The sequence below is a fragment of the Canis lupus genome, chromosome 9, assembly GCF_003254725.2.
Source record: "Canis lupus dingo isolate Sandy chromosome 9, ASM325472v2, whole genome shotgun sequence".
Lineage (NCBI taxonomy): Eukaryota > Metazoa > Chordata > Mammalia > Carnivora > Canidae > Canis > Canis lupus.
The window spans coordinates 50,210,849-50,456,461 of NC_064251.1; the positions used below are offsets into that span (position 1 = coordinate 50,210,849).

General features: G+C 59.9%; 11 protein-coding genes across 60 annotated transcripts; 8 read left to right on the top strand and 3 right to left on the bottom strand.

Moving 5' to 3' along the window:
* Positions 1-8,646: 8,646 nt before the first annotated feature.
* Positions 8,647-52,201, top strand: NOTCH1 (notch receptor 1). Its single transcript, XM_025475818.3, has 34 exons — positions 8,647-8,796; positions 10,414-10,495; positions 27,337-27,599; positions 28,032-28,370; positions 30,032-30,154; positions 30,587-30,820; positions 31,073-31,228; positions 31,423-31,608; positions 31,806-31,919; positions 32,713-32,826; positions 33,006-33,239; positions 33,329-33,439; positions 33,856-34,048; positions 35,069-35,214; positions 35,392-35,505; positions 36,964-37,083; positions 37,335-37,487; positions 38,035-38,263; positions 38,887-39,088; positions 39,953-40,106; positions 40,211-40,395; positions 40,907-41,039; positions 41,345-41,602; positions 41,678-41,790; positions 42,327-42,898; positions 43,270-43,695; positions 44,138-44,286; positions 44,997-45,213; positions 45,382-45,469; positions 45,560-45,725; positions 46,243-46,538; positions 47,697-47,844; positions 47,932-48,029; positions 48,942-52,201. Exons 1-34 carry the CDS (start codon positions 8,736-8,738, stop codon positions 50,487-50,489), a joined length of 7,725 nt encoding a protein of 2,574 aa, XP_025331603.1. The 5' UTR covers positions 8,647-8,735; the 3' UTR covers positions 50,490-52,201.
* Positions 52,202-58,198: 5,997 nt separating this feature from the next.
* LOC112677446 (uncharacterized) lies at positions 58,199-60,067 on the bottom strand. The gene is made up of 2 exons (XM_025475830.3): positions 59,747-60,067; positions 58,199-59,255 (listed from the first exon to the last, which is right to left on the bottom strand). The coding sequence occupies exons 1-2, from the start codon at positions 60,058-60,060 to the stop codon at positions 59,105-59,107; spliced, it is 465 nt and encodes a 154-aa protein (XP_025331615.3). The 5' UTR covers positions 60,061-60,067; the 3' UTR covers positions 58,199-59,104.
* A 132-nt stretch (positions 60,068-60,199) lies between these two features.
* Positions 60,200-93,800, top strand: SEC16A (SEC16 homolog A, endoplasmic reticulum export factor). Of its 11 annotated transcripts, none has more exons than XM_049114325.1 (32): positions 60,569-60,753; positions 64,157-64,341; positions 64,641-68,305; positions 70,148-70,287; positions 73,398-73,495; positions 74,970-75,099; positions 75,563-75,734; positions 75,831-76,005; positions 76,853-76,995; positions 77,559-77,620; positions 77,729-77,867; positions 78,200-78,445; positions 79,467-79,564; positions 80,380-80,461; positions 80,632-80,749; positions 80,930-81,041; positions 81,228-81,333; positions 81,899-82,039; positions 83,195-83,308; positions 83,551-83,743; positions 84,327-84,563; positions 85,055-85,137; positions 86,028-86,174; positions 87,964-88,044; positions 88,221-88,277; positions 88,379-88,490; positions 88,906-89,046; positions 89,211-89,284; positions 89,841-89,915; positions 90,374-90,433; positions 91,300-91,377; positions 92,216-93,800. In XM_049114325.1, the coding sequence occupies exons 3-32, from the start codon at positions 64,709-64,711 to the stop codon at positions 92,282-92,284; spliced, it is 7,080 nt and encodes a 2,359-aa protein (XP_048970282.1). In that variant the 5' UTR covers positions 60,569-60,753; positions 64,157-64,341; positions 64,641-64,708; the 3' UTR covers positions 92,285-93,800. The 11 variants fall into 11 exon arrangements, with proteins under 11 accessions (XP_025331605.3, XP_048970282.1, XP_025331609.3 ...); XM_025475828.3 differs by lacking the exon at positions 64,157-64,341 and having other exon boundaries at positions 60,570-60,753; positions 64,641-67,192; positions 67,904-68,305; XM_025475820.3 differs by lacking the exons at positions 60,569-60,753; positions 64,157-64,341 and adding an exon at positions 60,200-60,339.
* Positions 93,801-93,961: 161 nt separating this feature from the next.
* On the top strand, positions 93,962-104,199 carry INPP5E (inositol polyphosphate-5-phosphatase E). 3 transcript variants are annotated; one of them, XM_025475804.3, is made up of 11 exons: positions 93,962-94,104; positions 94,694-95,699; positions 98,603-98,726; positions 99,881-99,978; positions 100,254-100,378; positions 100,466-100,585; positions 100,806-100,913; positions 101,429-101,590; positions 101,675-101,790; positions 102,405-102,541; positions 102,785-104,199. In XM_025475804.3, the coding sequence occupies exons 2-11, from the start codon at positions 94,981-94,983 to the stop codon at positions 102,915-102,917; spliced, it is 1,842 nt and encodes a 613-aa protein (XP_025331589.1). In that variant the 5' UTR covers positions 93,962-94,104; positions 94,694-94,980; the 3' UTR covers positions 102,918-104,199. The 3 variants fall into 3 exon arrangements, with proteins under 3 accessions (XP_025331589.1, XP_025331591.1, XP_025331590.1); XM_025475806.3 differs by having other exon boundaries at positions 102,405-102,521; XM_025475805.3 differs by having other exon boundaries at positions 93,962-94,088.
* A 1,637-nt stretch (positions 104,200-105,836) lies between these two features.
* On the bottom strand, positions 105,837-116,071 carry PMPCA (peptidase, mitochondrial processing subunit alpha). 10 transcript variants are annotated; one of them, XM_049114341.1, is made up of 13 exons: positions 115,917-116,071; positions 114,600-114,802; positions 114,118-114,197; positions 113,788-113,870; positions 112,821-112,915; positions 111,538-111,638; positions 110,717-110,980; positions 110,136-110,228; positions 109,937-110,055; positions 109,735-109,825; positions 109,508-109,570; positions 107,675-107,819; positions 105,837-106,229 (listed from the first exon to the last, which is right to left on the bottom strand). In XM_049114341.1, the coding sequence occupies exons 1-13, from the start codon at positions 115,988-115,990 to the stop codon at positions 106,225-106,227; spliced, it is 1,416 nt and encodes a 471-aa protein (XP_048970298.1). In that variant the 5' UTR covers positions 115,991-116,071; the 3' UTR covers positions 105,837-106,224. The 10 variants fall into 10 exon arrangements, 8 of the variants coding, with proteins under 8 accessions (XP_048970298.1, XP_025331595.3, XP_035576336.2 ...); XM_025475810.3 differs by having other exon boundaries at positions 105,837-106,233; XM_035720443.2 differs by having other exon boundaries at positions 105,837-106,377.
* Positions 116,072-116,160: 89 nt separating this feature from the next.
* ENTR1 (endosome associated trafficking regulator 1) lies at positions 116,161-122,362 on the top strand. Of its 5 annotated transcripts, none has more exons than XM_025475814.3 (10): positions 116,161-116,312; positions 116,441-116,590; positions 117,155-117,223; positions 118,097-118,212; positions 118,480-118,893; positions 119,617-119,690; positions 120,001-120,112; positions 120,290-120,352; positions 120,724-120,863; positions 121,362-122,362. In XM_025475814.3, exons 1-10 carry the CDS (start codon positions 116,243-116,245, stop codon positions 121,459-121,461), a joined length of 1,308 nt encoding a protein of 435 aa, XP_025331599.3. In that variant the 5' UTR covers positions 116,161-116,242; the 3' UTR covers positions 121,462-122,362. The 5 variants fall into 5 exon arrangements, 4 of the variants coding, with proteins under 4 accessions (XP_025331599.3, XP_025331600.3, XP_048970302.1 ...); XM_025475815.3 differs by having other exon boundaries at positions 120,001-120,085; XR_003147033.3 differs by lacking the exon at positions 121,362-122,362 and having other exon boundaries at positions 120,290-120,467; positions 120,724-120,864.
* An 887-nt stretch (positions 122,363-123,249) lies between these two features.
* SNAPC4 (small nuclear RNA activating complex polypeptide 4) lies at positions 123,250-143,471 on the top strand. Of its 7 annotated transcripts, none has more exons than XM_049114331.1 (23): positions 123,250-123,384; positions 124,383-124,517; positions 125,222-125,268; positions 126,215-126,382; positions 126,535-126,660; positions 127,189-127,267; positions 127,610-127,691; positions 128,503-128,607; positions 128,693-128,765; positions 129,065-129,229; positions 132,104-132,251; positions 132,442-132,548; positions 132,694-132,788; positions 134,093-134,187; positions 135,057-135,136; positions 135,449-135,928; positions 136,946-137,186; positions 137,559-137,629; positions 138,134-138,244; positions 138,956-138,983; positions 139,561-141,230; positions 142,245-142,354; positions 143,264-143,471. In XM_049114331.1, exons 2-22 carry the CDS (start codon positions 124,388-124,390, stop codon positions 142,344-142,346), a joined length of 4,203 nt encoding a protein of 1,400 aa, XP_048970288.1. In that variant the 5' UTR covers positions 123,250-123,384; positions 124,383-124,387; the 3' UTR covers positions 142,347-142,354; positions 143,264-143,471. The 7 variants fall into 7 exon arrangements, with proteins under 7 accessions (XP_048970288.1, XP_048970284.1, XP_048970286.1 ...); XM_049114327.1 differs by lacking the exon at positions 123,250-123,384 and adding an exon at positions 123,640-123,696 and having other exon boundaries at positions 124,380-124,517; XM_049114329.1 differs by lacking the exon at positions 123,250-123,384 and adding an exon at positions 123,640-123,696.
* Positions 143,472-143,837: 366 nt separating this feature from the next.
* CARD9 (caspase recruitment domain family member 9) lies at positions 143,838-153,404 on the top strand. Of its 4 annotated transcripts, none has more exons than XM_049114342.1 (13): positions 143,856-145,339; positions 146,595-146,813; positions 147,035-147,172; positions 147,616-147,920; positions 147,998-148,177; positions 148,377-148,520; positions 148,806-148,931; positions 150,719-150,793; positions 151,300-151,341; positions 151,499-151,544; positions 152,640-152,716; positions 153,051-153,127; positions 153,211-153,404. In XM_049114342.1, the coding sequence occupies exons 2-13, from the start codon at positions 146,630-146,632 to the stop codon at positions 153,308-153,310; spliced, it is 1,494 nt and encodes a 497-aa protein (XP_048970299.1). In that variant the 5' UTR covers positions 143,856-145,339; positions 146,595-146,629; the 3' UTR covers positions 153,311-153,404. The 4 variants fall into 4 exon arrangements, 3 of the variants coding, with proteins under 3 accessions (XP_048970299.1, XP_025331593.1, XP_025331592.1); XM_025475808.3 differs by having other exon boundaries at positions 143,858-145,339; positions 146,616-146,813; positions 150,719-150,910; XM_025475807.3 differs by having other exon boundaries at positions 143,862-145,339; positions 150,719-150,910.
* Positions 153,405-153,455: 51 nt separating this feature from the next.
* DNLZ (DNL-type zinc finger) lies at positions 153,456-155,610 on the top strand. Its single transcript, XM_025475817.3, has 3 exons — positions 153,456-153,815; positions 154,550-154,689; positions 155,357-155,610. The coding sequence occupies exons 1-3, from the start codon at positions 153,609-153,611 to the stop codon at positions 155,523-155,525; spliced, it is 516 nt and encodes a 171-aa protein (XP_025331602.1). The 5' UTR covers positions 153,456-153,608; the 3' UTR covers positions 155,526-155,610.
* A 2,038-nt stretch (positions 155,611-157,648) lies between these two features.
* On the bottom strand, positions 157,649-184,720 carry GPSM1 (G protein signaling modulator 1). 8 transcript variants are annotated; one of them, XM_049114335.1, is made up of 14 exons: positions 184,568-184,720; positions 176,217-176,438; positions 175,461-175,596; positions 174,715-174,857; positions 173,983-174,106; positions 173,762-173,877; positions 172,985-173,140; positions 172,144-172,252; positions 170,879-171,002; positions 165,655-165,725; positions 164,691-164,867; positions 160,731-160,887; positions 160,098-160,306; positions 157,649-159,153 (listed from the first exon to the last, which is right to left on the bottom strand). In XM_049114335.1, exons 2-14 carry the CDS (start codon positions 176,435-176,437, stop codon positions 158,947-158,949), a joined length of 1,950 nt encoding a protein of 649 aa, XP_048970292.1. In that variant the 5' UTR covers position 176,438; positions 184,568-184,720; the 3' UTR covers positions 157,649-158,946. The 8 variants fall into 8 exon arrangements, with proteins under 8 accessions (XP_048970292.1, XP_048970291.1, XP_025331580.1 ...); XM_049114334.1 differs by having other exon boundaries at positions 184,557-184,709; XM_025475795.3 differs by lacking the exon at positions 184,568-184,720 and adding an exon at positions 183,524-183,703.
* A 13,173-nt stretch (positions 184,721-197,893) lies between these two features.
* Positions 197,894-235,724, top strand: CCDC187 (coiled-coil domain containing 187). 9 transcript variants are annotated; one of them, XM_049114346.1, is made up of 26 exons: positions 197,894-198,132; positions 198,548-198,652; positions 199,957-200,486; positions 200,591-200,689; positions 202,931-203,026; positions 207,650-208,782; positions 209,037-209,131; positions 211,110-211,699; positions 212,077-212,164; positions 215,038-215,150; positions 219,683-219,747; positions 220,068-220,181; positions 221,014-221,135; positions 221,258-221,349; positions 223,725-223,810; positions 224,591-224,778; positions 225,703-225,790; positions 225,863-226,003; positions 226,959-227,105; positions 227,939-228,102; positions 230,504-230,667; positions 231,063-231,196; positions 231,542-231,654; positions 232,279-232,355; positions 232,712-232,961; positions 233,154-235,724. In XM_049114346.1, exons 2-26 carry the CDS (start codon positions 198,588-198,590, stop codon positions 234,454-234,456), a joined length of 6,057 nt encoding a protein of 2,018 aa, XP_048970303.1. In that variant the 5' UTR covers positions 197,894-198,132; positions 198,548-198,587; the 3' UTR covers positions 234,457-235,724. The 9 variants fall into 9 exon arrangements, with proteins under 9 accessions (XP_048970303.1, XP_048970307.1, XP_035576345.2 ...); XM_049114350.1 differs by lacking the exon at positions 197,894-198,132 and having other exon boundaries at positions 198,490-198,623; XM_035720452.2 differs by lacking the exon at positions 197,894-198,132 and having other exon boundaries at positions 198,506-198,652; positions 231,545-231,654.
* Positions 235,725-245,613: the final 9,889 nt, after the last annotated feature.

The window sequence follows — 245,613 nt, forward strand, 5'->3', positions numbered from 1 at the left end:
AGAGTCTTCAGACAGCAGAATTTTATTCTCTCCCAGTTCTGGGGTTGAAAGTCTGAAATGGAGGCGTCACAGAGTGTATTCCCTCCTGAGGCCCTGGGGTGCCTCCAGCCACAGCTGGCAGTCCTCCGAGGTTCTCTGCTTCTCTGGTCATGCTGTCCTTCTCTGGCCTTGGGTCCAAGTGTCTGTCTCCTCAGGACTTTCCCTGCTCCAGTCCTACCTTATCTCAACTACATGACATCTACAGGGACCTCAGGGGCAGAACCAAGCCCAGAGGGGATACCTGGGTGGCTCAGTGGTTTAGCGCCTGCCTTTGGCCCAGGGCGCGATCCCGGAGTCCCTGGATCGAGTCCTGCTTCGGGTTCCCGGTGTGGAGCCTGCTTCTCCCTCTGTCTGTGTCTCTGCCTCTCCTCTCTCTGTGACTATCATGAATAAATAAATAAATAATCTTAAAAAAAAAAAAAAAAAAAGAACCAAGCCCAGGGAGGGAATCGTGGCCGCAGACAGTGGTGGATTCCCCCAGGATTATCCAAGGACCCACCTCGGGCCTGTGGCTCTCCAGGGAGCATGGGTGGTCACCAATTCCTTGTGGCATCCGCGGTGGGCCCCAAGGAAGCAGGGAGGTGGGTGAGGACAGTAAAGGAGGGAGGGCAGGGAGCTGCTCTGCCAGAATGTTTCCCCCCAGGAATCTTTTTTTTTTTTTTTTTTTTTTTTTTTTTTTTTTTTAAATGTTTATTTATTTATGATAGTCACAGAGAGAGAGAGAGGCAGAGACACAGGCAGAGGGAGAAGCAGGCTCCATGCACCGGAAGCCCGACGTGGGACTCGATCCCGGGTCCCCAGGACCGCGCCCTGGGCCAAAGGCAGGCGCCAAACCCCTGCGCCACCCAGGGATCCCAAAATTTTTTGAAGAAATTTTTTTTTTTAATTTTTTTCTTTTTTTTTATTTATTATTTATGATAGTCACAGAGAGAGAGAGAGAGGCAGAGACACAGGCAGAGGGAGAAGCAGGCTCCAAGCACCGGGAGCCCGATGTGGGATTCGATCCCGGGTTTCCAGGATCGCGCCCTGGGACAAAGGCAGGCGCCAAACCGCTGCGCCACCCAGGGATCCCTCCCCCCAGGAATCTGCATCACCTGCCCCTTGCTTCCCTGGGTCTCTGCTCCTGGGTCACCTTCTGGGTCACCTCTGGTACTGACCCCCCTACCCGAATGGCTCCCCCAGCACTCTGCCTCCCTGCTGTCCTCTCTCCCTGCCCCCTGGAGCATGTCCTGCTGCACAAATGGCCCGACCTCAGCACCAATGCTCCTGGTTCCAATCTGTCTGATAGCTTCCCCCAGCCCCACATGCCGAGTGTGTACCTCTGCCCAGGCTGGGGTCAGCTCAGGTGGCCATTCAGCACGGGACTGACCAGCTGTGGGGCTGCCGGCCTGGGTGAGGCTCCCAGCTCCACAGACATTGCATCAGGTTCCCTGGAACCAGCAGGCCCTCCGCAGGGGTGTGGGACGGATGGACGGGAGCTCATGGAGCCCCTACCAGCCCAGGCTGTGGGCTGGAGGGTGGAGGGGTGGAGGGGCAGGGACAGCCTGCCTGTTCTCTCACATTGACTCCAAGGCTCACCGTTCTAAGTGGGAAGCTGACATTAGGACGGCCATGCTAGGGACCCTGCTCTGGGGAAGGAGGCCATATAGCCTCATGAGCAAGGGCCTCCAGGGACGGGGGGGCGGGGGGGGGCGCGGGGGGTCACCCGCATGGCAGCAGTCTGCTTCTCCTGGCGCCCAAATGTCCCCTGGTGCAGAGGGACTTCCCAGCTTGCTGCCAGGTGGGCAGCACAAGGGCAGCCACCGCCCCATGCACCCTCTCACCCTACACCAGCAGAGCCTAGGTCACCCCTCCCCAGCCCTGCCCTCGGGGCACCAGCTCTCCTTTTCTGTAAGGGAACCAGTAAGTGACAAAACCAGCTCGTCCCTCCCTGCCCAGCCTCACAGGGCAGCCACAGTGCAGTGTGCCCGCAGGGTGAGTGCTCTGCCCACACACCGCCCCCACCCCAGCAGGGTGCTGGCCTGAAAGCAGGTCCCCAGAGTCCTGGACCAGGCAGGACAGTGGGCCCCTAGGGGACACACATCTAACCCCATTTCAGCCTGCTGGCTGGCACATCCTCCCTCTGCCCCTGGTGATGGCCGCACTGATTTAAGCTGTGCAAAGACCCCCAGGTGGCTGAAGCAACCAGAGAGACAGCTCGGGGCTGGGGAGGGGGAGGGCTCGGAGCCCTCTCCTCCAGCTGGGCCAACGCACTCCAGACCACATGAAAGACTTGACTTTCCTTGCTGATTTTTGAAAATTATTGCACCAAATGTTTGCCAGTGAAACGCTGATTGTGATGATAAAGAGGCTGGAGAAGCAAGAGAAAGAGCCCAGGGTAGGAGGGAGGGAGGTCACAAAACCCCCTTTCTGGGCGCAGAGCTCCAGTCCCAGGCACGTCCCCCTGGAATTTGCCACCAAAGTGCCTGTTTTTATTTAAATGGCCCAGAGCAAGTCTGACTAAACTAACATTCCCACGCCAACACTCAGCAGCGCCTCTGGTTTTTGGCAAATTTTTTCCTTAGCTGTCAAGGCAAAAATATAGAAGAATTCTGGTCTCACTTAAGGACGGTCAGGGTTTTTTTCCCTTTCCCCTTGGAGACATGGAAATAACTCACAGATGTGCCGTACCTGCTAATGTTTGTGCTCCGTGTTACTTCAGAAACGCAAGTCCCTGGGCGCCCTGTAACCCAAATCACCATTTCCAGCCCCACTCGCCTCTAACGGGGGTGGGGGTGGGGGTGGGGTGGGGTGGGGGAGGACGGAAGTTCTCAACATGTTTAAATGTGTCCGGAGCAAACGGGAGGGAGCCAGGCAGCCCTGAGAAACAGGCCAAGCCAAGGATGGCGGAGCCCCACCTGGGCCAGGAGGCGGGGGCACTGGGGGGGAGGCATGGGGCGGAGCTGGGGGTGTGGGGGCGCAGGGCCAGTTCGTTGTCAGCGGTCTGGTCTGCAGGGGCTCTTGGCCCCTCTCGAGCATTTCTTCTCTTGAAAAATTAAAGTGCACTTACTTTTAAAGGGAAATTTGCAGCTATTTTTAACCCCAGAAAGGAAGAAAGGGAGGGAGGAGGAGGCAAGGACGGAGGGAGGGAGGAGGGAGGTGGGGGAGAGGGAGGAGGGACTCCAGTGGCTGGCTTTTCCTTGAGTGACTCAGGCCCGTGCAAGCTCCGTTTCTACCCAGAGCCTGAGGGGTGGGGCCAAGCAGTTTCGTCCCCTGGGGCCCTTTCTTTTTGGAGAAAGTTCTGGGCTGTGGCCAACAGGGCTGGGCAGGGGGAAGGTCCTCAGAGCTGTCCTCCTTGGAGCCCCCACTTATCCCCTGCAGGTTCTGTGGGGCCCTGGGTCCCACGGGATGAGGCCTGGTGTGGGCAGACCCCGGGGCCAGGCTGGACTCTGCAAGCTCACTCAGAACATTGGTGCCCTGTTCATCAGATGGGCATGGTGACAGTTTCCCCATTGGGGGGCCTATGCCCCTCCGTCAGCCCCTGCCTGCAGGGCTCACCTCTGAGCGCTGGAGCCTTCTCGGAACCTGCCCCCACCATGTCCCTCCTCTGCCAAGCTCCTCTGATTCTCTCAGCCCCCAAACAAGGCCCCCGGAGTCCCTACAGGGCCTCCTCCTTGGAGTCTTGGCCTCTGAGGAGCACCAGATGTGAGCCACCAAACCCTGAGTGACCCCAACCCGAGGCCCGGCTGGGCTCAGTCCCAGGTCTGTGAACCGCTGAGGGGATCTGGGGGCCTGATCCTTCTGGGGCTGGGGCTCCTCCTTCTCAGGGCTTGGGATACCATGCCCAGGGCCACCTGAAGTTGGGGTTTCCTCTCAGAGCAGTCCGGGGACTGCTGAGAGTGGCAGGTGGTCTCTGTTGGGTCAGTACTGCTTTGGCTGCCCTACAGCCTATTTCTCAAACGACAAGTCCTGTGGCCCTCAGAGGCCACACCAGCCTGTTCTCACGAGCACACCTGCTCAGGGAGGCAAGCTACCTGTTAGGGGACTTGCCCGGGCATAACATGCTCCCCAGGCTCTGGGGCCTGCCTCCAAGATGCCAGCTCTCCTCCCTGGACCTCACAGGCAGGAGGGAGCTGACCCCCGGCCTGTGCTGACAAGAGGCAGTGGGGCTCCCAAGCCATGGCCCCAGGGGAGCTAGGCATACAAGCCCCCCACCAACAGGCAGGGCCCCCAGCAGAGCCCCACAGTCCTGGGAGTCATAGCTGCATCTGTGGTGGACCGGGAGCTACAGGGACAGGTCTATGACTGCACACTCCCTAGATGATCTAGTGCAGGGATCATCCCAAGTGCCCCTGGATGGCTTCCTGGAGGAGGCTAAGGAGGGAGGAGTCATATCTGCAGAGGACAAGATGTGCAGACAGCAGGGTGGGGAACTGACCCATGCAGACTGGCCCTGGGCAGATGCCCAGCACCTGCAGGTAAGCCTGGCTGGTCCGTTCCTCCTGCAGATGGCTAGGTGCACACCTGGGCCTGGGGACCCCTGCATGAAGTGCCAGGGGCAAGCTCTAGGCCCTCACCTATGCCCTACCTCCTCAGAACAGGGGGGCCCTCCAAGGTCTGCCCGAAGGAAAGCACTGCAAGAAGCCAGTAGAGCCCCCCACGCGTACCCCCCACGTGGCGATGTGCTGCCGGAGCCCAGCGTCCTGCTCAGGACCGGGTAGCTAGCCCTGGCCTGTCCACCTGAAGCCACATCATGGAGCCACTACATCCACACCTTGGGAAAACACTCAAACTTCTGGGAAATGCTCCTGGTTGGTCTTCAGTAGAAAAAAGTAGATAGGACTTTATTATTTATTTATTAAAGATTTCATTTATTTATTCATGAGAGACACACAGAGAAAGGCACAGACACAGGCAGAAGGAGAAGCAGGCTCCATCCATGCAGGGAGCCTGACGTGGGACTCGATTCTGGGTCTCCAGGATCACACCCTGGGCTGAGTAGATAGAAAACTTTATCTTTTTATTATTCATTTTTTTAAAGATTTTATTTGTTTATTCATAGAGACAGAGAGAGAGAGACAGAGGCACAGGCAGAGGAAGAAGCAGGCTCCATGCAGGGAGCCTGACGTAGGCCTCGATCCAGGGTCCCCAGGATCACACCCCAGGCTGCAGGCGGCACTAAACCGCTGCACCACCAGGGCTGCCCTAGATAGGACTTTAGAAAAGACTTGGCAAAGGAGGGACTGAGGCCCAGGGGGGCACGGGGGGAGCATCTGTCAGGGCCCAGGGCTTGTAACGGGTGGGGAACAGGCTGGACGCTCCTCAGGCCCCTGGGCTCTCATCACAAGCAGGTCAGGTATGTTTTACAATGAACTTCAAAGGTGGTGAGTGAGGACCTTCTCCTGTGTTCTGGAATCTTCCCACAGTCACTCTGGAGGGCACCCTCGTGCCAGGTCAGGCCAATGGCTCAACTTGTGAGCTCTTGCTCCTCCCCTCAGCACCCTCCCCTCTGCTTTAGGATGCTTGCAACCCATACCCTCCCTGGTGGGCTGCCCCCTACCCGCAAACCATACAGGACAGCAGGGAGTGTGCACACACTGCCCTCCGCAGCCCTCAGGCGCCCAGACTTGGGCGGACCAGGAGGGAGCCAGTCCTGGCCCAGCTTTTCTGAAATATCAGGAGCATGTGCTTACCTTCCCCCAACCCCCTTGGGCTGCGAGGGGTCCAAGGACACCAGAAGCACCACACCAATCGCTGCCAGAAGGAACAAGCACAGCCCTCCATGACCAGGACACTCAGCCCTTGCTATAGCTTACAGTCCTTGGGAGCTTGAAACACATCCCCCAAGCAGACCCAGCCACTGCGCACTACCCCCTCAAAGTGGGGCTGGGGGCAGGAATGGGCCAAATGTCAGCATGGCCTCCTCAGCCCACCCCCACCAAGGCACCCCAGTATTCATGGAGGCAGCAGGCAGAACACGTCAGTCAGTCTGCCTAAGGTGAGAGCGTGGGGGCCTTAGCTCCAACAGGGCCTGGCAAGCTGACCCGGGAGACACCAAGAACTGAGGTCCCCTGGACACTGCTAGTAACCCCTCTGGAAGCCAGCCCTGCAGCCTCACCCCTATTGGCTCCCAGATTCCCCATCCCCACTGCGGCCCTGTCTCAGCCCCCATCCTGAGCCAGGTAGGCGCCCCATCCAGCTCCACACCGCCCCTGCCCTCCATCTGGTTCTGGGGTGGCCTGCACCTTTCATCTACCTCTATTTCCTTGTTTCTCCCAGTGGCAGGCACCAAACATCCACAGGTCCTAGGTCGGAAACCCCTCCCCTCCCTTCCCCTCCCCTCCCTCGAATCCCCTGGCCTGGGAAGCTTGAATCAGGACAGACAAGAAGGCAAGGCCAGAAAAAGCTGAAGCCTAACGTGTGAATGAAAAAGTTTCGCATCCACATGCCAGGGCCCTGCCCACCCCCTTCCCATCCATCTCAGGCCAGCCCCCTGCCTAGGCCATGCACAAGCCCTTCCCTGCCCCAGCCACTCTGGTTTGCCTGGGGTTTCCCTGGCCCCTGTTGCCCCTGGGGTGCCCAAGGCAGCAGATGGCCCAGGGGTCAGAAGCCTGGGAAGCCTGGCAAGCCCGGCTGTCCTGTCCACCATGGGCTAATGAGAGCACCCAGCTCCCGGGTGAGGCCCAGAGCAGAGCTGGCACAGCTTGGCAGACCCAGGTAAGGCTCCCCTCCCCCAGGACTTCCCCTCCCCTCCTCCCTCCAGGGCTCCCTCCTCCCCTCTCTCCAGAGCTGTTCCAAGGCAGGAAGGTGAAAACCTGCTCCCAAGCCAGGGCTGAACCTTTGGCCTGGAGCCTGTTGGCAGAATGCAGGCCCCCAGTGGAGGGCACTTGAGCAGCCTGGAGGAGCACCCCCCAGCCTGAGGCCTTCAGTCCTTCCCCAAGAGTAGACAGGGATGTAGTGGGTAGAGCCCTGAGTCTATGAGCTGGGACGGGAGGATAGGGATGGACTGCAGCCATCCTCTTCCTTGTAGGGATAATGTGCTCCTCCAGGCTGCCAGGCTGCTGTTATATAAACATCTCTGCAGCCTCCAGGCGCCTCAGGTCACGGGCACTGGCCGAGAGAGAAGTCACCCCAGGCTCTGCACTGTGCAGCCAGCTTCTGGAAGGAGGCAGACAGCTGTCTTGGCCTGGCCTGGCTGGCCCTCTGGCACTCACAGCATCCCAGCCACCACCAGCGCTCCAGGACAGGTGTGCCAAGAAGAGTGGGCAGGAGTCAGGTGTGAAATCTGCCCACCACCGGGCATCCCACTCTACCTACATCGCAAGTCTCCCTGCAAGGCGACTGCGCTACCAGCCTCTAGGCTCCGCAGTCCTGCAGGTGCTCTGGCCTGCCGCCCTTCACACAGCCAGGTCCCTCTCAGCCTGGCATCACCCACTCCAGAGGGCCGTGGGCATGCGCGGCTGGGTGGTTGTACCTCCTCCCACGGTGCTGACCAACCTTTGTTGGGATGGGGGTGTCTGTCCCCAGGGCCAGGCCATGAACTTTGGTTTCAGCAGGGGCCGTGGCAGGCATCTGGAATGCCCAGAGCTTAACCCCACTTGGCACAGGATGCCCAAATCTGGCATCGTGGCGGAGAAATAAATCATCCGGAAGGAGCACGTGGGAGGGGCCCAGGGCTGCCCTGGGGCTCGCAGAGGGTCTGCTGGACTCGTGTGCTTGCCGGGCATCTGAAAGGGAGGCGCCCGAAGAAGGGGCTGGTCAGCGAGCAAGAGCGTCTGGAGGCGGGTCCCTCCTGGGGGAGTAGTAGCAGCGCAGTCCGTTGGGCAGCCGTTGGCCCCAGGTGGTTTCACTGGGGCACCCAGCGCTCTCCAGAAACAGAGGCCCCGGCGCCGCCATCCCTGGGGGTCAAGTGCCCGGCCTGTCTCCTGGAGGCTCGCCACGGGGACCTGAGCCCCTGGGTCGGGGGCTTCCCTACGGCCGCGGGGGCACGAGTCCTCCCCGAGCTCCAGTCACGGCCCCGGGTCCCCCACAGGCCTTGGCCGCTCCTCCAGCTCCTCAGCCGCGCACGTACCCTTAGGCCCCACTCGCCCCACTCAGCTCGCACCTCCTCGGCTATTGAGATGCAAATCTTTGTCAATTGTCGCCGAGCGCGGCGTAAGTCAGAGGCGGATCCTTCCGCAGTCCTGAACCAAACTTTTTGCCGCTGAAAACTTTCGAACAAGAAGTAGTCCCTAGGTCCGACCTCCGACGCCCCTTCGCCCCGCCGCGGCCCCCGGCCCCCGGGGGCCCGGGCGTCCGAGGCGCGCCCAGCTGCGGGGAGACGCGGGGAGGTCGCGGGGCACGCAGGGGCGCAGCCGGCGAGGGCGAGGGCGAGGGGTGCGGAGGGATCGGCAGGGCGGGCCCGAGGGGCGGGGCCGGAGGGGGGGCGGAGCGCACCGCGGCCTGCGCCTCACTAGTGCCTCGGCCGCGGGAGGGAGCGCAGGGGCGCGGGGCGCGGGCACGGGCGCGAGCGCAGCGGAGGAACGAGCCGGGGCGCGAGCCGGGCCCGAGGCCGCGAGGGCCCCGCGTCGCCCGCCGGGAAGCCGGGAGCCGCCGCCGCCGCCGCCGCCGCCGCCGCCACCGCCGCTCGTGGGACCGTCCGGCGCGCCCCGTGCGCGGCAGCCCCGCTGTCCCGGCTCGGGAGGCCGCCGCGGGCAGCGGGCAGCGGGCGGGCAGGCATGCCGCCGCTCCTGCCTCCCCTGCTCTGCCTGGCGCTGCTGCCCGCGCTCGCCGCACGAGGTAGGCGCCCGCCCGCGAGCCCGCAACTTTCTGCGCCCTCCGGAAACTTTGGCGGCGCCTACGCGCGCGCCCCGGCCGGCCCGGAGCCGGCGGCAGGGGCGGGAGAGGGGCGCGGGGCGACCCCGGGCGCAGGAGAAGGACCGACGGGAAGGGCTCGCGCCGCCCGCGCGCGGAGCCGGTGTGAAGGAAGCCGGGCGCGGGGCGCTCGGAGCGCCTGGGACCCCGGCGGGCCCAGCCCTGGGCTCGCCCTCCGTCAGCCACGCGTGGGGCTTGCCGCCGGGGCAGGCGGGCTGGCTGCCTACTCCTTTTCGATTTGAATCGAGTCGGTTTTGGTTTCCTGTTGCTTTGGGGACCATTTATCTTTTTCGTCGCCTCTGGCCCGCGCCGGGGGCGGATGCCGGGCGCGGATGCCGGGCGCGGAGCGTGGGGTCCAGGCGCGGCGCTGCCCTTACGGAGCAATGCGGGGCGGGTGGGGCCGGGCGGCCTCAGCGCTCGGGAGGGCTGGCGAGGGAAGGACGCAGCACCCCCTTCCCACGCCCGATCGCCACCCCCGTCCCCGCTCCCATGCAGCTTGCCGGTGGGGGGGGGGTGCGGGGTGCGGAACACCCAGCCCCTACCGGCCTGACTTTCACTTTGCGGAGTTCAAGTTTAGAAATGTAGCGAGGGCTGAGAGGCCGTGGAGAAGGAACGCTTCTCTCTCCACTTCACATCAGGGATCCGGTGGTGACTGAGTCCTCTCTTCCCCTGAAAGTTCGTGGGGAGAATTAGCTCCCTGCTTCCAGAAGGTGGGGTTCCAAGTCACATCCCGTACCTGCACCCCCCCCCCCAAGGGGCTTAATTCACAGGTCGCTGGTACCACGGGGAGGGAACGACTGGATTAATCCCTTCTTGGGAATGGGGTCGAATTCTTTCCAAATAGGGCATCTCCATCCTCCTCCCCTGGGTGTATCTGGGGGTGACCGACGCAGAGCAGGTATTGGGTGTCCTGGAGGCGGCTCCGGGTCCCCGAGGTGCAGCCCCACTGCCCCAGGAGGCGGCCCTGTTGACAATGGGCTGCTCTGATTCCGAGGCTGGCGCTTTTTCGGCGGGCGGGGCGTTGAGCTTTGCAGCTGTCGCCTTTTCCCACGAGCTGGGGTGGGGGGCAGTGTGGCCACCCCACCCCTCAGCACCGCCCCCTCCCAGAACATGTTTGAACTGCAAGACAATCTTGGTGGCTGGATAGGGGCCCCAGCCCAGTTGGGCTCCCCGTTGAAGATGGGTTGGGGGTGCAGAGTTTGGAAGAGTGGCCCAGGGACATCTCAGATTCCCTTCATTGTTGTCCAGATGGCATTTCAGGCCTCCTTGGCCCATATGGAGCATGACCTGTCCACCTGCCACCCTGCCAACCTGTTGCCCTCCCCCCCCCCGCCCCGTTTCTGACTACAGAACTCTGGGCAGAATGTGGAAGCCCTTTGGGGTCCCCATTTGGGAGGGTTCCTGAGGTCCCCTGCCCCCAGCAACCCCGTGATGAGGCAGAGCTGTCTAGGTGAGGGGCTGCTGTACCCCTTGGGGTGGGCCTTTCCCTGGGCTGAGGGCCCTTGTGCCACCCAGGCTGATCTCTTGCCTCGCCCCTCCCAGGTCTGCGATGTTCCCAGCCCAGTGAGAGCTGCTTGAATGGCGGGAAGTGTGAAGTGTTCCTCAACGGCACAGAAGCTTGTGTGTGAGTACGCACCCCTGCGCCCCTGTGGGGACCTGTTGCTTTTGTCGGGAGCAGAGCCCCTGCCTTCTGCAGCAGGGGCCAGCAGGGACAGAACACTAGGCCATTGTCTTCTGGAGATGGCCCAGAAGGCTGGGCGCGGTCACGTGCTACTTTTATTGGACAAAGTCTGGCAATTACTTAATCACCAGCAATTATGCTGCGTGTGGAGCTGGTCTGGCCGCTGGAGGTTCGAGCACGCCTTGTGCACCACCTTGGACTCCTGGGGTGCTAGGTGGGGATTCCCAGCACCCCGTTTCTTCCTAAAGTCTCTGAGAAACGACTGCCCTGCCAGGGGAGGCTGTGGACCTTTAGAGAAGCCCTGCCCATAGGGGTGCCTCCCGAAGATCAGCCAGTGCTGACCCTCACAGAAATGGGCTGTTTCAGCCCCACCCCTCTGGGCCCTCTGCGGCCTCTAGCACCCCCTCTCCAACCTCAGGTGAGGTTGGGGAACTCTTCGGGAGCCCATCTCATAGGTTAGGGGTGGGTGGGAGTGTACCTGCCAGAGCTTGGTCTTTGTCTTGGCATCTGTAGCTTCAGCCCTGCTGCCATCCGGCCCATCACCTGCTGGGCTGGTCCGCAGCTGGAGTGGGAATGTGTGTGTCCTGCGGGGGCGCCCCCGCCTCGGGCGGGGAGTCCTGTTAGAGTCCGCACCCTGCCTGCCCATGCACCCTCGCCTGTGTGCCCTGCCTGCCCCTGCGCAGCGGCCTCACCAAAGTTTTTCTGTTGTGGCTGGTGCCCTTCAGCTTGACTTCTTCCTTGATGGGACTATGAGGTGGTGCTTGGTGGCTGGGGTCCCCTCCTCCCGCCGGGGCGCAGGGCGGGGGTGGGGGTGGGGGGCACAAAGGAAGCAAGGGCTCCCCAGCCGGTCCTGGGTCCTCCTCAGCGTGCTGCATTCCCACTGCCGAGGGCCCCTTCCCTTGACAACCCTTGGCCCGTGGGCAGGCAGCCCCTCCTTCGCTGCCCCCACCCTCCCCAAACTGAAGCCAATTAAACAGGTCTGTGAGCAGTTTAATAGACAAAGAGGATTGTGTCTTTGTCAGACGCTAATGAATGCACACTACTTTTTTTTTTTTTTTTTTTTTTTTTTGCTTTTTTGGGGCCTTTTTCTTTTCCTCCAGAAGCCTCACCGACGCTTGATGCCCTAAATCTTGTTTCCTTTCATTCAGAGACCGACAGCTGGGATTCAGGGGAAGCGCAGCGGCTATTGTTGGGAGGCGGATTAATGCCGTGTGATTAATTATGCGTGGCTTCCCAGAATGCACGACTCCCTTCCCGCCGGCCCTGTGCCTGCTCTGGCTGCCCGCTCACCCATGGGGCGTGGGGGGGGTCTCTGTACTTCTGCCGAGCGCTTTGGGAAGGCAGGAGGGGTGCTGTGCTGGGGAGGGTGGGAGTGGTCTCCTATCTCTGCCACCGAGGAGGAGCAGGGACAGCCCAGCCCCAGGGGACACTGAGGTGTCTGGGGGCTGAGCCTGGGCTACAAGGGGATGCCTTGGGGTGCAGGCTATTGCAGCCCCCTCCTTGGCATTGGAGTGAGACACTTCAAGGGGACAGGGCAATAGTGCAGCATGTTCTCCTGCCCCTCAATCCTAGAGCCTGCCTGCCCAAGCCTGGCCACTGCTCAGGGCTTGGGTGCTGGCCTTGTCTCTTCCCCGGGGCCTGGTGCTCCCCCCTCTCCTTGGCGGGAAGCCTGCCTCAGTCCCGCCTGGCACTCAGCCAAACTCGGCCCACAGAGACCCCATTGTGCACACCCCACAGATCCACTTAAAAGGCGGAACGGAAGCACCATCCTCAGAGGCCCTACCTCTGGGTGGCACTGTGTTGGAGGCCAGGGACCAGAGCGGGGACAGGGTTCCAGCCAGGCCCCGCCATGGAGAGGCCACTTGTGGCCACTGCTGTGAGGGGCCGTGGTTCCCTCTGCCCCATGGCCTGTGCCCTCTGCTGGGACCTTCTGTTCCCTTGAGACCCCAGAACATCTGCCAGTGTGGGAGGCCCCACTCTCCTGGCTGAGCAGCAAAGCACCTTCTTTTCTCAAAGGTGTTAGGGTGCCAACCTGAGAGTATGAGTTCTAATTCTGTAGTGCTCATCCTGGACTCTCAGGAAGCTTTTTGATGTTTTGGGTTGGTTTGCTGGCTCCCTATGGATCAGATGTGGGAAACGGTGGTGTCACAGGGCCAAGCGTGTTAGTACCTGGTGAATCATGTTTCCACCCCAAAAAGAAGGAACCTTCCCCCAGAAGCCACCTGTTAGGTGGCTGCAGGGCTCAGGATTGGTGTGAACGCCTTCCCAGGATGTCACCAGGTGGCTGAGGCATGGCAGACCAAGGGCTGCCTGTCCCTATGGGCAGAATGCTGTTTCTGGACAGCTGCCATATGCGGTGGCCCTGCAGGTGGGCCCAAGGTGGTCATCGCAGCCCTCGCCAGGCCTGTCAGTGCACAGGGGGGGATGCTCAAGTGGGGCCCCTCTTTTGTTTGAGGGAGGGAGAGGCCTGAAGGGACTGTTGTCCGGGTGAGCATGCATTCTCGGTGTGAAAGGCTCAGAGGAGCTGCCCGGACCTGCGTTGGGGCCCCAGAGTGGCTAAGAGAGTCCCCCTACCTGCAGGGAAGTCTCCTCCCCTGGGGCGTCTTCCAGGCAATCGCAGAAGCAGGGTGAGCACCTGGGAGGGATGGCCAGCTGGGTGGCCGGTGGTGACCGTTAGCTTGGGATCATCCCATCCTTGAGGTCTGGCCCCACCACCCACCAGGTCTGTGACCCCGGGTCATCAGGTCACCTGAACTCTGACTCCCCATCTGTAATATGCGGCTGACCCATGTTTGATCTCTGCCATGGTGCGGGGATTGCATAAGAGCGGCGAGCTTCAGGCCCCCGCCACCAGGGTCCACGCCCCTCTGGCCTCCCTGCCTTCTCCTTTTGAGCTGACACGGCTGGTTTCAGGATCCTCATTCTCGAATGTTTAGTTGGTGGATGAGTTAATTCAGAGAACCCAGGAGGTGCTGCCTGGGGAGGGCTCCTTGACTCTGAGGCGTTCATCACCATGGCCTTGGCTCTGCCCCGTGCTTCTCTTTGCTTTTTTCCAAAGAGGCTGTTGAGTGCCGCCACGTGCTGGGCTGTGCCCTGGGCGTCGGCTCTGGGGCTCAGGTCAGACAGCCCCGGCCCTCGTGGAGGTGACTTTGTGGGGCAGCAGACGACAGCACGTGGGTGTGACTAGTCAGGCAGAGGTAAGCGCCGTGGGCGGGGCAGCCCGACCCAGGCCTGACATGGCCCCTAGCAAGCCTGTGGCACCACATGGGTGTCCTACCAAGGTTGTGGAGTGCAGAGTGGTACCTGGCGCTGCCTCTCCCTGTCCCCGACACCTGCGATCCTAACCGCGGCCCCAAGCTGTCCCTGGCCACTGTTCAAGGAAGCCAATGGACGACTTCCCTTTCCAAGAGGAGGTTCAGAGGCTGGGGGGCGGGGTGGGGGAAGTGACTTGGCCATCGGCCCTGGGCTCCTGTCACCTGGGTCCTGGGTCGGCAGTTTCCACTGAGTCACCTGGGAGTCTTGGGGGAGGAACAGGCCAACGCTCACAGTTGCTGTGGGGTTTCCTCTGCGTCTGCCTTGCTGGGGCCTCCGGGCCCCGGGTAGAAACACATGTGCTAGACACCTAACCCAGTGTGAGCCAGACCCGCTCCTCTACCCACCTGCTTTGTGCGGGAGATGTCAAGGACATACCTCCTTGGAAGGAGGACGCCTCCTGGGGCCAGGCCCAGCCCCTGAACAGCAGCTAACAGTTTTCCCACTGAAAATAAATATCTGTTTTGTAAAAGAGAAAGGAAACTATGCCCTTAGCAGGAAGAGGGTGGAGCCGGGCCAGCACTTGACGGAGGAGCAGCCCTTCAGCGGGACGCGGGAGGCACGGTCTGGGTGTGGGGACCCCCAGCAGCTGGCGGCAGGAGAGGGGCCCGCGGGATGACCCTGCTCCACATCCCCAGCACCAGGGCATAGAGCCAGGACCCCCCGGGAGCCAGCACTGGCCCCTCTTAACTGTGCCATTGGCAGGTAGGGGAGCCTGGCTGGCCGGTGGGGCCCCCCAGGCAGTGCTGGGCCCAGGGCTTGCACCCTTCTGGGGTGGGGAGGGCACCTTTCCTGTTTCATGTCTTGTCTATAAATAGTGAAAGGATGTGGCTTTGCAGAGCTGATTGAGCATCTAGATTGCTTTCCTCAACAACGTAACAGTAATAACTCCACGCACAGACAGCTGCTTTTATCCGGCCTCATAAAACCCCTGGCAGACATTACTCAACTGGCCCACACCCCCTCCAGGGGGTGGCCAGCTCTGCTTGTCTCTTCCTTTAAAGCCAGTTTACAGGTGGGAAAAACTGAGGCTGACAAGGGGAGAGGCCGGGGTGGGGGTGGGGATCTGAAGCCAGCTTACATCAGCCCTCACCTTTGTGTTCAGGCACATCCATAACTTCCCAGAGGCTTCAGGGGGCGGCCAGCTTTAGGGTATCATGACTGTAGGTCTGGATGTGTCTGCTGGTCCTGAAGTGCCCTGAGACAGCCGAGGCTTGACAGGGCTGATGGGAGACGTGGGCCCAGCCTGGCTCTGCTTGGCTGTGCCCCCTCAGACACATATCTCCTCCGTGGGCCTCAGTTTCTCCCTCTGTGTGTGAGGGAGCTGGGTTTGGTGGCCCCTGGAGATCGCCCCCCAGCAGTGTCCCAGCAGGACCTGGGGATGGGCCTGTAAAGCCCTGGATGCACCCCTTGGGGAGTCAGGCCTGGCCATGCGGCAGGGCAGGTTCCAGGGCAGGTTCTACCAGTCTGGGGCCAAGCTCTGGGTTCCCTGCAGGGAAAGGAGTGCCTTTTGGGGAGGAGCTAGAGATCCCCAGGTGTCCTGGAGGAGTGCAGGCAGGCCCAGGAAGGCCCTCCCTGAACAGGCTTCTGGGTCTCCTCAGGACCTTGACCCCCTGCCCTGCTCCGAGGACACGGGGGTTGACAGGTAGATTTGGGGGTGCCAGGATCAGTCACATGCATCATAAATGTTGCTGTTTCAGCCACTGCAAGTGTGCAATTCAGGGGCATTTAATACGTTTACAAGGCTGTGCCACCACCAGCGTGGTCTGCTTCCAGAGCTTTGCCCCCTGCCCTACACCCCCCACCCCGGCCCCTGCTCTCCCCTCAGGGCTGCTCTCTGGCTCTGAAACATCAAGTCTGCATTGGCCTTGCCTGCCCCCAGCACCTACTAAGTGCTCCATAATGGCCCTCCTCCCGCCACACCCCTGCAGTGCCAGCTCTGCAGCCTTGCGTGCTCCTCCCCTGGGCTGGCCCCGCAAAGTGCATCCAGTCCTTGCGGCTCAGCCCTAGCAGGGCCTGCTCTGCTCCCTATCTCTGGAGGTACCCGTCCTGGATGTTTCCTGTCCCGCCCTGGCGGCTGCTGTGTGTCTGTGTGAGCCCACCTGGCCTGGACACCACGTCAGGGCTTCTGCCCTCCTAGCAAGGGCACAGCCTGCCCGGGACTGTCACGGGTGGCTTGGCACAGGGCACCAGCACCCAGGTCCTTTACGGTCTGGGGTTGACATTCACAGGAGGTGGGGGCAATGGGTGTTGGATGGCTTCCTGAAAAACTGGCATTCTTTTCTGGACCTGTGTGACCAGCCAGCAGTGCTAGTGCCCCTGGCGTGTCCCCGGGGAGTCGCCCAGGAAAGCTGGACACGCCCGTGGTCCCAGCCCGCTCAGGGTCCACGTTTACTTGCAGCCTCTGCTCCCACGGGCCACCAGGCACATGGGGCTGCGGAGCTGGCATTGCAGGGACGTGGTGGAGGAGGGCTTTGACAGAGCATTTAGTAGGTGCTGGGAGTGTCAAGGCCGCTGCAGGCCCTACCATGTGGGAGCAGAGACACAGTGTTTCAAAGCCAGACTCCCGGGCAGACAGCAGGCCTGAGAAGAGTGTGTGCGTTCATCACCCACTGCCTGAAAGACTCGGTGCTGTGGGGAGGGCTCCCCGCCTGCATGTGCCAGGCCTGCTGCAGCCCTGGGCTGCATCCATGGGGGGTGGGGTGGGTAGGGGGTGGGTGTCGAGCACAGGGGCGGGATAGGTCAGCAGGCAGCACAGCCCCAAGCAGAGGGTGAGGGCAGGAGCACAGTTGGGGCCCTTGGTCCCCAGCCGCACCCCCTGACTGCTTCCCAGTCTCTTCCTGGATTCTCAGGGTCAGCTCAGAGGTACCAGGTGTGGCCCTACTGAGGGCACTGAGCCCCACACAGGGTGAGAGGGGCTAGGTGCCTGGTCCCTTGCTTGGCGACACAGGTGGAGTCCCTCCAGTTGCTTTCTGGGCTGAGGGAGGCCCCATGTCTTCTGTAGGGCAGCAGAGTGGGCTGGGGGCCCTTGGCTGAGAGGCTCCTGGTTGGGCCTACTTGGAAGTGTTAGCATCCTGACTCATCCCCTGGGGGGGGGGGGGGTTCTTTCTGTGCATTTCCGAGACCCGTGGAATTCTGGGGCAGAAACTTCCCCCTGCTGTTTCCCCACTGAGTGGTTCTTTTGACCCTGCACCCACTGCTCCTAGGAGGGCAGCATTCTGGCAAAGGTGGCCCCCAGACTTTCCCCCCAAGCCCAGGCAGGGCTCAGCAGGGATCAGGATGGCAAGTGATTAGCACTTTAGAGTGAATTAGGATAATCGAAGTCCTCTCCCTGCTTCCTCCCTGATGCAGAGGGGAAGGTGGAGCCTCCCTCAGCAGGCAGCCTGCCCCCTCCAGCCCCCACAGCCATTTGTTGTGCTATGGGTCCTGAGCTCTCCTGGGCTGCCGGCTGGGGGCTTTCTATGGAGGTCAGACCCAGGCCCTCCTTCCCCCAGCAACGGAGGCAGCTCTCTGTGGGGCTCACAGCTTCCAGGAAGAAGCACCTGGGGTCCTGGTTTCCAGTGGGCCTTGCTGGGGGGCAGCCCAGCTTGCACACTTGCAGTTCCCAAACCCCAGCGTCCCTCAGACACAGCTGCCAGCCCCCAGCCCGGCCTCCATGTGGGAGGCCCCATACAGCACTGGCCCAAATGCTGCTTTGGACCATTCACCTGGAGAGCTCACCCTGCCAAGATGGGGTCCCTCGACCACCCACGGGATACCTGCCAGCTCGCCTGGCAACGCATACACAGGTGGCTCAGAGATGGCTGGGCGCCGGGTGGGTGCCACTATGATCGGCTGGAGGTCACAGAGATGCTCACCAGAGAAGTGGCCGTGTGCCATGTGGGCCTGGGGCTGAACACGTCCTGGCCACATTCTCACGAGTGGGTGAGAGACCTTGTGCCCAGTGGTCCCTGCTTACCTGGGGAGGGGGTGTGTGGCCATCAGTGGTGGGTCGTCCCCAGTGCTGCACTTAGTTGGGGTTTTAAGCCGCTAAACGGTCCTCTTGTTGCTCTGTTGACACTGCTGATTTCCTGAGCAAACTACTCCCCAACGGGCAGAGCCAAGCAGAGGTCATGTTCATCCCCCTGTGACAGCAGCGGGCCTGGGACGGCTGGGGTTTGAGTGGCCACAGAACCTGTGAGACACCCCCACCCACCCACCCACCCACTCACCCTGAGAATTCTGGGAGCCACATGGGGGTCATGCGGCAGGATGGCAGGAAGTGACGGCGGGGGCCCTCCGGCCCTCGGCTGCTCCATCCCCTGGAGACCTGTCCTGGCCTGGGCAGTAACTCAGCTGCTGGCTTCCTGCTGCCTTCACCCCTCGGTTGGTCGTGGCCCGGTCTGTGTCACAGCTGAGCCACAGGCGTCTGCCCAGGAGCCAGAACCCAGTGCCTGGCTAGACCCGCTGTGAGCTGTGAACCATCTGGCTTCCAGAGACTGCTGGGGGTGGGGTGGGGCAGGGTCCTGTTTGCCCCCACTTGTGCCAAGCTGGGGGCCCAGGACAGAAAGTTGCTGGGAGGGAGCCGCACAGGCCCCCCACCAGTCGGGCCAGGCTGCAGAGGAGCAGCGGGGCAGGGGCAAGGGGGTGGGGGCGAGGGTGTTAGGAGGAGTCCCCGAAGTTCAGGGGCAGGGGGAGCAGCAGCTGGTGGCCTCTGGAAAGGTCTGTCCAGGCTTGCACAGCAGGCCCGTCCTGGGGCTGGGGACCTGCCTCCCACCATTTCCTCTGCGTCGTTTGCTGGTGAGCGGAAACTGCAGTTACTGGAAATGAGAGGTTTGGGGAAGAAGCCAGGGTTTTGAGTATGTGTTTTTCCCTGACGGCTTTTCAGTAAGAGAGCAGAGCTCAGGCCCTGTGGTGGGGATGGTCCTGCCGCCCATCACCCCTCCCCTGGGGCCTCGTCTTCCCTCCCTCTGGGTGAGCTGACTACCTCTGCGCCTTCCGGGTCAGCTGGAGGGCGCCTCCACCTGTCTGACAGGGCCTTGGCTCTCACAGGGCGGGGCTTCCCCCCCTTAACTTCCCCTCCCTTTGTCTGGTGGTCAGAATGAGGGCAGGGAGGGCAGGGCGGCCTCAGCCCGTCTGCTGGGAGCCAGGTGGGGAGGCCAGGCCGGGCCACACGTCAAGACATCTGCCTGTGGCCCGGGGCTCAGCGAGGCAGTGTCCCCCTGGAGGCCCAGGGCCCGGGCTCCGCTCTGGCTCCACACCGGTGTTCGGCAAGGACTGAGAGGTGCACACCTGAGCTTGGGCTGGCAGTGGGGGTGGGCACAGAGCCGGACGTGGAGGCGGTGGAGGCTGGAGGCTGGTGCGTGCTGTGGAGTGGGTGACCCCCTCACCTCCCCGAGCTCCTCTCCATCAGGGAGGGTGGGGACCTGGCGCCTTGAGCCCCCTGAAGTGCCCCACAGAGCCCTGGCAGGTGAAGGTGTGGCCCTCACCACCTGTCTGGGGTTCTCCTAAGTCAGCATCTGTGTGGGTTCACACGTGGCTCTAATGTGGATTGGTCTCACGTGCCCCCCACCCCGTTCCCCCGATGGAACCCATCGGTTCCTCACACTCCAAGGCCTTGTCTCAGAGACTAACTCTGCCCCAGCATTTGGGCGAGGTCATGCTAGGGCAGGTCAGGCCCTGCCCCTCCCACTTTGCCTCCAGAGGGCCCTCGACCTGTGCCAGCTGTCCCAGGACACCTGGGTGTCCCCAGATGGTGATTGTGAAGGTCCCACCCTCACCTCCTCAAGGCCAGCCCGGGTCCTGTCTTCTGGCATTTGCTGTGTCCTAGGGCACCACAGCCAGTGCGCAAACCTGAGGGGTGTGGGGCCTGGTCTGTGGGGGCCTGAGTGGGGAGAGGAGGCCAGTGTGAAAGGGGCTGGTGAACAGTGCAGGGTGGGGGTGACCCCTGGAGCCACACTGAGCATGTGCCTGTGGTCCGGCTTAGCCAGAGGCAGCCACCGCTGGCTCTGCCAGGATCCCTGTGGTGTCCCGGGAGCCTCGTCGGCGTGCAGTGGGGGGCAGGCTGGGCGTGAGCTTGCTTCGGTGCATGCATACAGGTGGGACATGAACACGTGGGGGCGGGAGCCCCGGGGGTCCAGCGCCCGCATGACCAACCCTTCTGCTGACAGGGCTTGCAGAGGAGCCGGGGCCCAGCAGCGTCCCACCTGCTGGCTGGCTGGGAGGCTTCCTGATTCCCAGACCTCTCACCCAGAACCCCAGCCCCCACCCGGGGTTTTGTGTTTCCAGCTGAGCTTGTGGGATATAAGAATGCATTGTCTGCTCCAGTCCTCTGGGCCCTAGATCAGATGGTCAGGTGAGAAGCCCAGGCTCCTGGGCAGGGCATCTGGGGTGCAAAGGACACACTCCTTCCTCCTCTACCCATGGAGCTCCTGCTGGACCCTTGGCTGCCCCTAGGGGGGTGGCCCTGCTCTGGCAGCCTCTGGGTGACCAGCTCCTGGCCACCATTGGCAGCAGGAGAGGTTAAGAGCCACATTCTAATCCAGGTCATCCGTGGGAAAATGTGCCTGAACCCTGGTTTTCTTGTCTGTGAATCGGACCCTGTGTGTACCTGCAGGGCCATCCTGGGAATCCAGCAGGGTGAGGCTGCTGGGGCCATCATCCTGGAACCTATGTGAGGGGTCCCTGGTGACCTCCCCAGACGATGGGCAGGAGCTAAGATACCCCTGAGTGTCTGCCCTGACCAGCCAGGGGGTCAGGCCATCACCATGTGGCCTTCTCTCTCCACATCCCCTGAAATGGCATCTGCTCCCGGGAGCAGAGGTGGGAAGTTGCCAGAATTGGTTCTGGCTTTGGTGGGGAGCTCAGTCTGCAATCACTGACTTAATTAATCGAGTTTTGGATTAAGCCCTCCCAGTAGCCCCGTGAGTCTGTCGATTCCTTCGTTGCATCTGAGCGATTGGGGGTGTGGGTCTGAGCTCTGCCCCGCTTGACAGCAGAGGGGCTGGCGGGGGCGGGGGGAGCGGCAGGCCTTGGGGAGAGCCCAGGAGAGGACACATGTTTCAGCCCTGCCTCTAGTTTGGGGCTGAATTTTGAGGGGACCATGGGTGCGATCTCTGAGTGGGGGGTGGACAGCAGACTTTTCTCACATGCCTCACTACCACAGAGCTTTCTTATGACCCTGGAGGACCCTGTTCTTCCTGGCTGTGCCAACCAGGGTTACCCCGTGCCCTGCTGCTGGGCCATCGCAGGCAGCTGCTGACCTCCACGCTGGCCCCTCCCTCCCTTCAGACAGCTAGCTGCTTGCTTCCCACGTCCAGGGTGGGGTGGCTCTGAGTGACATGGGGACAATGAGCCATCGGGGGCATTGTTTTCTCTGTGGTGGGAAAGGTGGCTTCCCAGGAGGGCAGATTCATCCCCCACACAAAGGGCTTCCCCCAGGGCCAGGGAAGGAAGCCGGTGCTTTTCCTGCACTTCCTCTTCCCAGCATATTTTAGACCTTCCAAAGATGCAGCTCAGGGAAAAGATTCCAGACAAAGTGCCGGCAGGACCGTCAGCCGCTGTTGGGGCCGGAAAGCCTGGACCCTGGGTCGCGGTGGGCAGGCTGCACACCCTCAGCTGCCCTGCACTGCTTGCTGCCGCCCTGCTGGCCTGGGAGGAGGGTGTTGCCCCCTGGCCTCTCCTGAGGCCCTGGAAGCCAGGGGCCCGGCTCTACCCACCCCCACCTGTGCTGTCGAGGTGGGGGTGGGGAGGGGATTGCAGAGGGCTATCTTTGGGGCCTGGAGCAGGCAGAGGCGCTGGCCGGGCCCTACAGGAGGAGCTGAGGACTTTTCATGCTCTGGCTCTTGGTCTGGGGACTTTGGGGTGAGGGCAGGGGACCAGGGCTCCCTTGTCCTGGTTCTCACATCTCTCCCCAGAGCTGAGCTGTCCCACTTGTTCCCACTTGGAAAGGACCCCAGGTCCCCAGACCAGGCACAGTTGGGAGAAGCCCACAGAGGTCACCCAGCTCCCCACCTGCAATGAGCACATGATCACCTAGCCAATGCCTCCTGAAGACGGATGGCCCCCCTGAGGTGGAGGTGGCGGGGCCTTGGACTGGCCTCTGCCCAAGGGAGGGGCTGAGGTCCCAGGAACCGTCCCCCCCCCAGCCTTGACTAGAGAAAGACTTGGGCTCACTGACCCCATCATTCATGGCCGTATGTCTGGGGACCTGGGGTCTGATGCCTCTCTGTCCCCAGTCTGCCCATGTGGCCAAGAGCCACCCCCCCACTCCCGCCAGTCCACAGGTGACCCCATTTAGGTGGGTGGGGACATGGGAGGTTATTTTCTCCCCAGGCCAGGAGGCGCTCGCAAACTCCTGGCCAAGCTGCCCGGGATGGGTGGGCCCTAGCTTTGTGACCCGTGTCCATGGTTTGGGTGGAAAGCGATGGGCCTTGGTGGGCCTTTGCTGAGCATCACAGGATGGGGCTCTGGGAGGGGCAGGAGCCAGCGTGCTCCCCACCCATTGTCACCAGTAGACTCCAGGATCAGATCGTTGAGTTGGTTGGCCCCCACACAGCAGGGCCCCAGACCCCTTCCTGGGCAGAAGGCTCAGGTGGCAGCAGGGGGATGTGGGGAGGGGGCTTCTAGGCAGGCACACTGCTGCCGGCAGAGCCAGGGCCCTGTGGGGACTAGGGAGTGTCTAGGGTGGCAGGCAGGACCCCCCAGGCCCTGCCCAGGCCTCCCTGAGGGCAGGCAGCTTGGGGGCAAGGGTCTGGTGAGGAATTAACCCCCTTGTGCTGCTCTGGGGTAACCATTCTGCTGCCAGGATGCAGCTGTGGTGGCCATGGTGGCAGGAAGATGGGTGGGGAGCAGGCCTTCCCTGCTATACCAGGGGTCGTTCTGCTGGGGACAGGTCGACTTGGTGAAGGAGGGGAGGTCTGATTACATACAGATGGGTCCTTACAGCAAGGAGCCGGGGTTCAGGCTGCCCGGTGGGGTGGGGAAGGCTGTCCCTCACTGCATCAGGAGGCACCTTTGGAGGCCTCCCACCCCCTGCCTGGCCCTGCACACGAGCACTGCTGCCATGTTCCTGTCCTGGCAGGGTGGGTCCTCCTGTGCAGGGTCGTCCTGGGTCTCCACAGTTTTCCTTAAACATGTAACTGAGCAGCTTCAATAAACACATTCCCAGGGATGCGGTAAATCACGCATGAAACAAATCCAGCGCTGGCAACAGTGAATCCCCTCTGCCCTAATGGTTGGGTCGCCGGGTGACATGCACTAGGGCCCTCTGAGGGGCCAGCCTGCTACACTCAGGGGAAACTGAGGCCCAGGCGGGCAGAGTGGGATGGGGAATCCCTCCTCTGATGGGACTGCATTTCAGCTGTGCCCCAGAAAGGCCTCTGCTGGGGGCTCTCGGGCTCCTCTCGCAGACAGGGTTCCACGTAATTCCGCCCCCCCCCCCAGCTGGCCAAGGCACAGGCCCTGTGCTCACCCCGTGTTCACCCTGGGGCCACAGACTCCTTGAGGGCAGAGCCCACTCAGCACCCCTGGCTGCTCCCACCCCTTCTCTCTCCTAGTTTGGGGCTGGGAAGCTGTTGTGTCCTGTCCCAGGCCCAGTCCGTCCCCCAGGGCTGGCAGATGGCCGCTTGGCTTAGGAAAACAGCACAATTTAGAATTAGTCCCGGGTGAAAGGTCACAGCAACATCTGCCTCCGGATGCTTTCTGGAGTTGCATTTCTATGGAGTGGCGCTGGGGGGGAGGGGAGGGCGCTGGGCGGGGAGAGGACGCTGGGGGGCGGAGCCCTGAGCCCCACTGTGGAAATACTGAGGAACAAAGTGTGCCCGCTCAGGCCGGTGACAACAGGCCCCATCAACCATTTGGCGCTTGTCAGCTGGGCAGGGTGGGGTGTCTGCCAGAAGCTGCCCCCCTCCCGGAGCCCCCACCCGACCTGTCACTCACCTGTTGAGGCCAGCATGGGCCAACCCAATGGATGGATGGGAGGGAGAGAGGGCAGGTCTTGAGGCGCAGGTGCTGGCTGGCTTCTGGGAGGAACCCTGAGTGCTGTAGGGGGCTCTCCACACCCCGGCCAGGAGGGGGGTGCAGGTCAGCGGGAAGTATTGTTCGGGTCAGTGGGGGCCCCTCTGGGAAGTCTCTGACCTCCACGGCAGGCATTGGGTTCAGTGTCCTCTGCCAGGCCTGGTGCCCATCCCCACCAGTGCTACACTGCCCCCTGAGGCAGGCCTGGAGGCCTGACTGGCCAGGTCCAAGAAGGGGCCTCCCTGACCTATCAGTCCTCCCAGGGAAGTCTGCTGCGTGGGCAGAGGGGGCTGCAGGAGTCCATCGTTCCGGAAAGTGCTAATGCTACGGGTGGGGATGGAGGTGTGCAAGGTGTGCATGGCTGCAGAGGAGAGAGGTGGTTGGGCTGGAAGCTTCCCGGAGCTGGGGAGGGGGGGTCCATGTGGGGGAAGGATAAGGATGGTCTCCAGCAGCTGGGGGGGTACCCACAGTGGGGGAAGTATGGCCTCCAGGAGCTGGGGGGTGGGTAAGAGGACAGCCTCCAGGATCTGGGGGGAGTCCCTTGGTTGGGGAGGGACGGCCTCCAGGACCTGGGGGGACCCCACTGTGGGGGAAGGACGGCTTCCAGAACTGGCCCAGAGGTGCTCCACTGGCCTCCAGTCCCAGACCCCGTGCCTGGCTCAGTGCTTCCTCTTGGCTCAGGCTCCCGGCCGAGTCCTGGTCTGGTGTTGTACCTCGCACCCTACGCTCTCTCCACACAGCATCTGCCTCCACTGTCCCGCCTCCAGGGGCTGCTCCTCCCCTCGTGGCCCTGCCTGGCCTGGAGCTGGGGTGCCAGTGGTGGATGGAGCCAGCCCGGGCTGGGCAGCATGCCTTCACGCTGGTGTCTGCCCGGCCTGGGCAGGAGTGGGGAAGACAATGGGCCTTCTCAGAGGCCGCTTCCCCCCACGGAGGAGCCTCCTGGCTCCTGCCCCACCCGCCCTGGTTGGCGGCCCGCCGCGCCCGGCTGGGAGCAGCTGCCGCCCGCGTCCCCGGCCACAGGCGCACCTGCTCCCTGGGCAGCCTTTGTCCACACTACCAACGACGCCTGATTTATTGGCATGTTTTCCCTCGCTGGCCGGCCTAACCCAGCCCCATTGGCTAGGATGTGACCCGTCCAGGTGGGTTGTCCCTCAGTCTTCCTGCGGGAGCCCTGCCTGGGAGCAGGGGTGACCAGAGAGCAGGGGCCCATTCACCGGGACACCGCCCCATGGCTGGAGGCCTTGGGGTATGCATCCAGGCTGAGCTTTCCGGCCCATCGGGGGATGCCCAACACCCTGACAAGGATCAGTCTAGGGTCAAGGGGACCCAGGGACACCCCCCAGGGACCACGGAGGCTTCCCTCCCCCAAAGCCAGCAGGGCTGAGAGTCGGGGTGCGGAGTAGACAAGGCAGGCTGCCGCCCTGTTTGATGACCAAGCGCCCCCTATCCAGCACCCACCTCCAGGCCACTCGGTTAGTGGCTGGGAAAGAAAAAAGAGCCTTTTCTCCAAGTGGGAGCGGTGGCCAGCTCCCGCCTGACAATGGGTGGCATTGATGGGTTGGGGGAGGTGCTGCCTGGTGCCCCCCCCATCCCCCTGCCGCTTCTCCCTGGCTCCCTGTGCTGCTCAGGCCGGGACCAGGCTGTCTGTAACTGGAGCCCAGGGCCACCCTCCCTGAGTCATGCAGTGCGGGAGACCCTCACCCCTGCCAGAGCCCATGCCCCGCGGCCCGCTTCCCCAGGACAGCTGCCTCCCTGGGGCCCCATCTGCCCCAGGCATCGGGTTTTCCTTCAGCCACTTGGTCTGGGGCTGTGGGCTCCTGGCAGCAGGCGGTGGATCAGGGTGGTCACTTTGTGTCATCCTCGTCTGCCTTCCCCAAGTGTTGCCGCCACCTCTGAAAACCTGCAGGAGACAGATGCATCCCAGGCCTTGGGGGCAGGCGGGGGGGGGGGGGCGGGTGCACCGCCCAGTTGCTGAGACCCCGAGACGCCACCCCTGCAGGTGTGGTTCTAGCCCCTGGGGCAGGCGGGATGGGAGGCTGTGAGGACATGAGGACCGGCAGGCTGCCTTCTGCTGAGGGTGGGGGTCCCCAGCACCCCTGGGCAGCCCCTTCTTGCCTGGGCTCTGGAAGGTGGGATGTTTCCATGCTCAGGAGAGCCCTTCCCTCCTCATCTGGGGCCCTGAGGCTCCCTCTCAGCCCCCGCCTCCCTGGTGCCCAGAGCTGTGGGTGTAGCGTCAGGGCTGCCTTCCCAGGCCACGGAGGCGGGGGCGGGCTGGGGGCGGGCTGGGGGCACGTTATGCCTCAGAGGCTTCGCCCCTGGGAAGAACAATGCCTGGCTGGTCCCAGAGCCTTCAATGAGCTTCGCCTTCCAGGCAATGCCACCGGATGACCTTGGTGGGCACGTTTTGGCCTGGGCTCCAGAAGTGGGGCCAACAGGTGGCTGGGGGAGGGCAGGGTGGGGGGTGGCATGCCTGAGTCCCGTTACTGCAAGGAAGCCATGAGATGCCCGCCCCTCCTGGTTCATCTGCTCCTGTTGGAGCCTGGGCAGTGTGTTTGGGGCAGGGCACAGACCTGGTGGCCTTCATCTTCCCTTGCCATCCCCCCCCTCCCCCGCCCGGGGCAGCTCACCAAGAATTCCGGAAGGATGCTCTTCCCCACATCTTGATTATCTTGCTGTGAAATGGATGTCTGCTCTGGGCTCACGTCGCCTGGGCCTTGTGAAGACTTGATCCCGAGGGTGGCTGACCGTGTCTGGGCGCAGAGTGTGGGGGGAGGGGGCGCCAACTGTGTCCGGGGCGGTATTCCCGTGGGATCACACACACACACACACACACACACACACACACACACACACACACACACACCCAGCAGAAAGAATTCCACATCAGAAAGGAAGCGGCACTGGTCAGCTCTGTCTGCAGCCCTCTGTGTGTTTGCGGTAGCATCCATGCTGAAAGCAGAAAAGCTGGAAGCTCTTTTATTACCCAAATAAGGCATGTTGGTTATAGAAGCGAGAGCAGGGAGGGAAAGCAGACAAGCCCCCCAAACAAAAGAGCCTCGAGCTCTTCTTCCCTGGGAATGGCGGGAACGGCCTGTGTGGCCCCTTCTTGGTGGCTCGCCGAGGTGCTCACACACGCTCACCAGGGCTTTGAAGGCCAGCCCATTGCCCCAATTAACATTTTTTTTTTTTATTATTGAGGTGAAATTCATTGAAGGTAAAATTAACCACTTTAAAGCATTATAGCGCGGTGGCATTTGGCACTGTCATGGTGTTGTGCAACCACCACATCCGTCTGGCTCCCATCACAGCTCCCCGAGGACCCCCCAGCCCAGGCCAGCTGTGCCCAGGGTGGGGTGGGGCCCGATGGCTGCAAGCACTCCCCAGGGAGCTATGACCCCGGCCCATGCCTGTGCTGGGTGAGGGGGGTCGTTGGTGGGGGAACTGGTGTGAGTAACCACCCTGGCTTCTGTCAACAGCTGCAGCGGGGCCTTCGTGGGCCAGCGATGCCAGGCACCCAATCCCTGCCTCAGCGCCCCCTGCAAGAACGCTGGGACGTGCCACACGGTGGACCGCGGTGGCCTGGTAGACTATGCCTGCACCTGCCGCCTGGGCTTCTCTGGGCCGCTCTGCCTGACGCCCCGGGACAACGCCTGCCTCTCCACCCCCTGCCGCAACGGTGGCACCTGTGACCTGCTCACACTCACTGAGTACAAGTGCCGCTGCCCCCCGGGCTGGTCAGGTGAGGGTGGCAGCGGGCACTCACAGACCCTGGTCTGTCTATGCATCTGGGCAAGGCTGTGGGGGTGGGTGATCGCTACCCTAGGGTCCCCATGCCCCTCTCCAGCCCCAGAAGTTGTCCTGCTCCAGGGCCCCCACTCCTCCCTGTCCCTCCATCAGGAGCTCTGACATGGGGGGCTGGGCTCTGGAGGGGTCAAGTCTCGAGGCCGCCTCCCCCCCACCAGCCATGTATCCTGGGAGCCTTGGTCCTGGTCCACAGAGAGATGGCCACGTCCTGCCGTGGGGTCCTGGGGACTAAAGGGACGGTGCTGTTAGGTCCGAGCCAGGCTGGCACCTCCATGGTGCCTGGAAGCTGCCCCTGGGTGCTGGGGGAGGGCTGGCCACGGGGATCCAGATGGCCTGTGTGACCTCCTCACTGCCCCTCGCCCACCAGGGAAGACATGCCAACAGGCTGACCCGTGCGCCTCCAACCCCTGTGCCAACGGCGGCCAGTGCCTGCCCTTTGAGGCCTCATACATCTGCGGCTGCCCACCCGGCTTCCATGGTCCCACCTGCCGGCAGGATGTGAACGAGTGCAGCCAGAGCCCCGGGCTCTGCCAGAATGGGGGCACCTGTCACAACGAGGTGGGCTCCTACCGCTGCACCTGCCGTGCCACCCACACCGGCCCGCACTGTGAGCTGCCCTATGTGCCCTGCAGCCCCTCCCCCTGCCAGAACGGGGGCACCTGCCGCCCCACGGGGGACACCACCCATGAGTGCGCCTGCCTGCCAGGTATGGTCCCACTGTGCCTCCCGCTGCCGGTGGCAGGCCCCAAGGGAGACCCCAGGGCACAGGGAGGGGGGTGCATTCCAGCAGGCAGCCCCGGGTGTGGAGCAGGGGCAGGTCTGGTGGGGTTAGGAGGAAGCTTGCATAGGGTCTAGGTGTCACCCCCGTCGCTGGTCATCCCACATCTGCCAGGAGGCAGGATCTCCCTTATGCCCAGGACCTGGGGACCCTGCAGCCCTCCCTGGGGCTCCCTCCACCCCCAGGCACCCCTGCCCTCTTTGAGCCTCCTGGGGAAGCGGGGAAGAGCTCCCTCATCTTGAATTCCCCGGAAACCATGTGCTGGTTGTGAGACTCACTACAGCTGCCTGGATGCTTGCTGTGTCGCCTTGGGCCTTTGGTCTTGCTGGGGCCGGAGCTGGCACATCCCTGTACCCCCACCCCCATGGCTTGGCTCTCAGGGATGTGAGATGGGAGGCTTAAAAACCTCATAGTCTGTCAGCTGCATGCCCTGGTGGTCAGGGGGGCCTGGGGGCAGGGGAGGAGCAGGATCTGGGGGTGCTGGGGTTTGGACACTGGGTGTACAGGGCCCAGCTGACCCTGGAGGGACTGCCCCAGCTGCCTATGTCCCGGCCCCAGCAAAGGGGAAGTGTCCTATGTGCCTGCTGGCCACAGAGCCTGGGGCCTTGTCACCACATCAGCTGCCTTTGTATGCAGATGCCATGTGCGTGCATTTCCTGGGGGGCACTGGGTGTTCTCCTTGCCACCCGACTACCCCGGTGCTGCTGGCTGAGAGCTAATGAGCCTGCTTGCCAGGCCCAGCCCTGGGTTCTGGGTTCACGTGCCTTTTTTGCCAGCCCGGTGACCTCAGGCCTGGAACCTTCCATCCAGCCATGTTGCTCAAGAGGGCTCAGGACATGGGGTGTGGGGCACCCTCCAAAGGATACCCCATGCGTGGAGCTCGTGTGCCGCTCCCCCCCCGCCCCCCCCCCCCCCCCCCGCCCCACAGGAGAGCCTCTCGAGGCATGGGGAGTGCGGAGAAGCAGCACTCCAGGCCCACCACAGTGTGCGTGGGAGTCAGAACTCAGACTTCGGGTCCTGGGCTTCTGTTTGGGGTGCTCCCTGCAAAACCCTGTCCACTTTGCACTTTGGCGCTTCCGGGCCTCCTGTTTTGGCCCTGGGGTACTGGTGGGGTGGGGAGCCCGAGGGAGGGGATTGGTTCTCCCAGGGCAAGAAAGGGGTTCAAAGGCACCGCAGGAGGGGTGTTAATTAGTAGGCAGCTAAGGGTTTGGGCTGTTTCTGACGCACCTTCCTTGGTTGATGATTGAACCAGTGGGAGTTGAGCAGGTTAATAGCTGACTGGCGTGGAGGCGATATGAAGAGGTCGGCCCCAGCTGGGAGGAAAGTGGGACGCCACACCTCTGTCCCCAGGAATCTGGGGGCCACATGTCTACTGCCACCTGCCATCCTCTGCCTGGAGCCCCCCCCCCCCACCAACCCCAGGGCAGTCGCCAAGAAGGGGAACAGGACCTGGCCCCCCAGCCAGTGCGCCTCCCGGGGCAGGCCATGGAGGGGCAGCACCCTGCCCAGAGCAGGGTGCTGTGGTCCAGCCAGGGCGATGGCAAAGTGGACCCACCTGTTGACCAGGCCCTGGGCTCCTCCCGCCGCAGGCTTTACCGGCCAGAACTGTGAGGAGAACATTGACGACTGTCCTGGAAACAACTGCAAGAATGGAGGTGCCTGTGTGGACGGCGTGAATACTTACAACTGCCGCTGCCCTCCAGAGTGGACAGGTGCACGTGCTGGGGCACCGGCCGGGGGCACCCCCCACTAGTCCCACCACCCGCATGTGGACAGGGGCCCATGAGCCCGGTCTAGGCCAGGAAGGATGGCGTGACCTGGGGTAGTCCCTGGCCAGAGCCAGGGTCTGAGGCCCCCACCCCAGTGGCCACACCGACATGGCACCAGCTCTTCATCGTGGGCCATCTGTAGCCTGGCCCCGGGTGGCCCTGGCTGGCCCTGTGGTTGGGTCTCCTGGGTTAGGGCCAAGCTGGAGGCTCACGTCCAGGGATAGCAGACAAGCGTGCCCACAGCAGAGCAGTGACTCAGGCTGGTGGCAGGTGGAAGAGTCCACCGGGGAAGGCTTCCTGGTGGAGGTGGGCCCTGCACATTGTGGTCAAGGGCCTGGCGGCATTCGCCCAGCCTGATGGTCTCGGTGCCCATAGGTCAGTACTGTACTGAGGACGTGGACGAGTGTCAGCTGATGCCCAACGCCTGCCAGAACGGTGGGACCTGCCACAATACGCATGGCGGCTACAACTGCGTGTGCGTCAATGGCTGGACTGGTGAGGACTGCAGTGAGAACATCGACGATTGTGCCAGCGCCGCCTGCTTCCATGGTGCCACATGTCACGACCGTGTGGCCTCCTTCTACTGCGAGTGTCCCCACGGCCGCACGGGTGAGTGCCAGGCTGGAGGGGGCAGGGCTGTTCCAGGCGTCAGGGAGTAGGGCCCCCTGAGATGGCCCGAGAGGGGCCCTTCTGGAGGGATGGAGGCCAGGGGTATGCCTAGGGCAGGCCCGCTGGTTATACCCTCTTGGAATGACCTGGGTGTTGTGGGCCTGATTGGGGCTGCTCAGCAGTGTGACTGTGGGAGGCCTGTCCTGCCCGGGCCGGGGAGGGGACCTTGCTGACTGCTGCCACCCCGCCCAGGTCTGCTCTGCCACTTGAACGACGCCTGCATCAGCAACCCTTGCAATGAGGGCTCTAACTGTGACACTAACCCTGTCAATGGCAAAGCCATCTGCACCTGCCCGTCAGGCTACACGGGGCCAGCCTGCAGCCAGGACGTGGATGAGTGCTCTCTGGGTGCGTCGGGCTGGGATGTGCGGCGGGGGGACAGCTGCTGGACAGGTGTTCCTGGCCCAAGGGGGTGGAGGCTGCTGGAAGGGTGTTCCCAGCCCGATTCAGGGCAGGGTAGGCTGCATGCCCCAGAATAGTCCGGAGCTCAGGGCATCTGAAGCAGCCTCTCACTGGAGCTGTGTACTCCTGTCCCCCGCCAGGTGCCAACCCCTGTGAGCATGCAGGCAAGTGCATCAACACGCTGGGCTCCTTTGAATGCCAGTGTCTGCAGGGCTACACTGGCCCCCGCTGTGAAATTGATGTCAATGAGTGCATCTCAAACCCATGTCAGAATGATGCCACCTGCTTGGACCAGATCGGGGAGTTCCAGTGTATCTGCATGCCTGGTGAGTGGAGCCTGCCTGAGGCCCTGCAGTGCCTGGCCTCCACAGAGGCCCGGAGAGCAGCCCGGGGCCTGCCTGGCCACCAAGCCCCATGCTGCCGGGTACATAGCAGAAGAACACGTGTGGGGATGCTGGCTCCGCAGCTCCCTGAGGCCATTCATGGACCACTGTGCCCCTTCACCCCCCCCCCCCCCCACCAGGCTACGAGGGCGTACACTGTGAAGTCAACACGGATGAGTGTGCCAGCAGCCCTTGTCTCCAGAATGGCCGCTGCCTGGACAAAATCAATGAATTTCTGTGCGAGTGCCCCACGGGTGAGGCCCATCCCCTGCATGGCTGCCACCAAGTCCCCACCATCCCTCAGGGGAGGTGGACCAGGAGCTCTGACGCCCTGCTTGCGGGGGGGGGGGGGCTCCACTCAGGCCGGGCCTTGTCCTGTAGGAGCCCCTCCCTACTGTCCTGGGGCGGGGGTGCCAGGCCACTGCCCTGGGGCCGGGCTGCAAGGACTTCACTTTGGGAATGAAAGGGCTGGGCCAGGCTAGGCAGGGTGTACCAGCCTCCATCTCTCTGGGGGCCAGGGGACCCCAGAAATCCTCCTTGCTGTGGGTTCCCCTAAGGGTGAGTACACTCTGGGAGCAGCCCTGTCCTCCCTGAGGGGCTTTGAGGGGAGGTGCCAGCCTGGCTCTCGGAGGCAGTGCCGGGAAGGAGTCAGCTGGCCTGCACTCCCCACCTTCACTGGCCCTCAGTGAACCTGATGGTCAGGGGGGCTTGAGGAGCTCAGGGCAGGAGGGGTGTAGGTCCGGGGGCACTGAGCCCCAAGAGGGTTTGCAGGTCAGAGGCTGAGTCTGCAAGGTGTCAGTCGGCCATCCCAGGACACTGAGGGGGAGTTCATTGCAGCCTGACATGGTTGTGCCCACAGCAGCCGGGGTCCCCTCAGAGGAGGCAGGAAGGGGGCAAGAGGAGAGATCAGAATGTCTTCTGAGCCCTGGCCAGGGCAGGCTCTGGGGAACCCCTCCCAGGAACCCCTTGCTCTGGTCCAGCTGGGGCTTGTCCAGGGGGCCTCCTGGCACCCACTGCATCTGACTACCACCCCTTTCCTGGCCACAGGCTTCACCGGGCATCTATGTCAGTATGACGTGGATGAGTGTGCGAGCACGCCCTGTAAGAACGGTGCCAAGTGCCTGGATGGGCCCAACACCTACAGCTGCATGTGCACAGAAGGTAAGTGGCCTGTGGGAGGAGGGTGGGCGGGCTTGCAGAGCCTGAGCACGGAGTGTGGGGGGCAGCATCCCTGAGGAAAGGCACCTGCCGGTCCTCCCCTTTGGGGGAGGACGAGAGCGCCAGGTCTGGCAGGTGGCATTCCGGGAATTGCACTGACGCCCTGGGCCCCTACCCTGTAGGCTACACGGGCCTCCACTGCGAGGTGGACATTGATGAATGTGACCCCGACCCCTGCCACTACGGGGTGTGCAAGGATGGGGTGGCCACCTTCACCTGCCTGTGCCAGCCGGGCTACACGGGCCACCACTGTGAGAGCAACATTAATGAGTGCCACAGCCAGCCCTGCCGCCACGGTGGCACCTGCCAGGACCGTGACAATGCCTACCTCTGCTCCTGCCTCAAGGGGACCACAGGTGCCCAGGGGGGGCCTGGGCTGGGGGTAGGGGGATGTCGGGGCATGGGGTCGGGGCACCAGAACTGATCACAGTGCTGCCCCTGCCAGGACCCAACTGTGAGACAAACCTGGACGACTGTGCCAGCAGCCCCTGTGAGTCAGGCACGTGCCTGGATAGGATCGACGGTTACGAGTGTGCGTGCGAGCCGGGCTACACAGGTGAGCGGCCAGGGCCCCGCAGACCAGGGGCAGCCTCTTGCAGCAGAGGGCACGGGAGCCCTGGGACTCTGACCGGCACCAGGATGGGCGTCCTCAAGCCCCTAGGCACACGTTCCCTGTCTGCCAACCACCGCTGTCCACCCCAGAGGCCCAGCTGGGCAGCCGGATGACATGGGCCCTGTTCCTGGAGCTGCCGGACTAGGCAGGGTGGCGCTGTGTTCACGGCTGAAGTCCCTGCTGACCGGGTTTATGCCCCAGGAGGACCCAGGGAGGGGTGGGTGGCCATCCCCAGTTCCACAGTGGGGACACCGAGGCTCACAGGGGCCAGGACTTGCTCACTGCAGCTCCAGTTCTGGGGGCATCCCCAGGACGTGGGTGTCTGAGCTCTGCCCTACCCCCCCCGCCCCTGGCCACAGGGAGCATGTGCAATGTGAACATCGACGAATGCGCAGGCAACCCCTGCCACCATGGGGGCACGTGCGAGGATGGCATCAATAGCTTCATGTGCCGCTGCCCCGAGGGCTACCATGGCCCCACATGCCTGTCCGAGGTCAACGAGTGCAGCAGCAACCCCTGCATCCATGGGGCTTGCCGGGACAGCCTCAACGGGTAGGCGCTGGGGCTGTGGGGGGGTAGCCGGGGGGGCAGGCCCAGGAGACGCTGCAGTGGGTGCCCGCTCGTGGGCCGATGACCATGTGGGCCCTCATCAGGGCCTGGCATGTGCACGGTGCAGCTCCGGGCTGCATGCCATCATGGGCTCAGGCCGCAGGTCCTAGGTGAGCCGAGGCACCTCTGTGATGCACTCATCGGCCTGTTCCTCGGCCCGACTGCTAAGCCAGCTCCCAACTGCAAAGATGAAAGGGGCATGTGTTGCAGTGCCCGCAGCCAGGTTAATGAGGTGGCTGAGGTTGCCTAAGGCAGGGGCCTGGAGGTCCAGCAGTGTGACCTCCCGGCCAGGCACAGGCGTTGGGACAGCTTCGGGGTGGAGGGTGGTGCTCAGAGTGTGCATCTCCCACACGGCTTCTCCTGAGGCTCCTCTTGGGTGATAAACCGCTTGCCCCACAATTTCTTCCTCTGAGCTCCGTGACTCACTCTGGCAAGTCCTCAGCCCCGAGGATGAGGTGCAGGGGCCCCCAGCTTATGGGGGTTTGGTCAGAGCTATAGGTGACAGCCTGGCCCATATGGTGGGCATCTGACATGGGCACCACCGTGGGCCCGAGCCTGTCTCCCATGGTGCCTGTGCTGACAGCCAGCATGGGAGGACCTCACACATGGGGTGTCAGGGAGCGGTGAGGACCCAGGGCAGCCAAGGCTGGCTTCGTCCCTGACACCTGCTGGGTGCGCAACACTGCCCTGGGGACAGAGATGTCCACTTGAGCAGGGCCCTCGCTCTCGGTTCAAGGCCATGTGGTGGGTGAGCGGCAGATGGCTTGCTGACCGCTGCCCTGGACTAGGCGCTGCCCCGGGGGTAGTATAACCAAACCCTGCTGCTGTCTTGAGCACGGTGGGTGCTCTTACTCCCACTTTGAGGGTCAACGTGGACCTGCTGCTCTGTGCTGCGGGGATGCAGGACAGGAGCAGAGCCGGGAGTGTGGGCACCTGTGGATGGTTCTGCGGTCACCTCTGCAGGTACAAATGTGACTGTGACCCTGGGTGGAGTGGGGCAAACTGTGACGTGAATAACAACGAATGTGAGTCCAACCCCTGTGCCAATGGGGGCGCTTGCAGAGACATGACCAGCGGCTATGTGTGCACATGCCGGGAAGGCTTCAGTGGTGAGTGGGGCTGACGGGAGCTCTGGTGGGGGGACGGAGTGACCCATGGTGTCACCTGCTGCCGCTGGGGTGGGTGTAGGGCTCCTCCTCCACCCCAGGGCATGAGGAGGGCCCCACTGCAGGACCTGTCCACGGCCCCGTGGTGATGGGCACGCTAACTGCTGGTCCTCCCTCCAGGTCCCAACTGTCAAACCAACATCAACGAGTGTGCGTCCAACCCGTGCCTGAACCAGGGCTCATGCATTGATGACGTGGCTGGATACAAGTGCAACTGCCCGCTGCCCTACACAGGTGAGGGCAGGGCCTGTAGGTCCTAGGGCCTGGCCACTTTCAGGCCTCACCCCACTGGTGTCACTGCCAGATTCACCAGGAACATACGGGATGCCGGGGAGACACTCTAATAGGAGCCCATCCCAAATAATTGATTTGGTCAGCCCACCCGGCAGGTGGGGTCTTCCACACTAGGGCCAGGAGCTGGGCCTGGACTGTTGGCCTCCACGACCTGGTGTCCACACCACATGGGTCCCTGGGGCCAGGCTGCCCCCGCCCTTGCTGGCCAGGCCTGAGGGATCCCTTTGATGGCGGGACGTTCTCTGTGTCGGGGAACAAGGAGTCTTCTGTGAGTGCTGAGCAGAGGCGGGAGGCATTTCCCTGGGCGTCCCGGCACCCACCGTTGGCCTGGCTGACAGAATTGCAGGAAATGGTCCTCTCTGTAGAGAGAGCTGAAAGACAGACGTCCATGACCACTGCTGCCCCTGGGTCCCACTGGGAGTGGGCAGAGGGTGCTACCTCTGGGGACGGCTTCAGACCACACCACTGACCAGCTGGAGGTCCAGAGGCCGCCCTCTCTGGCCAGGCGGAGGGGGCTGGGAGCGGGGGGCCTGTGCCTGTGCTGCTGGCCCCGCAACATGGGGCAGGCTGTGGCCAGCGTCGTATTTTCTTTGATGGGAGTTGGGGACCTAGATTTTGTCCTGTGTCAGCGAGGAAGCTCTAGGCTGGTAGCCGCCCAGGGGCCCTCTCGCTGGGGGCACACAGGTCCCTTTCGGACACAGTATCAGAGATTGGAGGGCCTGGTGGGGAGGAGCCGGCCTGTGCTGACCCACTTCCCGTCTGCCCACTTCCTGCTTCCCTCTGCACAATTGTCGGAAACTCTGGCGAATTTCCTGCCTGCCTAGGTCACCGTGGAAACAGACAGAAAGAAAGGCTCTGGAAAATCACCCCAGCAGGCCTGGGAGATAATGGGCCTCGGGGAAGATAGCACTTCCTTTCTTCTCCGGGAGTCGGCCCCCACAGCCGTAAACAGGAAGGCTGTCTACTGGGCTCTCAGGGAGGAAAGTCACCCCAGTGTGACATGCTTCTAGCGAGACCCCCTTCCCCGTGCCGAGGTCCTGTGCCGCCGGAGCTTGTCCTCTGCTTGGTGGCTCCCGTGGCCTCTGACCAGGCGCTGGCTGTACAAGGGCCTTGGGAGGAGAGGGTGTGAAGCTGGGAGCAGGGGGGCCCTGTGATGTGGTAGGCAGCCTCCAGTCTGGGGTCTGGTGCTTCCGAGGGGTCGAGGCCCAGGCTGTATCCTGTGGGGACTGCTTTGGAGCTGACTGTCCCTCTGGTTTGTCTTCAGCTCCCCAGTTTGGGTCGTGACACAGCCAGGAGCTTGCCTAGGGTTCACCCCCAGCCCAAGGGTCTCCTTCAGGAGATGCCGTGGAGCGCAGACCCTCTGCTCTGGGTCTCAGCACTTGTCCCCCTTCCATTTAGGGGCTACATGTGAGGTGGTGCTGGCCCCGTGCGCCCCCAGCCCCTGCAGAAACGGGGGTGCGTGCAAGGAATCTGAGGACTACGAGAGCTTCTCGTGCATCTGCCCCACGGGTTGGCAAGGTGAGGCCTCCTGGCCCTGCGGCCCTGCCTGGGTTCCTTCCCCTGGGGCAGGGGGCTCTGGAAGCAGGAATGGGCCTGACGGGGTCCTTCCCACCCTGGATTTCTGTAATCTGCAAGGTTGGGGGGTGGGGGTCGCGAGTCAGAGAGCCCTTCCTTCCTGTGGGGTGTCCCCAGTGGACTGTCCCCGGGCAGAGGAGGCCCCGTGGCTGGGAGGGTGGGGGCTGACCCTACACACCCCCTCGCTCCCCCAGGACAGACCTGCGAGGTCGACATCAATGAGTGTGTGAAGACCCCGTGCCGAAATGGTGCGTCCTGCCAGAACACCAACGGCGGCTACCGCTGCCACTGCCGCGCCGGCTACACGGGGCGCAACTGTGAGACGGACGTGGATGACTGCCGGCCCAGTGAGTGACTTCCCGGCTCTGCACCCCCATTGCCTGGCTCCTCCTGCCCTGTACCCCCTCCGCCACTGACTCTGGCCCCTCTGAGTGTTCTCAGACCTGCAGGTTTCCAGGCGGCTGTGGGGCAGGGAGCTGGCTGCTGTCAACTGGGAGGCCTGAGGGGGCCGTGCCTGGGGCGGGTGGCTTCACGTGGCCCGAGGAGAGTGGTTCTGGGTGGCCTAGGAGCCTGAGCCTCTGGAGCCAGACCGTGGGTTCTGGGAGCTCCTCCGACAGCGCGGTGCCTGGCCCCACCCAGTGTGGTCTTCTCGGTCCTCACTGACCTGCCGGGGAGGAGGGCTATCAGCCCCTGACGCCGGGTCATGGTGTCACAAGCCACTGAGACCCAGAGAAACCCAGCAAGCAGGGGAGATGGTGACACCAACTCCGTCAGTCCTCAAGCCTGCAGCCTGGGGGCTGGGAGCGCTTGCGGAGAGCACCTGGAGGGGGAGTGCAGGCACCAGTGGTGCCCCCCCTCAGCCCCCCTCAGGCCTGCCCTTTTGTCCCCTCTCAGACCCGTGCCACAATGGCGGCTCCTGCACAGATGGCGTCAACACAGCCTTCTGCGACTGCCTGCCTGGCTTCCAGGGGCCCTTCTGTGAGGAGGACATCAATGAGTGTGCCAGCAACCCCTGCCGCCATGGCGCCAACTGCACAGACTGTGTCGATAGCTACACCTGCACCTGTCCCACGGGCTTCAGCGGGATCCACTGTGAAAACAACACACCCGACTGCACAGAGAGGCGAGTGCGCAGGGCTGTCCAGGTGCAGGCTGAGGCAGCAGGGCAGAAGCCTGGGGTGGGGGGTAGGTGCACCGCCTGGGGCACCCAGCAGGCATCCAGCTGGTCAGCCCTCGCTGTATAACCAGTCAGATGGCAATCACTGTGTCCTAGAAAGGCCCTTGTCCACTGACCAGCGTGAGAACCAGAGCCCAGGTGGTCTTTCCTGAAGAACTGGTGTGCCCCCTTCTATGATCAACTCTATGACCCATCTTGTTTCCTTTTGTGCCCGGGGTGCCAGGAGGCTCCTTGCTCAGTGCTCTCCATCCTTTGTTTCCGACATGGTCATCTCCCTCAGTATCTGAGTGTGTTCTGGTTTCTTCCTGGTTCTTACTCTTACCACCACCCATGTGGGTGTCATAAAGTTGCTCTTGGCACAACCTGTAAAGAAGGCAGAGAATGTGGTGTCAGGTGGTGGGAGAGCCGGAGGTCCCTGGTGCTGTGTTAGGGGCCTCCCTGAGTTCAGCCAGGCTACTCCCTGCCCGCTCTAGCTGTTGGGCCCCTTTTATCGTCTGAGTTGAGGGAGGCTGCATAGGCAGGTCTCATGCTCCGCTCACCCATCTCCCCTGCTGCTTGCTCCTGTCCAGCTCCTGCTTCAATGGTGGCACCTGCGTGGATGGCATCAACTCCTTTACCTGCCTGTGTCCACCGGGCTTCACGGGCAGCTACTGCCAACACGACATCAATGAGTGTGACTCCCGGCCCTGCCTACACGGTGGCACCTGCCAGGACAGCTACGGGACCTACAGGTGCACCTGCCCGCAGGGCTACACGGGCCTCAACTGCCAGGTGAGCGGGTGGGCTGCACAGTGCCTGGCAGAAGGTGGCCAGGGTGGGGTGTCGACCCACAGTGCATCCTCACAGCCTCCCTGCCAGGCCCCTCTTTTGTTGGCTTCCCCAGGCCGCTGGCAAGTGGGTGAGGCAAGAGCCAGGCTAGCGGGGACAGGAGTGGCCATGGTCCCGTGGTTCTGGGGATCTTGACTGCCAGCCCAGTGCCTGGCCCAAGGCCATGTTGATTCCTAAGGAATCTAGTGGGGAGTGGGGCTTTTTTGGGTCAGGAGCAGAGGTTTATGGAGCGAGACCAAGAAGCAGAGGAGGAAGGCAGCTAGTTTTTTCTCAAGAACGATTTTTTTTGGAAAAAATATCTAAAAGTGACGGCTCTGGTGGCTCAGCAGTTTAGCACCGCCTTCAGCCCAGGGTGTGATCCTGGAGACCCCAGATCGAGTCCCATGTTGGGCTCCTGGCATGGAGCCTGTTTCTCCCTCTGCCTGTGTCTCTGCCCGCCCCCCCACGATGGATAAATAAATAAAATCTTAAAAAAAAAAAGAAAGTATGTAAAAGTATCAAAGATGTATCTTTATTAAAGATTTTCACATAAGATATCTGTTTATAGATAGTCCCAACAAAATATAGTTCCAAAGAAGAGTCTTCCTTCAAGGAAACACGGGTCTAGATTAGCCGAGGGCCCAGAGAGAGTGCGAGCCCCTCCACCCCAGCTGCAGGGGAGCCCCTGAGCCTCAGCTTCCACTTCTGTAGGATGGGCTCACAGCCTGCCCCGGGTACACAGGTCTCTGGCAGATGTGCATGGTGCACCTGCCGGGTGGGATGGGCCTCGGTGGGCGGTGTGAGTACGGATGCCCCTGCCGTCCCCAGAACCTCGTGCGCTGGTGTGACTCTTCACCCTGTAAGAACGGCGGCAAATGCTGGCAGAGCAACACCCTGTACCGGTGCGAGTGCCACAGTGGCTGGACTGGCCTCTACTGCGATGTACCCAATGTGTCCTGTGAAGTGGCCGCCCAGCGGCAAGGTAACTGGCTGTGTCCCCTAGTGCCCCCCTGCCTCCGCCCTGGCTGACCCCCCACCTGCAGCCCAAGGCCTCACACCTACACCCTCCCCCCACATCCCATGCAGACGTCAATGTCACCCACCTCTGCCGGAACGGGGGGCTCTGCATGGATGCAGGCAACACGCACCACTGCCGCTGCCAGGCAGGCTACACAGGCAGCTACTGCGAGGACCAGGTGGATGAGTGCTCACCCAGCCCCTGCCAGAACGGGGCCACCTGCACCGACTATCCTGGTGGCTATTCCTGTGAGGTGGGCACCCATCCTCATGGTGGGGAGGGGGTGTGTGCAGTGCGTGCCAAGCCCTAGGCTGCAAGGGAGACAGCAGTGGAGACTAAACCCAACAGGTGTGGTTCCAGGAAGGGAGGGCTGTGATAATCAGGGAAGACTGCCTGTTGAGGGTGTCCCGTGGGGAAGCCTAGAAGAGGGAGACTACACGGAAATATAGGATATGGTTTTCCTCTGGGTCTCCTTCCCCAGAGCTGTCCCTCTGGGCTCAGCAGATACCTGCCCCAAGGCCCCCACTTCTGTTTGGCAAGACAAGCTCTAGTCCCTGCTCCAAGCAGTGACTCAGCTTACCAGGGCCCTCCTTAGTGTCAGCTGGGTTGGGTCTCCCTCTGGGTAGACCGGGTGTGAGAACCTCAAGGCTTAGCTGGTCTGGAGGGTGGCTCATGTGGCCCCGCCCACCCACACAGGTGCAGAGGGCCACAGATCAGCCTCCCACTGATCCACAGCTGCACCTCTTGTCTATTTCCCCGCACAGTGTGTGGCCGGGTACCACGGGGTGAACTGCTCCGAGGAAATGAATGAGTGTCTATCCCACCCATGCCAGAATGGGGGCACCTGCATCGACCTCATCAACACCTACAAGTGCTCCTGTCCCCGGGGCACACAGGGTAAGGATCCCCCACACCCTGGGGCTGGGGTCCAGGGGGCGAGTGGGCAAGTCAGGCACTGGTCACAAGCATCCTAGAGCTTCCGCTCTGCCCTATGGGGCAGGAGACAGGTGTGGGACTGACCAGGGATGGAGCCAAGGGAGGGAGTCCAGCCAGGCCACTGGCACAGGGCAACAAGTGTGGGGTGCAGCCCTGTTGCCGCATCCCCTCTCCTGAACATTTGTGGGGTCCCATCCTCCTGACCGTTTGACAGAGGGAGCTAGGCCAGCACGTGGCTGGTCCCTGACAGTGCCCGGCTTCTGCAGGTGTGCACTGTGAGGTCAATGTGGACGACTGCAGTCCCCCCATCGACCCCGTCTCCCGGGGCCCCAAGTGCTTTAACAACGGCACCTGTGTGGACCAGGTGGGCGGCTACAGCTGCACCTGCCCACCCGGCTTCGTTGGCGAGCGCTGTGAGGGCGACGTCAATGAGTGCCTGTCCAATCCCTGTGACATCCGAGGCACCCAGAACTGCGTACAGCGTGTCAATGACTTCTACTGCGAGTGCCGTGCAGGCCACACTGGTGGGTGCTGGGGCAGGGTGGGGCAGGGCAAGGGCCGGGGAAGGACGGGCCCCTCATGCCCACTCTCATCCCCAGGACGCCGCTGTGAGTCCATCATCAATGGCTGCAAGGGCAGGCCCTGCCAGAATGGGGGCACCTGCGCCGTGGCATCTAACACAGCTCGTGGCTTCATCTGCAAGTGCCCTGCGGTAGGTGTCCCAGGGGCTCTTTGGTCTGCGGGGGGCAGGAGAGTGCCCCCTCCCTGCCACTGCACATGGAGGGCAGGGAGGGCTGGCTGGGGCTGGCCTGCGTCCTCCTGGCTCTGAGATCCAGGTTTTCTGGCCGAAGTATATTTGCAGAGCTGACTCAGGTTTATAGAGAAATGGTGCAGGCACCTGCTATGCCCCTGTCTGCACCATCCCCATGTGGCTTTTGTACCTCGGGGTCACACATGGGGGTAACAGTGGGTGAGCACACTGGGGCCAGCTGTGTTGGTCGGGGTTGCTCCTGCAGGGTGTGTGCTCTGGGCTCTGATAAAGGCAGCACCACATGCCCTCCAGGGCCACGGCCTGTGAGCATCTCAGTGCCTGGTGTCATCCTCAACCCCCCTCCCGGCCCCCAGCAACCCCTGGGCTTCCGTGTGGGGAGAATGTGCCATCCAAGGCACCGGCTGCGGGCTGTCCCAGGCACAGGGACAGGTGGCCCTACCTGTCCTCCTGACACCCCGCTATCTCCCATCCCCCAGGGCTTTGAGGGTGCCACGTGTGAGAATGATGCCCGGGCCTGCGGAAGCCGGCGCTGCCTCAATGGTGGCACGTGCATTTCGGGCCCGCGCAGCCCCACCTGCCTGTGCCTGGGCCCCTTCACCGGCCCCGAGTGCCAGTTCCCCGCCGGCAGCCCCTGTGTGGGTGGCAACCCCTGCTATAACCAGGGTAGCTGCGAGCCCACCACCGAGAGCCCCTTCTACCGCTGCCTGTGCCCCGCCAACTTCAATGGGCTCCTGTGCCACATCCTGGACTACAGCTTTGGGGGTGGCCTGGGCCTCGACATCCCCCCACCACAGATAGAGGAGGCCTGCGAGCTGCCTGAGTGCCACGAAGAGGCGGGCAACAAGGTGTGCAGCCTGGCATGCAACAACCATGCGTGCGGCTGGGACGGCGGCGACTGCTCGCTCAACTTCAACGACCCGTGGCAGAACTGCTCACAGTCATTGCAGTGCTGGAAGTATTTCAGCAACGGCCACTGCGACAGCCAGTGCAACTCTGCTGGCTGCCTGTTCGATGGCTTCGACTGCCAACGTGCAGAGGGCCAGTGCAAGTGAGGCGTTGGGGGGCGGGGCCTTGGGTGGGGCTTGGGCAGAGTGGGTGGAGTATAGGTGGGCAGGGCAGAGCAAGGTGGGGAAGGGGGCGGGGCTTAGGCAGGGGGTAGGGTACAGGTGGGCAGGAGGTGGGCTGGGGTGGGGTACATGTGAGGTGGGGGCGGGGCACAAGTGAGCAACGGGTGGGGCTCTGGGGGCAGGGCTCTGGGAGGGGGCACCAGGGCAGGGCACAGGTGGAGAAGCAGGTGCAGGGAGGGGTCCCAGAAGGGGCACAGGTGAGGACCCGGGTGCAGGCAGGGCTCTGGGAGGGGCCGGCGGGGGCGCAGGGCTGGACAGGGCCCTGAGCGTGCCTGCATCCATCTGTCCACAGCCCCCTGTACGACCAGTACTGCAAGGACCACTTCGGTGATGGGCACTGTGACCAGGGCTGCAATAGCGCGGAGTGTGAGTGGGATGGGCTGGACTGTGCAGAGCATGTCCCCGAGCGGCTGGCAGCTGGTGCCCTGGTGCTGGTGGTGCTCACACCGCCTGCACAGCTGCGCAACAACTCGCTGCACTTCCTGCGGGAGCTCAGCCGCCTGCTGCACACCAACGTGGTGTTCAAGCGTGATGCTCATGGCCAGCCCATGATCTTCCCATACTATGGACGAGAGGAGGAGCTGCGCAAACACCCCATCAAACGTGCGGTGGACAGCTGGGCCGTGCCTGGGGCCCTGCTAAATCGGGTGGAGGCTGCATTGCTCCCTGGTGGGGCTGGACGCCGGCGCAGGGAGCTGGACCCCATGGACATCCGCGGGTGAGCGTGCTCCAGCCAGCTCCCCACTCCCCTGGTGGGCCAGGTGCTGCCTCCCAACCTGATGGCGGAATAGACAGAGGGTCCCACAAGACCCAGACTTCCTGGGCCCACCTGCCCAGCACCTGGGGTCAGTTCCCAGAGGAGGACCAGACTCCTGAGATGGGAGAACAGTGCTTGCATCTCCCAGTGGGATGTACAGGGTGGCAGAGTGGTCGAGGGAGCACTTTGAGGAGTGTCTCAGAAGCACCTGCTGTGTGTGCCCATGTGGGGCTTGCTGGGCTGGAGGGAGCGCTGTCCACCTCCTGGGTGGTTCTGTACAGTTATGCCCATCCTGGGAGTGCCCCCTCCCCCATGGGGATGATGCCATGGGCCCAAGGGGTAAATGGAGCAGCTGTGGGGGTGCACCTGAGGTCTGAGCTCCCTGACCTGGGTACTCCCCTAGATCTATCGTCTACTTGGAGATCGACAACCGGCAGTGTGTCCAGTCATCCTCGCAGTGTTTCCAGAGCGCCACGGATGTGGCCGCCTTCTTGGGTGCTCTTGCCTCGCTGGGGAGCCTCAACATCCCTTACAAGATTGAGGCCGTGCAGAGTGAGTGGCCCGCCCTAGCCCCACTCCCTGGGGGACAGTTTGCAAGCTTCTAAGGAAAGTCTACCTGGGAGGGGCTGCATCTCCCAGCCTTCCCCCCCGCCCCCTGGCAAATGTTCTTGTTTTTTGTGCCATTTGCCGCCCACGCGGTGCGTGTCATGCCGTCCAGAGCGCAGGAAGCACTTCTGTGGGATTTTCTGTCTGGCGCGCCCTCCCTACCCGTAGTGACAGCTGTCGGGGTGGCTGGCCCAGGGGATGGACACATCTGCCAGAAAGTGGGAGCCTTTTTCTCCCCCTCCCTGTTCCCCTGATTTTTCTTTGTTGGGTATTATTTCAAAATCATTACAGCTTTTTAAAAAAGAGAGAGAGAGAGAAGAATTGATCGGTGTCATGTGAAGTGTTGAAGTTTGTATCTCGAAAATCCCTGTAAATCCTTTGTCTTAACAGCTCAATGCAAGTGCAGTGATTTGAAGTTGGCTAATCCTTCTCCCTTAAAGGAGAAAAAAGTAAAAGCCGTCTCCAGATAGTCGGCTGGTGCAAGAGAGAATTTAGCGATAGTTTGCAATTCTGATTAATCGCGTAGAAAATGACCTTATTTTGGGGGGCGGGGTGGAGGAGAGCGGGTGAGGAGGCACCCAGCCGCGGAGCCAGTCCGCTGCCCCCCGGCTGCCGGCCTGCCGTGGAGCTGCCGCCTGATATCTGGGCACCCACAGGTGAGACCGTGGAGCTGCCCCCGCCCCCGCAGCTGCACTTCATGTACGTGGCCGTGGCCGCCTTCGTGTTGCTCTTCTTCGTGGGCTGCGGGGTGCTGCTGTCCCGCAAGCGCCGGCGGCAGCATGGACAGCTCTGGTTCCCTGAAGGCTTCAAGGTGTCAGAGGCCAGCAAGAAGAAGCGGCGGGAGCCCCTTGGCGAGGACTCCGTGGGTCTCAAGTTAGTGGACGCCACCGCAGCCTCTGGGGGGCTTGGGGGAGACGGGTCCCGTCCCCTGCAGACCCACAGGCCTCACCTTGCTCGGTCCAAGGGCACTGGGCGGCTGCCTGAGCCCCGGCCCTGGGGGCAGCCCTGCTCGGTCTCACTCCCCCGCCCTCCTGCTCCCAGGCCCCTGAAGAATGTCTCAGATGGCGCGCTCATGGACGACAACCAGAACGAGTGGGGTGACGAGGACCTGGAGGCTAAGAAGTTCCGGGTGAGTCTGGTGGGATCTTGGACGTCCCTGGGCGGCTCCACCCCTGCCCTGGGCCCCCTGTGATGGGCCCTCTGCTCACCCCTTCCTTAGTTCGAGGAACCGGTGGTTCTTCCCGACCTGGATGACCAGACAGACCACCGGCAGTGGACGCAGCAGCACCTGGATGCTGCCGATCTGCGCGTGTCGGCCATGGCTCCCACGCCACCCCAGGGTGAAGCCGATGCCGACTGCATGGACGTCAATGTCCGAGGGCCAGGTAGGCGCACAGCCAGCCACCCGCCACTGCCCCCCACCCCAGAGGCTCTTGGGACAGGGTTACCCTCATCCGGCAGCTTGCCGGGGTCAGTATGCTGGAGGCCGGGCACTGGGTAGGCAAGGTGCACTCTCAGGACAGGATGTCCCGGGAGATGCTCCTCCCTTACCTTAGCTGGCTCCATCTGGGGAAGGCATTCTGCCCATCAGATTCATTCCTTCTGAAACGTCTGAGGTGCTTACATCACCTTTTCCCGGATGGGTTACTGATGAAGGTCTCAGGCAGGTCAGGCCATGGGGCTGCAGGGCTACCGTCACCCACTAGCCAATTGGCAGCGGGACTGGCTCTGTCCCTTGGGAAGCTCAGGTTGATTTTGGTGGCCCCACCGTGGGTAGAGGGTGCCACAGGCTGGGCTGTGCATCCACATGGCCGCCCACCAAGTCAAGACCATGGACACCCCCGCTGCTGCCGCTGCCTGGGGCCCACCCTCCTGACCGAGCCCTCCCCTGCATTCACACAGATGGCTTCACGCCCCTCATGATCGCCTCCTGCAGTGGAGGAGGCCTAGAGACGGGCAACAGCGAGGAGGAAGAGGACGCTCCAGCAGTCATCTCCGACTTCATCTACCAGGGCGCCAGCCTGCACAACCAAACAGACCGCACCGGCGAGACCGCCCTGCACCTGGCCGCCCGCTACTCGCGCTCTGATGCGGCCAAGCGCCTGTTGGAAGCCAGCGCAGATGCCAACATCCAGGACAACATGGGCCGCACCCCGCTACACGCGGCCGTGTCCGCTGACGCACAGGGTGTCTTCCAGGTGGGCAGCTGCTGCACGTGCCCTTCCACCAGCCCCTGGCCCACCCACTTTGCCCCTGGTCTGGCTGGCGACTGGGCTCACGGGCGCCAGAGCCCTGACATCAAGTGTAGCCTGAGCGGGGATGGTTGGTAGCTTCACATGAACCTGTGGCTCTGAGTCACACAGCTCCAAGGAAGGCTGGAGGCAGGTGTGCAGGAGGCCTGCAGGGCGTGGGGGTGAGAGGCCTCCTGGCCCCACTGTGGTAGCTCCTCACGGCCCCCTTGCTCAGCCATGGCTGGAGGCGTAGCCTGTGGCAGCGAGGGTTTTGGGGCCCTGTGGACCTGAGGCTTTGGCCTCACTGGGAGCCTGGGGGTAGCGTGGGTTCAGGGAATTGGATGTGTGGGTTTTGGGTTTCTGTCTCTGCACAGACCCTCCCCCCCCTTTGCAAACCACCAGCTAGTTCCCAGGCTCTGGGCAGCCCTGCCCTGAACAGACAGGCAAGGCATGGCGCCATTTGGGGGAAAGCCCTCACAAAGCTGCTAATGTAATGATTTTTAACGCGTTACTCGCCTGCGGAGCTAAGGAAGCGAGGCTGGCTGGGGGAGGACCTGTAAACGAGCCCCCGGAGGACGGCTCTGGCTGTATTGGCTCTGACAGCCCTTCTGGCACACAGACATGTGGGAATCCCGGGGGCTCTCAGTGGGAGTGAGGCCAGCCCTTGTCACCCACCCGTGGGTGGTGACCGTCCTTCCCATCGGTGACCTGGGGCGCAGCAGCATCTGAAGGACTGCATGCTCTCTCTGAACCTGGGTGAACACAGCACAGCTCAGGAGTTCTGAGTCCATGGTCTTGGCATGGCTCTGCCCACCGTGGTTGGGCAGACACTTAACTCCTCTGTCCTGGGTGGTGGTGGTGGCAGCCAGGCCCACAGCAAGGATGGGATGAGGCCATGCCTGATGATCGAATGCCTGGTGTGTGTGGGCAGTGCAGCTTGCACCCCAGCCCCTCCAGCTATTGCCAGTGGAGTGCCGCCCTCCCTGCGCTCCTTGCGTCATCCACACTTCCCAGGACTCCACTCACAGAGGCTCTGTTGTGCTGCGGGTGGGTTCGCAGGCACTGTGTCCGGGCCGGCAGCCTCGGACACATCTGCCAAGCCTGAGACCGTCTCCTATTGTCTAGATCCTCATCCGGAATCGAGCCACAGACCTGGATGCCCGCATGCATGACGGCACGACGCCACTGATCCTGGCGGCCCGCCTGGCTGTGGAGGGCATGCTGGAGGACCTGATCAACTCACATGCTGATGTCAACGCTGTGGATGATCTGGGTAAGCCAGGCTGCGGCCCCGGGTGTGGAGGATGGGCCCGCTGTCCCTGCCAGCCCACCCTGACTGACCCTTGGCTTCCCCTTACAGGCAAGTCTGCCCTGCACTGGGCCGCTGCTGTGAACAACGTGGAAGCTGCCATTGTGCTGCTGAAGAATGGGGCCAACAAAGACATGCAGAACAACAAGGTGGGCTTACGGGCCGGGGCAAGGCTACAAGTCCTTTCACAGCACCTTCTGTTTGAGAACAGGCAGGAAGGGTTGACGCAGATGGAGCCCAAGCCTGGTGGGTGTGGGGGCTTGGCACTCGGGGGATGCCCAGGCCATGTTCCTGTGTGTGGAGCTGTCACCATCTTGCTCAGTGTATCCCCAAAGCCAAGGAAACTTTCCTTCCCAACTCCCAACCTGGGCCCTGGGTGCTTAGCACAGGGTGCTCCTTGGTGGCTGACCCCTGTGTGTGTTGACCCCACTTGGGTCTCCTTGGTGTGGAGTGCCCACAATGTGACCCCCCATCCTGCTAGGGAGACTGAGCCTCAGAGATGCGGGGATTGCCAGGAAGGCATTGGGCCATGGCCGGTGCCTCGTGTGAGCTGGGAAGGCACCACCAGGCCACCTGCTCCCCACTGCCACCCACACAGCAGCCTCACAGGGATGCGTGGTGTATCCTCTGTGCAGACAGGGAAATCGTAACTCAGGAGAGGTGCTAAGGCATCAGGGTCACTTGGGGACCATCTGGGGACAGGACCCTCTCAGCCTGGTGCCCAAGGGTGCCCCCTCAGGGATCCTCCAGTCCCTGAAACGGCTGCACCGTTTGTAGCTGTTATGGAGGTGAGAGAGAGAGGGAGAGAGGCCACGGTTGTAGATTCTGGGGGGTCTGTGCCCCCATACAGGTCAAACCTAGTCACTTAGAACACAGACCCCACAGACGGCCTCAGCGCAGGTCTCCTGGGATTCCTCTTAAGGGCGTTTGTAAGACTTAATTGGTCAGGTCATGGTGAAGTTGGGGAAGGGCCTACATGAGCTTGCTTCTCCGGTGCGGTCCCTCTGCTGACAGGGCATTGGTGTGGGTGACCCCCTCACCTGCCCCTCGCCTGTTCCCAGGAGGAGACACCCCTGTTCCTGGCCGCTCGGGAGGGCAGCTATGAGACCGCCAAGGTGCTGCTGGACCACTTCGCCAACCGGGATATCACAGACCACATGGACCGCCTACCTCGCGACATTGCGCAGGAGCGCATGCACCATGACATCGTTCGGCTGCTGGATGAGTACAGCCTTGTACGCAGCCCCCAGCTGCACGGCCCCGCCCTGGGCGGCACGCCGACACTGTCCCCCCCGCTCTGCTCCCCCAATGGCTACCTGGGCAACCTGAAGCCATCTGTGCCGGGCAAGAAGGCCCGCAAGCCCAGCACCAAGGGCCTGGCCTGTGGTGGCAAGGAGACCAAGGACCTCAAGGCACGCAGAAAGAAATCCCAGGACGGCAAGGCCTGCCTACTGGACAGCTCAAGTGTGCTGTCACCCGTGGACTCACTGGAGTCACCCCACGGCTACCTGTCAGACGTGGCCTCACCACCTCTGCTGTCGTCTCCATTCCAGCCATCCCCATCTGTGCCTCTTGGCCACCTGCCTGGCATGCCTGATGCCCACCTAGGTGTCAGCCACCTGAGCGTGGCCGCCAAGCCTGAGATGGCCACATTGGCTGGGGGTGGCCGGCTGGCCTTCGAGGCGGGACCGCCACGGCTCTCCCACCTGCCCGTGGCCTCCAGCACCGGCACTGTCCTGGGCACCGGCAGTGGCAGCACTAGTGGCAGTGGCGGAGGGGCCGTAAATTTCACCATGGGTGGGGCCACGGCCTTGAACGGCCAGTGTGAGTGGCTGTCCCGGCTCCAGAATGGCCTGGTGCCAAACCAGTACAACCCACTGCGAGGGAACGTGGCACCGGGCCCCCTGAGCTCGCAGGCCCCTGGCCTCCAGCACAGCCTGATGGGCCCACTGCACGCTGGCCTCCCCACCACCGCTGCCCTATCCCACATGATGAGCTACCAGGCCCTGCCCAACACTCGCCTGGCCAGCCAGCCTCACCTGGTACAGACCCAGCCACTGCAGCAGGTGCCGCAGCAGCAGCAGAACTTACAGATGCCGCAGCCCGGCCTGCAGCCGCCGCCGAGCCTGCAGCCACCCACTATCCAGCAGCCACAGAGCCTGCCGCCACCACCCCAGCCACCCCAGCCGCACCTCGGGGTGAGCTCGGCCGCCAGCGGCCACGTGGGCCGAAGCTTCCTGGGCGGAGAGCCGAGCCAGGCAGATGTGCAGCCGTTGGGTGCCAGTGGCCTGGCGGTGCACACTATCCTGCCACAGGACAGCCAGGCCCTGCCCACGGCACTGCCTGCTGCACTGGCCCCGGCCATGACCACCGCCCAGTTCCTGACCCCGCCCTCACAGCACAGCTACTCCTCCTCCCCTGCGGACAACACCCCCAGCCACCAGCTGCAGGTTCCCGAGCACCCCTTCCTCACCCCGTCCCCTGAGTCCCCGGACCAGTGGTCCAGCTCGTCGCCACATTCCCACGTCTCTGACTGGTCGGAGGGCATCTCTAGCCCGCCCACCAGCACTCAGTCCCACATCGCCCACATTCCGGAGACGCTCAAGTAAACAGCCAGCACCCCGGTGGGACCCTGGCTTCCTTTCCCAAGCCCTGCTGGGGCGTTTGCGTGCGCACCGCAGACACCGGGATGGACCGAAGGGGCTTTTTCTTAAGAAACATGTTTTTATACAAAATAAAAGGACAAGGATTTTAATTTTTTTTTAGTATTTATTTATGTACTTTTATTTTCCGAGGAAACACTGCCTTTTTTATTTATACTTAATGTTTTCTATGGCTCCAGGTAACAATTTTTATCTGTTCTGAGAAAATAAACTAGTGCTCAGCCGAGATTTTACTACTTATGATATTGTTACGTGTTTGTAAAATATGAACAAAGATTCATGATTTATAAATGCCACTTATTTATTGATTTTGTTTTTCCTTCAAAATCCAAAAGAATGATGTCGGGGAAGGGAGGTTTGAACCCGCATTGTCCAGAAAGGTGCCAGGGTGACCGGGGGCTGAGGCCCTGTCCCCGCGTGCCCCCCCGCAACCCCTCCCCCGACCCCACGCCTGGTCCTGAGCCTCCTGCTGGCATCACCTGTCACCTACTTTGTGGGAGGAGACGCATCTAGATGCAAATAAGACAGAACCTTCACCTCACCTTTAGCATGTGGATTAATTCGCGTTTAAACCAGGAGTGTGAAATATAAAATGATGTGGTTTCTTTAACGATTTTTCTGAAAACGTGCTTTTAAAGATGTGTTCTTGGGGTGTCCCGCGAGCACATTTCATGGTACCGATCATGAATCTTTGTTTCAGGTTCAGTATTACATAGTTGTGGATTGGTCTTGTGAGTTCCTGTTTCTTTTACAAGCTCCTCTGCCCCCCACCCTGGCCTTGATATGTAAGCATTGTGTAAGAGTGAGGAGTCAGGTCTCCGTGAGGCACCCACCTTGCCCCCTGACCCCCGGGGATGCCATGTGGGAGAATCCTTTTCTGGGGAAAGACACTGCCTGGACCACCCTGTTGGAGACGCCGGCACCTCACTAGACCCCACGAAAGATCAGCTGCTACCCCCTGGCCTGGGTTCAGCTCGCAGAGCGAACAGCTCTCGGCCTCGTCCTCATGGGAGACTTCCCAGCGCTGTGGCTGTGTCCAGCCTCGGTTTGCAGAGACAGCTCATCCCAAGGCCTGACACAGCTCCAGGGTCACGGGAGCCAGCTCCGGGGCCACTCCTCCTGGTCTGGAGAGGGGTGCGTGTGCCCGGGGAAGGAGCAGATTCTTGCAATATCAAGTATAAGCCTGTGGCAAAGTAAACGTCTGTAAATACATTTTTAAAGGTGGATTTTGTTTAAAAAATCTGAATGAACAGGTGTGTCCGGGGTCATGCTGATGAGGGATGTCAGAACATGGCTCTGCTCACCACCAGGTCTGGCGGCCTGACCTGCAGCCGCCGGGACCGTAGCTCCTGAGAGCAAACCCAGGGAAGGCCTCCCTGCTGCCTCCGCCAGGCAGCCTCTCCGGCCTTGCCAAGGGGCAGTGTCGTGTGCCATCCCTAGTGGGCATGACCTCAGACATGCCCTGAGATGTTGATTCTTACTGTGTTTTGTAAAAATAGAGTGTAGTTTACAGGAAAAAGGAAACTTTTTTAAAAAGTTATCTAAGTGCAAAACTGTAGGTGATGAAAATGCTGTATTTTTTTTTCATTTTTTTTTTTTTTTTTTGTTAACTGATTTGCAATAAAAGTAATGCTGATGGTCATCCCAATTTTGCTAAATCTGGTTGTGGCATCTGCTCCCTTCCTTGGAGGCCAGGCGGGTGGGCGGGTGGGCAGGCCGCTCTATTAGGAGGGAAACAGCAATTCTTCTGCCCCTTCTGATGCGCAGTGATGGAGACCACCTGGCCCTGGCCCCTGGGGATGCTGGGGACAAGCCATCTCCAGGAGTTCTGCAGGCGTCTCTGCAACTGTGTGGGCCTGGCCCCATCCTGTGCAGAGGGCCAGGGACGTGGCAGCTAAAGCAGTCCCAAGGCACACGCAGCCGCAAGGCACACACAGCCCCAAGGCAGGGGGCTCCTGTCCGTCAGAGGGGCAGGGCACCACCTGCCCAACCTGGGGAGCCCTGCGGGGGCGGGGGGGGGGAGCTACAGGGGTGACCGTGGTGGGGAAGGTCATGTAAGGCCGAGGAGCTGCTGACGGCTGTCAGACACAGGCTGCCAGGCACCTGCAGGGCCCCCTTCTCCCTCCTACCTGTGCCTTTATCTCTACCTGGCCACATCCCAGCTGGCAGATTCCAGCCAGATTAACTGAGGGAGGGAACGTCGGATGGCCCCTACTACGACCCCTGCCCTGTGGGCCCAGGAGACCCAAGCACAGGTGTGATCCTAAGTTCCTTGCTGAGTTTGGAGGCTTCCTTCCCCTCCCCACTTACCCCTGCCCTGGCCCCGTGTCAGGCCCTGGGCTGTGTAGACCAGATGAGAGGTTCCAGGATGTGGAATAGGGTACATGGCCCGACTTTTGTGTATGGAGGGAGCAGAGCCAGTCTGAAATCTGCCCCAAGAACTCCCAGCACCCGAGATGCCACATCTAGGTGGCCAAAAGAAGTGAAAATGGCGCAAACAAGTTCCCACATGCACTTGTTCACTGCGGCACTATCCATAACAGCCAGGAGGTGGGAATAGCCCCAATGCCCAACAGCTGATGTGTGGATCACATGTGATGGTTCATTTCATGTGTCCCCTTGGCTGAGCCTTTTGGCCTTTTGTTTGTGGATTAGACTAACATTCGGATCAGTGGATGGAGTTACTTGAAGCCCTCTGCAGCGTGGGTGGGCCTCATCCGATCAGTTGATGACCATACTAGAACAAAGAGACAGAGGGAAGCCCTCCTGCCTCACCCTTGGCCCCGGAACAGAGCTGCTCTTGAGCACGGATGGAAGTATCAGCTCTTTCCTGGGTCTCAAGCCTGAGGACTCTCAGATGGAAACCGAACCGTTAGCTTTCCTGGCTTGTGTGCCTTCAGACTCAGGCAGGAGCCTTTGACATCACTTGTCCCAGGCTCTGGCCTGTTGACCACACACCCTGGGACTTACCAGCCTCTGTAATCTTACAAGCCCAGTCCTGATCATAGGCCTCTTTATACACATGTGCAGTCTTTCAGTTCTGTTTGTCTGGAGAACCCAGACCAAGTGCACACGATGGGGTATGATGTAGCCCCAAAAAGGAACGGAGGCCTAGCACAAGGGTACAGCAAACCCCAAACATGTGATGCTGGGTGCCAGGAGCCTGACATGGAGGCCTCGTCACATATGGCTCCATTGGTATGAACGTGCAGAATGGGGGAGCCCAGAGAGGTAGGAAGCAGGGTGGGGGTGCCTATGGTGCCTCGGAAGGCAGGGTCCCCCAGGGGTGCTGGCTGCATAGCAGGCTGAGCATATTGAGACGGGCATGCTCGCTCCAATAATGACGACTTCAGTTTTAGCTCAGTTACTGTTTTAGAAGAAACAACCAAGTCCCAGCAGTGTTTGCAGTTCCAAGAGGCTCATCTAGGTGGTGGGATCCCCCAACGCAGCAGGGTGGGCCTCGGGAGTCCCCAGAGTCACCAGAGCCCTTGACAGCTGGATGGAAGCCCACAGAAGAGAACGGAGCCCTCAGAGCATCACCCTGCTCCAGCTCACACGGAGCGCAGAGTGGGGAGCCCTGCCTGTGTCCCAGCGGACAAGGTCCTGGGGGCCGCCAGCCTCTGGCCATGTGCTCTGTCCTGCCCTGCAGTCCGCCCCTCAGGGACTTGTCCCCACCCACCTGGCTCTGAGACTCCCAGCCAGTGTCCCCTGGGGCCCAGAGCTGCTCCCCTGCCCTGGCTGCAGAGTCCCCACCACCGTCAGGCTCTCCCTCTGCCCTGTGGTCCCTCTGCCCTGTGGTTCCTCAATGTATGCCCTGGGCTGGCGGGCTCAGCCAGTCCCCACCCCTAGGAGGCCCCACTAGACACCACAGGCCTCCCCCTGACTTAGGGGGCCTGTTCCAGCTGAATTGTGTCCCCTCCCCCCAGAATTTCTGTTTTGAGACCTGAGGTCCCAGGACCTTGGGATGTGGCTTATTGGGAGACGTGGTGTCTATAGTGCTAATCAGGGTAACGGGAGGCTGGGAGTACATCCCAATCCAGCCTGACGGCTGTCCTTATAAAAAAAGAACACAGACACACACACGGGGGCCACCAGGTGGGTTGCGGGAGGACATGGCCATCTGCAAACGCGGGAGGGAGGCCTTGGGAGGAACCAGGCCTGCCCTGCTCAAATGTCCAGCCTCCCGGATGTGAGGGAATTAGTTTCTGTTGAGCCACCCAGTCTGTGGGGCTTGGTTAAGGCAGCCCTAGCCGACCAGCCAAGGGTGCTGGGTCTCACCTCCAGGTGCCAGAGCCATTCCCCAGGGGCCCTAGCAGCCCCAGCAGCCCCAGCCGGCTGGCCAGGCACATACCCAGAGCCCCCGTCCCTCCTCTGGAGACTTGGGCCCAGCAACACAAAGCACATGACACCTACAGCAGAGCTGCAGGCCCAGTTCCCCCCACCCCTGGGCTTCCTTCCTTCGGGACAACTTGTTTGAACTGGGTGGAGGGACAGGGCGGGGGAGGGGGATAACTTTGTTCAGCACCTCGAGGGGTGATTCAGAGCTGCACCTTCCAGCGAAAGTGTAACAAGTGTGACACAAGCCACAAACGCAGTGCTAAACATCTCAGTAGCCACATTTTAAAAAAGTGAAAAGAAACAAGAAAAAGCTTATATGTTTTAGATAATCCAATATATCTGGAACATTAGCATCTCAACCTGTAATTGACAGGCCGCCTGGGTGGCTCAGCGGCTGAGCATCTGCCTTCAGCCCAGGGCCTGATCCTGGGGTCCTGGGATCGAGTTCTGTATCGGGGTTCCCTGCATGAAGCCTGCTTCTCCCTCTGCCTGTGTCTCTGCCTGTGTCTCTCATGAATAAATAAATAAAATCTTTAAATAATAAAATAAAATAAAACCTGAGCCATCGAAAGGTATAACCTTACATAAGTGACTTGCTCTTTGCCCTGTTTCCTTGTCTTCCGGTGGAGAAAAGGGAAGGCTGCTGGCCACACCTGGTGAAGGTGATGCAGGGCAATGCGCATTATAGGTATTCTTTATGGAAAAGAAACAATTCCCAGCCCCTGGGCTGTGAGGATGAAACCACTGAGCACACAGCTTGAAAAACACACGTTCCCTGCCTCTGTGGCAGCATCGAGCTCAACTTGGAGGATTTATGGAGCACCTGTTGTGTGAACAGAACAACGCCTGCTGTCCAGGGGTGTAAGGAGTCCGGAAATACTCCCCCTGTAAAGGGCCCCAGTCTGGGGGTGTTGGGGGGGAAGCCCGAATCTTTGATCCTGCAGCCAAGGCCCAGATCCTGCAGGAGCCTCTGAAGCCCGAAGTCCCCAGACCGGGTCTCCAATGGGAGGCGGCTCTCTACCCCCCCTGCTGGCAGGTTCCTGCCAGTGCCCCCTCGGCCAGCAGGTGCTCCCGCGGGGATTTCCATCATTCACACCTGCAGTTCACAACTGTCTCAAGGTCGCCCAGTCACCGTGTTATTGGTGTTATTGTCCCGTTTTACAGATGGGGAGGCTGAGGCTCAAAGAGACAGGCCCGCTTCCCCAGGTGCACCCATTTGAGCCAGGGTGGTATGGCTCCCTGGTCCACGTTCTCACAACCACTCAAGGGGCCTCTGTGGCTTGGTCACACACTTTCCAGACGGGAACTCGGACGCCCAGGAGTCAGTGCTGCAGCCAGCCTGGCACTTGGTGCTCCACCGTGGCCTTTCTGCCTTCCCAATCCGCAAGCCCCCATGCTTGCGGATGAGTCCATGCTCAGGGCTCACGCCCTCCTGTTACTTTGGCTGATGTGGTGGTGGTGGGGTGGCTGCAGATGCCGCTGGCATCTGAGTCACCGAGGCTCAGCTCTCCCTGCCAGTCTGGTCTAGCAGCCTGACTGCTCCCCTGGGGCCCCAAGGCCCCCTCCTGGGCTCCCGGGTCTTGTTAGCGCCCTGCCAGAGCCAGAGGGAGGCCAAACTGACCATGTCATTCCTGGTGGGAGCTCCCAAGAGCTTCCTTGCCCTCAGAAATCTAGTGCAGGGCCTGCAGAGCCCTGGGCAACGCATAACCGCCTGATGCCACCACCCACCTAAGGATTTCCGCCCCTTGCTGCTCCTACACAAGCTTCTGCTTGCTTCAGCCACAAATGCTCCTTTTCCTCTGTCCCGGGCTCTACTCTGTCACCCGCAGGTGGGATCCAGATCTTGCAGGTGCTCCCATGCCCCCCCCACCCCCACTGGGTGCATTGGCAGCTGCTCAGAGTACACGGTCCCTGGGGCAGGGGCCGGCCTAGCAGCCCCACAGCCACAGTTCCAGCTCCTAGCGGTGCCTGGCGTGCAGTAGGGGCTCAGCAAATGACTGTACAGTTTTGTGAAAGAGGTCTCGGTTTTTTTCCAGGGCCTGGCGGCAGCTAATGAAATACAAATCACTTTCTCATGTGGCTCTGATTCTCTGTGGCCTGACTCACGTGGAAATGGCATCCCTCCTGTGCTTCTAGGACACTCCTCTCACTTATGTGTCACCTTACATGTTTAGTACTTGGTTCAATGCTTAAGGAAAAAAAGAATTATCTGAGGCTTGCAGGTGCCATGCATGTTTGCAGGTGCTGGAGATGAGAGCTAATGAGGACGCTGATGGTGGGGACATTCTTCAAGCTCAGCCCGGGTGTGGATTTTCTCTCGAAAGGCGCCCCAGGGGGCTGGATTGTACCCCAGCTGGCTCCATGGAGGCACCTCTCTCTCCTTACATTCAGCCTGGTCACACACCACCGACAACTCTCCACACCATGGGAGCCCGATGCACAGGGGCCACGGGACAGGCTTGAACACCTCACTCTCTCTGCCCCCCTGACCTGCCCTCTCCTGAAGGAGCTGACGGCCCCTCCTCTCCATTTGGACCTCCTCAGCTATATGGCCTCCTTCCTCTTCCAGAAGCCCTCCCTGCCAGCTTTTTCCATCTCTGAGGCCCCAATGCACTTTTTCCCTGGACAATTCAGCCAGTCCTGTTGCATGGAGGCACACCTTGCTCTCTCCAGGCTGAATCAAGCAAGCCCCCTCCGACGCCCCCAGTCTCAGCACCCAGGGCTGAAGGCTTGACTCAGGGGAGTGCCCAGTGTGGAGCAGGACTGTCCTATAAACATCCACTTGCAGACCCCTCAACTGCAGCTACTTTATGCCCTGGGGAAGCAAGGGGCAGAGGCTCAGACACTGAGACTGCGGCCACCCCTCCGAGGGCTCCTTCTCCAGTCACCGAAACGGTCAGTTGTCAGATCCATAATCTAGGGAGTTATAGCCCCAGGCTGGGGCCGCTGCCTGGGGTCCCCGACCCCCTCCCTCCATGTGCTGTCTAGGCCAGCGCTGTCCAATGGCAATATGCCCAGCATGTATGGAATTTTAAACTTCTGATGAGCTCCATTAAAAAAGGGAAACAGATGAAATAAATTTTAATAGTACATTTAACTCAATATACCCCAAATATCACCACTTCAACATGCAATAGAAAGCTACCAGTGAAGGGGATCCCTGGGTGGCTCAGCAGCTTGGTGCCTGCCTTGGGCCCAGGGCATGATCCTGGAGTCCTGGGATCGAGTCCCATGTTGGACTCCTTGCATGGAGCCTTTTTTTCCCTCTGCCTGTGTCCCTGCCTCTCTCTTTCTCTTTTTCTGTGTCTCTCATAAATAAATGAATCTTTTTTTTTTTTTTTTTTTTTTTAAAGAAAGCTATCAGTGGGCTAGTTGACATTCTTGGCACTCTGGCCTCTAATGCTGCTAAGATCCCACCTCTGCTCAGCCCGGCCTCCCTTGCAGGTGCCCAGTGGCAGCCATCTTTGGACAGTGCAGGCTACTGGGAGGGGCTGACGATTGTGCTGTTGAAAATGCAGCGTGACAGACTGCCATGATGCTGGAAAGGACAGCCCTGCTCCCTGGCACAGCCTCTGTCCATTGTCCTGGAAGTACGTAGCCCTGTGTCCGGGTGCTCTGGGTCACAGGACTACAGCTCTGGTTACGGAACTTTGCATGAGCAACTAATAACTTTGCCCTCAGGAAAGAGGCTGACTCTAGCCCCTGTAGGCGGGTTTCAGGGAGGTGGCGGCATTTGTATGCAGCCTCCACCAGCCAGGGAGGACAAAAAGAAAGGAGAGGGACATGCTGCAGGTAAAGGGATGGATGACTCCTCAGGCACAGCAGCAGCTGTCGTGGCAGTGCACCCTTCGCCCCCCTGCACAGGCCTCATGTGCTCTTCAGCCAGAGTCACCCTATGCCCATTTGCCCCTGACTGGCCCAGGACAGTCAAGCTCATGCCTGCTGTTCTGGTGCATGCATCAACAGCATGTTGTTTAGGTGCTCCACCCCGCCTGGACTCTAGGCTGATGAGGCCACGATGGTAAGGGAGGGCAAGGAAGCTTAAAGTGGAGGACCTGCGACTCAGAGCCCAGCCTCCACCACCTCTGGCTCCGCTGGGGGCCTAGACCCTTCTCCTGCACACCAGGCTCCGAACAGCCAAGGACCCAAGGGCCTCCATTCCAGAGGCCTAGCAGTGGGGAGGTGGGGATGGGCCCCTGCACCTTTGCCTCTGCTTCCTCCTTTCAGGGGGGTTCACAGTGACTTCTGTCTCTGTGGAGCGGATTGTTGGAACAAAGTGACCGCAGGAGGAAGTGAATCAAGGGCGGCAGGGTCCGGGGCCGAGTTCCAGCACACGATCTCTCACTGTGTTGAAATAGGTTGGGACCTTGATTTCTGCAAGGCAAATGTTAGTTTAGCAGAGTGGCCACGTCAGATGGGCTGAACCTCCTCCCGCACCCCCTGACAGCGTGGCTGCTCCCTGCCAGAGTCAGAGCAAACAGGTAGCTGAGCCACACTCCTTCCTTCTCCCCAGGCTCGCGTCCCACAGGTGAGCAGGGAGCCCGCCCACCCCAGCAGGCCTCGGCGCCCGCTGCCCGCACTGGTCGCTGCTGGGAGCTCGGCCTCGCGGGGCTATGCAATCGGACGCCCCCCCCCACCCCGGAAGGAGCTGGGGCACGTGGGGGCAGGTCGCGCCTTGCCAGGCAGGGGTGCAGGTGAGTGGGCCGGCCCTGCTGGCTGGAAGCTTCCCCACCTTCTGAACCTCCTTTCTCAGGGGGAAATGAGGGTATACACGGCAGCACCCCGGTCCCGAAGACCCTCCCCGGGAAGGAGCAGGAGGCTGAGCGCGGCGGTACCCCGCGCGCCTGTCCCCGCCTGTCCCGTACCCGCTCAACGGCTGCGGAAGGCCGCACGCAGCCCTGGCTTTCGTCCCCGCGGCTTGGGGACCCGGGGCATCGACGGACGCGGCGGGCCGTGCGCCGCGGTAGCGGCCGCGCAGGGGAGGGGGCGGGGCGGCGTAGCCCGGGCCGGGGCCTGCCCCCTGGACGGCTCCCAGGGGTCTGTTTCCCGAGGGCCGGGCGCGGACCGAAACAAACTTCCCGGGCAGAACCGGAACCCTGAGCCGCAGCTGGCCGTAACCAGGCAACTGGAAAGCCGCCGCGCGGTGCACAGGCGCAGTCCGCCGCGGCGGCCGGCGCATGCGCAGTCGCCTTCCGCCCGTCTCCAGCCTTGGAGGAAGTCCAACGGCAGAATGGGAGGGTCGCGCCTGCGCCAGGGCGCCGCTCGGGTTCTCGGCGTCGCCGAGTAGCCGATCTCGGTGGGTGCGCCCGCTGGCTTCGGCCGATCAAGACTAGACCCTCACTTGGGTCTGACCGAAGAGCCCGACTGTTCTCCCGTCCTAAGACAAGGAAAGACTGAGAGGAAGAGCTGGCGTGACGGGGGCGTCTCCGGGTAGCCCGCCGCGCGCCCCGCCCGAAAGGTGGGCGAAGGGCGGGTCACGGGGGGGCGGGGCTGAGGGGCGAGGCCAAGGGGGCGGGACGAAGGGATGAACGCCGAGAGATTGGCCGCAAGCGGGGGGCCGGGTCAACGGGGCGGACGAATGGATGGTCGGCGGGGGAGGGGGCGGAGCTAGCGTGCCGGGCGTAGCGTCACGGGGCAGCTGCGATGGGCGGGGCCGATGGGCGTGGTGGGCGGGCGTGGCGCGCGCTGACGTCGTGGTCGGACACGTCGGCGGCGCGGCGGCCGGAGCCGGATGTGCCAAGATGGCTGCTGCGGCTGCCGGGTCTATGCTCGTCGCCACAGCCGGGCCGGCTTCCACCCGCGGCTCCTGAGGGGTTGGCCCAGGGGTCGCGGAGGGGCCAGGAGGGAGCCTCGGGCGCCCTGTGGCGCGCCGGTGAGGGTTAGGGCCGGGCGGGCGGGGAGCGGCCGGGCCGGGCCCAGCCCCGGGTGGACGGCGCGTCTCCGGGGGCCGCCAGGGGTCGGCCCGGGGGCCGGTGGGGACCTGCGGGTGGGGACCAGACTGACTGACGTGGACCCCGCAGGCATGGCCGACTATGTGGCAGGTGCCCGTCGGGCTCAGCCCCGGCGGCCTGGTTGGAGGGTTGTGTTGGAAGGGGTGGAGGATAGACCAGATCTGCAACTTTTCAGAGAGCACAAACGTGTACGAAATTTGCCTCACAGTTGTGCGTGTCCTTTGCTCGGAAGCTTCGGAAGTAGTTTAGTCCCCGTTGGTTGGGAGATTTGTTCTGAGCCGAGCTGCTGAGAGAGTCGCATTGTTGTTGCCTGTTGGTAATTTCGTGGCGGAGTGACCGAGATGCTGCAGCGGAGGTCGGAGGTCGGCCACTTGCTTTACATATTAAGGGCTAGAGCGAGAGTAATGAACTCAGTAGGTTTCTCGTGGCAGAAGTATCACAGTCCAGCGTCAGGGCACACCACAGCTATTTAAAATCGGTTTTTGCTGCTTCACCTGTAAACACTTTTACATGGCTTAGGGATTGGGCATGATCTGCTTAAGATTCTGTGTTAGATACATGTGTGCAGGTGTTCTTCGCCAGAGCCACTATTCCCACTCCAGGTAGGGCAAGGAGCAAACCAGGTTACAGACAGTTGCTCCTCCAGAGATACTTTTGCAAGTTTCAGCACAGCCAGGCTCCCTGCAGTTTTGTGTTTGTTTTCTTCCATGCCTCTTCTTAGGGTTCTGGGTGGTGTCATCTTGCAAAGATAAGGCAAGAGGCACAATAGTGCGGCTTTCTTGTTCCTGTGATTCCTTCACCCTAAATAGCAGTAAGTCCCAAAATCCTATGCAGAACTTTCTTAAGGGTAGAGTGTCGATTTTAATGAAGCCTTGCTTCTGTAAAGCTCTTCCCTGAATGTCAGTGCATCCCTTAGGATCTTTTGTCACTTTTAGCAGTGTTTAGACTCCCCTTTCTTGTTGTTTAACATGTAAATGTGTTTGATTGTGTATTTAGAAAAGCTGGAGTTTATGGTGTCTTTGGGTGAAGTGTCCCATAGTCTGACAGGGATGTCACACTCACGGTCACTGTGAGGGAGATTGTAGGCAAAGGGTAGATAGACTCTTGGGTGCTTTCTGGTGCTCCTGTTGGTTTTATACGCTCATAGCTCGAATGTTTCAGTTCTACAGTCAGGACTGTGTATTGGAAATAGGTTGTGCTTAAGTATTTCACGGAGATACAAGGCAGTCTACTTGAAGGGCTACGTTTATGAGTAATGCATCTTTAAGAAACACAACTGGTTTCTCTAAGATAATGCTTTTGTTTGCTTTTGTTTTTTGTTAAATGACTTGGGGATACAGGATGACTTCCGGGCTGGAATTAAGCTCCTAGGGTCAGGAGAGAAATATTAGGCAGTTTTTCTGTTTATGAATTGAGGAAAGGAACAAAAGAATAATGTTCCTGTTCAAGATTGTTCTGAATGAAATTGACATATTGCCAAAAAGCTCTCAATTATGGGAGAGGGAGAGAAGGGGATTTTACTTTATAGGGAAGTAATAGCATTTGCCTAAAAACTGGTTCTTAGTCTAGGAGTTGAGAAAATAGTTGTGTTTTGTTTTGTTTTGTTTAAAGGTTTTTCTTTCTTTTTTATTCATGAGACACAGGCAGAGACACAGGCAGAGGAAGAAGCAGGCTCCATGCAGGGAACCCGATGTGGGACTCGATCCTGGGACTCCAAGATCACGCCCTAGCTGAAGGCGGTGCTAAGCTGCCGAACCACCCAGGGATCCCTGAGAAAATAGTTTTTAAAGAAAGTTTCTTCAAGGAAAACATTTAAGTATAAACCTGTGAAATTTACTCTTTGATAACATTTCCCTGTTAAAAAGCAGCAGGCATTAAGGCATCCCAGAACCTACTGTGAATAGAATTTTGTAAGATGAAACCCAGAAGGAACCTTAGAAATGGTCATATTGCTTCTTTCACTTCACAGATGAAGAGGCTGGGTCCCAGAAAGACAAGTGGTGTTCCCTGGGGCCATTCAGCTGGACACCCAGCCCTGCTCTCCTGTCACACCTCTGCTCTGTCACACCCCCTGGACCTCTGCTATGTGGGGTTTTTCTTTTTTCAATGTGTTTAAGATGGTTGAGGGTCCTCTGCTGAAGCCTTACAGGAGGAAGTTGTGTCTTGGAGGGCGTCCTGGGTGCCTCAGTTTCACAGATAAGAGGAGGCTCTGCTTGTTCTACTGTCAGTCCAGCTGAGCTGTAAACATTCTTTGTTTTGAAATGGCAGTTTGTAACCTGGTGAGATATCCGATGCAATTCCTAATATGGTCCATTAAGTTTGAGTGAGTTTTGAAATGCTCATCCATCAGAAGGGGTTCCCTGTTGGCTTAGGACAGAGCATGTGTGGGCAGTAATGGTAGTGAATTAATAGATTCCAAGCACCTGAGTTTCCAGAGAGGCATAGAAGCTTTCTTTTGTAAGTAGCTTTACTTAAAAACACATTCATAAATGTGTTCTTGTATCTGATTATCAGATTTCCAAGAGCAAAAACATCGTACATCTGCAGAAATGTGTGGGTTAAACTCTGGAGTCCTTCTATGATTTCTCCCTCTGGTGTTTACTTTTCCCGGTGATTGGCTAGACTTAACCCTGGTTGTTTGTGAGGATGGTACTGGAGGAAGAAGTTCCACATAGAAAAGAACTTTGTAAAGAGACAGTACCTGGGTTCTTGTCTTAGAAGTACAGGTTAACTATTTAAAATTATACTTAATGTATCTTATTTAGATAAACCCACCCCTAGGACCAGCAACAAAAGACACTGTAAAGATGATTTTTGCCCCTTTGGTTGTCTCTAAAGTTTGTTGGCATTCTATTATTGAAAATCTTTGAATCAAGTCATTTGGTCAGGACTCTTTTTTTTTTTTTTAAGATTTTATTTATTCATGAGAAACACACAGAGAGAGGCAGAAACATAGGCAGAGGGAGAGGCAGGCTCCCTGTGGGGAGCCCGATGGGGGACTCAATCCCAGGACCCCGGGATCATGACCTGAGCCGAAGGCAGATGTTCAACCACTGAGCCACCCAGAGGTCCCCATTTGGTCAGCTTTAAAGTTGCTTTAAGTTTACTTGGGGTTTTCATTCCGAGTATAGTTGTAGCTCTAGCAGTCAGGGGCACCTGCTAGTGGCGTTCAACCAGTCACAGTGCAGAAAATAAGATCTTTTACAAGGGGTCATAAGAGGTATTTCTATGTATTTCCGATTTTGCAACTTCTTTACTCTGTACTTTATAATGCTATTTCGTTACACTGGAAACGGAAATTTTAAACTTTCGTTTTCATTTCAGGATTGAACATTAACTTGTATGAGAAGTATGATATGTAATCTTAAGCGAGGAGTTGGCTGTTTCTGGATCTGGTGATAATTAACAGGAGAGATCAGTGTAGCTGGTAGTAAATCAGACCAGCAGTTAGGTTGTGCTTCATCTGTGTCCATGTGGTGGGGGCATCACAGAGGCATCAGGCATTCCAGGTGGGTATTCAGCAGGGCTCTGAAACAACCCCAGAGAAGGTAGTGACTTGTGTGAAGTCTGAAGTTGGTCAGTGAGCTCCCACACAGTCTGTGATTGTGTCCTGGGCTGGTGTCCGTGTGCTTGCCTGTGCGCTCAGCAGCTCCTCCTCTGGGCACGAGGGGATGGGAGCAGCGGGCCTCAGGACTGGACACGCAAACTCTTAAGTTTCCAGGCTTTCTCTGTTTTTTTAGTTTCCCTAATTCTAGTTGGGAGTTCGAATATATGGATTTTATGCTGATTTCTTCTTTTTCTTTTTCAGTTCAAATTAAGGAAACCCTATATCCTGCTTCTTTCTGTAAGTGGATCTAATTGTGCAAAAGATCAATCATGCAGCCACCACCCCAGGCAGCCCCATCAGGCGTGATTGGGCCACCTCCAGCTGGGACTCCTCAGAGCATGTTCTGGTCCAACAGACCGTATAGGAGACAGGCAAATAATAACACACCCGTGACTCCAATAACTTGCCCACTGCAGCCGGTGACGGATCCATTTGCTTTTAGTAGACAGGCGCTACAAAGTACACCGTTGGGCAGTTCATCCAAAAGCAGCCTGCCCATTTTGCAAGGCCCAGCCCCAGCAGCGTTCCCTCAGCGCCCTGGTCTGCCTGTGCCTCACACAAATGCTGGGGATACCCCCCAAGGACCTGTGTCACAGCCCAGAGCAGATGGTGGTCTGTTTTCCAGTGTGTTGACCCCTTCAGCACCATTGGAGTCAGAGTTGAACCGGAGTGCCGACGGTGCTCCCAGCTCAGAACCCGAAGTTCAGACTCTGTCGTGTCCTCAGTACATTCCAGGAGTGGGTCCTGACGGTTCCCACGGGGGGCATCCACCCATAAACCTGCCTGGGCCTGATAGGCCCCTGAGTACGCAGAACCTGCACGATGGTGCTCCGGCATTAGCACCGCCCCCTTTCATCCCTCAGCCTCATCAGCCGACGCCAGGCCAGTGGGGGCCAGGGCAGAGCAGCCCACAACCCTCAGGTCAGCACTACTGGCCTCGCCCAGAAGGATCTGTTCAGAATGCGGTGCCCCATGCCTCCAGTGTTCCTCACTTCCCTGCTCCATCCAACCCGCACCATGGTCCTGGCCATGAGCAGCTCAACCCACTGATGCCTTTGCCAGGGCCCTTAGCCAGTGACGGAAGCACCGAGGCAGCCTACCTGCAAAGTGGAAACCACTCAACAAGTAACTTTGATCCTGAAAATGCATTCAGGCAAAATTCTCAAGCTGGGAATACTCGGGTGAGCCAGGAGCTCAGGCCAAGTCCAGGAGTGAATAAAGAGCAGTTGCCAGACCTTGCTCTCATTAATCCCCTCACTCAGGGAAATAGCCCAGAAAGCCATTTGCACTATCCCCTGGGGGCTGGGACCAGCCGGGCCCTGCCAGAAGTGGACTCGGGAGCTCTCTCTATGTTTTTCCAAGGTGGGGAGACAGAAAATGAGGAGAACCTCTCATCTGAAAAAACAGGCTCTGCTGGTCAGTGTGACTTCGATGGCTTCTCCCCCAGTCCTGCCCTCGGTCATGCTCCTGCCCATATGGGAGCAGGTAGCATTTACCAGGCCTTTCCCAAAGGTTCCAGCAGTGAGGCCACGCAGCCAGGAGGGCATCCACAACCTTATTTTTCTCAGTCTGCAGGTGCCCAGCCTGATAGACCCACCACAGCAAATGCTGCCATCACCCTGTGGGGCAGCACAGCCAATGCAGGTACGCACGCTGCCAGTAGCTCACAATCTGAGAACGTGGAAGACCTTGAATTCATTCAGAATCAGGAAGTCCTGCCAAGTGAGCCCCTGAGCTTGGACCCTTCCACCCCGAGTGATCAGGTCAGATATGGGCCCCTTCCCAGGCCAGCCATCCCCAGGCTCGGTGTTGTGGGCCTTGCTGGAGGCGGGGGCCCAAATCTCGAGGCACCGGATTCAGCACCGCACCCTGTACGATCTGATAGCGTGTCATCCAGTTACAGCAGCAAGAGCCACAGGAATCCTTCGAGTGCAGCCAGGCCCCAAGAATTGGTAGGTACTTTCATTCAGCAAGAAGTTGGAAAACCTGAAGATGAGTCTTCGGGAAGTTTTTTTAAGCAAATAGATTCTTCTCCTGTGGGAGGTGAGACAAACGGGACCACCATGAGCCAGAATCACCACAGCAGCCTGTCTCAGCCCTCAACCCCCAGCCCTCCGAAACCCACTGGGATATTTCAGACAAGTGCAAATAGTTCATTTGAACCAGTGAAATCCCACTTAGTTGGAGTAAAACCAAAACCAGTTGAGGCCGATCGGGCCAATGTGGTGGGTGAGGTGAGAGGAACCGCTGCCTACCAGAAGCAGCGCAGACCCACTGCTGCCCCACCTGACACCTCCCCCGGCAACCTGGAGCAGCCGCCAGACAACATAGAGACCCTGTTCACACTCCAGGCCTGTTCTCTGCCTTTTACTGTACCCGTGGAGGCCGGGCCTGGGCTCGTACACACCACTGGACCACCCTTGGAAACTGTGCTTCTGGCAGCTGAGAAAAGGCCTTTGGCCAGAGCCCAGGGAGCTGTGAAGTGTGAGAGCCCAGTGACGACGTTGTGGGCGCAGAACGAGCTGCCAGATTTTGGAGGCAACGTCCTTCTAGCCCCAGCTGCTCCTGCGTTGCATGTGCCTGTGAAACCACAGCCATCTGAAGTGATTCAGCCTCCAGATGAGGGCGTGTCTGCTCCACAGGCCCGGCAGCCAGGCTCTGGCCTCCCTCTGCAGAGTGGGGACAGCATCGGTGCTTCTGAGAACCTCGAGAATCCTCCCAAGATGGGAGAAGAGGAGGCCCTCCCATCACAGGCAAGTTCTGGCTATGCCAGTCTGTTATCCTCACCACCCACTGAATCTTTGCAGAATCAACCAGTCTTGATCGCCCAGCCTGATCAAAGCTATAATTTGGCTCAGCCCATTAACTTTTCTGTGTCCTTATCAAGTCCTAATGAGAAGAATCAGCCCTGGAGAGATGCTTTGATTGGGGATAAACCCTCCACAAGCAGCCGGGCTGTGGGGGGTGACTCTGGAGACAGCGCTCCTGTGTCTGGGATCGTGGCTGGCTCTCTCACCCGCTCGCCTCTGCCCAGCAGTCTCATGCAAAGTAGTTTTCCACAAGTTCCTGGCACTTTGGAAATAGTTTCTAATCAACCTGCTAATTTGCTGGTTCAGCCACCACCTCATCCAGTTCCAAAGAACTTGCTTCCAGAAAACCAAAAGATTCATAATGTGGAGAACGTTCTTCCCGAGTTGGTCAGTAGCCCTGCTGGAAGCATAGGCATGATGTTAGTGCCACCTGCAAATGCTACCTCAGTACCTGCTGGTAATAAGGCAGATCACTCCAGTAATCGGGAAGAAACTGCCGGAGCCCTAGACTTTGCGCCTAATAGGACTTTGGAAAATCCTCTAAGAATGTATAGCCCGTCCCATTCTGACAGCTCCGCTTGTCCACACACTGTCAGCAGTCATCCTAGACAACCGGGGCCTGGGCCACATAACCCAGACTATTTCTACCAACAGGTGACAAAAGATGCTCAGGACCAGTGTGGCCTAGAGAGAGCCCAGCAGGAGCCCGCACCACCTCCCCCACAAGGGCCCAAAGCAGCATGTTCAGAACCTTCAAACCCAGGAAGTCCACCCATACAGGGTCAGCCCCAAAACTCGGTCCCACCACCTGCAAGTCCAGCTCCGGCTGACACGGGTCAGCAGTTGCCGCCGCCGCGGCCACCTCGGTCCTCCAGCGCATCTGTTGTGTCCACCAGCTCGAGCCAGGCAGCTGTGCGGTCGGACCAGCACTGGCTGCAGCCGCCGCCTCCAGACTTGGCATCTTATTATTATTACAGAGCCCTGTACGATGGCTACCAGTCCCATTACCCATCACCCTACCCGCCGGATCCTGGCACGGTCTCCCTCTATTATCAGGTACGGTCAAGCTCTCAGACTTGAATCCTGTGACCAGCGGTTTCTTTCTCTCAAGTTGTGCTCCATGGCAGGCTTTTGTTGCTCAATTCAGAAGTAATCTCTAGTGCCACCACTGTGCAGAGTGCCAGTTCCACATGCTACTGCATGAGGAAAGTGGCCCTGGTCACAGAGCTTGCTCTGCCAAGTGCAGCCCATCTCTTGGAATTGACTCTGCACGCTTGTGTATTGAATCTCATAGAATACTCGATTAATTTTTTAACACAGCATGCCCCAGCTTCTCTGACTGAGAAGCCCTGTTTCCTGTCCCACCAGGGGCTTCTCTGCAGAACTAGAGCTGTGGGTTGTACACTTCGGGAAGGTGGGATAGCCCCTTGAAGCTTCAGTGTGGTTTTGATGTGAAAAGTCTACCTGACCAGTAACAGGAAACTATAGTCTTTGAAGTTCTTCCTTGAGAATAAAAACATTTAGAGAAAAAAACTTAGGTTTGGAGTGTAATCCTAGCGCAACAGCCAAGGGGGATGAAATTCCATAAACTCCGCCAGAGCAGTCCCAACAGGGCGTGTCTGGGGGCACCAGACACCAGCCTTGGGGCTGCAGAAGCTTTGCCCTTCAGGGCACAAGTGCACGAATGTTGAAATCCAGTTCTGTTCAGTCCCCTAGTTTGAAACCGTGTGGTTCAAGTATACACATTGGATCACTATTTGCTTCTTATCAGCTCTAGTCCCTGCCCAGCATCACCCAGGGTTAGCTGAGTTCAAAGGAGTGTGGACCAGAAGTTTGAAAAGCACTGTCCTACAAGGGGGCGCAGGCAGGAGCCATGGTCATTCTGGAGGCCTCGAGGTTAGAGGTGACTGGGTGTGCAGGGTTGCTGGGGCCCAGGCTGGGTGGCAGCCCCCAGCGATAGGAGGCTTGGGTCTCCTTCATAGGCTTTGAGCATCTTTGGGAATGTACAAATAGTGTACAACTGATCACTGAGACTTGTGAATTCTAGATCCTGGAAGGGGCCCCAAGGACTCCTATTTCCATACATGGAAATTGATTTCTGATCTGCCCAGAGTCCAGGAAGGGCCAATAGAGCATGAAGGGAGCAGTGTACCTGCTTTCGATCCTTCATGCAGCAACTACTTGCGCATCCTGGGAACTCCAGCCAGAGCCTAGCACACTTCTGTGGAAGCCCGTTTCCTTCTGCCTTTTGGCCTTGTCGCCATGGTCTCCAGGAGGGGTCAAGAATAAGTCCGTTTTACGTGATTTCTCCTCTTTTGCCAGGTGATGGCAGAGAGTCAGGCTCAGACCAAAGGACTGATTCTGTCTCCTGCCTAGACCACCTCATCTCTGCTTTGGTTCTTCACATGGCCAGTTTTTAGAGACAGAGCTGTAGTCATTCATGGGTCCATAACAGGGCCAAAAGCCTTGTGAGGATAAAATACAGTCCTCTCTATGAGGCTACCTGTAGCTCCAGGACCCATTGAGAAGAAACCCTGGTTATTTTGCTTATGTGAAATGGTGTCCGAAACAACACAAGCTTGTGGAGTCCTAGCATCTCCACATTCGAGACATGAGGGAATAAAAGCTTGGCAGAGCCCTGTAGAGTCTCCACGGCTCCATAGGGGCCACCTGCTGACATATTGGCCATCTTCTGAGCAGCAGGGCAGTCCCTTTGAGAAAGATCCTGCTGCCTGCCTACGGCTGTGGATTTCAAATTGTAGGTTTCCTGTTTTGCCTGAAGGAAGCCCCACATCCTGTGCTCCTCCTAGAAGGCCATCGGTGCCATGCAGAGCTAGCACCAGCTGCTGGATGAGTTGTGTCTGTTGGTTTCTAATGTTGCACACACCCTTCTTCCAGCAGGACATCTACGGCCTGTATGAGCCCAGGTACAGGTCCTACGATAGCGCGGCGCCTGCTTATGCTGACAGCTACCGCTACCCCGAGCCTGAGCGACCCAGCTCCCGAGCAAGTCACTGCTCAGACCGGCCATCTGCCAGGTGATTGGTGTTTGCGTTGCTGGCTGTGGTAGTAACTTCCTGATCTGGAAAAGATGATATTTTGTATTGTAAAGAATTACACCAACCTATCTCTTCCGTGTTTATGTTTGATCAGCGCGGGCAGAGCACAGGAGCACTTTGAAATTGGTCAGAGCCTTCCCCTACAGCCATGCTGCGTTATCAGCCCGCACTGCGTCAGCCTAGACCCTTGGTGGGGTCTTCTCTGGGCCAACTGGCCATCCAGTGCTGAGGCCCACACACAACTCTGGCATTTTGCTGACTGGGTGTTTAGGGCCCTTAGACCGTGGTGGTTTTGCCCTTACACAGACTCTTCCTTACTGCTAATCACAGAGATGCCTGATTCTTAGGCCAGGCAGTCATGGGCCAGGACACCTGCCCACATCCCTTTCCTAGCATGGCCTCCTGTGCCAGAAGGCCCCTGCACACTTCTGAGCTACTGCTCTCTTTTGCTGACCAAGCTTGTCCTGGTTTTGTGATTATAGAGGAGGGAGGTTTTTTTATTTTTCACTTTTATTTTTATTTTTTAAAGATTTTCTTTATTGAGGGGCACCTGGGTGGCTCAGTCGGTTTAGTGTCTGCCTTTGGCTCAGGTCATGATCCCGGGGTTCTGAGATCTGGCCTTATGGACGGGGGTGGTCTGTGCTTAGCGGGGAGTCTGCTGCTTTCTCTCCCTCTGCCCTTACCTGGGCTCGTGCTCCTCTCTTTCGTTCATACTCTATCAATAAATGAAATCTTTTAAAATTTATTTACTTGGGGGAGAGAGTGCGCACCCTCACACACGAGTGTGAGGAAGGGCAAAGGGAGAGGAGCAAGCAGACTCTCCACTGAACAGAGGGAGCCCAACACGGGGCTGATCCCAGGACCCTGAGATCATGACCTGAGCCAAAACCAAGAGTCAGATGCAACTGACTGCCACCCAGGTGGCCCTGGATGGGGGATTTTGAAAGAGCCCTGGCATGGTACCTTCAGTCAAGTAGGAAATGAAGCAGGTCACGGTCCTCCCACTCAGAGACGTAGGTGGTCCTCCAGCGGAACAGCAGGGTGTGCAACCTGTTCCCATGTGCATCGTTGCCTGCCTTCCAGGGCCTTCACCTGTACTTGCTCATCAGGTTGGAAGAATGACAAGTCAGAGGTGTAGTTGTTGTTATAAGAGTATGTGGTTTCTCAGATTCATAACAGAGAAAGTTTGATCATCAATGAAGACTTTGTATGTGAATTGCCTTTCAGAATTGTGGGGTCGTACTGCTGGTCCTCGAGTCTCTGATAGCTTTGCTGGAGACAAGGCACTTTCTCTGTGAGCCTTTGCCTGCCTGGTCAGCTGGCCTCTCTGTGTATCGCTGATCTACATGTGGCCCAATTTTCTAAGACCTTTGTGTAAGAAAGTTCCTGAGGGTTTAGTCCCTGTGTACCACCTAGAACGTGAGGTTTGAAGTTAAAATAAGTATTCTGATTCAGGGAAAACAACGGGCAGGTGTTTTCTGGAACTTAGAAGGGACAAGGTGGGGGAGGGGCAAAGCTGGGGTGCATCTTGCTGTTCCAGTTTTCTTTCTGCTTGCCCACCTGCAAATTAATGTAGCAGTCAATTCCAAGAGGCCAAAGGTGGCCCCATGCTGTTGAAAAGTCACTCAACAAGAAGCTAGGCTGGGGTATATGGAGGTAGTTCTGTCCCTGGGCTTACAGTGTTTCTATCCTCCTGCTGTCTTCACTGCTCATTTGCAACAGCTCTGGAGAGCAGCCTGTCCTTCTTCCTGCCCTGCTTTGGTTGGGGGATGTGTGCTCTTATATGCACATGTGTGCATGCTTGTGTGTGTACTCACGTCTGGTGCGATCACGTCCCTGCAGGAACTGCTGAGGTAGGAACATGTATTTTGTTTTTGTGACTGTGTCTTTGCTGATGGATGAATGGGCTTAGTTGGTGAGGGCAGCAAGGAGGTGGCATGCTCTTGGTTGTGCACTGTGTCACATCATTGTTCTGAGCCCACCACTGGTGTGTTCAGGGGCCCCAACTCTGCAGATGGGCGGGGTCTCAGGGTTCTCTTCCAAAACACTTGGAAGATGCCTTGTTCCTATAGCTGAGCCCAGGGCAGTGGGTGCTGCTCACAGGCCATCTCCTCACAAGCCCTTTCAAAGGGCTCTGCTTTCAACTGAGCCCCCAAGCTTAGCTGAGTGAGACATTTCTGAAAGGGCATGAGAAAAGTCATATTTTAAAAAATCAAATATTGTATAAAACTTGTTATTAAGAAACAAAGATGCAAAAAAAAAAAAAAAAAAAGAAAAAAAAGAAACAAAAATGCTAGCTAAGCTCTTCTAAAAACCTTACTGCCCCAGAGGCGCCTTAGTTAGTTAAGCATTCAACACTTGATTTCAACTCAGGTCTTGATCTCAGGGTTGTGAGATTGAGCCCCCCATGCTGGGTGTGGATTCTGCTTGACATTTTCTCTCTCCCTCTCTCCCCCTACCCCCCACTGTTGGAGAAAAAAAGTTTTATTACCTTAGAAGGTCTGACACTTAACCTTCCTAAGTTCTCCTTTCTCTGTGCTGAGGGTCCGCCTTGTAGCTTGGTCTGTGAGGCTGGCCTCCATGAGTTGTGGTTCAGGTCTCACACCAGTCACGTTTAAGAGGCCAACGCCAAGGGCTGAGCCAGCTGCTGCCCTATTCCAGCGCGCCCACCCTTATGCATCCAGAGGACACACCATGTGGTCTATGTAGAGGGTATCGAAGTTGGCATTAGGATGAGTTTGACAGCTCAATGCGTTTTGCTCCTGTTAAGCATGGTATCAGAAAGTTGAGAACCTGTTTGAGCCTGGCCATGCAGGACACGGCGCTGAGCACGCAGAGGGCGGCCCGCTCTTTCACACTGCACGGCACTTAAATAGGTACTTCTGAGATGAGGTTTTTTTTGAGCTCTGTGGGAGAAGGTCCCATCATATCCTTGTTACTGTTTCCAATCTTCTTTTGAGTTTTTTCACAATCAGAGTGTTTTGCTGAGTGCCTGATGCTCTGGCAGTCCATTATACTGACTAATGTCCCATCCTAATCTAAGAAGTGAGGAGCTGAGTTGTTTTTAACAGTGTTGTGTCTGCTTTCAGGCAGGGGTACCCCGAAGGTTACTACAGTTCCAAAAGTGGATGGAGCAGTCAAAGTGACCGCTATGCAGATTGTTACTCCGGCCAGTATGATTATGGAGGTATGTTCAGGGCTTTATTATTTTTTTACTTATTTATTTTTTTATTTATTCACGGGAGACACAGAGAATAGCAGAGACACAGGCAGAGGGAGAAGCAGGCAGAGGGAGAAGCAGGCTCCATGCAGGGAGCCCGACATGGGACTCGATCCCGGGTCTCCAGGATCACACCCTGGGCTGAAGGTGGCGCCAAACTGCTGAGCCACCCGGGCTGCCCTATTATTACTATTTTTAAAGATTTTATTTATTCATGAGGGAGACAGAGAGAGATGCAGAGACATAGGCAGAGGGAGAAGCAGGCTCCCTGGAGGGATCCCGGACCCAGGATCACACCCTAAGACAAAGGCAGATGCTCAACCATGAGCCACCCAGGCGTCCCGTCGTTCAGGGCTTTAGATGGCCAACCACTGGCACAGCCAGGTGCTCAGCTGCACTCTGTGGTGGTTTCTCAGGAGGCCTTACTGTTTTTTAGTCTCTATGTTTTTCACCTGAGAGCCAAAGTAGTTGAAAATGAGCTGTGCCTGGAAATAATTGTATTGCTATTTTTCATTAGGAAAGTATGTTTTAATTCTAATGTTAATGTCTCTTTATCACGTTAGTAGTTTCTTTTGATTTTCTAGAACAGTGTAATTGTGAGTAGTCCCAGAGCGGCCTTGTCCCTATGTGACTACTAAAGTTGATTAAAATAAGTATAATGGGAAACCAGCTTCTAGATCACGCTGGCCACATCAGGTGTTCCAGTGGCCTCCTATGGCTTCCTGTGGTCGGGAGCCCCCAAGTTGTGTGGTGCAGACATCAGATGGCCTCACTGCACCTGTTGCAGCCTGTTGGTCTTGACGCTGTCCTATTGGGCAGCATGTACATGTCAGCACATCCCCTGAGTGGCCCTGCTGGTCCCTGCCACCTAATGCAGGGGCGGGTCCTGGGCCCACAGCCTCTGGTTGTCTCAGCACAGCCACCCCATCTGCCACTTCCCTCAGGCCTCTCCCTTATACATTTGTATCACTTTAGGTATAAATTCTGCTCATACTTGCCAAAAGTGGTGCATCTGATTTATGATGTTAATGTCTTTTTTCTTAATTGTTTAGTTTTGGAGTATTTCTTATAACTCTCTGGGCTGAGAGGAGACCTACAGGGAAAATTTGTAGTCATGGGATTAAGTGTTAAAAGGTAGTGACTACGAACAAAATTAAACAAAGATGTCTTCTAGCAGGTTTTTTTTATTTTTAATTGAGTGTCGAGAGAACAGCCAATGGCTATTAGGTGTTACACGTACAGGCAGGACACTTCCTGGGGTCCTCTGTCTCACAGTTAATACTTTCCAAGGTTATGCTGATTTTTGGGAGGAAAATTTGGTTCCTCTAAGAGCCTGGAGACAGACATTCCTCAGTCCTGGGGTGGTGTGGTTTCTCTAGCGAAGGCCAGAGGAGTGTCTCCCTTTGCCTGTTGTAATAAACCATAAACCCCCTGCTTACAGACCCAGGTCGCTGGGAGCGGTACCACTATGGTTCCAGATTCCGGGATCCCCGCACCTGTGACCAGAGGTATTGGTATGATGCTGCTGAATACGATCTGTACAGGAAAGAAAGTTATGCTTATGGCGACAGGTTGGTACAGCACACTTCGATACGGAGGGTTGCTCCTGCGTCTCTGCCCTCGTGTCTGTCGTTCACCTGAGGGCTACAGTTGTGTTTGGGATCCTGGTGAGCAACTGACGCTGGGGTCACTGTCTGAGAGAGAAGGGTGAGCCAGGCCCTCCTGGCAGTTCCCGAGTGGGCTGTTGGACAGGCCCTGGGAGTCAGCTCCTCCTCTTCTTGGGCCTGGGAGAGGCATGGCCGCACGCAGCGTGCCTGTGAAGGGTGTTTCTCTAAATCTGAAGGCAGAGATCTGAACTTGGGCTTGGGATGTGGCCACTCTCCTGAGGGTGGGCTCTAACTGGGCTTCTAAGGTCATGAGGCTGGTGAGGGGGTGACGACATGGTGGGCCTTACTGTTGTGCAGCAAAGGGCTGTTGTCCTGGAGTCACCGACCCAGCCTTCCCTTTCCTCACCTCTGTCGCTGCCTCCTCCAGGACCGAGAGGTATGATGACCCCTGGAGATATGACCCTCGCTTCACTGGCAGTTTTGACGATGACCCTGAGCCCCACAGGGACCCTTATGGGGAAGACGTGGACAGGCGCAGCGTGCACAGCGAGCGCTCGGCCCAGAGCCTGCGCAGCAGCTTCAGCTCCCACTCCCGTCAGGTGGGGGCCCTCTCGCCCTCCCCTGTCGTGACAGCACTCCTGAGTGCCCTGCACTCCCAGGAGTTGATTTTTCTGGTTTGTTGCATGTTTTCTCAGAGTCAGGTTTACAGAAATCATGGTGTGACTGCTGCTTCCTACGAGGCCCCGCCTCCCCCCGGCTCCTTGCCTGGCGATTATGCCTACGGCGCCTATGGCAGCAATTTTGGCAGTGCCCAGGGCTTCCCAGAGTACGGCTACCCTGCTGAAGGTGGCTGGCCTGCCACGGAGCAAGGTATATGTGTGGTGGGGACCCTGTGCTCCTATAGGTACACGGGGATGTTGGGTCACTGCTGAGGCAGCCTCATAAGCTTGGGGTGTTGATGTGGATTTCAGCTTGGGTGGGAATCGGCGCCAGCCTGGTCTTCTGTGCACAGTCAGGACTGCTGGGGGTCCCAGAGCTTGTCACAGGGGCTGTCCACCTCCCTCAGGCTCAAGACCCAAGCACTGCTTGGCCTGTCCATGGTGCCCACGTTAGCGTGGCTCTGATGACAAGGTTACCTGCCGAGTTCTCGGGTGCCACTTGGGTCAGCAGTTGGTGAGAAACTCCTGTGTGTGGACTTGTCTCTTGTGCCACATTTTCAGCTTATCTCTAAGATGTTCTATCAAATGCTTTTCCTTGGGGAAGTGCAGAAGCATATGTCAGTTCCTGCAGGGCAGTGTTCTAGGGAAGATCTCCTTTGACTTCAGGCATCCTGCCATCATCATCGTTCTCAGTGCCCCGTGCTACTAACTGCCAGGAGCCGGCCTGTGAAGGAGAGCTGGGGTGTGGAGGTTCCGGCCAGGTGGCCAGACGCTGCTTCTGAGGAGCACATGCTTGGTGCACAGGGCTGTATTAAAGTATTATTTTTTAGGAGAGAACGGTTCTCGTTTTTTACAACTGAAACATTCTTCTGACACATGCCTAAGTTCTCCTTTTTAATGGGATATTTAAGTTTGCAGTTGAAATCTAGATTGTCATGAATGGTCCAACCTATGATTCCAGCTGTGTCCACACCTGGAGAATCTGTACCATTGATCCAGTTCAGAAGCATTAAAAAGTGACAAACTGACGGTTTCTTTCTCACTTTGTTTAAATGTAGCTCCATCAAGACCAACTTCCCCGGAGAAGTTCTCCGTGCCTCATGTCTGTGCCAGGTTCGGTCCTGGGGGCCAGCTCATTAAAGTGATCCCAAATCTGCCTTCCGAAGGACAGCCTGCGCTGGTTGAGATTCACAGCATGGAGGTAATTGCACAAGTAGAGATTCTGCATCGCAGGACTGCCCCTGAAGTGGTGACCTTGGGAAATGTTTTTTCCCGTGAATCTTGGGTTTATGGGTTTTGTTGTGCTGGGTCATCTCCCTCTCCTCTCAGCATTGGGTACCTGCGTCCGGTGTCACGTTTGACTTCATTTTATTGTATCTTTATTGTGTCTTTATTTGCATTTCTGGTTGAGTGGGGAGGACCCTGCTCGTGTCCATCTTGGTGGTGGCTCTTGGTCACAGCTAGAAGAGCTTCATGATCTGGTGGCAAGTGGGGTGGCTGTCTGCTGCTGGGGCGCTGGAGGCTGGTGTGGGGCACCCTGTCCTGCGGCCCTGGCAGCCCTCTTCTGCGCATGTATTAGGGCCCTGCCTCAGAGTTGGAGAGGAGAGATGGTTCTTATTGCTGAGTTTGAAAATGACAGTTGTAAAGCAGTTGTGCCTGCACCCAGTGAGGGAGGTGTAGCCGGCAGACACGGGCTGGTGTTGAGACGCACCTGACCTCCGTGAGCTGCTCTCTCTCTCTCTGCCCCCACCCGTTCCACCTCAGACCTTGCTGCAGCACACGCCGGAGCAGGAGGAGCTGCGCTCGTTCCCAGGACCACTTGGCAAGTATGTTCCCCGTTGAAGCATCCCACGACGTCGGTGCGGGGGTGGCTGCTGTGCTTGGCCTCACAGATGCAGTCGTTGCTGTTCATTGAGTGTCTGTTCTTTTTTCAGAGATGATACCCATAAAGTGGATGTTATTAATTTTGCACAGAATAAAGCTACAAAATGTTTGCAGAATGAAAATTTAATTGACAAGGAGTCTGCAAGTCTTCTTTGGAATTTTATCGTTCTCTTGTGCAGACAGAATGGGGTAAGTTTCTTGTTGGCCTGTCTTAGGCAGTTTCTGCGGCAGACTGTGCGGCAAGGAGGGTCACTGTCCAGGGGCTTACTCAGGAAGAGTATCCCACCTGTGATTGGGGGGAAGTGGAATTTGAGAGCATGTGGTTTGGGGTGAAGGGAGGTTTGGGTCCACTTTGTCAGCCTCTCAGGTCGTCTGATCTGTCCATCCTGCTCCTGGCCACATCACAAGTGGTGGCTTGTGTCCGTGGCAGTTTAACATGCTCATCAGAGGAGTCCCGTTGGGGGCCTCACCTGACCTGAATTCTGTGTGTAGTGAAGCACTTTTGTTTGCGGCCCCTACAGACTGTGGTGGGAACAGACCTTGCGGAGCTTTTGTTACAAGACCACAAAACCGTGTGGCTTCCTGGGAAGTCACCCAACGAGGCCAACCTGATTGATTTTACTAACGAGGCTGTGGAGCAAGTGGAGGAGGAGGAGTCCGGGGAGGCCCAGCTCTCGTTTCTCACTGACAGCCAGGCAGCCAGCAGCAGTGCTCTTGAGAAGGAGACCGAGAGGTTCCGGGAGCTGCTGCTATATGGCCGCAAGAAGGTGAGCAGGCCTCAAACCCGCAGGGTCCATGGGCGGGCCCTGGTGTGCACGGTCCTGTTCTCGGGAGCATCAGCACCTTGACTGCGACCCGGCGCTGGTGGGCTCATTCTATGAAGCGTGTCTGGGTCCAAGGTGTCCACCCTTGACCGCAGAGGCTGTCTTTCCAGGGGCGCCAGGGTCAGAGACTTGCAGGTGCAGTGTTCAGGGACTTGAGCCGCACCCCTGCTGTGTGTGTGTCTCAGGGACAGACCTGGGCTCGGGACAGGAGTCAGACTGTTCTCACACAGTTAGGCGTGTGCTCACCATCTCTCAGCAAGGCAGGGGTCGGGTGGGAGCCGCTCAAGGGCCCAGTGGGAAGGGCCCCCTCCCTCCCCCCTGCCCCGCTCTGGCGGCTAGAGTTCTTGGTACTTGGATGTCATGATAAACTCCAAAAGCTCGTATCTGATAAATAATCTTCACGACGTTTTACGACGGATCGAAATCGGAGAATCTGCCAGGTTTGCTTAACATTTTCCTCTACTGCAACACATCCCTGTCCTTGAAGAAGCAGTCCTCGCAGGGCTACCCCAGAGGATTCTGGGTGTAGGGAAGCCACGTTAGTAAAAGCTGTCTGTGTGAGATGTGGTTTGTGGAGGCCTCGTGTGTCCTGGAACGGGGGATGCATGCCTGTGGCATCTGTCACAACAGAAAGGACAGTTGGGAGGCGGCAGTACTGCTGCTCCGTCGTCCTTGTTTCTTGTTAGTGTGAATGTTCCGTCTGCTGGCTGCTAACAGATCACAAACTAGTGTGTGCATGCACAGACCAGACCTATTGCAGAGACTTCACAATGAGGGCAGGTTGTGAGAGGCGGATGTCTTTGTGTTTTGTTGGTGGGCCTTTGACTCACGCGTTCTTCATGGGCCCCGTGGCCCCTCTCCCCCGCCTTCCCGACAGCACGTAACAGCATGTGCTGTTGTTTCTGCTCGTTTATGTCCCAGAAATTGTTCTGATAACTCAGGTAACCACTAAAATATTTTGCAGGATGCTTTAGAGTCTGCAATGAAGAATGCCTTATGGGGTCATGCTCTGTTACTTGCAAGTAAGATGGATAGCCGGACACACGCCCGCGTCATGACCAGGTAGAGGACATTAAGGTATAGGTTGTTTCTGGACACATCAGGCTGGTCCAGTGGCGCTGCCTGGTCAGCTCTTGGAAGCACAGTAATCTGCAGCCCTTGTCACAATCTGGGGAGTGTCCTCTGTACTGTGCTGCTGTTTCACTAGTGCAGGCCTGCTGGGCCCTCTTCCCTCCGGCTGTACGGAGAAGGGTGGTTTAAAAAATTTTATTAGGGCAGCCTAAGTGGCTCAGTGGTTTAGCACTGCCTTTAGCCCAGAGTGTGATCCTGGAGATACGGGATCAAGTCCCACATCAGGCTCCCTGCAGGGAGCCTGCTTCTCCCTCTGCCTGGGTCTCTGCCTCTCTCACTCTCTTTCTGTCTCTGATGAATGAATGAATAAATAAATAATCTTTAAAAAAATAATCTTTAAAAAAATAATAAATAAAAATAAAAAATTTTGTTAACTGCAGTTTTCTGTATTTTTCAGTCTTTTTAAATTATTTTTTAAAGATTTTATTTATTTATTCACGAGAGACAGAGAGAGAGGCAGAGACACAGGCAGAGGTAGAAGCAGGCTCCATGCAGGGAGCCCGATGTGGGACTTGATCCCGGGACCCCAGGATCACGCCCTGGGTGTGAAGGCAGGCTCTACACCACTGAGCCACCCAGGGATCCCCTCTTTAGTCTTTCTTAGTTCTTTTGTTGAAATACTGGGATTTGTGTGCTTTGCTTGGGTGAGGCACAAGATGGTTCCCAGAGGGCCAGGATGAAGCCAGACTGGTTTTTCTTGGTATTTTAAACAGGGCTGACTTAGCTCTCTCTCTGTATCCACCTAGGTTTGCCAACAGTCTTCCCATCAACGACCCTCTGCAGACAGTGTACCAGCTGATGTCAGGGCGGATGCCTGCCGCATCCACGGTCAGTGTGCAGGGCTCCCTGTGAAGTGCGCTCCTATGAGAGGCACTTTGTAGGCTGCAAACCCAGTGCTTTCTCCTGTTAGGCTCCTCAAGTTCCCCCATTACAAGAGGATAGTGACACGCTCTTCCAAGGATAAGGGTTGACTTTGTTATGCTTTTTTCTGACCTCAGTGTTGCGGAGATGAGAAGTGGGGAGATTGGAGGCCACATCTTGCTATGGTTTTGTCCAACCTGAGCAGCAATGTGGATGTGGAGTCCAGGGCGATGGCCACCATGGGTGACACTCTGGGTAGGTTGAGTGTGCATGTAGGCACAGAGGTGGGGGTGCACACCCCAGCTGCTGGCGGGGTGTGCAGGGCCACACGTGGCTTTCCCATTCGGCTAGCTCCTCTGGTGTTCCTGTCCACGTGTGGAGATTTCTGGGAGAACTCACAGCCACTGAGTCTTGGCCTGCTTTATGTCTCCTCAGCTTCAAAAGGTCTCTTAGATGCTGCACACTTTTGCTACCTCATGGCCCAGGTCGGATTGGGAGTTTATACAAAGAAAACCACAAAACTCGTCTTAATTGGATCGAACCACAGGTGAGGAACGTCCTAGTATCTGTTTTCCTTTAGAAAGGAAGCATTCCTCCATCAGCTAACCCAGAAACGGCTCTCGCAGACCCGGCAGCCATGGTTTCCCATCTTGATCACACCGTGTCAATCACGTGGCAGGATGTGCTTCTGGGTAACTGGCTCATAGATTAAAATTATTTATTTGCTTAACAGTTTGCCGTTTTCAAAGTTTGCAACCAATGAAGCTATTCAGAGGACAGAAGCCTATGAATATGCCCAGTCTCTTGGGGCACAGACCTGCTCCTTCCCCAATTTCCAGGTAAGCTGGAGCTACTCTGGTTTTAACGAGGGGGTGGTCAGTGCTAACAAGTCTTTGGTCGTTGAGGGCTTTTGAGCTCTTACACAGAAGGTGATAAAGTGTATTTGGAAATGTCGAGACATTTGATCTGTAATGCTTGAGAAGCAAACCCTGTGGAATTGAGGATTTTTCTTTGCATTTAAAAAGTTCCTAGAGTATTTGGTTTTCGGTACTTTCCTGTCTGCCGTTTTTACTGTCACAAGGAGAGTATTTTTGACCTGGGGTCGTGTGGGTGTAGATGCTGTGTAGTGGGGTGTCATTGGGGACAGCCATCCTGCCACTCTGGCTGGCCTGGGTGCGCAGGGTGAGGAATCCTGTGTGACTAGCCTGGTAAGTGTGCTGAAGAAAAGAAGTGAGTTTCTAAGAAGTTTAGTTGTTGACTTACATCTAAAATCCTTCCAGGACTGGGGTTCAGTGCTGTTGGGCAGCCGTGGGGAGCACAGGGGGCACGAGGCATTGGAGTAGCTCCAGCTTAGGGGGCTGGGGAGGCGCAGTGGGATGACTGTACTGCACTCCCTGATCCCAGGTGTTCAAGTTCATCTACTCGTGCCGCCTGGCTGAGATGGGGCTGGCCACACAGGCCTTCCATTACTGCGAGGTGATTGCCAAGAGCATCCTGCTGCAGCCCCACAAGTACTCGCCCGTGCTCATCAGCCAGCTGGCTCAGGTAACGTCTTCTCCAGCATCCTTCCAGTGGCATCTTCCCACGTGCACGTCAGGAGGACTGGTGTTGGGGACTGAACTGTGACCATGCAGATGCTCAGGACTTCTTTCTCGAGCAGCTTGAGAGGTTCAGGTGTTCTTGGGCAGGTATGGGGTGTTCTGTGTGTTCCTGTAGGAAGTCTTCAGAGGCCTCACCTGGTATAGACGCTGGGCTGTAAGCTTCGAAGGAAGAAGGACCCCGTCTCTGGGAAGCTCGCCATGGGGCAGTTTTTTGTTTTTTAAAGATTTTTATCTATTTATTCATGGGGGGGTGGCAGAGACACAGGCAGAGGGAGAAGCAGGCTCCATGCAGGGAACCCGACACGAGACTCGATCCCGGGACTCCAGGATCACGCCCTGGGCTGAAGGCAGGCACTAAACCGCTGAGCCACCCAGGGATCCCTTCCGTGGGGCAGTTTAATCTAACAGTTAAGAGTGTGAGCTTCTAGAGTCCAGCAGCCTGGGTTGGGGTCCTGGCTGCTCCAGGGCCAGCCTCAGTTTCTTGCTCTATAAAATGGACACTGTGCAAGGTGTGGGTGAAGTGCAAACAGGATGGGGTGGGTGGTGCCCCGTGTGCATGGGGACACCTATGTTTCCCTCCCTCCAGGAGCTTCATCCTGGGAGATACACTCATGACACTGGAGAATAGGAAGCTTTAGATGTCTATGAAAATAGAATAATTAGCGAGTCCTTAAGGCATCAGCAGCTGTTTACTCAAGGCCACCTGGTTTCATTGTACCCATATCCCTCGCTGTCCCCTCTCCCCCCACCCCCCTATAGCCCATCAGAGTGTGTGCAGGTCTGGGTCTGTTCAGCATTTTGATCAGTTGGTCGGTAAAGCTTAAGTCTGTGTAGTCGACGGCAGTGGCAGCAAACTCCTCTCTGGAGGGTCCGGGTGCTGGTGGCACACAGGCTGCCGGGCTCCCTGTCTAATGACTCAGCAGTGTGTGGAGGTTTCAGGGCAGGTCCCCGCATGCTTCAGAAGCCCTTCCTAGGTGGTGAGGACAATCTTGCTGAGCCCCACAGATGCTTTTGTTCCAGGTAATGGTAGGTTTTGGAAACAGCCTTCGTTGTCACTCCTGGTAAGTGACGGGGCCCTTTCCTCCCTGTGTGTGTCCAGATTGCGTCCCAGCTGCGGCTCTTTGACCCACAGCTGAGAGAGAAGCCGGAGGAGGAGTCCTTTGTTGAGCCTGCCTGGCTGGCCCAGCTGCACCGCGTGGACAAGCAGGTCAAGGTGTGAAGCACATGTTCAGTCTCGGGGGACCAGGAGGTCAGAGACATCCTGACAAGTGTGACTCGGGCCCCTACTGTTTTCACACCAATGCATTAGCTGCGAACAGTATGATTTTAGGAATGTGCACAGTCATCAGGATACTTAAACCCCCAGGAGAGGGAAGGCACACTGGGCAGCGGGTCAGTGGGGTCGGGTGCCATGGTGTCGGCCTGTTGGAAATGCCCGCCACGTCTCTCCCTTAGGAGGGTGCCACAGTGTGGAGTCAGGATGGGACCTTCCCCCAGCGCTGCCCCAGCACACCGAGCTCCGAGGCAGGGCACTACGATGGCCCAGCGCTCGCCCAGCCAGGGGGCCCGGGCACCAGCAATCCGCTACTGGCGCTGCCCGTGCCCAGCGCTGAGCACTTTGGCCAGGGTGTGCGGCTGCTGCCTTCAGGTGAGCCCTCTAACACCGGGGAAGCAGCACACCTGCCCACCTCCCCCACGCAGCAGGGGCTTCCCAATGTGGAACGTTATCGTTTTGCTTCCAGGAGAGTGGATGGGATGGGTCTTCCCAGCACGTCAGCCTCCTCTCTCCCTGGGGTTGGCGCCCTTCGTGAGCCTGTCAGGTCCTACGGCCTTAGACATCTGTCTCACTGGGTGGGTGACCTACTGAGCCCTGGCGGAGGAGAAGGAAGGTGGTGGGGAGGGATCCACGAACACTGAGTTCTGTTGCAGGCAGCTGTTCCCCAGGCTGCATTGGGGTCTCGCTGAGTCTTAAAGCCTGGGCCCCATGTAACATTTAATGACATCCTCCTCTTGACCTTAAAAGTTTGTGTTCTGCTTTTCCCCAAATCACTGATGCCCTGGCATCGTCAGCACTTTCTGTCTTGACGATTTGCTCCCTGGGCCCATAACAAAAGAAACGTGGCCGCACAAAAGGATGTGATAAACTTTTGGCCACCACCAGTTAGCTTTTTCAAGTGATTGGAGTTAGCACCAGTGACGGCAGGCTTCTGTTCTCTGCTCTCTTGCTGCAGCTCCGTCAACGCTCCCTGCCAGCCAGCCAGTCGTCCCTGCCAGGGTGCCACTGTTCCCGGTGCTGCCACCTGAGGGCCCTGTTGAGCTGGGGCCTAGCTGTGGACCCCAAGGGGCTGCCCTTGGCTTTCCAGAGCCCTCTGGGCCTGACCCTGTGGCTCCGTACCTGGGGCCTGGCCTGCCACCTGGCGTGCCACCTCTGCAGGGAAGTGAGCAGGAGGCCAGGACCCAGGACCCAGGTAGGCCTGCTTGATGCCACCCCGAGAGCAGAACTGTAGTGGGTTTGGCATTCAAGGAGAGGATTGGTGGAAAAGCCATAAGTCATTTGGACTTGAGACAAGTTCCCTAGCCAGGGCATGCTGAGGATCCTGGAAGCGGTAGGCTGGGTGGCTCATGGATGTCAGTGCTCATTTGTTTTGTGATGTGGCTGCGTGTTAGAGTAAGGAGGGTAAGTGGGCATCCAGCTGTGGCAAGCTGGCCTTGAGCTGTGCCCAGGCCAAAACCTCCTCCACAATTGATATGGTTCTTGTGCCGGTGGGCGCCTGCCTGCCTGTGCGCCCACGAACAAAGCAAAACACTGGCCTGGCTTTCAAAAGGAAGCTATTTTGGGAACATCTCTGGTTTTGGGCTCCGAGCACTGCTGTATTGTGAGCGCGTCCGTCTGCCATGTGCTGTGGTCTCTGTGCTGTGTCAGCATAGAGACCACGGCAGTTCTCTCTTCTCTTGACAGGGGTGTTGCCACCAGAGGCGCTTGGTAGAAACTCACTTCTGGAGCTGAGAGAAGAGGGTTTTGGTGGAAAATTTGCTAATCTGGTACCCTCCCACTTTTTTCCCCTAAGCTCTTTGTTTTCCATAAGTTGCGTTGATCAGGAGCCCAAACTTGTTCTCCAGTTGTGAGTAGGGGGAGAACGGTGTAAACAAGATTATCTTTGAAGTTGCTCCTCAGCAGGAGAGCACTTGTAAGGTAGCTCGAACCCTCACAGTGTGAACGGTCGGTGGAAACTGCTGAGGAGGATGATCACTTGGTGTACAGACAGTCCCTTCTCTAAAACGTAGAGGCCTCCCAGGTTCTGCACCCCTTTCTCTGCAGTAGAATCCCGGAAACGCACTGGTTGTCCTGAAATCACCGAGTTTCTTAGACGTGTTGGGTAGACATACCGGGTCTGCTGCTCTGGCCCCAGCGGAGAGGGACACCTGGTTTTCTGCGCCGTGGGTCCCGCAGCCTTCTTCCCACAAACCCAGGCCTTTGTGGCCACGCTGTCACAGGCACTTACTGTACTTTAAACTTTCCTTATGTGTTCTGCCATGAAAATGCTTTATTTTCACGTAGAAAGAGTTTATAAAAGAGACAGTCTTCACTCAGCCATGTGTATTTTAAAGAAAAAAAAAAGAATCTTGTGTTTTAAAATGTTCCCTGCCCCTATCTGCCCAGCGGCCCGTTGGTGCTCACATGCACACCCCTTCTTCCAGCCCATGGGTGCCTCCTGGACTCCATGGTCCCCCTGCCACGTGCCTTGGCACGTTATGAGTCCTGCCACGTGCCTTGACCAGGTTGCTTGTAAGAGCAGGTCCGGAGGCAGGGGCAGCTGCCTCCTGCCCTCCTCACTCTGCTCTTGTCGCTAGTGATATGGCCCCTTGGTAATGCTTTAAAGGGTCCTGGGGAGGTGCCCCAGGTGAACCTGTCCCCTCTTGCCTTGGGACAGGGCCCCTCCAGGATGTCCCAGGACTCTGAGGTCCCTCCAGGGTGGGAGTGTGCCAGCTCAGGTGCTCTGCAGCCACCACTGACGTCCGCTCCCGAAGTGAAGAGACCTACACAAGCAGCCAGGAAAGAGGCCAAGGAGCCTAAGAAGGTGACACAGAGCCCACCTCCAGCAGGGTGGGGGCGCCTGGGGAGGGGGCTCAGCTCCCACAGACAACTTTCCTCCTACACTGGCAGTGGGACAAAGGCATTGGAAGCGTGCTATGCGGACAGGGAGGTGTGCACAGCTTAATGTGTGTTTGTGTGTCTGTCCCCGTATAACCACCACCCAGAGCATAGCTGGAGCAGGGCCAGCCTCCCAGAAGGCTCTGTATCCAGGGCCTGTCAAGGCCCACCCCTAACAGATGGCCTTCTCTGACTTTTGTCAGCATTAGTTTCTCTTATACCAGAACTTCCTATAACAGTGCTTAATTTTTAAGTCATTGTATAATAGTATCTGTTTTATGTAGGTGCTATAATTTTGTTCGTCCTTTTTTCCAGTAATGGACATTTGCAGTTTTTCAGTTTGGGGTCATTACGTGAAACCCATGTGAGCGTTCTCTGTCTTCTGTTGGCGAAAGCGCTCGTTTCTCTCAGGGAGGTGCCTCCAGGCCATTTTCCTGGACGGTTGTACTGGGTGACCTTCCCCCCAGCAGAGCCGGAGGGGCCCAGTCATTCCTTGTCACCAGCAGGGCGATCCTTGTTCCCCATGCGCACTGGGTTGTCGGGCCTTTCCACAGCAGCCTCTCAGCGGGGGCTCATGGTGCTTCCTAATGCTCTCGCTTTGCTGCCTTGCCCAGCACCTTTGTCATGTGCCGTTACCACCTGTGTGTTTTCCTTTGTAGTGTTGGCTTGTGTCTCACCCGCTTTCATGTCCTGGCCACGAGTCCTCTGTGAGATGTGTGCGTCACCAGGATCTTCCCTCAGTCTGCAGACCACCTTTTTACTCTCAATGTTAGCTTACGTAGGACACATTCTTAATTTTCATGCAGTTCAGCATATCGAATTTTTTTTAATGGTTAGTGGTTTCTGGTGGTTTTTTTGTTGTTGTTTTTTCAAGATGTATCCATTTTAGAAACAGTGAGAGCAGGCACTCGGGGGAGGAGCAGAGGGAGACCCAAGCAGACTCTCTAAAGGGCCCGACTTGGGGCTCAATCCCACAGCTCAGATCTTGGCTTAAGCCGAAACCAAGAGTCAGATGCTCAACCCACTAGGCTGCCCAGGTGTCCCTTAATGGCCAGCATCGTTAAGGAAACACAAGTTTAATTCAGAGTGTGCATGGGCCTGGGCTAAAATATGACGCTCTGACCCGTTGTGAGCGTGCAGACTGTGTCGCCTCCACCGTGGAGCTCAGAGTGGCGGGTTTGAGAACACACACACCTGCTGCTTCCTTGTTTCTCCATATTTTAGATAAACTGAAGTATAGCGTATGAAGAATAAGGTAAGCGTCCCTGACACCTAAATCCACCCAGCATAGGACGCAGGGCGACAGACTGTGTTGAGGAGGTCCCACAGGACATTCCCAGCCTGCTCGCCACTGCTTAGTCCAGAACAATGCCAGAATCTGCCACTCGTTGGCATTTAGACAGGATAAGCTCTAAAAGGCTCAGTGTTCAGATGTTTTAATTGTGGCAAAATACACGTAACATAAAACTTAGCATTTTTAAGGTCATGGTTCTATGGTGTTAGACCCCAGCTGCTGTGCAGCCGCCGTCTGTGCCTGTGTCCAGGACTCCCCTTTCCAGACTGAACCTCAGTTCCTGTTGCACATCGTCCCCTCTTGCTCTGTGTCCATGGGCCCAGCTCTGGGGCGTCCTGAGAGTAGAATCCGTCCTTCAGTGATGGGCTTCTGTCACTGAGCACCGTGTCCTCAAGGTGGTTCTTATGGTTTTTACATTTAGAGTAGTGAATCCTGGTTCTTCCGTTGGCTCCCGGGGAAAAAAAGGACAGAAGCTTATTTGCCAGACGACAAGAACAAATCAGTGAGTATGATGGAGTGCAGCCTGAGGAAAGTTGCCAGTGCTGGTGTGTAGTGTCTCCACAGCCAAGCAGGCCTGGGTGGCATCTCCGGGAGGGTGGGCTGTGTGGAGGGAGCAGGCTCTGTGTCCCCTGAGCTGTGTCACCTGACGTCTGTCTCTACTTCTCACAACCGTGGCAGATCGTCTGGGATGAAAAGAAGAACCGGTGGGTGGATGTAAATGAGCCGGAGGAGGAGGTGAGTCGGAATTCCCAGGGTTTGCTTGGCTGGGGGGACTGCCCCAGCTGTTCCGGGCTTCGGGTCCTCACATGACTCCCTGAGATGCTCTCCCTCCACAGAAGAAGGCTCCGCCCCCACCACCAGCCTCGCTCCCCAAGGTTCCGCTTGCTGGGCCCCCTGGTCCTGGAGGGCCCCCGAGGGCCTCTGTGAACATGTTTTCTAGGAAAGCAGGTAACACAGTCAAGCCAGAGGTTAGAGTTTGTTTGAGAACCTGCTGGTCCTCCGGTGATGCCAGGGCTTAGGGTTTGTAAGTCGGTGTTAGATGGCAGGCCATCTGTCTGCAGAGGGATCCTGGTTTCCCTTGGGCCGGTCCCAGGGAGAGCTCTCCTCTTCCGGAGTGCGAGGCCCCAGCTCAGCAGACTCCATGCCGATGGTGGGCGGCGCAGATGGTGGGCAGCGCAGCACCGGTAGCTTTGGGGCGTGGGGTGGGCAGTGCTGTGTGGATAGCTGCATCCCCGCTCGCTCTTCCACTGAGGGAAGGTGGGGCCCTGGGGGAGGCCCTTGTGTCTGGTCTCTGGGGACCATGGTCGTGGTGCACACCCGTGGGGGTGTGGGGTGCACCAACCTGAACCTGCCGCTTCTGAAGCAGCTGGAGCCAGAGCACGCTACGTGGACGTTTTAAACCCAGGGGGCCCTCAGCGGAGCGAGGCAGCTCCTGCTCCTGCAGAGTTTTTTGCTCCTCTTGCCCCGCTCCCGATTCCTCCTCACTTGTTTGGACCAAATGCAGGTAGGTGGTGTGGGGCCTTCTGACCTCTGACCCCTTTTCTGTGAGCCTTTGGCTTTAATCTCCCTGTAAGAAGGGTGTACTCGTTTCTCTGTCCCCGTGAGTGAGTGCACCATGGGAAAGCCTTCCTGTGGGACTGACAGTCTCCCACACTGTCCCCTTCACAGACGCAGAGGAAGCCCCGCCCGCAGAGGGGGCCGCAGGGGGTTCGGCCAACCCAGAACCTGCCTCAGAGCCCCAGGTGAGCGGGGCTGCAGGACGTGGAGGGTGGCGGTGAGGGTTTGCCTCATTCCCCCACGGGGGCAGGCTGGCCCTGACCTTCGCCAACTTGGTGGTCAGGCCCACCGTATACCCGGGGCCCACACACAGCCTGTGTCTGTTGGAAGTCTCTCTCCTTGAATGAACGGCTACTAGAGATGCGGAGAGTAACCACATGTGCAGGGTAGCTAACTCGGTCTTCCTGAAATCATGGTTGTAAAGTTTTTTTTAATTTTTTAGAATTTGCATGTAAAATAGGATCATTCAGAGTATGGTGTATGAGGTGGACAGAGTGGATTTCAAGCCTGGCTTCCTGTTAATTAGCTGCCTGACATTGACGGGGTCACAGAACTCCTCAAAGCCTGTCTCCTGCTCTGAGATGGGATGACAAGGCCATTGCGGGCAGGGCCCAGGGTCCGCGTGCCCTGGAGATTGGCCATCAGCCCTGGAGCCCGTGGGTCCTGCCGGTGCTCAAAGGGGCGCCTTAGGTGGGGCGGAGCGTCCCATATGGAGGGCTGCATGTCTCCTTCCTCTGGCAGGTGTTTAGCTCGGCGGCAGCACTCCCCGGTCCTGAGCTCCCACCTGCCCACGAGGACAGCTCCCAAGGAGGAGAGGTAAGGCACCCCCACAAGGAGGCTCCCTGACCCAAAGCCCGGCTGGCACATGGCTCACGTGTACTGTCCAATGGCTTCTTTTGAAAGCAAGTGTTGAGTAGAAGGCAGGTTAGCAGCTTTTAAGAACCTGCAGGGTGTCGTGGGAACATGACACAGTCCCACTTGTCTGCGCAGAACCTCTTGGGAGCCCCAGGTCGAGCAGGGCTGGAGCACATACGCCCCAGGCTCCACTCAGCACAGCAGGGCCACTGTAGTCCCCCCAGCTAGTGGTTATTTCTTCATAAAAACTGTCCATTCAAATAGGTGTTTTACGCTAACTCTGGCTTTTCTCCCGTTTGGACTGCCCTGATTCTAATGGCATCCTGAAGCTCTTTGGGGTTAAACTGACAGCTTGGAGCAGCAACATGCATGTTGATTTTTTATTTGTCTGTTTTGTGTGTGTTCTTGCTGTTTTGTAGCTTTCACGCTGTAGTTCAATGAGTTCATTATCACGTGAAGTAAGCCAGCATTTTTATCAGGTACCTGTGGCTGGCAATTCTCACTGAACACGAGTTGAACTGGGTCGCCTTTGTGTTCCCTTTGAGAGCGCTGTGCTGGCTGGCCGTCGTGCCCTTGTCACTAACGCGACCTACTGCCCCTGCCCCCCATCCACTGCACGCCAGAGGATGCAGTGTTCCTTTCTCCCTATGTCCTCCCTCAGAGGAGGTCATGAGCCATCCAGATATACTGGCGATTGTGTGGACCCCAAGATTTTCCTAGTAAACGAATGCAGTTTGTAATTGTGTTCTTTCTGGATTGATTTCTTTCCAAATGACTGGCCTCAGGCATAGCCTCACCGTGTATGAGTGGGTTTCAGATGCCCACGGGGGCAGGAGGGATTCCTGGTCTCAGTGGCCTGGCAGAGGGCGGCAGGGAGGCTGTCCTCTGGCCAGCCTGGGCGGGAGATAAAGGAATACTTCATCTTTTATGTGTATCATGCATTGAAGCTTTTCCATTGGCTTGATAGAAGGCTTCCTCTGACCTTTTTATTTGCACACGAAAACACTGGATTTTATAGCTGGATTTTTTAGGTCTGAAGTAATCGAAAATGTTTACTAACCACTTAAAATAGACACTAACATGATGTCTTGGTGTTGTGCACTCCTTACTTTTTTTGCATGTTCTGGTTTCTGAGGCATTTTACTCTGCATGCTGCTTTATGTTTACTATTTTTCTTTGAAACATGAAGTAATTAAATCCAGTGTTGTGAGAAGCGTCTTAGACCTGCTTCTGTGGCTTACCTAGAAGTACTGTCAGTGGTTCCCCAGGAGTAGTGTCTGTGTGCACCGAGGAGCACAGCACCCAGTGAGGTCGTTGCGCTCATGTAGGTTCTCTGTGCTTCTAGGCTCCCAGCGACCACGCCCCTGCAGGGGGCGTTCCCGGGCCAGCCATGCCTTTCTACAGCCCTGCTCCCTTTGCACAGGTTGGTGCCCCTTGCATCCCTGCCCCCATCCCCACACCGGCAGCAGGCCTGCCCCCACTGCACCCGCTGACCTGCAGACCCTGCTCTGGCATAAGCCGTGCTGGGGCCCCGCACTTTTCTGCCGGTATACTGCGCACTGCCCTCCCTCTTCCCATGAGGCCCTTGGCCACCCTTCACCTGGCAGCCCATCCTTCACTGAGCAATGTTCTTCAATGTTTCCTTTCATTCCCCTCCCCTCCCTGTTCTTGTCCGTAGTGTACAGACCGGCAGCCAGCCTGGGGAGAGCCAGGGAGAGGGGAGGTTGTGGCAGGGGTCGCCCTGGCATTCAGGGTGTAAACTCTCAGCTGACCCCACGTGTCCTGGTGCAGCCCCTGCCCTCACTGCCCGGGGTGGCCGGCCTGCTCCCTCTGCACTGGGCTCTTGGCCCCCGCCACCCCGATCCGGGGCTACTGTATCCCATCCCAGGGTACCACCCAGCTGCCACACATCTGCTTTTCTGCTCCACGATGCAGTTTTCTTCTGTTATCTCTGCCTTGTGGTTTGTGCTTTACAGAAATTTTTTGATGTTTGTTCCAGCTAAGATATTTGAGGGAGCACAGGAGAGGCCCATGGCCTCTCCTCCCTGGGGGTCGGCCCCTGGGGTCAGCTCCCCTCTTACCACCTGACAGAACTGCAGACCCCTTTAAAGAGACCCCCTGATCTGGTCCTGCCTTGGTCCGTTACCGGGGCTGCATGTTGGTGTAAATGGTCCCGCACACCCAAGTGGCGGGTGTTCGAAGGTGCCACGGGCCTTGGGGGCTGGGTGAGTGGGAGTTAGCACTCTGACTTGTCTTTCCAGGCCTCTGCCACCTCGGGAGGCTCAAGGATGGGGAGGACTGGCCAGAGGAAGTACCCAGTGTTGAGCTAGGAGAGTCCCCATCCTGGAGCCGTATCCTGAAGCCTGAAATCCTTATAATGCTCCACCAAGAACTCCAACAGACCACCTGCAGCATCCCTGTGTTCCTGGATGGGCAGCTGTGTCTCCACGTGACATAGTCGCTCTTCCTCCACCGCTTCTGTCCCTGAAGGATGGCCCAAGTCAGGTGCAGCTCCAGAAGGACGCTGGCTGGGACGGGAGCTCTCCGGCTCTGTCATCTTTCACCTAACAGTGACTTAAGGGTCAGACAGGCTCAGTTGTGGAAGAGTGTCATGCTGGGTGGGGCTGGAGGCATTTTTGTTACAGGAAGGACTTCGCTCTTGAGGAACCCGGGTGTCTCTGAGAACCTAACCATGCACAGTGAACAGCGAGCCTTGGGTCCAGGGGAGGCTCTGCTGCCCGCCTGTGGCCCTGGGAGGTCCTTTCTGCATCAAAGCCCTCAAGGAAATGTGGACTTGGTTTAGCAAGAATTCGGTTAGCTTTTGAGGGAGGCCCGAATCGCTGAAGTGCATCTCCATCCGGTAGCAAAGACGTTTCCAGCTGCTTCTGTCTGTGTCCCATGCAACCCAGGGGGACTGGCTTTGCCCGTGCACGAGGGGTGGCCCTGTCTTTCCCACCCGGGACCAGTCCACGTTAACCCACCGGTACTAAAACTGTCACCACAACAAATCTGATTTGGGTGTTTTCCATATGTGAGTAGTGGGATTAGGTTCCTCGGGGAACCGCTAGGGATGGCCACGCTGCCTGTGCCAGAGTCACGACTGGTCCTCACGGTGCCATCCACTTGCCTTGCTTTCTCAGGGGGTGGTGACATCTTGAAGAGAGGGGTGGAAAATACTTCTTGACTCGTGCTCTGCATCTAAGGTTCTGCCTCTGTTCTACCCACCCCAGCATCTTCTGCAGGCAGCGTGCTGACTGCAGTCACAGGAAACCAGAAGGGAGAGCCCTCCCCCTGGACTCCAAGCTTTACGGCTTCATCGACTGTTCCTGAAATTATTCACATTCTTGTTAAGTCTGAAGAGACTGCAGAAAAGATTTAAATATTTATAAGAATCATTAGAAAATAATTTCTGTAGGTTCTGCTGGGGAACGTAGTTTGCTTGGTGTTTTAAATCTGAGTACAGAAACGGTAAAAACGTGGAATTCGCGCAGGCCTCCCCATTTCCCCGGGACCCTGGGTCCTCCAGGAAAGGCCACTGAAGGTTTCCCGTGTGTCGCCTACAGGCAGGCTCAATACATCTGTTCCTGTCACTTTGAGAGAGTCCGGGTTGAAGGGGCAGCATCCTTGCGTCCCTTGGTGCGCAGTGGGGGTCCTGGGCCCCCAGACCTTCCCGGCGCCCTCGGCAGCCCCCCCATCTGGCCTGCCCACCGTTGTCTGCGCCGACTTCCACCGACTTTTGGTTCAAGAAGCTCCCTTCCGGGCCGGCGGGAGCTGTTATTTTCCTAAGTGCAAATTGTTACACTGCAAATTGGTAAATAAAGTATTTTGCGCTCGCAGGCGCTATCACCTCTTGTTTACATTTGTCTGTGGGTCCTCTGGGGGTGGGGGGCGCAGGAGCCGCCTCTCGGTGCTGGGTGCTGGTAGGTCCCCTGCGGCCTCGCCCCCTCGAGCCTGGGACGCTGCGGGTGGGGGCGGGGTCTCTGCGCTCGCGGGCGCGCCGGGTCCTCCGGCCGCCAGGGGCCGCTGCAGGGGCCGAGCCCGGACGCCCGTTGCCCGGGAGCAGCGGCCGGGCCCGCAAGGTCGGGAGCGGGCGGCGCTGAGAGGCGGACGCGGGCGTCTCGGCAGGAGCGCGGGGTAGCTCTGGGCAGAGGTGCGGGGCGCGGGGCGGCTCCTGGGCGGGGGCTCGGTCTGGAGCGCGGGGTGACGCCTGGGCGGGACGGGGGCACCGTCCGGAGCGCGGGGTGACCCCTGGGCCGGAGCACGGGCTGGGGGCGGGTCCGCCTGCGCCACGGTAGTTTCCCTGGGGACCCCAAGGGGACCCTGCGGCGGCCGCCCGGGCTCGCGGGTGCTGAGGGGGGCCTTTGGCGGCAGCGTGGCCGCCGACCGGCCAAAGGGGCCCCTCTTGGGCGGGGCCTGTGGGATCAAGTGATGGTGATGGGCCCGCAAGTGAGTGAGGGCGCAGGGACCAAACCCCTCGAGGCTGCACGAACTGGCCTTGACCTTGGGGGGTTGCGGTCGCCCCCTCCGCCCCTGACGCCCCACAGAGGAGCAGGCCCATCCTGAGAGGTGCCAGCTTGCACCCACCTCCCAGGAGGAAGACACAGGCCGAGCGTCTGATTGCGTACTTGCTAGCCTGCTGCTGGCCTGTCCCTGTCACCCTGCAGTGGGGCTTGGGCAGGAGCAGTCATGGGGCGTTGCGGCCAAGGCTGTAGGAGGCTAATAGCACGGTTCTACTTTAGGTTCTTGTGTGGACTGCAGGATTTCAGGGTTCCCGGCCATGCAGCAGCTGGCCCTGCCCCTACCGGTGCGCCCCAGGCCCCAACAGGAGCCCCTGTGCCTTCTCTCCTCGGAGCCTGCCCAGCGACTTCTGAGCCTGGGCTTCACCGGCAGCCCCAGCAGGAGCCGGGTCCCTGCTGGGCCGGTCAGCTCCTACCTGTGAGCTCTGGCTCCAGGCTATGCCATCCAAACTGGCAAGCTGGCGTGCCTGGGCCCTTCAGAGGCTTCTGCCCCGCAGCCTGAGGACAGGATGCTCAAGGGACAGCTCCCAAGCACAGGCAAAGACGTCGCCCCCCACCTGGGGCCCCCGCCTACCAACCACGGTCAGGATCCCGAGAGGACCCCGGTGCTCCCTCTGACCTTTCCGGCACAAATCAGCAACGAGGACCCAGAAGCTAAGGCAAAGCCCTTCACCCCAAAGCCCCCGCCGCAGCCCAGGCTGGAGCGGGCTCTGTCACTGGACGAGAAAGCGTGGAGGCGGCGGCGTTTTCGGACCAGCCCGGAGGACCTGGCAGCGGGCAGTGGGGCCGGTGGCTCCAGGGGCTCCTTGCAGGACGAGGTCCCCAGGCCTCCCGGCCCCCCTGGGTCCCCACCCTGCTTGAGTACCTCCCTGCAGGAGATCCCCACATCCCGCCGGGCCCAGGACAGCGCAGGTGGCAGCCCCTCCTCGTGGGGCCACTGTATCTCCGGAATGATCAGCACTTCCCTGGACCTCCTGCACCGGGATGGGGCCGTGGCTGGGACCAGCGTCAGGCTGCCTCCTGTGGACCCCAAGGTGGCCCCCGAGTCCCTGCGGCCCACACACAGAGTGGACTCAGGTCCGGTTGATGGCAAGCCCCACCTACAGAGCAGACTGTTCCGCGCCCACAGCAGCCTGGGCCCTGGCCGGCCCCCAAGCCCCCTCGTCTGTGAGGCCAGATCCTCCTTCAGCCTCCTGGCCCCCATCCGCGCCAAGGACGTCCGGAGCAGGTAGGGGCTCCGGGGGTTGGGGGCATCACCGTGGCCTTTGCTTTAGCGTGTGTGGACCTCCACAAGCAGCATGAGAGGGTATTCTCCTAGAATGGGGCGGCACAGAGATGGGCAGGCCAAGTGCCCACCTCCCAGCTCCTTTCCAGAGGGACACCCCTTCCAGAACTTTCCCCATGCTTCAGCAGCACTTGGGGCGCACGTGCCTGTGAACCATGGTTCAGATGTGGACGTGACCTGTGCACAGTGCCGTGTGTCATTTGTTCTCGCGCTGTCAGGTCATGAAGTGGGGCCAGGGCTCAGCGCGTGAATCTGTGCCACCATTTGTGCGGCTGTGGGGCTGTCACTGTGAGTGGTGCTCCCACTTCCCCATGTGGCTGCGGAGGAGGAGCCCTTGGAGCCCCTGGCTGGCAAGCAGCCCGGGCTGTGACCGCACTGACTTCACGGTGGGATAGGGGGGCCCTGGGGCCCACTTGCTGGCGGCAGGAGGGCAGGCAGGGCCGGATTGGCTGCGCTTTGCTTCCAGTCCCGTCCCGATCCCTCTGAGGCTCTGGGACTGTTTGCTGAACACCCCACTGGCCCCATGCACACAGAGGACGCTTGGTGTCCAGCCTTTGTGGGACTTCAGTAGCCACCTTGTCAACTAGCACATTGACTTTATTTAGCTTCAGAAGAACCCTCCCCTGCGGTCCTCCTTTCACTCAGGATTCTCCCATGTGCCTCTGGCCTCACTCACACACCAAGTGTCCCACATCCCTCTGTGCCCAGCTCGCCCAAGCCCTTGTGTCTGGTTTCTGGGGACCACGGTCGTGGGGTGCACGAGGTGCCCAGCTACAGCTTGAAAAGGCCTCCCTGCCTGGTCCTTCTGAGCCGGACCAGCCCGCTCACAGCTCTGGCCCCTCCTACTGGTCGGCCCTGGCCTCTGCTCCCAGCTGGGGCCGTGGCCCTAAATTGGGGGTCTCTGTGCCACCTGCTCCCCAACATGGCCCCCAAGGTACCAGGTATAGCCCTGGCCCCACTTCCCTCACCTGCTGCCCTCCGCCATCCAGACCAGCACCAGCCCAGCTGGACAGGGCACCGGGGAAGCTGGGAGGATGGTCAGTGCGCTGGTGTCCGGGCATCTGGAACCAAATGGCCACAAGCCTCAGGACAACAGGACTGTATTGTCTCCCAGATCTGGAGCCTTCACGTCAGATACCACGATGTCGCAGGGTCATGCTCCCTCAGAGGCTCCAGGGGAGGGTCCTTCCTGGCTCCTCCAGCTTCTGGGCCCCCGTGTCCTTTGGCTTGTGGCCACATCCCTCAGCCTCTGCCCTCACACGGCTGCCCACCATGCCTGCGTCTCCTCTCAGGGGCACTGGTCGTTGGACCCAGCGCCTGCCCTAAACCTTAGGGAGGCTCTCATGTCGCTTCTTAACTGGTCACTTCTGCAAGGCCATTGCTGGGGGGTCCCCTTCCCCTGCACAGGTTCTGAGGGTCAGGAGGCGGAGGGAGTCACAGCTGCTTGTAGATGGCGAGGCCTCCCGGTGCACAGGCAGTGATCCTGCCCTGGGTGCGCTGCATGGGACTTGTGCCCATAGCCCACTCGTTCCTTGGAATGAGAATCACGTTCAGAATTGGGTCCTCGAGTCACTGTGTTGAGACAAGCAGCAAACAGCAGGTTGATGGGGATACCGCCGACCTGCCTTTCCAGCCCTTGGTGGCTCTGGAATGAGCATGAGCACATGGTCCTATAAAGCACTGGAGAGTGGCTGTCTCCCGCTATGTAAGGTGGGAGGGGAGGGCACGGGCCCCTGTACAGCAGCATCCATGGCCAAGTGGCGCTAACCCTTCCTCAGGGACACTGAGGTGGCGTCGTACGTACTCCTCCCAGGTCACAAGGTCCTGGCTTTCTTGCCCCGGCCAGCAGAAAGCGTGAAAGGGCTATCGGCTCAGGGACTGTCCACAACCAGGGTGGGACCTGGCTGAGGGTGGAGCAGTGGCCCCTATGCCAGGAGGGCCGCCTGCTGTGGGGGGGTATGGGGCACACAGGCTGCAGGGCCTGGGACGGAGTCTGCAGCACTGCGCTCTCGGCTGCGTCCTGCTTACCCTGCAGACGGACTGGTCCCGAGAGGACAAGGTGCCCTCGAGTCCCTGGCATGAGGCTGAGCCAGCAGGGCCTAGGACGGAGGGTGTGGGACCTCCTAGAACAGCATTCTGCTTCAGCCAGACCATGCGGCCATGCCCTTGATAGGATCTCCTTCAAAGGACATGGTTCCTATTTGCAAGAGTAAAGTGTAGGTTTTCTTAGTGAATTGGCATGAAGAGTCAGCAGGCATGGAAAGTACTCCGGGTCTGCTAATGGACATTGGGCTGGTTTCTCGAGGGCTCTGACGGACAGGTGGCCCGTCCCGGAGCCCTGTAGGCTGCGTTGGCGGGGGCGGGCAGAGTGGCAGGTGCTCCACGACCAAGGCTGTGACCCTGCATGCACTGTGCTGCTCAACCCTTGAAGTGTGTCCTGAGTGTCCACTGTCATGAGGGTGGACATGCCCCTGAAGCTTTCTGGGCCCCGATGCCACGTGGAGGGAGAGGCAAGCCCCTGGCAGAGGGTGCTTCGGGCTAGGGCCAGGCCTACAGACCCCATTGGAAGAGCCCAGACATCACCTTCATGCCCTTCGTCACAGGAGGTGACAAAAAAGTTGAACTCGTGCTGGTGTTTGTAGGGCTGTGAATGCAGTGGGTTTCCAGGAGGACAGTGAACTGTGGCTATGCCGCATGCCGCATGCCACCCACAGGGCCTCAGGAAACCCCAGCTCTGGGAAAGCTCCCCAAACCAGGGTTCCACGTTGTGAGGGGCCTGAGGCTGGCAGGCGTGCCCCGGTGTGTCCCTGCACCTGGTCCCCTCTGAACCTGCCCTCTCTCTGCAGGAGCTACCTCGAGGGGAGTCTCCTGGCAAGTGGGGCCCTGATGGGGGCGGAGGAACTGGCCCGGTACTTCCCAGACCGCAACCTGGCCCTCTTCGTGGCCACCTGGAACATGCAAGGTCAGAAGGTATGTGCCCCACTCCCACTCAGATCCTCTCTTGGGGCCTCCAGGCTGCGCACCATCTGCCCGGCCTCCCTAACGCCTGGGTCACCCCCAGAGAAGCCCCTTGGCTGGAAGGTACCTGCCTCACCCACGGCCTGATGGGGAAGAGACCAATGACTTACGCGTACGTTTGTTTGGGGTCAGCTGTAGGCTCACGGCAGATGGAGAGAAGGGGACAGAGACTCCCAAGAGCCCCTACTCCCACATGACCTCCCCACTGCGGGGCCAACTGTGACCATCAGTGAGCCTGCACGGCCTGGTCTGGTAGTTGTCGCCTCGGGGTCACTGGGCAGCTTCTGTGAGGAGGGGACAGTGGTGGCCTCCAGCCGCTCTGGTGTGACAGGCGCCTTGTGTCCTGACAGCCATTGGCCCAGAGGTCTGCACATTATCTCTAGCTCTTGATTTAGGGGCCCCTGGATGCTGGGTCGTTGGCTTTCTCTGCAGCTCAGCTGTGTCTCCCTAGTACTCCCTCATCACTGCAAGGACCGTCCTTGGGTTGGTGGGTGCCATGCCCTGCACATGGGGTGCTCTGATTTCTGGGGCTGGGTGTGGACTTCCTGCCTGATGGGCGATCCTAGCGCCCAGTGGGGCAATGGTTGCCGTGGTGGCGTCTCGAGTGCCTTCTGCTGCCCACACGGGCCACCATGCTTGGGAACGACAGCACAGAAGGCCCTTCACTCTGCACAGTAGTGCCCCAGGCTGGCCCTGGGGACAGACCCTGGGGAGGGGACGAGGTTTGGCTGAGTAACCAGGAGTCCTGACGACACAGCCCCCAGAAGGAGAGAGAAGTGACTGTTCCTCTGGCTGAAGGAGGCAGGTGCACAGGCTGGCGGCACTGCTGTCCCTCGGATGCCATTCCCATGCGTGGGATGGCGCTCTTCGTCCAGGGCCCCGAGGGCTTGGAGGCCAGCCCAGTGCACGTGCACCCGGCCGCAGGGTGGAGGAGCGCTCACATCTGGGAGCACCGTGCCCCGTCTGGGCATATCTGGGGGCACGGGCCGCATGGCGAGGGAGGGGCACAGATGCCAGCCCAGGCCTGAGCACCCCTGGATGTGTCCTGCGGGGGAGGTTGGGACCACAGGCCCAGTGGGAGCCCCACTAGGCACGGTCCTCTGCAGGAGCTGCCCCCAAACCTGGATGAGCTCCTGCTGCCTGCTGAGGCTGACTACGCCCAGGACCTGTATGTCATCGGGGTCCAGGAGGGCTGCTCCGACAGGTAGGGCACCCCTGCCCCAGTCAGCCCCCGAGGCCCTCTGAACGGCTCTGAGGCGGCCTTTGGGGCTGAAGCTGCTGTGGCCCGAGAGCCCTGTGGGGGGGTGACACTCAGGCTGCAGGGCCTGCACTGAAGATGGACAAGGTGGCCCAGGAGCCCTCATATGCTTGTCTGGATGCCACTGGCCCTGCAGGACAAGGCCAGGTGGCCGGGCTCTCTTGGCTGCGGGGCTGGGAGGCTCCAGCCCCTTCCCCAGCTGTCCCCACTTCCCTCCACAGGCGGGAGTGGGAGACGCGCCTGCAGGAGACGCTGGGTCCCCGCTACGTCACGCTGTACTCGGTAGCCCATGGGGCACTCTACATGTCCGTGCTCATCCGCAGGGACCTCATCTGGTTCTGCTCAGGTATGCGGGCTGCCCTGCCCTGCGCCAGCACCCTGGGTACCCCACCCAGCCTCCGGGCCACAGTCAGCCCACCCCTTTGTCCCACAGAGGTGGAGAGCTCCACGGTGACCACGCGCATCGTATCTCACATCAAGACCAAGGGGGCCCTGGGCGTCAGCTTCACTTTCTTCGGCACCTCTTTTCTCTTCATCACATCCCATTTCACCTGTAAGTCCCAGGCTTCAGGGACTCTGCTCCCCTGTCTCCGCCGGGAGAGGCCTGGAAGCCAGGGGGCCCGCCACCTGGGACCATGTTGTCCCATGGCACATGGCCCTGCTACAGGGAGGAGGAGGGTATTGGGCCCCTGCCGAGCACATCTGGTGGGCAGGGGCTCCCTCATGTCCAGAAGCCCCACCGGAGAGCCCCCCCTAATGCTCTGTTCTCACAGCTGGAGACGGGAAGGTGAGCGAGAGGCTGCTGGACTATAGCAGAACCATCCAGGGCCTGGCCCTGCCCAAGAGTGTGCCTGACACCAGCCCCTACCGCTCCGATGCTGGTGAGGCCCTGTCCATGTGCTTCTGCCTTATTCTCCAAGTAGTTGAGTGAGAGTAAACTTGGAGAGCTTTTGAGAATCAAGGTCAGAAAAGTCTAGAAAGTCACTAGCTCTGAACACGGCCTGGCAGTGGGTTCCTCACAAGCTGTGACCCTTCCACGAGGAGCCCAGCCTCCCGAGCTGGGTCTGTGTCCTTCCCACTAGCCCCTCCGACAGGCCCTCCTGCCTCCTGGCTGCCCCTTGGGGACGGTGCCCTGGTGAAGGCAGTGTGCAAGGGAAGGGTGGGCTCCTGTGAGTGTGAGGGCCGTGCCGTCCCCGGTGTTTGCTGCTGTTTGAAACAAGAGATGGTGAATGCGACTGTGGGCCAAGGAGGCCGTGGTGCACACTCCCCCCTTGCCCTGGGGAGTCCCTGCTTGTGGCTCAGGGAGCTGGAGTGGGACACAGACCAGACCAGTCCCTGTCGCTAAGGCATGGTGAGCACGGGGAGGGCTGGGTTCATGGGCATTCTCCTTTTGCAGCGGATGTCACCACCCGGTTCGATGGGGTGTTCTGGTTTGGAGACTTCAACTTCCGTCTGAGTGGTGGGCGCGTGGCCGTGGAGGCCATCCTGAAGCAGGACCTGGTAGAGAAGGTGTCTACTCTGCTCCAGCATGACCAGCTCACCCAGGAAATGAAGAAAGGTGAGGTCTCGGGGGTGAGGTGCGGCCTTCCCACCCCCAAGGAGGGGCAGCGAGGGGGCTGATGAGAGGCTGTGACTGTGCCAGGGTCCATCTTCAAGGGCTTCCAGGAGCCAGACATCCATTTTCTTCCATCCTACAAGTTCGACATTGGTAAGGACTCCTACGACACCACCTCCAAGCAAAGGACCCCATCCTACACGGTGAGCACGCGCCTGGTGCCGGCCTGTCCTCCCCGTGTGGCCCTGCTCTGTGGCCAAGGCCTGAGTGTGAGGGCAGCGCCCACAAGCCACAGGGCCTGCTGGGGTGCAGCCAGACATGGGCCCCTGAGCCAGACCGGACCCCTGAATGCGGTGCCTGCCGTGGGCTAGTGACCACACCTCTCTGAGACTGCTGGGGTTGGGTTCAGTGCCCTCCCAACGGGCCCTTTTGAGGGTGGTCTGCTGGGCCCGGGCGGGGCACATGCCCCATGCCATCACTGGTTGGAGCTGCTGGCTGCACGGGTGAAGGGAGGGGACCCCACGGGACCCGCAGCTCCAGGCTGGGCACCTGCACCTGGCTCTGGGGCACAGGGCTGGAGCCTCGGCCTCGGCCTCCACCTCCTCACGGGCCTGGGCGTTAGCAGATGCCACCTGCAGCACAGCCAGGCCCCACCTGCTGCCTGGACACCTGTGGGTGCAACGGGCTCTGGTGAGGGGCTCCGGGCATGGACTCCAGCGGGATTTGCCTGGGGACTGTTCGAGCAAGGCCGAGGTGACAGACACGCAGGCCAATCTGTGTGGCATTGGGGCTCCTGTGTATGGGGTTTTTCCTGCAGGACCGGGTCATGTACAGAAGCCGCCACAAGGGTGACATCTGTCCAGTCAGGTATTCTTCCTGCCCTGGCATCAAGACGTCTGACCACCGCCCCGTGTACGGCCTGTTCCGGGTCAAAGTGAGGCCGGGGAGAGACAAGTCAGTACAGTACCCTTGACACATGTCCTCCTATGTCCTGGCTTCGGGGCCTCGGGGCCTGGGGGTGGGGAACGGGCAGAACCCCAGGTGGGTCCAGGGTTGCTCTTAAGCAGCTGTCACACAGGTGGCAGCCCCATGGTTGGGGGGGAGTCCTGCTGCTCGCGGCCGGTCCCCAAGGCCCGCGGGGAATGGGCGGCTGAGCCACCAGCCGGGCCTGCCTGGCTGACGCCCCTTCTTCCACAGCATCCCGCTAGCTGCTGGCAAGTTTGACCGAGAGCTGTACTTGATAGGAATCAAAAGACGGATTTCCAAAGAAATCCAGAGACAGCAAGCACTGAAAAATCAGCACTCGAGTACGATTTGTACCGTGTCTTGAGGTCTGCTCGAGGACCACTATTGCCTCCACGCAAGGTTATCTGACCAAAAGCCCCTAAAAAGATGGAAGAGGCGGCTGTCGGGGACTTTCCCCCTTTCCAGGCAGCCAACGACCGACCGCTCGAGGTTCACATGCTTTCCTTCCAAGAACCTGAGAGGCGGCTGAAGAGCAGTGTGGCAGTGCCCGAGACGAACCAGCCCCACTAACGGCATGTCCTTTACCCCGCGGGCAGTACACACATGGGACACATGGGCCACGCCGCACCCTTGGTCCCTCGGAGCAGACATCTGGGTGGGACGTGGCCTGGAGCACCCTCTGCCCACACCTCCCCACCCCCCAGCCCGTGTCTGCAGCACTCGAGTTGACCTGTGGTGCACCCTGGGACATGCCCTTCCCCATCTGAGCACAGGGGGCTGGGTCCCTAAGCGAGGGAGCAGCAGGGGCCTCCTCCCACCTAGTACACCAGGACCAAACCCAGGCCCGGGGAGTCAGGCCAAAGCCTACTGACTTCCAAGGAGGGAATGTGGTCCACTGTCCGCTGGATGAGGCCTGGCCTGTTTTAGGGCCACCTGTCTTGGGGGGATGGCCTGGCTCCTCCAGCCATGAAACCACCTCCCTCTCTTCTCCTGGTTTTGGTGATTTCAGACCATTTTACATATCACCAGCCTCAAATAGCATTAACGTTAAGTAGTGCATTTCCTGGCCTGAGGAAGCAGGGGAAGCTAGAATGTCCTTGCCACATTCCAGATCTCTTCTTTCTTCAAGGGCTGAGCTTATCATTGCCCACAGTGGCTCTTAGAGACAGGCTGTGAATGTGGGAAAACCAAGGGGCAATCTAGTCTTTTAAATTATTTATTTTTCCATATTTTATATTTTTAAATAAATCCACGTTAAATCTTAAATTCTTTCTGGCGAAAGATTGAGTCCTAGAAATTATCTGTACACTCAGCCTGTTCTCACGTTCTCAGAAAACATGGGTGTCAAGTTCAAAGGCAGGAAATGTGTACACTGTGGCTCCCCACTGTGATCTGCTGCACGCCTGGCCACCTCCCCAGTCCAGGGGCTGGCTGGAAAGAGCTTTTCAGAGAGAAGGGGATACCCCAGACCTGAGTGAACCACAAGGAAATGAAGTCACTTCCTAAGGAGACTATACCCACTTTATTAGTGCTCGCTTCCAAAACTAGGAGCCAGATGCCCAGTCTCTGGACAGAGGGGAGAATCCATTCATGAGAATCCTAGACTTTAAGAAACTTCAGATTGTATAAAATTTTGTTCAAAGAAATGTGCCGTTTGAGTTTTGAGTCACAAACTGAAAAGGTCTGTTACAGATTTTTGTGGGGAAAGGCCTGGAGATGAGGCAGCGGTTATGCATTTTCCCAGGCGCTGTCTCTGCCCTACTGGATGGAAAGTAATGGGGTGGTGCTGGTGTGCAGGAGTCTGGCTTGAGCTGGGGCTTCGTGTCTTCAAGAATCATGACACACCCGAGAGGCCACAGGTCTCAAGTCAGGACACTCACTTAGGAGCAGCCAGGAGAATTTAGATGAACAGGTTTCACTTGGAAATTCAGATTAAAATTTGGATGACTGAAGACAAAGTAGGCCAGTCTCTGAAAACCAGCTTCAGGAAGAATTGAGAAATAGGAGACAAGGGTGGTTTTTACAACCCGGCTCTCATTGCCTACGTGAGGCTCTGCTTGTGCCAGGCCTCCCTTGGGCACCTGTTGGGCCTGCAGCTGGATAGCCCTGGGGCTGAGAATGGGGAGGGGGGCTTGGCTGGGTGCTAAGGGGAGCAGAGGTGCCCTAATGGGGTCAGGGAAGGAACCAGTGGGGAAGCAGGCCATGTGGGTTGGTGCCAACTTCCAAACAGACCCCTGGGTCTGGGTGTCACCAGACTGGTCAGGGGCTCAAGTACAGTGGTGCTGGTGCTTTGGCTACCCCCTCAACCCCTAACCCGGGGCTCGTGTATTCCTGAGCTCTGGCCCCAGTTTATAGCTTGCCTGCCGCATGGCTAAACTCCTGACCTCTATCCCCGAGATGCTGTACCCATCCCATCCCCGCCGGGGTAACCACAGAAACAAACGGTCCACACTGCTGCCCACCTGCCATCTGAGCCAGGCTTGTCTCCCTCAGGCCCCATCCCAGCAGGCACGGAGAGCCTGGTGTCCCCAAAACACAGTTGCCAGCGCTGGCATTGATGCTGGAAAGGCATCAAACTAGGATGATGGACTCTGACAGAGTAAGTGGATTAAATAACTGAAGTAATGGTTATGTGTTGATTTCCTCAAAACAGCCCTGCCCTCCTGCCTGGGCGGCCGAGGCTGCAGGAGACTTTCTCCCACAGGCACTGCAGCCACATGCTGCACAGCCCCACTGCCCAGTGCCGGGGCCACCAGCGGCCCTGCAGCCACCATAGGTGGCCCACGTGGGCTCTGTGTGCATTCATGTTTAAGAACCACAAAGCCACCCAATGTCCCATAGCACTCCTCCCATGGCCACCAAACGCTCCACCTCCTAGCATGCTCCCAGTTCTGCTCTCCCAACGGATCTAAGAAATCCCATCTCCCATCCTGTGCAGACACATCTGCAATCGGAACACATCTTACAATTAAAGGATGAAGGGCCTCACAATATTGGGTCCACCTGGATGACCCCCAGGGAAAGATCTCGCTTGCTCTTGGCCCTGTTTCAGGGACGCTGCTGGTTGAGCATGAAGGCAAACACTGTGCTGAGAAAACACTCCACAAAGCAAACCAGGCCCAGGGAGGCTGGGAAGGGTGGATAGGCCAGCAGCCTCTGTGGGGAGACAGGCTGGCACTGACCACCTCGTGACTGCTGGTCTCCAGGAGCACAGAGCACAGGTTAAGAACATTAACCTGCTCGCCTACAGCAGTTAGCCTTGAACCTTCTTGGGCTCCATCGGTTTCTAGCTGCTGTGAAAGCAAACCTTTATTCCACCAAGTGGCCTATTTGATAGCCAAGCATCAGAAACTGAGCTATACTCAGCAACGTTAAATTCGCTTGAGTTTAAGAGAAAAGTCCCATGGTTTGCACCATTTATAAATCTTTGCTGAAACTCACACCCAAAGAGACATGTGTGAACACACGCTGAGTCCACAGCCCACAGCCAGGCCAGATCTTGGCCAGCCTCTAGCGGAAGAGCCGGTAGGTCCTGGGCAGGCGCCCATCTCTGCTGGACAGCGCCGCCTGGATGTGCTCGTAGGCTGGCAGGTGGCTCAGATCGCCCAGGGCGGCCACTGCAGGCTTCCTGCAAAGCATCTGAGAGGCAACTCTCCGGATGTCTTCTGGCTTCACGCTGCCTGGCACAGGGAACAAAAAGACTTCAAAGGAACGCCCGACTCCTGCACACACTCTGTCTCCTGGTGTGGCTGTGGTCACTACAGACCCAGGGGTCCGAGGCAGGGCTGCGGACGTCAGGGGATCCAGATTCAGCCATGTGAAGACTGTACTATGAGTCAGGGTGAAGTAACAGGAGATTTTCTTGGTAAACAGGGAAGTACCAATGGTTTAGAATCATTTTCAAATGCAGAAACATGTGCCCACCCAGAGAGGTTGATGCATCTAAAACAGAAAAGCTCCTTGTCTGCAGAACTACCCCCATGGAGAGTCTGCAAGGAAGGAAACACTCCCCTCCCCATGCTTCACAGAGGAGTGGCCACACACGCAGCCTGGCCTTCTGAGGAGGGACCCGGGAAGCACAGCTGCCTGGGCACGAAAAGCACACCCTGGGAACACACTGACAGGTAGCTTGATTTTGCTACAGAAAACGAGGCCTTGGGATCCCTGGGTGGCTCAGCAGTTTAGCGCCTGCCTTTGGCCCAGGGCGTGATCCTGGAGACCCGGGATCGAATCCCACATCGGGCTCCCGGTGCATGGAGCCTGCTTCTCCCTCTCCCTCTGCCTATGTCTCTGCCTCTGTCTCTCTCTCTCTGTGTGACTATCATAAATAAATAAAAAAATTAAAAAAAAAAAAAAAAAAAAAAAGAAAACGAGGCCTTAGGGAGATCAGGTGCTGCAATGCTCCATGGTCTGAGGGGCTCCCCAAGGGGCTGGGTAAGGATTCATCCGTGGACAGAACGAGTGCTGGAGTGGCCACGAGTTAACAAATGTCACCACAGAACTATCCTAACCCTTGTGGGGTCACAGACCCTTTGAAGAGCTGATGCAGCAGAGAGAAACCTGTCCCCCAGAGTCACAAGTAAGTAAAATTTTGACAGAGAACTCAGGGACTTCCTGTAGGTCACTCACAGGAGGCCATGGACACCTGCCACAGCGTCACAGACGGCACCACCACATGAGGCCCATGTGGGGCGTTTATGTCCATTATCTCATTGAATCTGCTTAGAAACCTGGAGCAGGGGCACCCTGTCTGGCTCAGTGGTTTAGCGCTGCCTTCAGCCCAAGACCTGATCCTGGAGACCCACGATCAAGTCCCATGTTGGGCTCCCTGCGTGGAGCCTGCTTCTCCCTCTGCCTGTTTCTCTCTCTCTCTCTCTCTCTCTCTCTCATGAATAAATAAAATCTGAAAAAAATAAAAAAAGAAAGAAACCTGGAGCAGTGATAAAGGCCACTTCACGAGAGGAAAAAAGCTAGGGTCACAGGGTCTGCACTCAGTGAACAAGGCAGAGCTGGTCCAGGACGAGGGCTCAAGAGTGTGGGAGCCACACCTAACCAGGGCCATGGCTGTGTCCTGGGAGGGAAAAGGGGAGCCCGGTCTGGGCACAGCAGCACAGTACTCACGGATGAGCGCACACAACTCGTGGGGCAGCTTTCTGGAACGGGTCGCCAGGACCTGCCTCCCTACGTCCTCAAAGATCACAGGCCTGGACTCCAGGTTCATCATGAGCATGGACATCAGCTGTGTCTTGGCCCGCTCCAGCTCCACCTGGGATTCAACCACTGAGTCACACAGTTCAGTTCGCAGCAGTTCACATACCATCGCCCAATCATGGGCAAGGCACAAGGAAGACAAACTGAACAGTGGGAGTGGGGGTGGGGGAAGACCGGGGTGAGGGGGCAAAGACCACACAGACCCCAGGCATGGCGCCCAGGTTAACTATGTTCCCTGTGTCCTCTAGGGAAACTCTGAGGGGACCAACTTGATCTACTAAGTCTGGGCCTTGAGCCTCTCTGACCAAGTCTGAAACTGAAATCCGTGACTCTGGTGAGTTCCATTCACAAAGGTCAGCCGGAAACCAGAAGGCACAGAAACGCATCTGAGTAAGAGATGATGGTGCCCTGCCTTCAGGAGCTGCCAGGCGTGAGCAGAGCACACACGCTAGAGATGAGGCAGCTGCTGAGGTTCCATGTCATTGTCTACGCATAAGGACTCCTGATTTCAGATAAGTCCTTTCTATTTTTCTAACTCCAGGCAAATACTTAAAACATACCTCAAATTAGCTTCATGTTAGTGGGAAGTACTTCTTCCCAGTGGGCCGCTAATGGAGCCCTCCCACCCCCACTTAAAAAAAATTCTTTTTGAAATATATCTTTTTTTTTTTTTTTGAAATATATCTTTTTTTAAACAATGCTTCTTGGGCGCCTAGGTGGCTCAGATGGCTAAGTGCCTGCCTTCAGCTCAGGTCATGATCTCAGGGTCCTGGGATGGAGTCCTGCATGGGGCTCCCTGCTCATGGGGAATCCGCTTCTCCCTATCCCTCTCCTCCTTCCCTTTCTCCTCCAGCTCATTCTTTCTCAAATAAATAAAATCTTGAAAATTAAAGTAAAATACAGAAATAAACTACCCTTCTTTCTCCGACTAAAAAGGGAATATGGGACTATTGCAAAAAACATGGACTGAATAGGAAAGAAGATCTACAGGTGAAGGCTGTGCGTTAACCCCAAGAGGCACTCAGCCCACACACTGGGGCTCTTTTTCTGGGGCCTTCTATGTGCGTGCATACAAAACCTGCTTATTCATGCCAGCACCAGTCCAGGAAGAAACAAGATCTCTAAATGCGTAAGGTGATCAAAACTATGCCAAAAAAAACACAAGGAAACAAAGACTTAGATTAAAACGTAAAATGGAGTTCGGGACACCCAGCGGGCTCAGTCCAGAGAGCAGATGGCTCTCGGTCTTGGGAGCGTGAGTTCCAGCCCCATGCTGGGGAGAGAGATTACTTTGAAATAAAACCTTTAAAGACAAAACAAAATAAAAACAAAAAAGCAGAACAAAACACAAAATGGGAATTAGAGGAGAGCTCAAGAACTACCCTGAGTGGCCTACTGATCCATGTGGCATGCCTCTAATTCACATGGTTCTGCAGGGTGGCTGAAAAGGACACACAAAACTGCTCTGCACTATTCCTTCCAGGAAGCTGGAGGAGGATGCGGGGCCAGGAAGGTGCAAACACACCCGGTGCTGGCAGGGCAACAACTGTTCTCCATGCTGACAAGGGAGGAGGGGAGGAGCTCAGCTGTAGGCCCCGGCCACCCAGGGGGCTGCACTGCTCTGGCTGGGATATTGGTGCTGGGGGCACAGAGGACGGACCTGCTGCCAGCCACCCCCACGTTATGTTCTCTAACCTGCCAGCACTGTGGGGACATTTGCAGACAGCTCTATGCCATACTTACCACATCCACAGTTCCAGCCATTAAAATAAATTCCTTTGTGAGGATTTCTACCATTTCTCGAACCTTTAAGAAAGAAGGTACAGATGAATGAAGAGTGTGATCTGGGCCCGACAGCCTATCTTTTCCAACCGTGGCAACAACCTCCCTGCTCTCAGAGACCAGCTCTGTATACTGAGACATGACCTGCACAGGAAGTAGAAGCTGCTAGCTCCGGGGCTGGCCCTCACCTGTCTGGGGTCAGCGCTGGCATGGACGCACAGAAGGCCCGTGTCCTCATAGCTATGGTGGTAGGAGGTTGCATTGTACATCCAGTGGTGCCTGTAGGGAGCACGGACAAAGGGACACCTGGAAGGTGGTGTCACAGCCCAAAAGCACCCTCAGCCAGGCCTGGCGACCCTGGGACAGCCAAGTGAGAGGAATCCAACCTACCTGTTGAGCACATTGAGATAGAGCCTGGTAAACATGCCTTTGCCAGGCCCGCCAGCTGAGAAGGAGCCACCGCCTCCCATCATCATGTTCAGTACAGCAAAAGGGATGAAATCTTCCTCCTGCGGGACATGGGAGGGCAGAACTTGTCCGGGAGGTAACCCCCAGTTCCAAGATGTGGTGGGACCCGGCTAGGACTTACCAAGAAGGAACAGCTCTCGAGTCCTATCATGATGTGTGTGAGCTCCGGGAATGGGGCAGGGCCAAGGCTGACGTTGGACATGTCTCTTTCCAGCTGTAACCAAAGAGAGTGAAGAGTGTTTCCACATGAAAAACAAGCAGGCCTCAAAAACCTCTCAGGTCACATGAATTTAAAAACAGCTCCAGGGGCATCTGGTGGCTCAGAGGTGGAGTGTCCAACTCTTGATCTCGGGGTTTTGATTTCAAGCCCCACGTTGGGCTCCACACTGGGTGTGAAGCCTACTTTAAAATAAAAAAATAGGCAAAAAAAACCCCACCATGGTTCTATAGAAATCCTAGATCAACATCCATAAACTCCCTCTAGAGACAAGAATGATCCTTTAGCCTTCCAGTGAAGCTAAATTCACTCCTAACACGCACTTGGGTTTAAGCAAGAAACATGTCCTACTCTGGCACGACGTGTTATGGTAAAGCCACAAAAGCATAGCTAATTCTAACACCTGCAGGATAAAACTGAGAACACACAAAAACAGATACTTAAGAAAACCCCAAAAACCAAAAACAGTCCAGAAACTGCTTTACCTTGACAACACCCCCAGTATACTGTGCTACTGATCTGTCGACATCCACAGCCTTCTCACATCCCCAGGCCGGCTGGGTTCCCAGGAGGTACTTTCTGGCACATTCCACCAGGTGCTCGTGCTCCACCCCAACCCCAGCCAGCACCATGCGGTCAGGGGTGTAATAGTTTCTCAGGTAGGAATGAAGCACTTCTCGATCAATCTTTGCTATGTTTTCTGTGGGGCAGAAACGGTGGAGGCCAACTGTGTTTTCCCGATAAGCAGCCTAATAAAAAGAGGGAGAAATAGATGACAGAGAGGCCATGGCCAAGTCTCCTCCCTTGAGATACTATGACCTTAGCTGTGGCAGCAAAAACCCACAGCTGCTTAGCTTCACTAGTTTGGCAGTAGTTCTGTGTGTTTATAAAAGCAATAAAGTCTACCTCTCCAAAAAGAAGATTAAAAAAAACCCCACATCAAGTAAAAAGTTCATTGTGGAAACAGATTAAGATCTTGTTACTATAGATATGAAAATGTCAGGGGCGCCTGGATCGCTCAGGGGTTGAGTGTCTGCCTTCGTTCGGCTTAGGTCGTGGTCCCGAGGTCCTGGGATCGAGTCCCACATCAGGCTCCCTGTAGGGAGCCTGCTTCTTACTCTGCATGTGTCTCTGCCTCTCTGTGTGTCTCTCATGAACATTAAAAAAAAAAAAAAAATGAGAACGTGAGAAACTTGCATGAGAAGCAGACATGGAAATGAAGCTTCTGTCCACACCTATAACCTGTGAGCAGCTTCAGGGCCACTGACACAGAGGTAGGGGAGAATGCTTAAGAGTTTTCCAGTACCTCATGAATCATCTCCGTGAGAAGTGGTTCTGGGTCAGGTCGCATGTTAAGGTCCTCCAGCTCAAATTGGACAGCCATTCGTGTCATCTCAATTTCTTCGTCTACAAAGAACCCAGACAAGGCTCACACCCACACCAGCCAGCAGAGAGATGGTGCAGGGCCTAGGCGCCCAGGCTGGGCCAAGTGTCCCTGTCTGGAGAACACTGGCAGTCTCCTTGGCCTTCATCTGGGGTAGACCTAGGGGCACCTGTGTCAGCGAAGGGGGTACCACCATGTGGGCAGGTGGGCCTCTTGTCCAGCTTGGCCCTGAGGCAGCCACCTGGACCTACTCTGAGCCCCAGTTTCCCTCCAATGAGAGGCACTCAGGCCCCTGACCTGTATGCCCCAAAGGGCCACTGTGAGGATAAAGTCACTTGGGATGCGGGAAGGTGCTTACAAGAGGCACAGTCCAGCATCACAACTGCCACCTCAACAGCTACCTGGAGTATGTACCGGAAAGATCTTAACTCAGCACTAAGGCCCTGAACCACATGGCCAGGCTAACGTGACCAGAGTACAGCCACAGTGGTGGCAATAGTCAGCATAGTCCACTCTGGCCCACTTTAAGCATAGAATTCAAAGTCCTGCCACTACCAGGCCAAGGAAAGGGATGGAGACAGGGACATAGAAGCTTCTGGCAGCACACCAGCCCAACTGTTTAAACACAGTCTGAAGGGACGCCTGGGTGGCTCAGCGGTTGAGCGTCTACCTTCAGGTAGGGGCATGATCCCGGGGTCCTGGGATCGAGTCCCGCATCAGGCTCCCTTGCAGGGAGCCTGCTTCTCCCTCTGCCTCTGTCTCAATCTCTCTTCTTTCTAATGAATAGATAAATAAAATCTTAAAAAAAAAAAAGTAAATAAATAAGTAAATACAGTCTGAAATGTCCTTCAGAAGTCAAAGACCCAGGGCCACCTGGCTGGCTCACTCAGAGGAGCATGCAACTTTTGATCTTGGGGTTGTTTGAGCCCCATGTTGGGTGTGGTACAGAGTACTTAAATGAATAAAAACTTAGAAAAAAAAAATGAAAGACCCAATTTAACTAAAAACATCAGAAGACACAGACCTTTATCAATGTATTAAGCATAAAGGCCTTTCCAACCATCAGTTATTTCCAAGGTAACCGGGCCAACTCACTGGTAATCGCCCCAAGGGCTGCACACAGTGCTCATCTTCAGGGGCAGGGTTTCCACGTGCCTCCCAACAGCCCAGCTCCCAGCCCTCTCATGCAGCAGCCCAGGGCACACCTGTGAGCCTGGGGTGTAGGACCACGTCAGCCAGCAAACCAACCACTGTGTCCAGGCCTTTAGAATCAGCAGACACAGCATACATGGTCGTGTCCCTGGAAAGCAGCAATGACAGCAGGCACAAAGGTCACAGCAGGGGACACCAGCAGGGGCCATTCCCCATTCTACACTGAAGACCAGCACACACTTGGTATGTCCCATCTCACAGCGTAACTTCCAGCACGCGCTGGAGTGAAAGCAGACGCCCAGGCAGGATGGACAAGAGCCAGTTCTGAGACGTCCCAAGCACAGGATTCCTGCCATGGCGGGGGGGGGGGGGGGGGGGGGGGGTGTTCATCATGTGCTTCCTATCTGTGGCCCCAACTGTCTGGTGCACATGCAATATACATGGCCGCATGTGGCTAGGGACACAGCCACATCTGGCAGACCAACACCACCTGCACTATCCACAGGCCCCTACATATGTACGCTGGTACATTCTGGACCTCTCCCTGTCCACAAGAAGACCACTGCCTCTTCCTGGCTGAGTCTCTCCTTATGCTGTTCCCAGAGTCTGAGCCACCTCCTCCCCTCAGCTGGTCTGGCAAACTCAAGACCAGTCCAAGGTCAAGTTTGCTATAGTCGTTCCTCTCCTGACTCCAGATCAGGTTAGTTGTTCGTTCATCCCAGCGCTCCCACCAGTCTTCAGTGTCTGGCTCTCGCAACCATGACCTGTTGTGCAGCCCTCTGCTGTGTCCCTAGTACCTGGCTGGAGTCTCTGGGGGCTGCCTGGCCCTCCAGTATGTTCTCTGCTCTTAGTGTTGCTGTCTGCATGCTTTGCCCACCAAATTCTCCACCCGACCCAGCCCAGGCCAGGCCCATTCTTCACTGCTAACCTCCACAGCCTCTTCAGGGCATGGGTTTCAGTCGGACTCGGACCAAGGATAAGAACCACAGCTCCCCATGGATGCAAAGCAAGCTGGCGTACCTTGATGTCTGGCAGTCACAAATACCCCCGTGCTTTTCCAATGTAAGTAGAATTTCATCTTTGCTCTCAAATCGATCAGTTGACTAGAGAAAATAAATAAGTACACCTAAGTATGCAATCCAAAACCACCTCTAATATGCAATTTTTAAGGAAAAAAGTTTACTTTTATTTTTAAAACATCTGAAATCAGATTATCTTTTAATTTAAATATCTTTTTAGCAGGATTATCTTAGCAATTTTGTCACTTACTAAAACAACTGTTTTAGAAACAATAAAACTTGGTAGGCTCTTCTCAAATACAGTCACAAAAATTACAAATTAGACACTGACCGAAAATGCCAATTTTTCCAAAAAGTGAGCAATTCCGCTAAGATATTTTGCTTCATATCTTGATCCTGAATTAATAAGAACTAGCAATAAAGAGAAAATTGAGAGGTTAAGCCAAACGTTATAATGAAAAGAAACTTTTAACACTGAACATGATCAGACAGGCCGACCTAATTACATGAGGGTGACAGTGTGTCCGCTACCTGGGCTACATATCCACAGCTGCACTGTGTACTGACACCCATGGAGTTGTATGCTTTGTATTTGTGGTAGAAAAGTGTTAGAACTCTAGGAAGGTAGAAAGGGGAAAAACCCATCACCACCATGGCGCCTCAGTGCTTCACGTAGTTGGTTTTTAGGGCCTGTATCACACTTTTCCACACAGAACACAACTTACAGACAATGTGTTTAAGCACAACGATCAATGAAAGTATGTGGGCATGAAAACAAGCAGGATGACCCACAACACCACCAACAGTACTTACTTCCTACCGTACAAAATTGTCCAAATTTGTTCTGGGAGGCCACGCGAAGCCCATTGTCCAGCGTGGTGACTTTGGTTTCAAACTTTTCTTGTCCGTCGACTGTAGCAAAAACAGGCTCAGGCACTCCGGGTAAGGGGGAAGAGAGTGGGACGTGGGGATAGGCACCACCACCACTGAACTGTCTGCGCGAAGGGGCACCGGACCTAAACAGAGAGGTTGCCCAGTTACAGCACACCTGACACCGCGGAGCCTGTGGTGAGCACCCGGGTGCCCACAGTCACGTTTTGTCTAAGTTAAAACTCAGTGCATCCCGTTCTGCGGATTTCTACACACCCTGAGACGACACACAGGAGTGATCAGAGCCCCACTGCTAGGTACAAATCCAGGCTCGGCCCAGGGGCCTGCAGCAAGTTGATCAGTTCTTTGGGCCGAAATCAGTTCTTCGTCTCTCGTAAAAGACAGTAGTGACAGCACCTCACTGTGATGCGGGTTAACCTCTCACACACAGCCCCTCTAGGGTCCACACACAAGCCAAAGCTCTCAACGCCCTGTCCCCCAGCTGTCTTAGAGCTCTCCCCACCCCACCCCCAGGGCCCCTCGTGGTGGCCTGCTGGCGGCACCCTTAAACACACTCGGTCCTCACCGCAAAGCAGCTGTTCTTCCCGGTCTGGCCTGGCCTGCTCCTACCTGCGCCTTCCCCGCGGCTGCCCCTTCTCCGTTCCTCGTCTCTTGACTTACCAATGCCACCTGCTCGGACAGGCCACCCTCCGCACGCTGCCTGAAGCCCCTGTCCCGCTACCTGCCGCCAGACCGTCCTTCCTGAAGCTGGAAGCCTTCACGCGACCGCTCCCGCTTGGTCCGCGCGCCCGCCGCCGGGGACCAGGGAGGGGCCCCACCAACTGTGGCCTGGGAGGGCTTGCTCGCCGCCAAGAAGGCGGGAGGGCGGCGGGGGCGGGGAGCGCGCGGCGCCTGCTGCAATCGAGGCGGCACCGAGACCCCGCGGGCTCGGCCTCACGACGGGGCCCCGCGGCAGGACCGGGCCGGGGCGGAGAGGACACGTGGCCTCCGACCGCCCCGTCGGGCCGGGAGGACTGGGCGGGAGAGGGTCCAGCGGCCCGGGAGAGGACAGGCGGATGAGGCTCGGAGCCCGGGCCCGGGGGTCCCGGCAGGGAAGCGCCCCCAGCGCCTCGGAGACGAGGCCGGGGTCCCGAAGCCCCAGCCCGAACCCGCGGCGCTGCGACTGCGCGTGGGGAAGCCAGAGACTGAGCGTTCGGGCGGACGCGCGCCGCCCCGGCCCCCGGCGCGCCCCCTGCTCACCTCAGCCGCGAGCAGCGCCACGAGCCCGAGCCGCGAAGCAGCACCCGCGCCGCCGCCACTACCATAGCCGCCATCTTGGGCCTCCGCCCCTGCTTCTGTCGTCACTTCCGACCCCGCCCTCGAAGCCCCGCCCCTGCGGCGTCAGCCCACGGCGTTCGGTCGCGCGCTTCCGGTGCCGGGAGCGGAAGCCGCGGCGAGAGGCTGGGAGCGGCGGCCGGGCTGCGGGCGACGGGGGCGGGCAAGTCGGGCCGCGGCCGGGGTGGAGCCGGGGCCATGGAGCCGCTGCTGCCGGGCTAGGGAGGGCCGGCGCCGCCGGGCCCGCGGCGATGGCGGGCTACGCGCGCCGCCCGGGCGTCCCTCCGCTGTCGCGAGCCCGGAGCCTCGTCATTCCGGACGGTGAGCGGCCGGGCGGGGCGGCGGGGCCGAGCCCGCCGGACCCCGGGGCCGCCCCCGCCTCGCCGGGCCGGGCTGCAGGTGAGGCGGGCCGCGAAGAGCGCGGCCAATCGCTCTCGTTGTTATTGCAGCTCCAGCGTTCTATGAGCGCCGGTCTTGTCTCCCCCAGCTAGACTGTGAGCGCCCCCATGGCAGGGACCTGGACTCCCACTTCTTCGGCATTCGGCCGACGTTTATGTGCTATGTGCCCAGCCCGGTGCTAGCTTCCGTGGGAGACACAGGTGAGAGACAAGCCTCAGGGAGCCCCGAGCTGGCTGGGCCTGTAGGCTGCTTGCTGTGGCCTTAAGTCCCCCCTGACCCAGCGACTTAGTGTGGCCTTGGGGCGCTCCCCTCCAAGTACAGACACTCACTGTAGGCTGGTAAGTGCCCAGCAGAAGCCCCACAGACCACCTCCTTCCAGGAGACCCTGGCAGCGGCTGGGCTAGTTCATCCCGCTCTCCCTGGAGCATTCAGGCTGCCCTGCAGCCAGGGCGTAGGGAGAGCTAGGTGGTTGTGTCAGGGTCTCAGGAGAGTGGCCACCTGTGAGGGTATTCAGGAGGTATCTCAAGACACAGGAGGGCCTGCGCTACCGAACACTGCTCATCAAATCCGACAGGGAGCTTTTTCTGAATCACAGACGCCAGGGCCCACGGAAGCCATACCGTCTCCATGGGCAGGAGCCCCGGGGCCTCGGGTTTGAAAAGTTCCCCGGCCTGTGAGAATCATGGCAATAGAGACCCCGTGTTGGAAAAAAGTTGTCACAGGGGCCTCCATGATCATGGTCAAGCAGTGACGTCTCTTTGCAGATTTTGGCTACGGAAAGGGGAAATGTACTAAGCAAGGTCCTCCTGGAGCCCAAGAGACACATTTTGGAGGTATGGTGGTTGAGCAGTCCTCTCTTTCCCTCTCCCCAACACCTAGTACCAAGCACGTGCCCTGTGCTGGGGTGTCAGTTTGACAGCATATAATTCGTCTGCCAAGTGGGGTGGAGTCCGAAGGATGGACTCTTGACCCTAGGGTAGAAAGAGGGTACGGGGATGGGAGAACCTGAGACGTGCAGGACACAACATGGAAAGTAACAGTAGAGGGGTCTGAGGAGCCTTCACAGGCTCAGACAACAGGAGTCCGCTTTACACAAGGCTGGCACCTGGGCTTAGATGGCTGTGGACTGAAAGGGCCACGGTGTTACTGGTTAGGAACCAGGAGAGCTGGAAGGATGGATGGGTGAGCAGGGAAAGGACAGAGGTGGAGCACTGATTCCCGATGTAGCTGTACCATTAGAACTCTGACGGCCCCTAACACATATTGTGCCCCAAGCCAACTAACACAGTCTGTGTGGGAGTAGAGGCCCATTGTCCTCCCAAAGATCCCGAGGGTGGTCTCCGTGGGCAGCAAGGTGGGGGAACCAAGGGGTTGGGAACAGGAAGGAGAATTCATAAGGGAACTATACTCCTGTTACCGGGCTGGAACTCACAAGCCCAAGCCGCTCTACTGACTGAGCCAGCCAGGTGCCCCAGGAAGGAGAATTCAGAGTGTGGAAGTACATCTCTTTTATTGGCTAGGTTTTTCGTTTCCTAGAATCAGTGCGAGCAATAAGGGTGAAGTCCTGATTTTAGATGTGGTCGTGTTCTAGAAAAAAAATTTTTTTTGTTTTTGTTTTCTTGTGTTCTAGAAAAATTAAAGTGGAGCTTCCTTTTTAATGATTTTCAGGAGACGTTTTGCAATTGTGTTGTATGATCCTGTTTCAGGTGATAAACTTGAAGATCTTACAGAGGCCAATCCGTTCTCCTTTAAAGAGTTTCTGAAAACCAAGAACCTCACCCTGTCAGGAGAGGATACAGCCAACAACAAGATTTATTCAAAGGTAGATCCAAGGCATCATCTGCAATGACTATTCACAGAAAAACATCCAGAGGACCTCTCTCTTCCATCGTGGGAGACATGGCAGGAGCTGGGGGAGAAAGGGAGCCCGCCCCTCACGCTGGTGGGAAAGTTGGGTAGAGAAGCTGCTGGGAGCCCTCCTCTTCCCTGCTAGACAGGACAGGGCCTTTTGTTCCACTGTTGAGCACCTTGGAAGATAGGTCGCTAGCGGTTACTGAGTCTGAGCTGTGCCTCTGACTGTTTTCTTTAGGAACCCACAAGACACTCACTGGGACTCAGCCGCAACTCCTCAACTTCCCAGACTGTGGGGTATGGCCTGGAATATCAGCAGCCATTTTTTGAAGACCCTACGGGGGCTGGTGACCTTCTGGATGAGGATGAAGACGAGGATGAGGACGATGGGTGGAATGGGGCCTACTTGCCATCCACTGTGGAACAGACCCGCTCCTCAGGGGTCGCCACCAGCACGTCACCTTGCAGCACATATGTCTCCTTTTTCTCCACTCCATCGGAGCTGGTGGGGCCCGAGACCCTGCCTCCGTGGACACTGAGCAACTCTGACTCTCACACCTCTCCAGCGGGGAGCCCCAGTGCAGACTTTGTAGCTCACGGAGAGTCTCTGGGGGACAGGCATCTCCGGACACTGCAGATAAGCTATGAAGCAGTAAGTGAGAGGGCTCTGCATCTGTGCCTGGCCAGCACCTCATGTCTGAGCAGACAACCTGGAGCCTCTAAATGGCCTTGGGGGCCTGGGGTCTTGGCTCCAGGGACAAGATGGTCTGCTAGAGTTCCCATGTGGCAGTCCTCTGAGTTGGCGGATTCCGTACATGGTGTGCCACCAGAAGAGCCGTGTGCGGGGCAGCGAGGTGCAGCCCCTCTCAGGCCCCTCGAAGGCCACCCTTCAGGAAAGGGCCCGCTCAGGGACATCTCGCTGTGTTCGGAGTAGAAGTTTTTTTTTTTAGAAATGATTATCACCTAAAAGAGGAGTAAAACTGGCCTCCGTGATCATAGGCTTTTAAAGGGAGAGTATTCTATTCATGGTTATCTTCTGTAAGTGAACAGTATGTTGACTTTCCAGAATATTCTTTCATCAGTTCCAGAGCCAATTTGCAGAGGTACAGACTCCTTTTCAGTGAGATACAGTTTCTTTTCTTTTCTTTTTTTTTTTTTTTTTTAAGATTTTATTTATTTATGCATAGAGACACAGAGAGAGAGAGAGAGGTAGAGACACAGGCAGAGGGAGAAGCAGGCACCATGCAGAGAGCCTGACGTGGGACTCGATCCTAGGGTCTCCAGGATCAGGCCCTGGGCTGCAGGCTGCACTAAACCGCTGCACCACCGGGGCTGCCTGAGATATAGTTTCTAATAGGATTTTTTTTCTTTACAGCTGAAAGATGAAAATTCTAAGCTGAGAAGAAAGCTCACTGAGGTGCAGAGCTTCTCTGAGACTCAAACAGAAATGTACGTAGGCTTTGAGTCAGCGCTGCACTTCAAAACACCTGCTAACACTCAAGTTAGTCTTCCGTCAGTAATGAAGTGATCAGGGTGGAACCGAGCTTGGCTTTCATTGTATGTGTCTTGTGTTCTGAGCGAAAGTTTATTTCAAACACTAGGCCCAAACCCACCATGCTGGCTGAGAACCAGAGAGCAGTCAGTCTCGAGGCCCAGTGCCCTTGTGGTGTTAGCTACCCTGCCCCACTTAACTGCCTCTTGGGTGTATTTTGAGAGTAAGGTGCATGAGTATTAAAAATTGGGTGTTTTCTGTCCCAAGGGTGAGGACACTAGAGCGGAAGCTGGAGGCCAAGATGATCAAGGAGGAAAGCGACTACCATGATCTGGAGTCAGTAGTCCAGCAGGTGGAGCAGAACCTGGAGCTGATGACGGTGCGGGGAGGGGGGGGTGTCTGGGGGGGGGGCATTGTGATGCACCGGGTGTTGCGGGCTGGTGTGAGGATGGATCCCTCATAATGGGCCTGGGGTGGGGGCCAAGGGCTGGCTTCATCCTGCATTGGGGGCTCACCATGGTATACTGTGCTGATGCCTTTTTTTTTTTGGTGACAGAAACGGGCTGTGAAGGCAGAAAATCATGTCATGAAGCTGAAGCAGGAGATCAACTTGCTACAGGTGATTGGACAGCACGTGCACAGGTTCCAGGGGCCTCCCTAGCAGCTGCGGCTCCTACCCTGACTCAGATGAAGGAAGCAGCCTGGTCCTCCTGGCCCCATTTCCTCTGCTCCACGTAAGGGCGGTGGGCATGTACCAGATTGTCCAGAACAGCGTGGACCCTGGCCCGGCTTTCCCATTTCTGCACATTGTGCAGAGGGTGGACTGAAGGGCCAGGGAGTCCCATGGGCCCCAAGAGCCCTCTCAGGAGGGGCCAGCCCCATCTACTTGCTGCTCTGCTGAGGCTGCTGGGGTTGGCTTTAGCCGCCTTGCCTTCCAGACGCTCTCCCATTCAGCTACCAAAGTGCTTTACTGCTCTCGCCCACCCCCAGGCACAGGTCTCGAACTTCAAGCGTGAGAATGAAGCCCTGCGGTCCGGCCAGGGCGCCAGCCTGACGGTGGTAAAGCAGAACACCGACGTGGCCTTGCAGAACCTCCGTGTCGTCATGAATAATGCCCACGCCTCAATAAAGTGAGTGTGGGGGAGCTGAGGGTGCTGGGGCATGGGATGGGGTGAGGCAGAGATGGCCAGTGGGCTCGGGGCGCAGAAGTAGGGGCAGTCCTCAGCTTGGTGTTTGAAACCGGGACACAGCTCACAGCAGACAGGGCTCTAGGGGCAGGAGTGCACTCAATGGTCCCGTTAATCTCGAGACCACACATTGTGTGCGGGACCAGCAGGCCCTTGAACCATCCACATAGTAATCACATTTTTACCTAGCCCTCATCTCAGATGGATCATGGTCCCTACTCCCACACCTGCCAAACACCTCAGTTCTGAACAGAGAGGAATAACAGTTTACATCCTGTCGTAAGAAGCAAATGAGTTCGTAGGAGGACCCCCCTCCCCCAAGATGGCTGGTGCTGACCTCCCCGAGCATCCCATCTGCCTGCCACGGGCTGGGCCCCTCTCCTGTTGGGGCCATTGGACAGTCATAGCCTCGGGTCCATAATGTCTATGTTTCCGTTTCAGGCAGCTGATTTCTGGAGCTGAAACATTGAATCTTGTAGCTGAAATCCTTAAATCTATAGACAGAATTTCTGAAATTAAAGATGAAGAGGAGGAGTCTTGATAGCACTGAGGTGCTTCCAGGTTGCAGCACCACTCACACTCAGACGTCCCTGTGCTCTGGATTTGGAAGTGCCATTGCATCTTTAAACGTGTTGTCCTCACCCGTAGTAAAGATATTTATCATGACATACTAATTTCATAACCTGACAGCACTAGCAGCTAACTGCAAGGACAAGCAGGCCACGTGTGAGAGCCACGCCTGGCTCCTCTGCAGCCCTTCTGGGTGAGCTCCCACTACTTCACAGACAGACTCTGATGCTCTATCGGAAGACGTTTCTATAAAAGCCAGTGATTTTTTGAAGTTACTAAACCTGAAAACCACAGTTTTATAATGTTTTCCGTTGTCATTTTAGAATGCTAATTATAAGTCAATTGTTTGTCCTTAATTTTGAAAGAGAGAAAGTAGGTGAGCTGTAGTCATAGGAAGCCTCAGAAGGTCCTGGTGCCTCTGTGACCTCATTTAGTCCCCAGCTGGCTCGGAGTCCATCCTGTGGCCCCATGGGTGGTGCCTGCCTTGGGAGACCTGAGCGCCACTGCCCCACATAAGCCCCAGGTCCCACAGGCTGTCCGCTCTGTGCAGTCATCTAAACACACCTGTGGGCCTTCAGGTTTTAAAAACTGCTTGGGCTGGAGAGTTCTGATATATGTTGCCAGAGGTGGTTTATACAATGAAGTTTAGAATCGAATTTATAGAGTGTGCAGGCCTTCCTGTGCTGGCACAAGGTCTGCCAGGGTGCCTTTCCAAATGCTTTCCCACATAGGGAAGTCATAACCTACACTATGTGCCTTCTTGGCTATTTTTCTGTAGATTTTTTTTTTTTAAATAAATTTCCCTTTTACCTTCCTGTTCCAATTGACAGCTTTTCTACTTAATAAATTATAAATTCTACATAATAAGTAAATTATGAGTCTATGAACTGCCCCTTTCTTTCTGACTTAACCAGTTCTTCATGCTTGAGACTCAGTACTGGCCTCTGACTTCAGGGCCTCCATCTTGTCACAAGAGGTCATTTGTGCTGACAGGTTAAGCCTTAGTCCCATGCCCTGGGGGGGTCAAGGGGAGACTGACCACTGCTGCGTGGGCCTGATCACAGTGGCCAGTGCACTAGGGGTCAGAGCTGCGTGTTTTGGAGTTGGACAGATTGGAGTCTAGTATTGCAGCATTCTTTCGCGTGGTTGAATTTTAAGACATTTAGACTGCTAAACTCTCTGATCCTAGCTACAGGTACGAGCTTTCCAGAAATCCCTGCCAGACATGTCCTTCAGGGTACCCTCACCTCTTGCTCCAGCCTGCTGGTAAGAAGCAGGTTCTGGGCTCTGCAGCAAGTGCTAGGATGCGGTTCTCTTCTGGGCCAGCAGACAGGGCCAGCCAATGAGCTAGAAAGCAGGGGCGGGGCTCCCGGGGAGGATGCCTCTGGGCACAGCTGCAGCCCCAGCATCTTAAGGGGGTGGCTCGTAGCGCCCCTGATGCGTTCCACCTGCTCTTGAGCCCGCCAGACCCCTACCACCTCCACAGGGGCTTGCGGAGAGGCTGCGGGCGCCAGAAGGGTCTAGATGAAGTAAGGAGCTGGATGCACGCTCGGGCTCTTACTGCTCCGTCTCTCGCGTGTGCTTGGTGTGTTCCATGATAAAAGATTCAAACTGGGGGGACGTGCAGCTCGGGCTCTGGATTTCCAGCGCCTCGCGGCCAGTCCGGTCCTGCAATTGGTTCTCCCCACGCCTCGGCCTGCCAGCTCCGCCTGTCTGTCCGCTAGGGGAGGCGCACTCCGGGTTTCCAGACTGCATACCCCCCACCCCGGAGACGCCCGGCACTCGGAGAGGGGACTAGCGCCCCCTGCCCTGCCCCAGCTCCGCACACGCCCCGAGGACGTGCAACCGCAGGCAGGCTCCGCCCGGCCCGGGACGGCCCCGGATGGGCCCCGAGGTGCTCGCGGGGCTGGGGGGGGCTGGGGGGGGCCTCCGGTCCTGCGCGCCGCCTGCCCTGGGGCCTGGCCGCAGCAGCAGCCCGAGGTAGTTAGCACAGGTAGAGAGGAGCAAGCGGGATTCCGCAAGGACGAGGTCTCGCGCGGCCGACCCCACACACCCCCAACCCCGCGGCCCGCGCGCGGGGGCAGCAAGCGCCCGACGCCGGTCCCGTCCCGGCGTGCTTCGCGCTGCGGCCGCGGGGCGCGACTTCCGGTCTTGCGGCCGCCGGAAGTGCAGGGGGCGGAGGCGCTGGCGGCGGCGCCGGCGGCGGGTGAGAGCCGCGGAGTCGGTGTCCCGGAGGTTGTCCGGAAGGGGGCCGGGCGGGAGGACGGGCGGCGGGGGCAACCGGCTCTCGGCGGGTTCGGCTCGCTCGCAGCGTGCACCAGCGCCGGGGCTGCGGCGGGGGTGGGGGAGCTTCTCCGGCCGGGCGTCCGGCTCCCGGTCCGGGCCGAGGCCTCGCGAGCCTCCTCTGTTCTGCGCCTCCCCGACTGGCGCTGCTAAGATACCAGGTCGGGCTGGGTGCCAGCCGCTCCCGGGAGCCCTTGTAGGTGCGGGGCCCGGCCCACCATCCCCGGGACCGGCCTGCAGCCGCTGGTAGCCCTGGGTTCAGGTTTTTCTCGGCCTGGGGCTGTCCTTGTTCTGGTGACTGGGCTAGCACACAGCCTGTCTGCACCGGTGACTGGCCGGCATTGGGGCGCGTCCGTTCCGTGCCCATCACTCTGCCTCCATCCTGCTCACAGCCTGCCTGGGAGCGGGCAGGCACGTTCACGTGGCTTCAGCACCTGGTGGAGCAGATAGCGGGTGTTGGGAGCCGTGTGGGAGGTGTCAGGTCAGGGCCCCAGGGCTCCCGAGCAGGACCGCCTGCTTTGGTCAGGCTTCTGTCGCACCCCCACCACGGGTATGCGTGTGTGGACGATGGGTCCCTGAAATCCTGTCATCTGTCCCGTTGACCAGTAGGAGTCATGGACGTAGATGCTGAAAGAGAGAAGATAGCAAAGGAGATTGCAGAGCTTGAGAGGATTTTGGATCCCAGTTCCTCGAGCATTGGTGTGGGTGTTTCTGAGTCTGGTCTTGCTTTGGATTCTGATGCAGGTAAGCTTCCACAGGCCACGGCTGGAACCCATCCATCTGGCCTCCGTACCAGCCCAGTGCTCGCCCACACCAACCTCTGCCTTTACTCCTGGGGATGGCCTGTTAGCGCTCCTCCTTAGCTGGCCAACCTGCTGGTTGGGTGTGAGTATGCTGTCCTCAGGAGTCGGAGGAGTCGGAAGGTTCCAGAGCTCTGCTTGTCAGTCACCACCACACTAGACAGCTGAGAGTCCCGTGTCCGTCCGTCCCCCCCGCCCCCCCGCCCCGGGGCTGTCCTTGGTGCTCCCTGGGCCCTCAGGGCCCTCGCCACAGATCTGATTGGAGGCCTGCCTGTGTGGTCAGAAACTATGAGAAACTGGGCCTCCTGCCTACCTGCCTCTTCTTGGCCCTGGGGAGCAGTCCTGAGGCTGTTTCTCAGTGTTTTGGGCTACACCAGGGCTTGCCTTTCACCTGTAATCCGAGCTTTGTATTGGCCTCCAGCATGGTCCACCTTCCCTCTCTGGCTGACCCTGCCCTTGGTTCAGGGCCTGTCCTGTCCGGTCAGTGAGTGCTCAGACACTGGCTGATGGGAAGGGAAGGTCCAGTTCCAGCCCCCACCCACCTCTGACCATCAGGAAACGACCCTGTGCTGCACCTGCTGGTCATCCCTTTGGCGGGTGTGGCATCCCGTCACTGGTCATCCACACGATGTGCTTGCATTCTCACAGATTCACTGCCAGAGGAGGACTCGGATGCTGCTGATTCCCCTGTCTCGGTAACTACTGGCCTGAACTGTCTGTGCCTGCCAAGGCAGACCCCACCCTGCCAGTGGGCCCAAGACCAAGAGGGGTTCTTTGAGCTCATTTGGGTTTTCCATGTGCTTGTTAGTGGAGGTGATATATCACAGAGCGTCTGTCACCAAAATTAACATTCTCCCTAGAAATAACCATTGTCTATAGCTTGGGGTGTATGTCTCCTGGCTTTCCTGAGCTCCTCCTAATGCGCACAGATCTGGGTATGACATCACAGGTGGAAGGCTTTGAGCGTACTGCTGGAGTCTGGCCCTTTGCAGCTTGCCTGTCTGTGCTCAGTTTGCAGGGTGCAGTGGGGTAGTCACAGCACAGGTAGTTCAGCCCATGTGTGTGATCACCTAAGACGGTGCCTGGCAGGTAGTATTCAAGTCACGCCAGTTTTTATTGCTGCTATTTGCTTATTTTAGAATTTCATGTTAATTTAGAGAATCTTTATGATTGGATTTTTGTTCTTTCAATGAGGCAATAGGTACAGAAGTGCCTCTTCTTGATTGCCAGGTAGTCCCCCTGGCTTAGATTTACATAGTTCCACACCTAATTGACCTGTGGATTATTTCCAGTCTTCAATTTTGCTGGCACCACAGTGGCCCTCTGCACCCGTGTTAGTGCTCACTGCCCCTGCCAGGGATGAGGGCACACAAGCCCATTCAGAGTCTTGAGTTCCACAGAAGCATTTATTGTGGAAAGTGAACAGCACTTACCTCCTTATCCTTTCTAATCCCAGAGGTGCCTTCAGAAGCTTGTTTTCTGTTTTAAGATGTGGAATGTGCACATGCTCTATGTCGGGGTGGTCTCCTGCTGTTCCAGGGACCGGAGCGTGAACTCACGCTCGTTGTGCTGCCCTGAGTAACAAGAGGGATGGTGTTTGCATGCCTTCTTTCTCACCTGCCATTTCTCACCTGTAACCAGGAAGAGGAGAGGTGGGGTGAGGCCAGCAATGGTGAGGACGACCCCAAGGAGAAGAACCTCCCTGAAGACCCAGAGACCTGCCTGCAGTTGAACATGGTCTACCAGGAGGTCATCCAGGAGAGGCTGGCGGAGGTCAGCCTCCTGCTGGCCCAGAACAGGGAGCAGCAGGTAGGACAGGGCCTGGCCCTCAGAACCCTCATGGCCAGACACCCCAGTACCAGGGCTTTGAGCTAAGTCTGCTCCCTGGCTGCCTGGTTCCCCTTCTCCACAAGGGCAGTCACTGCTGCCTGGCCCCAGTGGACCCTCTGTATCTGCCACAGGAAGAGATCATGAGTGACCTGGCAGGGTCCAAAGGCCCCAAGGTGAAGGACGGCAAGAGCCTGCCCCCGAACCTGTACATAGGGCACTTCATGAAGCCCTACTTCAAGGATAGAGTGACTGGAGTGGTGAGTAACTGGCGCTCCGCTCTACTCACTGGGGAGAAGGTCAGGCTGTGTGGGAAGGGGCTCTCGTCTCCTCACCTGCTGGGGGTGTTGCGGCTTCCCTTGGATTGTTCAGGGTAATGTTCTCTAGCCTCTTTCAAACTCTCCACTGTTGCCAGTGGTGAAAGTCAGGGTCTTGGGCCCTGGAACGTGGCAAGGTGATCTCAGCTCCACAAGTAAGCCTGGGGGCATTTCTGTAAGAGGTGGTGCCAAGGTCGGGGCAGCTTGGCAGAATCGTGGCGGCCTGGTTGCAAGGTCCCAGGGAACTGCTGAGCCCACCCCATGCCGGTTGGGTCGTGGCCCTCAGCCAGTCACCAGGCAGTAGCCCTGGGCCCAGGTGTCCAGTGCCCGGACTCCCTTGAGGCTGAGCTGCTCGAGGAGGCCAAGGGGAAGGGCTCCAGAGTCCTAGTGGGGCCTCAGAGCAACATGCTCGGCCTGTGAGGTGAGCATACCTGGGTTCTGTCCACATCGTGACACCACTTTATCTGGCAGGGGCCTCCTGCCAACGAGGAGACACGAGAGAAGGCCGCCCAGGGCATCAAGGCTTTTGAGGAGCTCCTGGTGACTAAGTGTAAGCACCTGGGCCTCAGCATCACAGTCCTGCCTCTCCCCAGGTGCCTCCCCCTCCAGGCCTTGACCACTGGGACTGGCCACTCAAAACCCCCGCCTATCCCACGCCATGTTAGGGCTGTGATCCACACAGTTCACTATCCGGTCTGCCTTTCCATCCTTGCACTCCCAGCCCCAGGGGCCCAGCTGTGAGTGTGGGCCAGGGCGTCCTTGCTGGACAGCGGCCCTTGTGCCTGTAGCCTGGTCCCCCCGCCGGTGCTGCGGCCCTGGACTGGTCGTGTGCCCACCACTTCCTCGAATGGAAGTCAGGGAAGGCGCTGCTGAGGTCATTGTCTGTCGTTAGGGAAAAACTGGGAGAAGGCTCTGCTCCGAAGGTCAGTGGTGAGCGACCGCCTGCAGCGCCTGCTTCAGCCGAAGCTGTTGAAGTAAGTCTAAGCATGGCCTCAGATGTCAGCCTCCCTGGGGAGCTGGCGGGGGTGGGGGGGTGTCCAGGCCAGACGCTTTGTGATGGGCAGATGCTCCGGTGTGGCCGCAACCCCCTGGTCGCAGTGGGAGAGGCGCCGATCCCGGAACTTGTCCCCAGCAAGGCAGCTGAGCTCGAGATCCTGCGTGCAAGAACCAGGCAGGCTGAATGGTCGTCTTCACTCACGCAGCTCGGGCAGTTTCGCTGGTCTGAAGTGGGCCGTTCTCGAGACCTTTTTGTGTTGTGATGCAGTGACACCATGTGATCAACTCACAGCGCCTGTTGGCTGGGCCAGGGCTCCCTGGGTCTGCCCAGGTCTCACAGCTGATGGGCGGGTCAGGGTTTGCTTCTGTGATGGTGTCCTTCTCCCTGGCCTTCAGGAGGGGCGACTGCAGGCTCTGGCCTGTTGCCAGGCTACCCACAGTACATCTCACTGCATGCCAGGCCAAGGCTGGCAGCTGGGACGCCGAGCTGGGGTTTGTTACCGTGTGTCCTTGTACACATAGCCACACTAGTTGCTGACATGTCGCCAGCAGCACCCAGAGGGAGAGCGTCATTGCTTCCTGTGGGTGGGAAGCTGGGCAGCCTCCTGCCTGTAAGAGGCAGGCGTGGAGTTGGAGCCAGGCTCTGGCGTGTGCCCCCTGATGTGGAGCTTCGTTGCGTGGAGTGACGCGCATGCCTGCGTGCATGGGGAAGCCGAACTGGCCCCAAGACCCCACCCCCTGCCCCCCAGGGGTGACACAGATAACCCTGGTGCCTCTGCTTGCCCATAGGCTTGAGTACTTGCACCAGAAACAGAGTAGGGTGACAAGCGAGGCAGAGAGGCAGGTCCTGGAGAAGCAGAGCAGGGAGGCGGAGACAGAGGCCCAAGACATCCGGTGAGCTGGGTCTTACGGGGATGGTGTGGCCTGGGAGAGGCGTGGAAGGCCAGGCATGACGCTGGCAGCCTGTCCCTTCCTCCAGGCAGCTCCCAGAGGAGGCCTTGCTGGGGAACAGGCTTGACAACCACGACTGGGAGAAGATTTCCAACGTTAATGTAAGTTGGGGCAGTGCTGGGCTGGCGGCTTAGAATGAGCAAATCAGCATCAGGCAGTCAGGTCACGTCCCCAGTGGCCACCAGATCTGCCGTGAAGCCCTGGGCAGGCGCCTATCCAGCGGTGTGGAGAGGCTTTACGGGGCCCATCCTGCTGGCCTGAGGTGCCTTTCCTGAGACAGAAGGGTGTGAGGGTTCAGGCATGTGCTTGCAGCCAAACCCTGCTTCTCCTGGGGCTCCAGGCCGCCAGCCACCAGAGCACGACAGTCCTCTCAGGTTGGGTTGTTTCTCTGTGGGTGCAGTTTGAGGGCAGCCGCAGCGCAGAGGAGATCCGGAAATTCTGGCAGAACTTTGAGCACCCAAGCATCAACAAGCAGGAGTGGAGTGGGCAGGAGGTGGACCAGCTAAAGGCTATCGCCGCCAAGCATGGCCACCTGCAGTGGCAGACGATTGCCAAGGAGCTAGGGGTAAGGACCGGAGGGGGCCCCGAGACCAGGCAGGGGCGGGTCCACGGCTGGGAGACTGGGCGGGCTTGGGGTCGCCACGGGCTGCCTGTCATGCCACAGCCCTGGGAGCTGCCAAGCTTCATCATCGTGCTGCTTTTGAGGGTGTGGCCTACAAGGAGAAGAGTAGCCTCTCCAGCCCCCTGGGCTGAATCTCCGGAAGCTTCTGGCTCCTCAGCCCCCATCTGTCTCTGAGTGCTCACCCACCTTCCCCCTCCTTCCCAGGGCCTGTTTTTGGCTTCCTTCTGGATCCTTCCTTATTCCCGTGAAGCCCAGGGGTTGGTTCTGATGGGGTTTGAGGGGAACACTCTTCCCAGTTTTCTCTGGGCTCTTCTGTTTTCCTCATTTCTGAGGTAAGGACCAAGGGTTCCGCTCAGCCTCTGTCTCCACTGCGAAGGTGTTGAAGGCCTGCCTCTCAAGAACAATTCGCCATGAGCTCGGACTCTGGCCGCCGCTTCGGCCCTGTGTAGGGAGGGTGTTAGGCAGTTAGGTGTCTCCAGAATCCTCCATGTTGTGCTGGCTTTGAGCTTTACTGGCTTACGACCTAAGAAGGTCGTCCATGAAGTCCAGGTGTTTGGATTGACTGCTTCTGTAGACAGACACGTGATCGTAGCCACTGAACCAAACCTGATTAAAGCTGTGCGGAGGCCGCACAGACCCCGAGGGCACAGGGTTCAGCGCATACCTGGCTAACGGTCTGTGGTCTGTCCTGCCGAGCTCATCTGTAGTGCGCTGGGCTGGAGCGCCCCGCCGATGTCAGAAAGGCACGTCCCCACCCTTGCGAAGAAGCACGAGATGTGCTGCTTATCCTGAGCAGCCAGGTAACCTGGTGCCGTACACGTATGCTTTACACACTTCCTGAGTTGTGCTTTTTCTAAAAAAAATTTTTTTTTAAGATTTTATTTATTCACAAGAGACAGAGAGACACCCACAAAGCGAGAAGCAGGCTCCCCTCGAGGAGCCCAATGTGAGACTCGATCCCAGGACCCTGGGGTCACGACCTGGGCCGAAGGCAGATGCTCAACTGCTGAGCCACCCAGGCGTCCCCTGAGTTGTGCTTTTAAAGTTGTTTTTAGTCTTTATTTCCTTAGTTTCTTGGGTTTTAAGGTTTTTGGTTGAGGGCAGTTTGGGTTCCTAGTAAAACAGAGGAAGATGCAGAGGCTCCCCTTCTATCCCTTGCTCCACCCCCATCATCATCCCTTACTAGAACGGTGCTTTGTGTAACAGGCTGGATGTGTGTTGGCGTGCGGGCACCCAGAGCCCAGCATGGACGTCGGGGCTGTGTCACGGTGCACTCTGGGTTTGGGCAGTGTGGGGGACGTGTCCACCGGGGCAGTCTCACGCAGACAGTTCACAGCCTCCACAGCGGTGCCTCTTCCACGATGTCATGGGGCTGGGGCCCTGCTGCCTGCAGCCTGTTTGGACGACTTACTCCTCTTTGTGCCTTTTCTCGGCCTGATCGCTCATTTCTCTTGAGCACTATAACAGCGCATTATCTGGATGGACCTCGCTTAGTCCACCTACTTGCTGCAGGGCCTCTTGATCATTTTGGGATTTGGCAGTCCTTACTGCAGCTCCTGTCAACATCTGTGCAAGGGTGTTTGTGTGGATGTGACTTTTCAGCTCCTTCGGGGAAATATCAAGGAGTGGTTGTATGCTAAGAGGATGTTTACTCCTGTCCTCCGGAGTGGCCGCCCTGGGCTGTGAGCCCCCAGCCACAAATGAGGGTCCTTGCCAGCATGCAACGGCATCTGGGCTCCAGATTCGGGCCATTCTCCCAGACGTGTGGTGGCGTCTCGTTTACTTTTGCATCTCTGATGACAAACATGTGGTAGTTTATTTCTTATCTGCAGGTCGTTTTTGGTTAAGAGTCTGCTGAGGTTTCTGGTTTATTTTTTAAATCAGATTGTCTTGTTGCTGAGTCTTAAGGAACCTCCTGTGTATTTGGAATGACAGGCCTTTATCAGATGCATCTTGTGTGTGCAGCTTGTCGTCTCGTTCTCCTGCTGTCTCCACTGAGCAGTAGGTTTCATTTTTAGCACAGCCCAGCTGATCCCTTCTTTCAAGGACCATGCTTTTGGTGTTGAGTCTGAAAGGGCATCACCAAACCCAGACCTTGTAGGCCAGCAGACTGCTTACATCCAACCATACATGTCATATTCTCTCTAACTCGAGAGTCTTCTTTAGGAAAAAAAAGAGTGTTTAAAAGTTAATTAGCTTTTGGGAAACTCTTTCTGAAGGGGAGTAAGGGGGTGATGGGGGACATGCTCGGGCAAAAGCTTCTGCTGTGTAGACTGGCGGTTTACATGCTGAACTGGAGCACCTGTGGAAGCTGGAATACGGTTGCTCCAGAGCTCTCCTAGGATGGCCTCCCCAGAGATGTGGGCGCCACAAGAACTGGCCCCCTGCTGCCCAACATGCAGGCTCCTCTCAGCTGCCCTCCATGGAGGCTTCAGAGAGACCGGTCAGAGCCCCAAAATTAGGGCAGCACTGCATCCCCCATGTCGTTCAGAGGCATGAGCTCTGCAGGGAGGCTCCTCTCACAGGCTGCTGAGCTGGCGTTTGCCATCCAGTAGTCCAGTGTCACCTTGAGGTCACGTAAATGAAGCATAACAGAATTTTCTGGATACACGTCTGGTGAAGCTGCAAACTGGTGCTTCACGGTCATCTGCCATCGTGCTTTCCGCTGTGCCTGCAGGGTCTGGTAGGAGTAACTAGGTCATTGGTTCACACAAATGCATGGCCTGCAAGGCACAAATGACCTGCACCCTGGCCGTCCCTCTGCAGGCGGTGCCCGCCCAGTAACACCCACTTTGTTTTGGTTTGGGTCTTGGGAAGACCAACCGCAGTGCCTTCCAGTGCCTGCAGAAGTACCAGCAGCACAACAAGGCTCTGAAGCGCAAGGAATGGACTCGGGAAGAGGACCGCCTGCTCACCCAGCTCGTCCAGGAGATGCGTGTCGGCAGCCACATCCCCTACCGGAGAAGTGAGTGCCCGTGTAGGTCCTGCCACCTGTGCTCCTGCCGCAGCTTGCATGTCGCCCAGCTTGAGGCCCCTCATAGGCGGATGCAACTCGGTCCTTACAGGCACAAGGGGCTGGAGGGGAAGTCAGGTCATGCAGCCCCTTGCCGGATGACCCAGGAAGCACAGTGCTCACCAGGTTCCTCTGTCTCCAGTTGTCTACTACATGGAAGGGAGAGATTCCATGCAGCTCATCTATCGGTGGACCAAGAGCTTGGACCCCAGCCTGAAGAAGGGGTTCTGGGCCCCAGAGGAAGATGCGGTGAGTGTATGGCCGTGGAAGCCGAGGAGAGCCATCCCGGGATGTGAGCCTAGGTGCCCACCGTCCCTTCTGAAATGGGCTGTTGCGGGCTGCGGAGGTTATGGCTGCCTGCAGAGGCCTTGCTTGTTTGCTTTCTCTCCTGCAGAAGTTGCTTCAAGCAGTTGCCAAATATGGGGAGCAGGATTGGTTTAAAATCCGGGAAGAGGTGCCAGGTAGGAGCGATGCCCAGTGCCGAGATCGGTGAGTTGGACCTCGCTGGGTGAGGGAGGCCTTGCTGGGGTCACTTCTCAGTAGGCGAGCAGCCCATGGCCCCGGGTAGTCTGCTGGTGGAAGCTAGGGTGGCCGTGGGAGCCCTACGTGCCAGCGGTGACTTCACAGGAAGCAGGACGTCCGTGGTTTTTAGAACCAGGCTTTTGTCCGAGCTTAACCTGAGGTGGCCCCTGACCCACTGGGCTCAAGGCTTATTTCCTTGACCCTGTTGATCTGACAGCAAGATCCTTGGAAGGCTGCTTTGGTGATCTCCTTTTCTTGGTTTTTTTTTTTTTTTAACAGTTTCTAACAACTTAATCCATGTGCCATATGGCACATTCACGTGAAGAGTGGTGTTCTGGGGGGATTATTGTCCTCAGGGAGCGTGCAGCCCATCCCCCCAACTTCAGGACATTGTGACCACCACCCAGAGAAACACCCTTTGCCAACCACAGCACACAGTTCCGGAAAGGGACAAAGGCTTGAATAGTCGTTTCTCCAGAGAGCACACAAAAACGGTGCTCAGTGTCATTAGTCATTGCAAAAACACAGATCAGAGTGACAGTGAGACCCCATTTCACTTGCATCAGGACGTTTGCTTTAAAACTGCACGAGAGGGATCCCTGGGTGGCGCAGCGGTTTGGCGCCTGCCTTTGGCCCAGGGCACAATCCTGGAGACCCGGGATCGAGTCCCACATCGGGCTCCCGGTGCATGGAGCCTGCTTCTTCCTCTGCCTATGTCTCTGCCTCTCTCTCTCTCTCTCTCTTTCTGTGACTATCATAAATAAATAAATAAGTAAATAAATAAATAAATAAATAAATAAAGATAGATTAAAAAATAAAATAAAATAAAACTGCACGAGAGGGCAGGCAGCTGTTGACGAGGGTGCAGAGGGCACATGCTGCGGGTGCCGTGGAAGCAGTGTGGCGCTTCCTTGGGAGTTAGCTGTGGGACGGCCGTGTCGTCCAGCATCACTGCACCCCCACAGCGGAAAGCTGGGCCACACAGGCACCTGCACGCTCTTGTGTCACAGGTTTGTGAGTTGATACGTGTTCTGGCTACGAGTTCCTTATCAGTGGCCATGTCTGCCAGTCTGGGGGCTGCGTGTTCCCTTTCTCGATGGCATCCTGTGAGACGTGTTGAAAAGGTTTTCATTTTGATGAAGTCCAGTTAATCTATTCCTTGTTCATCACCTGAACTTTGGTGCTGGGTCTCAAAGCCCTTGCTGGAGCCAGGATGGCTGAGGGAGGGCGTTCTAGCGCCTGAAATGCCCCCGTGTCCTTGCTGTTTGCAGGTATCTCAGACGGCTACACTTCAGCTTGAAAAAGGGGAGATGGAATGCAAGCGAGGAGGAGAAGCTGGTTGAGCTGATTGAGAAGTACGGTGTTGGTAAGTCCTGGGCTTCTTGTCGGCCCTGAGCCCCTGGGAGGCACAGCTTGCGGTGACCCCAGCTGTCTCCCTGTCCCCACTTTTCCCCCTTGCACACTGACGCACAGTGGGGATGGAAAGTAAGGAGGGCCGTGACTCCTCTCCTCTCCTTGAGAAGGCTGCCACCAGCCACTCGCACCTGCCTGGTCCGCTCTCTGGGTGCCTTTCTAGGGAAGCTTTTTAAAATTGAGTCTCTTGGTGTGAGTTCACTGAGTCTGCTCTTTTCCACTTTATGATGCAGCGTTCTGCTATCCATTATGAATGTTCTGTCTTTATGTGTCTTGTGACCTCCCAGTATTACCAGCTGTGTCCCGTCTCCCTGAGGAAGAGGACAGAGCTTACTCAGCCACACATCTGTTGACAGATGTTTCCATTTCTCATTTCTGTCCCCAAGCTGGAATGAGCCAAGAGCTCGGTCTCTGCATCTGCTCTTATCCACAGCAGATCCTTAGACGTGGCTTAGCCAAGTTCAGGTGCACACAGAGTTCTGACTGCTGCACCGGTCACACAGTCCTATAAAGAAGGCCCCAGTGTCCTCCTGCCTGTACTGTCAGAAGGACAGAGGAAATGGTTTACATTTACATAAGCGCAGAGTGTGTTTCCTCGCCTCAGTTGTGTGTTCTCTAGACTTTTGCTAAAGGGCCGATCACCCTGCTATCCCTGAGCTTCTTAGATGCAGGGAGTGGTGTGCTGGTGAGCACGCACTCCGATGGCACATGGCGTCTGTCTTTTACGAGAGAGCGTGTCTTCGAGAAGAGTACGTTGTCCAAGCTGGCAAATACGTCGTCACAGATTCTGGGAAGCAGCCTCCACATTGTTTTGTTTTGTAGGTCACTGGGCAAAAATAGCTTCTGAACTACCTCATCGGACGGGCTCCCAGTGTCTGAGCAAGTGGAAGATCATGGTCAGGGTGAGGCTTTACTAAAAGTCAGTCCAAAGGCCCTATCACCTATGGGGCCAGCATCACCACCGGGCAGGGAGAGGAGGAGGGACGTCTGGTTTCTGGTCCTGGCATCTTTTCTTCCCAGAGGCCAAGGGCAGAGAGCCCCTGAGCTCTATCAGGGAGCTGCTATCACCTCAGAATGGCCGGGGGGGCTGTTCTCTCAGCACGCCATGTCCCAGACTGCTCAGGGTCTCTCCTCAGAGGGCCAGCCTTCCTGCCCCTTATCCCTGGTCCACAAGCCCTGGGCAGCCAAGGCCTCCATATAGCCCTTCCCCACAGAAGAAGCAGAGTCGGGGGAGGAGGAGGCGGCGTCCCCTTCGCAGTGTGCGATGGAGCTCCAGCAGCGGGGACACCAGCAGTGAGGACATCAGTGGCGAGGGCGGCAGCGGGAACAGCGAGGACTCAGAGCCAGAGGAAGCCCCGGAGGCTGGGACAGGTGGCCAGGCACCACCGTCCACACAGTACACTGTGCCGGACATGGACCTGTGGGTGCCTGCCAGGCAGAGTGCCGGTGAGCCGTGTGGAGAAGGGGCCCGGGGCTGGCCAGGACACCATGCTTCACCTTCCAGCCCTCCCCAAGGCTCCAGCAAGGCTCAGGATGGCAGCGGGGCCATTCACCCCACAGCCTCGGCTCCCACAGAGGAGGTGGGCAGGGTACACGCCCCCTCCGGGACCCACAGCACCCACAGTGCAGGAGGCGTCGGGCACCCAGACTTGGTGGACACTCATCCCTTGAGCTCAGAGGAGCCAACCAACAAGGTAGGGCCACAGGCCCCATTGCATCCCACATTGCTACTCGAGGGTCAGCAAGACTGGTGCTGAGGCACAGCAGGCTTTCCTGGGCATGGAGGGGCCTCAGACACCTTGTCCTGGCTCTGTACAGTGTTCACACCTCGTGAATGGTGTGTAGGGCAGCAGCCTCGTTTCCCCACTGGTCTGCTTTACCAGCCATGCAGGAGAGCTGTGGAGGCCTCTACTGGGCAGGCTCCCGGACTCAGAGCCGTTTCTGACCAGTCTGTCCCTGAGCGGTGGTGAGGCAGGGGTAGCAAGCAGGAGGGTCTCCTGTCCTGCAGCCCTGTGTGTGCCTGTCCTGGTTGGTGTCTGAGGTGTCAGGGCCCTGGGGCATGCCTGGCTTCGGCTGCGTGCGGGGTTGCAGCACACAGGCTACTGAGTCCTGGGAGCAGTTGGAGACTCCACTCTGTGGCACCTGAGGAGACAGTGGGCTGTCGGGGCAGACTACATGTGCCGGCTCTTGCGCTGCATGGCTCCTCTGCCATATCTGTGACTTGTCAGGCCCTTGGGCACCGGTCCAGAGGCTGCTGCCCATGGGATTTATGAGCACGTGGTACCATCAGCTCAGGGGCCTGCTGGTGGTCGGGGACCTTGTTAGTGCTGGCTGCAGCCAAGCCAGCCAGATTTGTTGGTGCCAGGCCTTAGGGACCTGCCCGAGGGCACTTCAGGGCACTTCCCACCACCCTGCTTTGGAACCTGGGCATAAGGCTGTGCATGCTGCCCCTGCAGGCCCCGTGCCAGGGTTCCCCATGTGTCCAGCCTCACATTTGCAATAGTGGGAGTCATCTGCTGCAGGTGCTCAGAACCAACAGAGCCTACTGGTGTCAGATGGTGGTAGGAGCCAGCCCCCAGCTGCTGCCCGCCACAGCCCCCATACCCCTTTTGCCAGTACAGGGAAGGAGTATGGGGTAGTAAGGGTGGGGTACGGGCAGCCCCAGAGCCAAGCCTGGCTGGGAAGCCCAAGTGCCTTTCTTCCTTATATAGGAGAAACTGAGGCAGTCATGCCTGCTCAGCTCATCCCTGGGGGCCAGCCCTGGTGATAGCAGTGTGGCCAGGCCCCGTGTACAGCAGCTGTGGCACAGGACAACCAGGAACAGGCGGCAGTGGCGGGGACAGGCCCTGCAGAGGAGGCTCCTTGAGTACCAGCTCCTGATGGCCATGAGCTCGTGGGTGGGTGATGTCCTGCCCTGCACTTCCCGGAGGCCTGCCACAGTGCACACTCAAGGTACTGCCCTAGCTCTCCTTTGAGAGCTCCTGTGGGGACTGGGGTGGGGGAAGACACAGAGCAGATGAGGGGTGACCCTGCTGGGGAGGGAACACAGGGAGGGAAGGGACCCGTGTGCCTGTCTCATCTTTTTAAAGAGCATCCATTTGGAGGGCTGGTTGGGTTTTGTCTCCCAATATGCTTAGCACCCAGGGGACGGCCTGGCAAGCAAACAGCCATTCAGGCCTTAGCAAGGGTCTTCTCAGGGCTCAGGTGCACGATATCTGCATTTGGGTTTCTGGAGAGCTGGTCGTGTTTTCCGGGGGGGCAGGGCTGAGGCCAGTCAGGGCCAGCAGCCAGAACCACCTTGCACGTGTGCCTTTGTTCCTTCAGCCGATGGCCTCAGGAAGCAGCTGCAGAATGCCCAGCTGACCAGCACCCCCGTGTTCACTCTCTTTATCCAGGTGAGAAGCCCGTGACATAGAAGTTTCTTGTCTTGTACTTTGTTTCACCCGGTGAATTTTGAAGTTTGTGGTGGATTCACTTGTTAAAATCTAACATTCTGAAGCTTTGGGCCCTGGGAATGGGTTTTTCAGTGGCCTGTGACGTTTAACAGAGAAGTCACTATGGAAGGGACAGTACTGGAATAGCGTTCCAGCAACCATTAAACCCCATCTTGAAAAGGGACGGGGTGCCTGGAGCCCCAGTGCATAAACAAAACTTCAGGAAAGAGACCCAGGTGCAGTGGGAGCACTGCTCCGATGCCCCCAGGTCCTGAGGCCAGCTGGGTTAAGTGAAGGGGTCGTGGCATTGAGGGGCTGTACTGGACTCTGGACCTGCCCTGGGGGCCGTGCTCAGAGCTGGTGCAGTTTGGTTGCAGACACCCTCATCATCTCAGTCCTTGGCAGGGAAGGGGGATGGGCTCTTGTCACAAGTATGTCATGCATGTGTCACATGTGTCCCTCAAGCTGTTCCAGATCGACACCACTGGCTGCATGGAGGTTGTTCGAGAGAGGAAGGCCCAGTCATCTGCCCTTCTCCAGACTAGTGCTCAGGACCCAGGGCCTGGGCTCCTACAGGTGAGAAGTAGGGGTGAGCGCTGGGCACAGGCTTCCTCCCATTCCTGACATGGCAGGGCCAGTGCTGGGGCGGACGGCAGCTGCCCAGGTGGGGAGTAAGGCAATGCCAACCCTTTCCAGAGACAGGAGGCATTCTCAGGTGTCCTAGGGGCTGGGTCAGCTCCTGAGAACAGCCCTGCTGGCTCTGAGATGTCCTGGTGTCTGCCCATCTGCCTGGAGCCCCGAGGGGCTCTGTGACAAGTCCAGGGGAGGCAGAGCCAGAACTGGCACTCAGGCCTGCCTGGTCCCACAGCCTGTGCTGCATGGAGGCCTCTGAGCCCTTGGGCATCTGCTGCTCTAGGCGCTGGCCCTGCTGGGGTGGGATGCCAGGTGTGGGCTCTGTCTGTGAAAACCCATGTCCTCAAGTCCAGTCACAGCTAAAGGCGGACCAACCAGGTCAGCCCTGTGGTGCCCCATCCAGGCCCCGGAGCCCCTGAGGCCTCCTGCCTGGAGAGCCAAGCTCCTGTCTTTCCACCCCACGCAGCCCTGACCACACTGTGATGAGCTCACCCAGTGGTACTTGTAGGTGGATGTGGGTGGGAGGGAAGGAGGCTCTGGTGCTTGGGACCCTGTTTCTGCTGCAGGTGAGGGCAGAAGGAAGGCTTCCCTGGGGGTAGAGAAGTGGGTCTGGACCCTGGGTACTTCCCTGAAGCGCTTACACTTCTTTTTCAGATGTCTTCAAGTACACAGAACGCCACAGGTATTGTCTGCCTCTCTGCTCCTGTGTTGATCATCTCCTGTAGTGGGAAGGGAGCAAACCTTCCATGGGCGTTGAATTTCGGGCTCTGAGCAGCACTGTGGCCCTGGTGCCAGGTCTCTGCATCCCAAAGCAAGGACAGTAGCGTGGCTGACAGGAGGGGGCAGAGGCAGCTCCTTAGGCTCCTACCTACGTGGCACATGAGCCAGTCCCAGGCATCAGGGAGGGGCGTCTGCTGGCTGCCACCAGCCTCCCCACACCAGCAGCATCATGCGAGGGACTGGGGCCTGGGAGACAACGTGAGGTGGGCGGTGTTGCCCAGCCGTCCTTGTCTTGGGGACATTGAAGGTGCGGTGCTGATGTGTGGTATGCGACGGGCCCTGCTGCCTGGCACCCAGTGCCCTGGCCACAGCCAGAGCTCAGGGAGGTCTGGGAACATGCAGCTCAGACACCAGGGCTCCCACTCCATGCTCCCAGCAGCCACCCACCTTCCACAGGGGCCTCCTGATGGGATGTGGGGGAAGCCCATGTCCGGTCCACATATACGGAGCTCTTCACGTAAGCTCTGTCTCTCCTGCAGGCCGCAGCTTCTGCAGCCTGCCATCACGAGAGCCTGCAAAGCAGAGCACCAGCCACAAGGGGAGCAGGGGCTGGCAGCCCTGCCGTGCCAAGTCCAGTCCACAGGCGCCCCTGCCAGCTCCGAGTGGCCCCCGGCCCAAGCCCAAGACCGTTTCCGAGCTGCTTCGGGAGAAGCGGCTTCGGGAGGCCCGGGCCCAGAAGGCCACCGAGGGCACTGTGGCTCTCACACCGCTGCTGCTGTCCTCACCACTAATCCTCCAGCCTAGTCTACCACAGACCCCCCACCACCCCTCCACCTCGGGCCTGGCTGTCACAGACATGGTGCTCTCTGGGCCTGGAGCCCCTGCAGTGACTGGGCTGAGGACGTCAGCCAAGGACGAGCGGCCCTCCACCCTGCCAGTCGTGGCCTGCACCCTGGCCTCCACAGAGGCTGTTCCTGCTGCCTCCAGAGCTCCGGTGCTGGGCCCCAGCCAGGTCTCCGTGAATGGCCATCAAGATGGTCTGGGACAGTCCCAGGCCCCTGCCACGTCTCGGAAGCAGGGTCTGCCTGAGGCACCACTCTTTCTCCCTGCAGCCCCCAGCCCCACTCAGCTGCCTGTCCAGCCCCTCAGCCTGACGCCAGCTCTGGGCATGCACAAGGAGGGGCCGCACGTGGTGGCTACCACTCCTCTGCCTGTCACCTGGGTGCTCACGGCTCAGGGGCTGCTCTCAGTGCCAGCTGTGGTGGGCCTTCGAGGCCCAGCGGGGGGGACCTCTGACCCCAAGGGACTGTCAGTGACTCTGTCACCCACCCTGCCTGGGATGCAGGTAGGCCGGGACCCCAGGCCCTCTGGGCTGAGCCACCCTTGGCAGCCCCCGGCCAACGTGGACACAGACTCAGATCCTCCCTCCAGGACAGACCTCTTGACCATTCCAATGCTCTGCCAGTCCCAAAATTCTGTGGAAATGGGTGGTGACGTGGCCCATGCCTCTGGGGGACCTGCCTTCCCTGGAGAGGCACAAGTGGTCCAGGAGATAGCTATGCCCAGGATACCCTCCCAAGCCACACTCCTGGCTGACCACCCTGAAGCAAAGCCCTGCAGATCCAGCCAGCCACCTATGCAAGCTGAGAGTGGTCCAGGAGAGACACCAGGGTCCCCAAGGCCAGGGGGACTCCCGGGGCCTCTGGGCCTGGAGAGGCCACCCCCACCGCGGCCTAGGCCTGAGAGGGGTGCCCTAGACCTGGACCTCCTGTCCCAGGAGAGCGAGGCAGCTGTGCAGGAGTGGCTTCGGGGAAAGCAGGGGGTGTGCGTGCCTCCGCTGGGGAGCAGGCTACCCTACCAGCCACCTGCCCTGTGCAGCCTTCGGGCCCTGTCTGGACTCTTGCTCCACAAGAAGACCTTAGAGCAGAGAGCTACATCCCTCATGCCCAGTGGGGCAGCTGGAGCCCTGCAGGCCTCACTGGGACAGGTGCGGAGGCAGCTCCAGGACAGCCCGGCCTACCTGCTGCTGAAGGCACGGTTCCTGGCTGCCTTCACCCTCCCTGCACTCCTGGCCACCCTGTCTCCCCACGGCGTCCCCACTACCCTGTCATTGGCCACGAGGGCTGACCCTGAGAGTGAGGATGACCTGGGGGAGCTGGAGCTCACCTGTGGTCCTCAGGCAGGACCAGCAGCTACCATCCCTGTTCAGGTAGGCACGGGCCCCCTGCCCTGCTTCCCTGTGGCCATCAGCCATGTCCACACACGTGGTGAGAGCTCCAGCCCCCAGGGCTGGCCACGGTTTGCTGAGGAGGAAGCTGGCTCTGGGCCTGCTCAGTCTGTACGGATGTGGCCTCCTTTGAGGCCACTGTGGGAAACAAAGAGGAACCTCTCCATTCGTGGCCTTGCTTGAGGGAAGGAGCGGGTGATCTTGGGTCCCATGCATCCCATGCACACACGGGCTCCTGTGGTGGTGCACAAGCTCCACAAAGGTGGCACTGCATTTGTCCCTGCGTATCTGGGGACCCCGAGATCTTTAGCTGTTGGCTCTGGCAGTAGCTGCCCCAGAAGAGCTTTCCAACCTGTGGGGGCAAAACTATCCTTACTCCCTGGCAAGAAGCCTGACATGTGCAGGCAGGTGTCCCTGTGTCCTTGTGGCCATGTGTACCACGGGGCTACGGGGCCTCTGGCAAGGCATCCTCTGACCTGTTCCTGGGGCCATGGGAGAGCTTGGCCACTTTGTCATGTGCCAGGTCTGGGAGGTTGTGGGGTCTCCTACAGGCTTCCCAGGTGGGGCTCCCCTTTGCACCATTGGGACAGCAGGAGGCAGGGTTTGTGGCTGGGGGGCTGTGGGGGAAAGAGCTTCCTGTCCCCTATGTGCGAGCTCTCCGCTGCCACCTGCCTGTGTTCTTGGCCACTGCCCTGCTGGCCTGACCGGGAAGACCGGGGTGTAGGAGGCTGCTCTGGAGTGTCCTCAAGGGCAATGGAGCCCCTACGTTGGGGTAGGGGGAAGCAAGAGCCCACGTGTGGCCCCTGCATGTGCTGGGGCCTCTGGTCCTCTGCGAGCCACACTGTCTGCAAGGATAAGGTCTGGGGAGCAGCCTGACCCTGCACTGTGCTGTCAGCATGTAGCTTACCCCCTGGCGTGACTGCTCGCTGCCACTGCTCTCCCTATCTGTCCTAGTGGGGACTCACTCCTGTGCCCTCTTCCTGGCTTTTGTTTCAGGGAGCCCCAGACCCTGGGCAGAGCCTGGACGGTTGTGACAGCCTTGATGTGCGCAGAACCCGGCATGCCTGGCATGCCCGGAAGCGGCAACGGCTGGTGTGAGCAGCAGGGTAAGCAAGGGCAGGGGTGGGTGCAGGTACCCCTATACCATGGGCCTTCCCCGTGCCTCTGTTCTGGGCACACAGGAGCCCACAGCTTTCCAGATGTGGGGCAGACTATCATCGCCCTTAGGAGCTCACATCAAGTGTGATGGGGAGGGTTATACAGGCCTATGGGAGCCGTTTGTGGGGAGGGCCATGTAATCCCTCTCCCCTAGCTACACCCTCGCCCACTGGGTTGCACACTCCAGGCTCTGGTGCTTCCTTCTTGCTGACCCACGTGTGCCTCGGGGCCTTTGCACTGCTGTCCCCTCTGCCTGGCCTTCGTCCATGTCTGTAAGGCTTGTTCCCTTATCCCAATCATGTCTGCTCAGTGTTTGGCTGTTCAGAGATGCTCTCTCTGCCTGTTCTCTTGGGGCAGTACCACTGTCAATGTCTGTCTTGCTAGCACTGTCTCTTCTACACCCGACATGGTTTACATGCGTGTCTGCCATAAACGTGAGCCCTTAAGGGCGGTGATATGATTTGGTTTTTGCTGCCGGGTCCTCAGTGCCCAGAGAGCAGGCATCAAGTAGGCCCTCAGTACGGATTAGTTGAGTTCATGGTGCAGAGATCCCATGTGGGGGAAGATGTCTGGTCTACAGAGGTGGGAGCCAGCTCCTGCGAGTGTAGTGGGGCTGCGCCCTGAGAGGGTCCACAGAGGGGATGCTGGGGGTGGGGGTGGGGGCATCAGAAGCCCACCCAGGCTCTAGGGCCTGCCCTCAGCATGGCCCCCTGCATGGACTGCAGGTGGGCAGCCAGACCTGGTTCTGCGCCCTCGGAGGAGGCCTAATGCCACCTTTGGTTCCTATCTACAGCACCATCTCTGGGGTCTGGCTGGGGTCAGGGTGTCCCCACCATCTGGGCATCTGTGTGTTCCAGGAGGCGGGAGCCATGCTGGACCCCAGTGAGCCCACCTGCCTGTGGAGCCCAGCTCCAACCCTCCCGGAGGAAGCAGCCTAAAGCAGTTGGAGGCTGGGGGAGGCTTCGCCGTGTGACCGTGAAGCCACTGGGGCTTGGCTAGTCCTCCAGCACAAATCGGAAGGAATGTTTGAAGGAATAAAGTGAATGGCTTATTTTTTTATTAAAAGGCAAGCCCCAGATTCTTGTTGCCTTAAGAGACTGGGCAGAGGGTTGGGGCTCCCCTGACCGTGCCAGGACCCGGATGGCTGGGCCCTGAGGTCTGAGGAACCCCCTGAGCTCCGGGCCACCGTGTAGGACATGGGGAGTGCCCTTTGCACAGAACACGCTTGTGGCTCAAGCCCCAGGGCCTGCCAAGAGCTACCAGGCAGCTGCTGCCTTGGTGGGGCCACAGGGAATGGGGTGGACCTGCCTCACTGCCTTCCTGACCACACCGCCGACCCAGGCAGGCATCTGGAACCAGCGGCTGCCCGCCTGCCCACAAGTCACGCAGCGGCCCCAGGCCGGCATCGCCTTCCTCCTGAGCAGCTGCTTCTTGGTGGGAGGCCAAGCCCCAGCACCCTTGGTGCTCTGAGGGACGCGGTGCACAGCCTTGGCTTTGGTGTGCAGCCTTTTGAGGTGCTTGGTTCTAGAGGCTTCATGCCTGTGCTCTCCAGGTGTGAGCATGCCCTGGGGTGCTGTACCCACCCACCAGGGGCTGACCCACCACCGTGCAGCCTCATGCACAAGCTCTTAGCTTTTCAGTTTGCACCTGGGGCTTTTTCAGCTCGTTTCTGCTTTCCTTGGGGGCTCCTTTAGACCTATGGCTAGTTAGAGGTCTCTTATTTTATTTTCAAACGTTTAGGGATTCTCCAGTTAGCCTTTTGTTATTGATTTCTGGCTTTTGATACAGAGAACAGAACATTTCTGTCATTGAATTCTTACCAACACCCCCGTGGGGGAGACACCCTTTATTAATTTGCTTTTGCAGAGCAGGGAAACACTGCTGGTCATAGCTCCTGGAGGGCCCAGGACTGGCTGTTCTGGAAGCGCGATGGCAGCCTCCATCCACCCAGGGTCAGAGGTCCGAGAGCCTACAGGCGGGGAGCCTGTCAGGCAAGAGGCAGCTGCCATGGGAAGGTGGGGCTGGGAGCCCTGCTCAGGACCATCCTGGCCTTTCCCTAGCAATTGCCTCAGCCTGGCAGCCAACAACTTGGACCAACCGGCCCAGCTGCGCCAGTGAGGCCTTGGCCTGGGGGTTTCCTGGCAGACCCTGGTCTGGAGGCCTGCTATCCTGGCTATTGGGTCCAGCTCTGATGGCAGAAACAGCCCTTCTGAAACTGGTTTGCGGGGCCATGATGAGTGGCCTGGGAGCCTGCTGTCACAGTCCCGAGTGTCCTAGTAAAGAGGTTGCTAAGTGGAGACACTCCCAGGAAGGGATAGGGTGTGCAGTGTAGCAGGGGCCGGTGGCCATGTGGGGCAAGCACGGACAGGCCACAGTGGGGTCTCCAGCCACATGCCTTCTGGACGCTACACCAGCCCTCATGTGATCAAGGCCCGGCTGGCCTACTGTGTGTGTGGGCATCTGGCTGAAATCCCAGAGTTAGGCCTGAAGCCCTGGGATCTCCTGCACTTTGCAGAGGGCCCACGCTGCAGGTTCCCAGCCAGCCCCTGGTGGAGAAGCCTCCAGAAGCCTGCGTTCAGGCCAGAGCGGACTAGACAGTGCATTGGCCTCATCCAGCTCCGGGGAGGGTCCTTGCTCACACTTCCACTTAGTGGATGCCAGGGGTGGGCCTCCAGGCCTCTGAGCAGGACTTCCACTTCCCTCTGCCCCGCCTCTTGGGCCCTGCCAGGCGGGCGAATCAGAAGGCAGGCCCAAGGACCCACTCCCTCTGGGAGGACCTTCCCGGCTCTGTGGAGCTGAGCAGCACCATCAGGAAGTGCACAGCTTTTCCTCCTGAGCTCCACTGGGCTGCCAGCAGCACCTCCTGTTCATCGGATCAGGCCAGCCTGGGCTGACCAGTGTCCACTGCACAGGTGCCTCTCGAGGACCCTGAGGTAGGCTGGTTGGCTGCCCTCTCAGGGTGGCCAGGAAGACACCCATCTCTCTGCTCAGGGCTCCTGGGGCACATACCCCAGAAGAGCACCCAGGGCCTCCACTCCTGCCCTGTCCTTCACAGCCACCTGAGACCTGCTTGTTCAGCTCGGTGGAATTAGCGGCAGGGGTCAGGTGTGGGACCTGTGGATGTAGGTGGGAAAGGCAGGAAGCGGGCTGAACGTTCCAAGGGCCATCCACTGAGTTGCTGGTGTCTCTCTGGCTGGATGGTGTGGCCAAGGGCTGCAGGAAGTTCAGGAAGCTCCTCCAGAGGCCCTGCCTGCTGCCGTCTGTCTCTGGGAGTATGGCCTAGTTCCTCTGGGTGGCAAACCTCCGCCCACAGTTCCTACGCTGGCTGAGGGCAGTCTGAGGTGGCAAGTCAGGGTCTCTGTCCCCACCACTGGGAGGAGGCTCCTGGTTTGGCCCAGGCCTCGAGCGTGGTCTGTGCCCGCCAGTGGAAGGGAGCAGCAGTGGGTAGTCCCAACACGGATGGCCCTGGTCAGGGAGCTGGCACCCTGCGTGCCCAGGAACAGGGAGAGGAGCCCAGAGGTGGCTGGTGCCTGGTCCCTAGGAGTCTGCAGAGGGCGCAGGAGCGGCGTGGGTGCTGGCCATGCCAATGCAGCTGGGCCCCTCCTGGTGCAGCGGTCCACAGCTGCCCTTCCTGAGCCAGCCGGTGCCTGGGCCACTGTTGCACCACCAGCCAGCCGCCGGAAAGAGAGGAGGCGGTGGGGCTAGGCCCTGAGCAGGAGCCATGTCCAAGAAGGAGGAAGTCCTACAGCAGCACAGGCTGGCGTGTACGTGGGCAGGTCAATGCCCCAGGCGTGCCTCCCCAGCCTGGGCGCCTACCTCCCTGTACCTGCCAGGGAGGCCCTGCCAGTGGGTACAAGGTGGTGGTCTGCCAGACTCACGCTTTAGGGATGGGGGTGCAGAGGCCAAAACAAGGCCACAGTGTGGGGGGGGGTATTCTCAGATGCCGCCAGTCCCTGAAGCGCCTCCACATCTTCCCTCACACTTATCAGGGTGACTTGGACAGAGAAAGCCCAGGTCACCTGCTGAGGGAGTGGCTGCAGGGTCTAGAGAAGGCCGGGAGGGCTGCCCTGGCTGAGCTGGTGCCCCGGTCAGAGCACCAGCGCAGAGGAGGGAGGGCCAGGGCGGGTGAGGCTTCACACCTACCTGTCCTGGACTCCCCTGGGCCCAGCATGCAACTGTCCCTGCCAGCTGCTCTCCCACCAATCGCAGCGGTGGCCGCCACCATGTCAGACTATGAGAACGAAGACCAGTGCTGGAGTACCCTGGAGAGCTTCCGAGTGAAGCTCATCTCCGTCATCGACCCCTCGCGCATCACGCCCTACCTGAGGCAATGCAAGGTGCTGAACCCCGATGATGAGGAGCAGGTGCTCAGTGACCCCAACCTGGTCATCCGCAAGCGGAAAGTGGGTCAGTGCTGCCTCAGCCGGGAGCTTTGAGCACAGGAATGGGCGCTCCCCAGCACCCCACACCCTGTCCTGTCTGCTGGGAGCCGTGGTGCTTCCATGCACAGCAGACACCCCTGGGAGGGCAAGGGTGCGTGGGCAGCAGGTAGATCTTGACCTGGGCTGGGCCTATAGGAGCTCAGTGCACAAGCCCAGCCAGCCCCAGCCTGGCCCTGTGGGTTTCAGGAGTGCTCCTGGACATCCTGCAGCGGACCGGTCACAAGGGCTATGTGGCCTTCCTTGAGAGCCTGGAGCTGTACTACCCCCAGCTCTACAAGAAGGTCACGGGCAAGGAGCCCACCCGCGTCTTCTCCATGATCATCGGTGAGGCAGGGGGCCCCATGGGCAGGCTGGATGGCTGAGCTCCTGATGGATAAACTGGGGGCAAAAGGAAGTGTGAGGGTTGCATGGGAGTGCCAACAGCGGGGCCCCATGCTGCGCCTTCTCTCTGGTGGAGAAAAGGAGGACCCATGCAAGGAGGGCACAGAACCCCTCCATCTGACCCCACCAAAGCCCTGGCTCCCGGAAGGACTGGGTGCCCACCAGCCCTTATAACAGGAGAAGGGAGGGTAGGTACCTGGCCTCATTGCTGCTGTCCTGGAGGGTGGGAAGACAGTGGGGATGTTAAGTCAGGAGGTCAGCCCGCTTCCTCCATGGGGAGCATCAGCGCCGGGCCCTGTGTGCCTCGGAGTGGGTCCTCAAGGCTGAGGCCCAGGAAGGGGTGCAGCACGGAAGGGGATCCTCTGACGCGGCCTGGCCATCTGCAGACGCATCCGGGGAGTCAGGCCTGACGCAGCTGCTGATGAGCGAGGTGCTGAAGCTGCAGAGGAAGGTACAGGATCTGAGCCAGCTGCTCAGCTCCAAGGACGACCTCATCAAGGAGCTGCGGGTGAAGGACAGCCTGCTTCGCAAGCACCAGGAGCGCGTGCAGCGGCTCAAGGAGGAGTGCGAAGCTGGCAGCCACGAGCTCAAGCGCTGCAAGGACGAGAACTATGACCTGGCCATGCGCTTGGCCCGCCAGATTGAGGAGAAGGGGGCTGCGCTCATGCGCAGCCGCGACCTGCAGCTGGAGGTGTCCTGGCACCTGAGGCCGGGTTGGGGGTGGAGAGGTGCGGGGCGAGGCTGGCGGCTGATGGTGTCTCCTCACAGATTGAGCGGCTCAAGCACAGCCTCATGAAGGCAGAAGACGACTGCAGGGTGGAGCGCAGGCACACGCTGAAGCTCAGGCATGCCATGGAGCAGCGGCCCAGCCAGGAGCTGCTGTGGGAGCTGCAGCAGGAGAAGACGTTGTTGCAGGCCCGCGTACAGGAGCTGGAGGCCACAGTGCAGGTGAGGGGAGCCCAGGGCAGGAGCGGGGGGGGCCTCGCGTGGGTGGGGCGGGCCCAGGGCAGGGGCCAGAGGTGGGTTCCTGTGCGAATGGGATAAGCACTTTTGGGAGCTGGAAAGATCTGGCAGGATGCTGGTGCCAAGAGCAGGGCCCCCTCGAGTCTAGCTGCCTTCCTGCCACTCTCCCCTTCACCACCCACAGGAGGGGAAACCAGACAGGAGCAGCCCCTACATCCAGGTGCTGGAGGAGGACTGGCGGCAGGCACTGCGCGGCCAGCAGGAGCAAGCCAGTACCATCCTCTCTCTGCGCAAGGACCTGCGGCAGGGGGAGGCCCTGCGTGCCCGGGTACGCAGCTGGGGCCGGTGGACATGAGCCTGGGCCAAGCCAGGCTGGGTGGGCTGAGGGACCACCCTGTGTTCACGCAGCCCCTGGGATCCACAGCCCTGCCTCACCCCTTCCTGGAGGTGCGGGGCCTTGGCCTCCCACCCCACTCCTGGCCTGCACTCCTACAGGATGGGCAGGCCCGGGCTTTGGGTTGGCAGGGACCCAGAGACTCAAGCAGCCTCCCTGTCAGCTGGGCCTGAGCAGGGGCCAGAATGGGCGGTGGGGGCTAGCTGCTGGCTCCCGTAGTGCATGGAGGAGAAGGAGATGTTCGAGCTGCAGTGCCTAGCCCTACGGAAGGACTCCAAGATGTACAAGGACCGCATCGAGGCCATCCTGCAGCAGATGGAGGAGGTTGCCATCGAGAGGGACCAGGTAGGCACCTCGCCGCTTCCTGCCTCATGCTGGCGAGGAGCAGCCCAGGGTGAGGGCACAGGTGGGGTGGGGGGATTCCCACAACTGTGGTGCCTTGCCCTTTTGCAGGAGGGCTGTCATCAGCTCTTGAAAAAACGTGAACAATCGTGAGGGTAACCCCTTCCCGTCCCCTGCCACCCCAGCCCACTGCCAGAAAAACTGCCCTGCTGGCAGGTCGTGCCTTCAGATTCTTTCTAGTGCACATACAGTTTCATTTTTGTCTTACAAAAATGGGAGCCGTCTTGTTTGGCAAACAGCATTTTGGGTTTCTGGTTTTGTGTTTTTTTTAAGATGTATTTATTTATTTGAGATGGAGAGGTGGCGGGGGTGGAGCACATGCACATGGTGGGGAGGGTCAAAGGGAAAGGGAACCTCAAGCAGACTCCCCGCTGAGTGGGGCTCAATCTCACAACCCTGAGATCACAACCTGAGCAGAAATTTTTAAAAAGATTTTATTTATTTATCTGATAGAGAAACAGAGCAAGAGAGGGGAGGAGAGGGAGGAGCAGGCTCCCTGCCGAGCAAGGAGCTCAACACGGGGCTCCATTCCAGGACCCCAGGATCATGACCCGAGCTGAAGGCAGACACTCCACTGACAGAGCCACCCAAGCACCCTTAAAATAGCTTTTTTGACTTAAAAAACTCTTGGGTGGGACACCTAGGTGGCTCAACAGTTGAGGGCTCCCTGCAGGGAGTCTGCTTCTCCCTCTGCTTGTCTCTGCCCCTCTTTCTGTGTCTTTCATGAATAAATAAATTAAATATTTAAAAAACAAAACAAAACAACAAAAAACCCCAAACCCTTGTCACTTTGGCTGGCTGTGCTCCTGGGAACTGGAGGCAGAAGCGGCCTCTTTCTCGTCAGCACCAGGGTTTTTCTGATCAGTGTCAGTCGGTGCTTTGGCAACACTCTGGAGGGACTGGAAGCCTGCTCAGAGCCTCTAGCCTTGCAGTTACCCATCTGAATGCCTCTGGTGGGGATGACGGTGTGCAGAGAAAGCACGGTGCTAGGGTCGTGGTGCCAGGGTGTGGTGCCTGGTCCCTGTTGCCAGGGAGCTGCCTGGAGGCCACAGGCAGGGAAGAGCAGGGAAGCAGTGCTCCCACCTTCCCTGGGGGAGGCAGAAGAAGGGAGGGTGCTGTGCCGCCAAAGGCAGGCTGCCAGCCAGGGATGCTGGGGCCCAGCAGCCCAGGTGAACGGGTAGGCTTCTCTTCGGGTGTCCCTGGTGGGCAACAGGAAAGGAAGGCAATTCTCAGTGATTCCTCAAGTTCTGGCCATTGAGGGCCGAGGGCTCTAGGGCTGGGTTGGCCTCCAGGCAGGGGCCGGCTGCTTGCAGCTGCCACCCTGCTCCAGGCCTGGGCACGTAGGCAGCTGGCTGACTCCGGCTATGGGTCAGAGCTGCGTCAGGTGTGCTCTGGTCAGTGTGCCGTGTCCCCCAGAGGGACAGCCGTGATGAAGGATGTAACACAGCTGCCAACAGCCATATTCCTGATCCCACCGCTAAGTGCCGTGGAGGGTAGAAGCGCGGGCTGGATGTGCGGTGGGGTGGAGGGCTCGGAGATCAGAGCTGGAGGTTTCATCTCCACCTCCCATTGGAAGCTGTTATTACTACACAAACCCTCAAGCACTACACAGGCAGAGGGAGAAGCAGACTCCCTGCAGGAAGCTCTCAACTGTTGTGCTGAGAGGCGGGGGTGGTCCTGGGGGTCTCCAGCAGCCACCCAGCCCACCCTGAGCCATCCTGTCCACACAGGCCATTGCCACACGGGAGGAGCTGCATGCACAGCACTCGCGGAGCCTGCAGGAGAAGGACACGTTGCGGAAGCAGGTCCGGGAGCTGGCAGAGAAGGCAGACGAGCTGCAGCTGCAACTGTTCCAGCGCGAGGGCCAGCTGCTAGCTCTGGAGGGCAGGCTCAAGCGGCAGCAGCTGGACATGCTCGTGCTGGTGGGCCTCCCAAGGGCTGTGGGCCTTTGTAGCGCCCGCTGGTCAGAGATGCAGCCACAGTAGAACACAGGATAGGCCCTCAGATGCCAGCGTGTCCCCGAGACACCAGAGCCCAGAGGCAGGGACGCTGGTCAGCCCAGGGCCAGGCCTGGCTTGGAGATTGCTCCACGGGGGGGCCTGGGCAGGTCCCAAGCCTTTCCCAGGCCCCCCTCTCCTTCTGGGGAGCCTGGGGGTGTGGCACATCTCAGGGCCTGGCAGGCCACTTTGGGTGTCATGAGGAGGAGGGAGGGGTGTTCTGGCCTGGGACCCCTCGCTGTGCCCCACCTTATGCCAACCCTGGGGGTGGCTGGGTTTCCTGTTTGCTGACTGACTCCTCTCTGTGACCACAGAGCTCTGACCTGGATGACAGCTCACCCAGGAACTCTCAGGAGGTGAGTACGCCCCCCAGGGTGGGCTCCAGGCCACAGTCTCTGCCAGACCACTGTCCCCCCAGTCCCCTTTGGGAGCTGGGCCCCAGCTGGCCCGCCTCCTGGTCCTTGGAGCAAGGACTTCCTGCCAGGCCGTTGATGCCCGTTTCTCTCCCGGAAGCTCTCGCTCCCCCTGGACCTGGAAGCCGTCCAGCTCTCGGACAAAGGTGAGGAGCAGAGCAGCTTTTCAGGGACGAGATAGCCGAGGCCTCCTTGTTCCTGTACTTGGACTGGGCATAGCCCTGTCCCATGGATCTCTCACAACCCCACTTTACAGATGGGGACATTGAGGCTTGGAGAGAGACAAGGAGCCCTCAGGCTCCCCAATGAACAAACAAGCTAGGTGTGTGGGGCCTGTGCCCCAGCTCTGATGCTGAGAGCCCACCCTGGGCTCAGGAATACAGGGCTGAGGCATCCTGCTCTCCCTGAGCTTCCTCTTGGGCAGGGGGCAGGGGAAGTCCAACAGTGAGTGTCGGAGGTACAACGAGGGGAAAGCAGGGCTGTCTCAGGGCCAGGCACAGAGGTGGCAGGAACATGGCCTGGGGGGTGCTGAGGGGTGACAAGGGATCGAAGGGCTCATTCTGAAGGTGGCATGGAAAGCCAGACAGTCCTCCTCTGTGTCAGGCCTGCTGCCAGCCTCCAAAGGAAGCAAAAGAGGAACAGCCAGTGCAGAGGCAGGGGGCTGAGCTTCAGGCTACAGAGCCCCAACGTGGGGACAAGCAGGCAGGACCCCTCAGGCAATGAGTGGTAGGGGAAGGCCCTGGGAGCCCCAACCCAGGGGTGGCATGGCCCCTTGAAGGAACTGGGGCAGGCTTCAGGGTCGGAGGCTGAGGAAGGGAAGGTGCTAGCCCCCTATGATGTCAGTGGAGACTGGATGTCCAGCCCCTCTCTTGGCCAGCTTAGGGGAGCCAACCCATCAGAGCACCTTCTGTCTGAGGGCCCTGAGCCCTGGGCCTGTCCAGGCTCTGGCAAATTCTAGGGAGCTGGCAGCTTGGAACGTTCTGCTGCCAACTGCTGCAGGGCCCCAGCCCCCACCCAGGAGCTGAGTTGGATGGTGGGGCAGTGCCTGGTGGGCTTCTGGCAGCCTCTGGCTGCCTAGGGGGAGTCCCTGACCCCAGTCCCCTTTTAGGGTTCAAGTAAGGACCCAGGGGATGTTGCAGGACTGGCCCCAGCTTCAGGGGAGGGGCGGTGGCCAGGGTTGGCCATGCTAAGTGTGGTCCCTGCAGCTGGGGAGGACTCACAGGCCCAACTCTCCATTCTAGGAGGCCTGGCCAACAAGGACAGCCCACAGCAATCGTTTGTGGCCCTGCAGGAGGAGCAGCTTCCACTGACCACCAACGTAAGGCTTCCCTGGGGTCCCCACTGCCCTAGGCACCCCTGACACAGGCCTCGGGGTGACTGAGCCCAGGAAGGGGGTCTGTGCAGCCTGGATGCCTGGGGATGAAGGCAAGGGTCTCTGCCATTGGCTCCTGGGGGGCATTGTTTGGAACAAGGAGCCTAGTGCCCCTTGTTGCACGGAGCTGCCTGCAGAGGGAGGCCAGGGCGGGGCAGCGGCGGAAGGCCAGTCCTCCGTGCGGGGGCGCTGCGCTCAGGGCACCCTAGGAGCCGGCTGTGGGTCCGGGTCCGCCCCCCGCCCCCCGCCCCCCGGAGCCTGAGCCTCGCTCCTCCCCCAGGGCGCAGGCCTGAGCGGCGGGGAGCCCCCAGAGAAGGAGCGGAGACGCCTCAAGGAGAGCTTCGAGAACTACCGCAGGTGCGGCCCCGGGCCGGGCGGGCGGGGCAGGGGGCGGGCTGTCCGGGGTGGGCGGCCCCGCGGACACGCGCTCGCCCCTGCAGGAAGCGCGCCCTCCGGAAGATGCAGCACTGCTCGAGGCAGGGCGAGGTGGACTGGGAGAACACCACGGGCAGCGACAACACGGACACCGAGGGCTCCTAGCCGGCCCGGCGCGCCGGCGGGCGTGCTCGGTGTGCGCGGGGCGGACGCGGGCAGCAGTGTCAGAAATGCATAATAAACCACCGCGGTCCCGCCACCGCCGCCTCCGCTGACTTCGCTCCCATGTGCACCCCCGGCCGCGCGCGCACCTCCCGCCTCCAGGGGGCAGCAGAACACAGCCGGCCAGTCGGCGGACCGCAGCCGGAAAGGGCCGATTACGTTCCGTGCCCGCTTCCAAGATGGCGGCGGGGCGGCTTCGGCGGCGCGGGGCGGGGCGGCGCGGCCGAGGTCGGAGGGCGGGATGCTGCGGGCTGCGCTGAGCCGCGTGCCGCCGCTACTGAGCCGCGTGCGCCCCCGGGAACCCGCCCTGAGGTGGCTGTGGGGACGCAGGGGCGGCCCGGAGGCCGCGGGGAGAAGGCGGGCCGGGGCGGGGCTCTGGGGCTGGCGGTGCTTCAGCTCGGAGCCGGCGCCCGGGGCCGCACATTACCAGCTTGTCTACACTTGTAAGGTGAGCGCGCAACGGGTGCGAAGCTGGTTCCGCATTCGGGTTGGCCGGCGCGGCGGGCAGCGGTGCCGCGTGCGCTGACAGTATGGAGGGGTGGGGCTGCCCGGGGGCGGGGCTTTTTCGGGAGAGGAGTGGGGCTATGGCTGGGGGCGGGGCCTTTCCGGGAGAGGGGTGGTGCTATGGCTGGGGGGCGGGGCCTTTCCGGGAGAGGGTGGGGCTATGGCTGGGGGCGGGGCCTTTCCGGGAGGGGGTGGGGCTATGTCTGGGGGCGGGGCCTTTCCTGGAGAGGGGTGGGGCTATGGCTGGGGGCGGGGCCTTTCCGGGAGAGGGTGGGGCTATGTCTGGGGGCGGGGCCTTTCCTGGAGAGGGGTGGGGCTATGGCTGGGGGCGGGGCCTTTCCGGGAGGGGGTGGGGCTATGTCTGGGGGCGGGGCCTTTCCGGGAGGGGGTGGGGCTATGGCTGGGGGCGGGGCCTTTCCGGGAGAGGGTGGGGCTATGTCTGGGGGCGGGGCCTTTCCTGGAGAGGGGTGGGGCTATGGCTGGGGGCGGGGCCTTTTCCGGGGAGGGGTGGGGCTGCCCCCAGGGCGGGAGGAGGGGCTACCAAGGGGCGGGGCTGGAACACAGGTGGGTTGTCTCAGGAAGAGCAGGCCCTGCCCCGGGGTGGAATCACTCCCCAGAGGGGGCGGGGTCTTCCCGGGGGCGGGTCCAGGCGTCACCTGGGCTGCGGGTGTCCCTCAGGTGTGTGGGAGCCGGTCCTCCAAGCGCATCTCCAAACTGGCCTATCACCGGGGCGTGGTCATCGTGACCTGCCCCGGCTGCCAGAAGCACCACGTCATCGCCGACAACCTGGGCTGGTTCTCGGACCTGGATGGCAAGAGGTGAGGCCCCCTGGGGAGGGTGAAGCCCCCTGGGGAGGGTGAGGGGACAGGCCTGCGGGGTCGGGCCCCACCCCTCTTCCGCTGGGGCCCCCTTGCTGTCGGGAGGCTCGAGGAGCCTGCCTTCCCCACGGCCTTCCCGGTACAGCAGGGGTTGTTACGTTTGAGTTTTGGGGAAACCACAGATGCCGGGCAGGGCTGGGACCAGGCCCCTGTGGTCCTGCTTGGCAGCCGCCTTCTGCCATCACAGCCAGCAGCCATGTTGGGCCCCAGGGTCCCCCACGCTGGCCTGACTCCTGCACCAGTGACCCTCGTCCACTCTGGCGGCTCTGTCTCCATGCAGATGTGTGGGGTGCCAGAGTCCAGGCAGGGTTCTGGTGCATCATTCGCCTTCTCAGGCCAGATTGAAGGTGTGGGGGGCAGTGTGCACCCCTCCTGTGGACAGCAATTGGGGCCGTGGTCCGGAGTTCACCCGGGCTCCTGAGTGGCTGTTCTACTTGAGAACGGGTTGGGGACAGATAGCAGCTGCCTCTGGGGGCTCTGAAGGGTCAGCATGTGGGGGCCGCCAGTGTGGGGACCTGCTTTCCTGGCTCCAGCCTGGCCTGGGCGCCCTGGGGTGCCCTTGAAGGACCAAGGGCTGGGAGTGTCACAACACCTCCTTCTCTCTCAGGAATATTGAAGAAATCCTGGCAGCCAGAGGGGAGAAGGTGTGCCGAGTGGCTGGCGACGGGGCCTTAGAGCTGGTTTTAGCAGCTGCAGGGAACCCCAAATCCCCTCCTGCTCCAGAAGGGGGTGAGGACCAGGATCCCACTCATCCTGGCAAGACCGAGCCCAGCTGACCCCATCTCCTGCCTTCCAGAAGATGCTTCGGACTGGGACCCTCCCAGGCTGGCCTGTTTTCTATCAATAAACACATCACCTGGAGATGGTGGGTCTGGGGCCTTCTTGTTGTCCCTGGTTCTGGAATCAGAATGAGTCCCAGGAACCACCTGCGGGTGCTGCAGGACCTTGGTCCTCCGCTGCCCCTCCACTGCCCCTCCGCACAAAGGACCAGCCCAGACTTGCCGGCTGTGTCTGTGGGAAGAGGCTGCTGGGGGCCTGAGCCCCTCCTGGCTGTGACCAGGGGCCCTGGGCAGGTCCCTCAGCTCCTCTGAAGCTGCCTTCCCATCACATGAAGACACTAATGGTGGCGGCCTGTCAGGTGTAGGGGCGGGAAGACAAGGCTTGGAACGGGTGGGGGTGGCTTGGATGTGCTCTGCCAGAAGGGATGGCCACTCAGCCACTGTCCTTTTGGGGGTGGGCACAGCACCCACCATGGGTCCTGGTCCTCTGGCCAGACACAGGGAGGTCCTACAGATTCTCCTTCCTCCTGTGCCACCTGCCACCCCGACACCCAGACAGACTGGCCCCAGTGCCCACCTCAGCCCTGACCCTTGGTGGCCGGCCTCAGAGTCGGGGCATTGGGCTGCTCGCTGTGGCCGCCGCGGGGCAGGTGGCCATGATGGGGCAGGGGTGGGACTCACGGGTGCTAAGTGCCCCATGTGGTGCCCTCCCCCCCGCCCCCACGGGGCGTGTGGTTTGTCTCCCAGCCTTGTTTGACGGCCTCCTCAGGATGTTCCTGTGTTTATGGGAGCGCGTGTATTTCCTGAGTGTGACCTTCACCATTCATCACCAGCCATGGCCTCGAGGATCCAGCAGGATGCCAGCTGACAGCTGCCCTGCATCGGTGCCCTGAGCTGCAACACGTTCTCGGGGGTGTTGGCAGCGTGTGCGGTGACTCGATTACCCCCTGTCTGTCCCCTGGCAAACAACCATCTATTATCTCCCCCGGAGCCTCCGGAGCTGCTGGCAGAGGCTGTCGGCCTGGAGGCTGAGCCTGCCCCTCCCCATGGCCCCAGGAGGCAGGGCTGGGCCCTCGCCGCTGACTCCCTGTCCCCCTGGGGTTGGGGTCCTGCTGACGCAATGGTGCAGGTAGGGAACCAGGCCTGGGGTGGAAGACCACGTCTTATAGTTCCTGATCCTGATGCTGGACGTCCAGGCCCTGCTGACCCTGGAGGGACGGCCCTGCGCAGGGCCAGGCCCTAGAGACAGTCATAGCTTTGCCCTTGAGTGTACCCCATGGCCAGGTGCCAGCCAGTGAGGGGCAGCCCCTGCCCTCAGAGCGGCAAGGATGGCTCACACTGTGGCTTCCCAGGGCAACCACCAAGAAGGAGCGTGGCACCCCGTGGTACTTGCTGTGGAGGCTTCTCAGAGCGCCAAGAACGGTTGGGTGGGGAGCCCTGGAGGGTCTCGCTGGGCAGGTGTGCCCTGACTGCAGCTCCTCCCTGCAGACTCCCTTCCCACCTGTCTTGTCCTCCTCGTGCCACCCTCACCTCAGGGGTCTCCCCCACTACCACCCTACCATGCAGCCAGTCACAAGGAGTGAAGTGACGCCTCCTGCCTCGCCCAGTTCCCGGATGCTGCACCATGCCTCTGGGGACACAGCTCTGGGGTTGGGGGTCTCTGCTTGGGGGTGTCCTCCCCACACCAACTTCCCCTCTTTGAAGATGGCTCCATTGCTCTCCTCAGCCAGCAGGGCTCAGGGTGTGAGGTCATGGGCACTCTGCACCTCCTTTGCTCTGTGGCCCCAAGCACGTCCTGGGTGGGTGGGCCACAGCTCTAACTGGGGAGGACTCGGGACTGGAAAGGCGAGTGGGCACCTGGACCACCTGTGACTTTGCCCAGTCAGGATAGACGCCACAGCCAGGTGAACAAGGGTCCCAACCTGCCACCAAGTGGCTGGCTGGCGCCATTGCAGGTGCTCGCATCACTGGCTAGGTCACCTTGCTTGTGTGCTTGGAGCAGGGTGGTGGCCCAGGCCCTTTGCACAGTGCAGGCTCGCTTACCCACATAAGATCCGTCACCTGGGGCCCCCCCAAAAGACCAACCTCCCCTCATCATTAGCACTAGTTCTGACACAGCATTCACTTGGCAGACTTTATTTTTTTGGGAAAAACAAAAAAATGTACCTTGGGTTGGAAAGGACCCACTGACAGCATGGCAAACACGTGTGAGCAATAAATATGCATGTACATTCAAGTATGTGGGGCGGCCAAGAAGAAGCCTGTGTTGTGCATCTGACCCCGCACCTGGGCCCCCACCCATACCCTTCGGGGCATGGCCCCTGGGCCCCAGGCTGCACTGCAGGTGGATGGGGGTCCAGCAGCCTCCCCATACTTGGAGAGCCACTGAGAAAGACCGAGGAGCCCAGCTGGGGCGCCCCCTGGGGAGGAGGCGCCCCTCATGCCCTAGGGGCTGTGCTGTGGGGCCAGGAACTCGCTGGAGGGGCTGGTGGCTGGCCAAGGCAGGGGCCTGCACGAGAGCTGTGGCCACAGCCCCTGGAGCGCTGGCCTCCTACCCTGGCCCGCGGGCCAACGTGGGCGTGTGGGCACCGGACCCTCCCCACAAGAAGGCAGTAATGTCATCTGCCCAGTGGAGGGCTGGGTGCTCACCTGGGGGCCCATTCCTGCTGTCCACTCCTGGTGTGGTCAGGGTGCTGACTTTGCTGCTGGCTGGTGTCCAGAACCAGGCCGCTGTGTCTCTGGGCTTTGGGGCTGGAGCCGAGGGGTGTCCCGGCTCAGCCCCACCCTTGCCTTCTCCCTGCTCGGGGCTGGATGCCAGCTGGGGCTGGGGGCTGAGTGCCCAGGGCATGGCGACCTGGCCCTGGCCTGGCAGCATGGCCTCGTCAGGCTCCAGGCTTTCTGATGCTGTGGCCCGAGGAGGGGTGAGGGGGCAGGGCCAGCATGTCTGCTCCGTCACCCCTGGGACCCCCTTTGGGAGGACAAAAACGTCCGTGTCGCTGGCAGACACCACAGCAAAGGCTTTAGAACGGCCCTCGGGGGCACAGGGGAGGCAGCTGTCTTCACATCTGCTGGGCGCTACGGAGGGATGGAGCTGGGCAGGGCGGGGAGAGGCCTTTGAGGGTTTGGGGACCAACAAGCAGCAGGCCGGACCCAGGGCGGGGAGGGGCAGGTCCAGGACTGGGGTGAGCCCGCACGCCCAGGGCAGCCCTGCCTGAGCCTGCCACCCTGGGAGGGAACAGCGTGAGGGCCGTGCCTAGCATCTGCACAGCGGGAAGGGCCAGAGGGTGCAGAGCCTGCACCCAGCCATGGCCTCCAGAGGAACGGGCTTCTCGAGGGGCCGTGGGCATCACAGGTGTAAGCCCCCTGGCCCCAAGTCCAGGAGTTGGGGTGGGGCCAGCCTGGCTGAGGCTATGGAGTCTTAGCTGGCACCAGGCTGGCACTGCTGCCGGGGCTCAGGGCTCCCATCCGCCTCTTGCTCTGGGCTCCCAGCAAGGTCCACCCGCTGCTCATCCATCCGCTTGGCCTGCACCCTCTGAATGAGGCTGAAGAAATCCTCATCGGGCATGGTGGGGCCTCGGGGCAGCACGTCAGGAGGCGGGCAGCGCTGGTCATCGATCCTGGAGGACTGGGTAGACAGACACGTGGGTTGGTGGTGTCGGAGGGCCCGGTGGTCAGCGGTCTCGGGGACACCACCTGGGCAGGGGCTGCTGATCTGGGCGGCGCCAGCTCAGGAGGGCTGGTCAGGCCACCTCGGCATCTACCGGTAAGACTAGCTCCGCAGGTAATGCCTTGACTCCGAGGCCTCTGGCTGGGCCCCCCGGGGTGAGGGCTGAGTGACTGCCGGGCATGGGGCTGCGGGGCCTACCCAAGACCACCACTGCGCCTAAGATCACCCGACAGTTAAGTGTTCAGGAGCTCGGGAGCTGGGGCACAGAGCTCTGCAGGGCACCCCATCAGGCCAGGGCGCTGGGACTGGGTGGGAGCTGTGGGGGCATTTGGGCTTCTGTGCAGGCTCTGGAGCAGAAGGGCCGGGAGCTGGTGCAGTTGCTGGACCATGCAAGCAGGGGGGTCAGAGGTGCAGGGGTTTGCCACAAGGGCCGGTTTTGAGGATTTTTGGACTCGCCCAGGGCTGCGCTTCCCTCTGCTCTGTGGGAACGAACGTCACATCTGGAAACCACACTGTCCCAGGCCAGCCATGGAGCTGCCCTTCTTGCAGCCTTTCACAGGATCCCTGACATCCCGTCCATCATCTTGTCCTGCCTAGGGGGGCAGGCAGCCGGACCCCACGACGAGGAGAGCCCTCCTGCCCTCCCGGCTTGGGGGTGCCATCTGGGCCAAGGCCACACCCTAGGGGGCCTGGCGCCCCCTAACTGGCCCCCCTGCCGGTAAGGAGCAGCCAGCCTGAGTATGTCCGGGTGGCCTTTGGGGCCCTGGGAGCAGGGCCTCAGGTCTGAGCACCCGCAGGCACCTGGCCACACCGGCTGAATCAGCCTGACAGAGACAAGCCGGAGCCCCCTGGGGCCGGGGTGGGCGGGGGTGAGCACCCAGCTTCCCCAGCCGCAGGCCCACCTGGCACTTGATGAGCATGTTGAAGAACTCATCCCCCGGCTCCTGGGGGTCCCCATCCCCGCGCAGACGACCCAGGTTGCTGTGGGTGACACGCAGCCCAGGCAGGCTGCCCACACTGGCACGCTGGTCGTCCAGCCGGCGGCTCTGGGAGCTGGCAATGAGGTCCAGCAGCTCCTCGGTCTGCGGGGAGGCCGTCAGCGAGGGCTGGGCTGCAGGGCAAGGCCGGGGGCCCACGGGCTTGATCAGGCCCGAGCCAGGCCTTCCCTCCACACTCTCGGGGGCGTGGGGCTCCCAGCGGTGTTGGGAGCCGGCCTCGGCTGTCCCTGCCACAGGCCCCACGTCCCCCCTCCCCCAGGGGGTGCTGAAGTGACAGGAGGGAGGCCTGGCTTCCCACGCCCGCTCTGCACCCATGACGCACCCTGACACTGCTTGTTCCGGAGGACGGGGATGATTACACGCTTCTCAGGATGCGGCTCTGGGCGAGGCGGGGGACAGGGAGCTTGTGGTGACAGGGGGCACCTCTGCAGCTGGTCTCCCCGCCCCTCAGGAGTGAGGGCTCCCGGGGCCACCAGCCTGGGGGCTGGGAGTGGGGATGGAGTGCAGCACAGGCAGCGCGTCCCCGGGGGCACTCACCGACCCTCTCCTCCGGGGTGGGGGCAGCTGTGGCCTCTGCAGCCCCAGGTTGGCCCTCCTCCAGGGGACAGCGCTGGTCATCCATTCGGCTGCTCTGGAACTTGCTCAGCAGGTCAAAGAAGCACTCCTCATCGGAGGACGGTGCCCGAGGGATACTCTGGGGGAGAGTGTCCACATTGGCTTGCATTCGGCCACAGGGGCCCCATGCGGGTCACCAGCCCCCCGCCCCCCCCGGGGGGGACTGTCCCACACTGTCAGCGCCCTGCAGTGAGCCCCTCCTGTGCCTACACCTCTGGGGCCTGGCACCCAGCACAGCACTCACCAGTGTCTGCTGAATGTGTGAGTGACCAGGCAGGAAGCCTCACTGGCTACTTTACACAGGACACTGGCCTGTGCTGGGACCCTGGCAGTGGTGATAGTGGCCCTGGGGCTGCCAGCACCATCAGGTCACATCATCAAAAGCAAGGAACCACAGCTGGGGGAGGTGAGGGCTCCTCTGTTCCACCCCAGTCCCACCCCTTCTGGAGATTGGTACCAGACCTGTGGGCAGGCCCAGAAAACAGAGCCTGTAGAGGCTGTGATCCTGGTGTGGGGTGTTCAGGCTAAAGAGAAGGTGTTCACATCCCCCAGCCTCCCCCTGCACGTGCTAGTGAGGTGCCCAAGGTCTGCTCTGGGGGGCTGGGGAGGGCTGACCTGGGCAACCTGCTAGGTCTAGGCAAGCCCCCCTGATGGGGCCGGGTAGGGGACGGGGGAATGAGAAGCAGGTGAGCAGGCCACTGGGCCTGCGTGAGTCCCAAGGGGCCATGTGACCTTGGGCAAACCCACTCCCACTCTGGGCCTCAGTTTACACATCTACACAGGGGAGGCTGGAGGTGGTGGTCTCTTGGAGCCCCCAGAAGGGCAGGGTCAGGGTGGGTCCCCCCAGCAGCCTCACCCCATCCGCATCCGGTCCAGGGCCCTGAGGGCTGACTGATGAAGGGGATGGCTTCCAGGCACCTCCCCTCTGATGCTAGTGTCCCCCACCCAGCCCTGGCCTGTCCACCAGTCAGCTGGGGGGGGCGGTGCTCCTGGGGTCGCTCAGAGCTGGGCTCATGGAGAGACCACGACAGCAAGATGTCACTACTGGGTGCTGGCTGACAACCTCAGAGGCCACTGTGGAGGAGGGTCCTGAGGCAGGGGAGGCTGCATGCCTCCAAGGGGCGGGTGGGGGACACTCCCCCAAACACGCCTGCCTTGGGCTCCCCAAAGGCCAAGAGCAGGTGGTAACAGCACAGCTCATGCATGAGCCACACCAGCTGGCCGGAGCTCACAGGACAGACCACACCCCTGTCCCACCAGGGCAGGCCTGGAGCCAAGGCTGGAGATAGTTCAGGAAGCCTCAACTCGCGGCTGTGCTGTCCCACGTCCTGGCCCAAGACCCCATGGAGCCCAGAGCGAAAGGAAAACTGGTGTCGAGGGCAGAGGGGCCCTGCGTCCCCAGGAGGGTGTGGGGTAGGCCCCAGCCCACTACAGGGGACCCCGGGTGGCCTGTGGCCAGCTGAACAGAGCCAGGCTGCTCCTGGAAGGGCGGTCACCCTGGGCTCCCGGCACTCCTCCCACCTGCCCTGGGCTGAGTTTGGGTTCCAGGGGCACAGCCATCTGCCACCACCTGAGAAGGGCCACGGCCTCCCTGGTCTGGGGGATTTGGGGCTGAGGCCACAGGAGCCTCCCACAGGGGGAGCTCTGGACAGCAAGGCCACCTGGGCCCTCGCAGGTCAGGCTTCCACCTCCCCTTTGCCTGGCTCTGGCTCCTTCTATCCCAGATTCTCCGAGCCCTTCCTGCTGGACTTCCAGCCAGGGGCTCGCAAACTCCCTGCACCCCCTGGCCCCGGGCTGCCCCTGCGCAGCCCTCCTGCCTGCTGGCCAGGGTGGGTGGTCCTGCAGCGGACAAGATGGGCAGCTGGGCTGCTGCAGGGGTGACAGCCCTAGTCCCAGGAGGGCAGCTGGGCTCTGCCCCCTGCCAGCGTCATGCAGGCCCCGCGTTCCCTGAGCCTCCGCAGAGGGGACCCCACACTCACGCTGGATCTGCCGCTCCCTGTGTGCTGTTCACGACCGCGTGGCGCCTGTGCTGCCCCCGTTAGCTCAGCGCTTAAATAGGCCCTGGGGGAGCGCCAGCCCCGCCCTGGCCCCTGACCCCCCCACGGCGCTCACTTGCTCGCCCGGGTTCTAGCGCGCACATGTAGACAAGTGCGCGCAGCACGCACACACACACACACACACACACACACGCGCGCGCGCACGCTCTGTAAACACTCAGATTATTTCCAGGACAAGGACTCCCGCCCGGCCTGGAGGGGCCCTGTCGGAGGGCCAGGGGGACGGAACCTATGTGGAAAGCTGTAGTTGGCTGACGGGCCGCCTTCCTTCCAGAGCCGGTCCGCCCGGGAAAGCCACCTCTCCTTTCAACCCCGACTCCCGAGGCTGGGGCCTCCTGGGCCGGGCGAAAAGCCAGAAAGAGCCGGCCTCTCCCACGGGCATGGGCCTCGCGGCCACTCCCCACGCAGCCAGAACTGCTGGCAGCCCCAGGGCCCTCGTGGCCCACCCCACCCCGTGCCGCTCGCTGTGGGGTGCTTTCCCCACCCAGGGCATCCAGGGGACCAGCCAGGAGGGGAGGACGGACGGCATGGAGACATCCCCAGGGCCTTCCTGTTGCGCAGAGCCCTGGGTGGTGGGAGGTCTGGCCGCGGGGAGCCGGGCCAGTGTCTGCGGGGCAGGGGACCAGCCTGGCACTGGGCTCCAGCCCCCCAGTGCGCCCAGGCTTGGGCTCTGCCACCAAAATTCCCTCCAGAGGCACACATGGCCTGGAGCCTGGTGGCGCTCTCCAAGGGGCTGCGCTGGGACCCCCGGCTGCACCATTCCTAGCTGGATGCCCTCAGGCTAGCTTCTGTGCTGCCCCATGCCTCACTTTCCCCTCCTAGGGCTCCTCTGAACGCAGTACTTGTGGCAAGCCCGAGCATATTTGCTAGAAGCCCCCCACCCCCGCCCCACCGTGGCGACAACAGGGACCTGGCCAGGGCCAGGTCACCAGTTGGGGGCCAAGTCACCAGCTGGAAAGGGCCTTCCTGTCCCAAAGCCTGCTGCAGCTCCCTAGTGTTTGAGGGGCCCCCTGCCAGATCCTTTCTAGGTGGATGCTGACCTTTGGGGCTGACCCAGCCCCACCCCCCAAGTCCTGCCCGGGTGGAGGGCCCCAGGCCCTTGACGACGCCCAACCACACCATCTTAGACCCCAAACCCCCATGTGATGGGGACAGTGGCCCCACCGTGCTCACCCCTCACTCCACGGACACGACTCTGGCTGGCAGGCTGAGGGGCAGTGTGAGGGCTGGCAGAGGCCCTCCAAGCCTGGCGGGGGAGACGGGCACACAGCAGCCGTGTGGGGCTAGGCATACCCAGCACGTGCCCATGCTGGAAGGTGCTGATTAAGCCATTGGAGGAAACTATTTTTAGAGTAATTCCCAGAGATTTGGAGCCCAGTGCATGGGGTGGGGTGTTCTGGGCTGACCTCTGAACCTGGGCTCCGCTGCCTTCTAAACCCCAATGGCTTCCAGCAGCCCAGACAGGCCAACCCTGCCTCCTGGACACAGAGGGACACTGGCCAGGCAGCAGGAGGCCCATCCCTCTGTCCCCCATCAGCCTGTACCAGGGCAACTGGCGGGGCCCGGGGCCTGTGCTCCCCCAAGGCTCCCCCAAGGCTGCCCTGCAGACCTTCACCCACAAGGCCTCCGGTCCAGTTTCTCTGTGGCCTGGGCCTCACCAAGGCCGGATATAACTGATGGAACGCTGTTTCTGCACCAAGTGCCCTGTGCCCTGCGCTCAGTGGGCCTGGGGATGACACAGGACCGTGTGGCCTCTGCCCCTGGGGGTGGCCTGGCCTGGCCCAGGTCTGCTGCACGGGATGGCATCCCAGGAGAGGTCGCCTACCGTGCGAGGCACCTGCACCCGGACGTCCGCGCTGTCCAGCGGGGAGTGGCCGCCCTCTCGGGGCCTCTCGGTAGCCTCCAGCCCCTCCTGGTACTTCCTGCTCCTCATGGGGAGAGGGAGCATGTCCCTGCCCGGCCCCCGCCACTCCCCCACCTGGTGGCTGTCTCCATTCTGCTCCTGGGGAGGGGGAGGAAGGCCAGGCATGGGCGGGGGTGGCCAGTAATCCCGAACCGACGCTCCCCGTCCCAGGACCCCAGGGAGGCTGGCAGATGCAGCGGCCCTGACCCACAGACACACACCTGGGCACTTGGGTGCCAGATGAAGACAGGGCCTGGGGGGAAGGAGAGGTAGGGCTGGGGCCTGGAGGAGCTAGATGGCTGACCCCACGTGGAGCAATGAGTGACCACGGCAGCCCCAAGCCTCGTCCCTCAACAGACTTCCCGATGGGCACCTATGCCTGAAACCAATCCACATCGGAGGAACCAGAAGCTCAGAGAGGTTAGCTCATCCCCTGGGGCTACACAGCACCTACCTCTGGCAGGTACAGAGTGGACCCGGAGCCCTACCCTGCCTGGCTTTGGTGGGGGGTTTGCCAAGGCCTTGCTGGTCCACTTGTAACAGCTCGGCTTCCCCATGAGGCAGAGTCTGAGGGGGCAGGTAGTAGACAGGAGTGGGGGCCGGCCAGGACTGGGAATGTGGCTGGTGGGACCCTGAGATGAAGTGGGAGGGGACAGGGCCTGTGGGGGCTTCTCTGGGGGCCGATGGCCGGTCCAGCGTCTCCGGCTGTGGAGGGTGCCTTGGTCACTGGTGGCGGGGATGGGACACAGACAAGAATAGGGTGGGTGGGGGCAGCCCTGCAAGCCCTGCACCAGCCTCATGAACCCAATGCCCGTGCTCAGCCTCTAACTGCGGACGGCTGCCCTCTAGCCCTGGGGCCCCAGCCGTCCGTCCTCAGCCCACTCACCCGCTCCAGGGGGAGCCTCAGCAGGCCCCAGGTCTCTGCACTCAGCCTCTGTGTCCTCTTGGGCCTGGCACCTGAAAGACAGTGGGCCTTATCAGCCTGGCACTGACCCCTGGCCAGGAGGTGGGCTGGCAGGTGAACCTCCCACTTCACTGTCCCCCATGGAGGCAGACACCGTATGCAATGTCCGCATGACCCTGTACCCCTGGGCTGGACAGGCAGCCAGGCCTGGCCTTGGTGCTCCCCACAGGTCGTGTCTGAGCTCCTAACCCAGGCCTGGCTTCCCCACCGGCCTCAGTGACGTCCTCTCCTGGAATGCTTTCCCTACCTCCATGCAGATGGGGCCTCACACCCCGATCAGCTGCACTCAGTTCACCCCTTCATCTACACGCATGGGGGCAGCCAGGTCCTCCCCGGAGCTAAGCGCCCCTCCTGCTGCAGACACGTGCTGGGTATAAGAAGGCATGTGCGAGGCCTCTGGTGCTGGCAGATGCTCCAGGGTCCTGTCTCGGCACCACCGCACCTTGAACCCATGTCCCACCCATCACACAGGACCTGCAGGTGTGCAGCTGGCCATGCAACAGGAACCCATGGAAGCATTTTACAGCGCCTGGCACATTGTGCACACCCACAGGCTGCATCGTGAGGAAGGCTTGCCTTCTGTGGCCACCCCTGCACTACACTGAGCTCCACATGTGACACTAAGCCGCCCTACAGACGCCTGCAGCAGACAGTATGGGGTGTGCACCCCAACCCCACCCTGGGCCACACCTGCTGCCTGACATCTGGTCCCCAAGGGGAAGAGGAGCTGGTTCAGGAGCACAGGTGTTCAGACTAGCCCAAACCAGATGCCCCAGGCTTCCTAAGAGCTGGGCAGGTGTCCAAGGGGATGGTGCGGGTAGCCGAGCCCTAGTCCCTGTCCTGACCTCCAGGTTCTGAGAATGCTACCCCCTGCTCCCCACTCTCCAGAGGCCTTGGGTGGAAAAACAGTGATGATCGGAGAAGGGGCGTTGGTGGCTGCTGTCCCAGGTGGCCAGCTCCAGGAAGCATCAGTGGCCCTGCAGGTCCGGGACCTGGGGCTGTCCGTCCCTCCCACTCCCCCCTCCCGCTTCCCTTCGGCTGAGGTGGTCAGTGCCAGGCCTGCCTCTGCCCACTGCAAACAGCCTCTGGCCGGCAGCCTCTGGGCACACAGCCTGACTGTGCTGTGAGGCCAAAGGAGCTGGAGCAGGGCTCCCCGCAGCCCAGCACCCCCTGGAGCAGACTGGCAGCTCTGAGGAAACTGTGGGATCATCCAACACCAGCCGGGGCCTGGGCACCACCCAGCCCTGGGAGTAGTTTGGGGACAGTGGGGTGGCCCTGTCGGGACCGGCAGGACTATGTGCTGGCCCTTTACTCACCGCGGCCGGTGACAGGCCAGCTCCATCTCCCGCCATGGGCAGGCTGGCTGCCCCCTCACACCCAGGGGCATATTCAATTTCCCCACCGGGTCCGTGGGGCCCCGTCTGGCTGGACGGTCCGGCCCAGGCTGTGGTGGAGGCTGAAACGCCCCTGTGACGCACAGCATGTGTCCGGCTCCAGGGCGGGTCCCCCCAGGGCCCCCTGAGCCTGGCTAAATGCACCCTCTGTCTGGATGGTATGCTGCCCTCACTGCAGCATTCAAGCCAGAGCAATGCTAGCGGGCTTCCCGTCCTGCCCACCCCGAGAGTGAGGGTGAGGTCTGGAAACTTCCCTGAGCATCACCCCACTCCTGCTTGAGTCTGACCGGCTCCCTCGTCATTATCATTGCTTCTGTTCCCAGCAGGCTCGCGATGCGCCCCCCGCCCCTCCTATGTGCAGCCCGGCACACCTGGGCCGGGCAACCCGGCTTCCTAACTGCTGGGCTGTGTCCTTCCAGCTCCTCCTACTGTCCATCCATCCCAATGTCCAGGATCCCAGCTGCTCTGCCTTCGGAACGAATCCAGAATGCGACCCCTTCTCACCTTGCTGGGATCTGAGCCTGCCTCCCTGTTCCTCCCTTTGCCCCAGAGACACGCCCACAGGGCCTGAGTGGGATCTTCTTCCTCTGCTCACCCTGCGGGGGGGGGGGGTAGAGGGGGGACTGACACGGGGAGGGGCTCAGCCCTCCCAAAGCTCTTCCCAGCTGGGCTTGTGCAGGCCCCAGGGTCTCTGCAGAGCTGTCTTCCATCTAATTTCAGGCTCACTCCCTCCTCCCCTTCAAGTCCTTGCTCACAAGTCACCACTACTGAACGAACGATTGTGTCCCCCATGTCCCAGGCTGAAGACCCAAACTCCAACGCACTGACACCAGGAAGTGCAGCCTTGAGAGGTTATTGGGGTGACCCCAGGTCACGAGGGTGGCCCCAGTGTCGAGGTGAGTGCCCTTATGAGAAAACACCACAGAGCTCCCACCAACCCCAGGCCCCCCACTCCATCTGTAAACCGGGACCCCATCGTGCTGGCCCTCTGCTCTTGGGCCTCTGGCCTCCAGAACTGTGGGAAGTAAACATCCATATGGTTAAGCCACCTGGTCTGTGGTGTTTCATCCGCAGCCTGAGCTCACGGGGAGTGGCCCCCACATGGCCACGCACACTTGCACCCAGCCTCATGGCCATTCTTTCCTCCCAAACAGCCATAGCCTCTTATCTGTTCACTAAGGTTCACCGCACACTTGTCATCTCTGGCCACCTTCGCTGGACCCACTCCCTGATGACCAGCAGGTAGTGTTTCCTGGCGCTTATCTATGGGGCCCTGTCCAGGGCTTCCAGGAACTGTCATGTCTGACTGCCCTCCCAGGACTGTGGATGCTGGGGCTCAAGAAAAGTGATCACCAGCCAAGGTCACAGGGCATGGAGGGGCAGAGCCAGGGTCAGGATGTGGGAAGTCAGGCCCACTTGGCAAGCTCCAGGAGGTTGAGGCAGGAGCGGCCAGAGAAGGGACAGACACGAGGACAGTCCGTGTGTCCCAGTGCCTGGCCTGTGAACAGACTGCAGGATAAATGCCAAGTGTGGATGGATGGTGAGGTGTCTACTCCCAGGGAGTGCCCTTATCCCTGCCAGGCACTATCCTCAGGACAAGCAGTGGGCCCAGTTCCCAGATGGGGACAATGGGGCACAGCTGGGGCAGATCACCAGGTCAGCTAGTTAGCAGGAGACCTGGAAGGACTGACCCAGGCCCAGGCAGCAGTGGCAGGGAGGGCCCCCGCCCACCCAGACTCCTTCTGGGGCCTCTGCTGGGATGAGGGTTGCAAGGCTGGTGAGATCCACCTACAAACTGAGCCATAGCCAGTTCTGGGTTCTCCAGCCGCAGAAAGGGCCCTTGTCTTTATCAGGACAGGGGGAAAACCCCTCTGGGTCCGGCCTTGGGCTAGCCAGCCAGGCCCCACCCACCGCGGCCCCACCCTCCTCGCTGAAGCTGCGCTCATCCTCTGGAGGCCTGGGCCTCCTCCCAGGGCCCCAGAATGTGAGCCCCACTAACACGTCTCCCAGGGCTCCCCTGGCCCCTTCACCTCTCCCCAAGACTGACAGGCTGTGCACATACAAGTGCCCCCCCATACCCTCCCCCGCGCCGTGAGGGTCAGTTTTCAGGCTCGTTTCTGGACACTGGGCCAGGCTACCACCCCACTCCGTGTACACCCAGTAAGTGAGGCTCACCTGGGCCGGGGTCTCCTGAAGGGCCACCCAGACTCAGGGCACCTCGCTGCCTCCAGCAGTTGCATAGGCGGCCCGGGGCCCCCACACCAGCCTCCATGGGCCTGAGTGGGTGGCTCCGGAGGACAGCCGGCAGCCCAGCATCTGCGGGCAGCCTGGCAGGGAGGGGGCTTCCGGGAGCCCTGGCTGGGAAGGGTCTGGGTGTGGGGTGGACAGAGCCTCCTTGTTCTCGTGATGTACCCGCCTTTCCTCAGCTCCGAAGGAGGATGGCAGGAGAGCCCCACGGGAGCCTATCCAGAAGCCCAGGCCAGCCCTGCCCCCCCTTGCTGCTGGGCTCCTCCAAGGCCAAGGCCGAGGCGTGCAAGGCCAGGGGCTCCAAGCAGAGCCGCCCACGCTCAGGAAAGTCCTGCCCCTTGAGCTCTCCTCCATCCCATCCCCTTCAGCCACAGCACCCCAAAACAAAGGTGGCTGAAGATCCCAGAAGCCTCGCATCCTCACTTCTGTCCTCAGTCTGGGGGCGGGGGGTGACTCATGTGCCCCATTTCCCAGGACAGGCCATTCCTAGAAACCCACAGAAGCCCTGCTGTAGCCCAGAGCTACTTCCCTGGCCTCGTCCTCCCCGGCCTCATCCTCAGCAGGCCTGGAGGGCTCCTGGGGCGGGGGCAGGGCAGGCACCCCTGAGGAACACAGCCACAAGGGGATTCGGGCCAGACTGCCCCCAAACTCAAAAACCAGAGGTCGGGGTCCATGCAGGCAGGGAGGGGGTAGCTAGCCCCCAAGCGGAGCCTGCCCCACCCTACCCACCTACAGCAATTTGGGAAGCCAGCTCAGGGTGCCCACCCCACCCCTCCCCAGGCCCCGTACTTTTTATCCATTTGCTCTACAAGGAACATTCTGTCCTTGCGTGCCCCTGTGTGCCTGACAATGTTGACTGTATGGGGCAACCAGCGGCCTGTGAATGAGGTCATTATAGCTGCCTTGTCTCCTCCCGGGCCTCACCTGATTAGCACCCTGAGCACGAGCAGGGCTCTAGGCCTCTCTGGCTACTGCGGCCCCTAGGCCCAGCCCTCAGCCTGGAGCCAGTGGAGCTCTAAATCAGGGGCAGCAAGTGGCCCTCTCCTCCTCCTCATGCGGGCCACAGTGTCACAGGGTGATAAACTGGGGGGCTCAGGGTGACTATGGGCCCTCACTGCCCCAGCGACCATGAAGCCCTGGCCTGGAGGCCTCACATCCAGGCCACATGTTTCCCACACTGTCCCTGTCCCCTGTACTTTCCAGTCCCGATTCCTAACTTGCCCTGGGGGAACAAGCCCCTCCCTCTGTGCCCTGAGCACCCTGGACACCCAGTCACCCTCCACCCCCACGGGGAGCTCCAGGGCAGGGCGGAGAAGTGGGGCAGAGGCAGACACCCCCAGGGAAGGGGGCTTACCACCTTTACTGGGCAGCTCTGTCAGAGAGTCTCCTGTCGGGGGGCAGAGCCCACCTCCTAGTAGACTGCCAGAGACCAGCACTGCCCCAAGGCCCACGTACCCTGGGTGGTCCTCCTGCCATGCCCCTGCCCACCCAGCCTGGGGGCTCACCTTGGGCCTCGTAGCCAGCCAGGTCCGGTTTCTCTGTGGCCGCTGGGCTGGTCAGCCGGCCCAGCACCAGCTGTAGCTGCGCCACGTTCATGCGGGCGGTGAGCTCCCCATTGCGGTCCCCGATCTAGAGCCAAGCAGGGCCAGGTTAGCGGGCAGGTGGGCTGGGAGGCTCCTGTGGACAGCCACTGAGCCTCCAGCCTCCAAGGAAACTGGGCCTCACTACGCCTCAGGGGTGGAGGCTGGGTGTTTGTCCCTGGGTGAGGGGGGCCACGTGGGCCCCCTTCACACCCCGGGAGCACCTGGGGCCTCAGGCAGCCAGCCTTGTGCCACGTGGGGCACTCCTTCCTGAGCACCCGCCCAAAGGTGGGTGGCCTGCCCCAGACTCCACCTTTCCCAGTCTCTTGAGCCACCCATGCACCCCGCAGGCCCCTAGCTCAGAGCAGAGGCTCAACAGGAGGGCCCTGTCACAGAGGGGTGATGTGCACTGCCCAAGAACTAGCGGGGGGTGGGGCGTGGCTGGACCTCCAGTGGAGCTCTGGGGGCGCGGGTGAGGGGGAACATGGGGGCCAGCCCTGCTGGTGGCCCCAGGGGGACTCTTCTGACCCAAGCTTCCCTGTTCCCCCTACCACTTGGGCTCCTATGGGTCTTGCCCACTCAGGCTTGGGGCTATGGTGGGTCAGGGCAGGCACTAGGCGTGTGCTGGAAGGAGGTGCCACTGGGGCCCAAGGAGTGTAGGGCTGAGATAAAGACCCAGGACACAGGAGGCCACCTGTAATGGCCCTGTGATCAGGGGCTGCGCTGACCATAGTGGGAGGGTCCTGCGTGGACAGGCCCTCAGAGACCCTGTCCCATCCCTAAGGAGATGTCCAGCTAGGGAGTTGCAAAGGAGGGGCCCCCAGGGGCGGCCATGCCTTCGTGCCCTGGGCTGCCTGTGGCAGGTCATTTCCACCTTGGCCCGGCCCAGTTCCATCAGGGACAGAGGACGTGGTCAAGGGTCGGCCCACAGGGAATGCTAACACTCTAGGGGTGCAAACAGGGCCCCCTCCCCTGTCGCACCCCCTGGCTACGGCAGAGAAGCAGCCACTAGGCCTCTGAGGGCAGGGCCAGCGTGCAACAGCCTGGAGAGGATGAGGAGGAGTGCCGGCAGGAGCCCAGAGTGCACGGAGGCACCTAGCCTGGTCCAAAGTGGGCCAGGCAGCGCCTGGAGACCTCCAAGGGCCGCTAAGGCACTGGCTGGGGAGGGCAGGAGGGCGGGCCTGGCTTACCTCCTGGGAGATCTCCAAGTGCTTCTTGGCGAAAGTTAGGGCCTGCGCCGGGCTCCCCATGGACACGTAGGCATTCCCCAAACTCCAGCACGCCCGGCCCTCACCCACTCTGCCAGGGTGGGACACTGAGTTCACATCTGTAGCCCCCAGGCCCGCCAGCCCACCCACCAGCCCCCGGTTTTCGGGCCCATTGTGACAGGAGCAGAGCCGGCAGGCCTGGGGCTCCTGCGGGTCTCGCTTGTCCCCTACCAGCCAGTGAGGCTCTCCTCCACCCTTGGGTGTGGGGGCAGGAGGTAGGGGCAGTCCCTCAGGTCATCAATCTTTCAATTAAGGTGAAAAATCACAAAACATAAATTTAACCACTTGGGCATGTGCTCAGCTCTGTGTGTACTTCTGATCCACAGCCGTCACCATCTAGTTCCAGAGCGCCATCGCCCGCCAGAGCAAGGGCCAGCCACTTGGAGCCTCCCAACAGAGTAGCCTGCCAGCAGCCCCTTTGCCCCTGCCCTGGCCGCCCACCCCACACCCATGCATATAGGATACTTCTGTGTCTCCTGAGAGACTGAGGCTACGCAGACACGGGGTGCTCAGGGGGCTGATCCCCAACCAGCCTACCCTGACGGTCACCACAGGTGGCCAGCCGGCACCCACCTGGTCTCATGCGGTCCCACTCGGGACGGCATGGCCCAATGGCAGAGGGAGGCTGAGGCCAGGCAGGCCGTCCTGCTCGGAGAGGCCTCCTGGTGCTCGGCAGCAGGGCAGGGCCACGCTGAAAGCAGTTTGCAGCTCAAGGACTGTCTGGAGGCCTGTGGGCCAGGCCTGACCCCCACCCCCCATTAACCTGTCAGCCAGTTCCTGGGCGATGAGCAGGTGCCGCAGGTGGTACTCAGCTGCGCGCTCGTAGTCCTGCAGCAGCGTGTACGTGTTGCCCAGGCTGTAGCATGCCTGTGCCTCCACTGCCTGGTCCTTGAGCTGCCGGGACAGCTGCAGTGTCTTCCTGCAGAGAGGACAGAGGGTCAGTCCCAAATGGAGGGGGCGTGGCACTGTGCATGGCCCTCATCTGAGGGGTGGGCAGTGGGCGATGCAGATGCAGCCCACCTGCTCTGTGACCTCAGCCCCAGGATCCCACCAGAGTCTCCATAGAGGGCTGGGGGACAACACAGCCCAGCCCGGGCTCCTGATTCAGGATGGTAAAGCTCAGCCCGGGACCTGGGGCCGATGACCCAGTCTCTACATGGTGGCCACCGCTCTGCAGATGGTTCACAGGGCTCCCCGGGCACAGGTCAGGGACTCCCAGGAGCCCACATGGTCCTGACCTTCTGAGTCCGTACAAGGATCATACGTGCACTCAGAGCTATCGTGGGGAGTAAAGACATTTTGGGGGTTCCCCCCCACAGCTAGCATCAGAAAGCCCCGAGCTGTGGCCAACTGTGTCCCCGGCACACAGTGGCCTCTGCCAGCACGTACCAAGGGAAGGGGCTGTGGTGCTTTCTGCCCTTGATAGCCCTAGGACACAGGCCAGAACCCCCCACCTGGCCCCCGGGCTGGGCAGGTGGGGGCGGGCAGGGGTGGGGGTGGGTGGGGAGGTGGGCAGGGGTTGGGGGGCAGGCCTGCCTACTTGTAGTACTCGGCGGCCACGTCAAAGCGCCCCAGAAAGATGTGGGCGTTCCCCAGGTTGCTGTAGGCCCTCCTCTCGGCTGCCTTATCTCCGAATTCCTTAGCAATGGCCAGGCGCTGAGGATACAGACCCAAGGCTGGGTGGTTACAGAGTAGCCGCGGGACCCGATGTGGATGACAGACGCACAGACACGGTGGCTGGGGGCCCCACAGTGCACTCACCTCCTTGTGGAAGGCTGTGGCCTCCATGAAGCTGCCCAGCAGGTAGTGGGTGTTGCCTAGGTTGCCGTAGGCTCTGCCCTGGGCCGCCCGGTCACCCAACTCCTTCACCAGGGACAGATTCCTCCTGGGGGTCGCATCCATCTGAGCTGTGTCCCTCTCAATGCCCGGGAAGCAGGGGCCCTGTGACCCACCCGCCTAGCCTAGAGGGTGACGGACAGGTGTCCTCTGCTCGGTTCCTCCCAGGAGTGTGCCCCAGAACGAGGGCCGCTCAGGGTGGGCCCCCCAGCTCTGGTGCCACTGCCAGCAGGTACCATGAGCTCCAAGGCCTGCATCCGGGGCTCGCCTGCCCCACTCTGGTTTTCAGGGGCAAGGTTCTCCCACCCACGAGGCTTGGCCGATGTCCCTGCCCCCCTTCCAGCCATGTGCTTTCTAAACGCCACCCATGGCTTCTGCTTGGTGCTTTCCCTGCTTCTCTGCACTGGGTGGGGGACTGACGCACAGGGAAGCGGCAGGAGGCTTGGTGCACTCCCCGCAGGCCCTGAGGACGGGGCCAGTGGGGGGGTGGGGAAGGAGAGTCAACTGGCCAGCACCACGCGGGCTTGGTGGAGAGGTGATGGGGTGGACATGGGTGCTCTGGGCCTGGGCCAGTGGCAGTGGCCCGGGAAGCGCCAGGAGAGCGTGGACAAAGCCCGGTCCGCTGGTTCTGCAGGTGCCCCTGTCCGCCCCACTCACTCATAGAACTCGGAGGCTCTGCGCAGTGGCTCCCGGACGTCGGGTGGCAGGTGCCCGGGGTCCTGGGCAGCATTCCAGGACAGCTGCTTGCCCTTGGCGTGGTAGACGTTGCCGATGTTGTACAGTGCCCTCGCCTCCCCGACCTGAGGGCAGCACCGACATTGGGGGGACCCACAGACACAGCCCCAAAGGCAAGTGTGGATGCTGAGGTAGGCCTGGGGCCCCAAGGAGGGGTGGGGGTGCTGGCACGTGACTGCCATTCTGTGGACAGAGGATGAGGCAACCAAACGACCCTGGGACCGACTCAGCAGAGGAGGTGCAGCCACATCCGGTACCCACAGCCCTCAGTCTCTGCCGTCAGGGTGGCCAGGCCTCTGTGTGGTGCCAGGGGAAGGAGGGCGCTCCCAGCCGGGCCCGGTTGCCATGAGATACGACGTGGGGCAAGCCATCATGTTTCCTCGTCTGTGCTTATGTCACAGGGTCATGGAGGGAGGTTACTGAGTGGGACAGCCTAAGGTCTGGCACAGAGCTAGGCCCAGAGCGACTCTATCCCCAGCTGCCACGCCACCCTGCCTCCCTCTGGAGCCAGACTGGGAGAGGTCGGTGAGAGGAAGAGTTGACATGGGGGATGGGGAGCTAGGGACTCAGCCCTGCAGTGTGTCAGGGGTCACTCTTCCATCCTCCTCCCATGAGGCCCCGGGTCATGGGGTTGGGAGGGGCAGCTGCCCTGGAAGCTGCTGACCCACCTTGTCCCCCTGCTCCTGGGCGATGTCCAGGTGCCGCTGGCAGCAGACGACGGCCTCGTCAAAGCGGCCCAGGACCTTGAGCGTGTTCCCCAGGTTTCCACTGGCCTTGGCCTCCCCCATGCGGTCACCGATGGTCCTGGAGGGCAGGGGGCAGTGTGCGGCCAGGCCAAAGGCCAGGCTCAGGATGCTGCGGGCTGCAGGAAGCCCAGGTGAGGGTAGGGGAGGCCTGGCAGGACCAGCCCTGGGCCGATGGGGGCCATGCTGGGCTGAGGTTCTGGGGTGGGTGGGGAGGGCCCCTCGGGTCGGGAGCCCTGCTTGAGCAGGGGAGGGTCACTTCTCTGCTGGGCCCAGCCTGCCACTGTCAGGGCCTGGGGAGGTGCCCGGATGGAACCCGGGAGAGCCATGGGGCCCGGTGGTGTGAATAACTTCTGACAGGCTGGTTGGGTGTCAGGGGCCGTCAGGGGCTTGCTGGCCAGGGAAGGGCCTGTGGGGCACCCACTGCCCACGTACAGGAGGAGCAGAGCGTGTTCCAGGGCAAGAGCAGCTCGGGCCCAGGCCTGGAGGCCAGAGAACAGTGAGGCCTATGGAGCCCACACACAGGTGTGCATGGGGTTCCGGAGTTGGGCAGGCGGACACGCTGGGAACACGGGCCGACAGAGAGACAACATGCGCTGCCGGGGGCACTGTGCGGTCCTCCCCCCCCGCCCCGGGGTCCTGGGCACCCTGAGCTCCCCAGACACACGCAGGGCACCTCACCGGGCCAGCAGCAGGTCGTGCCTGTGGTACTCCAGCGCCCGGCCGTACTCCTTCAGGTAGAAGTAGGCGTTGCCTAGCTGGCTGTAGATGGCACTCAGCGTCTTCAGATCCTCGGTGCCCACCTGCACCGCTGCCTCAAAGAAGGCCGCGCCCGCCTTGAAATCCCCAGCCTTGCAGAGACGCTCCCCCTCCAGGGCAAGCTCCAGGCACGAGGCCTCCATCCTGCGCGCAGGGGACACAAGTCACCGCCCACCTCTTGCGTGGTCCCACGGGGCCTTTGTGCTCCCTGCCCAGGTGTCACCAGGACCACGAGGCCCTCGGGGAGCGGTGGCCCCCTCCATCCCTGTGCACACAGTCGGAAATGTCTTTGGAGGACTGCCTGGAAGCGAGTGCCAGCTCCAGTGCTGTGCCTGTCCCCAGGTGGGCTCACTTGTGCCCCAGCTGCACTGCACACCCCTCACGCTCCCGGGGCTCAGCCCAGGAAGAGGCATGAGTCTGTGACCATAGCAAGACCCTCAGGCCACGGTGGCCACAGCCTTCAAGAAGTCTCGGGCACCTGGACGAGGGCCCCCCAGGCCTGGGGCCACGTCCCTCCTCCAGAGCAGCCACAGCAGCCCGTGGCAGGCCCTGATTCTCACCCAGGACAGCCGAGGCCTTGGGAGATTCAGAGAAAACTGGTCAAGGCCACATGGGCAGGAGCTGACTGCATCCTATGTCCTAGGGTGGGCCCGCCCTCCAAGGTCTCTATGGGCAGCTGGGGGCTCAGCCATCATCTGTCCTCGCCTCCCATCCTTCGGGGGCATGGCTGTGTGGGAGCCAAGGGTCAGCCAGCCCCACAGGCTAAGTGCTCAGCTGGCCACCTCCCAGGTCTCCCCATCCCCATGGCGCTACTGCAAGAGGACATGACAGGGCCCATCCCGGGATGGACGACCCCTGGACCCGTGGGAAACTGCTCCAGGTTTCTGGCCCTGAACCCAGCCCAACTGCAAGAGCCCGGGGTTCCATGGGACAACCAGTGCCCTTGCTGGAGGCTTCCTCTCCCGACCTTTGGGCAGGGGCCTCAGAGAAGCAGCCCCTTACCCTTAGGCCCTGCTAGCCCCCAAGGTGGGGTCCAAGCCCCCCAGCTATTACCTGGGCCCTGCTCACTGCGGGCCCCACGACCCCTGGGCCTTGGGTGAGCTGCCCCAAGGACAGGGCTGTCAGAAGAGCCTTGTGTGGGCAGTCACTTGATCAGGCTGGCCCTGGTTCCAGCTCTCCCTGCTGTGGGGTCCCGGGTAGGACACATCACCACCTAGAACCTCGGTCTCCTCCTCTGCCCTATTCCAGCTGGTCCTGTGGGTTCCAGCCTCAAGGCCTGGCACATTGCCCTGCCCTAGGGTGGGAAGAGTGGGGCTCCAGGCTGCAGGGCACCCAGGCAGGTGGCAGGAGGGGCCCAGTGGCCACATACATGGCCCTGGAAAAGTGAGAGACACGTTCTGCATGGCCAAGGGCCAACCCCAGTCACCGGGGTCCAGGGAAAGCCTGCAGGGTAATTCAAGGTGTCCACACCAAATTGGCCATGTCCCCCCAGTGACCAGCAGTTACTGGAGGAGAATCACACATATCCTCTCAACAAACAAATCTGCCCACAGCCATACTTCTCAGCCGTTTTGCCCACATAGCCTGCTGATACAAACCAGAGTGCCCTGTCCACCTGACTCCCACATCGTCAAGAAAATGGGCACTTTACACATTTCCAAAAAGACGGCGTACCAAACAGCCCCACACCACACGGACTCAGGGCTCTCTGTGGGAGGTCTCCGTCACAGTGCCCCTGGCCCAGCCTGGACTCCCCAGTGGAGAGTGGGCTCCAGGACCTGGCGTTGCCCTGCACCCTCCAGACTCAAGCAGAGCCTGGGTGGCCTCTCGGAGAGCTGGGGTCCAGGGTCTCGGCCTCCTACCCACCACACTCTGGGAAGGTACATCGGATGCCATATGGCAGGAGCCCCCAGCAGCCATCCCCTGGCCTGGCCACCACCGTGCAGACGGCTCCTTAACTAAGGGCGGCTCGTCCTCACCCAGCTGGCACTAGCTCTCTGATGCGGCTGAGTGATCTCTCCTCCCAGGTGACTTGGGAGGACGGGGGCCTGGAGTCTGACATTGCTGGGTCCTGAGCCCAGCACACCCTGCTGGCTGACAGACACGACTGGGGGAGTGGCCTCCCCAGCCCAGCGTTCCTGCCTAGACATGTGTCCTTACCATCACCGTGGGAGAGGTTGTGTCAAGGGCCCAGGGGCACAGTGAGGGGGTGCCCAACACAGCATCCTGAATCACATACGGGCAGGTCCCACACGGGCCCAGCAATGTGAGGAGGTGGCAGGCAGGTGTCCTCCACTTGGCCCGAGACCCTCCAGACCCTGACCTCCACGGCCCCTGCCCCACTGCCCACCGCACCTCTTCCTCCGCAGGTTGCGCATCTTCTGCACATGCAGCCACAGCTCCAGGCCCACGGGCAGTAGCAGGGGGCGGGGACGGGGGGCGCCATACACCACCTTGCAGACAGCCTTCTCTGCCAAGCTCAGGGCCACAGGCGGGGTCTCCGTGGAGGCAGCCGGCATCTTGGGGCTCCAGGCCTCCCTCCAGGCCTGCCGACAACTGCCCCACCCGGGCTGCTGGCCCTGGGGACGTGCCCGCCTCGTGGTCCCCTGCCTCCACCCACCCCAGAGTGGTGGGCCAAAGGCTCTGGCTTCCAAGAGACCCCAGGTCCTTAGGCAGGGTGTCTGGGGCCTCCAGCAACTGAGATGGATCAAGGGATCAGGGCAGCTCAGAGCAGGGGATCAGCATCGTCAGCAGAGAGGGCAGGTCTGGGTTGCAGGGGGGGTGGGGCGCGGGGTGGAGACTCTGCCAGGCCACTTGCCTGGCTTGGCAACGGGCACTGGGGCAGCAGAGGCCTCCAAGGCTCTGGACCCTGGGAAGAGGAGGGGGTACAGCTCTGAGATCAGAGGGAACTGGGGAGCCAGGTTGGGCCCTGCTCCCCAAAGCTAGTCAGAGCAGAGCATATGGAGGAACCCGAGTCAAAGGGCGAGTGCGAGGCCCAGGGCAAAGGCCATTCCAGAGATACAAAGTCAAGGCAGGTGCCAGGGCCAGCGCCAGCTTCAGCTCTGTAGGCCCTGGCCACTGGGCGGGGGGGGGGGGGCAAGGGGGGCCTGGCAGGTGAGCACAGGTGGGAGGACCTGGTCCCAGGCTGCCAGCCTCACCAGGCCCTATTCCCAAGAGTGTCCCGACCAAGCACCCTCCTCCCTGCCCCGAGGCTTCTCCGATGCTGCCTGTCTACCCCTCAGGACGCCTGTCCACTCCTCAGGACAGCTCAGGTACAGGGCAGGGCCTGCATCACCTCCTTTTTATCCAGCTCCTATTAACAAGCTGGGCCCCCAACCCTGCACCCGCACATCAACACTAGGCCCCCTACTCTGCCTCCCAGGACCCGCCTGAACTGCAGGCTACCCTCTCCCTACCCTCTCCTGTCTCCCCTGAGACGTGCCCAGCCTGGCCAGGCCCAGGACCCTGCTTAGTGAAGAAGATTCTGGGGCCTCTGTCTCCCCACACCGCCCCTGCAGGCCTGTGGGTATTGGTCCTATCTCCTGGCATTGCCCGTGTACCCCAAGGACATGCTGGTCTGCAGCCACCCTGGACCACTCACTCCAGTGCCGGTTTGTGGAGCTGGCCTTCCTGCCCACTGCCTCCACGTCCCCGCTGCAGGGCTGCCTGGAGCCTCCAGACGGCCTGTCCACCCCAAGGGCCACCAAGAGCCCTATCCTGGGGGCACGGGACCCTCTGCAGGTCTGGGCTGAGCTGGCCAGAGATCTCAGGGCCCCAGCAGCCTCACCACCCTTACCCTGGGAGGGACAGCCTTCCCACCTGGGATCTGTCATCCAGGCTACATGGATGCCTCGCGGGTGACCCGCAGTCCTCCACCTGCCCAGCAGAGATTAGACCCCACACCTCTGGGACTGGTCCGTGGAGGTCCTGCCCCAGGGGGACCAAATCCCCCTGCACCGATCCACCCTCATGCTGTGACTGCCCAATGTGCCCTTCCTTGCAAGGGCCACCAGGCCAGCTCTTCCAGTGGCCAGACCACAGTGGCCAGGATGCAGGATACTGTCTGCCAAGCTCCTGCTGCTTGCCCGCAGGCTTACCGGTTAATAAAATGGTTATCGACTCCCCAGGGGGCCGGCCTTACTATTCTGGCCACCACATTAAGCCCACACCCTTTTAGCCTGGCCTTGGCATGCAAGACAGCATCCCAGGAGAAGCCATCAGCCCAGTCTCACTTGGACCAAACTGCTCTGCTCTCCTTCAGGGCCCCTGTCCCCACTCGTCTATCCCACAGACCCTACACAGTCCTCCAGCACTACGCATCATGGGTCTCCAGGCCAGGCCCCCAGCTCCCACCACTTGTATCCCCCTTGGCCCCATTCTCTGCTAAATGGATCCACTGTCCTCCCTCTCCAGGGATGTCACCCCCAGACTGGGCCATTGAGCAGATGCTCCAGGTCCCTGGCTCACCCCATCCCACTGCCCCCAAAGCAGAGCCACCCTGACTCCCACATGGAAATTTCGGGACAGCACAGGGCGGGGAGCACAGTGGGACAGGTATTGCTGTGGGGGGACATGAGTGTCACCTCGCTTAGGAAAGCACCTGAGGGTTGTCTTTCCAGGGAGCCCTGGGGCCAGGCCATTATTCCCCAGAGGCCCTACCAGGGCCAGTGCCTGCAGGCACCTGTGGAAGGAGGTGCGTGGGGATAGGTGGATGGCAGGGTGCCCGACCTGCTCCTGAGGACACTCCTGTCTGGCCGCCTTATGTCTGGGGCACTCCTCTAACATGTCACCCCACAGTGGGGGTGCTCCCCATTCACTCTTCCCTCCCCAGTTCCAGAACACTCAGGTGCTTACCTGAAGGGAACAGGGAGAGGACCACCCAGGGCCTCCTCACTTTTAGGGACCTCTTGGCCACCTGCCCACCCCCTGTACCACTTCCCCCAGGCCCATAGGCCCCTCCCTCCCAAACCCCTGCTCCCAGCAAGTGGGCCCAGGGGCATAGAGCAGAATTCTGGGCATTAACGGCCTCACCTGCCTCTGTCTCCCTGACCCAGTACCCTCCCCAGGGCCCCATCTGGGGGCTTGTTGGGCCCATGGGCACACTCAGGCTCGAGTCCCTCTCAGAGTGCATTCCAAGCCCATGTCCCCCAGACCCCTGTGTCACCAGGCAGGAATCTGGCATGGGAAGAGAGCCAGGATGCTAGGCCCAGCCCAGAGGTCCCCACAAACAGCCATTGGCAGAGTAGTCAAACCAAGTAGATCCTGTCATGGGGCATCCACAGGCCGGGCTCCCTGCACCCCTCAGCTGCCCTGCCACAGGTGGGCTCCCTGGCCCGATGACCCTCTGACACCTTCCTCCAGCCCCGAGCCACTGTGGCCCAAGGATGCTGGACTGAGGAAGCAGTTCCCTCCTCTCTAGCTAAAGGCCCCCACCCATCCAGGATGCCCTCACACATGGCTCCCCGACTCCCATCCCTGCCTGCCAGCCTCCCAAAGCCAGCTCTGAGCAGGCACTGCCCTGCCCACCTGGAGCTGTGGCTACACAAACTCCCTAGGGGTGTCCTTACAGGCCATGGAGGGCTTGGGGCCATGCACCCCAAATCTATGTCAGGCTTGCCCCTTTGAGCTCAACTCAGGTCTCAGCTTGCAAGGATGTCAGGCTGGGCCCAGGGCATCTCCGGTATCCCCTCAGAGCCTGTCCCTGCCCAGGACAGCTCCGCTAGGGTCCTGTCTGGCGTGTTATTGCTGGGCCCCGACCCCAGACTCCCAAGCCAAGATGCTGGATGTGGACATGAGCATGATGCGGCCCCATGCTCAGCTGTGCAAGGTCTCCCAGGACTAAAGCCCCGACGCACATGTGCGCACACATGGCCGGGAGCTGCCCAATCAAGTCCTGCCATTCCCACAGGGGTGCTGGGGGGAGATCCTCAGGGCCGGCTGCCAGTGTCAGCTGCCAGCAAACCCACCCGCACACCCCCGCCCCCATGGGGCCCAGCAGCCAGGGCTCGGCACTCAATCCTGGGACCACACAATGGAGGCTGTGTCTCTGGCCAGTCGCACAGAGACCGAGGTGGGAGGAGTGGCAAGGCCTCCTTTTCACTCGCCACTAGGGCCTCACTCTGCAGGGTGAGGGTGGGGGGGGGGTGGCGCCCAGCAGAGGTTTGCTGCTGACACTCTGCCCAGCTGGGGCTGGAGGATCCTTTTAGGCAAGGCAAGGCCCTCAGGAGGCTCAGCAGCTGGGGAGGCTGCCAGGTCCCAGGATGATGGTGTCCGTGCGAGCTGGGGACAGGTCAGGCTCCCTAGAGGCAGCCAGGCCTGCCTGTGGGAGTTGCCACCAGCGAGTGGCCCCTGCCCAGCACTGGTGCTGAGTGCTGGACTGGGCCTGTGCAGTCCCTGGCGCAGTCTGTTCCCCTCAGAGGACCTTGTGTCCGCCCGGGGCCGGCACATGGCATCACGGTGTGGAACACCCCGGACGGGCCCGGAGTCACCAAGCAGGCATGCACTGCAGGTGGGCAGGGCCACCCTGTCATCCCTGACGAGTGCGGAGCACAAAGCATGGACCGCTGGCATCATCCATGAATCTGCCCCGAGGCAGGTGCGTTTTCAGGCAGGCACACACCTCACCTGGCTGGCTGGCTCTGCAGCCTGGATGCGAACCTGCGGCACCCCCCCCCAACCCCAGATTCCTGGTGGGTCCTCGGGGGACAAGGCCCCATCCATGATGAAGCCCGATCCCTTCAGCCATGCTGCCTCCTGAGAACCCAGACCAGGGCAGTGGGGTGGTGGTGCCCAGCTCGGGGGAAGCTCCTGGCAGCCCCCCTCCACACACCTGCTGTGCCAGGCCACCCAGCTGTCAGGAGCACAGCTGTAGGTCTCCCGCCCCCTGTCCCAAGGCGCTGTGCGGGTGAGGGGGGTCCAGCCAGCAGCAGCCCATCCCAGCCAACCACCCCGACCCCCACCAGCCCTGGACTCAGAAGGGCACAAGCCCCGGGGGCCCCAGGGCCCCCACCCTCCGCGCCCACCCCCCTGCGGCCCTGCCCCATCCCTGGCTCCCCCGCCCCGCACCCCTCCTCCCCCGCGCCTCCGCCGCCAGCCCGCAGGGAGGGCGCGTCCCCGCCACGTTGTGCGCCCGCCGCAGCCTTTGTTCGGGGCCTGCCGCCTCTCGCCCGTCCCCGCGCACCCCGCCGGCCCCGCCCGGCCCCGCAGGCCCCCCCGGCCGCCCAGCCTACCTGGAGTAGAGGCGCCGCGCCGGGCCGGGCAGCTCGTCGGCGGCGGACGGGGCCGGGCCGGCCATGGGGCCGGGGTCGCCCAGGGCCAGGGGCGCGCACTGCCCCGCTCGCGCCGCCCTGCGCCGGTCCCCGTCGGCCGGCACCGTCAGTCCGTCCGTCGGTCGGTCCACCCGCCCGCGGGAGGCGCCGAGGAAGTGATGCGCGCGGGGCGCCGCCCCTCCCGCCGTGGCCGTGATGTCACCGCCGCCCGCGGGGGGGGGGGGAGGGGGCGGGGCCTCGGAGCCAGCGCGCCCCCCGCCCCCCGCCCCGCCCCGCCCCCCCCCCCCCCCGCCCGCGCCGAGGGCAGAGCTGCGGGGACCCGCGGGCGTCGGGGCGCAGTGCAGCGGGGCGGCCTGCCCACCCGCTCCAGGGACCGTTTGAGGCGCCCTGCCTTGACTTGGCAGGCAGCCAGCCCCCCTCGGTCATCCGCTGCCCTCCCGCCATCCTGCTGTCCAGCCCCAACTGCCCACTCCTTCTCCAGGCTGGTGGTGGGAGGAGGGGCGCTGGCCATGGGAGATGACCCCCTGCCTCCTTTAGAGACACCTGGGGACCTGGCGACAAACTGCCCGCTCTGTGCCCCGTGTGGACTCCCTGGTTTGGGAGCACCCAGGGAGCCAGGGGATGGACACTTACCAGGGCCTGTGTGGCCCGGACTGGGCAGCCCCCCAACTGTTTCTCACCCCTGAAACCTGGGGTCACCCCCTCACCCTCCCAACCTCGGTCTTACGTGTGCAATCTGGACGGCTCTGAGGACCTGGAAGGACACTGGGCCCACCCCCCCACACCCCCCCACACCCCCCCCCAGCCACCAGCCCATACCCAGCACCCCAGCGCGCGATCTCTCCTCCTCTGTGAACGCCTGGGAGCCCTGATGGCTGAGACCTGACCCTGCGGCCTCCTGGCCACCCACTCGTGGCTCCGCCGGGCCTTAGGGCACTTTTCCAGGGCAGTGCCTGACCTAGGAATGGGCACATGGCAGGCCCTCAGGGCACACCTGGGTCTCACCCAGTTCCTTCCTGCAGTTCTCAGTCCTGGTGCCGCCAGAAGACTCCAAACCCTGGCAAAGTCACTGAGGCCTGACGGGACAGTGCCAGCTCCGGGAGCAGGAAGTGGGCTCCCTGCCTCGGGAGCTCTGCGGCCCCTCCTGGGGGAGCCGCCCCAAGGTCAGGGAAATGCCAGGGCCTCCACACCGGACCCTCAGCAGAATGCAGCCCACAGGCAAAGGCAAATGGCAACAAAAATAAACAGAAGATAAAAAAGGGCCTGTTGGCCCTGGGCTAGTTTGTTTTTCCTACAGAAGAGAGGCAGCGGGAATGAGAACCATCTGCGCCCGAAGCGCTGGCGGCCTGGCAGCTCATCCTACTCGCCCTCCCCTGTGACCACAGGAGCTGGGCAGGGCCTTGCTCCCTGCTGTGGCCGCGATGCCCTGCCTGCTGGCTCCCGGGGGGCGGGGGGGGGGGGGGTAGTAGTGGGCGGGTCTGCCTCCCTTATCTGCCACAGCCCCAGGCCTCCAACCTTGGGTGCCCCCAGAACCGGTCTCATTGTAAGGGCAGGGCTGCCTGGGGCCCTGCCTCTGCCAGAACTGAGCTCAGTGTCCCGGGAGGCAACAGCTGCTAGCCCCCACGGGTTCCCTGGGTCTGCCGCCAGGTGACTGGTGCCAAGAAAGCCCTCATGGTGACATGATATGAATGACGGAATAAAGGAGAAACTCATGTGGCCCTATAGCTGTCACCACGGGGAAAGCATCTTGTTTTCCTTCCTGGAAACAGGGAGCCTAGGGAGCCAGGGTCCCTGGGCTGGAAGAGTCTCCGCTTTATATCACAGCTTCCCAGGAGGAGCTGGAACCTTCTGGGGGTGCAGTGCGGTGAGTGGGCCAATGGCTCAGGCTGGCAGGCGAGGCGGGACAGGGGCCACCCCTGCCCCTGGCACCGGGTGACCTGCTGCAAGCTGCTCTCCCTCTCTGAGCCTTGGTTCTGCCACCTGTGGATAGGGTTCAGTGACTCCATCCCACAGGGACCCTGAAGGCTCTTGGGGTCTGGATAGTGCTGGTCACCGTTCCTGGTATGCAGTAAGAACTCGGGGAGGGCCAGCGTTGGGGCCAGTCTGCCTGTGCATTGTGCCTGGTCCCCACTGGGCCCTGCTGGTGCTCCTGGGTCCTGGCTGGATCGGGACAGCACCTGCACTGTTGGAGATGTGTCATGGAGACTTGACTCCCTCCTGCCCAGAGAACCCATGCAGGGAGGTGGAGCATGATGAGGACTGGCACCAGGTGACAGGCCCAACGTATATTGCCCACACAGCCCCCACCTGTGAGAACGAGCACATCCCTGGTCCTCGGAGAGCAGGGGGCTCCTGGGTGACAGTCTGGGCCAGGAGGAGCTCCTGGAGGGTACCAGCCTTCCATCACCACTGCGGCCTACTGGCGCTGCACCCGGCCTTCCTCCATTTACTCTGCTCTCCCTCCCCAGCTGCTTCTCCCTCCTCCCAGCCTCCCCGGGGGCAGGAGGGTGGAAGCACCTCTTTACATTCTGCCATGTAACTAACTGCCTCCCCACTTTGGGACATTGGTGCACCAGCCGACAGAGGGCTCCCATGGGAGGCCACAAGCACGCCCCCTCCATCCATCCCTAATGGGCCTCATTCCCAGAGGAGCCTTAGAGGGAAGAAAAGCAATTTCCAGACCAGATACATCCTTGGAAGGAATGCGACACGTAGACACAGACAATGGTGCTGGGCCGGGTCCAGGAGGCACCACCTCTGGAGGGCCGACACGCTGCTTTCGGAGGACCAGGGTTTAGTGCCAGCATGCCCAGAGCCCTGTAGGAAGTCAACGGTGTCACCTCTACCTGAAGGCACCTGCCACATGCCTGCCCTTCCCTACTCAGCCTTCCCTGGCATCCAGCCTTATCGGCACGCCCATCCTGTTGTAAGGTGAACAGATGGAGCCCTGGTGTCCCAGGTCTCCAGACTGGGCTGCCAGGGAGCTGACGTCACCCTGGTTTCCTGACTCACTCCTCTCTTGATCTATCCCCTGGACAGGCCTGGCAGGAGAGACAGGGGACAGTTGCAGGGCTCTCTTGAGCCTCTGGAAATGGGGAGATGTGGTGGACTCTCAAGGTCCCCTGGGCCCGGGGTGAAGGCCAGTCCAGCAGGAGGTGGCAGCCAGGCTGCCTGGAGACATCCTAGGGACAAAAGATGGGCCCATGAGCTCCAGCAGGGCATGCAACTTCTAAGGCCCACCCAGGCATGTACTGAGGCCAGGGGTAGACTGGGGTGTCCCCTTGGCCAGCATGGCAGCTCCTGGCCTGTGGCCTCCCTCCCCCCCTCCCCCCCTGCACTCCCACCTCTCCAGCAGGGCTGCTCCTGCAGGGCCCGGTGGGGGCTGGGAGCACTACCAGAGCCACCAGCACAGCAGCCAAGCCCAAAGCGAACTTGAAGACTCCTGGCCAACCTGTGCCATGCATCCCCAACTGAGTAGGGAAAAGGTGGACAAGGACGGGAGGGAGAGAGAGAAAGAGAGAGGAACCGTGAGTGCATGCACCTGCTTAAGTAAGATCACTCAGGTTTACTGCATCCTGGATAACCTCATTACTCTGGGAAGTAACTTATTCTCCTGTAAGGTTGCAGGGTGAGGCCCCCCATAGCCTGCGAGGCCCCGATGGGTCACCCCACAGCCATTTCCTCAGGGCCTCAAAAGTCCTTGGACAGTGGTGTCTGCGGGGCAGGTGAATGGATCCGCGAGCACATGGCTCAGGGAGCTGGCAGGAAACGGTCTGCCCACCCGCCCTCGGGGGCTGAGTGCCTCCCTGGGAGACTGTGGGCCCAGGAAATAGCTGGAGGTCCAAGGGAAGCCAGCCACCAGCCACATCATCCCCAACACCTGGCCACCCAGCATTCCTGTTTCCCTGGCTGGCGGCTGCAGCCTGCTCACACCCCTGGGGCCCCATGAGGCTGGACCATAGCAGGTTGGTCTGGGGGAGCTTAGCCTCAGCTTCCGTGGTAGAAACCCTGCCCTGCCTGTCTGCACACCCGCCGCCCCGCCCGGTGGGCCTGGCAGATGGGTGATGCAGAGAGATAGGGAGACACAGACACACAGAGACAGAGAGATAGCGAGAGAGGGAGGCTGACACTTGCAGGGGAGAGTCTGGGGTTCCCACTGTGGTGTGTGCTGGGAGGGGGAGTCTTCACATGAGCCCAAATTGTACAGAATTAGGTAAGCCAACTTCCTGCCCCAAAGAAATCCAAGGAAGCCACCAATGGCAAACCCCTTTTTCGGATTCTCTGCCCTTAGCTCCCCATTCCAGGACTGCCGCCGACATGCCTGTGTCATGTCCACCCCCAACCCTCCTGCCCTGCCACCTTGGCAGGCTCCCTGACTCTCTGGCGCTCATCCCAGGTGGCCACGGGGTGGTGAATGTGGGAGGAAGTGAGTGAGGTACAGCAAGTGCTCACCAAACCCCCCTGAGATGGGGCAAGGTCGTCTGTGCTTATCTCCTGGGGCTACTGTGCCAATGAGAGACCACACACGGGGAAGATTAAATGAGCACCGTGTTCTCTCTAGTTCTGAACAGGCTGCAACAGTTGAGACATCGCAGGCCACCCTTCCTCCCGAGGCTCCAGGGGAGTGTCCCCTCTGCTTGACCAGCGCCTAGGGCCCTGGGCGCCCCTCCACCTCTGCTCTGACCTCAGCTGGCCCGTCCCCTTCTCCTCTGGAAGGACTGGCCATCAATGCAGCGCCACCGACTCCAGAACGGTCTCCCCTTGGGGTTCCTTATGTAATGACATCTGCAAAGACCCTTCTTCCCAAAGCTGGTCATGCTTACAGCTCTGGGGGGCGGGCAGTGTCTTCTGGGGAACCCATTTTCCACGCTACACTCACTCCCCTGTGTTTACTTACAACGGTTGTCACATGAGTCGAGTCATGTAAGGCTCGTAGATTTGTGGCCTTGTGGTCACGTAACATTATCTCGTGAGCGCCACCCAGGCATCTCAGAAAGGTTTGCGCAGACACGACTGGGGTGGGACTGTGTGACATTCATCCCTGGACCTGACCTGGCTCCTCAACCAGGCCCTCGCAGTGGACACCCCGCTGCTCCCTCCTTTTCCCCTTTGTCTCGTGGAAGCCAGTAGGGCCCCTATCCCTTCCTGCAACTCCTTCAGCAGGGCCGCCACACAGACACTCATGGGTCCGTGAGAAAACCTCTCTCCGTGGGGACCCTGGCTGTTCAGAATGCAGGGATGGTGTGGGGCTTGGGACACTGCAGGCCCAGCCCATATGGCCACCAGAGCAGGGGACAAGCCAGGAAGTAGGCCCAGGCCTAGCTCAGCTACTGACAAACAGGGGCCCCAGCCCCACCTGGAGTCTCTCTTCAACCAACGGAGCCTGGAGGATAAAGTCCTGCCCGCAAAGCTCTTGGCATGGGCCTAGGACATATCACACAGCCTGCAAGGGACAGCTGTCACCATGAAGCTTGCTCCTGCTCTGACCTCCAGCCTCCCTGGCCTGACCCCTGGTCTGACCCCCTCCTGCCTCCTCGGGCACAGACTTTGTGTGTGGGGCCAGTGGGCTCGGGGTTTGCCTGTGTCTCTGGCACAGGTGCTCCATTTGGCAGCAGGACCAGAGGGGGCCTGGGGGCCTCTGAGGCCACCGGGCTGAAGGACTGGGCTGGCCTGCTAGCTGGGAACCTGGGAGGGTGGCCAGAACCGGAGGAATCCCCAGGGTTCTGGGCCCAGAAGAGGGGCTTCCTTGGGGCCCCCTCCCCTCTTCTTCCTCATTCTCCCAGTCCTGGCCTTGAGCACCGGGTGCCCACCACCTGCGTGCCACCTGCCACAGCTGGGGTGTGGTCACAGGGCCTGGAGGAAGCCTGGTCCCATGGGGCCTGCTTGCTCCTGCAGGAGCCCCCCATGTACACTCACACCTGCCTCCGTGGGAGCCAAACCCCCTGAAGGCCTCACCTACTGCCAGGTGTGGAGGAAGAAGGACCTTGGTTTCTGCCCTTTCTCTGCCCTCACAAGCGGTCACCCGTACCCATGCCTCAGGCAGCCGGCAGGCCAGAGGGGAGTGCTCCAGTGCCGAGTCCTGGAGCTGAGGCGTCAGAGGGGCACACAGAGGACCCATGGCCACTACTCAGTAAGGGGGTGCTCAAGGGAGGCAGAGGGCAGGATGCTGTGCCCAGTTCGCCTGGCACAAGGACGCAGTGCTGGGAAGCTGTGGAGGACCTGGGCCTTGGGGCAGAGCCTGGAGGCGGCCAGCTCTCCAGGGCACAGTTGGACCTGGGGCCATGGCCGCAGGTCGTCTCAAGAAGCACCAAGCACCCCTGCCTGTGCCAGCAACACCTATGCCTGGACTTGCTGCAGGCCACCGGGAAGGCCACCGAGAGGGGTCCCCCTGCAATGTCCATCTGTGTCCAGCAGTGGCGAGGAAGCCCAGGGAGAGCAGGGGAGGGGAACCACACCTCCTCCTGGTCCCCACCCACCCTCACCCTTGCACACGGGGTCTGTTCCCTGAGCCTCTGCCCAGCGGTTCCCAGCCTAGGCAGCTATGGTTGCCATGGAAACCCTGCATCCTGCGGTGGGGGGGGGGGTGGAAGGGCCCTCCTCCCACTGGCTCTGCCAGAGCTCAGCCAAGCCACCTTCTCTCCAGCCCCCTGTAGCCTCAGGGCCGGGCTGTTTTCACAGCTTGATTCTTTCCAGGTGCCCCAGGAAGAGGACAGCGGGTCCTTCCCCTCATTTCCAAATCCTCCAGTGGGGTGGGGGGTGGGGGCGGATGCTGGAGACGCTGGGCACCAGGATCCTGCATGCCCTCCTCCACCTGGAGCATCCACGTGAGGCCCTTGGGAATCCCCAGTCCCCAAACATCTGGAATCCTATCACCCTGGTCCTTCAAATCACAAACCTCCCCAGGTGGGAGCACAGACATTTCCCCAAAGAGCGTCTGAGCATCTGGCCCAGAACAGCCAAGAAGGGAGGCAGCAGGAAGGAGGAAGAGACAGGTCCTCAGCCTCCCTCCCTGGACACAGGACCCCAGGCTTCCTCTCCCCGCAGGACTGGTCAGAGCTCAGAGCCAGGCTGATTGGGAAATTAGGGAAACGACTCACTGGAGTCAAACCCACCATGTGCGTTTACTTTAAAAAAAAAAAAAGATTATTTATTTATTTATTCATAGACACAGAGAGAGGCAGAGACACAGGCAGAGGGAGAAGCAGGCTCCATGCAGGGAGCCCAATGTGGGACTCGATCCCAGGTCTCCAGGATCACACCCCAGGCTGCAGGCGGCACCAAACCGCTGCACCACCGGGGCTGCCCTGCATTTACTTTTGATCCCCTTGGAAGGACTGTTAGGACAGTAACAAGCTTCTCTGTGGAGTCACAAGCTCATAAAGATGCAGCAGATGGGAGAGGGGGCCACCCTCAGGTGCATCAGAGAGCGGGTGCTGGACTCTGAGGTGCCCCCAGAGCAGGAGGTCTGCATGAGGGCCCCCTGCCTGACAGAGGCAGGAAGCCAGGGAGTGGGGTGCTCACGGGGCTGGCTCCTTCCACCTCCACCCCCAAGCAGAAGAATGGAGGGGTCTTCTCAGGGTCTGGCCAGCCCCAAAGGTTTCGAGTCCACGACCACCTGTCCGTCAGAGTGACCAGTTTGATCTTGGCCCCACTTGTTGCAGGGCTGGTTCCCCAGAAGGAGAGGCCAAAGCAGAGTTTGGGGTGCATGATGCATCAGGGACCAGTGCTTGTCGGGTTGTAGGGGAGAAGCAGTGCTGCCAGGTAGCCAGGCCCATGGGGGTCTGGGTGAGTGGTGAGACCCTGCTTCCAGCCCTTGGTCCCCAGACCCAACAGTTCTTCCCACTGGGGATGCAGCCCCATGAGGAGCTCCTGAGCGAAGCGCTCTCTTCTCGCGGGGTCTGGCCCGGCTCACGCCTGCGGCTGTGCCCTCCCTGGAGGTGGCAGCCTAGCTGGACTGAGTGCCGCCAAGGCACCTGTGGACAGGGCCACCCCCCACCTGCTCTGAAGAAAGCGGGTCCCTAGTCTGATGCAATGTTGTAGGGGGGGGGTCCCATATGGCAGGGTCAGAGGTCCTGTCACCCCAGGGGGACCCCGCGGGCAGTACGGGCCAGCCCATGCCCTGAACACACTCCTGTGAGGAGGAAGTTCTGCCCTTCTGAAGCAGGAGGCTCAGCACTGTGTGAGCCGAACTGACCTTGGTCCCTGAGAGCTCACAGGTGGCCTCCATCTCTGCCAGTCTGGTCACTGCCCATCAGGCCAGCGCCGAGGCAGCCCGTGACCCCAGCTGGTGGGCGCTGCTATGCCTGAGTGGCTTCATGTGGCTTCTGAGTGGGTGCTCACTGGTAGGCAGGAAATTGAGGGCAGGGGAGACCATCACGCCCCGCACCCACCCTGTGGGCCCATACCCAGACCTCCTTCCCTTTTTAGGTCCCTAACCCTCGAGGGGCATGGGGCGCTTGCCACTACCCTTCCGCCATCTCTCTTGCACACAAAGGGGGACCAGGTGCAAAGCTCTTCCCCTGGGAGGCTGTCCTATCTCCACAGCCTCCAGCCCTGTCGCATCCCGGAAGGAGAGTGACCTGGTGTTTGTGCCTGCTGCTGTCTGACACCCAGCTACCCGGCGGCCCAGCTCAGTGCGCCCTTCCCCCAGCTGGCCTGGCGTACCTGCTCCCCTCTGTGGCCCAGCGTGAGGGCAGTGGAGGGCCCACAGGGCCCCGGCCACTGGCTCAAGCATGATTCTGTCTGTGTGGGCTTCTGATGTTCCGTCTTCTGCAGGCCTTGTGGAGCCGTGGCCTTGTGCCCGGGCGGGGTTGGGGGGGTGCAGACTCAGCTCATGCTTGCAGTTTGCCACACTATGCTGAGTGCCAGGCCAGGCATCGGTCTCGGGTCCCAGCTGTTCCCTAGGACTTCCTTTTGAACAGGGTTGTGTCTTCGCTTGGGTCATGTGACAAACCTCAAGCCACGTGGACTTCCTCTGTTTCTCTGACATTAGTGGACAGGGTCAACCCATCTGTACCAGAACTGACACCCCTGAACCCACCCGCCTCTGGGTGCCAGATATCTCTAGGCAGAGGGGCCCTGCCAGCGCACCCAGCTCCACACCAGGCTGCTGGCTGCGGGGTCTCCACCCTCTTGACCCTCTGGCCTCAGGGTGCAGCTACCTCCAGTGTGGTCTTGCTGGGCAGTCCCAGCTCTGGGCCAAGGTGGCCTTGCCGGATGCCTGGATCTGTGCCAAGCAATGCCCCGGGGCTGAGGAGCTGCTGCACCCATACCACTTCTGGGGAGGGCAGGTGTAACCCTGAGCTCCGAGGTTCTCTGGCCTCAAACCCAAATTTCCTGAACTCCAAGAGGAATCTTCTGGAAGAGACTTCTAGTAGGGATACCTGGGTGGCTCAGCGGTTGACCATCTGCCTTTGGCTCAGGGCGTGATCCCAGATTCCTGGGATCGAGTCCCACATTGGGCTCCCTGCAGGGAGCCTATGTCTCTGCCTCTGTCTCTGTGTCTCTCATGAATAAATAAATAAAATCTTTCAAAAAATAAAAATAAACAAAAAAGAGAGACTCTAGTAGAGTTTTTTTTGGGGGGGAGGGAGGGAAAGACCTACCTCCTGGGGTAAGGTGGTGGTAGGGACACAAGGAGTGTGGGGGCAGCTCCTCTGGCCATAACAGAGAGGGCACCACCTGCTGGCATCACCTCCATAGCTGACCTGGGCTGCACCGGGGAGGACGCTGACCTGCACTGGGCGGGCTGCCTGCTCCCAGGACTCCCAGGCTCCCCCGGCCCCTGCGGGTGTGAGTTTGGAGCTGGGCAGGTGGTGTGCGTAGCACAGCCTCCACAACACATTGACCAGGACCCGTAGTTGAAAACCTCAGATAAGGACTGTGCATGAGGCCACAGATCTTAGCCACAGACAAGACCCCAAGGACCCATGTGAGTGTCCAGGTGCTGCCAGGGACCCCCAAGACCCTCCTGAACCTCTGCTGCCAAGGGTCCCACTCTGACTCCAAGGAGGCAGGAGTCTTTCAGGTTTTGAGTTTGGTCGCTGGACTTCCCAGCTGCCCTGCTGCCCTGCCTCCTCCCATTTCCCTCTATGGACTGCTCCCCACTGTCTCCAAACTGTGGATTGTTTAGGTGTCCCCCAACATTGTGTCTAGAGGGGCCAGGGGGCTCTAGCTGCCAGGCTGCGCTGCTGGTGGTTGCTGGAGGGTCCCAGGGGGCAGAGAGAAAGTAGGGGTGGAGGGCTGAGAGGGAGTGGTCCTGGACCACACTAGGGAGCCCCCTTCCTGCCTCCTGCCCTGCCCCATGTCACGGGGCCCAGGGGGGATGAGTGTGCCCCAGGTGTGTGTCCCCTGCCCAAGTGGGCTGGATGTGCCTGTGAGTCTCGGTCCCCATGGACTCCAGGAAGCTGGCCTGGAGGAGGAGCCTACACTGGTGGACGCCTGGGTTTCTCTGGCAACGTCAGGGCGGGCCTGTCAGCCTCCTGCCCTACCTCCTGCACACCTGGGGGTGCAGGTGCCCGAGTGCCTGTGTTTGGCCAGCGGCTGCTGCCCGGCGCCCTCCCACAGACAGCGAAGCCCGTGGCTTTCAGCTGGTGAGTACCCTGGGGGGGCCCTACCTGAGCCCCACCTGGCCTGCCCCTGGCCCTGGGGAGAGGGCTCCGTGGGGGCACAGGCAGGGTGGGAAGCATGTTAACCTCTCCTTCTTCCATGAACGTGGTAGCCATCCCTCTTCTGTCCTGCTTTCCTGAGGAGGGGTCTTCCTGTCTGGGGGTCCCTCTGAGGGCTTGGGGGAGTCTCAGGGCAAAGCCAGGCTGCCCCTGGGAGTATGATGCCCGCGAGCCCCACCCATCGGGCTGCCCTGCCTCTGGGCTCTGGTGTCAGTGCTAGATTCTCACCTATGAACTGTCCCTCAGTTTCCCCATGTGGACAATGGAGGTAAATACTCTTCCAGCTCCTGAATGGGGCTGATGGGCGGTTCTGCACTGGTCCCACCTGGCAAGGCCGTGATCTGACCATGAGGCCGCTCAGCCGGGATCCAGCCAACTCCTCAGGCAACAGGCCCCTCAGGCTGTCCTGTCCTGCTGGAAGGCTCCCATCAAGGTGTGTGAGCTACAGGTGGAGGCAGCAGGTGGAAGGAGACCCCTGCCGCGCCCCACAAAGCCGTGGCCCCCAGTTGACTGTTTTGAGCTGTTTGAAGATGCTTTTGGCCTCTGGGCATGTCTGAGTCTGCCGGCCTGCCCTGGTGCGGCCTGCCCTGGTGCTCCCGGTTTGGAGGAGGTGGCGCCAAGGGCAAGTCTCTGCTCTGTGTTGTGTGACTGTGGGCAAGGTTACAATGCCTTCTTCTCAGGCTGTGGGGAGGAGCCCCAGGTCACCTGGGGAATGCACTGGGCTGGGCGCAGGGCCTGGCCCCAGGCAGGGTGCCCCAGTGGTGGCCAGCTCCATGACTGACTGGCCTTGGAGGAGGCCGAGCAGGTTTGCGGGTAGTTGGGTAGTCGTTCAGGGCAGGGAGGGGTGGGGATGAGGAGGTGGCAGGCCTGGGGGAGGGCAGAGCTCCCTGCTGGCTCCGTGGGTGTGGCCATGAGTCCTTGGCAAGAGTGGATGGTGGCCCTGGGGTCCCCTGGGTGGCAGGTTTCATGGGCTGTGGCACCACGGGTCTTGGCCATGTATCTGGGGTGGTTTGTGGAGCTGAGAAGCCGTGAAGGTGCGGCTTCATTTCATTTCATTTGCGCCCGCAGCCACCTCCACCCACAGAGCCCACCGCTGGAGGCCTGGCCATTTATCTCTGCCCCGCCTCGCCCACCGGTGCTTCCAGCTGCCCTCCCCGGTGGCACCTTCCTCCCAACAACCAACTGTCTTCCCAAATCGCTGGCCTTGTGTCACCTCATCCCCGCCCTCACATCTGCCACCCTGGGGGCCTCACCAGCTGCAAGGAGCTCATCAGCTCTGGGGAGCAGCTGGTGGAGACACTGTTGCAGCAAAGTGGGTGGTAGAGGCTGGGGGCACCGCCCTGGCCAGACCCCCTCACAAGGCCCTCAGCAGCCCAGGCTGGCCTGCCCTGCTCGCCCCACTTTGCAGACCTGGGCAGTGTGCATGCGTGTGCATGCATGTGCGTGTGTCTGTGTGCGGTCTCTAACGGGAGATGTGTGCTTTTGTGCGGCGGGGCCCTGTATGCCAGATGCTTGTCAATTGCATGTCATTTCCCCAGATGTGGTCCAGCCTGAGTCAGCCTCCGAAGTGCTTTCTTTTGCACCTCCAAGTCCCTACACCCCACCTCTCCAGGCCCCTGCTGCTTGGGGGCTTGGGGCCAGGGCGTGTGCAGCTGGAGACTCTGACTGGGTGTATCTGAGCAGGTGGCTAGAGGGTGTCACATCCACAGCCAGTCCTGTGCCAGCTATGGTGGCTGGCCAAGTCTCTGATCTCAAACCCTGGGGCCCAGGGCCTATGGGCATGGTGGGCCTTTCTCCTTCACGATCTGCTGACTGTCCCTCAAGCCTGCTCAGGTCTGCTTAGGGCTCGCTTCCCTGGGGACAAGCCGGTGAGAAGCTGCTGCTGGCTCCCAGAGGAGCCCCACCCCGTTCCGCCCACCCCACCCTCCACCCAGCGCAGCCTGGCAGGTGCCTGGGCCAGGACAGTAGCGGTGTGGGCACAGAGCAGTGGGCTGTGGGAGCTGCGGGTAGGCACACCCGGCCTCCCCCTGCCCTTGGGGCAAGGGCCAGAAGCCCGCTGAGCTGTTACTTCCTGGCTGCACTGTGCAGGCGTCTCATGGATGGGGACAGTGGGTGGGGGCCTGGGTGGTGGTCCAGGCTCAAGGGGGCCCAAGTGAGGCAGAGGAGCACAGGCTTTCCTTTCTTTGCCTGTGCCCAGCCCCAAGTGAGCATTTATGGTTCCTGTGCCTCCTGACCCTCAAAAAAAACACCTCAAGTGGGGACTGCTAGTGCTTTGCCTACTTTACTGATGAGCAAATGACTTGTCTGAGGTCAGCGGTGGGCACCTGGTACACCAAGGGGCTAGATTCCCCACCACGTGTGTGAGTGCCAGCTGGGGGGACATGCAGGAGCTCTGCTCTTCACACGAAGCCTTAGGCCAAGAAGAACCCCCCACCCCCCGCTGTGGCCTTCCCAACTCTGCTGCTTCTGACCCCGGGACCCTGAACATGGAGCCAGCTTCTCCCATAGGGCTGTGGGCAGGGAGATAAAATCACATTGGGTGCTGCCGTGTTAGGGGCTCTTACAGGGTGCTCCCCTGCCCTCAGTCCCCCCCCCCCCACAGTGGGCAAGGCAGAGGAATGGGGACCAGGGCACAGCGGGGTGGCATTGATAGGTAGTGAGCCAGGGAAGAGGCAGACAGTGATGAGGATGGGAGTGCGGGCTGCAGCCAGGGGAGCCCCGGGGTCCGAATGGGGTTAGCAGAGCTGCTGGGGCCCGGCCGTGGCCCAGCTCACAGAGATGTGGTCTTCCCCAGCAGGTGCTGGGGAACTGGGGCCAAGTGGGCAGTTGCAGGCCAGGCATCCATGGAGAGTTGGTCCTGGGCAGGGAGAGGCCCAGGCAGGCTAGCATGTCTCCTGATTCAGAGCCTCTCTGGCCCCCCAGTGGGGTGAAGCAGGCCCACGGAGAAGGGCAGTGGGTGGCAGGGCGGGAGGAGGGGGAAGGCGGCGTGATGCTGGGGTTTTTCACAATGTCACATGCACTGGTTTCATGATTTTGCTTTTATGGGTCGGCTGCAGACGGCCACGGCTTTGTACAGTTTTCCTGCTTCTGCAAAGCAGGGGTCACCAGGCCGTCTTCCAGGAGAGAGGGGCACTTGGTTCCCACCAATGCTGCTCAGAATGACCCTCTTCCTCTGCCCTTTAGAGAGCAGGGCCAGAAAGTCAGGAGGTTGCTGGGGAGAGCACCCCCCAGGACCTCAGCTGATGAGGGGGGCCCTTCAAGAAAGGTCCTGGGGTCACAGTGACAGTGGGGTCCTTCGGTGAGGCTGGGGGGCTTCTGCTCCAGCATGGAGGGGCTCTATGTGAGCGAGAGGAGGCTGAACTGCCTCTGGGAGTCTCCTTGGCTGTCCAGCCTCTACGGGTGGTGTGGGGGACACCGTGGTCACCCCCTGCCTGGAGCTGTCCCCCAGGACCTGTGGAGCAGAGGCTGTGTGCAGGCCCCGGGTATCCCCCACATGTCCCAGGAACATGCGTGTGCCTTGCCACTCTCCCAAATTCCTGGGGCTCCCTGTGCCACCCCGGGTCAGCCCTCTGTGACACCAACCCCTCCCTAACACGCAGACATTGTAAAGAGAGCCAGGGGCGGAACCTGCTTCAATTTGGGCACACCGTGGAGCAAGCAGGCCAGGGCAGGGCGGGACTCCCAGCCAGGCGGACGAAGCTGAGCTGAGTGGTGGCCTTGGAGCCACCAGCAGGGGAACCAAGCTGCAGAGGCAGGTCATCAGTCCAGGCTCCCTGGTGTGGCCAAGGACCCTGGAGCTCAAGGCTGGACTTGGGGTCCTGCTGGCTCCGTGGCCTGAGGCACCCATGTCCCCGCTACAGGAGAGGCTGGGTGGATTAGAAGAGGGAGCACCTCACCTTCCAGGTGGGCCTGACCCTGCAGTGGCTCCTCTCTCCTGCTGGTGACTGAACTTAGGGCCATGGCCACTGTGACCAGGGCCCTGTGGGGCTCAGAGCCCTGCCTCGTGCCATGTCTGGTGGCAGCCGTCTACAGGCACCCCTGGCGCTTCAAGGAGGCTCTCCATCCTGCCTGAAATGAGGAGGTCTTTGGTTGCAGACCCCCTCTCTCCGGGGCATCCTGAAAACTAAGTGTCCATGGCCAGTTTGGCCATCCCACTGCCCATGAACATGGGCCGCACTGCTTAGTGCCCTCCTGCTGAAGTGAACTCACCAGAAGCTCACAATACCCAGAGGCAGGGGCAGGGTGGGGTCTCCAGTCACCCAAGGTTACTCAGCCGGCTAGGGGCAGAGTGGGGATTTGAACCAGCTCTCCTCCTCAGGGGACCATGCCAAGCTCAGAGCCAGCTGACTTCACAGTGCATGTCCTACCCACCCCACACTGCCCAGCGAGGGTCGGTAAGAAGGCAACGGGAGGCCCACTGCAGGTGGGACAGCCTGGGGGGCTCTCCTGGAACTGCAGGGCCAAGGAAGCAGGCCTGGGGCTCCTGGGGCTCCTGGGGCTCAGGCATTGTCAGCTACTACGTCTGTGGGCAACATGGTGTCCCGAGCATGCAGCAGGGAGAGCTGAGCAGCCACGGCCTGCTTCTCTGACCAACCCTGAGAAGCCGGGGGTAGTGGCCTGGGCAGTGGTTCCTGGGCAGTGTCAGGCTGGAGCATGGAGCCTCTCATCTGGCTGCTGGGGCCGTGTCTCGGTCTGGCTCCTGGCTCCTGGCTCCTGGCTCCTGCGCCAGGGCCCCTAGTCCTGGTCAGTGCGCTCACCACCCACACACAGCTACTGGCTCCAGTGCCCTGGGAGGAGGCGTGTGCCTGCCCATGGCCCCGGCAGGAGCTCTGTCGCTGAGTGACAAGGGTTATTATGCTGTCACAGGCTACCCAGCATTCTCTCCCACCCTGCTGAAGGACAGCTAGTTAGGAAGGCCCCCAGGCTGCATCCAGCCCGGGGCCTGGCAGCACACCATGCCAGCCCAGTTTCCCCCACCATCCTGAGGGTTTCCTTTGTGGGCTGGGGGACGGGCGGAGGCCAGCCCTGGAGCAGGCAGTGGCAAGCCCAGCCTGATGGGGGATGGATGCCAGGCTGTAGGCCAGCAGGCTGCTCTGTGACAGCACCAGCTGACCCAGGGCAGGTGGGGTCACTGGGCTCTGCCCTCCACCTGGCCCTGTGGCCATGTTGACCTTGGTCACAGGGATGCTGCCCGCCGGCCTCAGAGAAATGAACCAGTCCCACCCCAAAAATATCCAGAGGTGCTGTCCACTCTCCCTCGGGGCCCAGGGCAGATCTGCCATCTGAAGGGCTACAGCCAAGCCCGGGTAGTGTCCGTGCTGACTTAGGTGTCTGTATCCACGCACTAGGCCAGGTGAGGGCACTGTGAGGGGCAGCCTCCTTCCCCAGGTGGGCGGCCGGGCCAGCATGAGGGTGGAGAACTTGGGGGCCAGACTGCTCCTGCTGCCTGCCCTCTCCAGAGCCCAACCCCCCCTCTGTAAACTGGGCCGATCAGGTGCCTGCCTCAAAGTCTCCAGGCGGCAACTCAAGGGACTGTCCAGCTGACTGGACATACAGTTGTGGGCATTCTGTTGTGGGCATACAGTTGTGGGCATTCTGACACAGGAGAGTGAGGGAGCAGGGCGGGCTCCTGGGCCGGGTAGGGGGCACAGCGCCCAGCCTGAAATGCTCTGCTCAGCACGGCCGAGACTCCGCACCAGACTGGCTGGTCCACTTCTCTCTCCGCAGGGAATCTGGACTCTGTCCGCCTGTGTCTGAGGATGAGGTCATGGCTGCCCTGAGGTGGCCCAGGCCCTCCCAGCAGCCAGGTGACCTGCGGGGAGCTACCCATGTGGCCTGGTCCGACTACATCGAGCAGCCAGGCCCCCAAGGGAAGGCCTGCAGCTACCCAGTGTGGTCCGAAGCCGATGAGGCCAAGGATGGGGACAGCTCGGTGTCATCGGGCCGCCTCTCTGGCTCCTCTGGGGGCCATGAGTCCTGCACATCTCCCCCCAGACCCTGGAAGGAGAAGCCCCCGCAGGTGCTGGGGCCCTGGCGGCCAGCCAGAGAGAGCAACCCGAGGCTGGAGCAGCTGAGGGACAGGATCCGGGCCCAGGCACAGTGGCAGGCCAGCTGCGCCTCCCTGGGCACCTCCACACGGTCCAGCACCTCACGCCTCTGTGGAGCCCCCAAGGCAGACCCTCGGAGGAAGGCCAGGAAGCTGACGACCCCCTCTGCAGCCCCATGGGACACCGTCAGGCTCAGGTCCTCCGCCAAAGGTGCTCTGTTTGAAGACTGTTGAGTGGCTGCCGAATGGGGACTTTGTCCTGAATATTCTCCATGAGACCCGTCCTCATGATGCCCCCCTGTCCCTCCTCTGCAGGCTTAGGCACCCCGAGTGTGGCTCTGTGTGGAGTGGAAGACAAGGCAATTCCTGGCCGGGGGCGAGAGCCCTCGAGGATTCCCCAGCGCCAGGCCTCAGGTGAGGGGCAGCCCAGCTGGCCATCCTGGCAGCCCCGCCTGGACACGCAGGAGGTGGTCAGGGCAGCACAGTCCTGGATCCTGCGGCCTCTCTCCCTCCCTGGGGGACTGGCTCTATTTTTATCCCGCCCAGATGAGGACACTAAAGGGGGCCCCGCCACAGAGGGGCCAAGCATAGATGGGGACCCAGCCTGCCACCCTCTGGAACACGGTCTCTAAAGCCCTGCGTCCACCCAGGGAAGGAACGCAGGCAGGTGCTGCGAGGCAGGCCAGGGCTCAAAGTGCAGGGGTCTCCTGCACAGACTAGGTGACATCTAGCCTGCACGGTCACCTATCAGCCACAGGGGATGGCTAAGCCCTCCCTGGGCTTCAGGGTCCATCGTGCAGGCAGGAGGCACTGCCAGCCTGTCCCAAAGATGGCCCAACCTTGCCTGAGAGATGCTGGGGGGTCCGTACTAGGTATGCAGACTTCTTGCAAGTGCGAAGGCTCCAGGGGCCAAGAGAAGGTTTTGGTTCACTCCCATTTGACTGATAGCAGGGATGAGGATGGAGGGACAGACAGGACCCCTCTGGGAGGCCAAGGGCCAGGAGCATTTAATTTAACGAGTCTGGATTGCACTGCTGGCCATGGGAACCAGGAACCACCTTGGAGGGTTTTGAGCAGGGCCCCCCAGCAGGTTTGGGCTTTGGTCACTGGTGCTGTGTGCAGGATGGGGAGTGGGGAGCAGGGAGAGGGACATCCCTCTATTGCAGACAGGCAGCCTCATTCCAGCAAGGTTTTGGAGGCCCTAGAGTGGGGCAGGGAGACGGGTTCAGGGGCAGAAGTCCAGCGGCCCTGGGATGCCCAAGGCTCCTGGGCTCCTTAGCACAGAGGCCTGGGATGGGCGCAGGGGCACCAGGGTGGCCAGGGTTGGGTGGAGGTTAGCCAATATATGATTTGGGACTCCCTGGGCACTAGCCCATCCCAGCTGGATATGTGAGGCCAGGGCCAAGGGGCCTGTAGGTCAAAGCCAGGGGGACAAGTCCACTGTGGCCTGCCCGTAGCTACAGTAGCTCCCCATGGCCTGGTACCCAGGCTGGCTCAGGCTCACAGCGATCACCCTTTCTCCCCCTCCATCCGCGGGGACCCCAATGGCTCCAGCTCCCCGACCACCCCCACCCCACAGAGGCCCCTCTGGCTCCTCACCAAGGTCAGGACTTGGCCATTGGTCCCTCAGGGACTCAGCATCTGCTGTCATCAGTCACCAGCTCTTGTCATGTCTCTCTGGAAGCAGGCGTGGGGCGGGGCCAGGTCTTTTTTTTTTTTTTTAATTATGGCAAGATACACATAAGATTTACCATCTTAACCTCTTGTAAGTGCACAGTCCAGAGCCATGAAGGGCATCCAACTTGTTGTGTAGCCATCCCCCTGTCCATCCCCAGAGCATAGTCATCTTTCCACACCGAGCCCCTGTGACATAGGGACCTGTCCCCTCCCCCGCCCCCTAGGTCTGTGGGTCTGACTCCTCTAGGGCCTCGTGTGAGTAGATCTTACAGAACTAGCATTTCTGTGGGCTTGGGTGCCAGACGTGCTTCCTGCCAGCAGGTTCTGGGTGTTGAGGACAGAACCTGCACAGTCCTTTGGGGCCAGCTTTTTCCCAAGCACCCCTGCCCTGTGCACATGTCACTGGCTGACTGGCTCCTTGGCGCTCCCCGGAGGACACAACCCAACCCCAGCCGTGGATGACACACTGAAGCCAAACGGCATAGGGAGAGGTGGCCACACTGGCCCTGAAGAAGCTGGTCCACTCCTAGCGGCCACTGTGCTTGCCATGGGACTTGGATAATCTCCACCGCTTATCTCCATGTCCCCACCTGTCCAGCCAGGGTAGACCCTACCACGCAAAGCCCCCGTGGCCCTAGCTCTCACCCAGCAACCCATGGAGCCCCTGTCCAGCCACCTGTCCCTGACAGCCCCTTCAGGCCTTGATTAACTCAACAAACATGAGGGCTGCAGGCCAGGGTGCAGCACCCTAGGCCTGCTGGGGCAGGGGGCTCTCCAAGGGTGGCTGCAGGCAGACCACCAAGGGGGGGCAGGCAGTCAGGTGCACCCCTCTGGTCCTGCACGCAGCAGCCAACTCTTGCCCAGGCCCAGGGAGCCGGCGGGACCGGCATGGTGCCCCATGGGAGCCCGGGAATATGAGCACGGCCATCCTTGCATATGTCCCTGCTCACCGTCCCTCTTTCTCTCCTCTCCCTGAAGTTCCACTCGAGAAAGCCAAAAGGATGAAAAGTAGTCCTTGTAAAAGGGAGAAGGCCCTCATAGCACCCACCCCCAGAAGAGCTGCCAAAGACAAAGGTAAGGTCAGCCCACTTGGGGTCACAACATGGCTTGGGAGTGAGAGTCTGTGACCCCGGCTCACCAGGTGGGCACATGGCTTTCGGTGCTGGGGACAGCTGGCTGCCAGCAGAGGCCTGTGTGCTGTGGGCACAGGCCTCTGGGGTCGGCAGAGGCTGGGTCTGAGTGGGGACTCGGCCATGCACAGAGGAGGGGCGGTGTTGGTGTCCGCATCTCGGGTGACCATAGACCCTGGTTGTCCCTGGGGTGCTGTGGGGTGTCCCTGCTTGTGCAGGGGCCGCCCCCTGTGATGAAGTGAACGTCCACAGAGCCCTGTGTTGTGGGCTGTCTTCCCCACACCCCTAGACTGAGTCTCTGAGCGCACAGAGCCACTCGCCATGCTTCCACACACATTTATAGTCCGCACGCATGTTTGAACAGGTGTGGGTGATGATGGGCAGCTGCGAGGTGGCTGGTGGACACGTTTGCTCCACGCTCCGCAGGGTGGGTGGGATCTGGTAGAGGGAGAAGCTTCCTTCCCTGCCTGCTTTGGGATTAGACTCCAGGCAGTGAGTGTGGGACACCTGCTTCCACCTGAGCCCCCCGTGGCAGGAGAGACCTTGCGACGTGTCCACTGTCTCCCAGCCCTCCGGGGACTTGGAGCCGTCACGCAGCAGTGCCTGTGGGCCGACCATGTACTGGGAGAGTCAGACGAATACATGGAGATGGTGGTGGGCCTGAGGCCACAGATGAATTTCTACTTCGGGTGTCTCTCCTGTGGGGCCTGGGCAGGGCGTCGGGGCGTCGGCTTCCCCCGCAGATCCTCAGCCATCCAGTCTGGATAGCTTTGCAGCCCTGCCCTCGCACAGGATCCAGCAGCCCCCAGGAGGGCCCCAGTTTGGTGTGGCCGGGAGGGAGGCAGTATCCCTCTGGGGCTTGACTGTTCTGGGTGGTCAGTGCAGAGTGGCTGCACTCGGTGCTGGCTCTGTGTGTGCCCCACACCCCCTGGACTCAGCGTTCTGCGCAGCTGTCCCCCGGGGCAGCTGGGCTTACTCCCATTGTGTAAATGGGGACACTGAGGCCCACAGAGGCCAGCTCCAGGCCGAGGGGGCCGAGGGATATGTGCCCTGCCCATGCCCAGCGCCCCTCTTTCTGCTCTGCACCATCAGACCTGCCACCTCAGCTGGGGGCAGCACCGGCTCCAGCGGGATGAATGAACGTCTTCCTTCTCCACGCTGGCTTTAGGGGCCCTCAAGGGAGGTGGGCAGCCATGGGCTGCCAGGCCGCCACCTCTATTCAGTAAGGTAAGAGGCCACAGGAGAGGCGGGAAAACCTCCGCCTGAGCCTGAGTGAGGGGTGCTGGGAGCCATGGAGAACGTTCCAGAAGCCCATGGAAAAGCCCTCCTGGGTATAACAGTTTTCTGCCTCATTGTCTCCTCCCACCCTTCGGCTTTTTGGTTTGCTTTATTTTAACGGCCCTCTTGACAAATGACCTGCTTTCTGCCTGACACTGGGTCAGAGGGCGTGCCATGGGCTGCATCCATCATCGTAAGCACTGTGTCACCCTGACGGACTTGACCATTAGTTTCTGTCAGTGACCAAGTCACAGCTGGGCTAAGGAGAGATGAGCTTGGGGTCAGAGGTCAGAGCCACAAGACTTGGGAATTGGATGAATTAGGAATCTGCCGTAGTTAACAAAAAATTAAATCGCAATAGTTATAAAATATTCATCCATCCGGGCCCAAGGAAAATGAAGCCCAATATTTAATTTCAGATTATACCACCTCACTTTGCATTTTTTATTATAGATTAGGTTGGCCCTGGAACTCTGACAGGGCACTTGGGGACTTCATCCATTTCCACAGATTAAAAATCCTCTCGTAAAAAAATTAATTGCCATTAAACTGTTCAGCGGAAGGAAAAATGTGCCCATCAGGACCCATTTATTGACCGAGACCCCTCTGGCAAGCTAACAGGGAATGAGTGGCTAGTGATGGAGGGGCCAATGGGGAGGGGCCAGGCCTGCGGGGAGCCCCCTTGCCCAGGGTGGGGGTCCCTGCGTGGTGCCCCTGGGAGGAAGTGGCGCTGCCAGTTTTGTGCAGTTCAGTTGTGGAGGAGCCAGCCCCCAGCCCCCCATCCCCATGCCATTCAAGTTCCAGATATGGCCCCTGGGCAGTGCCAGCCTCAGCCCTGGCCTGTGACTCTGCCTGGAGCCAGCAGCAGCCTGACCCCTCCCAGCCCAACTTCTGCAGCAAGAGTGACCACTTATCATGCTGGTGGTCCTGTGGGGCAGTGCTCACAGATGGGGACTCTCCATAGAGTCACTGGCCTCGAGGCCTGTCTCTCGAAACAGGCAGAGCCAGACTGGGTCTACAACTCCTGGGACCATGCTCTTGACCTCAGGTGTCCCAGGGCCTGGCGTGGGAGGACGTGGCCTCAAGGGCCCCCCCAGAGAGGTGCAGCTTGTGGAGGGGTGGTCTTGGGGACAGGTCCTGGAGGGGTGTGGCTGTACTGAGGGCAAGATTGCAGGGTGATGTAGCTTTGGTCGTGTCCCACAGAGGCCTCAGCTTGGGGACTGACTGAGGTCCTTCCTACAGGAGTGGGCTACGAAGTGTGTGGCTTTTTGTGGCCCCTTCCCTTTCCTGGGGCTACAGCTCCAGGCCTGTGATTATCTCCAGGTCTGGGGCTGGGGACGGGTCTCCTCCCGTGTGCTAGAGAGGACCCTGACCCTACTGGCTGCCTGACCCCCGGGGATCAGCTCTGCAGGGTCTCTGCTGTACCCTTGCTTAGCAAGAACGCCTCCTTTATGAGACGCAGGACAGGTCTTGGCCCAGGAGATCTGGTTTCCTGCCCAGGGCTGGCCCCGAGGAGAGATGCCATGTGCGTGTACAGATGGGTGTGTGTGTGTGTGCAGATGCATGTGCATGCATGTGACTGTATGCGTGTGTGTCTGTGTATTTGTGTCTATGTGTATGTGTGTATATGCATGTGCGTATGCATACGTGTGTGGACTTGTGTGTCTGTATGTACGCATGTGTGTTCGTGTGTGTGCACGTCTGTATGTGTGTGCATGTCTATGTGTATGTCTGTGTATATGTGTGTGCATGTCTCTGTGTACATGCATGTATGTGTGTGCATGTATGCATGTGTGCATGTGTCTGTGTGCATGTCTGTGTGTGCACGTGTCTGTATGCGTGTGTGCGTGTGTGTCTGTGTGCACATGTCTGTGTGTGTGCATGTCAGTGTGCGTGCATGTGTGCATGCATGTGCATGTGTGCATGTCTGTGTACATGTGAGTGTGCATGTGTGTATGTGTGTGCGTGTGTGTGTATGTGTATGTGCATGTCTGTGTATCCGTGTGTGTGCGTGTGAGCAAGAGGCTGGCGACTGCCTCGGGCCTTTGCCAGCGCCCCAGGTTGTAATAATGGCAGGGCTGATGTCGGCATTGGGCGAGCGTAACCTGGGATTATGAAGTAGAGCTTTGATAATGATATTTCCTACGTGACAACATCTGTGAACAAAATCTCACTCCTGGTTGGGAGGCAGCAGGTTTGCGTTGTGCTCTCTGGGACCCCTGGTCGTGCCGGCCCGCACACCCCCGTAGGTGCCGCAACCCCTTTGCCATGGAGCCTCACCAGCGCACAAGAGCAAATACTTTCCTCTGGCTCGGCTGGGTGCGGCGGTTAGCTGTGGAGTTGGCCTCCCTCTCGCCCCAAGGCAAGGCCCAGGCTTTATTACCCCAGCTTCCAAGGGTCTGAGAGGTCAGGTCACCTCACGGAGTCATCCTGGGACTCAGCCCTGTCTCTTGCTGGCAGGTAGCGAAGGCTCACCCCAGCTCCTCTAGAGCATGTGCATCAGGCTTGGGGGCTGCCTGGCACCCACAGCCTCCTCACCCGGAAGGCCCAGCCGCTCAGCTGTGTGTGTGCGTTTTCTTTGTTTAAGATTCTGAGTTGGTTGGTGTTCACACCTGGAGGAAAGGACCAGCTCTGGTGAGGGCTCTGCTTGGGCCTCCTCTTGCCCTCCCCAGGCTCCAGAGCAAGCCCTCAAGAGACCAGGCCCCCACCGCAGAACTAGGTAGCTGGTGCCTCTGCCTGGGCTTTTCCCTGCTCTCCTGGGGCATCTGGCGGTGGGTGGCGAGAGAGAAGGAGGTGGCGTTGGGTACAGGAGCGGCCTCTCCCCAGCGGCCTGTTGAACGCCTTCTACATCTGCTGTCAGATGGGACTTACAGAAATCATTATATTTAAAAGCCTAAGAGAAGGATTTCTTTCCTGAGAGATTAGGAGTTTTAGGAGTTTTCAAGGAGTTTTAGGCTCCTGGGAGGCAGGGCACGGCCCTCTAGGCTTTGCCAACACAGGGAGTGCAGGATGGGAGCGGCAGGGGCCCCTCTAGCAGACACATGTCAACCCCATTCTTGCTGTTTTCACCATGTCCAAAGTGTGTGGCTCTGTGCCAGGGGCCCAGGCACAGCCTCGAGTCACCCATATGTGGCACCTGACCTCCTGTAAATCCATGATGCATGTAAGGGCCAAGAGGGGATCTCCCTCAGCACAGGGCCAAGGGTGCCTCTGTGGGCAGGCGGGGAGCTGGCTCTTTTCCTTCTGGGGCCCTGCAGCTCCTGACCCTCGTGACCGCCTGTCTTTGCAGGGGACAACAGGAAAGTGGGGGCTGCCAAGAGCTCTCCTGTCTGCCCCCGGATGCCTAGTCCAGCCTTTCTCCGCGGTGACCTGCAGGTGTCTGCCAACGCACCCAGCCTGGCTTCTTATGATCAGCCTGTGACCATCCAAAACGCCCTGGCTGTCCTTAGAGACCTCCGCCAGCAAATCCAGACTGGGCTGGAGCTGGCCCAGAGCCGCCACCCCAGGGCAGGGCCAGAGCTGGGGAGGTCAAAGCTGTGGCTGCAGAACCTGGCAGGGAGGAAGCAGCAGGGTCCCTGGAGCATCTCGGATGTGCGGGGCCCCTTTTCCAAGAGTCCTCAAGCTGGGATGGAGGGGAAGCACTCCTCCTTAGAGAGGGCTGGCAGCTTCCCCAGTGGGCATCACCGGAACACCCTGGCTGGGTGGGAGTCCTATCCCCAGAAGACTGGAACTGCCCAAGGATGGAACCTCTCCTTTCAGAGGCCTGGGAGCCCCCCTGAAAGGCTGACCTCCTTCCCCCGGCGGCCCTGGAGTGCCTCCGCTGGGCAGGCCTCCAGGCTCCAGAGGACCGGGGAGGCCCAAGGATGGAACCCCTCCTTCCTGAGGTCTGGGAGCCCCTCTGAAAGGCTGACCTCCTTCCCTCAGCGGCCCTGGAGTGCCTCCGCTGGGCAGACCTCCAGGCACCAGAGGACTTGGACTGCTTATGAAGACTGGGATACCCCCACCCGGAGACCACTGAGCCCTCTTGCCCAGCGGGCCTGGAGTGCCTCCTTCACGCAGAGCGCTGGCACCTCAGGCAAGGGCAGAGGACCCCTCCTGCCTCCCTCGGGAGTCAAGCGGGGCTGGCCGAGGAAGGAGAAAGAGGTACGGGTGCCGCCACCCTGCCAGAAGCCCCAGGGGGTCCTGGACCACCCCTACAGCTCTGAGGCGCTGCGGGAGTTCATGCACCAAAAGTCGCTGGCCCGGCAGCAGCAGGCCATGAAGGAGAAAGCCTCGGCTGTGCGGGCCCTTGAGCTGAGGAACCAGAGGCTGCAGGACGTCTACAGGAAACAGAGGGAGGCCGTCCTCAGCAAGGCCATCCCTGTGGTCTCCCAGACGACCCCCGGCATTGTGACCTTCTTCCCACATTGTGCACAGTCCAGGGTAGGCACTGGGTGTGGTGAGGCCGAGGAGCCAGGCAGCTCAGCCACCGAGCCCCAGCACCCCCCAGTGCCTGCTTCCCTGGGTCTGGTGGGGTTGCAGAGGGACCCCGTTGCCTCAGCCCCAGCCCTACAGAGGGGACTGCCAGGGGTCCAGCCTGAGACCATCCAGAGGTCAGGGCTAGTTGTGCAGCTGAGACATGGGGGCCCAGGGTCTTGTGGCCAGGCAGGGTTCTGACTGTGTCCCCTCTGCTCTAGGGCCTAGAAGCCCCCGGGAGCCTGGGGTCCCCTGTCCTGGAGTGGAGCAAGGTGACATCGGGCATGGTGCTGGGGGACCAGGAGGCCCCAGGCAGGTGGGTAGGCAGGGGACAGGGGCTCCTCTGGCCAGGCAGCCTCCCCCCCCGCCGAGCTGGTGATCACGGGTGCCGGTTCCCACGTCCCATGGGGGGTGCATTTCCACAGGGGTTTGTGGCCACCGCCTCTCTGGTCACGGAACATTTCCGCACCCTGAAAGCAGACCCCGAACCTGTTGGCAGCTCTCCCTGGGCCTCCCTGCAGCCTCCAGCAGCGCGGCTGCTTTCAGCCTCTACAGAGGCATCTGTGCGGATGGAGTCTGCGGGGTTTGGTTTCCCTCTTAGAGCATGTTTTCTGGGTTCGTCCCTGAGGTCGCGCGTGCCAGGACGTCCTTCCTTCTCTGTGGCCACATAATACCCCACTGTAGGACACCCCGTGGGTAGTTCACGCACTGGTCGGGGGAAGGACGTTTGGGCGGCGGTGAACAAACCATTGGAACACCTGTTTCGTGTCTCCTGTTATGTGCCCAGGGGTGGAACCACCGGCACCTTGGTCCGGTTTCCCTTTTCGAGGAACTGGCAGGTGGTTTTCCTCACTGGCTGAGTCCCCACCGGCAGCAGAGGAAGATCCCGGTTTCTCTGTTCTGCCAACACTCCAACACTCCTGGTTTTATCTCTCCTTTGTTTCTGGTTTGTGTTCAATGACACATATTTTAATCAAGCCAGGGCATCATCTTGATGGGTGGGGTCAGGGGACGGTCCGCACTCTGCCTGGGGTGCTCCTGGAGACACCAGGTCCACAGAGCACCTGGGAGGCCACCTGCTGTTCAACTTTTTTTTTTAAGATTTTTAAAAAAATTTATTCGTGAGAGACACAGAGAGGGGGACCCACTTCCCCCTGCCCCTAAAGGGGAAATAACGATGAGAGAGAGAGAGAGACAGAGACACAGGCAGAGGGAGAAGCAGGCTCCATGCAGGGAGCCCTACGTGGGACTTGATTCCGGGTCTCCAGGATCACACCCTGGGCTGAAGGTGGCGCTAAACCGCTGAGCCACCTGGGCTGCCCTGCTCTTTAACTTTTTAAACTCCCTGGTAACACCCCAGGGAGGGGATGAGCCAGGGGTTGGGGGTGCAGGCCTGGAGGCCCTCACATGTCCCGGAATCCCCACGCTTGGGCTGAGATGGCAGCCAGCGTCCTCCCTCCGCAGAGGGGCCAGTAGGGTGCTCCTGGCTGCCCTGCACTGATGCCCCTGGCTTCCTCCCCAGACAGGGCAGGCTATAGATCCTCCCTCTTGCTTCCATATTTCCCCCTTCCCTCCACATTTTAAAGGAACTGTAGAGAAATACACATAACATAGAATTTACCATCTCAGGGCCGTCTGTGCACTCACACCGTCGTGTGGCCGTCCCCTCCATCCATCCCCAGGATGTGGTCGTCTTCCCAGACTGGACTCTGACCCCATGACACATGCACACCTCCCTGCCGTGTCTGTGGGTCCGACTCTTCCGGGGCCTCCTGGGAGCTTCCGCTCATACACAATCTATCCCCCTGCGCCCACCTCACCTCCCTCAGCCCCATGTCTGCCACATCCATCCGTGTCATGGTAGGTGCCAGGATTTCCTTTTTTATGGAAAGTGATGTTTTTGTCATTGAATTTTGGGATCCTCACCCGTCTGGACATCGACCCCTATGAGATATGTGGTTTGTGACAACACTCCCCCTCCCAGAGGCTGCCTTCTCCCTCGGTTGACTGGGCCTTCGATGCACACCAGTTGTGCATTTTGAAATACTTTGATCGATCTGTCTTTTCCTTTGCCGCCTAAGCTCCTGGGTACTCTACCCCCAGAACTCAGTCTTTCTCAGGCCTGTTGTTGTACGAGGCCCTATAGCCATCTCTCTGTTCAGAGACAGTCCCTGAGAATGGACACACTCCGTCCCAGAGGCTGCACTGGGCTCACCCCTGCACACGTGTGTTTCAAACATGCCACAGAGGACACATGCACTGGACCTGACCATCTCCGCCCTGTCTCCCTGCAGCTTCTGCCTGTGTTTGAACAAAGCCTTGAATCGCACTGAGACCCTAGAGACAGGCGGCCCCCAGGACAGCTGGGAGGGCACCCCCGTACTGATGTCGGCCCGTTCTTCCTTGGGCCCCCTGAAGCTCCAGGACCTGACCACCCGCTACCCGCGCCCCGGGGTATGCATCTACCTGGACCCCGAGGAAAGCGAACGCCTGGGCATGCCGGGGCCCCTGCACTTCCGGTACAAGCAGGCCCGGCTACAGGCACTGGAGACCATGGCCAATGTCTTGAAACAGCGGATTGACATCCTGACGGCCAAGCTGCACAAGTCAGAGGCACCGGACACTGTTGGGGACCCAGTCTCAGACCTGTCATCCTCACGCCCCAGCATGGTGCCCGCTGACCCTACGCCTGCAGACCCAGTCTGCCTTGGAGCTCTGGTGCCCAACGGGAGCAGAGGGGCCCCCTGGGACTGGACGGACATGCGGGCCAGGCCACTGGTCTCGCCCACCTGCTTCCCAGGTGGCCAGACGTTGCCATGGAGTCCCGACTGGGAGCGGCGGCAGAGTGTGAGCCCAAGGGGCCATTACAACAGCAGGCCCCGAGGTAGGGCCTGGGCGTGACCACCAGCCCCACCAGTGGCCAAGGGGACCCCACTTCCCCCTGCCCCTAAAGGGAAAATAACGATGAAAATACCACAGTAGGTGTCTGGGCCACTAGAGAGGATGTAGGTGACAGTCCTGGCCAAGCCCAGCCAGACCTTGTCAGGACCATGGCCCTGGTGGGAGGAGGGTGAGGCCTGGCCCTGAAGCTTACATGGCTGCCACCTCTAAAGAGGGGCAAGAGAGTGGACATGGCTCTCCAGGCCCTTCCTGCCATGAGAACTGGGGGTGCTTCTCCCTCAGTAACCCCTGCACCCGCCAGCAGCTCCTCCCCTCCTTCCAGCTCCTGGGGAATGAGCCCTGGTGTCCATCTCTCCAAAGGTTTCATTGAGGACGGGTGTTTGGAGCTGGATAACAGGCCGGCAAGAAACACGGCTTCCTTCCCGGCCCTCGGCTCCTTCATCGGGAGGTGAGCCTGCATGCCTACTATACACCCCAGCCATGCCAGTGGCCCACAGCCCATGCACAGGAGGGCTCTGGGCTCTGGGGTCTGGGTGCAGCCAGGCTGCTGGGGGGCACCGCTTTTGACCGGGCCATGAGAAGGCCCCAGACCGGGATCAGGGCCTGCTGGCTCTGGTGATGGCTCTGGTGATGCCACTGGCCAGGCCAGGCCAGGGCAGGGCGAGGGAGCCCAGGCTGCACAGTGGCTCTGAGACTCTGCCCTGGCTGGGCTGCAGTGGGCCCCTGACCCAAGGTCCCTGCTGATGGGGGGACAGCCCCTGGGATGCACCCCCTCCGCACACTCCTCTATGTTGGCTCCCCGCCCCAGCCAGACACTGTCGGCCACACTTTCCTGTGTGATTGACGAGTCCTCCTGCCCAGTCCCATGGGCTGAGTTTCCCCCCAGCACAGCCTGAGGGCTTTGGGGCCCCCTCACACAGGCCCTTTCCTCCAGGCCGCGTGGAGGAGCAGACCCATAGCTGCCAGCAGGGGGCAGCATCGGGCTGGACCTCTGGTTCTCCACCACCCCTATGTCCACTGGGAGGAAAGGTCAGGGAGGGGAGGATCCCGAGGTCAACCCATTGCCTGGGCTCCCGGAGGACACCCAACATCTGCACACTCCACTGTTGGACGGCCAGCAGGGCCCCGCCCCGCTGCCCACAGCACCCCCCACTCTGGGCGCTGCATCCTCTCCATCCCCTGGCCCTGTCCAGGCTGTGCGGAGTCGTGCCTTGGACGACCCAGCAGCCTTGCCCGGCAGGGATCAGGGCCCCTCGGCATGTCCAGGGAAACTGCCTGGCCTGTCCCTCCTAGAATAGCAGCTGTCGCTCATTGCTCTGGCGGCCTCACCTCTGCCTGAGTCCAAGGATGAAGGTCAAGGCCCTCTGGTCCAGCTTGTGGCCAGCCCTCTGCTGCTCCAGGCCGGTGCCCTCCCAGATCCAGGGCTCCCTGCTGGGGCTGTGGGGTTCAGTGCTGGTTGGGGACCCAGCCAGCTCCTGCCCTCCCAGGGCCTGTCCACCCCAGCATCTCTGGAAGGAAGGGTGATGGAGGGTACACCCGTGGCCTCTCTGCACCTCGGGCAGTGCTATCAGCGCCCTGTGAGATATGTTCTCATTCCCACTTTACAGACAGGAAAACTGAGGCTCAGAAAGGCACAGTGACATTGCCGGCATCACACAGCTCATGGGAGGGTTAAGCCAACACTCAGACCTATAGGGCTGGGCACCAGAGCCCATTCCTTAGTCCAGCATTCTCAAACTATTCCCTGAGGACCCATTAGAAATGCAGAGTCCCCAGCTCACCCTGGCCCCCCTGAACCCGGTACACGAGGCTGGGTCCTAGGGCCAGTCCTGTGGGTGATAGGGTGAGAACCACTGCCTTAGAATGTCTAGGCCCGAGGTGAGCAAGCCCCTCGGGCCACTGCCCAATTCTGTGCATAAAGTGGTTCTGCACATGGCCTCGCTCATCCTCTACCCGAGCGTGGCTGCCGTCCTGCCGGTGTGGATTCATGTCTACAGAGGCAGAGACTGTGTGGCCTGCAAAGCCCGGTGCTTGCTGCTTGTCCCTTTATGGAGCATGTTTGTGACCGTTGCCCTAGACAGCTGGGGAGACACGGGCTTATCAACCACTCACTGTGCTGGCATCCCTTGACTAAGCCTTTGAGGAGAGCCGCCAGGTGGGGCTGGCATCCCGAGTTCAGGGTTGGGTAGGAGGGAGTAAGATGAGCCCCCCACAGCGGCCTGGTCCCTCGTGTCCCCTCCTGTATCCTGGTGGTCACCTTGGGGTCTTCCGGGTTCAGCCCACCCATCGCCTCCCCAGAGCTTGCCCTTTTCCCCAATGTCTCCCCAGCAAGGCCAAGGCGGCAGGGGCGGGGGCCAAGCGGTCAGGTAGCAAGTGCTCAGCAAACAGCTGGGGCTGCTGGAGGAGGGCTATGTCCCCCCCCTGCACTTGTCTGAGTCTCCATGGCTGGCTGGTGTGTCCTTGGTGATGCCGGTGGTCCTGAGTCGCTGTGTGCTGGGAGCGGGCGGGGGAGGGGAGTGTATGTGTGGCAGCTGCACTCTGGGGAGGCAGAGCTGTGTGTCTGCTGTCATTGCCGGGCACTGTGGCTCTCCTGGCTGACTGCTCTCTCTGGAAAGGCCCAGACCCATGCCTTCCTCCCAATCCTGGTAGTGAAATGTGCCGTCCAGCCTCAGGGTAGGGGTTAGTGTGGCCTGAGCAAGGGCAGGTCCCCAAGCCCAGCCAGCCTGCTGTGGCCCCTGCCTCCTTGGGCACCTGGCCAGCTCAGGCCACGAGTGGGACAGAGCAGCATTTTGGGCCACGAGCAGGTGGTGGCGAGGCTTAGGGCTGCTGCGTCCACCCTGTTCCACGCTGGGCCTGGTGGACAGTGAATAGTGCCCCTTAGCAGGTGGTAGAGGGAATGACGAGATGCCCCACGTTCCCAGAGTGCCCATCCTCCCCCCAAGGGCCTGGCGTGGGAACAGACCCAGAGCAGGCATGGGCTTCCAGGCGAAGGGTGTCCTGGTCCCAGCTCCTGAGGGCTGCTGGTCCTCCGGGTCCCAGGGCAGAGCCCCATGGTGCCACCTCACTGATGCCGCTGGGGACACTGCGGGTGTTGGCATCTTTGGGTGCCACGTGCTCGCTGCCATCCTCCTGGCTCACTGCCATCCCCCTTGGGCCTCTGGTTCTTGGCTTCCACCCTGGACACTGTGGGTCTGAGAGCAGCTTCTTCGTTCAGGCCAAGGGAGCCCGGGTCACTGCCCACCCCCCAAAACCCCCAGCACCTCATACCCTGCAGATGTTCCCTGGCCAACTCCACTCACACGTGTGTTTGTGTGTCCCTAGCTCCCTCGGGGTGCCAGCCGTGTTGGACCCCACCTGTGGCTCCCTGCAGCTGGAGGAGATGCCGGCGGCTAGAAGGGTGGGCTCCGTCATGCCCTGGACCATGAGAGGCTGTGGTAAGGGCGAGCCTGCGGACAGGCCCTGGGCTGGCTTGTCGGGTGGCCGGGGGGGTCCCCTGGGGACCCCCTCCACTGCCTGATGCTCCGGTGAGGTCCTACAGGTGTAGAGAGATCCTTTTCTATGTGGAGAGCTTCCATACTTCAGTATTAAAGTTTTTTGGAGGCTTTCGGGACCCAGCTGCTTGTTATCGCTCTTGCCACACCTCTGCTGTGACCGAGACTCGGTCCCATGGGGGCCACTGGCAGCCCTGCTCCCCACCGCTTCCTCTGAGCACCCGCTGGCCCAGGCTTCTGCCTTTCCTTTTGCTTCTGAAGGGTTTGGTTCCTGGGTTTCAGGTGAGGAGACTTGCTCAAGGCCACAGAGTGGGGGTGGGAGGGGGTGCCCTGCCCGGTGCGCTGAGGAGCCTGGGGGGCTGTGAGGATGCTCTGCCCAGCACCTGCTCAGGGAGGGGCAGCTGGAGGGTCCCGGCTCTGCGGCAGGAGGCCCAGAGGACTGAGAGGCTGGGGATGTGTGTGGAATGGCCCCTGCTGGGCTCATGTCATGGTCCGGCTCTCTCTCTCTCCTCCCCTTCCTCTTGTTCTGGGGGACTCTCTAGCCTGTGGAGGCGCTGCTGACCCTGCTTCTCCCCATCTCCCAAGGAAGAGCCCCAACAGCTTTAGCAGCCCACTAATTCATTTGTTTGCACCCCTCTCTGCTTTTCCAACTTGTGCCCATGGCACCTGCTGTGCCTGGTACTGACGCAGGATCAGGCCCTGCCCCCAGGCATGGGTTTTCAGTGGGGTCAGGCTTCAGGAGATGCTAGAGAGAGAGCACACAGCACGTCAGGTTCTGAGCCACAAGTGACTGGCTTCCTGGAAGAGATTTCCACCATGTTTCCAGTCCCAGAAAGTGTGGCCCGGAGAGGGGCAGTGAAGGGCCCAAGGGCACCCAGGGGTGAGCTGGGATTCAGGGTTGGACGCAGGTGCCAGTACTTGTGCATCCCTGACTGTCCTTCTGGAAGGTTGGCTGAGCAGGGGGATGGCTGGCTGCTGTGAGGGTCAAGGGAGATTCCTAGTCACACAGGGGTGGCTGCCTCCTGGCCAGGATCCTGCATGGAGGTCAGGCTCTGGCCTTCCCTCCCAAGGGGATAGCCCTTTCTTCAGCCCTCACCTCAGCCCTATGTACCATCCCCACAGGGGTGTGCAGCAGGAGTGGCTCCTTGCTCTTGGGAGGGACATCCACTGTGGGGGCCATGGTGAGGCTCCGGCAGGAGTAAGCATGATAGTCCCTATGGCGAGACTGGGGGGAAGACCTGGGAGGCACTTGCTTCAGTGGCTGTAGGGGACAGTGGGTACAGGCCCCCCCACCCTGTCCATCACCTCCACACTTGGGGCCTTGGGTGCCTGGAGACCTTCCCTGGACCCGCTGCCAAGAACCTGGCTCAGCTGTATGTCCCAGAATCTGGGCTCAGCTGTATGTCCCAGAAAGCTGGGAGAGCACAGGTGGCCCCTGCCCCTCTCCACAGTCAAAGGGGTGACATGAAGCCTAGGGTTGAGGTAAGAAGCACTTGGCCCTTAGGACAGCCACTGCTGCTGATTCACAGTGGACACCCAGTCCACGTGTACCCCCCCACAAACACACACAGACCCGCGTTCCCTGCATTGTGTGTGCCCACATGGGGTAGTCGACATCTGCGGGGTCAGGCAGCCGTGCCTGGAGCCCATGGGGAGGGCCGTGAAAGCAGAGCTAGGGCAGAGAAGGGGATCCTCCCTACACCCACGGGGGAGAACCATCAGTCACTGGTTGGAAGGACAAAATCCCTACATAGTGGATTCCTGCCACTGAGGGGGAGCTTTCCCGCTGACTCACTCAGAGGGCGATGGTCAGTGAGTAGCCTGGGCACTAGGGCAAGACGGGCCTTCCTGCAGAGCTGCCCCCTTCAGCACGTGCCCCTCACACAGAGGTTAGTTAGTTAGGGGGACCCATGCCACCTGCTATGGGACCTCGGGGTCCCCAGGGCTCCCACCTACACCCATTGTGCCTTTCAGAGAGAGGACATGGGGCAGCTTGAGAAATGTCCCACGGCCCTGCTGCCTCCTGGAGCCTCCAAGTCTGGTCTGGGAGGAGCAGTTGGCCAGGGGCCCTGGCAGCTTCCACACGCTGAACCTGGTGCCAGGTGCCAGGTGCCAGGCCTTCCAGAAAAACCTGCTCCTCCTGCCGGCTCTGCCTCCAGGTGCTTCTGCAAGAGGCAGGGAGCAGGGTGGATGATGGGGTGCAGGCTTCCCCCAACTTCTCCATCCTTCCCGCATCCCTCCTCACTCTCTGCTGGGCAGGGCTTATCTAGGTGTCAAGTTCCCTGCAGGATCTCTTTATCCTGAGGCCATGGGCAGCCTCCCCAAGAATCATTTGAAACCTGAGCTGCTCCTGCCTGGAGTGGCTCAGAGCAGGATATCCAGTAGCCAGAGAAATCCAGCAGTGTGCACACCCAGAGTGCCCGTGCTGGGCCTGTGTCCGACACCTCTTCCAGAAGGCCTCCCATGTGACACCTGGTCTGGGCCAGGTCCTGCCACTCACCCTGATCGTAGCTGGCTCTGTAGGCCGTGAGGACTTGAGGGTCTGGCTCTCCCTGCAGTTATAGCCGAGGCCTGCCGCGTATGTGTGCTGGGGAAATGTATGCCGGGAGCATGAGTACCTGAGGGTCCCGAGTGCCCCAGGCCAGGCAGCCTGTGACACCACGTGGGGGTCTCGCCCGTCTTGGCGCACCTGGGGTGAGTCCCGTCCTCATGCCCCTGCTCGTGGAGAAGGAGCCTGATGCTCGTAGAGGCACCATCTCTCCAAGCTCCTCAGTGGCAGAACAGGGGTTCGGATGCGGCTTTTAACCTGCTGCAGGCAGTGCTGTTCACCAGACTAACATGTAGCCTAGCACTGCCCAAGAGACCCCGGTGTCCCGCAGAACCTTCTGGAAGGAGAGAAATGTTCTAAGTTCTGGGCTATCCAGGATGGTAGCCATCAGTCACACGTGGCTGTCCTGCCATTGATCAGGCCAGCGGGACCTGAGGCTGGCACGTTAGGTTTTCTTTCCCTTTCATTTAAGCGTAAATATCAGGGGCGAGTGTGTGGCCGGCGGCCAGGGTGGCCTGGACAAGTTTAGCTGTGACCTGGGCACTGTGACCTGCCAGCCTTCTCCTGGCTTCAGGCCCTGGTTCCCCGAGCCCAGCCACCCAACTGAGAACACGCTTGTCACAACATGCCCACCTCAGGGACGGCCTGCTCTCTCCTGGGTCACAGCTCCAAGGGCAGGACTACAGAGCCTGTGTCCCCCAGATGACCGTCTGGGGAGCTGGTATGCTGTGGCCAGAGGTAACAGGAACACCCTGTGCTAAGGCTTCCGGCCTCCCGGGTGCCCGCAGGATGGTCAGTGGGCACCTGGGCTGGTGGGGCTTTGCGGGGCCGGGGGCATCTTCTCGGGCTCCAGCTTCTCTCAGTGGCCATGAAGCAAAAGCAGAGGAGGATGTGTCCTTCCCAGGGGAACTTCAGCTCAGAAGAGACATTGGGAACCATTCTCCCTGACGGGGGTCCGTCCCCTGTGGAGGCCGGCAGGGAGGGAAGGGCTGCCCCATGCTCAGCTCCCGCGAGGTGGCCGGAGCCCCCACTTCTCCCCCCGGGTTGCGCCTCTGAGTTTTGGTGGTGCCGTGGAAATGCCCCGGAGCTGGTTTTGCTGCCATCCTCGGCCCCTGCCGCCTGAACCAGGAGAAGCTCTGGAAGAGGAGCACAGTCCGGGGGACGGCATTCTCTCTGCACGCTCACTAGCATCGCCGGGCACCTGAGAGCCATCAGGAGGGCCCTGCCACCTGTGCCGACCATCCCACATGCACCCCCCGCCCGCTCCCACCAGGGCCGGGCCGGGAAGATAGGAGGATGGCCAAGGACGGGGCATACCGGCCACCCCTACGGGCAGCCCCAGAGGAGCCAGGAACACCTACAGTGTGCAGAGCCCACACTGGACCCTCGGGGGCTGTCAAAGGGAAAGAAGACCCCCTTCACTGCCCTTGGGGACTTCCTGACCTGGCAGGGAGGCAGAGGTTTCTGTGCTCATTCTCGGGGCAACCCCAGAAATCCCAGGGACCCCCAGGGGCCCGCCCCCCGTGAGCATGATTACAGTGCCAACAGCTGCCATCGGTCACCTCTCTGCCAGGGAGATGGGCACCTCGTCTTCCCGCAGAAGCTCCAAGGGGCTAGTGTTCTGCTCCCCGGGGCCCCCCAGGGAATGCGTGCTCGGCTCTCTCTGTCTGCAGACGTGGCGTGGCTCGGGGTGGGTGGGTGGGTATGGCTGCCGGTCAGGCAGACCGAGCCCCCGGGAGGTGGAGGAGTTGCAGCAGCCAGCTGGCCCCTCCTGCCCTAGGCTGTACTGGCCCGGCCTCCCCGGAAGTGTGGGGAAGGGGCTGTGGTGCCCGAGGTCGGGGCACCCTACCCTCCTGTGAGGCAAGTGCTAAGGCTGAGCAGGGGTGCCCCAGGCTGCTCAGCTGCCCCTTCTCTGTGGCTCCCACAGGTCAATGTCTCCAGCACCTTGCCAACATCCCCCGGAAATCCCCGGGCTTTCTCAAGTCACTGCAGGTGTGTCCTGCCCCCATTGTGTCAGGCTGACGGCAGCTATGACCCCATCCCCCCGCCCCTGAGGCTGAGCAGAGAGGCTCCAAAGCGGGGAACTGCAGAATGGGGGAGGCCTGCAGTGCGAGGAACAGGCAGCCCTAGGACACAGGCCTTCTCAGCCCCGATGGGAGCAAGCCAGCTGGATGAGGGGGGCCTTCAGGGCATCCCTCCCAGAAGTGTCCCATTCTCAGAGGTTGGGCTCAGGGCTTTGGGGGAGCCAGGAAGGGTGGGGGCAGCAGTGAGGGGCGGGCCCTGGAATCCTGAGGCTTGGGCCCTCCCTGCAGCCGGACCTGCAGGAGCAAGAGCAGGCGCTGGCCCTTCTGCGGCAGCGGGCAGAGCTGGAGGTCTGGGAGACGCAGAAGGCCCTGGACCAGCTGCTCTTCAAACACTGTCCACAGGTCAGCCAGCCCATCCCTGGGGCTCTTCACCGGCAGAGGGACAGTGCTAGCCCACCTGCCCGCCCACGCCCGGGGCCCTCGCAGGGGGATTGGGCGCTCTGGCTGAGTGGGGCCCTCTGCCTCTGCAGAAGGTCAAGCTGGTGGGGGGCAGATGCCACACCACCTGAACCATGGGCTACACTGGTGCCCAGAAGAGGACAGCAGAGCTACCTGCCAAAGGCCGGCTTAGTTTAAGGCAGAAGCAGGACACCTGGGGCACCGGGCGGAGAGCTTGGATGAGTGCCGAGCCTCCTCCCTGTCTGTGTCCTGGGCATGCCAGCGCCTGCTGGTGGGGAAGGGGTCCCACATCCCCGAACCACCTCTGCCAGGCCCTGTGCTTGCTGGTCGGGGGTCAGACAGCACCCAGAACCAGGCCAACATCTGTGATCTGGTTGGATGTGGCGAACCTTTGGGGACTGTTGGGATGTAGTCGCTCACAGTACACAGTACCTTCCCAGGAGGGTACCCCAGCCTGGGGGAGTACATGCACACGCATGCACATGTACATGCCTGTATGCGGGCACCACACACACCGCCCCGGGTTCCATCTCTCTCCTTCCCCTCCTTGTCACCAGCATCACAACTGCTGGGTACTTGTGGCTGTTGCAGCCCCCACAGGCCATTCGATCACCCATTGGGATGCTCCAGCCCCGGCCTCGCCCCACCTGTCGCCCTGCCCCACCCCCACATCCAGCCATGTCTGGAGGGTCCGCCAGCTCCCTGTGAAGGGCAGACAAAGGAGACCTCTGAGGTTGGGGCCCCCATGACATCCCCCACCTTCCTGTCCTTGCAGCAGCTGATGAAGAAACATTCCACCCAGGCCAGGCCAGATCCAGCTTCGGAGCGGGAGCAGCCACAGGTGTGCGGAGACCTGCAGCCGGGGACCTCACCAAGTACCGTGACAGCCAGACCCAGGTGGGGCCCCAGGTGGGCTGGCCACACCTCCTCCCAAGGTGGAAGAGGGCGGGTAGGCTGTCTGGAGCCAGTGGCAGCAACTAGGGCTGCTGGGGCTGCGACACCTGTGCTTTTCCCCACAGATCACACCCAGTGCTGGGCAGAGAGGCTGCTGCAGCCCTGCAGGGTCCCCAGGACGGGCTTTGGGCGCAGAAGGACAAGTCAGCTTCTGCAGGTGAGAGTTGGCAGGCACTGTCCCCTCTCATGGGGCAGGCAGAGGAGCCTGGCATTTGGGGACACGCCACCTCCTCCTGTAGGACAGGCTCTCCCGTCCCTCTCTCTCCTGGGCTCTGCCCCTGCTGTCTGCATCCTTCCACCTCCGATATTTCAGGAACTCCACTCAGTCACCTTTCAAGGTGTCTGTGCACCTGTTTCTGGGGCGGCTCTCATCCGTTCAAGTAGACCCGATTTGCCTCTGGCGTCACCATCCTTCTGCCTGAAGGACCTGCTGTAACTGTTCTGGTGGAGCTGGTGACAAATCCTTTTAGCTTTTGTAAAGTCTGAGGACAAACTCATTTCATTCTTCCTTTAAAAAAAAAAAAAGATGTTATTTATAAGAGAGGCAGAGACACAGGCAGAGACAGAAGCAGGATCCCTGCGGGAAGCCTGATGTGGGACTCGATCCCAGGACCCCGGGATCACACCCTGAGCCGAAGGGAGACACTCCACCACAGAGCTCCATCATCATTGCTTTTGAAATATCCTTCCCCGAACGCAGACTCAGGTGGACGGATTTCCTTCCTGTTGGCAACTCTGCCTGGCCATTGGGTTTGTGTCATTTGCGACAAGAAACCTGGGGTTGACTCCCTCTTCCCATGCACGGGAGGCGCTTCCTCCTCTGGCGGCTTTCCTGTAGGCATTCTGGAGTGTTCCATAGGATGGCTACGGGTGTAGCTTCTCTTTCTGTCTCTTGTACTTGGGGTGTGCTGTGAGCCTTGCACCTGTGGGCTCACCATCCTCCTTGTGCTTATGAATGTCCAGCCGCCGTGTCATCTGTGTCCTCACCGTCAAGCCTCCATTCACCTGGATGGCTCATCACCTGCAGCTGCATGTGTGCTTGGGAGGTTTGGTTCTTCTCGTGTGTTTGTTTTCTTCCTGCGCATCCTCTTAGGGAGCTCCTGCTACTGTGTCTCTGTTATCCTCTGCGGTATCCTCTCTGTCACTAGTCCCAGCCAGTGTCTTTTTTTTCTTTTTTTTTTTTTTGTCTCAGGCACTTGGGTGTTGGTCTCTAAAAGTTCCGTCTGGACACTTTTTTCTGTCATCCCCGATTCTATTTGACACCTTAAATGTAGAGAATACAGTTACAGATGCTTCCAAAGTCCTTCTCTGGCTCATTCTACCATTTGGGTCGGTTTTGATAGGTTAATCTCATTATAGGTCATGCTTTCTTGCTTCTTTGCATGCCTGTTGGACGGTTTGGGTTTTGTCTTGTTGGGTGCTCTGTGTGCGCGCCCCCATGCACGATTGGGAGTTTCATTATGGAACGCAGAATGATCGGATCGGAAGGTCGGATCCTTCCAGGTGCTGCTTTGACAATTGCTAGGTGGCCGTGAAGCAGGGCTCAGTCTGTGGCCCTAAGACCCATAGATCTTGAGGTTTTCCAGCCTGGCCAGTAGAGACGCGCATAACCCCGGGCCTTGGACTCCTTCCCGATGCTCTCTCCCCAGCGTGGGTAGCTTCCTCATGCATTCGCCAACCAGTTCCCAATGAGGGCTCATGGGGAGCACTCGGAATCTCTGGGTTCCCCATGTTTCTCTCTCCTCCCGGTCCTTCTTCCACAAACTTTAGCTGCCTGGGTCTCTCCAGACTTCCAGCTCCATGTCCTCTTCTTGAGGGGTCTACTGGGCTCTGCCTCAGTTTCCCCTCCCTGCACTGCAGCCTAGAAACATTCTCAAGGCAGGTAACTGTGACTATCAGGGGTCTGTGCCGTTTGCCTGATGTTCAGCATCCAGAAAATTGTTCTTTTGTATATGTGTGTGAACATTTATATGTGTACATGTATATATATAATTTTTTTCTGTTTTATTGCATTCTAAAGTTACTTTTAGTAGGACAGTAAATCCACAGTCTGATTCCTTTTACTCTCTTGGTGGAAAGCACAAGTCCTCAAACGAACTTTTTAAAACTAGAGTCTCTTTTCCATCCCACCCAGCACTGAAGGACAGCGAGCAGCAGTCAGTGGCAAGAGGGCTGCTTACACCCAGAATCTGGGTTCAGCTGTCACCCCATCTGCTTGGTGCTGACCTCAGACAGGTCACTCGTCTCTCCTTCCACAGAAGAGAGGCAGCAGGACTTGTCATCCTGCAGGCCTCTCTACCTTGGGTCTGGTCCTGTGTATGATCAGTGGGCTCACACACAACCTCACATCGGGACAAAGGAGGTGGTCAAATCCTCCTGGAGTAAAGATGTGGCATGTGAAGCTCTGTATATGCGGGGTATTAAGCTACCCCAGACATTCTACCTTTGAAAGCCCCCTGGAACTCCTACCCGACCCAGCACTCTGTCCAGAACCCCTGCATAGCCCAACCACAGACTGCTTTCTGTCCCCAGAGCCCAGGCAGGAAGTGGGACCAGACCAAGTGTCTCTGCAGCTGCCGCAGGCCAGGCTCTATGCTCGGGTCAACCCCACCCACCAGGTACAGGGCGAGGAACACTGGGGAGGGGGCTTCAGGGGAGGCACTGCTGGCCCCTTTTATTTATCTTTTTAAATTTTATTTATTTATATGAAATAGAGAGCGAGCGAACATGAGCGGAGGGTGAGGGGAAGCAGCAGAGGGAGAGGGAGGAGCAGACTCCCTGCTGAGCAGGGAGCTGAGGGATCATGACCTGAGTGGAAGGCAGACGCTCAACCACTGAGCTGTCCCGGTGCTCCCCGGCAGCAGCTTTCAGACCTAGATCCTCTCTCAGCTGCCTGGAGCCATCAGGCGCTGAGAACCACCTCTCCTAGAGCCCGCACCTAAGGGGTCTCCGCTGCAGGTCTGGGGCGGGGGGAGACACTCTCTGCCAGGCACCATCCTTCCTACGGACACCCACCGAAGCCCCTTTCTCTTCCTGGGTCGGTGAGTGAGAGCAGACATCTCAACAAAGTGCTCAGGCAGGGCTGGTTGCACCTGTCAGGCTGCACATTGCAGGTCAGGCGGTCCAGTCTTTCCCCAACTCTCTTGGGCACAAACAAGTGCTCAGGCTGGATCAGGGCTGGGCAGGAGACCCAGACGATGAGGACCCTGCCCTGCCTCTGGGAGCTCACAGTCGGGAGGGAGGGTACCCCGCCCCAGGAAGGGAGGCACCACAAGGGGATGAGTGAGGCGGGCAGTCCGGGAGGGCTTCTTGGAGGCGGTGGCCTCCCGTGGGCTGGGCACTCCTCCCACCCAGCGAAGCTAGTCCCGGAGCGGCCCGCTTGGTCTGCCCCGCCCCAGTGGAGGCTGGCGGGGCCCTGGAACGCCAACCCCGGACGCCCCGGCCGCTTCACGATCCAGATGCTCGAGCTGAGCCAGCGGGAGGAAAAGCTGCGCGCGCAGCACCAGGCTGCGCTGCTGCGCCTGCGCGAGAAAACTCTGGAGGAGAAGATGCGCGCCGAGCTGGCCTGGTTGGAGCATCAGCGACGGTGAGCGCACGCGCGGTCCCGCCCCCCGCCGCCGGGCCCCGCCCCCGAACCCAGAAGCCCGCCCCCACCCTCTGGCCCCGCCCCCGAGCCCCGGGCCTGCCTGCGAAGCAAGGAACAGACGGAGCCAGATAGTGACCGGTGTTTAGTGACCGGTGTTTAGTGACCGATGTTTGCCGAAAGTTAGATAGGGCGGTGACGCACCGCGAACAAGGCCTAGTGCCCTCTGCGCCGCCAGCCCGTCGGGGGACAGGTGCATAGCAGGTGCTGCCCTGCAGCCCGGGTCTCCCTTGGCCCGGGAACATCTGCCCTCGCCCCTGCCTGACACCACCGCCCACACGGGGCCCCTTTGTCCTTACAAGTGGACAGGGGGAGAGACCTCCCTCAACGTACACGCCAGCCTGGGGCTTGCTGGTCAGTGACCCTTGATATTGGCTGCACTGATAGCTTCTCGGCGCCCCTCATGGCCTCCCACAGAGGGTGCTCCTCGAGAGGTCTTAGAGGCAGTGGACTAGGCTGGTGAAGGTCCTCCAGGGCAGTGGACTAGGCCAGGGAAGGTTCTCCAGGTGGTGGACTAGGCTGGTGAAGGTCCTCTATGCAGTGGACATCGTGCGAGGCTCTAGGCCTGCAGTTCCACAATGGCTCCCGCTCCCCTACCCCCCTTCCCCCGCAAGGGACCTCTGGGTGGGCTGGAGCTCCAGGGTGCCAGGTGCTGCCCTCCCTCTGTCTCTGGAAAGTGGTCATGAAGAGTAGGCGGGAAGAGTGACAGCCTGGGTGCCACCAGGTCCCCAGGGGTCCCCAGCCTGTCCGAGCAGTGGGAGGGGGCCATCCCAGGTCCACCTGGCTGGCCAGGGCTGGCTGTGTCTGCAGGTTTCACATCCCCTTGCTGGACATGAGGTGAGCCGTGGGTCCTGCCTTGTCCCTCAGGTGTCTGGGCAGCAAGGGGAGCGCCGCCTTGCTGGCAGCCTTGGCAGAGAGACAGCAGCAGGCCCTCAGCCGGTTAGAGCAGGAGCAGGTAAGGGCAAGCTCAACCCCGGCGGCTGGGCAGGAATGTGAGCCTTCTGCACCGCACCTTGATGATTCCTAGGCATCACCACCGTCCGATGTAGCCCAGGACCCTGAGGTGCAAGGGAAGTGCCCAGGGGTCAGAGGGGGCAGCGTGGCCTGGGTGCAGTGTGGTCCTGCAGTCCTGTCTCCTGTAGCACGTTGGAGGCTCAAGCTCGGGAAGGTAACAGTAGTGTCTGTTGCGAGGCTGCAGGGACTTTAGCATAGTCAGCACTAAGCAGGGCGAAGGTGCTGGACCACAGAGGGGCTCTCACGCTGCTCCCAGCCTGGTGTCCAGGGGCTGCTCTACTCGTGACCTCATGTCAGTCTCCCAGTGCGCTATGTGATGGGACCAGCTTATGCACATGAAGACACTGAGGCTCAGTGTAGGCAGCTAGCTTGCTCAGGGACCCTCAGAGGGGAAGTGAGGGGTGCTGCTGGACTTGGGTTGAGAGAAGACCCCTGCCCTGTATGGGCCAGGGAGGCACGGCGGCAGATGTGGGGATTCCAGGCAGAGGGGCAACGGGAGGAGACCCAGAGAGAAAGATGCAAGTGACACCATCTGTAGGGCATGCCCCAGTCTGTGAGCTATGAAGGGGGCTTTGAAGGGGCTCTAGCTGTCACACGGCAAGGAGGCAGTGAGCCGGGTGGAGCCACTGTGGTGGGGACTGGGGGCTGAGCCCCAGTCCACTGGGGCCACTCTGGGCAAGATGGCCCTGCTGAGGGATGCACCATCAGAGACAAGGCGAGGACCAGATGACAGATGGGGACAGTTTAATAAAGGGTGGGGACAGTGCCCAGAGCCTGCAGAAAGGGAGGGCTGCATGGGGGAAGGCTGAGTGGGGGAGGGAGAGGAGCAGCCTGCCCATCCCCACCCAGGTTGGGGGACCCAGGGACCAACACCCCACCTTCCCTCCTGCCTCTTGCTAAGACTCCTGTTGGCCAAACCCAAGAGGGGTTCCAACATGCTGAGCAGGATGAGAAGGGTGGGGGCATGTGGGCAGGCTCAGGGAAGACCCTCTGGAGCTGGGCTGCCCCCCGCCAAGACACCCGTTCTCCCCGTTCATCATGTGTCTGTCTTCAATGCATTCCTTTGTGCGGGGCTGGGGGTTCGCTGATGTCTCCCCTGGCTGGTTCAGAGAGAAATCCGGTGCCTGCAAAACACTCACCTGTTCTCACACAAGGAGAGGATGCTGCTCCTGCAGCACCAGAAGGACATCCTCTCCCTGCGGAAGGCTGTGAAGCATCTGCAGCAGGAGTTCCAGGCCCGGACCGGAGTGCCTCAGGTGGGTGCACTCACTGGGCTGGAGGCTTGACCAGTCACCTGGCTGCTCTATGGGATGGCACAGGACCCTCGTCAATACACCTGTGATTCAGAGTGGGGAGGGCCTGGGAAACGGTGCCACTGGAGGGCAGGAGGGCAGCTGGTCACCTGCTATGGGGGCCAGGAAGGTTTCCTGGACACCTCGGCCCTTGTCAGGCTCTCCAGGGGGAGCCAGATCTGCCCGCCCCCCATGGTAGGGGAAGGTGCTCCAGGCCCAGAGGTGGAGATGAGAAGCTCAGTGGGAAGGAGGGGTGTCAGGCTAGAGCAGGGGCTGGGGCCAGGGCTGGTGGGGGCTGAGGCAGGGAGGAAGGGTGGCCAGGCTCTGAGGGTGCAGCCCCAAGGGGAACCCCAAACAGCAAGGGTGTGCTTGCTCCAGCTCCCCATCCCCACCAGCTGACACATGGAGGGGACTGTGTGGACACGTCCCCAGCCTGGACATCTCCTCTGTTGAGATGGGGATGCCAGGGGCCTCACCCAGTGGAGTGAGGATGAAACGAACTGGATTCTGTGGGATGAGCAGCAGGGTGGTGTGTGCCCTGCCTCATGCAGACCTGCAGGACAGGTGACCTAGAGCAGCCTTGGGCCAAGCCTCCCCAGTCCTGGCTCTCATGTCTGCACCTGTTTGGGGGCTGTTCACACAGGATGCAGGGCTTCTGGGGGGTTAGACAATCCCTCCAGCTGCTTCGGCACCACGCCCCGTGCTGCCAATGACCTCACCCTACCCGCCCCTCACTCCTCCTGAGAGTAGGCGAAGCACATGTGTTTCACACGGCTCCCCTGCGCTGCTTCTTACAGAGCTCTGGCCCCGGAGTCAAGCCTGCTCCGATGGAGGGGTCCAAAACAAGTCCACAACCCAAGAGGCCGGCCCAGGGCTCCTCGTGCCCCCCGACACCTCGTGGGCCCCGCAACCTCACCAGCCACGGCCTCCAGAGAAGCCCTGAGAGACCAGGAGCCCAACAGTGAGTTGCCACCAGCAGCCCTGGCTGCGGTGCCTGCCATTAAAAGCCTTTCCTAAAACACAAACAAACAAACAAAAAAAGCCTTTCCTATGCCGAGTGGCCACTGTTTCCTTGTGGCTTCGGGCCCTTCACCTCTCAGCTCTGCTGAGTGGAGGGCAGCAGTGGGGACCCCGAGGAGGCCCTTCTCCAACTAGCCGGCCTGTGGGGATATGGGCCAACATCAGGGCTTCCTGGCCCAGCGGGAGGAGCACAGACAGGGCCTGGCTCATTCCTAGCTGTGCTGGTGAGGGTGCAGCCCTGGGGTGTCCTCCCTTCTCTGAGCCCAGTTCCTCATCTGTTAAATGGGGACGGGGTGCGTGAGACAGAGCAAGTAGACTGGCCTTGCTCCAGGGTGGCAGGCAACACTGTGTGGCCACCCAGCGACCAGGAGCCCCTTCCCGGGCTGGTGTGGGGCTGTTCTGCAGGCTGTGGCAGCTGGCCTCGTTTTGCAGCACAAGGGCCTCTTGTGACAGACTAGAGGGGCCCTGCCTAGGCTGGGTCACCATGAGGGTGGAGGGGGTGTCCAGTGACTGGTGCTACCTGACCCCAGAGCCTTCTGTGGGAGAGAGCGAGCTACACTGGGAAAGCCTTCTTCCCTCCTGTTGTAACTAAAATAGCCCCAGGGCCACCTGCCCACCACCCAGACTGGAATTACAGCCACCTGGGGGTGAGGACGCAGGAGGCAGCCCCCACTCCGGGAAGGGCTCATCCCCCAACTCCCACCCCAGGAGCGGCCTTCACAGGGACCCCTGCCTGCCTCTGGAAGCACCAGCACCCCCAGCCGCCCTTTTCCCACGTGGTGGGGCCCTTTGCACGCCTCCACCCCACGAAGGGGTCATCACCCACTCGGCTGCCTGGCCACAAGCCCCACTTGGCTTCTCTGCAAGAGTGCTTCTCAAATAAACCCAGAAAGGACTGAGATTCACGTTCATGTTGCTACCGATTGCCAGGCCCAAGGATGTCTGAAGAGGCTTCCAGGCTCTGTGCCCTCTTGGTCCCCAAGAGCTTCGTCAGAAGGCTGTGTGGCAGGGCCATAAGCCCAGGCAGGCAGTCGGTGGACTGGGGCCACCATAGGAGCCAACGTCCTCCTGGGGGGCAAAGCCTCTTTTGCATTTGCCATCACACCAGTGAGGCACCGTCCCTGTTAGAAAGTCAAGGAACAGAGAAGCTGTGTACATATAAGGAAATATTTCAGATTTCCTAGAACCGCCCCCACCACCTAGCCAGGAGAGACATGTTTGGTTATTGGCTGAAGCTCCACGGCCCCATGGAGAATCTCCGAGTCCCTTTGTTCCTCTGTTCAGGAGGAACAGGAGGAGCTCTGCAGGCCTCGTAGGGCAGGCCCGGGGGCGTCCCTGTGGGGCCACCCCCAGGGACCCTCAGGTGGCTGTAATTCCAGTCTGGGTGGTGGGCAGGCCTCACTTAGCCCCCGGGGCTCCTGGCTGAGACCCTGGGTGCGGGGAGGGCCGATAAGCCTGTGGAAGGGGGCTCCTGTCCCAGTTTTATTTGGCCTGTTCTGCTGAGGAAGCTCTGGCAGGCGGGGGTGGGGGGCAGCGATGGGCTCAGGCGCAGCCCGGTGCTCCGTCCTCACCATCCTGGCTCCTGGGGCCAGTGGGGACCTGCATCCGGGTAGCCCTGGATGGACAGGCACCCACTGGGCCTTACCCCAGAGAGGTCAGAGCTCCAGAGCTCCCTGTGACCCCACGTCCTGTTCACACGCTGGATGTGGGAGACGCTCAGGGCCACCCAGGGGGTGTGGCAAGCTGTGCCCAGTTGTAGTGAGCCCGAGCGCCTGGGGCAAGACTAGGAATAAAAGCAAGGCAAGCCGAGCAGAGAGTGGTGGCGGTGTCCAGCAGGCGTGCCTGCCAGCACTGACCCTTGGTCCAGCAAACAGGGGGCCTGGCCCCCTGGTACCCCTGCGGCTGCCTCGAGGCTGCAATGTGCATGTTGTGTGTCTAGGGAGGGGGTTCTTGATGCCCGTCTGTGTGCCCAGAGTCTGGCAGCAGGTCTGGGTGTGTGGCATCCGAGCATCCAACCCCTGTGCCTCCCAGAGCTCAGGTGAGCCCATCCCCATGCAGAAACCTTGACAGAGCACCCTCTGCTGGGGGACAGACAGGCCCTCCCTCCCATCACCCCCCAGTCAGCCCCCAGCTACAGCCCCGGTTTGGGAAGCCGCCCAGTGGGGAGACCCAGGACCCATTTTCCCTTACCCGTGTGCTAACCACTTGGCCACCGACCACAGCTGTGCTCTGGATGTTGACACATGCTGTCCCACCTGTGGAGTGTCCTGGTCAGGGCTCATCACCAGGGGAGGGCACAGCCTGAGCAGGGTCACAGCCCCTCTGTGCTCACTGCCTTGCAGACTTCCCATCGGGCAGGAGGACAGGACACCCCCCCAGGCCACGTCAGCTACAGACAGTCACCGGCTGCCTCCAAGGCCTCTGTGGGGAGTGGACACGCTTGTGGCCAGCGGCTGGCCTGACACTGGGGGCCAGCTGGCAAAGAGCCACAGCCCCGTGGGCCAAGGTAACAGGGGCAGGGCAGTCACTCTGTTTGCGGGCCCTGGCCACTTAGGGCCATATTGGCTTGAGGTCAGATGGCCCTGCGTGCTGGGGAGCCTCGCCTGAGCTGTGTAACTGGGGAGTCCCCGACCCCTCCCTCCGTGTCTGGGTGCAGTGGCCTGCCCACAGGAAGGCCTCCTGCAGGCACCTCAAGCACCACCTCCAGGCAGCATGGGGTGGGCTGGCTGGGGGCGCTCCTCCCTGCCTTGGTCTCCCCCTCTGGATGATGGGGGGCCAGTTTGGGTGCTGTGCCCGTTTCCCGAGGCTGATTTTTTCACACGGCTTCAGAGTTCCCAGATGCTGTGCCGTCCATATCCCACATTCTGTGCCCGTCAATGCTCACAGTCCCTTTGCTCGCAGGAGACCCGCAGCTTAACCCCAGCTCCTTGTCGTCAAAGGAGGAGACCAGGCCTCTGAAGGGAAGCCCCGCACAGGAACTCCAGGGCCGGTGTTCCCTGGGCAGAGGGGCTCCCTGCAGCCCCCCAAAAGCCAGTGTGAGTCAAGGCTTGGCCCTGCACCTTCTGCAGGGGTGGGGGGCTGGCCTTGCTTTGTGGGGCTCCACCATGTGGCTTTGGGTGGGGCGTCACCCTGTCCACCACGGGAGGGCGTTGATGGGATGGGGCCTGTTTGGCCCTTCCCAGGTGGATTCAACCCTTGCGGGGTCTCTGGAGCCCGCTGCAGGGAGGAGTACCTGGTAAGTGGGAGGCTCCACGGCCATCTTTAAGGGGATGATCTTTGTTAGCATAGCCACCAGGACATAGGAGCTTTATCCACAGCTAAGGGGTGCGGGCTGATGTCCTGGCTGCAGTGGCCATACCCTGGCTGTGGTCTTTCTCCAGCAGGTGGTTGAAGGCAGCACAAGCCCAGCAGGGTCGAAATTGGGGCTGGATTTTTCCAGCAGCCCCATGGAGGATCCCCACCAAATGGAAAGCTGGTGGTTGGGGGAACAGAGGTGTGAGGTTTGGGGGGACTGGCTGGGCCAGTGACCCTGGCTCAGCGGGTGGGACCCTTGGGCAGGGGGCGGGACCCTGAGATGGGGGCATGACCTTCTGACAGGAGGTGTGACCCTGGGGTGGGGGTTGTGACTCTGGGGCAGGGCACAGGACCCTGGGGCATGGAGATGCTGGTCCTCTCCTTGAGAGAACCTCACTACCCCCCGGCACCCTTCATCTTGGCCTGGGTCCCCTGTGCACCCCCAGTGCTCCCCATGCCCTCCTGAGTCTGACCCCCTCTATGGAAACACATGTCACTTGGTGGATTGGCCCAAGTTCCAGTGGTGGGGGCTGTAGGTGGGGCCCTTCCAGGGAACACATGCCCCTGAGCCTCTTGGATACAAGCACCTCAGAGACCTAATCCAGTGGGGACTGAGGCCAGAACCCCTAAAAACGGGTCCCCCTGCCCCCCACCTGGGGAGTCCTGTGCTCTGACGGTCACTTCCCACTGGGGCAGGTGCCTGGCAGGCACGGTTGTCAAGCTTTTGGGGTGGCCCAAGGCACCTGCAGAGGCCCTGAGCCAGGAGGAAGGATGGGGCCCTCTCCAGGGAGCCCCTGGGACATCCCCACATATGTGCTTTCAGGATAGAGCCCTGTTGGCAGGAGGACCCCTACAACCCCTTCCCTCAGCTGGAAGCTGCTCCGCTCACTGCTGCTCCAGGTGAGGCCCCTGCCTTGCACAGGGAACATCGAATCCCTACCTAAGGGTCGTCCAAGACCAGTTCTTCAGGCAGAGCCAGCCTTCTCCCCAAGCCCTTCGGGGGAGCCCTGCCTACACCCCCACCCTCCCACCACAGGTCCCCAAGTGGCAGGGGAGTGACCGTAGGGAGATCCCCTGTCCAGGCAGAGCTAACCGGTGTAGTCGAGGATTCACTGCGCTGGTGCTGTGGACATTTCTCCCGCCTGTCTGGGCTTTTCTGGTCTGGGTCCACTGGGTCGAGGCCATGGGGTGTGGGCTGCCGCTTATCCCTGCACCCTAGGGGTAGCCCTTACTCTCAAACTCCCCTCTCTCTGCAGCTCCTGCACCACCCAGCCTGCGTGAGGGCAGCCCCCTGGGCCTGGGCCCGGAGTCTGAGTCCAAGTACACTCCCTGGAGCTGCTCGGGGTCTTCTGCATGGTCCCACACCGTGTCCCCTGTGAAAGAGCTGTCCTGCCCCTCTCTCCAAGAGTTTCAGAAAGTGTCCGCCACTCTGGTGCAGCTTTCCGAGAGCTCCACGTCCCTGTTGGACTGGGCAGCTGGGGATGCCCCAGACGGGGAACCTGGCAGGTCCGGGGAGTTCTCTCCTCAAGACACCCAGGGGCTTCATGGAGGTGGGGGGCAGGTGGCCTGGGAGGGGCTGGGGGGCACCGGGGCCAGTGCTCTGCACTGCTCCTTCATGGAGGCAGGAGGCCCAGAGCCAGGTCCAGGCCTCCTGCAGGAGGGCCAGCTGCTGCCTCTCCATTGTACGCCTTCTTCCAGGTCAGGGTCAGAGCTGTCAGAGGCGTCCAGCAAAGTCTGGGACGAGGAGAACCTGCTGGAGCCAGGCCCTGGTGCGGACCCAGCCTTAGGGCACTCCTCGCTGGCAGGAGGCTCATCCCACCTGGAAAGTGGTGGGGTGTCCTGCTCTGCACTTCCTTCCTTGGACCTTGGGAAGGAGCAGGAAGCTTCTGGAACCAGTGGGAGCATGATCAGTGGATTACATGCAGAGAGAGCCAAACAGAAGTCCCCCGAGGCTGCCCGAAAGCCACTCCCATCCAAAGCCTCTTCCTCCAGTGACTTAGATCTGTCCCTTTCCTCTCCCTCGGGGTCCTTGACATCTGAAAAGGTGGATTTAGCCAAAGGAGAGCCTGTGCTTCTGCAGGCCTCAGCTGGCTGCCCACAGGAGCCCGGGAATGCTGACCTGAGTCCATCCAATGACAAGAAACCCCAGGAGGCCGGGTCTGAACCCAAGGTCCCTGGGAGCCTGAGGGCTCCTCCTGGGGACCCTGGCAGTCTGGTAGCCCTGACACCTGAGGGCCGGGCTCCTGGGCATAGCGGGGGTGGAGACTCCCCTGCCCTGGAGGAAGCCTGCCCCACCCTGGCCAGCAGGGTCTTGCCTGAGATCCTGTCCCCTGTCGACGACGTGCTGTCCTACAGCAGTGCCGACCTCCAGTCCTCCACCCATAGGGACGCCAGCCTCCCTCCTCCACCTCCCACCTTCCCAGCAGAGAGTGAGGCCAGCCCCACCAGCCCCCACTCAGAAGACTTCCCTCCCCCACCTGAAGATGCCATGTTCCCTAGGGGCCCCCCAGAGGAGGACGCCTCCATCAAAACTGGAGAGGTGCCCTCCTTGTCTAAGAAGGCCCTGCCTGAGGCCCTGTCTCTGGGGCCCCAGGAGTCAGGGCTCTTCCTGGGGGCAGGTGCGCACAGTGGAAGCTTTGAGGACAAGTTGGGTGGATCAAGGTCTGATGGGGGAACCCAGGCCGTGGGCAGCGGGTGGTCTGAACCGATTGGCTGGCTAGGCTCCCCATCATGGGGGGCGGTGGGTGATGCTGCACGGCAGGTGATGCTGCAGCCCCCAGCCCCATCCAGAGTGGCCTGTATGGCCGGGGATGGTCTTCCAGTATTGCTGGTGGCTGGTGGCACAGGGCTGTCTGGCACCGGGCAGAAGGGCCCCTGCATCGACCCACCCGGTGCAGAGAGAGCCGAGGCGGTCGATTTAGTCTCCAGCCAGCTCACTAGAAGGATCCTGTGCGACTCACTAGCTCTGGTCTCAGAGCTGGCCCAGCCGGCGGCCCGCTGACAGAGCTGGCCTGTCCCCTAGGCTGACCCAGCGGCCTCGGGAGGATGAGACTCCTGAGAAGACAGTGCAGCCCCCGTGGTGACATGCAGGCACCTGTGACATTATACTCATGTGTGCCCACATGTGCCCACGTGTGCAGAAGGCTCTGGAAGCCTGGACACCTGAGGGCAGAGCCACCATTCAGAGTAGCCACCTGCAGCTGGCCGTGCTGGTGGTCATCTGACACTAGGCCGAGGACAGTGTGGTGGGAGACATCAAGTGCAGTGGGCTCGGTATTTTTTTGAACTTTGGGTTCAACTCCCAGGGCTGAGCCAGGCAGCAGGCCACGGAGAGCATGAGCCAGGACTGAGAGCCATCCACAAAGGCCGGGAGAGAGAGGTTCTGGGGAAGCATGGGTGAGGTGGGCAGGGGGCACGTTTGCACTGACTCAGCCCCCAGCTCTCCTGGCGCCCAAGGCCCAGGCCTGCGAGGATTAGAGGAGCCACCAGCTCAAGGGCCAAAGGTCATCAGCCAAGCTTGGCCTGTCTTTTGGCAGCAGGTGGGCCACAGACTCCCTGAGTGCTCAGGACCTTCTTGGAGGACACCGGAGCCCGTTTCCTGGTGGCCATCCATTGTGGCCCGTTGTGGAATGAGGGCCGTCTTCAGGGGTGGGGGCAGGGTGCTGATCCCTCCAGGGCTTGGCTGCGCCCATCCAGAGCCTTAGACATCCCCAGCTTTTAGAGGGTAGCTCATCCCCTTCCCCTTGACTGCACTTATGTGGAGCCCCAGGAAGATCCAGACTTTCGTGACTTGGAGTTGAGATGGGAGCTGTCCCCAAAGCTGGCCTGGGAGAGCCCTGAAGTCTGCCTGCGCCCTCCACCCTCTAGCTCCGGAGAGGGGCCCTCTCCAGGAAGCCCTCCCCCAGGCGCCAGCTCTGGGGCAGCCGCGTGTGCAGGTCGGCTGCTGGCCAGGTCAACCTTTGTCACACGCCGAGTTGTTTTGCAGCTCAGGGAGGCACCAGCTCAGACAGTTCTTGCTGATTCCACCCAGGAGAGGCTTGGATGGGGAACAGGGGTTGTGTTCCAGCTCTGTGTACACAATTTCCAAACAGATTCTGAGCTACAGCTTTCTTATCGATTTCCTTCTCGTTTTCTGAACAGATTAGTCTGTAATTTTTTTTTCTGTTTATTGCTGACTCTTTTGGATTTACAAGGCCATGTGAGAGGAATTATGTATTTTACACACACGCGTTTGGCATGGTAATAAATCTCCAACATCAAAACCCTGCAGATTTGCCTCAAACTCGATTGTCTCCTTTCTGGTCGCCGTGAGGTGGCCGTGCTCCCAGCTGACCTAGGGCCTCCCGAGTGACTTTCCCTTGGTGCAGGCAGGTGCTGGAGATGCCTGCGCCGGAGGCCTTGCACCTACGTCAGCAGGGTCCGAGGTCCAAGGGAGCATCCATGGTTCAGGTCAGCACCACGTGCAACGCCCTGAATCTCAGCTGGCACCACGACTGCAGAGCGCGGGATCTGGCATCTGGGTCTAGGAGCCCGTGAGACTTCCACACCAAGATTGCTGCCGCCGGTGCCTTGCTCACCTTGGCTCTGATCCCTACTAATGTCTGGGGCCGATAAATCTTTATATGAGCCTCCAGAGAAGTCATTATCTTTCATAGAAAATGATTATTTCTCAGTTAAAGCCCACATTTAATTTTCCAGTGATCTGTCTCTTTCAACTGCCCTGCTCAACTGTGCCTCCTGCATAAAACGCCCCCGAATGAGCCTTTGGCACTTCAGATCCCAAATCACCAGACCAATTTATGAGGCCTTTTGATCCCTTTCTGGAGTGCCTGTAATGGCCACTTCTATAAGATACAGCTGAGGGCCTCAAGGGCAGGTATGGGGAGCTCTGGGGGAACCCAGCAGCCCCTATCTAGAGGGTGCCCTCCTGTGCCCGGGCCCCTGGCCCCCCACGGGGGGTGGGAGGTGAGTGGACTGAGTGGGCCTGGGCCAGGTTCTCTCGGCTGTCGGGTGAGCACCTGGACAAACCTGGTTGGGGAGGTCAGACCAGTTCCTGCTGGCTGCCCAGGCAGCATCCGGGCCCCAGAAAAATGTCTGTAAGCCCCACATCTGTGCCCGTGGTCTCTACCTGCCCACCCAATGCCAGGCACCAAATGCCAAGCTGCTTCGCTACATCTGTCCCCCCAACAATGTACTTTTGCCCCCCAGCAAAGGCCCTCCCACATCCCCGAGAGCACCGCTGGGAACAGGCTGTAGTGTTTGCAAAATGCAACTGCAGGTTTGGGACACAAGAACGGGATGGTGGGTGACCGCGCATACACACACACACACACACACCTGCACCCCTGCTCCCCTGGCTGCTCCTGTGCTGCATCCCTGTCCACCCAGGCTGTAACAGGACACAGCAGGGCCGTGGTGATGCTCAGGGGCCCAAACCCCACTGTCCACCTCTTCCTTGGGGCCCAGCAGGGACCCCTGTCCCATACCGCTGTGTCCACCATCCCTGCCCTCCTCAAGGTGTCATTGGAGGGCACAGGATTGTCCCCGCCAGGTTCTGTCTCCGGCATGGGCAGTGTTCTGCAGTAGTCCTCCTCTTTGAAGTTTTCCAGAGAACAGGTGGTGCTCCTGAGCAGCGGTGCTGGACACCAAATGCCAGCTGGAGGGCAGGGCCTGTTCTGGAGTCGGCTGCACTGCAGTTCCTGTCTCTGCCCCGTGCAGAGCCTGCCCAGCCTGGGGGTGCAGCCAAGCCTCAGTGGCCCTGCCATCGGGGGCTGGTGCCATCGAGCCACACAGCCTGGCCTGGCAGTGGCGCTGGGAGCAGGGAAGGCTGAGTGTCAGGGCACCCAGGTTGGAGACCCCTCTGTCGAATTTGTGCGGCGTGCCCTTGACCACAGCCCTCAGCCCTCTGATTCTCAGTTTCCCACCGCTGTAAAGCAGAAACACCAATCCCTCACTCCATCGGCTCTGAGCTGCAAACCTCCCCACATGCGAATTCCTGTGAGATAAAGCATGTCTTTCTACTGGAGGCATCTCAGAATTCCCCCTGGCTGCATGTTTTTCCTCAGGAGAACAGTGCCAGGGCTGAGTGTCCACAGAGTGCAGGTGCCTCTCGACTGAGCAGGGTGCTGGGGTCGGGTTGGGGGGCTTTGGGCTGCGCCTGAAAACCAACAGGAGCAATGCTGCCCCACATCTCCGATTCTGAGATACAATCCACCCCCACCTCGTTTCAATGTTTCCTAATGTTGGCTGCATTTTACAACTGACATGTGCTTTTCCAAAGAATCTTTATTAAATCGACCTGTGCCGCGGGGCCGGCGGTACTTTGGGTTTGGTATAGGACGGTGCTGTTTTCAGGGTGCAGCCTCTCCGTGCTGGGCTCAGCCAGGCGCCATGGGCACCCCCCAGGTGGGTTCAGGGTGTTGGCAGCACCAGCCTGCCTTTTCCCCCATGGGGTGGGGCTGGTCTCCGGGGAGGGGACTGACAAGACCTACAGCAGGAGGGGGTGTAGCCAGCAGTCTCTGGGACTGGCAGAGCAGGTAACCGGCCACCTGCTGGCCAAGGAGGGGCCAGGAGAACCCCAAGGCCGTAGAGGTAGAGCGGGGCCAGTGTGCACACCCACTGGCTGCCCCCAGAGAACCCTGCTCTGGCTCCCTCAGCACCTAGATGGGGGACACACAAGTCCTGGGGTGGAGTTATGCCAATGGGGCTGTCACAGGGGACCGAGGGGAGGAGCTTTGGGTTTGCTGTGGACTGGACTGTGTCTCCCCAGAATTCCTCTGTTGAAGCCCTAACCCCCAGTGTGCCAGTGCCAGGAGGCACCTCCGGGAGGTGATCAGGGCTTGATGAGGTCATGCAGGTGGGCCCTACCCCACGCATCAGTGCCCCTGTGAGAAGAGGCCTCAGAGAGTGTCCTCCCTCTGCCCATGAGTGCACATGGAGGAAAGGCCACGGGAGGACATGGCGGGAAGGTGGCCGGCTATGCCAGCCCGGGGGTGGGCCGCACTGGGAGCCAACTGTATGGACCTTGATCTGGACCATCTGGCCTCCCGAACTGTGAGAAATCAATGTCTGTCGGTCTGTGGGGTTTTGTTAGGTAGCCTGAGTGGGCAGAGACAGCATTCAGAGTTAAAAATCCTCCTGGAAGGAGCTCGGACCCCGTCCAATAGCCCAGCTGCCCCGTCCTTGCCAGATGGATGACCAGGCTGAGGCCTACCTGGTCACAGGTAGAGGGGCAGAGGCAGGGAGCAGGGGAGGCCCAGAGAAGGCTGGGCTCCACCCGGAGGGCAGAGTAGGAGGGACCCCAGGATGCACAAGCTGCAGGGGGGTTCTCTTAGCAGGCTGGAGCAGTCCCCTCAGTAGAGAGAGGTGGACAGGGGCTGAGCTGGGCGGATTTGGGCATGTGGGGTCCCCTCCCAGCCTGGGTCCCTCAGCGGCAGGCTTTCACCTCCCCTGGTGCTCCTAGAGCTCCGCTAAGCCAACCCCGGCTCTCCCAGCCTGTTCCCTGTGGGCAAGGCTGTCCCTCCAGGCTGCAGCCCACACCAGATCCCTGCTGCCCTTGAGGCAGACCCCCTGGGAAGGGCCGCCATCAGGTCCTCAGGGACCTCTTATTCTCTCCTCCACCTTCTGTAAACACTTCCAGTCACACCCTGTCCATGCACCACTCAGAGCACCATTGTCCAGCCATGTGTGAGCCGCCCCCCAGACTGACCTAGGCTCATTCTTTGTCCTTGACCTCTGCTCTCCGCCCTCTCCTGTCCCCCTCCCGCCTCGCCTCACCGCTGCTCCTCTGCCCCCTACTTCTGCCCCATTTGCTTCAGCCCAGGGCTCAGGGTGTGGCCAGTCCTCTCTGTCCTGCACGGCCTCCTGGGCTGACCTCAACTAGCCTGCCCTGCCCTGCCCTCTGAGCCCCACACTCCCACAGCCAACCAGGGGTCTGGTACCTCCCTTAGCTGTCGAAAAGGTCAGTGGGTCTCAAACAAGCTCCGATTTCCACTCTCATCCCAACACTGCTCTCCCATGTCCCTCCCTCTCTTCAAAACTCACCCAATGTCTGACCTTGTCTCTGGCACTGCCACAGACTCCTCATCTGAGTCCCACTGGGGGGCTGTGATGGCCCATCACTGTCTCTTCCTTCCCCTCCTGCCCCTCCTACATAGCTGCCAGAAGGGCAGAACCACATCCCTACTCAAATCCTCTGGTGGCCACCATGGCTTTGGGAGCCAGGGCCCTGGCCTGCAGCCTGACCAGTGAGGCCCCACCCAGGCTTGCCCTTGGCTGGTTCTCTGGTTCCCTCTCTTCCCCTGGCTAACTCAGCTCCAGCTGTTCTTCTGATATGCTTGCCCCTTCTACCTCAGGGCCTTTGCACATGCAGTCCCTCTGCCTGGGCTGCAGAAGAGCCAAGAGGCCTGAAACGTAGCAATTTGAACTTCGAGGCCAATGTCTATTGCTGACTCATTATCTGGTCTGTGAGCTACTTCCTTTCTGTTTTGTTTCAGCCCCACAGTTCGAAGAAAATGTTGATAGGCATAACAATTACGAAAAGCAATGTAAAAATCAGGTCTCCTGTTGAATTAAAGTCATAGCGGTGGGAGTTGAGGAATGGACAGGCAGCCAGGGAGCTGGGCTTGAGCAACACGCTGCACAAACGAGCATCTGTGGGTTGGGCTCTGCATGTCTGAGATCCGACAAGCAGCCACTGAGCAAAGAACCCACCAAGGGGTCTCAGGAAGACTCAAGAAGCTGAAAATACAGTGTAAGGCTGACCCAGGGGCCCGGGTCCCAGGAGGGTGGGATAGAGTGCCACAGCTGTGTATAAGAAGCTCTTAGACTGACCCCTGGGAAAGCTGTCACGGGGCCCCCTGCCCAGTGCCCTAGCCCTGCCACTACCCCCAGCCCCTCCAGGGTGGGAGTCCTCTCTGCTCCGCCAAGCCGCTGCCTTGTCTGGGGCTCTCCTTACCCCCACACCCCTGGACACAGGTCTGGGGAACACAGGGTGCTGAGGACATTCTCTGGGGACGCGTCTGCCAGATACAGAGGATAAGTAATAGCGTGACAAAGTGACTGTGGCTTGGCTCCTCCTTTCCTTTCTCAGGGCCATCTCTGCCCTATAAACATTGCTCTGGGGAGTGGGAGCACACCAGTCACCGAGCCAGTAAGCGGGGAGTTCTGAGTCAGTGGGCTTTCCCATCACCTCCCTCAGGGTTTCGCGGACTGGACCTTGTGCAGGAAGGAGCGCTCCCTCCTGATGCCCAAGGGTTCTGGGCCAAGGCTACTCTTCAGTGGAAGCCAAAAGCAAAAGGAACTGGGCCACTGGACCATCCAGGCTCATAAGAGTGAGCAGCATTTGGGGTGCTGTGGACTTGAATCTGGAGCTCTAAGTCAGGGAGGGCACTCAGCCTGCCGATGATCACCTCGAGGAGATGGTTGGCAGATGCGGGCTGGGACGCGCTGAGGGCTGTGCACCTGAGACTCAGGTGTGGAGAGGCCCACAGCACACAGGCCAACTCTAGTGTTAGAAAGGAAATGGGGGGCAGGGGGCACATGGGTGTAGAGCTGCTGCAACCGCTCGGGCCTCACCCCCATCCCTAGCCGCAGAGGTAGGAGGAGAGGAGATGGGGATGGCAGGAGACGTCCAGTTCAGGCCCTGCTCAAGATTTGGAGAACCTGGGGGACGCTCAGGACTTCCTCCTGCCCAGGACTTCCTCCTTCATCTGTAGATGGGGAAATATACCCTCCCTCCGGAGTTCACACTCCCCAGAGTGCGTCCTCAACATCTGGCAACCATTCAGTCCCCTCAGACCCTCAAAGTGAAATGCTCGATATTCTTCTGCTACCGTGCATGGCCTAAGCACCACCTAGAAGATGGAGAAAGATGGCCTGAGGGAAGTACCAACTATGACACCATCTGCGATCGGACCCCTTTTGTAAAAAAACAAAAACAACCCACCAAGGCAAATGGTATGAGGATCTTGACAGTCTTCGTCTTTGGGGTGGCAATGACTCTTATACAAAGTGTGCAATGCACCCGGCCCTTCTGGCCATCGTGCAACAGAACAGAACAAGGGAGGGAGATGAGAGAGAGAGAAGCCAGGTGTTGACCAAAGCAGACAGGGAGCAGCTCCACCAAAACACGGAGCACCCCCCATACAAACCAGAGCCCGGAGCATCCTGCCACCCTTCTCTGCTCCCCTTGCAGAAACAGATCCCTGATGAGGAGGGAACCCCGTACAGGTCTGCCGCCCTTTCTCACTCCAGGACTTGAAGCAAATAGAAAAAGACGTGGGAAAACTTTCAGAAGATCCTGATAAGTATATTGATGCCCTCATGGAAGTCAGCCAGTTCTTCAATCTTACCTGGAAGGATGTCAGGCCCCTCCTCCGAATCAGGCCCTCCTCGGAATCCGGCCTGCTTCAGAGCTGCCCTCACACAGGGGAGGCCCTAGACTAGGGGCAGACCCCCACAGAAGGAAGAGAAGGAAGACAGGCTACAGAGGAGGTGACGCCCTTCCACATCACACTGGGAACCAGGCCTTCCTGACTTAGGATCCTGGGGGAGAGGGAGGACCAGACGTCCTTTCACCGCATCATTGAGGGTCTCAAGAGCACTGGAGACAGACCTCTCAATTATGCTGAGCTCTCTCAGGTAGAGCAGGGAAAGGAGGAACCCCTATTTTTAGAACTTTTTGGAAAAGCTGTGACAGGCACTGATTAAACATTCCAACCTAGACCCCGATAATTCCCAGGGACAGCTTACTCTTCGGGACAAATTTATCAGCCGGTCTACTTCTGGACATTAGGAAAAAGCAACAAGAATCTCCTAGAGGACCAGAGAAGACTCTGGACAGCCGCCTCAAGAGGGTTACCAAGATTTTTCACAATAGAGAAATAGCCCCCCCGCCAGCAAACAATGAAAGGGAAGCTATCCTGGAGAGGCCTGGCAGATGGATTTCACCCACGTACCCAGATCTTGAGTCTAGTCTGCACAGACACTTCTACTAACTGGGTAGAGGGCTTTCTCTAGAGAACTGAGCAAGCCTCAGAATAATTCCCCAGGTCCCGCCGAACCAACAAAATGACAACAGCTCCTCTTTTACAGCGGCTGTTACTCCGGGGGGGGGGGGGGGGGGGGGGAGGGGGGGCGGGGAGTCTCCATGACGCTGGGAATCCCGTGGCCTAGAGACCATAATCTTCAGGATAGGTGGAAAAAAACTAACAACCTCCACCAAAGGCACCTTAAGGAACTCTCCCAAGAGACACAGCTTCCAAGGCCAGCTCAGCCGCCCACAGTCCTGTTAAGGATTAGGACTACTCCCCAGGGAATAGGCCTGACTCCATAGGAGATGCTATGTGGACGCCCCTTTCTTAACAACAATCTCTTGCTTGATGGGGAAAGCTCAGACGTGGTGGTGTAGGACCTAACAACCTGGCTAAGTTCTAGCGGACCTTGCAACATCTCTCTGGTGCCCACCCTGGGGAGACAGAACCCCCGTCTACAACCCTGGGGACTTGGTGTTGGCCAAGCCTTTGCCTTCTCTTACCCCTTCATTACATCCTGTCTGGAGCAGACCCTATACAGTGCTCCTATCCATTCAACTGCAGTCAAGGCAAACGGTATTGACTCCTGGATACACCATTCAAGGGGGAAGCTTTGGATCCCTGATAAAGAGCTCTTGGAGAGAGAAGAAAGAAAAACAAAAAGCGACCAGCATACCTGTGAACTTCTGGAAGACGTGAAGCTCCTCTTCAGGAAAAATCTAGCCCTTTCCTTGATGCCAGGTAAGTAATGACTATTAGCTTTTTTCAGTCGTTCATAGTTTTAGGCACTTTCTTGTTTCTCATCTTTGCCGTAGGATTATATGCAGTATCTCCCCAGGACTGGGAACCCTGTCAGAAGCTGGGGATATGCTCCTCCTTTATTCTTTTTTTTTTTTTTAAGATCTATTTATTTATGTGTGAGCACTTGTGCACAAATAGGGGGAGAGAATCTCAAGCAGACTTCCCACGGAGTGCAGAGCCCAAAGCAGGACTCGATCCCACCACCCATGAGATCACAACCTGAGCCAAACCTAGAGTCAGACACCCAACTGACTGAGCCACCCCGGTGCCCCTGCTCCTCCTCTATTCTCATAATATTAGCCCTTTGGGCTGCCTTGGCCTTCCGCCCATCAAACTCATCTGTTTGGAACTCCTTAATGAGCAACTCCTTTCTGCTGGCAACCCCCAACACCCATATTTGGAGGCAATAAAGGCAGTCTGAAGCCTATTAAAAGCTTCCACCACCACACCAGTCCATGCTCAGGACTGTTCTGTGTGTGAGTTCATCCCCACAAGGAAACTAGAAGGCTGACTCCATCGACTTACTGGAATGGGCAACAGCACAGGCCAACCTCTCATTCCACATTGAGGGACCACTTCCACTTGTTGTAGATTTGAGTGACTACTTATCTTTAAGTCAGGAATGACCACTCCCAGGGGATCAAGGTAGGAACCCTACCTATCCAGTCACTAATGTAACCACACCATAACGATGGCAGATACTCAGGGCTGGCGTTTTATAGACATTGGGAGATGATGGGCAAACTTCTCCCCCTCCTAGGCCACTTCCAAACAATATCAAATTAGCAACCACATATCCTAACAAGTGCCCCAAAAATGCATGGTACAATATTACCCAAAATTCATGGATGTTGTTCAACCCATCGAACCCTGCTTGGCTCCATTAGGGGCTGCCATACTTTCCCTTTAGATACCTCATACATGCAGGCAAACACATCACTTGGCCTTACTTCAAGAATTCCTGGTTCACTTGGAATTTCTCTGCCTCCCTTCTTTTATGTTCACGTGTAACCCAAGAGGGACTGCTTTTCCTATGTGGAACGCAGGTATATACTTGCCTACCTGCCAATTGGACAGGAACCTGCACCCTTGCTTATTTATCTCCCCCCATCTCTGTTGTTCAAGGCACATATTGGATACCTCTCCCTATTTACAGCTATCCACAATAAACTAAGATAAAGAGAGCCTGTCCAACTGGTAACCTCCTTGCTGCGTTAGGCAGATCAGTGGGAATGGCAATAGGTATAGCAGGATTCGCCACCCCAATCGATCATTGTAAAGGATCTATCAGCTGGATGGAGAGACTCCATCGAGATATTAAAACACGCACTTGGCGATCTCCAGGGTTGTCTTACAAAACTGGTGAGCTCTGGATATCCTAACTGGGCTGGAGGGGGAGGGTCTTGCACTATGTTGGGGGAAGGATGTTGTTTCTTTTTTTCTTTTTTTAAAGATTTTATTTATTTATTTGACAGCGAGAGAGGAGAGCATGAGCAGGAGGGAGAGGCAGAGAGAGGAGCAGACTCCCCACTGAGAGGGGGCCCCCATGCGGGGGCTGGATTCCCAGGACCTGAGCAGAAGGCAGATGCTTATGTGCCTGAGCCACCCAGCTGTCCCTCGCCTAGACTATTAAGCCCCATAGTCATGGAAATGGAATCTCGCTGGGACCTACAATTCAACTACTACAGAGGCCCATGAGGCAGACCCTCTGAGGGCCCCCTGGACAGCGGCTCCACTGTCCAGGCCCACATGCAGTGGCAGGAAGCAGCCAGAGCAGCAGGTGTCCCTTATACCTAACAGCAGTGGGGGTACCTCTTCTGGAGGAGGGAGCAGTGGGAGTTGAGGAATGGACAGGCAGCCTGGGAGCTGGGCTTGAGCAACATGTTGCACACAAACGAGCATCCGTGCGTTAGGTAGGCTCTACATGATTGAGACTGGACAAGGAGCCACTGAGCAAAGAATCCACCGAGGGGTCTTAGGAAGACACAAGAAACTGAAAATAGAGCGTGCAAGGCTGACCCAGGGGCCTGGGTCCCAGGACGCTGGGATGGAGTGCCACAGCCAGGTATAGAAAGCCTCGGTGGCTCAGCGGTTGAACGTCTGCCTTCTGCTCAGGGCATGATCCCGGGGTCCTGGAACTGAGTCCCGTATGGGGCTCCCCGCAGGGAGCCTGCTTCTCCCTCTTCCTGTGTGTCTGCCTCTCTCTGTGTCTCTCATAAATAAATAAATAAATAAATGAATAAAATCTTAAAAAAAAAAAAAAAGTCAAGTCAAATACAGAGACCCACGGCCGGTAAAGCTGTCACCAGGGCCCCTGCCCCCAG

What these genes read in the sequence shown, in the direction of transcription:
- NOTCH1 (XM_025475818.3), top strand. Translation starts at nt 8,736, where the DNA reads ATGCCGCCGCTCCTGCCTCCCCTGCTCTGCCTGGCGCTGCTGCCCGCG. An exon ending in TGCCGGGACAGCCTCAACGG is followed by an intron (nt 34,049 to 35,068) that starts GTAGGCGCTGGG and finishes TCACCTCTGCAG; the next exon opens with GTACAAATGTGACTGTGACC. An exon ending in CAACGCTGTGGATGATCTGG is followed by an intron (nt 47,845 to 47,931) that starts GTAAGCCAGGCT and finishes TTCCCCTTACAG; the next exon opens with GCAAGTCTGCCCTGCACTGG.
- LOC112677446 (XM_025475830.3), bottom strand. Translation starts at nt 60,060, where the DNA reads ATGCGCCGGCCGCCGCGGCGGACTGCGCCTGTGCACCGCGCGGCGGCT. An exon ending in CTTCCGCAGCCGTTGAGCGG is followed by an intron (nt 59,256 to 59,746) that starts GTACGGGACAGG and finishes TTTGCCTTGCAG; the next exon opens with AAATCAAGGTCCCAACCTAT.
- SEC16A (XM_025475820.3), top strand. Translation starts at nt 64,709, where the DNA reads ATGCAGCCACCACCCCAGGCAGCCCCATCAGGCGTGATTGGGCCACCT. An exon ending in CTGGCCTGCCACGGAGCAAG is followed by an intron (nt 76,006 to 76,852) that starts GTATATGTGTGG and finishes GTTTAAATGTAG; the next exon opens with CTCCATCAAGACCAACTTCC. An exon ending in AGGCCAAGGAGCCTAAGAAG is followed by an intron (nt 86,175 to 87,963) that starts GTGACACAGAGC and finishes TTTTACATTTAG; the next exon opens with AGTAGTGAATCCTGGTTCTT.
- INPP5E (XM_025475804.3), top strand. Translation starts at nt 94,981, where the DNA reads ATGCTCAAGGGACAGCTCCCAAGCACAGGCAAAGACGTCGCCCCCCAC. An exon ending in CATCACATCCCATTTCACCT is followed by an intron (nt 100,586 to 100,805) that starts GTAAGTCCCAGG and finishes CTGTTCTCACAG; the next exon opens with CTGGAGACGGGAAGGTGAGC. An exon ending in CACCCAGGAAATGAAGAAAG is followed by an intron (nt 101,591 to 101,674) that starts GTGAGGTCTCGG and finishes TGACTGTGCCAG; the next exon opens with GGTCCATCTTCAAGGGCTTC.
- PMPCA (XM_035720443.2), bottom strand. Translation starts at nt 115,990, where the DNA reads ATGGCGGCTATGGTAGTGGCGGCGGCGCGGGTGCTGCTTCGCGGCTCG. An exon ending in TGTGACTGCCAGACATCAAG is followed by an intron (nt 112,916 to 113,787) that starts GTACGCCAGCTT and finishes GCTGCTTTCCAG; the next exon opens with GGACACGACCATGTATGCTG. An exon ending in CGAGTTGTGTGCGCTCATCC is followed by an intron (nt 106,378 to 107,674) that starts GTGAGTACTGTG and finishes CTCATAGTACAG; the next exon opens with TCTTCACATGGCTGAATCTG.
- ENTR1 (XM_025475814.3), top strand. Translation starts at nt 116,243, where the DNA reads ATGGCGGGCTACGCGCGCCGCCCGGGCGTCCCTCCGCTGTCGCGAGCC. An exon ending in GAGCCTCGTCATTCCGGACG is followed by an intron (nt 116,313 to 116,440) that starts GTGAGCGGCCGG and finishes TTGTTATTGCAG; the next exon opens with CTCCAGCGTTCTATGAGCGC. An exon ending in AATGCCCACGCCTCAATAAA is followed by an intron (nt 120,864 to 121,361) that starts GTGAGTGTGGGG and finishes TTTCCGTTTCAG; the next exon opens with GCAGCTGATTTCTGGAGCTG.
- SNAPC4 (XM_049114331.1), top strand. Translation starts at nt 124,388, where the DNA reads ATGGACGTAGATGCTGAAAGAGAGAAGATAGCAAAGGAGATTGCAGAG. An exon ending in CCCAGAACAGGGAGCAGCAG is followed by an intron (nt 126,383 to 126,534) that starts GTAGGACAGGGC and finishes TATCTGCCACAG; the next exon opens with GAAGAGATCATGAGTGACCT. An exon ending in CTTCAGCCGAAGCTGTTGAA is followed by an intron (nt 127,692 to 128,502) that starts GTAAGTCTAAGC and finishes GCTTGCCCATAG; the next exon opens with GCTTGAGTACTTGCACCAGA.
- CARD9 (XM_025475808.3), top strand. Translation starts at nt 146,630, where the DNA reads ATGTCAGACTATGAGAACGAAGACCAGTGCTGGAGTACCCTGGAGAGC. An exon ending in CACCCAGGAACTCTCAGGAG is followed by an intron (nt 151,342 to 151,498) that starts GTGAGTACGCCC and finishes CTCTCCCGGAAG; the next exon opens with CTCTCGCTCCCCCTGGACCT. An exon ending in AGCTTCCACTGACCACCAAC is followed by an intron (nt 152,717 to 153,050) that starts GTAAGGCTTCCC and finishes CTCCTCCCCCAG; the next exon opens with GGCGCAGGCCTGAGCGGCGG.
- DNLZ (XM_025475817.3), top strand. Translation starts at nt 153,609, where the DNA reads ATGCTGCGGGCTGCGCTGAGCCGCGTGCCGCCGCTACTGAGCCGCGTG. An exon ending in AGCTTGTCTACACTTGTAAG is followed by an intron (nt 153,816 to 154,549) that starts GTGAGCGCGCAA and finishes GGTGTCCCTCAG; the next exon opens with GTGTGTGGGAGCCGGTCCTC. An exon ending in TCGGACCTGGATGGCAAGAG is followed by an intron (nt 154,690 to 155,356) that starts GTGAGGCCCCCT and finishes CTTCTCTCTCAG; the next exon opens with GAATATTGAAGAAATCCTGG.
- GPSM1 (XM_025475795.3), bottom strand. Translation starts at nt 183,588, where the DNA reads ATGGCCGGCCCGGCCCCGTCCGCCGCCGACGAGCTGCCCGGCCCGGCG. An exon ending in CACGACCTGCTGCTGGCCCG is followed by an intron (nt 175,597 to 176,216) that starts GTGAGGTGCCCT and finishes CCTGCCCTCCAG; the next exon opens with GACCATCGGTGACCGCATGG. An exon ending in CACCCCGGAGGAGAGGGTCG is followed by an intron (nt 160,307 to 160,730) that starts GTGAGTGCCCCC and finishes CTTGCCCTGCAG; the next exon opens with CCCAGCCCTCGCTGACGGCC.
- CCDC187 (XM_049114346.1), top strand. Translation starts at nt 198,588, where the DNA reads ATGTCCTACCCACCCCACACTGCCCAGCGAGGGTCGGTAAGAAGGCAA. An exon ending in TCCCCAGCGCCAGGCCTCAG is followed by an intron (nt 200,690 to 202,930) that starts GTGAGGGGCAGC and finishes CTCTCCCTGAAG; the next exon opens with TTCCACTCGAGAAAGCCAAA. An exon ending in TGGTGGTTGGGGGAACAGAG is followed by an intron (nt 231,655 to 232,278) that starts GTGTGAGGTTTG and finishes ATGTGCTTTCAG; the next exon opens with GATAGAGCCCTGTTGGCAGG.